Source organism: Trachypithecus francoisi, unplaced genomic scaffold, assembly GCF_009764315.1.
Source record: "Trachypithecus francoisi isolate TF-2019V2 unplaced genomic scaffold, Tfra_2.0 Lachesis_group12, whole genome shotgun sequence".
NCBI classification, from domain to species: Eukaryota; Metazoa; Chordata; class Mammalia; order Primates; family Cercopithecidae; genus Trachypithecus; species Trachypithecus francoisi.
Window position 1 is genome coordinate 101341272 of NW_022681457.1, and position 283844 is coordinate 101625115.

Below are 283844 nucleotides of genomic sequence, written 5' to 3' on the forward strand. Positions count from 1 at the left end.
TAATCCCAGCACTTTGGGAGGCCGAGATGGGCGGATCACGAGGTCAGGAGATCGAGACCATCCTGGCTAACACGGTGAAACCCCGTCTCTACTAAAAAATACAAAAAAACTAGCCGGGCGAGGTGGCAGGCGCCTGTAGTCCCAGCTACTCGGGAGGCTGAGCCAGGAGAATGGCCTGAACCCGGGAGGCGGAGCTTGCAGTGAGCTGAGATCCGGCCACTGCACTCCAGCCTGGGCGGCAGAGCGAGACTCTGTCTCAAAAAAAAAAAAAAAAAAAAAAGAAGTGCAAGGATGAGGGAACTGGTCCTTTTGTTTCTGGATGCTGTGAGCAGCTTGAATATCTCTTTGTGTGTATCAATGTTTGAGCCATAGGCCTGGGTTCAAATCCTGATTGTTTTCTCCTTTTCCCTGCCAGCTGTGTGGACAAATGTCTTTGAACTTCAGTTTTTGGTGTTTTGTTTTGTTTTGTTTTGAGACAGAGTCTCGCTCTGTTGCCCAGGCTGGAGTGCAGTGGCACGATCTCGGCTCACTGCAACCTGTGCCTCCTGGGTTCAAGCAATTCTCCTGCCTCAGCCTCCTGAGTAGCTGGGATTACAGGCACCCGCCACCACACCCAGCTAATTTTTGTATTTTTAGTAGAGATGGAGTTTCATCATGTTGGCCAGGCTGGTCCCGAACTCCTGACCTCAGGTGATCTACCCACCTCAGCCTCCCAAAGTGCTGAGATTACAGATGTGAGCCACCATGGCCAGCTGAATTTCAGTATTTTTGTGGAGAAAATGATCATGATAATACCTACCCCCCAAAAACTCAAGGGCCAATTATTAAAATAGAATTTATGAAACCTTGAACACATGACAGTCCCTCAGAAAATAAATTTCCTTCCTGCTTCCCTGTGGGTGCTCAGCCCTCAATCCCAGATGGTCTGTGGGCATTCTATAGTTACTGCCTACCTACTGAAGTAAGGGGTAAGTTAATTTCAGGGTGGTGTGGCTGATTGAAGCTAGGCTGACTTGGAGTTAGAAGAGAGAGCTCAGGAGTAGTTACTTTAAGAATAATCTGGCTGGGCACAATGACTCTCACCTGAAATCCCAGCACTTTGGGAGACCAATGCGGGTGGATCACTTTTCAGGAATTTGAGACCAGCCTGGAGTGGTGGCTTGTGCCTGTAATCCCAGCTACTCTGGAGGATGAGGCAGGAGAATAGCTTAGAACCCAGGAGGTGGAGATTGCAGTGAGCAGAGATTGTGCCATTGCACTCTAGCCTGGGCAACAGAGTGAGACTCTGTCTCAAAAAAAAAAAAAAAGAATAAACATCTCCTAAAACATAAGTATGGACAGGAGGAAGGTCTTTGAGGGAGGAAAAGCTTTAGATTTCCAACAAATTCCAATGCTTTCTGAGACTCTCTGCATAGAAAACAATGTTTTCCCCTAGTACCCCAACACTTCAGTGTCTGTCTCCCTATCTAATGGATCTGCCTTTACTTTTCCCTATCTGGTAGAATAAAACCCTCTCAGGCCCAAGCTAGCTTCCCAGGAGTTCCTTTGTGAGGGCAGAAGGAAAAGCATAGGTGCAGGAGGATACAGGCTTTGGGAGACGGGCAGACCTGGGTGCAAATCTTGGACCTTGGGCAAGCACATTTACCTTTTTGAGCCACTGTCTCTTTGTCTATAAAAGGGATCAATGGGAAAATGTGTGAGAAGGCAAGCAAGACTTGGCAAACAGAACTCAATGAATGATGACAGTGGTGGTGGCCCTGAGTGCTTCTGAGCTAGAGAGTAGCCCATCCTGGAGGCCTTTGAAATCCCCACCCCCGTAAGGACTCATGCCTTAGATCCTGATGCTCGTCACATTCCTGACAACAGCCTCAGCAGGAACCATTCAATTCACCTGGTACCACCTATCCCACTCAACAGGGGCTATATCACATTATAGCAGATAAAAATAACTAATTGGTTCCCACACCATTTTCTATCCCTTGTCCCCTTTGACTCTCCCAGCTGTGAGGTAGATGGATGGTATTTTCCTCCTAATTTAACAGAAGAGACAGCTGAGGCAGAGTGAAGGTAGTAGTAGTTTGGGCAAGGATTGAGCCTGGTCTTGATTCTGAATCCCTGTGCTTTCCTTGTATCACCTGAATCTCAAGCAATACTTTGGGCTCCAGACTCTCTGAGGGAGGAGAAGGAGAAGGGATGCTCTATGTGTGTGACTGCAAAGTCCTCACCACACCTTCTAGGCACTTATGAGCAAGGAGGTATATATTATGAAATACGGCATTTGGGAATGTTCTGAGACCACAGCAGACCATCCTAATGCTATTAAGAGTTAGGGGGACAGGCAGGGTGCAGTGGCTCACACCTGTAATCCCAGCACTTTGGGAGACGGAGTCAGGTAGACATGAGGTCAGGAGTTCGAGACCAGCCTGACCAATATGGTGAAACCCTGTCTCTACTAAAAATAAAAAAATTAGCCGGGTGTGGTGGCTTGCGCCTGTAGTCCCAGCTACACGGGAGACTGAGGCAGAAGAATCGTTTGAACCCAGGAGGTGGAGATTGCAGTGAGCTGAGATCATGCCACTGCACTCCATCCTGCGCGACAGAGTGAGACTCCGTCTCAAAAAAAGAAAAAGAAAAGAAAAAGAGAAGGCAGAGTGGACAGAGTCAAATGAGAGGAGGTCTGGGTTCTGGCCACAGGCCAGCTACTGACATCCCAAGTAAACTTGAGCAAGTTTCTGAGGTCCCCATGATCCCCATGTCTAGAACATAAATGGGAAAAAGATGATCGATCAATAGATAGATAATAAATAGAGGCTCAGTTTAGACAAAAAGACATCTGCAATCCTTGCCATCATTACTTTGATTTTGAAATCAACAATTCAGGGATCCCACTACCAGCACTTAAAAATTTTTAAAAGACAAAACAGTATAACTTAAAGAGTTCTGCCAACTCTTCAAAAAAAAAAAAAAATCAGAGAGCACATTGAATTTTTTTTTTTTTTTTTTAATTTTGGCAGAGGAAGATTGAGTTCCTGGAAATGCTTACAAAATGATTCCTGACACTGGGAGGAGATAGTTAGAAAAAAGAAGAAAAAAATTATACACATATAGAGATAAAGGAAGAAAGTGGAAAGAAAGGGAATAGACAAAAGAAAAGAAATAACTAGAAGAGAAAGAAAAAAAAATACTTTAAAGGGCCCCAATAGAAGGAACATTATCAAGTTCTCAGCATCTGCAATTCACAAGCCGCTCGCGGTTGGGGCGGTGCAGACCCCGCCCCTTTCTCGGGTGTCCCGCGCTCATTGGTGGGGGAGACAGTCGCCGGCCGGTGACTGCCCGAGGAAAGGTTGCCTGGGACACGCATCCCTGTGTGAACGCATGACGTCCCACCCTGGCGCCAGGCTGTCTGGGGCTGAGTCTTAGATCAACACAGCTGTGGGACCGGGACCCACAGCTGGGCAAAGGAGCGGATTCCTCAACAAAAAATAGGATTGTGAGAAAAGTTCTGAAACAAAAACAGCGCAGACAAAAGCCTTAATGACATCCTTTCATAAAAATAAAAAATGCAAGAGGGGGGAAAAAGCTGGTAAAAGGAGCAGAACTGGGAACAGAAAGTTCAGAGGCATTTGGAATAAGAGCTGAGGCCCCACCACCGCTAAACAAGTTGCAGAAGGCCTGAGCTAGCCTGTCCAGTCTGCTGTGGGGAAAAAGAAGTCTCTTCGGTTTAAACTGTATTCAGGGTTCCTAACCATAACCTGCTTCTTTCAGAATTAGAATATTCGGCTAGAGAGGACCCTTAAAGGTCACTTGCTTCCTCCCAGCCTCCTCCTACCCACTATCTTTTTTCTTTCTTTCTTTTTTTTAAAGAGAAAATGAAGCCCAGGAAGGGAGGAAATTCGTCCAAGGGCACACTGCAAATTATTGGCATGCACAGAACAGAATTTTGCTTGCTAATCCCACGGCATCCTTCTGCCTTATGTCACACAGCCCATGGGCATTTCAGCCTGGAAGCATCCTGGGAAATAATAAATGCGAAAGTGCTTTGCAAACCTAAACCACTATACAAGCCTGAGGCATCAGCTGTAGTAGTGGAGGAAGGAAAAGAAGGGAGGAGAACCTGGGTAGACTGAGCACCTTCCACACAACTGGCCCATGGTGGGCCCCCCAGGCAGTAAGGAGACTTAAGATCAGATGGAGTGAGCACATCAGGTGCTTTGCAGAGAAAAAGCATTCAATAATTATCAAATGAATGAGCAGACCCAATTAGTTCCATTTTATAGATGGGAAAATAGAAGCACCCAGGGATAACTTAGCCGAAGTTCACACAGTTAGTTTAGAAGAAGAATGGACATTTGCACAGAAATCTGCCTGGCCCATGATTTTTCTAGAACCCCCTGGACTTGACCATTTTGTCATAGAAGTCTGCAAGATAGGAAAAGAAGGATCTTCTCTTTGGTTATTCAGGAGTTCCTACAGCCACTATTTTGCCTTTCCTGATCAAATAGCTGGCACTCGACTGCTGTAGCATATAAAGACTGACTTGCCCACTCACAGGTTATTTTCTTCCTCTTTTCTTATACTAAAGAGCCTGTCCTTGAAAAAAACATTCCAGGAAGAAATCTTTCTTGGGCCACAGAGCCCTGTGGTTTGATGGAAAAGAACGAGGCTTCAAGACTGGCTCTGCTATTACTTGCAGTGTAACATTGGATGTGTCTTAAATGCCCTCCTTGGGTCCCTCAGCATCCTTCACCTACCTATCTAAATTTCACACAGTCTTGGATTTCTGCAGTTGGAAAGGATTTAAAATAATCACTTAGCACCATCTTCTTTACTCACAAGGCAATTAAAGCCAGGGTACCTGGGCTTTTTCAAGATTACATGACAAATTATTGTCAGGGCTAGCACGATGAACCCAGGGCTCTCAATTCCCAGTGCCCTTTTTAACTGTTTTGAGACTCTCTTTGGCTCTGAGCTCCCCTTGTCCTGTTAATCAGTGCCACACACTATTGAACTCTTGTTTTCTGTGTTAATCTTCTCTCCCCAAATTGTGGGGTGCTTGAAAGCAGGAGCCACTGTTTTATGTGGAGGGACTCCATATATATTCACCAATGGTTCATTAGGAAAGTAACTATTGGGGGAATCCCACTGGGTCATTTCCAAGATGGAAAGCAGCATCTTGGAAGTGCAGGTTCCCAAATGTCTAAGGAGGTGACAAGAAGACAAGCAAAGAAAGAATACTGAGCACAGTGTCTTGTTGCAATACAGGACTTAGTTTGCCGGCCCTCTGGTTCCTTTCCTGGTCTTTCAGATGGAGCTGGAGCTACTTCAGCAGGGCTAAGAATAATCAAGTCCAGGTGGCCTGCCCTTCCATAGGAGAAAGGGACAGACAATAGAGCAATGAAATTACCATTGTTTTCCGCACAGAGGTGTGTGGAAAGTAAGGAGAGGGGAAGTTAACAAATTTGCTGACCCAATGGGGGGCTCTTAAAAAGGTTTATATAGGAATTGTCCCATCTGTGCCTCCACGTTTAAAACCTTGTCCAAAATTCTAATTGAACTCACAAAGCACAACTGTGCATATATTTGGTTTGTTATGGAGTTCACAGGGCAGAGGGTCCAGGCTCCTTTTTTCCCCATGCAAAAAACATGGGCTCAGGCTTTCTCCTTTTCCTCTGTTGCTCAAATAAATAGTGTTCTTTGCTCAAACCCCCTTTCCCTCCTCCTTCTGCAATCTCAGCGCCCAGCGCAAATCTGTTTTCTTCATTGTAACCTCAGCTTCACCGCAATTAATTTTTTTTCCCTCTGGTCACAAGATAATTCCTGACGCCAGTGAGTCTGGAGGTCAGACGAACAGCAAATTGGGGAACAAGGCGGCACTAATTCCTTACAAGTTTCCCTTGAAAAATCTTTTGCTTAGCCGGGCGCGGTGGCTCAAGCCTGTAATCCCAGCACTTTGGGAGGCCAAGACGGGCGGATCACGAGGTCGGGAGATCGAGACCATCCTGGCTAACACGGTGAAACCCCGTCTCTACTAAAAAATACAAAAAACTAGCCGGGCGAGGTGGCGGGCGCCTGTAGTCCCAGCTACTCGGAGGCTGAGGCAGGAGAATGGCGTAAACCCGGGAGGCGGAGCTTGCAGTGAGCTGAGAACCGGCCACTACACTCCAGCCTGGGCGACAGAGCGAGACTCCGTCTCAAAAAAAGAAAAATCTTTTGCTTAAAAAAAAGGGAGGGGGGAGCTTCTTTGCTGTTCAGGGATTTATGACCTCAGAGGAGCTGTGGGTTCGAACCAGTGTTGGGCTAAAGGCGGACTGGCAGGGGGCAGGGAAGCTCAAAGATCTGGGGCGCTGCCAGGAAAAAGCAAATTCTTGAAGTTAATGGTTTTGAGTGATTTTTAAATCCTTGCTGGCGAAGAGGCCCGCCTCGCCCCAGTATCAGCGCTTCCTCATTCTTTGAATCCGCGGCTCCGCGGTCTTCGGCGTCAGACCAGCCGGAGGAAGCCTGTTTGCAATTTAAGCGGGCTGTGAACGCCCAGGGCCGGCAGGGGCGGGGCCGAGGCGGGCCGTTTTGAATAAAGGGGCGTGCCTTCGAGGCGGGCTCTATAAGTGCCCGCGGCGGCGAGCGTGTGCGCATTGCAAGCCGCTGTGAGGGGATTTCTTTGGGTTTCTTCGCCTTTTGGGCACCTCTGGACTCACTCCCCAGCAATGAAGGCGCTGAGCCCGGTGCGCGGCTGCTACGAGGCAGTGTGCTGCCTGTCTGAACGCAGTCTGGCCATCGCCCGGGGCCGAGGCAAGGGCCCGGCAGCCGAGGAGCCGCTGAGCCTGCTGGACGACATGAACCACTGCTACTCCCGCCTGCGGGAACTGGTACCTGGAGTCCCGAGAGGCACTCAGCTTAGCCAGGTGGAAATCCTACAGCGCGTCATTGACTACATTCTCGACCTGCAGGTGGTCCTGGCCGAGCCAGTCACAGGACCCCCGGACGGCCCTCATCTCCCCATCCAGGTAAGCCTGGAAGCCGGAGCAGGGCTGAACACCCAGGCAAGGATGCTGCCAGCCCCTTGGAGCTCCAGATTGCCTTGTGTAACTCTTCCCTCTTTTCCTCTTTTATCAGACAGCCGAACTCTCTCCGGAACTTGTCATCTCCAAAGACAAAAGGAGCTTCTGCCACTGACCCGGCCGTGTCCTGACACCTCCAGGTGAGTATCACCTCCCTTGGAGAGGGAGGTTTAAACGGCAAGTCCTGGAGTTGGCAGACCTTTTTAAAGATTGCCACTCCCTCGGTTTAGGGAAACCGAGGCCAGAGAGGGACAAGTGACTTGCCCATGGTAGCATTAAATGAATGGCAGTCAGTTTCCATGTGATGTGCATTTCAGCCTTAAATGCGCGTCGCCCTGCCCTCATGCTGTGGCCGAGGGTCTGGGAAAGTAGACGCGGGTCCGACTAAATAAAAGTCTGTTGGGAGTTGTATAGGGAGCTGTGTTTTCGGCAGCCCCCTCCCAGCTAGTGTCAGTTCCAAGTGGGAGGGGTAGTGCAAGCTCCGCCTGTGGTCTTTGGCGCCAACTGGGTGGGGGCAGCGTGGGGCGCGGAGTTATCAGCTGGAGGTAGAGACCAAGTTTCCTCCCTGGCGCCGACCAGTCTGCGGACGGCCCCCGCCTCGGCGCGCTCGGCGGAAACTGACTACTCCTTGGTCTTCTTTCCTCCCCCGCCCAGAACGCAGGTGCTGGCGCCCGTTCGGCCTGGGACCCCGGGAACCTCTCCTGCCGGAAGCCGGACGGCATGGATGGGCCCCAACTTCGCCCTGCCCACTTCACCAAACCCCTTCCTGGAGGCTGAACCTGGTGCTCTGGAGCGAAGGACTGTGAACTTGTGTGGCCTGAAGAGCCAGAGCTAGCTCTGGCCACCAGCTGGGCGACGTCACCCCGCCCTTGCCCCACCCCCAAGTTTTAAGGACTGTCTTTTCAGAGCTTGGAGGTGTGGAAGGAATGGCTGCTCTCCAAACTATGCCAAGGCGGCGGCAGAGCTGGTCTTCTGGTCTCCTTGGAGAAAGGTTCTGTTGCCCTGATTTATGAACTCTATAATAGAGTATATAGGTTTTTGTACCTTTTTTACAGGAAGGTGACTTTCTGTAACAATGCGATGTATATTAAACTTTTTATAAAAGTTAACATTTTGCATAATAAACGATTTTTAAACACTTGTGTATATGATGACATCCGTCTCCACTAAGTACTAATGATGCTTTCTCTCACATGGCTGCATTTAGGGAGCTTTGGGAAAGTGAGCTTGCTTACTCCCATGAGAGAGAGATGAAAAACTGCCCAGCTGAGAGGGGATGGGGTGGGGAGAGAAGGGTTCATGATGGGAGTCCCATGTCCATTGAGTGATGGGTGCAGAGAAAAGATCTGGACTCTGCCCTGTTATTTCCTGGATAAAGGGAAACCAGAGAGACTGGTGCAAGCTCGCCCAGCAAGTTGGGGGCTCAGGCAAGTTGAGAACTGAGTTTTCATGTCCCTTGAGATCTAGCAGTAGCTTTCCTCTTTATTGTCACTATAAACTATGTCTTTCTAGCAGGGGATGTGGTGAGAGTAGAGCCTCAAGTTTGCCTCACCTGGTGCCCAGACATGGGTGGTGGTTGATAGACCAATTCCAGAAATGAATAAACTGATAACTGGGCCTGGTTTCATTTCCTTTTTGCTCTCTGGGCTGGCTTCCTTGCGGGCTTCCAAAACTGGAAAAAAGAAGAGGTCTCTCCTGAAAAGGATAAGAAAGATTTGGATGCTGGTTGGGAAGTACTGATACTAATCCCTTCTCTAACACTAGGTGGTTGTAGAGTCCGACCCTGAACAAGGAATGTGAGGCAGAGACTCCACAGTCCTCATTTCTGCTGGTATTTCTACACCACCTCCATTGGGAACCTATTCTGTAAGCATCCCTGTCCCTATTTCAGAAATGGGGAAAGGGAACTTCTGTGGGTAATGCTTCTGAACTAGGTTTTCACAGCCCTTGAGAGGCAGAGATGGGATTTGAACTGTAACTTAAGTGACTCGACTGTGGTGAACAGGAGCAGGGCTGGAGACTGGCCATTCCTTGAGGCCAGGCCTGGAAGTGGGGCAGAGAGCAAGATCCCAACCCATGCCTTCCCCCACACCCCTGGTGGCTCCCCAGGTGGGCTTCACCAGGTGCCTGGCCTTACTGGAGATTCCTGTTTATGGTATGATCTCATCTGTGTGTTGGTCCCTGGCATGAATTACTTCAATATTTCATAACAAACAGGTCACGTCATCACCTTTAGTGCCTTAACCCTGGTGAGCTTTCTGGGGTGAACAGGGGCATGGGGGAGGAGGAGAACCTCTGCCATTGCCAACCAACCTCCCAGCCTGATCAGTGGTTCTTAACCTGTTTTGTGACCTGGTCACTCTGATCTGATGGAAGGTATGAACACTCTTCAAAAAATACACAGCGCAGAGCAATCGCAGACTTCAGTCCTCATGTGAGAAACCCTTGCACCAAAGCAAGTACAAAGCCTGGGTTGAGTCTATCTTGGATTGTTTTTTAGGTGTGCTGTGCTGGCTTTAGAAATGGCCATACAAGGGCACAAATCCCTGCTGTGTCACCTCCTAGCTGTATAACCTCAGGCTAGGGACTTTGCCTCTCTTGAGCCCCAGTTTCTGCATCTGTAAAGGAAGCTGATTCTAAGACAGCGGTTCTGAGGTGCTAGGCCCCACATTACACCATGAACTGCAGTAGAGCCAGGCATTGAGCTCAATGTCTTATACCCTTTTCTGCCACAGCACGTTGCCTCCTGCTTGCTCGGAAGTTTCGGTACCATGGAAGGCTAAAAAGGGCTGCGGTGGTCAGCTGCCGAGTGACCTTGAGCAAGCACTCCACCTCTCTGAGCCATTCTCCTCCTGTGCCCTGCTGCCTCCCAGGACAGAAGATAATGGTGGGAAAGTTCTTTGAAATGCATCACACACCTACGAGGTATTATTAAGCTAATTCCAAGGAAACTGCCTGTCAGGACTCCCAGGACTGAACTGTTCAGGTGGCCAGGACAAAAGATAGACCAGCATGCCAATCCATTAGTCATTAGAGAGTGAGAGCAATTTGGCCCTAGGTCAGAAAACTCCCAGAGAGAGGATAGTAGTGTCTTCTGTCATAATCACCTATGGAAGTGCCTGCCAGGTTCCAGACTATTTTATCTTCATTTTTGTTCTAATCTTCACAAACCACCATGATGAGTATCATTCCTGGTTTACAGAAAAAAGACTCAGAAAGGCTGAATAACTTGATCCAGGTCACACAGCAAGGAAGTGGCAGAGCAGGCTTTAGGAACCCCAGCTTCCTCTAGCTTCAAAGCTCATGTTCTTGCCTTCACTTCAGATTGGCTCTTTTCCCTCGCCATTCCCAGAGACTGGCATATGCTTGGTCCCCAGGGAGTGCTTGTCCCAGGGAGTGCTTGTGGAATGAAAGACCTAGGACGACTCCTCATCTGTGAAAGGGGGATGTCGGTACCTCCCTTCCAGGTGTGTTGTTCGGATAAACCATAAGGCGCATAAAGTATCCACGAGGCTTCCTGAACTACAAGATTCACTGCTGAATGTCTTGTGCAAATTGTCGCATGCGATCAGGTTCAGAGCTGATCGCTTCGGCTGTGAAATACATTTGGGAGGTGTCTTTGTTTCGTAAATAAAGCAGCTCAGAACAGGCGAAGTAACTTGCCGGTGGCCACACGGCTTCTAAGTAACAACACCAGGATTCAAATTCATGCTTGTGACACCAGAAATGGGGTCCTTTCCAGAAAGCCAGTTATAGCTCTCTAGCTTTGGACGCGCAGGACAACCTTCAATTATCTGTCTTCCCAGCCTCATCACCCCTCGTGGCCACCATTCTTCCCCATGCCCCAGGCTAAACCTGAAAACCTCCTGCCGCGGTCTTTCCCGCAGCGCTGCTTCCAAGAGCTCTCCTCTGCCCACTCCCGGACCTCCCCGGAGACAGCCGCTCCCCACCGGCGGCTCTGCGGCGCCCGGGCTGGGGCAGAGCCTCGGCCCACGTGGCCCGGAGCCCGGCGGGGCGGAGCCGAGCCGGCCCCGCCTCCGCCCCGCCCCTCCCGGCGGCCCCCACCCCCGCGGGCCCTGGGGGCCGCTCGCAGGTGTTCGCTGGCGCCCGGATGTCTGAGCTCTGGCTCCGCTCTGGCTCCGGCTCCCTCCGCAGCCTGCGGGTGGGGCTCGCAGCCCATCCGGAGCCTCGCGGCGCCCCCGCCGCTCTGCCAGCAGCGCGGCCTCCCGGTTCCCAGCCTCCCGGCCTGGGGGGCCCCCCACCCAGCGGAGTCGCTGACCCCACTGCTCTCCCGCTGCCCCCAGCTGTGCTTGGGCCGCTGCAGCCTCGGCACACCCCCACCCGCTTCCTGCCCCAGCCTCGAGACCGCCCTGGATCGCACCCGGTTCCTTCCTTCCTTCGTTCTTTCAGGCAACTCGCATTCCTCGAGCGCCTGCGACGTGCCCTGCACAGGGCCTTCCCGGCCTTCCGAGTGTGGCCCCAGGCCCGCTGGGCTCCTCCGGGAAGCCTCTGCCTTCTGGAGTCTCCTTCCCCACCTCCGCCCCTCTGTTCCGCGAGGTGCTTCGCTCAGAGTCGAGCAATTTAATTGTTCTCTGATTAGTTCTCCTGTTAGGGGTCAGTCAGTGGCAAGGTCACGGAGTCTCTTTGTGACTGAGATCAGGGGTCAGAGCGTGGCGGGATTTGGGGTTTCGCCAGCCTGGGGCAGGCTTTAGGGATAAATGTGGGTAGTCAGGCTGTGGGGGTCCGTCTGTAGGCAGTGTCAGAGGCCAAGGTTAGTGCGTCCGTCTTTGGGTAGGGTCGGTGGGCAGTCGGGATCAGGGTAGTGAGACACCTTGAGATCGGGACTTGCTGGTTGTCTTTAACAAACCAGATAAGGAGGGAGGAGTTATCTGAAGTCCCTTGAACTCATATACTCATATTCACCTCCTGCCGTGGCTGGGGAATGATCATAGGTGCCCCCGGCACCCCCTCGCCACCCCCACAACCTCCACTTCTCGGCTGTGGAGCTGTCCTTCCATCGGAGGACGCCTCCTCTCCTCGCTGCCACCCTGCTTCTACTTTGTGCCCGATGCTGCAGGCAGAAACTCTCACTGGGCCAGTCTTGTCAAAGGGAGCCTGGGCTTAGAGTGAGGGTGGCCAGGCTAGGGAGGCGGTAGGCTTCCTGGGGACCCCTACCCTGGATCCACCCAGGAAAGCTGATGTTCTTCCTTCGCTGTCTGGGTCATTTGTTATGAGTCTGAAACCTGTCAGGGATGGAAGGAAGGGCCGTTAGACGTCACAAATGTAGCCCAGAGAGAAGCAGGAGCCTGCTCAGGGATACAGCAAGTTAGTGTTCAGGTCGGGTTTGGAACAGCAGCCGCCCACTTTCCTATCCAAGGCTCTTTTCATGATGCTCTCCCTACCCTGAGTAGGGGTTGCTTTTTCCACTTTAGAGATGGGGCAGCAGAGGCCTGGGGAGGCCAAGAGACTGCCTCTTAGCTTGAGGATCTGCAAAAATGAAGTCGGGGAAGGGTGACTTCCCAAAGCATTGTCTCTTGTCATTGCCCACCTAACCCCCTCCCTGCCACCCTGGTTAGGAGCAAATGGAACAAGGGTGGCCAAGCGTCGAGTTGGAAGGCGGGGAGGGAGAGAACCCTGTAAGAACTGCTGGGGAAAAGCTTAGCTGGGCTCTTATGGAAACATATGGAACTCATTACCCGGAGTTGAGGTGGTCGCTGGCCAGCTGGCAATTGGTCCGTTTGGGGCTAAAAATGTGCCTTGTGTGGCAATGAGGGTACCCAAGGCACGGCAGACTCCCCCGAATAACCTGCTCACTCACTGATCCAAGTTATTCCTGAATCTTGTTTTGTTTCCTTTTTTTTTTTTTTTTTTTTTTGAGACGGCGTCTTGCTCTGTCGCCCAGGCTGGAGTGCAGTGGCCGGATCTCAGCTCACTGCAAGCTCCGCCTCCCAGGTTCACGCCATTCTCCTGCCTCAGCCTCCCGAGCAGCTGGGACTACAGGCGCCTGCCACCATGCCCGGCTAATTTTTTTGCATTTTTTTAGTAGAGACGGGGTTTCACCGTGTTAGCCAGGATGGTCTCGATCTCCTGACCTCGTGATCCGCCCGTCTCGGCCTCCCAAAGTGCTGGGATTACAGGCTTGAGCCACCGCGCCCGGCCCTTGTTTTGTTTCCTATGCCTGTGCCATTTCTTTTTTTTCTTTTTTTTTTAACGGAGTCTCATACTGTTGCCCAGGCTGGAGTGCAGTGGCGCGATCTCAGCTCACTGCAAGCTCTGCCTCCAGGGTTCACGCCATTCTCCTGCCTCAGCCTCCCGAGTAGCTGGGACTATAGGCGCCTGCCACCATGCCTGGCTTTTTTTTTTTTTTTTTTTTTAAGTAGAGATGGGGTTTCAGCGTGTTAGCAAGGATGGTCTCCATCTCCTGACCTCGTGATCTGCTGGCCTCGGCCTCCCAAAGTACTGGGATTATAGGCGTGAGCCACCGCGCCCGGCCTCCTATGCCTATGCCATTTCTAGCATCAAAAAAAGGGTTTCAAGGCCGGGCGCGGTGGTTTACACCTGTAATCCCAGCACTTTGGGAGGCCAAGGGGGGCACATCACCTGAGGTCAGGAGTTCAAGATGAGCCTGGCCAACATGATGAAACCTCATCTCTATTAAAAATACAAAAATTAGCTGGGCATGGTGGCATGTGCCTGTAATCCCAGCTACTTGGAAGTCTGAAGCAGGAGAATCCCTTGAACCCAGGAGGCAGAGGTTACAGTGAGCCGAGATTGTGCCACTGCACTCCAGTCTGGGCAACAGAGTGAGAATCCATCTCCAAAAAAAAAAAGGGGTTTCAAGACATGCCACTGTAGGTTATGCAGGGAAGAGATGAGAGATTGAGGACCATCAGAACAGACAACCATATTGCTCCGTTCCCCACCCCACACCCACCCTGACTCTCTTCATCAGGGCCAGGGGCCACCTGGTCTTATAATGGGTCCATATCCACTGTTCATGATCCCAGCTTCCACTGAGGGTTCATCCAGGTGAGCCCCAAGGGGCCTAGACGTTAATCCCTGTCACTCACATTTTCCACTGCAGGTTCAACTCCATATACAAAGAGAGTGGCAAGAAAGTGTTTCAAATGAGGCCATTCACTAATGGGCAGCATTTTATAGTCTATGTGGTAACATGGACTGGTTGGGGGGTGCTTCCATTTCACCCACCTCAGGGCTCATAGGTGTTAGGGGACCTGCTAAAGGTCACCCTGGAGTAACTGTCAGAGCCAGTCTCCAGGATGGCCTCCTTACCCAGTGCTTTGGATGTCTGCAGCTGTGTTGAAACTTTGTGCAAACAGATGGGTACTGCAGAATTGGCCTCTTTCAGCCACAGCAGTAATCCTGTTACTTTCTCTCTGTGAGTCTGGGAAACACAGACACTGGTTGAAACCTCAGCTTTGTCATTTACCAGCTGTGCTCTCACAGGTAAGATTTTTGTTTTCTGGCTGGGCGCGGTGGCTCACGCCTGTAATCCCAGCTCTCAGGGAGGCAGAGGCGGGAGGATAGCTTGAGCCCAGGAGTTCGAGACCTGCCTGGGTAATATAGCGAGACCCCGTTCTCCACAAAAAGGAAAAAAAAAAAGACAAAAAAAAGTTTTTTTTTGTCTTTTTTTTTTTGAGACAGGGTGTCAATCTGTTCACCATGCAGGAGTGCAGTGGCATGATCACTGCTCTTACTGCAGCCTTGACCTCCCGGGCTCGAGTGATCTTTCCACCTCAGCCTCCTGAGTAGCTGGGACTACAGATGTGCGCCAGCATGCCTGGCTAATTTTTTTTTTTTTTTCTTTTTTTGGTATGTTGTCTAGGCTGGTCTGGAACTCCTGGGCTCAAGCGATCCTCTCACGTTGGCTTCCCAAAGTGCTGGGATTACAGGTCTGAACCACCGAGCAGGGTCATAGGTAAGTTATATATCCTCTCTGAGCCTCACATGGTTGAATTGATGATTAAATTAGATGACATACGTAAAGCATCTGTACTTGGTAGGCTCCAGATGACTCCCACCACAGAGTTTGCTGGGCTTGGTGTCAGATTCCTAGCCTTATTCCTTCTTCTTCTTTCCAGGGTGGCAATGTGGTTGGCATAACCCAGTCACAGCACCCCAGGACTCCTGTCCAGCATTGGCGCTCTATATATAGAGCAGAGCCCTTTCACTCAGCCTGGCAGCATCTGATCAGTGTCGCAGCCCAGTGGCTTGAGGAATAAATATAAACAGTGCAGGGACTAAAAGCAGAGCTCTGGTCCTGCACCTCCACTCCCAAGCTCTACCACCCTGTACAAGCTCCTTCCTCTCTCTGAGCCTCAGTCTCCTTCTTGTAATACTGTGAGAACCCTGTCCAGAGTTGTGTGTGGATTTACTGAATGTAAAGCACCTAAAAGCCTGCCAGGACATGGCAGGCACTCAAGAAGCATTACTAGCCGGGCGCGGTGGCTCAAGCCTGTAATCCCAGCACTTTGGGAGGCCGAGGCGGGCGGATCACAAGGTCAGGAGATCAAGACCATCCTGGCTAACATGGTGAAACCCCGTCTCTACTAAAAAATACAAAAAACTAGCCGGGCGAGGTGGCGGGCGCCTGTAGTCCCAGCTACTCGGGAGGCTGAGGCAGGAGAATGGCGTGAACCCGGGAGGCGGAGCTTGCAGTGAGCTGAGACCTGGCCAGTGCACTCCAGCTTGGGTGACAGAGCGAGACTCCGTCTCAAAAAAAAAAAAAAAAAGAAGCATTACTAGACTCATTTGACACATGGAGAAACTGAGTCCCAGAGTGGGAAAGTGACTTAGGCAAAGACTCCCTCACAGAACTGGGGATAAAAATTCAGATCTTCAAGCTCCCAGTCAGTGCCTAATTACTACTTTCTCATTGTTGGAATTTGTAATTATTTCATGACAAGTGTGCTTTTGGCTGCTGAAGGGGACAGCGTTTTAGAGGTTGTTAGCCTCGCCCGGCTCAGCCTGACCCAGAACCAGCTCACTCATGAAACTACCCTCTCTTGAAGAGAACAGGAGTTGTGGGGAGGAAGAACGTGACCCAGAGGCCAGAGAACCTGGAGGCCAGGGTTGGCGTAACTGTGTAGGTAAGAGCAGCAGCTTCTGATCAGCCAGACCTGCATTCAAATCCTTCTCTGCCACCTCTTAGCTGTGTGACCAGCTACATGACACCACCTCCCTGAGCCTCAGGTTTTCATCTGTAAACTTTCAATGGTACCTCTCCCATGGGGCTGTTGTAGCAGTTAAATAAGATAACAGAGGTAGAGTACCTGCTCCCAACTGGCAGCCCTTATAATTTCACGAAGAGGAAGCAAAAGAGAAGCCAGCTACTTTTTTTTTTTTTTTGAGACGGAGTCTTGCTCTGTCTCCCAGGCTGGAGTGCAGTGGCGCGATCTTGGCTCACTGCAAGCTCTGCCTCCCAGGTTCACACCATTCTCCTGCCTCAGCCTCCCGAGTAGCTGGGACTACAGGCATCCACCACCACACCCGGCTAATTTTTTGTTTTTTTAGTATAGAAGGCGTTTCACCATGTTAGCCAGGATGGTCTCGATCTCCTGACCTCGTGATCTACCTGCCTCGGCCTGCCAGAGTGCTGGGATTGCAGGTGTGAGCCGCCACGCCCGGCCTTTTTTTTTTTGTTTTGAGACAGTCTTGTTCTGTCACCCAGGCTGGAGTGCGGTAGTGCAATCTTGGCTCGCTGCAACCTCTGCCTCCCGAATTCAAGCGATTCTTGTGCTTCAGCCTCCTGAATAGCTGAGATTATAGGCAGACACCATCATGCCAGGCTAATTTTTGTATTTTTAGTAGAGATGGGGTTTCACCATGTTGGCCATGCTAGTCTTGAACTCCTGACCTCAAGTGATCCACCTGCGTCGGCCTCCCAAAGTGCTGGGATTACAGGCGTGAGCCACCATGCCTGGCTGGAGCCAGCTACTTCTTATCCTCATCCTTGTGTATAAATCTTGTTGTAAACTTTCAAACAATTTTTTGTTTTATTTTTATTTTTTACATTTGAGACAGGGTGTCTCTCTGTCATCCAGGCTGGAATGCAGTGGCATGATCACAACTCACTGCAACCTCAGCCCTCCAGGCTCAAGTGATCCTCCCACCTCAGCCTCCCAAGTTGCTGGGACTACAGGTACCCATCATCACACCCAGCTAATTTTTTTTTTTTGAGACAGAGTCTTGCTCTTTCGCCCAGGCTGGAGTACAGTGGCATGATCTCAGCTCGCTGCAAGCTCTGCCTCCCGGGTTCATGCCATTCTCCTGCCTCAGCCTCCCCAGCACCTGGGACTACAAGGCGCCTGCCACCACGCCCGGCTAATTTTTTGTATTTTTAGTAGAGACGGGGTTTCGCCGTGTTAGCCAGGATGGTCTTGATCTCCTGACCTCGTGATCCACCCGCCTTGGCCTCCCAAAGTGCTGGGATTACATGTGTGAGCCACTGTGCCTGGCCACACCCGGCTAATTTTTGTATTTTTAATGGAGACAAGGTTTTGCCATATTGCCCAGGCTGGTCTCAAATTCCTGGGCTGAAGCAATCCACTTGCCTTGGCCTCCCAAAGTGCTAGGATTATAGGTATGAACCACCTTGCCTGTACTTGTAAACTTTTTTTTTTTTTTGAGACGGTGTCTTCCTCTGCCGCCCAGGCTGAAGTGCAGTGGCATAATCTCGGCTTACTGCAACCTCCACCTCCCAGGTTCAAGCGATTCTCCTGCCTTAGCCTCCCGAGTAGCTGGAATTATAGGTGCCCATCACCATGACAGGCTAATTTTTTGTATTTTTACCAGAGAGGGGGTTTTGTATTTTTAGTAGAGACAGGGTTTCTCCATGTTGGCTGGGCTGGTCTTGAACTCCTGACCTCAAGTAATCCACCCACCTTGGTCTCCCAAAGTGCTGGGATTACAGGCGTGAGCCACTGCACCTGGTCCTTGTTACAAACTTTTAGTTGAACAAACAATGGATAGTAGAGACGTTGTAAGATTTGTCTAATGAAATGCTTTGTGTTCCCATGCTCTTCCATATACTAGCTGTGTCAACTTGGACAAGTGACTTAACTTCTCTTCTCAGTGTCTGCTAACGGTCCCTACACAGATGGTTGTTGTGAGGCTTAGTTACCATACAAAATTCTTAGATTAGTGCCTGGCACATAATAAGAACCACAGCCCCCAAATGCTAGTTGTCATTCATTATCTTAGCATACCATGTGAAGCTTGTGTTCTTTTACATTCTTTAGCCATCTGTATTTTAATATAAAATTGTGTTGTCTCTCTCTCTTTTATTTTTATTTTTTGAGTAAAACGGACATTTCAGAAAGATGTACCAGATTTTTATCACATGGCTTTGTGAGACATGGCACCCAGCCAACTTCACACACAGTCACACATATGCATGCATGAGCACACATGCATGCAGACACACACACTTTGACAAGGCATGCTACGCCGGGCTGCTTCCCAAATGGGCTGAAACAAGTCCTGTTGCCCTGAAGAACCGCCTGTCCCCTCTCCCGCCCACTCATCACGCTCCGTGGAGTGAGACAGGAAAGGGTGATTGGCTCACAGTGGCAGCATAGCCCTTGGCAAACCTCTTGGCAAACATGACTTGGGAGAAAGGCCTGGCTCCAGCTCTTATCCCAAGTGTCAGAGCCTCGGTCCCAGCCCTGACTCGATGCCCTCCTTTGCTGTGCAACCCTGGCCATGTACCTTCACTTCTCTGAACCCCAGCTTTGTCTTTTGTGAAAGAGAGCTAACTGTTCCTACCTCTCGGGGTTATGAGGATTTGACAGACACATGGAAAATGCCTGGCATGTCGCTGTTGCTCCATAAATGAGAGCTCTCAAAAGTCTGGCTCCTTTTTTAGCTCAGTAAAAGCTATCTTTTATAGTCTTTAATAAAATGGGGCTGGCCGGGCATGGTGGCTCATGCTTGTAATTCCAGCACTTTGGGAGGCCGAGGCGGGTGGATCATGAGGTCAGGAGATCAAGACCATTCTGGCTAACACAGTGAAAACCCGTCTCTACTAAAAAAATACAAAAAAATTAGCCAGGCATGGTGGTGGACACCTGTAGTCCCAGCTACTCGGGAAGCTGAAGCAGGACAATGGCATGAACCCAGGAGGCAGAGCTTGCAGTGAGCTGAGATCGCGCCACTGCACTCCAGCCTGGGCGACAGCTCGAGACTCCATCTCAAAAAAATGAATAAATAAATAAGTAAAAATAATAAATAAAATGGGGCTATGGTCTATGTGCCTTACATAATTAATAGACTTTATTGCTTTTTGATGTATCTGTTAATCCAATAAAGGTGTTTGTCTCCTAACACTATTTTATTTCATATTTTATTCATATTTTACAATGTCTGGGTAAGTCAGTGGAGCCCACTAAACCTCAGTTTCCTTATTTCTAAAATGAGAAAGAAAAAACTTTCCTCAAAAGGTTGTTTGGAGAATTTAATGAGATGGTATATGTGTGTCCAGGAAGTAAGAGATCAGTTTTTTTGCAGCCCCTTTTCTCTCACTAGGCTGAATTTCTCAAAGACAGAAGGGAGTTGTTAGTAGTAGTAGTAGTATTTTTTTTTGAGACAGAGTCTCGCTCTGTCATCCAGGCTGGAGTGCAGTGGCACCATCTCGGTTCACTGCAACCTCCACGCCCCAGGGCTCAGTGGATCCTCTCATGTCAGCCTCCAGAGTAGCTGGCACTACAGGGAGAGCGTTTTATTGACCTCTGTATCCCCATCATTGAATATGTAGTAATACATTTAATAATGGCAGTGACAGTGACAACAACTTTCATTTACTGAACACTTACTGTGTTCGAGGCTCTGTGCCAAGTGCCTTTTTTTTTGTTGTTTTTTTTGAGACGGAGTCTTGCTCTGTCGCCCAGGCTGGAGTGTAGTGGCGCGATCTTGGCTCACTGCAAGCTCCGCCTCCCGGGTTCACACCATTCTCCTGCTTCAGCCTCCCCAGCAGCTGGGACTAGAGGCGCACGCTGCCACGCCCAGCTAATTTTTTGTATTTTTTGTATTTTTTTTTTAGTAGAGATGGGGTTTCACCGTGTTTAGCCAGGATGGTCTCAATCTCCTGACCTTGTGATCCGCCCACCTTGGCTTCCCAAAGTGCTGAGATTACAGGCGTGGGCCACCGTGCCCAGCTAAGTGCCTCTTAATAGAAGGACAAGTAATAGATGTGTAAATGATTTGATTTCTCTGCTGATGATTTAAACATGAAGGAATTGTTTTACCTTTCCCTTGGGGAAGTTTTGTATTCCATACTGGAGACAAAGTTTATTCTTGGGCCATGTACATTGTTTGGTCAAATCAGTTGGATAAAAATTAGAGCAATCCGTATTTTACTTACCTATAAAATGGGGCTTATGATTAACTTGACTCATGTAAAGGTGTCCCATAAATGGGACATAACTGACAATGGTTTTTGCTTACTCCTTCCTTTCCTCCCCATGTACACCCTTCCTTGGGGAGAAGGCAGTGACTAGGAAAGATCTGAAACTGAGTGGCAGAGAGCTGAGTCCCTTCACCCCTCTGGGATTCTGTTTCTCTTTGGCATAGTGTGGGAGATTTTTCTGGAATAATTTCCTGATTCTGAGACTCTCCAAGGCCTAGCTTAAGTCCTGCCTCCTTCAGAAAAATCTCCCTTAATCGCCACAGCACCAGAGTCTACTTACACAAATACCACATGCCCCTGTGATCACATGTTGCATATTCCAACTGTATTTAAGTCCTAGAAGATGGGATTGTTGTGTTAGTGTTTTGATTTCTGTTTTCCCAAACTCTCTCCTTTCTTTTCTCCCCTCCCCTCCCCTCCTTTCTTTCTGAGACAGGGTCTCACTCTGTCACCCAGGCTGGAGTGCAGTGGTGCAATCACAGCTCACTGTAGCTTCAAACTCCTGGGCTCAAGAGATCCTCCCACCTCAGCTTCCCAAGTCTAAGACTGCAGGGGCACACCACCACACCCAGCTACTTTAAAAAAAAAATTTTGTAGAGATTGGGAGGGCTCGCTTTGTTACCCAGGCTGGTCTTGAACTCCTGACCTTGTGATCCTCCTGCCTCAGCCTCCCACAGTGCTTGGATTACAGGTATGGGCCACTGCACTTGGCCAAGTACTTTCTTTTTTTGTTTTGTTTTGTTTTGAGACAGAGTCTTGCTCTGTTGCCCAGCCTAGACTGCAGTAGCGTGATCTCAGCTCACTCCAACCTCCACCTCCCAGGTTCAAGCAATTCTCCTGCCTCAGCTTCCGGAGTAGCTGGGACTACAGACACCCGCCACCACACCTGGGATTTTTTTTTTTTGTATTTTTATTTAGGCAGGGTCTCACCACAATGGCCAGGCTGGTCTCGAACTCTTGACCTCAAGTGATCTGCCCATCTTGGTCTCCTGAAGTGCTGGGATTACAGGTGTGAGCCACCACGCCTGGCCAGATACTTCCTTTTCTTTTGAGGCAGGGCGGGTCTCACTGTGTCACCCAAGCAGGTCTTGAATCCATGACTCAAGGGATCCTCCCACCTCAGTCTCCTGAGTAGCTTTCATCCTTTATAAACCTTTCAAAGTCTCCAAGTCATAGATGGAGCAGCTGAGACCCAGAAATAAGAAGGGCCTTGTCTAAGGCCACAGAGTGGGTAAAGAGCCAGTCCCACATCCCAGGGCCCCTCATCAACCCACCTGAGCTTAGGAACTCTCTGAGCACCTTCTTGGCACTAGGCTTTGTGCTCATTGCTTCCTCACACCAATTTTAAAAGTAGGTGTAGGCCGGGCGCGGTGGCTCAAGCCTATAATCCCAGCACTTTGGGAGGCCGAGGCGGGTGGATCACGAGGTCAGGAGATCGAGACCATCCTGGCTAACACGGTGAAACCCCGTCTCTACTAAAAAATACAAAAAACTAGCCGGGCGAAGTGGTGGGCGCCTGTAGTCCCAGCTACTCGGGAGGCTGAGGCAGGAGAATGGCGTGAACCCGGGAGGCGGAGCTTGCAGTGAGCTGAGATCCGGCCACTGCACTCCAGCCTGGGCGGCAGAGCGAGACTGTCTCAAAAAAAAAAAAAAAAAAAAAGTAGGCGTTGTTCCACTTTCCAGATAAGGACATGGAGATTCAGGAAGGTAAAATAACTTGCCCAAGTCACACACCTAGTAAGGCACAGAATCATGACATGACTATCTGACTCCAAAATGCATGCTTTTTAAATACCTGGAGGCCTCTGCAGTTTGGCTGTTTTGGAGCCTCAGATTTGCTTGAGTGGCTCAGTGGACAGACAGCCTCTCTGAGTTTCTGTAGCAGTAGTGTTGTACCCCAAAGCAGGGAGTCGGTTACCAAGGCTGATGCCTGTGTCCAACTCCTTCTGTCCCAGCAGCTGGGGTCCAGGGGTTCACAGCGTAGGCACTCACGGCCCCTGCTCTAGCAGTGATCTGCATGGCATGCCACCCCATCCCCAAAGCCTGTTGTCTCCCCAGGAGACAATATGGAGAAAGGACCCAGCCTAGTGGGCTGCCTGTATCCATCTGTAACCATGGAAACCCCTTAGGGAGATAATTCCAAAACCCTCCTTGCCGCCTCCCACCCTGCAGCTGTGCCTCCAGGAGCCCAGCCTCCAGCAGGAGGGGAATTACTGATAATTGCCGCTCCCCTAGCACTGCCACCACCAAGTGGGACATAGCTGGACCCCCCATCCACAGGGATCTCCCCCACCCTCCCAGTCCCAGAATTGGTGTTGGTAAAGGGGCCTTGGATGGGTTTAAGGCCTAAGCTGTATTTCTTTTGCAGGAATCAAAAGACCCTTGTGGTTCCGCACTGGTGAGATGTCCTTGATCCCACATTTGGGCACAGAGAAAAAAGGACTCAGCACAATTCTTTTTTTTTTTTTTTTTTTTTTTTGAGACGGAGTCTCGCTCTGTTGCCCGGGCTGGAGTGCAGTGGCCGGATCTCAGCTCACTGCAAGCTCCGCCTCCCGGGTTTACGCCATTCTCCAGCCTCAGCCTCCCGAGTAGCTGGGACTACAGGCGCCCGCCACCTCGCCCAGCTAGTTTTTTGTATTTTTTAGTAGAGACGGGGTTTCACCGTGTTAGCCAGGATGGTCTCGATCTCCTGACCTCGTGATCCGCCCGTCTCGGCCTCCCAAAGTGCTGGGATTACAGGCTTGAGCCACCGCGCCCGGCCGACTCAGCACAATTCTTAATCATTGAATGGTCAACCAGTGGCCTGGGAAGGGCTTAGGTCTTCAGTGCATGACTCCCCTCTGGCGGCCAGTTGCTGCAATTGTCAGAGAGGAGCACAAATGATGATCTCTTTTCCTGGGTATTTACTGTGGTCCAGATACACACACATTAGATCTAATCCTTCCTACCTCTCAGCGAGGGGGGTCTTCTTGTCCTACTTGCCATGCTGAAGCCAAGGTGTCCAGAGAATATCCAGAGGAAGGATGACAAAGTGGTTGAGAGGGTGAACCTGGACAGCCCTGGCTCAAAACCACCTCTACTGTCACCAGCCCTGTGGCCTTGGGCAAGTTACCTAAATGCTCGGAGTCTCAGTTTCTTCATCTGTCAAATGGGGGTGATGATAGCACACATCTCATGGGGGTGATATGAGGATCATATGCGTGAAAGTTTATGAGCCTTCAGAAAGGTGACCCACACATAGCAAATAAAATTCAGGGCCCTGACACACAAGCTGTCCTTCAGGCATAATCACTGAACTACTCCCAGGCTCAGTTCTGTGGGGCTAATTGTGGCTTCCTCATAGGGCTGTTGTGATAATTAAGCAGATCTGGGCATAAATGTGCTTGCTTTGCAACTATTAGCTTTTTTTTTTTTTTTTTTTAGATAGGGTTTCCCTCTGTCATCCAGGCTGGAATGCAGTAACACAATCACAACTCATTGCAGCCGTGACCTCCTAGGCTCAAGAGATCCTCCAGTCTCAGCCTCTTGAGGAGCTGTGACTACAGGCATACACCACCACGCCCAGCTAACTTTTAAATATTTTTGTAAAGACAGTCTCGCTGTGTAGCCCAGGCTGGTCTTGAACTCCTGGACTCAAGCCATCCTCCCGCCTTGGCCTTCCAAAGTGCACGGATTATAGGAATGAGCCACTGTGCCCAACTTCTTAGCATCATTTTTGATCTGCTTGTTTGGGGAGGAATAATCACAGGGCTGGAGTAGTGTAGGGCGTAGTGGGTGGGGGAGAGCAGTGGGTGAGCAAGTGAGTTATAGGCCAGGTATGGTGGCTCACTTTTGTAATCCCAGCATTTTGGGAGGCTGAGGCGGGAGGATTGCTTGAATGTAGGAGTTCGAGACCAGCCTGGGCAACACAGCAAGACTCTGTCTCTAAAAAAAGAAAAATAAAGGAAAGAGAAAGAATGGGGGGGGGGAGGGAGGAAGAGGGGGATGGGGAGGGGAAGAAAAAAGTGAGTTATGTCTCTCTCCGTGAGCCTGGAGGAGGTACATGACAATTCTGGCTCCTGTGACTACCTCCTTGGCCTCACAAGGCCCCCAGCTCACCATTTCCCCCCAAGCAGAGTTACAGAGGGACTGTGACAGTGGCCACAGACTTTCTTGGAAAGTCTCTTGGAAAGGGATTGTGAGTGATGTTGCACCTATTCCAAAAAACCTTTCATTGGCCGGGCGTGTGGCTCACGCCTGTAATCCCAGCACTGTGGAAGGCCAAGGCAGGCGGATCACCTGAGGTCAGGGGTTCGAGACCAGCCTGGCCAACATGGTGAAACTGTCTCAACTAAAAATACAAAATTAGCCAGGCACAGTGGCTCATGCCTGTAATCCCAGCACTTTGGGAGGCCGAGGTGGGCAGATCACCTGAGATTGGGACTATGAGACCAGCCTGACCAACATGGAGAAACCCCATCTGTACTAAAAATACAAAATTAGCCACGTGTGGTGTTGCATGACTGTAATCCCAGCTACCCAGGAGGCTGCAGCAGGAGAAACACTTGAACCTGTGTGAGGCAGAGGTTGCAGTGAGCCGAGATTGGGCCACTGCACTCCAGTCTAGGCGACAGAGCAAGACTCTATCTCAAAACAGACAGACAAAAAAACCTTTTGTTGAGTTTAGTTCAATAAGCAATTCTTGTGCTTGTGCTCTGCAGTGGGTACTATGCTGGATATTGGGGTGTGAAAATTAAAAAGACAAGGAGAAGCTTAAATCTGGGGGTGGGGAGGAAGACAGAACATTAAAACAACTGTAATTACAATTGCAAAACGATGATAGAGGGCCAGCATGGTGGCTCACCTGTGTAATCCCAGCGCCTTGGAGGCCAAGGCAGATCACTTGATTCCAGGAGTTCAAGACTAGTCTGGGCAACATGATGAAATCCCTTCTCTACAAAAACAAACAAACAAACATACAAACAAAAATGATGATAGATTGAGATTCCTAACGAGGTGCGGTGCAGGGCTCAGGGTCAGCTTCCAAAAGATGGCTGGCAGAATCTACCACCATCCCCATTGTGGCCACCACCAAAACCACCTCGATTTCAAAACTGAATGTCTTGCTTATTTCAAAAGAGATCTGGGCTGGGTGCGGTGGCTCATGCTTGTAATCTCAGCATGTTGGGAGGCTGAGGCGGGCGGATCACTTAAGGTCAGGAGTTCAAGACCAGCCTGGCCAACATGGTGAAACCCTGTTTCTACTAAAAAGAAAAAAAACAACACAAAAATTAGCTGGGCATGGTGGTGGGTGCCTGTAGTCCCAACTACTCAGGAAGCTGAGGCGCGAGAATTGCTTGAACCCAGCAGGTGGAGGTTGCAGTGAGCCAAGATCATGCCACTGCATTCCAGCCTGGGTGACAGAGCGAGACCCTGTTTAAAAAAAAAAAAAAGCCTGGGTACAGTGGCTCACGCCTGCTGTAATCCCAGCACTTTGGAAGGCCAAAATGGGCAGATCATGAGGTCAGGAGATCGAGACCATCCTGGCTAACACGGTGAAACCCCGTCTCTACTAAAAAATACAAAAAAATTAGCCAGGCCTGGTGGCGGGCGCCTATAGTCCCAGCTACTCGGGAGGCTGAGGCAGGAGAAGGGCGTCAACCCAGGAGGCGGAGCCTGCAGTGAGCCGAGATCACACCACTGCACTCCAGCCTGGGCGACAGAGCGAGACTCTGTCTCAAAAAAAAAAAAGTTCTGAGTCATTTTTCAACGTTAGCAGTTGAGTTGGATTCTTAATTTTGTCCCAGGTTTCTGTTCTCTTAGCCTGAGGAGTTGAAAATGCACCCTTTTAAAATTGAGTGCTGTTTAAGATCACGTGGGGGATATGGTGGTACACAGCATTCTCAATGATTTGTTTTTCTGGTTTACGAAAGAAAAGAAGGAAGAAACTTGTATCTGACAGCAGAACAGTTGTTTCTGGTGGCAGTGGTGGAGAGAGACATGTCAAGCAGGGAGCACAGCATGGGCAACAGGGAGAGCTGAGAGGTCAGAGGGCGACTTAGGAAGAGTGTGTTTGATTAGTACATAAGGGGGGCGGGTGCGGTGGCTCACACCTGTAACCCCAGCACTTTGAGAGGCCGAGAGGGGTGGATCATTTGAGGTCAGGAGTTCGAGACCAGCCTGGCCAACATGGTGAAACTCATCTCTACTAAAATAAAATTAGCTGGGCAGTAGTGGTGTGTGCCTGTAATCCCAGCTACTTGGGAGCCAGAGGCAGGGGAATCACTTGAGCCTGGGAGGCAGAGGTTGCAATGAGCAGAGATTGCGCCACTGCACTCCAGCCTGGGTGAGAGGGTGAGAGCCTGTCTCAAAAAAAAAAAAAAAAAAAAAAACCTAAGGCCCATGTGTGAAGGGTCTGAAGATCAGAAGGACCTGGTGGTGGGGGTGGCTGGGCCGTGGTGGGGAGCTGCTTGCCAGACCTTGAGCTAGAGAGAGACAAGGTCAGGTGTGTGTGTTAAAGAGATCCCTCTGGAAAAGGAGGGAATAAACCGACAATTACAGGAATTATAGGTGGTATTATCCCCAAGAGGCGCTGAGCAGCTCTACTGGGACCTGACTCCCACATGGGATGTCCCTCTTGCCGCATGGGATCACCTCCACGGGACACAACAGCTGTGAAAAACTTTCCCAGGGCCTACAGACATCTGGAAAGAATCTAGCCAGTCTAGTAGCCCTGGCCTTCTCAGCGGGGCTGCATCTTTCACATCCTGTTTGTCCTCCCCAAGCCCCATAGCCAGTGAGTTACCTTGTCGATGAGAAGATAAGATGACTCACAGGCTTTGGCAGGTGCCGGAGTTCACCTCTAGGTGGCAGCCTTCACCTTTCACCTCCACCAGCTTCCAGCCAAAGGTCTGAGAGAAGGGAAAGCAACTAACCAAGACGCAGGAGGACCCACCAGGCGCGGCAGGCACATTCACTGAGCTGCACAGCCACCCTCTCAGGCACACGTCATTCTCTCCACGTCACAGCTCAGAGAAGTGAAGTCACTGGTCCAAAGTCACACAGATGGGTGGGCACCGTGGTAATTGACTTCTCTGAGCCTCAGGTTCTTCATCTGTACAGAGACTGACCCATTCCTAGCAATCGCTAATCTACTTTTTTTTTTTTTTTTTTTTGAGACAGAGTGTTGCTCTGTCACCCAGTCTGGAGTGCAGTGGCATGATCTCCGCTCACTGCAATCTCTACCTTCCGGGTTCTTGCAATTCTCCTGCCTCAGCCTTCCAAGAATGGGATTACAGGCATGCACTACCATGCCTGGCTAATTTTTATATTTTCAGTAGAGACAAAGTTTCACCATGTTGGCCAGGCTGGTCTTGAACTCTTGACCTCAAGTGATCCACCCACCTTGGCCTTCCAAACTGCTGGGATTACAGGCGTGAGCCACCACTCCCAGCCTTTTTTTTTTTTTTTTTTTTTGAGACAAAGTCTTACTCGGTCGCCCAGGCTGGAGTGCAGTGGCACAATCTCGGTTCACTGCGACCTCTGCCTCCCGGTTCAAATGATTCTCCTGCCTCAGCCTCCCAAAGTGCTGGGATTACAGGTGCCTGCCACCATGCCCAGCAAATTTTTGTATTTTTAGTAGAGACTGAGTTTCACCATGTTGGCCAGGCTAGTCTCAAACTCCTGACCTCAGGTGATCCGCCCGCCTCGGCCTCCCAAAGGGCTGGGATTACAGGTGTGAACCACCAAGCCCATCCCCACTAATCTACTTTTTGTTTCTATAGATTTATTTATTCTAGCCTGTAATCCCAGTACTGTGGGAGGCCAAGGTGGGCGGATCACCTGAGGTCAAGAGTTCAAGACCAGCCTGGCCAACAGGGTGAAACCCCATCTCTATAAAAAATGCAAAAATTAACCAGGCGTGGTAGTGCACATCTGTAGTCCCAGCTACTTGGGAGGCTGAGGCAGGAGAATCCCCTGAACCTGGGAGGCAAAGGTTGCAGTGAGCCGAGATCATGCCCCTGCACTCCAGCCTGGGTGACAGAACAAGACTCTGTCTCAAAAAAAAAAAAAAGATTTATCTATTCTAGATATTTCACTAAATGGGATCATACAAACGTGGCCTTTCGTGTCTGGTTTCTTTCACTTGGCATAATGTCTTGAAGAGTCTTCCATGTCATAGCATGTATCAGTACCTCATTCCTTTTCATGGGGCCAGATGTGGTGGTTCATGCCTATAATCCCAACACTTTGGGAAGCTGAGGCAGGAGGATTGCTTGAGCCCAGGAGTCCAAGACCAGACCATGCAATATAGTGAGACCCCCATCACTATTAAGAAAAAAAGAGGCCAGGCGCGGTGGCTCACACCTGTAATCCCAGCACTTTGGGAGGCAGAGCCAGGCAGATCACAAGGCCAGGAGATCAAGGCCATCCCGGCTAACATGGTGAAACCCCGTCTCTATTAAAAATATAAAAAATTAGCCGGGCACAGTGGTGGGCGCCTGTAGTCCCAGCAGACTGTAGTTCACACCAGAATGGTGTGAACCTGGGAGGCGGAGCTTGCAGTGAGCCGAGATCGTGCCGCTGCACTCCAGCCTGGGGGACAGAGCGAGACTCCGTCTCAAAAAAAAAAAAAAAAAGAATAAAGAAAAAAAAAGAAGGCTGGGCACGGTGGCTCACGCCTGTAATCCTAGCACTTTGGGAGGCCGAGGTGGGTGGATCACCTGAGGGCAGGAGTTCGAGACCAGCCTGGCCAGCATGGTGAAACCTTGTCTCTACTAAAAATACAAAAATTAGCCGGGTGTGGTGGCGTGCACCTGTAGTTCCAGCTACTCGGGAGGCTGAGGCGGGAGAAGGGTGTGAACCCAGGAGGCAGAGCTTGCAGTGAGCCAAGATCGCACCACTGCACTCCAGCCTGGGTGAGAGAGGGAGACTCCATCTCAAAAAAGAAAAGAAAAGAAAAGAAAAAATTACATTCCTTTTTTTGGCTGAATAATATTCTGTTATATAAATATACCACTTTTTTTTTTTTGAGGCAGGATCTTGCTCTGTTGTCCAGGCTGGGATGCAGTGGCATGACTTCTGCCTCCCAGGTTCAAGCAATTCTCTCACCTCAGCCTCCCAAGTAGCTGGAACTACAGGTGCATGCCACCACAACCAGCTAATTTTTGTATTTTTTTGTAGAGATGGGGTCTCATCATGTTACCCAAGCTGGTCTCAAACTTCTGGGCTTAACTGATGCACCTGCCTTGGCCTCCCAAAGTGCTGAGATTACAGGTGTGAGCCACTGTACCTAGAATTTTATGTATTTAACAAACATTCATATGGTGTTTACTACTTGCCAGTCACTGCTAGAAAAGCCCACGAACCCATCTTCCAACAATTTTCCAGTAAAAGGGTTACCACTAGCAGAACTTCCTTAAAGCAACACCTTGTTTCTCTTTTTAAAAAATAACTTTTTGGCCGGGCGCGGTGGCTCAAGCCTGTAATCCCAGCACTTTGGGAGGCCGAGACGGGCAGATCACGAGGTCAGGAGATTGAGACCATCCTGGCTAACACGGTGAAACCCCATCTCTACTAAAAATACAAAAACTAGCCGGGCGAAGTGGCGGGCGCCTGTAGTCCCAGCTACTCGGGAGGCTGAGGCAGGAGAATGGTGTAAACCCGGGAGGCGGAGCTTGCAGTGAGCTGAGATCCGGCCACTGCACTCCAGTCCGGGCGACAGAGCGAGACTCCGTCTCAAAAAAAAAAAAAAAACAAAAAACTTTTTTTTCTCCAATCTAATACATGTTTATTGTAGAATAGGAGAAGCACAAAGAAGATGGAGCAGGGACTTTTCTTCCTTGTTTCCCATAGCTCTGATCTGATTTCTCTGTGATTTGGGGTTCGTGTGAACAGGTGACACGCTGAGGAGCCTGGGACAGGGGATATGTACCTTCAGGAAGTCTGTCAAGCAGTTTGTATTGTGATCAATAGGACTTTGAGCACAGGGAATCTGCGGAATTTTTCAGGAGAAGATACACCAGCTGGAATGGAAGTTTGCTTTAGTTTAGGGATTTTTCCAGGGCTATCTGGGGTTGCCTGGAACAGGAACTTCCTCTCTTACCTGCTCTGTGGCAAGTCATGGCTTCCTCATCTGGAAAATAGTACTAAGTATCCCTTACTCATCCAGTTGTGGGCACAGTCTTTCCACTTCCAACAGTGTCTGTAGCACTGGAACCCCTGGTTCATTAGCAGAATGTACCCTCCTTCACATGGGGTTTTGGGGCTGAGTTCATTGTTCACAACAGTGCAGTGCCTTGGGAGACAGAGATCTGAGTTCATGTCCTGATTTCATCTTTTTTTTTTTTTTTTTGAGGCGGAGTCTCGCTCTGTTGCCCAGGCTGGAGTACAGTGGCGCAATCTCGGCTCACTGCAAGCTCCGCCTCCCAGGTTCACGCCATTCTCCTGCCTCAGCCTCCCAAGTACCTGGGACTACAGGCGCCCGCCACCTCGCCCGGCTAATTTTTTTGGTATTTTTAGTAGAGACGGGGTTTCAACGTGTTAGCCGGGATGGTCTCGATCTCCTGACCTCGTGATCTGCCTGCTTCGGCCTCCCAAAGTGCTGGGATTACAGGCTTGAGCCACCGCACCTGGCCGATTTCATGTTTAAACAGTTGTCAAGTTCCTTTACATATTTCAGTCTCATTTTCCTCATCTGTCCAAAATGTACCTGTGTTACAGGGTAGTTGGGAGGTTTCAACAAAATAATGTACGTAAAATACCTAGCTGGGTGTTTATGCCTAGGAAGTTCTCCGGAAATGTGAGCTATTATCATTTATTTCAGGTCTACTTTGTGCCTGGCATCTCAAGGGAGGAAGGCACAAAAGTGAAAACAAAGCCTGGGTCCTGCCCCCAAGGAGTTTAAAGCTTTGTTGATAGGTAGACTAGAGTAAAAGGGTCTTTTTTTTTTTTTTTTTTTTTTTTTGAGACAGAGTCTCGCTCTGTCGCCCAGGCTGGAGTGCAGTGGCCGGATCTCAGCTCACTGCAAGCTCCGCCTCCCGGGTTCACGCCATTTTCCTGCCTCAGCCTCCCGAGTAGCTGGGACTACAGGCGCCCGCCACCTCGCCCGGCTAGTTTTTTGTATTTTTTAGTAGAGACGGGGTTTCACCGTGTTAGCCAGGATGGTCTCGATCTCCTGACCTCGTGATCCGCCCGTCTCGGCCTCCCAAAGTGCTGGGATTACAGGCTTGAACCACCGCGCCCGGCCGAGTAAAAGGGTCTTACGCACTGGAGATCGGATCAGAGACATAAGAACAACTGCCAATTCTTTTTTTTATTATTATTATTTTTTTGAGACGGAGTCTGGCTCTGTCGCCCAGGCTGGAGTGCAGTGGCCGGATCTCAGCTCACTGCAAGCTCTGCCTTCTAGATTTACGCCATTCTCCTGCCTCAGCCTCTGGAGTAGCTGGGACTACAGGCGCCTGTCACCTCGGCTGGCTAGTTTTTCGTATTTTTTAGTAGAGACAGGATTTCACCGTGTTAGCCAGGATGGTCTCGATCTCCTGACCTCGTGATCCGCCTCAGCCTCCCGAAGTGCTGGGATTACAGGCGTGAGCCAACGCGCCCGGCAACTGCCAATTCTTGAGGCTCCTTATGAACCAGGTTCTGTGCTGAAAGCTTTATGTGCATTATCTCATGAGATTTCCTCACAATCCTATGAGGTAAGTGCTATTAGGATTAGAAAATCAAGGATCAAAGATCAGAGAATCTTTTAGGAAATTTGCGTGGGTCACACAGCTAATAGTGTCAGGGCCTGGGTTTGAACGCGGGGTGTCTGACTTCAGCTTCTTTACTCCTTCTACTCCATTTGAGTTGGACCTTGAAGGATGAGTCAGATTTGGGCACATGGGGATGGAGGAGAGGAGGGGCCTGGAGAATAGGAGGATATGGAGCCAGGTAAGCAAAGCCTGGGAGATGGGAAAGTGTAGGGCATGTATGACAGAAACTCTGAGGTTTTTTTTTTTGAGACAGGGTCTCGCTCTGTGACCCAGGCTGGAGTGCAGTGGCATGATCTTGGCTCAGTGTAACCTCCGCCTCCTGGGTTCAAGCGATTCTTCTGCCTCAGCCTCCTGAGTAGCTGGGATTACAAGCATGCACCACCATGCCTGGCTAATTTTTTTTTCTTTTTTGTATTTTTAGTAGAGACGGATTTTTGCCATGTTGACCAGGCTGATCTCGAGCTCCTGGCCTCAAGTGATCCACCCAGCTCGGCCTCCCAAAGTGCTGGGATTACAGGCATAAGCCACCGCGCCCGGCCTGTTCATTTATTTTGAGACAGTCTTACTGTGTCGCCCAGGCTGGAATGCAGTGATATGATCATGACTCACTGCAGCCTTGACCTCCCTGGGTTCAGGTGATCCTCCCACCTCAGCCTCCCGAGCAGCTGGGATTACAGGCGTGTGCCACCACTCCCAGCTAATTGTTCTATATTTTGGAGAGAGAGAGCTTTACCATGTTGCCCAGGCTGGTCTTGAACTCCTGGGCTCAAGAGATCTGTCTACCTTGGCCTCCCAAAGTACTGGATTTACAGGCATGAACCACTGTGCCTGGCCTGAAACTGCAAGTATTTAGTCTGGTTCCATGTGAGGGCCTCTTTTGGTCCATTTCACAGAAATCTTAGCCAAAATATATTAAGTACCTACCATGCATCTGACATTTCTCTAAGGACTTTATAACCAACACCTTACCAAATCCTCACAGTAAATGGAGAGGTCACTTGTGCACCCCCATTTCAAAGATGAGGAAATTGAGGCTCAGAATGGTCCACCGACCTGACCATGATCATAATGCTAGGAATGAATGGGGCAGGAATTCAAGCTCAGGGAGGCAGATTTCAGATCTGTGCCCCACACCTCTTGCGAGAATTAGTCAGTTCCCAGGCAGTGAAACTCTAAAGCCAGCCCCAGCTGCCCGAAACTCAACCACAGAGAGCTGGCTCTCAGCCCCTCACTGGCTTCCAGCCCCTCACTGGCTCCCTTCTTTTCTCCCAGCTCCACCCTGCCACCCCCATTTCCCTCCCTGGCCCTGGGGCCCTGCTCCTTCCCCAAACCTGCTCTGCCACAATTCCTTCCAGGTTCCCTCATCTGTAAAATGGGGATAATAATAGTGTCTGCCTCAGGGTAGTGTTGTGAGGATCAGAGGAGGGGCTCCAGGTGCTTAGAGCCCAGTGTATAGTAGGTTCTCAATAAAAATCAGTGACCTCACCACCACTGTCATTTAAGTAGTATCTCTGAAGTCCTGTGAAACTGACTGACTGATAGCATTATCCACATTTGATGGTTGGGGAAATTGTGGTTAAGAGAAGTGAAGCAGCAGCTGTCCAGTGTCACTTAGCTAGGAAGTAGAGAGCAGGACTTAATCTGGACTTCCTGACTTTCTGACTTCAGATCTCATTAACTTCTCCTATTCTTTGCAGCCAGGCAGATGAGTGAATCATAATCAGTATTTATAGCTGCCTTCTGCACTCCATGCCAGGCCCTAAATGCTAAGGGGCATTCTAGAGAGATCTGACCTAGATTCTTGAAGGAGCATAGAACCTAACTGATAAACAAGGTATGAAAACAAAGCCTCGTTTTGTTGAGGTAGAACACACAAAGGGTCCCAAGAGGGCCAGAATCATTTGACTGAGAGGAAGCAGGCAGGGGAGGCTTCTTGAAGGAGGTGAAGTTTAAGCTGGGCCGCAAAGGACCAATGAGATACGTAGACTAGAGTAAAAGGGTCTTATGCACTGGAGATAAGGTCGATGTGACCGGGCGTGGTGACTCACACCTGTAATCCCAGCACTTTGGGAGGCCGAGTAGGGTGGATTGCCTGAGGTCAGGAGTTCGACCTGTTGGTCAGCTTGGCCAACATGGTGAAACCCCGTCTCTACTGAAAATACAAAAATCAGCCAGGCATGGTGGCTGGTGCCTGTAATCCCAGCTACTTGGGAGGCTGAGGCAGGAGACTCACTTGAACCTGAGGCAGGAGAATTGCACCACTGCATTCCAACCTGGTGATAGAGTGAGACTCTGTCTAAAAAAAAAAAAAAAGTCAGAGATATAACAACAGCTGCCAATTCTTGAGCCTCCTTATGACCCAGGTTTTGTGCTGAAAGCTTTATATGCATTATCTCAGGAGATTTCCTCATGATCCTATGAGGTAAGTGCTATTAGAATGAGAAAATCAAGGATCAAGGATCAGAGAATTTACAGAATTTGCCTGGGTCACACAATGAATAAAGTGTCTAGGCCTGGGTTTGAACTCAGGGCTGTTGGCCACAAAGCCTGGGCTCTTAATCATCATGGGTTATTGCCACCTTGTCCTCAACCATCTAATGAGGAATTAAGCTGTGGACTGTCTCTGGAGGGCTTTGAATGCCAAGGCTCAGACTTGCATAAAAATCACACAGCACCAGGCAAGAATCAGACCTGGAATCTAGCAGCAGCTTCTAGCAGCTTTACCACTCACTACCCAAGGTTGCTTCTCTGAGCCTCTCTAAACTGTAGTGATGAGGAATAAATATATTCATATATTTAATAATATATGAATCAGCAATGAATATTATATTATTATTAATATAATAATCAGCAATGAAGGTTTTTGAATGAGGCAGGGAGGCTCTTGTGACAAAAGGATTGTTTAAAAGAAACCTGGAGATGTTCAAACATTTACTGAGTGTTGGGTCCTAAAAATACAACTGTGAACAAGACAAAGCTCTGCAGTGGGCCTCTGAGCCTGTTGTGCCGGCCGGCAGCTTGGGAGGGTAGGAGAAGAACCCCTTAACTGGAAAAACAAGGGCTTCAGAGCTGGGACCTGTCCCAGATTCCATTGCCAGCTCTCAAATCAGGGAATCTCTCTGTATGACCTTGGGCAAGTTACCCAGCCTTTCACACTGTCAGTCTTTATCATGGGGATCATCATTCCTCTTCCCAGGATTGTTGGAATAAATTAAAACAACGCTTGTAACGATCTAGCATGGTGCTTGGCATCCTGCGGGCGCTGAATAGATGTTAGTTTTCCCTATAAAGAAGTAGACTAGTTTGCCTCCATCCCTCACCCCGCTGCCATTAAAGGGAACAAGTTCCTGGCCTTCATTATAGCAGGAAGGGGGATATGAATGCACATGTGCTAGCTAAGCAACGATGCAAACTAACAAAAGGGCCTGTGGCCTGGGGAATACACTGCTTTGAGTCTGGGTTCAGGTCGGGACCCGGCACCAAAATGTTTCCCTTCAACCCCAGGGAATCCGGGCCCATTTCTCGGGGCGCTGTGCTGTTCTGGCCGCCTCTGCACTGTGCACCCCAGAACCACCCTGTCTCCGTCTCCCCGGCTGCTAGCTAGCGCGTCCAGTGGCGGGCGGCACCGACAGCAGGTGTGGCTGCCCCTTTAAGCAGCGAAGCTCAGTGTTGCAATCGCCGCCTCGAGGACGGGTTCTTTCCGGGGGGTGGAGCCTGTACTCTTGCAGCAGCCAACCGGAGCGCGGCATTTTCCGCGGGAGATCCGAATTTCGCGGCACGCCGTTTGGCGCTAAAAAAAAAAAAAAAAAGAAAAAGAAAAAAAAAGAGGCAGAGAAAGACTCAGGGACTAGAGAGCGGGCCGCAAGGAAGTCGGCGCAGTCGAGACCCCCCCTCCCCGTCCCAGCGCATCGCGTCTCCGCCGAGGTCGCGGGCACGCCGGGGACCCCTCCCCAGAGCCGGCCGGACCCCAGGTGCCGAGGCCTTGGGGGGCGCGGGGCGTCCCGGGTCGCGGTGCCCTCGGGGTGGGACAGCCCCTGGCAGTGCCACCACCGCAACCGCCGGGCGATCTCCAAGCGGAGATCTCCAAGCGCTGCTCTGCTCGGCTGCGGGCCAGGAGGGGAGGGTCCGGCCTTGCCCCGGAGGCGTCCATTGGTGGCTTCCCCCGGCCTCCGCGCCATGCCGCGGGCCGTGTGAGCGGCTGCAGCACCGGAACCCGCAGGTGTCCGCGGGCGCGCCAGGCCCGTTTGGGTAGGGGGCGCCTTACTCGCTATGCTGCAAGGGCCCCGGGCCTTGGTTTCGGCCGCTGGGCAGCCCCCGAAGGTGGTGCCCGCGATGAGCCCCACAGAGCTGTGGCCATCCGGCCTCAGCAGCCCCCAGCTCTGCCCAGCTACTACCACCTACTACACGCCGCTGTACCCGCAGACGGCGCCTCCCGCAGTGGCGCCCGGCACCTGCCTCGACGCCACTCCCCACGGACCCGAGGGCCAAGTTGTTCGATGCCTGCCGGCAGGCCGGCTGCCGGTAATGCTGGGGGCCCCCACCGCTTCCCCCTATGCTTTTCCAGGTGTGGGAAAGGAGGGAGGGGTGCCTGAGATCCAGTTTGAGTGGAGCAGGTAGAGTTTTGGGAAGAGGGAAGATGAGCTTTCAGTTTCCAGGACCCAGTGCCCCCAATATCTAAGTAGAAGACCCCTTCATTTTCAGACTTTGGATGAAGTAATCTCATCCATTCTAGTGGAGTGGAATGAGCACTGAATTGCGAGTCTGGAGGGAGACCCAACCCACTACTCCCAGTGCACTGTGTGACCTTGGGGAAGTCCATGCAGCTAAAGTTGCCGCCATTCATTCATTACTTCATTGTTTGGCCAGAAACCAGCACTGGGTGCCTGCTATTGTCCAGGCAAAGAGCATGCCTAGGGACACTGTGGGACTTTGGTAAGACAGAGGGATAGGTCTAGTGAGTCTCTCAGGTCCAATCTGCCATGGACAGACTCCAAATTGTCCAGCTAACTCCTGGTATAGCCCCAAGTATCTGCCCTTGGTCCTCCCCAAGGCCCAGTCTTCCCTCCCAGGCAGCCTGTCTGTAGCAGATAGAAATGTGGGCAGCCCCCTGGGTTCTGTTCAGATTGGCTGCTCTCTCCTTAAGCTCCCAGGCTCGTTGCCAGAGATGGCCCAAGGTGTAGTGGCACCAGGCTGCCTGCCGACCTGAGCTCAGGGTGTGTTTTGTGGGAGTGGAATTCCTGGAGCCCATGTGAATCAAAACAACTTTAGGGTGGGGGGCGGAGTGGGAAAAGCCCCGGGAAGTGGGGGTGGTGGTGGTTGAGGAGCCTGGTTTCTGGTGTGACTCTGCCGTTAATTCTCTGTGTGTCCTTGGACAAGTCTTGGCCCCAGTCTGGGCCTCAGTGTCCTCTCCTGGACAATGTGTGTGTGCACAGGGTGGCTGTGGGGCTAGCTCTTTTCTGCCACATTTGGCTTCAGGTCCTGGGTTTTGGAAGCAGGCTCCAGGGAGAGGAATGGGGTGTAATAGGTTTGCTTAGTTGTGGGTGTGGTGAATAAGTTCAGGTACAGGGATAAGACCACCCCCCACTGCCCCAGAGGCATCTAGTCAGACCTGTGCTAGTCAGCAGGCAGGGATGCCCAGCCAGCTCTGGATGCAGGCAGAGCCACCACTCCCTGCCAGTGGACTCAGGCTTTGCCCATGTTCAAAACGTTAACCTTCCCGGAGACCCTTCCTGCACATGATTTCTAACTAGGAGGGCAGTGGGCAGGAATGGTATTGTCCCCATTTTACAGGTTAAGCAACCGAGGATAACTGGGATTGGTGATCTTGTGGTCAGCGTTTTATAGCCCAAAACATCTTTGTAGTTTGTGAAATAGATGGCATTAGTAGCTTCATGTTACAGGGGGAAACTGAGGCTCAGAGAGGGGATGTGACCTAAGGTCAGAGATGGGGATGGGGTAGAGTGTTGGGACTCACAAGGCAGTAGGCTCTTCTCTGTTTTATTTTTTGCAGAGACAGGGGTCTCCCTATGTTCCCCAGCCTGGTCTCAAACTCTTGGGCTCAAGCGATCCTCTTGCCTTGGCCTCCCAAAGTGCTGGGATTACAGGCATGAGCTACTGCACCTGGTCAGGCAGTAGGCTCTTCTCTATGTAGCCTTGACTTTCTTTAATACTGCCTGACTTAGGAGCTGAGTACCCCCCAGGGAAGGGAACTTTACAGCAGGCCCACTCTCCTCTGGCCAGCTGCTTTCAGACTGGAATTTTCAGTAACAGCTGTGGTTTTACACTGCTTTGAACCCTCCCAGAGGAACCCAAGTGCATCTTGTCTGTACCTCCCTCCCAGAGGGGCTCAGTGGTCTTAGCAAGAAGGTCTCTTTTTTACTGAGTGCCTCTCGTGTGCCAGACACTGCTTGGCATTCTTCACGTTCATTATCTTGGTCAAGATGTTCAGAATGAGGCATCTTGCAGATAAGGAAACTGAGCAAAGAAAGGAAGTCACTTGCCTGGGTCACAAGCAAAGAAGCAGGAGAGTCTCCTTGCAGCAGACCACCCTAAAGGCCTGCCAGGCCCAGAGCTCCCACTCCTGTCAATCCCCAGATGCCCAGGGCCCAGCCCCGTGGGCAGGCCTGCCCTCTGCTTACTCATTTTACAAGGGTGTGACCTGGAGCAGCTCCAAACCTAACCCTGGGTGTGGCAACTTGCTTTGTGGCCAGGCTGCAAAGTGCAGGGTGAGCAGGATTTGTTGGGGAGCTTCTGTTGAAAGCGACTTCAGGCACTGTCCAAGGATGGCAACCAAGTGCAGTGGCAGAATGAAGGCCAGAACCCAGATCTCCTGGCTCCCTGTCCAGAGCTCTTTCCAAGTCCTCTGAGGAAGGCTCAGGGAATGCTCCTTTATCGCATGCCTCCTCTGGCCAGGCGCATGGCATCATTCTCTTTCATCCCTGCAGGAAGCTCTGCCCAGGCTGGAGTGTAGTACTGTCATCTCGGCTCACTGCAGACTCCGCCTTCCAGGTTCAAGTGATTCTCCTGCCTCAGCCTCCCAAGTAGTTGGGATTACGGGCGCCTGCCACCATGCCAGGCTAATTTTTGTATTTTTAGTAGAAATGCGGTTTCACCATGTTGGCTGGGCTAGTCTCGAACTCCTGACCTCAGGTGATCTGCCTGCCTTGGCCTTCCAAAGTGCTGGGATTACAGGCATGAGCAGAAAATTTGTCTGCATTTTCCCAATTTCCTCTTGTGAGGCAGAAAGAACATAAAAATGTTAACACACAAGTCTACAAGCCAGGTCAGGTGAGGAGATGTAGGCTCAGAGGCAAGACAGTGAATCCCAGGCTGCCCAGCTACCAAGTGACAGAGCTGGGATCTGAAAGCAAGGTTCGACCCCTTACATTTGCTCCCACCCCCACCATCTAACTTAGGGCTTAGGAGAGACCAGGCTCCACTCTGCGTGACCTTGGGCAAGTCACTTCCTCTTCCCCAAGTCCCAGTTTCCTCACCTTGGTGCCTGTAAAGGGGTTGTGCCTGGGGATCTCTGACCCTCTCCACTTCTGCAGCTGCCTGAGTAAGCAGCTGTACTCTTCTCCATGGGGGTTGGCAGGGTGGGCTTGAGTCCTGACCAGGCCTTGAAGATCCAGCCAAAGGGGCTACCTAAGAGCGTCCAGGATAGAGCTAAGCCGGTCTCTGGCTGTGGCCATAGCCTTTGCTCTCCTCCTCCCATCACAGTCTCTTTTCAGCTCACCCTTGAACTTTCCCCTTTTCCCTCTGGTGCTCCCCATACATCAGTGCTAGTAGCTCCCTGATGGGAGCACTCCCTATGGGCAAAGCGCTTTGCTGCACTATCTCGCTGAATCCTCAGCATAGGTGGAGACAATGATGCCCATTTCATAGGTGACTCGAGGTCAACTGATGTCCCAGCTAAGAAGGGGAAGGCCTAGATGCAAACCCAGGCCGGTCTGACTCCAAGACCTGTGCTCAGCCTCACCTTGATCCTGATCCTCCTGGCTTGTCCTCTGCCACCTGTGTTCTGCAGGTTCAGCCCAAGCCATAGGCTGACTTTACTCTGGGCACTGCCCAAAGGTGTCAGGGAGGTATCCTTAGGGGGACACTTTGCTGCACTGGGACCCTGGGAGTGCAGACTAAGGGTGAAGGAGGGTGAGAAAAGAGAGAAGGCTGTGTGTGTGTGTGTGCGCTCATGCATGCAGTGATGGGGACAGGTGGGCGTAGCCCAGGCCTTGGCCCAAATTCTAACAAATCCTGGGGCAGCGTGTGTGGGATGGAGCTGAGGCAACCTGGCACATGGCTTTGGAGTCAGGCCTGGGTTCAGACCCTGGCTTTGGCCTTTGTGTGACCTTGGGCATGTGCCTACCCTCTGTAAGTCTCCATTTCTTATCTTAGGAGAGCCAGTGCCAATACTGATGTGGTAGGACTGTTATGAGCATGTAATAGGCCCAGCATAGATATTCTGTGCAAGGTCTTTCCGGAGTTCTTCCTGGTGTGTTCTGTGCGGGGAGGCAGGTGTGGCTGGGGAGGCTCTGGGCTGCCTCACGTCTGCATCAAGTAGAACTCCACCTGAGCTTCCCTTCTTCTCCCTACCCTTGGTGCTCCTGCCAGGGGATGTATGAAGAATACTAGGATGCGCAGCCTTGGTCAGGATCAATGGAGGCCTCAGAGCTCCCCAAGCCTCAATTACTTCAGCTGTACAATGGGGATTAGTGGTGTGGGAAGATTCAGGGAAGTGATGAATGTTGGGGCGTGGTGCAGGGCATGTGGAAGGTCTCTGCCAGTGACTGGCCCTTTCTCTAGTGACAGGGTGGGGCTAAATCTCTAGAATATAGGTTTTCACCAGTTAGGAAGGTAGAAAAGGAATATTCAAGAGACTCATTCAAGAATGAGTAGTAAAGTGTTTGGATGGTTTCCAGGTCTGGGTAGTGGTGGAGAGCAGGAGTGTCATATCCAGGCTCCTCAAATCAGCCCAGGAAGACTTCCTGGACGGGGCAGGAGTGGGGGCAGGGGAACTGACAGCAGGAAGAGCTGTCACCATCCCCAACACCTGTCAGCCCAGCTGTGCTCAGCAGCAGTTAGAAGTCTCAGCCCTGCCGAGCATGACCTCACCACCAAATGTTAAAATAGGCTTCTCTGTCCAAGCCAGGGTATGGGTGTCTGGGGGATCCAGAGTTGGAAGGAGGAAAGAAATGGGCTTGATGACCCCCAGAAGGATGTATCAAGGAAGAGGTTGAGATTAGATTTTAAGGAAGGGACTCTGCATTTCCTGAACACCTACTATGTGCTGTGACACAGGCTGAGAACTTTACAGAAGTTAAAGGAGCAGGAGCTAACCAGGGTCTTTCTCCAGCATGCAGACAGGGAGCTAAATAAGTGCTTCAAAGGGAAGCGACGCGGGGAATAATTCAGCCTGTTCCAGGGTTTTTAAGATCCAGAGGCTGCCCAGGTGGTGCCTTCCTTGAATCCTTACAATAGCCCCTTGAGGTAGGCATTTTCTACCCCATTTACAGAGGAAGAAACTGAGGCTCCTAGATATGGAGCTCGTACAGTGAGCCTGCGAAGGAGCTGGAGATTCAAGCATGGGTCTTTGACCTATGTCCCAGTGTCCCAGTGCCCCAGCCCTGCCCCTGCCCCTGCCCCTGCCCAGCCCTAAGCAGGAGAGAGGCCCTTTCTGGGCCAGTGCAGCTCTGGGCCTAATTGGGGCCCGGGTGGCGACAGGGTGGAGAGGAGCAGATGGGTCTGTGGTTTGATTTCCCCGGCAGGTGTTTCCCAAGCTTGGCGGGAACAGAGAGGGGGAGTGGGAGGGGGGTGGCCTCAGCTGCTTGTCCTTAGACACGGGAAGGATTCATTGTCTGTGGGAAGGATTCATTGTCTGCCCCTCTCGGCAAAGAAAGAATGGCAAATGCAGTCTATTCAGGAGGCCCTGGGGCCCTCAAGCTGGAGCCCAAACATGGGGGTGGGGATGTTTGTACTGCTTTCCACTGTGGGCACCTCCCTGGGGTGTGGCACTGAGCCAGGAAGTCCACTGGGTCTGGGCGGATGCCCAGCCCCACCCTGATAAGGACCAGCTGTGGGACTGTGATGGGCACTCAGTCTGGCTGAGCCAGCTGCTTCTGTAGGGGGCCCTTTCCTCACCCTGATGTGGTTTAGGCCTTACCCACTGCTTCCTCCTGGTATCATCCTCTGGGTGTGGTGGGGTGAGAAGCGGGTGTAGGAGCGGGCTTGAGGCCTGTGGTTAAGGAACCCTGAGCCCCTGGCCAGACTGGCTTTGGTAGGGTCTCAAGTGCCTGGGCCTCAGAGGATGGGAATTTTATTTGCTCTTCAGAAAACAAGACTTCCCCTGAAAGCTCACGTCCTCAGGTCATTGATATTTTCCTATCAAGTACAGCAGTGCTTCACCAGGACTGGTGGTAAACTGAGGCACAGAGGTGGCTGCTAAGTGGCCTCATCGCTTTGGCCCCGTATCAGGGAAAGGCTAAAGGAGGAATGATTCTCAAACTCTGCCTCTCTCTTCCCCTTCTCTCCAAGGCCAAAAGGAAGCTGGATCTGGAGGGGATTGGGAGGCCCGCCGTCCCTGAGTTCCCAACCCCCAAGGGGAAGTGCATCAGAGTGGATGGCCTTCCCAGCCCCAAAAGTAAGCAGTGCTGATGGGGCCTCTGGGGTGGGGTGGGGCAGGGACAGAGGGCAGTGCCCTGCCCAATCAGTGGGAGTCATATCTGGATCACTTTCCAGTTTGCAAAAGCTTCCTGTGCATTTTATCAAAAGCTTCCTGTGCATTTTATCACTTGATCCTGCTGGGTAGGTAGGCTTGTCTCTCTTTACTAATCAGGCAACTTGAGACTCTGAGAGCTTGAGTGACTTGCCCATAGTCTCAGAGTGGAATCAGGACTAGAGCCTGGACATGTAAGTCTTGCACTACTTCTACATTTTTTGTTTTTTGTTTTTGTTTTTGCTTTTTTGTTGTTGTTTTGAGACAGGTCTCGCTCTGTCACCAACGTGGATTGCAGTGGTGCCATCTTGGCTCCCTGCAACCTCCACCTCTGGGGTTCAAGCAACTCTCTCACCTCAGCCTCCCAAGTAGCTGGAACTACAGGTGCATGCCATCATCCCTGACTAATTTTTGTATTTTTAGTAGAGACACAGTTTCCCCATATTGACCAGACTGGTCTCGAACTCCTGACCTCAAGTGATCCACCTGCCTCGGCCTCCCAAAGTGCTGGGATTACAGGCGTGAGCCACCGCGCCCGGCCAGTCTCGTGCTACTTCTCCCACGCCATGTACAGCTCTCATGATCTAAATGCAATGACCAGTGTTTTATTTGGGAATTTATTATTTTTAAAAAGTTTTAATGTTTAGGTCAATGTAAATTTTTCTCAATCAGAGGAGCAGGGGCTAACCAGGGTCTTTCTCCCACACGCAGACAAGGAGCTGAATAAGTGATTCAAAGGGAAGGGAAGCACAGATTAATCCAGTCTCTGCCACCCCAGAGGTTTTTAAGATCCCGAGGCTGCCCAGGTGTGCCTTCCTAAAGCTAAGTTGGAGGGGGTTGCTGCCTCTTGATATTTTCAGTCAATATCCTGGATAGACCGGGCACGGTGGCTCACGCCTATAATCCCAGCACTTTGGGAGGCCAAGATGGGCAGATCATCTGAGGTCAGGAGTTCCAGACCAGCCTGGCCAATGTGGTGAAACCCCATCTCTACTGAAAATACAGACATTAGCTGGGCGTGGTGGTGCATGCCTGTAATCCCAGCTACTTGGGAGGCCGAGGCAGGAGAATCACTTGAACCTGGGTGGCAGGTTGCAGTCAGCCGAGATCGTGCCACTGCACTCCAGCCTAGGAGACAGAGTGAGACTCCATCTCAAAAAAAAAAAAAAAAAAATCCGGGTTAGAGCAGGAGTTTAAGCAACTGTGTTTGGAAGGAACACTAGTTTTGGGTGTCCAGGAAGGCCTGTGCCCCAACCTGACAGTTCACTCCTGTGAACCTTAGTTGTCTCGTGTAAAAGGAGGCACAGCTAGATCAGGAATGGCAAGAAAGTTTCCTCTACATTTGATTAGTCAAAGCTGCCCAAAGCACTGTCTTAAAGGATCCTAAGGCTCATGATAACTGGTCCTCTTCCAGAGGAACCTGAGACTCTCTAAAACTCAGGCTCCAGAATTATTAGATTGGCCACTAACTTGCCATATGACTTGGAAGTCACTCGATTACAAAAGTCCCCTTGTGGTTTACGATGCTGCAGCTGAGATGTGGTCTTGCAACATCAACCTCATTTGAGAAAGGGACCTTTTTCATGAACCTCCCCCACTTTATGTTACAGGACCGATTTTTGTCAGATAATCACTGTGATTCACATGGGAAGAAAAAGCAAGTGTGTATCTATAAAAATGCTCTTAAATCCAGGCTTATCATTTCTACCCTATTCTAATTCCAAACTCCGGACATTTAAGTGACAGGATAGGGTAATGCTTAAGAAGGAAAACTCCGGGCCGGGCGCAGTGGCTCACGCCTGTAATCCCAGCACTTTGTGAGGCCGAGCCGGGCACGATGACGGGCACCTGTAGTCCCAACTACTCGGGAGGCTTAGGCAAGAGAATGGCGTGAACCTGGGAGGCGGAGCTTGCAGTGAGCCGTCATTGCGTCACTGCACTCCAGCCTGGGGAACAGAGCGAGACTCCGTCTCAAAAAAAAAAGAAGGAAAACTCTGGAGCCAGACTGCCTGGATTTGAATTCCAGCTTTGCCACTTTCTAGCTGAGTGAGCTAAGCAAATTACTTAAACTGTGCCTCAGTATTCTCATCTATAAAATGGGGATGACTGTACAGCAACCTTATAGGGTGTTGTAGGACTTAAATGTGTTCGTATATGGAAAGCACTTAGAACAGTGACAGTAGTTGTGGATGGTGGTATGGCAGCCCTAAGCTGTGGTGGAAATATGCATTTAACCAGGAGTCAGGACACTTGGCTTCCAATACTGCCCACTGGCTGTGAGACCTTAAGCAAGTCACCTTCCCTCTCAGGTATCAGGTTTCCTGTCTGGACAGTGGTGGTGATGGATGCCCTTGATCACAGTGCTTTGTAAACTGGAAAGTGGGTGGTGAAAAGTTGGTACTTAATGAGCCTACGTCAATGGACGAGGGTCCTGGGCGGGCCCTCCCTGAGCTGTGACTGGGTCCCCTTCTTCCTCAGTCCCCAAATCCCCCGGGGAGAAGACTCGGTATGACACTTCGCTGGGGCTGCTCACCAAGAAGTTCATTTACCTCCTGAGCGAGTCAGAGGATGGGGTCCTGGACCTGAACTGGGCCGCTGAGGTGCTGGACGTGCAGAAGCGGCGCATCTATGACATCACCAACGTGCTGGAGGGCATCCAGCTCATCCGCAAGAAGGCCAAGAACAACATCCAGTGGGTGTGAGTGCCTGGGCGGCCAGTGGTACCCTCCAATGGGTACTTGCGCTGTGGGCGGAGCCAGAGGCAATAGCCAGTGGGTATGAGTGGCAGGGGCAGGGCTGAGAGCAACATCCAATGGGCACAAGGGCTGAGGCGGACCAAGAGCAACATCCAATAGGCTTATTGCTGGGGGTAGAGCCAATGTATGGTGAGGAAGAGCACCGTGTACCTGCTGAAGTAATAGAACGTGATGCGGGGCAGAGTGACGAATGACATCTGGGAGGTGTAAAGGCCAAAGGGGACCCCAGATTCTTCCTCTTGAGTCAGAGATCCTAATATCCACTCCTTCTAGCTTAGGGCAGTCCCCTGGGAGCTGAGTAGGGGGATCCCGGACTTCTTCCAGATCTGAGATAGGAGTACTTCAGCCTCCTCTCTCCATTTCTACAGGATTTAAAGAACTGACCTATGGCCCTTGGCATAGGTGGCCTAAGAGAACCTAAGAGTTCAACCTAAGAGGTGGCCTACAGCCCTGGCCTAAGAGAACCCAGACGGGGGAGTCAGGACTGAGGCTACTCCAGCTGGAGGAGGCTGGGGCATAGGGATGAACAGAATCGAGAGCCCCCCAGAAGTGGGGTTCAGGCCTTGACTTGTTTCTTCTCCCATGCCCAACCCCCAAACCTCTCATTCCAATCCCTGGTAGCTCCCTGAGAGCCAGGCATGACCACTGATTTGCACAACCCAGGGGAGCACCCTCATAGACAATTTTTTGAATGGCCTTGTTCTGGAGTTTCACCCACAGACTGACACTGGGGGGCTGCTCTGTTCCCAGAGGCAGGGGAATGTTTGAAGACCCCACCCGGCCTGGGAAGCAGCAACAGCTGGGGCAGGAGCTGAAGGAGCTGATGAACATGGAGGAGGCCTTGGACCAGCTCATCCAGAGCTGCTCTCTGAGCTTCAAGCACCTGACTGAGGACAAGGCCAACAAGAGATATCCTCCTTCGTTGGGGGAAGGTGTCAGGGAGCAGGAACCTGTTGCATGTTTATATCTATCCTGAGTTGATTCAATAACTTACCCTAAGGGTCTGGCATCTGTTTCTTCTTTCCTGGGTGGCCTTTCTTCTCAAGTCTATTTTTTAAATTATTTATTTATTTTTTTTAGAGACAAGGGCTCATTTTGTCATCCAGGCTGTCGTACAATGGCATGATCATAGCTCACTACAGCCTCACACTCCTGGGTTCAAGTGATCCTCCTACTGCAGCCTCCTGAATAGCTGGAACTACAGGCGTGTGCCACCATGCCTGGCTAATTTTTTATTTTTTGTATAGACAGGGTCTCACTTTGTTGCCCAGGCTGGTCTCTAACTCTTGGCTTCAGTCGATCCTCCCACTTCAGTCTCCCATCTCTCAAAGTGCTAAGATTACAGGCATGAATCACTGTGCCTGGCCTCAAGTTTATTAAAGATATTTTTTCATTACTGAAAATAAGCCAAGTACATTTGCCTCTAAATCTGGAAAATGGAGAAAAAGAACGACAAACTGCCACCTTAACATAGCCATTGTTCCTGAACTGCACACAGAATGTGTGTTATTTAAATATAGTTGTAATATAGTTGTGTGCCTGTTGCACATAACTTTTCTTTCTTTTTTTTTTTTTTAAGACAGAGTCTCACTCTGTCGCCCAGGATAGAGTGCAGTGGCACAGTCTTGGCTCACTGCAATCTCCACCTCCTGAGTTCAAGCGATTCTCCTGCTTCAGTCTCCTAAGTAGCTGGGATTACAGGTGCCCGCCACCACGCCTGGCTAATTTATTTATTTATTTTTTTTTTGAGATGGAGTCTCGCTCTTGTTGCCCAGGCTGGAGTGCAGTGGTGCAATCTCGGCTCACCACAACCTCTTCCTCCTGGGTTCAAGCGATTCTCCTGCCTCAGCCTCCCAAGTAGCTGGGATTTCAGGTGCCTGCCACCACACCCGGCTAATTTTTGTATTTTAAGTAGAGACGGGGTTTCACTATGTTGGTCAGGCTGGTCTCAAACTCCTGACCTCAGGTGATCCACCCGCCTCGACCTTCCAAAGTGCTGGGATTACAGGAGTGAGCCACCACACCCGGACTTCATGCCCAGCTAATTTTTGTATTTTTAGTGGAGATGGGGTTTCACCACATTCGCCAGTCTGGTCTTGAACTCCTGACCTCAAGTTATCCACGCGCCTCGGCCTCCCAAAGTGCTGGGATTATAGGCATGAGCCACCGCGCTCGGCCAAATATCTTTATACATAGAACGCTTTCCCATATTTTTACTTGTTTTCCTAGGTCAGATCCCTAGGATTGAAATGATGAGGTCAAAGAGCGTGGACTTCGCTAAGGCTCTTTCATACATTTTCCAAAACTGTTTCATATCAAATTGGTTTTGGATATGATCTTGTATTTTTGGAAGGATGTGAGGCATTGTGAGAAATATAAAGAAATAAAACATGTCTTCCTGCCTTCTCAGAACTAATGATCTAGTTTGAGAGATGAAGCCTTTATATAAAAAACTAATATAAGGCAACAATTTTTATGGTTTATATCCCCATTTGCTTTCCAAAGGGATCCAAGGTAGCTTACAGGTTACAGATTGTAGTTATTTCTAAGCTGCACAAGGAGTGAGAAAGTAATATTCAGAGGCTTAGGAGGGGAAGGTGTTTCCTGGCAGGGTTGGGGTTTGAATTTTGACCAGACAGTCACTTTTCTTGACTCTCCTGCCCTACGCTGGCCTATGTGACTTACCAGGATATCCGTGCTGTCGGCAACTTTAAGGAGCAGACAGTGATTGCCGTCAAGGCCCCTCCGCAGACGAGACTGGAAGTGCCCGACAGGACTGAGGTGAGAGGCGAAATATTTGGTAGAGCGCAGGGTTGAGACCCTGCTAGGGAGGGTTCCAGGCGGTTCTGCAGACTCTGTCCCTGGCATTGCCTAGCTCCATGCTTCCCAGGCCCATTCTGGTGTCCATGGCAATATTGGTGGCCTTCAAGCTTGAGCAGAAATGGCAGAAGCTGGAAAGGGCAACCGAGACTGAGCAGTGGCCTGAGAAAATCTCTGTTCCTAGTTTCTTCTGCATCCCAAGAGCCCTGGGTTCGTGCCCACGTATGACGGTGTCAGTACTCATGAAAATCCTTTCATGCTGACTGTGCTTTCCCAAGTTAAAGACCAAAATTCCTGACACTCCCTATGAGGCTTTGGTGCTCTGACCCCAGCTGGCCTCGTCCTTTTCCCTGCTGCCCCAATCTGTCTTTGTTTTGGCCACACTGACCTGTCTGCAGTTACCCCATTGCACTAAGTTCATTCCTAGTATGAGATCTTCTGTTTTATTTTATTTTATTTTAATTATTTATTTATTTATTTACTTATTTATTTTTGAGACGGAGTCTCATTCTGTCGCCCAGGCTAGAGTGCAATGGCGCGATCTCGGCTCACTACAACCTCCGCCTCCCAGGTTCAAGCGATTCTCCTGCCTCAGCCTCCCAAGTAGCTGGGATTACAGGCGCCTGCCACTATGCCCGGCTAAGTTTTGTATTTTTTTTAGTAGAGATGGGGCTTCACCATGTTGGTCAGGCTGGTCTTGAACTCCTGACCTCGTGATCCACCCGCCTCGGCCTCCCAAAGTGCTGGGATTACAGGCATGAGCCACCGAGCTCAACCTATTTGATTTTTTTTTTAAAGACGGGGTCTTGCTCTGTCACCCAGGCTGGAGTGCAGTGGCATGATCTCAGCCCACTGCAACCTCTGCCTCCCGGGCTCAAGCCATCCTCCCACCTCACCCTCCTGAGTAGCTGGGACCACAGGTGCGTGCCACCATGCCTAGCAAATTTTTTGTATTTTTGTAGAGACGAGGTTTTGCCATGTTGTCCAGGCTGGTCTCGAACTCCAGCATAGAAGTGATTTGCCCACCTTGCCCTCCCAAAGTGCTGGGATTACAGGGGTGAACCACTGCACCTAGCTGTGCAAGACCTTCATACATGCTCTTCCCCTCAGCTGAAATGCTCTTCCCTCTGTGCCTGGTTTACTGCTATTCATCCTACAGGTCTCAACTCAAATGTCACTTCCTCAAGGAAGCCTTCTCTGATTACCTCCAGACTTCATAAACACCTGTGCTTTTCCACTGCCTTTAATCTCCATTTGCTGAGGTATATTTGGCATGATTACACGATTGCATTCTGCTTCATCTATTAGAGTATAAGCTTCACAAGAGAATGTTCTGCTCACCTTGTATCCCTTGCCCAGAGCCAGCCCCAGGAAGAACCGGGACTGCAGAGACGATTAAGGTCCCTCCCCTCCCCTGGAGGAGTTCAGGACTTAGTGGGAAAAAAACACTGTTTCATTTATAGACAGAAGATGTGCTTTAAGAGCATAGAGAAAGGGTGGTTAGAGGAAGTATCCCAGATAGGGACAGTTAAACTAGGTCTTACAGAACGAATAGGGGTTTTGCTAGGTGCAGTCCTGTGGGAGCACAGGCATGGAGACCTGGACATGTGCCGGGATGGCAGGCATGTCATCGGTTGTGGCTTAAGTTGTAGTTATGCGGTATGGAGGAGGCAGAGTCGGAAGGCCAAATATTAGGACTCTTGGTTACAAATAACAGAAAGCCAAGTCCAGCTGGCTTCAGCCGGAGGTATGGGTAGGGGTGGCGGGAACCAAGTGACAAGTCCTGGGGGAGATTCAGAGATTGCAGGCAAGGCTGGATGTAGATGCCCAAACTATGACTTCAGGTCTGTCTCACGCTTTTCATCTCTCTGCTTTTCTCTGTGCTGACTCCATTCCCAGGTGGGCTCTCTCCTTGTGGTGGCAGAGACAGCTTCTATGATACCAGCTCAGCAACCCCAGTGGGAAGAGGGCTCCCATTTCCCGAAAGTCCAGCAAAAGTCGTGGGCCTAGTGCTGGTTGGATCCACCTGAGCCATTTGCCACCCCGAACCAATCATGTCACACTAACTTTCCTGGCTGCGTCACAAGCTCACCCACTGGCACTGGGGAAGGGTTCTGCCCCCCCGCCCCAAAACTACATGACCTGAGAGTGGAGGGAAGAGTGATTTCCCACAGGAAAATCAAGGTGTTCCCCCTAAAAGAAGTGGGTTTCGGGGCCAGACAGCAGAAACAGCGGAAGTCCACCTTAGGCTGGATGGAGTTGGTCTCAGTGCCAGCCCAGGGGTTGAGCTTGCACCCAGGGATGGCAGCAGCCATGTGCGTCTGTCCATACACACTGAGTGTAAGTGTCCAGCTGCCCAGAGCAATGACCTGGCTTCTCTTCCTCCTTCAGGACAACCTGCAGATATATCTCAAGAGCACCCAAGGGCCCATCGAAGTCTACCTGTGCCCAGAGGAGGTGCAGGAGCCAGACAATCCTTCTGAGGAGCCCCTCCCCTCTACCTCCACCCTCTGCCCCAGCCCTGACCCTGCCCAGCCCAGCAGCAGCACCGACCCTAGCATCATGGAGCCCACAGCATCCTCAGGTAGGGCCCTTGTCCAGAGGGACAGGAGGTCGGGGGGAGCGACCGGCCTTAGTTTTCTCTTCCACATCAATGTTCGTTGAAAATCTCCTGTTTTATCCAGCAGCTGGAGATGCAGTCATCCTACCCCACACATGTGCGTTGTACTTCATGCTTTATAAAGCCCCGCTAGGAAGGCTGGTGCTGCTCTAGGGCAGAGGAAGGCCTGGATCTGAATCCCAGCCCAACCACTTACCAGCTTTGTGACCTTGGACAAGTTACTTCACCTCTCTTGGCCTCAATTTTTCTCATCCGTGAGTTGGGCACAGTAATTAATACTGTCTAACTCCTAGGTTGTTGTGAGATTATAGCTCATGCCTATAATCCCAGCACTTTGGGAGGCTGAGGCAGGAGAATCATTTGAGACCAGGAGTTCAAGAGCAGCCCAGGCAACAGGGGTACCCTGTCTCTACAAAAAAAATTTTTTAATTAGATGGGTGTGGTGGCACACGCCTGTAGTCCCAGCTACTCGGGGAGCTGAGGTGGGAGGATCACTTTAGCCATGGAGGTTGAGGCTGCAGTGAGCTATGATCATGCTGCCGCACTCCAGCGTGGGCAACAGAGGGAGACCCTCTCTCAAAAATAAAAATAAGAATAAAATTTAAAAAGAACAGGCCAGACGCTGTGGTTCCCACCTATAATCCCAGCACTCTGGGAAGGTGAGGTGTGAGGATCACCTGAGCCCAGGAGTTCAAGACCAGCCTGGGCAACATAATGAAACTCCATCTCTAATAAAAATAAAATAAAATAATAAAATTTGCCCATTAAAAAAAATTAAGGCATAGAGGTGACATGTCTTACCCAAGGTCTCCCAGCTGGTAGGCAACAGAGCTGTGCCTTGAACCTTGGTCTATGCACTCCCAGCCCAGTGCTCTCCACAAGGCATAGAACAAATCAAAGAAGGGGCTTCTGGCTGGGAGGTGGACAGTATGGTTAAGAGCTGGCTACCCCTGGTGGAAGGTAGTACAGGGAAGTTGCCAGGGAGCAGAGTTCCTGAGAGCTTCCCAAAGGGCTGGGAGTCCAGAAGGAGTACAAATGGAAGCTTGTATAGGCGCCTCTCCAGAACAGTTTTTGCCTTTTCCTGGGATCACACATCCGGTTAGATTGGCAGGATTCTTCAAGGCTGTGTAGGCCAGTGTTCCACTTTTTGTCTTCTTATTTAGCAGCAGAATTCTCTTAAGTAGAACCGTAGTGTTTAGACAAAGGTAGGGCTAGAGCTGGGCTGATGGAATAGGCTTGCTGGAAGGGTTCTGCAGTACCCTGCTTGTGTCCGTTTCTCTAACTCAGAGGTTAAGAAACTATTGCCGGCAGGTCAAATCTGACCTGCTTTTAATGACCCATGAGCTGAGAATGGTTTTACATTTTTTTTTTTTTTTTTTTTTTTTTTTTTTTTTTTTTTTTTTTTTTTTTTTTTTTTTTTTTGAGGCGGAGTCTCGCTCTGTCGCCCGGACTGGAGTGCAGTGGCCGGATCTCAGCTCACTGCAAGCTCCGCCTCCCGGGTTTTTACGCCATTCTCCTGCCTCAGCCTCCCAAGTAGCTGGGACTACAGACGCCCGCCACCTCGCCCGGCTAGTTTTTTGTATTTTTAGTAGAGACGGGGTTTCACTGTGTTAGCCAGGATGGTCTCGATCTCCTGACCTCGTGATCCGCCCGTCTCGGCCTCCAAAGTGCTGGGATTACAGGCTTGAGCCACCGCGCCCGGCCTAGGTTTTACATTTTTAAAGAGTTGTGGGAGAAAGAAAAAGAAGGCAACTGTGTGACAGAGACCACAAGTGTCCCACAAAACCTAAAATACCTAAAATACCCTCAAGCTTTTTTTTTTTTTTTTTTTTTTTGAGACAGAGTCTCGCTCCGTCACCCAGGCTGGAGTGCAATGGTGTGATCTCGGCTCACTGCAACCTGTGCCTGCCGGGTTCAATCAATTCTCCTGCCTCAGCCTCCCAAGTAGCTGGGATTACAGGTGCCTGCCATCACGCCCAGCTAATTTTTGTGTGTGTGTATGTATTTTTAGTAGAGACAGGTTTCCCCATGTTGGCCAGCCTGGTCTTGAACCCTTGACCTCAGATGATCCACCTGCCTCAGCCTCCCAAAGTGCTGGGATTACAGGCTCCAGCTCTTTATAGAAGTTTGCTGTCCCCATCTAACTCAACCCTTCTTTTTACACATGAATGAACAGAGGCCCAGAGAGAACAAGTGGCTTCCCTAAGGTCACACAGCAAGTTGATGGCAGAGCTGGTACCAGAGCCCAGCCTCCCACCTCTTCTCTAACGATCTCTCCTGTGTCTGTCAGGCCTCATCAGGGACCAGAGCTTCTCCCTGTGCCAGCCATCTGTCCCTCAGGGCACCTCCCCAGTGCCTATCTCCCATCCCAGACCTGTGCCCCACCCTCTGGTCCATCTTCCTCCTGCTGTGCCTCCTCAAGTGTCAGCATGCGCATAGCCCTCCAAAGCTGGAATCACCTTCGCTTCAGTTGTCCTCTGAGACATTGGGTGGAGGTGGCAGATCCCAAAACATAAACAAGGGTGTGAAGTTGTTTTTTTTTTTGAGACAGAGTCTCACTCTATCACCCAGGCTGGAGTGCAGTGGCACGATCTCAGCTCACTGCAACCTCTGCTTCCCAGGTTCAAGCGATTCTCCTGCCTCAGACTTGCGAGTAGCTAGGAGTACAGGCATGTGCCACCACGCCTGGCTAATTTTTGTATTTTTAGTAGAGACAGCGTTTCACCATGTTGGCCAGGCTGGTCTCGAACTCCTGACCTCAGGTGATCCACCCACCTCAGCCTCCCAAAGTGCTGGGATTATAGGCGTGAGTCACCGAGCCCGGCCGGGTGTGAAGTTTTTACCTGAGTTTTACAAATCAAGATCCTGAGGCCTAGAGAGGAGTAGAGGCTTACAGAACAATCAGTGGTGGGGCCAGCTCTCATGTCATGGCTGTCCCCCCGACCCTTGTCACATGGCCTCAGTGTTACCCTGCTGAAGGGAGGAAGAGGAAGTTTTCCTGGTCTCGGCTCACTGTAACCTCTGCCTCCCAGGTTCAAGCGATTCTCCTGCACAGACACACACACATACCCCCACATGCGTGTTCCATGCTGTGTTCTGAAGCAGTGTCATTTTGAGGTCTGAGTGCCAGAGGCCATGTAAGAGAGGAAGCTACTACAGTCTTGGGACCTGGGTCCTGGCCCTGGTTATGCATTACCAGGGGAAGTGTTCTCTTCAGCCTCAGTTTCCCTCATCTGTAATAGAAGGGGTTTCAACAACATCGTCTCTGACATTTCTCCAGGCTCTGACATTCTGAGATAAACCTAAATGTAGCTGATGGCACAGGATTTGAAATTGGGAGACCTGGGTTCAAACCTGTATCTCTTGGTGACTGTCAGTGAATCATTTTTTTTCTTTTTTTTTTTTTTTTTTTTGAGACGGAGTCTCGCTCTGTCACCCAGGCTGGAGTGCTGTGGCCGGATCTCAGCTCACTGCAAGCTCGGCCTCCCGGGTTCACGCCATTCTCCTGTCTCAGCCTCCTGGGTAGCTGGGACTACAGGTGCTGCCACCTCGCCCGGCTAGTTTTTTGTAGTTTTTAATAGAGACGGGGTTTCACCATTAGCCAGGATGGTCTCGATCGCCTGACCTCGTGATCCGCCCGTCTTGGCCTCCCAAAGTGCTGGGATTACAGGCTTGAGCCACCGCGCCCAGCCCAGTGAATCACTTTAACCCCTCGAAGCCTCAGTTCCCACATCTCTCAAATGGGGACACTTGAAATTTCCTCATGAATATTGAGTGGGTTATAGGAGATGATATGGCATAAATGTGCTTTTTTTTAAAAAAAAGTTTATGTGGCTGGCCGCGGTGGCGCACGCCTGTAATCCAGCACTTGGAGAGGCCGAGGGAGGTGGATCATTTGAGGCCAGAAGTTCCAGACCAACCTGGCCAACACAATGAAACCCCATCTCTACTACAAACACAAAAATTAGCCAGAGGTGGTGGTGCATGCCTGTAATCCCAGGTACTCAGGAGGCTGAGGCACAAGAATCACTTGAACCAGGGAAGCAGAGGTTGCAGTGAGCTGAGATTACACCATTGCACTCTAGCCTGGCGGACAGAGTGAGACTCTGTCTCAAAAGAAAAAAAAAAAGCTTGTGTGAAGAGCATCTACTGAGCTGGGCCTAGTGCTGTTTTAGAGACAGAAAGAGCCATTCATATTACAAAAGGCGATTCTATTCCTGGACGTGATCAACAGCAGGAGACAGTAAGGTCTGATCTATAATAGATATTTTCACATGTGTTTTATCAGTTACTGCTTCTAATACTCATCCCTGTTTTTCCACATGAGGAAACAGTTCTGGGGTTCCATGGCTGGTGAGAGGAGGCGCCAGAGTCTGAGCCCACATGCTCCCCGCTCCCAAGACAGGCCTCTGACTGTAACATCAGCAGCGTGCCAAACAAACTTTAGATTTTTTTTTTTTAATTCAAATACATTTAATTGACTTATTTGGGCCCTAGTTTTCTCATCTGTAAATAGGGGTAACAGCATGGACTCCCTCAGGGCCGTTTGAGTGTCCCAGGAGGCTGAACCACGCCTCGCCTCAAGGGCAGTGTCACCACCTCCCCCATTAGTCTTGGTAAATGGGAAAAATTTTTTTTTTTTTTTTTGAGGCTGAGTCTTGCTCTGCTTCCCAGGCTGGAGTGCAGTGACTTGATCTAGGCTCACTGCAAGCTCCACCTCTTGGGTTCACGCCATTCTCCGGCCTTAGCCTCCTGAGTAGCTGGGACAACAGGCACCCGCCAACACATCTGGCACATTTTTGTAGTTTTAGTAGAGATGGGGTTTCACCATGTTGGCCAGGCTGGTCTCTAACTCCTGACCTCAGGTGATCTGCCCACCTCAGCCTCCCAAAGTGCTGGTATTATAGGCATGAGCCACTGTGCCAGGCCAAACCAGTGCTTCATATGCACTTACCATGCAGTCCTCTGAGCAACCCTTTGAGGTAGGTAGAGCTATCATGCCCCTTGCAGAGGGGAGGAAGTGGATGCCCTAAAACGTGAAGCCCAGAGCAAGACTTCGTCTCGAAATAAATAAATAAATAAATAAATAAATAAATAAATAAAGTGAAATCACATGTCCACGGGTGCACCTCCAGTTTCAACAGACAGCCTAGCCTCCCAGCGCAGTTGTATCTTCAAAATAATACTTGGCTGGGGATTAAGAAGTGACTCCAATGAGGGGAGTTCTGAGCATCAGGATGTATGTGGCAGGCAATTTCCAGTGCCTCATTGCATGTCCCTATATGGGAAATCACCATCTTACCTCTTAGTGGAAATGAGCAGGCTGGGTGTGGTGGCTCATGCCTGTAATCCCAGCACTTTGGGAGGCTGAGGCAGGAGGATTGCTTGAGCCCAGAAGTTCAAGACCAGCCTGGGCAACAGAGTGAGACCCCGTCTCTACAAAAAAGTTTAAAAATTAGATGGGCATGGTGGTATGCACCAGTGGTCCCAGCTACTCAGGAGACTGAGGCGGGAGGATTGCTTGAGCCTAGGAGGTTGAGGCTGCAGTGAGCCATGTTCACCCTACTGCACTCTGCACTCTAGCCTGGCAAGACCCTGTTTCCAAAAAAAAAAAAAAAGAAAAGAAAAAAGAGGAGAAAGAAATGAGCTTAGAGTGCTGGAGAATGGCTACTGAAAGGTCAAATAAGATGAGGCCAGATAAATGACCATTGAATTTAGCAGCATGGAGGTCATTGGTTCAGGGACATGGTAGGGAGAGACCTCAGACTGGAGTGAGTTGAAGAGAGAATAGTAATAAGGAAGTAGAGACAAGCTGAGGCTACTCTGGAGAAAATTTACTGCGCAAAGGAGCAGAAAAATGGGCCAGTAATTGGAGAGGGTGACGAGGTAAGGTATAGTTGTGTGTCGTGGGGAGTAGAGTCAACATAACAAAAATTTACCATTGTAACTATTTTTAAATGTACGGTTCGGTGGTAATGAATACATTCATAATGTTGTGTACTTATCACCACCATTCATGTCCAGAACTCCTTCCACCTTGTAAAACTAAACTCTGTACCTATTCCCCATTCTCCTCTATCCCCAGCCCCTGACAACCACCCTTCTACTCTCTGTCCCTGCGATTTTGACTAAGTATTTCATATAAGTGGAATCACACAGTATTTGTTTTTTTGTGATTGGCTTATTTCACGTAGCTTAATGTCCTCAGGGTTCATCTATGTTGTAGCATATGTCAGAATTTCTTTCCTTTTTGGCCGGGCACGGTGGCTCAGGCCTATAATCCCAACACTTTGGGAGGCCGAGGGAGCCGGATCACTTGAGGTCAGGAGTTTGAGACCAGCCTGGACAACATGGTGAAACCCCATCTCTACTAAAAATACACAGATTAGCTGGCTGTGGTGGTGCGTGCCTATAGTCCAGCTACTCGGGAGGCTGAGGTGGGAGAATCGCTTGAACCCGGGAGGTGGAGGTTGCAGTGAGCCGAGATCACAACACTGCACTCTAGCCTGGGTGATAGAGTGACACCCGGTCTCAGAAAAATAAAAAATACATGAAAAGGGGTAGGGGCCGGGCGCGGTGGCTGAAGCCTGTAATCCCAGCACTTTGGGAGGCCGAGACGGGCGGATCACAAGGTCAGGAGATCGAGACCATCCTGGCTAACACGGCGAAACCCCGTCTCTACTAAAAAATACGAAACACTAGCCGGACGAGGTGACGGGCGCCTGTAGTCCCAGCTACTCTAGAAGGCTGAGGCAGGAGAATGGCGTAAACCCAGGAGGCGGAGCATGCAGTGAGCTGAGATCGCGCCACTGTACTCCAGCCTGGGCGACAGAGCGAGACTCCGTCTCAAAACAAAAAAAAAAGAAAAGGGGTAGGGTTGGGTGTAGACTCTGGAAGGTGGATTTTGAGAGCAGGGCATTGCACCCAGGCTGAGGAGAGAGGAGAAGGGTGCAGTCGTCCAGAGAACCGGAAGTCTGTCCTCGTGTGCTGAGGGCTTGGATGCCAGGGCCAGGCGTAACCTTTGTCTGTTTGTCTCCAGTGCCAGCGCCAGCGCCAACCCCCCAGCAGGCCCCACTGCCTCCATCCCTGGTCCCCTTGGAGGCTACTGACAGCATGCTGGAGCTGCCGCACCCACTCCTGCAGCAGACTGAGGACCAGTTCCTGTCCCCGACCCTGGCGTGCAGCTCCCCTCTGATCAGCTTCTCCCCGTCCTTGGACCAGGACGACTACCTGTGGGGCTTGGAGGCAGGTGAGGGCATCAGCGATCTCTTCGACTCCTACGACCTCGGGGACCTGTTGATTAATTGAGTGGCCCCACCTGCCCCCAGCAGCCTGCCCCCGACTCTACCTCCTCACAAACAGGCTGACAGGCCCTCTGCCTGCACAGGGACATTGGACACTAGGTGCTGCCCTCAGGGAATGGGGTCTCCTTGCCTTTCCCACCCCAGCCAGCAGAAGCTGTGTGGGGAGATATGAATGGTACGGGTGAGGAGGGGATAAGGGTGTGGGTCCTCACCTTCCTAATAGAAGCTGGGGCTGGGGAGGCCCATCCAGTCTTCTGACCTCTGACCTCTCACGAGAAGGCTGCAGGTGAGGTGGCCAAGTCCAGGGAAAGGCCCTGCTACCTCCTTTTGAGGGGTAATTAGGACCCTCGACGTACCAAGTAGCACTTAATGCCTTTGTATTTATTTCAGGTTGAGTGGTTTGTTTGTGCTCCCTGAGTTTTAGCAGGGAGGTTGTTCTAGTTTTTAGTGAGACCTCCGCAGACAGGCCCATCAGGGCCCATCGCTGTCCATGTTCCAGGGCAGGTCTGGGTTTCCAAGGGAGGGACCCAGGCCACATCCCTGGTTTCCCCACAGTGGTGGTGGGGCTGGGTCTCTGAGGGGCTGTCCAGTCGGCCGGAACGCTAATTGCACTTAGGCCTCACAATTCTAGTAAACGGCAGCTGTGGGCCCTTTCGCCTCTCCACCTGTTCTTGGCCTCACATCTCCAGCTGAGCCACCGGTCTTGGCTTCCTGGTCGCCTCTGTCCCAGAGATGGTTCCAGGGAGCCATCCTAAGGCAGGTAGCACTGAGGCTCCTGTGGAAACAGGAGCCACCTGCTCAGGAGACCCCTTTCCTGAGGAAGTCCTTACCTCTCCCTTCCTTTGAGATGTAAAAATGGTCCAGCAGAGACAAGCTCACAAGGAAAACAGACAGGAACATGCGGGCAGCTGTCATGGCTGTGGCGGGCACCTTTCCTCAGAGTTTCTGCCTTGCTCTGGTCCAGGAGCCATTTTGCACCAAGGACTTGGTAGGCAGAGGCAGCCCCACTGTAAAGAAGGGTCAGATTAAAACAAAAAACTGCCAAAAGCATCCCTTCCGCCCCCCAATGTGGCGCTGGCATCATTCTCTGCTTCCCTGGGAGGAAGTTTTTCACCATGTTATTGAAGGGGATGGTTCCTTAAGGACCGCTCCACCCCTCAGAGCTCACTCAGACCCCCAAGGACAGAGGTGACTGGGGCTTGGTGACTTGTTCACCCCTTTTTTCCCAGGTATACTGAAGGGGTGACAGAGAGAGGTCTTCATGGCAGACCAGGCCTTCGCAGCTAATGGGGAGAGGAACTCATGTTACCTCTTCAGGCCTGGGGTCCTAAGGCAGTCTTTTGGCTTCAGCCTGTTCCCCCAGAGGCTTGATTATCCCACATTGTCCCTGCAGCCCAGCTGCTCTTGTCCTCCACCCACCCTGGGATGTGGGTGCTCTGGGCTGAACCAAGGCCGTACCTTCTGGAGAGAGGCGCAGGGGTTGGTCTGAGAGGCCTGCCACCCACCCCTCAGGGAGCTAGGTTTTCTCAGAGGCTCGGCTGGACAGCACTTTTTTTTAAAAGTTTGTAGCATTAAATTGGTTTAAAATATGAAGCTGGTTTTGTTGGATGGCTCCTGAACTAACTGACTGATGTCTGAAGTTTGAGACGGGGGATTATTTCAGGGTGGGGCCCAATGTGATCTAATGCCCAGTGGGGGACAATTGTGCCTCCTCATTTGCTCAAATTCCTGGGCCCCCAAGTTAGCCCCCTCCCGGGAGTGGTCAGCAGGTCACAGCTGCCCCCACTCTATAAGCAAGGCTAATTTTGTACCCTTTACAGAAAAGCTTTTGGTCTCCCCTCCCCAAATACAAGGGTCTTATCAGAAGCCCATCTGGACTCAGCATGCTCAGGGACCAGCGTGGGGTCTCCTTTGGGGTGAGTGGGCTGCTCTTCTGAGGTCTCCACTGGGCTGCCATTTAGCCATGTGCCATCCCTGGAGTCAGAGGTGTTTGACTCCCATCCCTTGCGCTCTGTCTGGAGCTTTCCCCAAGAATTACGTCAGAGAAAAGGAAGAAGAGGCCTGCAGGACCCATTGGGAATGAGTTTAATACTGAAGTCTGGCATGTAAGCTCATGCCCTAAACACCTCTCCGTATGGCTGGACAGGGGAGCTGCCCTCAGGCTTGTGCCCTGTGTCCTCAGCAGCTGTCTCTGTCCCCCTCTGTACTGTCCCTTTCACACCTTGCCTGGCCACGGGGCTAGACCTCCCAGGCTATGCCTCAGATTCAGTGCAGAACGCAATCTCATGCCTGCTTCTTGCCAGTGACACTTGAAGCCTCCCGACTTCCACAGAGCGCTTTCAGGACGCATTTTGAGTGATATTTTCTTTTTTCTTTTTTCTTTTTTTTTTTTTTTGAGGTGGACTCTCATTCTGTTGCCCAGGCTGGAGTGCAGTGACCTGATCTCGGCTCATTGTGGCCTCTGCCTCCCAGGTTCAAGTGATTCTTCTGCCTCAGCCTCCCAAGTAGCTGGGACTATAGGCATGCGCCACGACACCCGGCTAATTTTGTATTTTTGGTCGAGACGGGGTTTTGCCATGTTAGTCAGGCTGGTCTTGAACTCCTAACCTCAAGTGATCCACCGCCTCGGCCTCCCAAAGTGTTGGGATGACAGGCATGAGCCACCAGGCCCAGCCTGAGTGGTATTTTCTTTAGGGACCAGGTAGACTTTAAAACTAGGGTAGGAGAAAAGCCAATTTCTTTCTGAGGTAAATAATTTCTGCCAGGAAACTTCCCAGCCCTACCAGCAGCCCCCCCCAAAATCACCCATGTCCTCAGGGATGTCTAAAGCTTGGGGCTCCAGGCAATCATCCAGTAGAGTCGGAGATTCAGAGATTTCTTGAAGACAAGAACATGCTCCTAACTCCCTTCCCATTAAAGGTGTTAGACCAGAGGGTGTGCCTTTTCCACAGTAATGGGATCGGCTGGTGTGCCTGCAGGGAGGAAGAGGGAGGTGGTCAAGCTTGAAAAACTGGCTTTAGGATGGTTCTGACTTTGTTCTCCCTCCCCAAGTGTTCTCAGCCTCCATTCTGCAGTGTTTAGAGTTTTAGGGAAAGGGTTTGGGTGCCCCAGCATCCAGGTGTTGTGTGGCTTAGCGCACATGAAGTAAAAACCTTTTGGGGTTGTTTGGAAGCAGCTTTCTGGTTCTTGTCATTGTATCCTGAGGTCCCAGAACCCTACTCTCCCACGAGGACCCTCAGTGACCATGATGGCCATAAGCCTGGCCAGCCTGCTGGCTCCTGGGTGAGCTGAAGAACCTTGCCTGTGGCACTTTTCGAGGGTGAGCTGGACCCGAGAGAACATGGTCCCCGTGCTGGGACTCATGCAGGTCATTTCCTGCAGCCTGGTTTCGCTGGTCCTGTCTTGATGAGCACCATGTAAGCCTCCTTGTATTGAGATAATTGGGCATTAAACATTAAACTGCAACTCTGGGCATCTTGTCTTTGTGGATCTGGTCCCCCAAGCTGGGTGTTGGGGGCTGTCTTGGCCAGTGCCGGGGGCACATGATTGCCCAGTGGATTTCCCTCCAAGAAACAGCCTCTTATCACCATGCTTACAATCTCACCATTAAGGCATTGAAAAGTTCGCAGCACCCAGATCTAAACTGTGATCAGCCTTGCCTCTGCCACCTCCCATCTGGGCTATTTCCACAGCTTCCTGAATGGTCTTGCTGCCCACACTCTCCATCCCACCCTCTACATCAGTGGGTCCAACTGTAGTCCTCAGACCAGCAGCAACAGTATCATCTGGAAATGTGAGGCACGCATATTCAAGACCATACCTCAGGCTGGGTGTGGTGGATCACTTGAGATCAGGAGTTCAAGACCAGCCTGGCCAGCATGCTGAAACCCCATCTCTACTAAAAATATTAAAAAATTAGCCGGGCATGGTGGTGGGCGCCTGTAATCCAAGCTACTGAGGAGGCTGAGGCAGGAGAATTGCTTGAACCCAGGAGGCAGAGGATGCAGTGAAATCACACCACCGCACTCCAGCCTGGGCTACATAGCGAGACTCTGTCTCAAAAAAAAAGGCCGGCCGGGCGCCGTGGCTCAAGCCTGTAATCCCAGCACTTTGGGAGGCCGAGACAGGCGGATCACAAGGTCAGGAGATCGAGACCATCCTGGCTAACCCGGTGAAACCCCGTCTCTACTAAAAAATACAAAAAAACTAGCCGGGCGAGGTGGCGGGCGCCTATAGTCCCAGCTACTTGGGAGGCTGAGGCAGGAGAATGGCATGAACCCGAAAGGCGGAGCTTGCAGTGAGCTGAGATCCGGCCACTGCACTCCAGTTTGGGTGACAGAGCGAGACTCCGTCTCAAAAAAAAAAAAAAAAAAAAAGGCCAGGTGCAGTGGCTCACACCTGTAATCCCAACACTTTGGGAGTCCAAGGCGGGCAGATCACAAGGTCAGGAGATCGAGATCATCCTGGCTAACACGGTGAAACCCCGTCTCTACTAAAAATACAAAAAAAAAAAAAAAATTAGCTGGGCATGGTGGCAGGCACCTGTAATCCCAGCTACTCGGGAGGCTGAGGCATGAGAATGACTTGAACCCAGGAGGCAGAGGTTGCAGTGAGCCGAGATGGTGCCATAGCACTCCAGCCTGGGCGACAGAACAAGACTCCGTCTAAAAAAAAAAAAAGACCTTGCCTCAGACCTGCTGAATAAGAAACTCACGGGGCGGGACTCAGAATTTCTGAGGCTCCATGAATCTCCCAGGTGATTCTAATGCTGGTGAAGTTTGAGCTGACTTCTGTTACCCCACAGAGATCTTTCTACACTTGATCTTAGCCAAAAGGCTAAGAAGCAATCCCCAGAGAGATCTCTCTAAAATGTAGTTCTAGTCATGTTACTCTCCTGCTTAATGCCCATCCATGACTCCTCTCTGCCCTCAGGATGAAGTTCTAACCCTTTTGTGTGGTATGAATGGCTATTTACAACTTCCAGCTGGCTTCCTCTACCTTACCTGTGGCCTCCCTGGCCACACTTTCCCACCACCATTGCCACACTGGGCTTCCTCGTCATCTCCTGAAATCGACATGTCTTCCCTCTTCTGGGCCTGTCTACATGCTGTTCCTTCCACCTAGGATGCCCTGTGCTCCATTTCAGCTGAGTGGGCGCCTACTTATTCTTCAAGGCCCAGTTCAAGAATTTTTTTTGTAGTTTTCTTGACATAACGTGTAATCATTAGTACTTTGCACATGGATATTGTTATAGCTTACTGAATATCCACTACATGTTGGGCACTGAGAAGATAAATATGAATAAGACCTAGTCCCCATTTTCAGGATGCTCACAAAACACAAACATAAAAATGTAATTATAAATAATGTAACAATTGTAGTGATTGGTATACATTACAGGAGTTGGTGGGAGGGGGGTTGGTCATTTTGGAAGGCTTCCTGGCCTTCGTATACCATAATCTCATTTAATGCTCACAACAACTTCAGGAAATCAGAGTTACTCTTATAATCACTTTATAGATATGGAAACACTCAGAAGTTCCCAAGTAACCCTCATACATGGTTGGGGATGTAAAATTTGAAGCCACTTTGGAAAACAATTTGGCAGCTCCTGAAAAAGATAAACATAAAACTACCATAAGACCCAATTTTACTCCTAGGTATAGAATTATTCCTACTTGAAGTAGGTTCATTTATACTTCAAGAGAAATGAAAACATATGTCTATGCAAAGACAAGACTTGGACACAAACTTGGACACAAATGTTTCTAGCAGCATTATTCATAATAGCCCCAAACTGGAAATACCTAAATATCCATCAACTGGTGAACAGATAGACAAAATGTATTAGATTCATACAGTGTAATACTATTCAACTATACAGAGGAACAAAGTACTGATACATGATACAATATGATCCTCAAAAACATGGTGCTAAATGACAGAAGGAAATCACAAAAGATCACATATAATTCCATGTACATGAGACATGAAAACCAGAAAAATCTACAAAGAATAAGTAGGCTGAGTGCGGTGGCTCACGCATGTAATCCCAGCACTTTGAGAGACCAAGGCGGGTGGATTACCAGAGCTCAGGAGTTCAAGACCAGCCTGGGCAACATAGTGAGACCTAGTCTCAACAAAAAACAAACAAAACTAGCTGGGTATGGTGGTGCATGCCTGTGGTTCCAGCTACTTGGGCTGCTGAGGCAGGAGAATCACTTGAACCCAGGAAGCAGAGTTTGCAATGAGCTGAGATGGTGCTGCACTCCAGCCTGGGTGACAGAGTAAGACCCTGCCTCAGAAAGAGAGAGAGAGAGAAAGAATGAAAGAAAAAGAAAGAAAGAGAGAGAGAGACAGAAAGAAAAGAAAGGAAGGAAGGAAGGAAGGAAGGAAGGGCCGGGCGCGGTGGCTCAAGCCTGTAATCCCAGCACTTTGGGAGGCCGAGACAGGTGGATCACGAGGTCAGGAGATGGAGACTATCCTGGCTAACACGGTGAAACCCCGTCTCTACTAAAAAATACAAAAAACTAGCCGGGCGAGGTGGCGGGCACCTGTAGTCCCAGCTACTGGGGAGGCTGAGGTAGGAGAATGGCGTGAACCTGGGAGGCGGAGCTTGCAGTGAGCTGAGATCCGGCCACTGCACTCCAGCCTGGGCGACAGAGCGAGACTCCGTCTCAAAAAAAAAAAAAAGAAAGAAAGAAAGAAAGGGAAAGAAAGAAAGAGAGAAAGAGAAAGAAGGAAGGAAGGGAGAAAGAAAGAAAGAAAAGAAAAAGAAAAAGAAAGATTGATGACTGTGATTGCCTGAGGGGTTAGGGTAGGAATGGGATTAATTATAAATGGGGATGAGGGCTCTTATAAATAGAGATGCAAAAATTTTCAACAAAACACAAGCAAACCAAATCCAGCAACATATAAATAAAAAGAATTACACTTCATCGGACTTATCCCAGGAATGCAAGATTGGTTTAACATCCAAAAATCAATTAGTGTAATATGCATATCTGTAAAATAAAGAACGAAAACCACATGATCATCTTAATAGATGTAGAAAAAACTTGAAAAAATTTCACACCCCTTCAAGATTAAAAAAAAAAATCAAGAAACTAAAAACAAGAAACTAGGAATAGGAAATAACTTTCTCAACCTGATAAAGAGCATCTATGAAAAACCCACAATTAGTGTCATACATAATGATGAGATACTGAATGCTTCTCCCCCAACCCTGGCCCCAAGATCAGAAACAAGACAAGGATACCCACTCCCTCCATTGCTATTCAACACTGTACTGGAGGTTCTAGCCAAGACAATTAGGCAAGAAAATAGCGTGGGGAGCAACTAGATTGATAAGAACAAGCAAAATCATCTCTATTTGCAGATAATGTAGAAAATTCTAAGGAATGCATTAAAAAACAACTAATAAATGAGTTTAATAAGGTCGTAGGATACAAGATCAGTATACAAAAATCAATAGTATTTCTATACATTGGCAATGAACAACCCAAATAATAAAATTAAGAAAACACTGTCTTTTACAATAACACCAAAAATAATAAAATACTTAGGGATAGATTTAACAAAAGAAATGCAAAACTTATACTCTGAAAACTGCAAAGTGCTAAATAATACTTTGTATTTTAATTGAATGAAATTAAATTTTATATTCATGGATTGGAAGACTTAATATTGTTAAAATGGCAATATTTCCCAAATTGCCTTCCAGATTCAATGTAATCACCATCAAAATTCCTGCGGGCTTTGCAGAAATTGACAAGTTGATCCTAAGATTCATATGGAAATTCAAGGGACTCAGAATAGCCAAGATAGTCTCTCTTTTTCTGTTTTTTTTTTTTTTTTTTTTGAGACGGAGTCTTGCTCTGTCGCCCAGGCTGGAGTGCAGTGGTGCGATCCCAGCTCACTGCAAGCTCCACCTCCCAGGTTCAGGCCATTCTCCTGCCTCAGCCTCCCGAGTAGCTGGGACTACAGGCGCCCGCAACCATGCCCAGCTAATTTTTTGTATTTTTAGACGTATATTAGAGACAGGGTTTCACCGTGCTAGCCAAGATGGTCTCGATCTCCTGATCTTGTGATCCACCCACCTTGGCCTCCCAAAGTGATGGGATTACAGGCATGAGCCACTGTGCCTGGCTGATAATCTCGGTAAGAAAAACGAAACTAGAGAACTTCCTGATTTCAAAACTTACACAAAGCTACAGTAGTCAACACAAGCATAAGGATAGACAAATAGATCAATGGAATAGAATTGAGAGTCTAGAAATGAGCCCTCATTTACAGTCAACTGATTTTTAAGAAGCATTCCAAGACAATTCAATGGAGAAAGAATAATTTTTTTCAACAAATGACCCTGGGACAATTGGATCCACATGTGAAAGAATGAAGCTGGATCCCAGTACTTTGGGAAGCCGAGGCAGGTGAATCACTTGCGGTCAGGAGTTCAAGACCAGCCTGGCAAACATGGTGAAACCCCGTCTCTACTAAAAATACAAAAATTAGCCAGGCATGGTGGTGCATGCCTGTAATCCCAGCTACTCAGGAGGCTGAGGCAGGAGAATTGCTTGAACCTGGGAGGCAGAGGTTGCAGTGAGCAGAGATGGCGCCACTGCACTCCAGCCTGGGCGACAGAGCGAGACCCTGTCTCAAAAAAAAAAAAAAAAGGAAAGGGAATGAAGTTGGACCCCCTAACTCACAACATATACAAAATTTGACTCAGAAATGCATCAAAGATCTAAATATATAAGCTAAAACTATAAAACTTTTAGAAAAAAGCATAGGCATAAATCTTTGTGACCTTATATTAGGCAACAATTTCTTACTTTTTTTTTTTTGAGACAGGATCTCATCTCTCACCCAGGCTGGAGTGCAGTGATGTGAACACAGCTCATGGCAGCCTCGACCTCCTGGGCTCAAGCAATCCTCCTGCCTCAGCCTCCTGTGTAGCTGGGACTACAGGCACTACTTGCCTGCCATCATGCTCAGTTAATTTTTAAATTTTTTATAGAGACAGGGTCTTCCTGTGTTGCTCAGGCTGGTCTTGAACTCCTGGCCTCAAGTGATCCTCATGCCTTGCCTCTCAAAATAATAATTTCTTAAATATGACACCAGAAGCACAAGCAACAAAAGGAAGAAAATAGATAAATTGGGCTTTATTAAAATCAAAAGCTTTTTTTTTTTTAGATGTAATCTCTCTGTCGCCAGGATGGAATGCGGTGGCACGATCTCGGCTCACTGCAACCTCCACCTCCGGGCTTCAAGTGATTCTGCTGCCTCAGCCTCCCAAATAGCTGGGACTACAGGCACACGCCACCACGCCCAGCTGATTTTTGTATTTTGAGTAGAGACAGGGTTTCACCATGTTGGTTAGGATGGTCTCGATCTCTTGACCTCATAATCTACCCGCCTCAGCCTCCCAAAGTGCTGGGATTACAGGCGTGAGCCACCACACCCGACCTAAAATTAAAAACTTCTTTGTTGCAAAGGACATCATCAAGAAAGTAATAAACCAACCTACAGCTAATTTTTTGATTTTTTATAGAGACAGTCTCACTATGTTCCCCAGGTTGATCTTAAACTCCTGGGTTCAAGTGATCCTCCTGGCTTGGCCTCCCAAAATACTGAGATTGTAAGTATGAGCCACCATGCCTGACCTATGTGATCTCACTTATATAAAATATCCAGAATAGGCAAATGTATAGAGATTCATGGCTACTTAAGGTTGTTGGGAAGGAGAGAAGAGGAATGACTGCTAATGGACACAGGGTCTTATGGGGGTGTGATGAAAATATTATGAAGGTGGTATAGTGATGGTTCCTGTGTATTATTTAGCAATCAGTGCAACCCTTCACATTAACAAATTAAAGGAAAAACCCATGTGACCATCTCCATAGATACAGGAAAAACACTTGAAACATTCAATGCTCATTCACGATTTTTAGAAAACTGACAGCTAGGCCGGGCGCGGTGGCTCAAGCCTGTAATCCCAGCACTTTGGGAGGCCGAGGCGGGTGGATCACGAGGTCAGGAGATCAAGACCATCCTGGCTAACATGGTGAAACCCCGTCTCTACTAAAAATACAAAAAACTAGCCGGGCGTGGTGGTGGGCGCCTGTAGTCCCAGCTACTCGGAGGGTGAGGCGGGAGAATGGCGTGAACCCGGGAGGCGGAGCTTGCAGTGAGCCGAGATCGCGCCACTGCACTCCAGCCTGGGCGACACAGCAAGACTCCATCTCAAAAAAAAAAAAAAAAAAAGAAGAAAACTGACAGCTAAATAAGAATACACAGGAATTACCTTCTACAGCAAATATCAAACTTAATGATGAAACTTTAGAAATAAGAGAAAGACATCCAGTATCATTCCTACAAATCAACATCGTATTAGTGATCCTGGACAAAGCAATAAAACAAGGAATAAGAAAAAAGCCACTGCCAGTCTGTTTAGAACTTATGCAATTAACTACAATGTTGTCCTGAACAAGGGTCATTTATTTATCAGACATTTATTGGGCATCTACCCTGTTCCAAGGTTGGGTCATAACTACCGCTCCCTCCTTGTCAAGGATGTTTACCTGCCTTAAGAAATTGCTTTGTCTTTCCCTGGATAGCCAAGGCCTGGCAGGTGTGCATATGCAGCAGGACTCTTGAGGTGCCTCAAGCTCTGGGTTGCAGCAGGGATAGAAAAGCAAACCTTTCAGGGGGTTTTAACTGAGAGTTTCAAAGGGCGCAACAGTGTGACAATACTTTTTTGTTATGTATATTAAGCTGCTTACTTTGCTTGTAGATCCTTCCACAGATCCTGGAAGAGAGAACAGGTAATAAAACTGAACTTTGAAAAATCTAAGATACTGAGAATCATAAAAAGAACCAAAAGGGCTCTTCACTCATTTGTTTCACAGAATTTTCCTTTTTTTTTTTTTTTTATTTGAGACAGAGTCTCACTGTGTCGCCCAGGCTAGCGTGCGGTGGAGCAATCTTGCCTCACTGCAACTTCCGCCTCCAGGGTTCAAGCAATTCTCGTGCCTCAGCCTCCTGGGTAGCTGGGACTACAGGCGCCCACCACCACACCAGGTTAATTTTTGTAAGTTTAGTAGAGACAGGGTTTTGCCATTTTGGACAGGCTGGTCTCGAACTCCTGACCTCAAGTGATCCGCCTGCCTCTGCCTCCCAAAGTGTTGGGATTACAGGCGTGAGCCACTGAGCCTGGCCCACAAACCTTTTTTGAGCATCTACTATGTGCCTGCCTCTGCCTGGTGCTAGGGAAACTATGCCCCCTGACTTTATGGAGCTTACAGCCAATTCTAATTCCCACCATATAAAGTTTATGGATTTGAACACATATTTAAACAAACACCTTTGAGCCTCTATGTGCTGGCTGGTAGATCCCAAACTTCAGTGCTCATCAGAATCAGAGGGCTTGTTAGAGTACAGCTTGCTGGGCTCCATCCCTAGAATTTCTGATTCAGTAGGTGAGGGGTGGGACCTAAAAATGGACATTTCTGGGCCAGGTGTGGTGGCTCACGCCTGTAATCCCAGCACTTTGGGAGACCAAGGCAGGTGGCTCACCTGAGGTGAGGAGTTCGAGACCAGCCTGACCAACATGGAGAAACCCTGTCTCTACTAAAAATACAAAATTAGCCAGCTGTGGTGGCATATGCCTGTAATCCCGGCTACTTGGGAGGCTGAGGCAGGAGAATAGCTTGAACCTGGGAGGCGGTGGTTGCAGTGAGCTGAGATTGCATCATTGCACTCTAGCCTGGGCAATAAGACCGAAACTCCATCTCAGAAAAAAAAAAAAAAAAAAAAAGGGGCATTTCTAACAAGCTCCAAGGTGATGTTGAGGATGCTGGTCAGGAGGACACCAGTTTGATGACCACTGCACCGGATAACACGCAATGCCCACACTGGGATTCAGACACTGCAAAATGTAAAAAAGAAAGAAAACAATCCCTATTCCTGAGGAGCTCACAGCCCAGTGGATTCACTCATTTGTTCATTCATTTGTTCAACAAATTAGGGCCTTGTGTGCATAACATCATTTAGCTTCCAGCCAAGCATGGTGGCTCACGCCTGTAATCCCAGCACTTTGGGAGGCAGGTGGATCACTTAAGCCCATGAGTTTGAGACCAGCCTGGACAACACAGTGAAACCCCATCTCTATAAAAAATACAAAAATTAGCCGGACGTGGTGGTGGCATGCTTGTAGTCCCAGCCCTTTGCGAGGCTGCGCTGGAAGGATCACCTGATCCCAGAAGGTCTAGGGTGCAGTGAGTCATAATCATGCCACTGCACTCCAGCCTGGGCAACAGAGTGAGGCCCCATCTCAAACAACCAAAAAAAAGCCACAAACAAAAATCATTTATTAGGTTGGTGCAAAAGTAATTGCGGTTTTCGCCATTAAAAGTGATGGCTATGTGGTGTCCAGCAAAACCCTATAAAGTAGGTATTGTTATTAGCCCCATGTTTACAAATGAGGAAATTGAGACTCAGAGAGGTAGGGCAATGTGTACAAAGTCATGCAGCATGTAATGGAGCCCAGGCTGTGCATCCCCAGGAAGCCCTACTCTTAACCTCTAGCCAAACCTCATGTATTATAAATATGTCATTTATTAAATTGTTATTAATGCCACCATCAAGGAAGAACAGAATGCTCTGGGAGCTCGGAGAGACTCCATTTGTGGAAGGATGGACTCCATCTATGGAAGGATGGACTCAGAGAAGGTTGGGGATGGGCCTGAAGGAGACATTTGCCAAAGGAAAGAAGGGGAGAAGGCTGCACAGCAGGCAGAAGGAGCTCTTTGGGAAAAGGCCAGGTGGCTCCATGGTTAAAATATGTAGAATAGGGCTGGGTGTGGCAGCTCACACCTGTAATCCCAGCACTTTGGGAGGCTGAGGCGGGCGGATTGCCTGAGTTTAGGAGTTCACCACCAGCCTGGGCAACATGGTGAAACCCTGTCTCCACAAAAATACAAAAAATTAGCCTGGTGTGGCAGCATGTGCCTGTAGTCCCAGCTACTTGGGAGGCTGAGGCAAGAGAATCGCTTGAACCTGGGAGGTGGAGATTGCAGTGAGCCGAGATCAGGCCACTGCACTCCAGCCTGAGTGACAGAGTGAGACTCTAAAAAAAACAAAAAACAAAACAAACATAGAATAGAGCGTCCCAGTACATCTCAATTCACTGATTCTAAGGCTTGTGCCGGTCCTCAAATGACCACAGCAAAGGGTGACCAGCAGGATGCCCAGTGTATCCGTTGGCTGGTGGTTGTGTTGACCTAGGTATGGCCACATACCCCTTTCTGGAGTGTGTAGTCCCTCAATTAAAGGGATCCCTGAGCACTCTAAGAGTGTTTGCCTAGTCAGCACTTTCTAGGCCTCTGCCCAGACAGGTTACTTTCCCAGCATGGGGACCACTGCCCTCTGGTGGCCACTCTGCCAAATGCAGCAATTGGGAAAAGCTAACTTTTATTGAGATCTCTTTAGGGACCAGGTTTTAGTCTATGTCATCTTTTCGAAAACCTTATAGAATAGGCATTATTATAACCAGTGAGACTCAAAGAGGTGAATTTAATTCTGTGAGGTCACACAGCTAGTCAGGGTGAGCAGGAGAGGCACTTTACCTGGTGATGCAACTAGACCGCAACATGGTCATCTGAGCTCCAAGGACCATGCTTATGACTTCCATGTGGTCCAGCCTCCTAACTGACATTATGGGGGCTCCATTCTGACCTTTGAGATTTCCTGTGTGTGTACCCTGCCAGATGCTGGAGAAACAAAGACATAGTCTTTTGCCCACAAACAATCTGACTAGTGGTCCCTCAAATATAAACTGTGAGAAGACACCTGGCTTCCGGAGCAGCAAAGGAAGCATGATATGCATGTGTGTGTATTTGGTATTCTAAGGAAACAGGCCCCTGGGGAAGCCTATAGGCAGTGTCCCAGCCACAAGGAATCCTCTTCCCAGACAATGCGTCCCCTGAGGCCAGCAATCCCCTACCCTACCACCACGACTAGGCTGTACTTTCAGGTCCCTGGGACAAGCCTGATCCTGCTATTTCTTCTTCTATTTCTCCTTCTCCTTCTCCTTCTTCTTCTTCTTTTTTTTTTTTTTTTTTTTTTTGAGATGGAGCCTTGCTCTGTTGCCTAGGCTGGAGTGCAATGGCACGACCTGGGCTCACTGCAACCTCTGCCACCCAGGTTCAAGCGATTCTCCTCCTTCAGCCTCCCGAGTAGCTAAGACTACAGGCACCCGCCACCACATCCAGCTATTTTTTTGTATTTTTAGTAGAGACGGGGTTTCACCATGTTAGCCAGGATGGTCTTGATTTCCTGACCTCGTGATCCGCCCACCTTGGCCTCCCAAAGTGCTAGGATTACAGGCGTGAGCCACCACACCCAGCCTAATTTTTGTGTGTGTGTGTGTTTTTTTTTAAGAGATGGGGTCTCACTACATTGCCCAGGCTGGTCTCAAACTCCTGGGCTCAAGCCATCCTCCTGCCTCAGCCTTCCAAAGTTTTGGGATTACAGGTATGAGCCACTATGCCTGGCCTCATTATTTCTCTCTTTTCTTTTTTTTTTTTTTTGAGACGGAGTCTCACTCTGTTGCCCAAGCTGGAGTGCAGTGGCCAGATCTCAGCTCACTGCAAGCTCCGCCTCCTGGGTTCACGCCATTCTCTTGCCTCAGCCTCCCGAGTAGCTGGGACTACAGGCGCCTGCCACCTCGCCGGGCTAGTTTTTTGTATTTTTTTAGTAGAGACGGGGTTTCACCGTGTTATTAGCCATGATGGTCTCGATCTCCTGACCTCGTGATCCACCCGTCTCGGCCTCCCAAAGTGCTGGGATTACAGGTTTGAGCCACCGCGCCCGGCCATTATTTCTCTATTTACACAAATCTTCCTCATGGTCTGAGCCCTTTCAGGATCATCGCCTTTTCTCGAACTCTGTAACCCTGGCAGGGCCACCAGTCACCAGGTTCCTTGGAGGTACTAGGGAAGCTTTTGTGGATAAATGGCCATGAACTTGCAATACAGTTGATCTGCTGTCACTTCTTTTTTTTTTTTTTTTTTTTTTGAGACGGAGTCTCGCTCTGTCGCCCAGGCTGGAGTGCAGTGGCCGGATCTCAGCTCACTACAAGCTCCGCCTCCCGGGTTCACGCCATTCTCCTGCCTCAGCCTCCGAGTAGCTGGGACTACAGGCGCCCGCCACCCGCCCGGCTAGTTTTTTGTATTTTTAGTAGAGACGGGGTTTCACCGTGTTAGCCAGGATGGTCTCGATCTCCTGACCTCGTGATCCGCCCGTCTCGGCCTCCAAAGTGCTGGGATTACAGGCTTGAGCCACCGCGCCCGGCCCTGCTGTCACTTCTGACGTGATGGTTATTGTCAGGAAAATGCTCACCAGTGTGAAGGTCATTCACATTCCTTTGACCCAGACATACTTATCTCTTCTCATGTTGCCAGCTTTTTTTTGAGACAGAGTCTTGCTCTGTTGCCCAGGCTGGAGTGCAGTGGCACAATCTTGGCTCACTGCAACCTCCACCTCCTGGGTTCAAGTGATTCTCATACCTCAGCCTCTCAAGTAGCCAGGACTACAGGCGCATGCCACCAAGCCCAGCTAATTTTTGTATTTTTATTATTTTATTTATTTATTTATTTGTTTGTTTATTTATTTATTTATTTTAGTAGAGATGCGGTTTCACCAGGCTGGTCTTGAACTCCTGACCTCAAGTGATCTGCTCTCCTCCAGCCTCCCAAAGTGCTAGGATTACAGGCATGAGCCACTGCGCCCGGCTGCCAGCACCTTTTTTCCAAGTGTCCAAGGCAGTAGTTGTCCCTAAAACCAATTCATGAGTTTTTATTGAGCGCCTACTAGGAAGGCAAAACACAGGCGGAGGAAAATTTTAGAGGTAGAACTTCATGCCTTTTATTAAGAACTGCAAGGTACATGGAATTATCTTAAGCTTGTTACTCCTCACATCACCTCAGTTGGGAGGGGAAGATGAATCCTTTTTTAGATGAGAAAGCAGCTTGGAGAGGGACAGGGACATATCCAGAATCACAGAGTAAGAGGCAGAGCTGAGATCTGAAGACAGGTCTAGCCTGATGACACCATCTCCACTTCTGTGCCTGTGGTCCTCAAAGTGTACTCCCCAGACCAGCAGCATCAGGATTACCTGGGTAGTTGTTAGAAATGCAGATGACTGGCCTGGTGTGATGGCTCACGCCTGTAATCCCAGCAATTTGGGAGGCTGAGGCGGGCGGATCCCCTGAGGTCAAGAATTCAAGGCCAGCCTGGCCAACATGGTGAAACCCTGTCTCTACTAAAAATACCAAAAATTAGCTGGGCACAGTGGCGGGTGCATGTAATCCCAGCTACTCAGGAGGCTGAGGCAGGAGAATCGCTTGAACTCAGCAGGTGGACGATGCAGTGAGCCGGATCGCACCATTGCACTCCAGCCTTGGCGACAGAGCAAGGCTCTGTCTCAAAAAAAAAAAAAAAAAAAAAAAAAAAATACAGATGACTGGGTCCCATCCCACATCAACTGAATCTGAAATTCTGGATGTTGGCCCCAGGAGTCTGCATTTTAGTAAGTCCTCCAGGTGATTCAGATGCACACTCAAGTGTGAGAACTGCTGACCTATGCTGAGGTGGTCTCCGTGGTCCAGGTGCCCATGCTTAGATGGGAACGACTCCCAACTGGTACATACACGAACAACTCCGGTCAAGACAAATTCCATAGTAGCAACAGTGGAGGGAGAATCATTCTGGGGGTTCTGGAAAGGTTTCACGGAAGAGGTAACATTTGAATTTGACCATAATGAATTGAAGGACTTTCAAGAGCCTAAATGGAAGAAAAGGGCTTTCAGGTAGAATGGAAGCAAGGAAGCCAGAAAATACCTGTTCATAAAATGGGAATATAGGTCAATTCATGACATGCTTTGCCTGCTAGGCTGAGAGGTCTTGCCCTTATCCTGGAGGCAGTGGGGATCCCTGGTAGCTTTTTGAGCACAGGTGTACTCATAGCTCAAAGTCCCTATATGTCATTGCCCAACAACAGTGTTTTCTTTTTTTTTGAGACGGAGTCTCACTCTGTTGCCCAGACTGGAGTGCAGTGGCACAATCTTGGCTCACTGCAACCTCCGCCTCCTGGATTCAAGCAATTCTCTGTCTCAGCCTCCTGAGTAGCTGGAATTACAGGCGTCCGCCATCATGCCCGGCTAATTTTTTTGTATTTTTAATAAAGGTGGGTCTTCACCATCTTGGCCAGGCTGGTCTTGAACTCCTAACTTCATGATCCACCCATCTCAGCCTCCCAAAGTGCTGGGATTACAGGCATGAGCCACTGCACCCGGCCAACAGTGTTTTCTTACTTACCCATCATGGTAGGCAGAATAATGCTGTACTCCCAAAAGATATCCAACGTCCTAATCCCCCAAACCTGTGAATCTGTGATATTACATGGCAAGGGACAATTAAGATTACAGGCGATAAGACTGCGAATCAGCTGACCCTGAGATGGGGAGATTATATTGGATTATCTAGGTAGACCTAACATAATCACAGTCCGGACTGGTCACAGTGGCTCATGCCTATAATCGTAGCATTTTGGGAGGCCAAGGCAGGCAGATCATCTGAAGCTAGGAGTTTGAGACCAGCCTGACCAACATGGCGAAACCTGGTCTCTACTAAAAATACAAAAAAAAATTAGCCAAGCATGGTGGTGTGCGCCTGTAATCCCAGCGACTCAGGAGGCCGAGGCATGAGAATTGCTTCAGCCTGGGAGGTGGAGGTTGCAGTGAACCAAGATCACACCACTGCACTCCAGCCTGGGTGACAATTTGAGACTCTGCCTCAAATAATAATAATAATAATCATGATCATAGTCTTTTTGTTTTTTGAGACAGGGTCTCATTCTGTTGCCCAGGCTGGAGTGCAATGGTGCGGTCACAGTTCATTGCAGCCTCAACCTCCCTGGGCCCAGGTGATCCTCCCACCTCAACCTCTCAAGTAGTTGGGACTACAGGCGTGTGCCACCACACCCACCAAATTTTTTGTAGAGATAGAGTTTTGCCACGTTGCCCAGGCTGATCTTGAACTCCTGGGCTCAGGTGATTTGCCTGCCTCAGCATCCCAAAGTTCTGGGATTACAGGAGTGGGCTACCACACCCGGCCAATTGCAGTTTAAATTGGGTGGTCAGGATAAGCCTCCCTGAGATGGTGGCATTTGGGCTAAGACTTGGCAGAAAGAAGTGAGAACACTGGCCATGTGGATATCTGCAGGAAGAGCATGTCAGGCAGGAGGAGTAGCCAGTGCAAAGGTCCTGGGGCACAAGTGTGCCAAGTAAACACTAAGGAACACTAAGGAAGTCAATGTGACTGGAGCAGTGGAGGAGAGGGAGAGTGAGAAGGCATGAGGTCAGAGGAAGGCAAATTAGGTAAGGCCTTCAGGCCATGAAAGGGCTTGACTTTTGGCCTGAGTGAGAGGCATTAGAGGGTTTTGCAGAGTGCAATGACATAATCTGGTATCAGAGTCACTGGCTGCTCAGTTGATAATACACTATAAGCCAGGCAAAGTGGCTCACACCTGTAATCCCAGCACTCTGAGAGGCCGACATGGGCGGATCACTTGAGGTCAGGAGTTCAAGACCAGCCTGGCTAAGATGGTGAAGCCCCATTTCTACTAAAAATACAAAAATTAGCTGGGCATGGTGGTACGTGCCTGTAATTCCAGCTACTCGGGAGGATGAGGCATGAGAATTGCTTGAAGCTGGGAGGTTGCAGTGAGCCAAGATTGTGCCACTGCACTCCAACTTGGGCAACAGAGCGAGACCCTGTCTCAAAAAAAAAAAAAAAAGAAGAAGAAGAGGCTGTAGAGGAGCAAGGGTGGAAGCAGAGAGCACAGTGACGCCTCCTGCAGTGATCCAGGCAAGAGGTCACGGTGCTTGGACCAGGTCACTAGCAGTGGAATGATGAGGAGTGGGGTTCTGGATATATTTTAGGGCTAGAGCCAATGGATTTCATGATGTGGGGTGTGAGAGAAAGAGAGTCAAGAATCTAATAATACCATCAAGAATGTTCATCCTGAACACTAGAAAATGGAAGCTGTGGGCTGGGCGTGGTGGCTCATGCCTGTAATCCCGGCACTTTGGAGGCTGAGGTGGGCGGATCATGAGGTCAGAAATTCAAGACCAGCATGACCAACATGGTGAAATCCTGTCTCTACTAAAAAATACAAAAATTAGCTGGGCATGGTGGCACACCCCTGTAATCCCAGCTACTTGGGAGGCTGAGGCAGGAGAATCGCTTGAACCCGGAGGTGGAGGTTGCAGTGAGCCAAGATTGCACCACTGCACTCCAGCCTGGGCAACAGAGCGAGGCTCTGTCTCAAAAAAAAAAAAAAAAAAAAAAAAAAAGGAAGCTACCACCAGTTTAGATGAGGAAGAGGTGTGTGCATGTGCGTGCGTGCATGTGTGCATGTGTGTGTGCGTAGGTGCTTTGGGTAAGGAAGCCAGGAATTCAGCTTTGCATAGGTTAAGTTCAAGATGGCCTACCAGACTTCCAGGCAGACGTGTTAGGAAGCAGTTGGATATAGTAATCTGCAGGTCAAGGGAGAGGGTCCAGGCTGGAGTTACAAGCTGGGAATCATCAGGATCTAGATGATATTTAAAGCCATGGGACTGGGTGGAATCCCCAAGGGAGGGATCGTGGAGCATGGAGAGGAGTCCTCAGTGCTGAGAAATCAGAAAGAAGAGGAGAAACCAACCAAGGAGTTCAAGAAGGGGCCACTAGTGACAGAGGAAGAAAATCAAAGAAGTGTGGTGTCTTGGGGGCCAAGTGAAGAAATGGGGGAGACGTTAGGCAGCAGCTGGAGGGGCTGCAGTAAAACAAAACAAAAAAGGCTTTGAGCACTGACCACTGGCTTCAGCGAGCAGAGGGTCACTGGTGGCCTTGATGAGAGCAGTTCAGTGGCTGGTGGGAGCAAAATCCTGATCAGGCGGAGTTTAAGAGAATATCGCAAGGCCAGGCATGGTGGCACGCACCTGTAGTCGCAATGACTCTGGAGGTTGAGGCGGGAGGATCGGTCAAGGTTACAGAGCCATGATCATGCCACTGTGCTCCAGCCTGGGTGACAGAGCGAGACCCTATCTCTAACCAGTGGCATGATCAAAGCTGTCTATAGCCTCATACTCCTGGGCTCAAGCAATCCTCCCACCTCAGCCTCCTGAGTAGCAGAACATAGCAGGACTACAGACACGTGAGATCACACCTGACTAATTTTTAAATTTTTTGTAGAAGCGAAGTCTCACTGTGTTGCCCAGGTTGGTCTGAAACTCCTGGGCTCAAGTGATCTGTACGCCTCCACCTCCCAAAGGCATGAGCCATTGTGCCCGACCCCTTGATGGTTTGATTTTATCTGGAAAAAAATCTTGCTCCAGAGAGCAAGCATCCCAGGACCTCTCTGAGCTCATTTCTTACCCTCCCCACTGCTTCACCCCAGCAGCATCCTGGACCCTCCCCTTGGCACGTGGCAGTTTGCCAGTGAACCAAAATCAAGCACGAGAATCTAATAATACCATCAGAGGTGTTTAAATCAGAGCGACTCCATCTTGAATAGGGGCTAAGGCTGACACCCACTGGCCTGCATTCCCAGAAAGTTGGGCATTCTAAGTCACCGAATGAGATACAGGTCACAAAGAAGTTGCTGATAAAACAGGCTGTGGTAAAGAAGCCAGCCAAAATCCACCAAAACCAAGATTGCTCCAAAAGTGACCTCTGGTCATCCTCACTGTTGATTATATGCAAATTATAATACAGTAGCATGCTAAGAGACACTCCCACCAGTGCCATGACAGTTTACAAATGCCATGGCAACGTCAGGAAGTTACCCTATAGGGTCTAAAAAGGGAAGGAACCCCTGGTTCTGAGAACTGCCCACCCCTTTCCGGGAAAACTCATGAATAATCCACCCCTTGTTTAGCATATAATCAAGAAATGACCATAAAAATGGGCAACCGGTAGCCCCTGGGGGCCGCTTTGCCTACAGGTTGGCCATTCTGTATTCCTTTACTTTCCTAATAAACTTGTTTTCACTTTACTCTATGGACTCACCCCAAATTCTTTTTTGTGCGAGATCCAAGAACCCGCTCTTGGGGTTTGGACCCCTTTCCAGTAACAATACTAGCAGAGGACTGTTCGAGTAGTTGCTCCTGACTCTATATTTATTGATTGTATGCAGAAATGAGGAGAAGTTATCTTGAGAGGTTCTATTTTAAAAATTATGGCACTGAGAGTACAGTTTTTTTTTTTTTTGAGACGGAGTCTGGCTCTGTCTCCCAGGCTGGAGTGCAGTGGCCGGATCTCAGCTCACTGCAAGCTCCGCCTCCTGGGTTTACACCATTCTCCTGCCTCAGCCTCCAGAGTAGCTGGGACTACAGGCGCCCGCCACCTCGCCCGGCTAGTTGTTTTTTTTGTATTTTTAGTAGAGATGGGGTTTCACCGTGTTAGCCAGGATGGTCTCGATCTCCTGACCTCGTGATCCGCCGGTCCCGGCCTCCCAAAGTGCTGGGATTACAGGCTTGAGCCACCACGCCCGGCCGAGAGTACAGTATTAAATGCATTAGGTACATCAAACATTTGGAATCCTTATAGTTTTCTCTCCTTCTCTATTTTGATCCAATATAAACATAGTCTTGGGCATGACATAATATCAAACACCCATAGATTACTTAAAGATTACCCCAAACCTGGAAGTTCAGAAAAAATTTCACTGTAATTGAATTGTTCACATAATATTTAAGTAAAAACAAAAAGTTATTTTACTTAAAAAGAGAGAGCGAGAGAGAATGGTCAGGCTCAGTGGCTTAGACCTATATATAATTCCAGCACTTAGGGAGGCTGAGGAGGGAGGATCACTTGAGCCCAAGAGTTCGAGACCAGCCTGGGCAAAGTGAGACCCCTGTTCCCTGACCTCTATATAAAAATTAAAAGTTAGCCCAGTGTGGTGGCACGCATCTGTGGTCCCAGGTATTTGGGCGGCTGAGATGGGAGGATCCCTTGAGCCCAGGAGGTTTAGACTATAGTGAGCCATGATCATGCCACTGCACTCCAGCCCGGGTGACAAAGTGAGACCCTGTCTCAAAATAATAACAATAAAACAAAACAAAAAAGGCTTTGAAGTCATGCAGACCTGGGATGGAATCCTGGTGATATTACTTGTTCATTCTGAGTTTATACAAATTAATCTCTCTGAGCTTTCATATCACTGAGATGGGAAGCGTAACATCACCTACCTCATAGGGCTACTGTGAGCATTGAGTGGGTGTTGAGTGAGCTATTGCTTGTATAGCCCTTGGCCCTGTGACTAGTACATAGTAAATGCTCAATAAATAAATAAGTGTGCCAGAGCCCCAGATAAGGAAACAGATGATTACAGTCCACAGTGGTAATTGCTGTGGTGGGGGATACTGGGTCCTGTAGGAGTCCAGAGTAAGGACGTCAAGGAAGGGTTCTTGGAGGAATTGACACCTAAGTTGGCCAGCTGAAAGGAGGTGGGAGAGCATTACAGACAGATGGGAGAAATGCAGGGGCTCAATCATAGTGGGGACAGAGAGGCAAGAGATCAGCCTGTGAATGGGAGGAGCAACAAGACCGTACAGGGCTAGACATCCACGAAAGGAAGTTTGGCTTTTACTCAGAGAGCAATGGCGGAGCACTGAAGAGTTCTAAGCAGAGGAGCAACAGAACAGATATGCAAGATTAGGGGCAGGGAGACCAGCGAGGAAGTGAGAGGTAGCGGTGGTCTGGACTGGGGTTGGCCTGCAGATGGAGAAGGTGGTCTCAATGGTGAGACTAGTGACAAGACTTGTTTGAGGGGAGCTTGATAGAAGGGAGGAGAGGATGACTTCGAGGGGGTGCATGGTGGTGCACCCCCTCGGAGGGACAGAAAACAATCTGGTGCAAGGGGTGGGCATACGAGATGGTGAGTTCAGTTTTGGACCCGTAGAGTTTGAGATGTCTGTCTGTGAGACGGTAAAATGAAACTGTCTCATAGGCGGCTGGATACATAGATCTTGAACTAAAGAGTCCAGGCTGAAAATACAGCCTTGGAAGATGTGGTTGGCTCAGTAACGGCTCCCAAAGATATCCAGGTCCTAATCCATGGAACCTGTAAATGGCACTTATATAGCAAAAGAAACTTTGCAGATGTGATTAAATTAAGGATTTTGAGATGAGGAGATTATCCTGGATTATTTGGATAGGCCCTAGATATAATCACAAATGTCCTTATAAGAGGGAGGCTGAACACTTTGGGAGGTCCAGGTGGGCAGACCACTTGAGGTCAGGAGTTCGAGACCCGCCTGGCCAACATGGTGAAACTCTGTCTCTACTAAAAATACAAATAAAAAATAAAAAATAAAAAATAAAAAAATTAGCCAGGTGTGGTGGCATGTGCCTGTAATTCCAGCTACTCGGGAGGCTGAGGCACAGAAATCCATTGAACCTGGGAAGCAGAGGTTGCAGTGAGCTGAGATCATACCACAGCACTCCAGCCTGGGCGACAGAGCAAGATCATGTCTCTAAAAAAAAAGAGAGAGAGAGAGGTTGAATTAGCTGGGCGTGGTGTCATGCACCTGCAGTCCCAGCTACTTGGGAGGCTGAGGTGGGAGGATCGCAAAAGCCCAGGAGGTTGAAACTTCAGTGAGCTGTGATTACTCCACTGCTTGGAGTGACAGAACAAGACCCTGTCTCAAAAGAAAAAAAAAAAAGAGGGGACCGGGCGCCATGGGTTACGCCTGTAATCCCAAAACTTTGGGAGGCCGAGGCGGGAGGATCTCCTGAGGTCAGGAGTTCGAGACCAGCCTGACCAACACTGAGAAACCTCATCTCTACTAAACATACAAAATTAGCCGGGCGTAGTGGCACATGCCTGTAATCCCAGCTACTCTGGAGGCTGAGGCAGGAGAATCGCTTGAACCCGGGAGGCGAAGGTTGTGGTGAGTTGAGATCGCACCATTGCACTTTAGCCTGGGCAACAACAAGAGTGAAACTCCATCTCAAAAAAGAAAAAGAAGAGAGGTGGGGAGGCTGGGAGAAATTTGACCACAGGGAAGAAGGCAAGTAAGATGTTTGAAGATACTGCTGCCCTTGACGGTGGAAGGTGCTGTAAGCCAAAGAATGCAAAAAATACAGCTCTCAAAGCCGGAAAAGCAAGAAAACAGATGCTCCCTTATAGCATCCAGAGGGAGTAGAGCCCCGCTGATACCTTGGTTTTAGCCCAGTGAAAGTCATTTCAGACTTGTGACCTCCAGAAATGTAAAAGAATAAATGTGGCCAGGCGCGGTGGCTCATGTCTGTAATCCCAGCACTTTGGGAGGCCGAGGTGGGGGGATCACCCGAGGTCAGGAGTTTGAGACCAGCCTGGCCAACATGGCGAAACCCTGTCTCTACTAAAAAATACAAAAATTAGCTGGGTGTGGTGGCTCGTGCCTGTAATCCCAGTTACTCGGGAGGCTGAAGGAAGTTAGTGATATTTGTTATAGCAGCAACAGGAAACTAGTACAGAAGACATCAACATTACCGTTGGGCTTGGATGAGGAAATCCAGGAAGGCTGACAGGGTGAGACATGCAGAGAATTTAGCAGAGAGCTCCCAACGTCTCCAGCATTTAGGATTCCTGCGGAGGAAGTGCATCTCAGAAAGGGCTCTTGGAGCAGCCAGAGGAAGGAGGGCCACCAAGTAAAATAGTTCTCCTAGGATTCAGGGGCAAGGGTGTTTCAAGGAGAAGGGAGTGGTTAACATTGTCAGGTGCTCCTAGAAGTCCAGCAAGAAAAGTGCCTGAGTCCAGGAGTTTGAGGCTGCTGTGAGCTATGATCATTGCATTGTACTTCAGCCTGGGCGACAGATTGAGACCTCGTCTCTAAAAATAAATAACAAGAAAAGTGCCTGTTTGGTTTCAAGAGAAGTTGACCTTGAAAGGAACTGTTGGAATAGTTGTCTTCTCTATGAGATGGTACACATTTTTTCAACTTTTAATTCTTCTTTCTTTCTTTCTTCCTCTCTCTCTCTCTCTTTCGAGACAGGGTCTCACTTTGTCACCCAGGCTGGAGTGCAATGGCACAATCTCAGCTCACTGCCTCCTTGACCTCCCAGGTTAAAGTCATTTTTCCTGCCTCAGCCCACCAAGTAGCTGGGACTACAGGCAAGAGCCACTACGCACGCAGCAGGGCTAATTTTTGTATATTTTGTAGAGACAAGGTTTCACCATGTTGCTCAGGCTGACCTTGAACTCCTCCTGAACGATCCGCTCACCTTGGCTTCCCAAAGTGCTAAGATTATAGGCGTGAGCCACCGTGCCCGTCAACTTTTAATTCTATTACACAGTAGTATATGGTCATTGTATAAAAGTTAGGATATACAGATTCACCAAAAGAAAACAAATTACTCATAATGTCTTCAGCTAGTAACATTTTAGTGCATATCTTTCCCGGTTTTTTCTTTTTTTTTCTTTTCTTTTCTGTGCGAGAAAAGAAAAGATTCTCTAAATTGCCGCCCTGTGGGGTAAAATACCACGAGGCCATTTTAAGAGGGGGAAATTCAGGCTTAGAGAAGCAAGCAATTTATCCAAAGTAACCAAGATTGGAATCTAGGTTCCTCTGACTTCAAAACCAATGTTCCTTGCCGCGGTGCTTTCCTAGTTTTTTACTTGGATAACTTTCCCCCAGAGGACCTCAGGCTTCAAAACTAAACCTAAGTGGATTTCTTAGGAACCCCATCCGTCATCCGCCCCAAAGGATGGTGGGCCAGGTTAAGGGTCGAAAGGCAGGAGCAGGAAGAGTAAAGGCGAGGGTGCGATCGATGGTCTGGTAAGAGGGAACTGGTACACGCACGTGTTCGGTTCTTCGCAACATCACAAGCAAGCGGGCATCAAGCTTCCCATTGTACAGATACGGAAACTGAGGTTCCGAGAAGAGAAGTAATTTTCCCCAAGTCACACTCCCCGAGCCACACATCCCCGGGGCGGCGGTGGTTATCAGGAGGGAATCCCTGGATGCTTGCAGAGCTTTGGCTGAGAGCCGGACACACGCAGCAAGGGAGGGGTGGGGCGATTCGGGGCGGAGCGAGGCAAGGAGATTGGGCGGGGCTGGGGAGAGAAGAGGGAAGGGTGGGTTTGGATAGGGCAGAAGGGGCGAGGTCATGGGGAACTCGGAACGAATCAGCAGAGGAGGGAGGAAGAGGCAGGGGGCTCTAAGACTGGGCGCGGAGATGGGGCAGCCTGGGCGGTGCGAGGGAGGAGGATTTGGAAGACCCAGAGCGGATGAAAGGAGACAGTGCCGTGGAGGGGCAGGGATGGGGAAAGGCGGAGGAGTTTCCACTAGGCCAGGGGCGGGGCATCGAGCCAGGGGGTGGGGTCTGAGGCCGTGAGGGGCTGGGGGCGGGGCCGAGGGGGCAGGCGAGGGCCCGGGGGTGCGGCCTGAGGCGGCGCGGGGCGGGGACTGGGGCCGGGGCCCGGACTGCGGCCGTGGAGGCCGCCGAAGGGCTGGGGGCGGGGCCGTCCCAGCTGAGGATTGGAGAGCGGCTGGAGGGGCGGGGGCGGGGCCTGCGGAGGGGCGGGGCGTGCGGAGGCCGGGACGGCGCCCTCGGCAGGCAGTGAGGCCGGCTGAGCGCGGAGCAGCGCCGTGTCCCCCGCGCCCCTCTCCGGCAGCCCTACGCCCGCGCCCACCATGCCTGAGCAGTTCAGCGTCGCCGAGTTCCTGGCCGTCACCGCGGAAGACCTCAGCTCCCCGGCTGGGGCCGCCGCCTTCGCCGCCAAGATGCCCCGGTGCCGGGGGGCGGCGCTGGCGCGGGAGGAGGTAAGGGGGCCGAGGCGGGAGGGGTCGGGGGTCGGCGCCCGGCCTGGCCTTGACCTCCACAGGCGTGACCCGAACTGCGACGGCCCTTCACCGCGCCCCGAAACCTGCCCCCTCCCTAGGTCTGGGAGGACCGAGCGCATCTCCAACAGCTGCGTCCTTACCGTCGAGGCGGGGAGAGGCCCAAGGGACCGTTTTGGGGGGCCTCGAGGTCACTTCGATGACAAACTCCACAGTACGTCGGGGGACGTACCCCAAGTGCCCCGCGTGACCGCCTCATCACATATGTGTTTGCCTAGCGCCTTCCAGCCTCAGTTTGCGTTTTCATCTTCGGAGCCCCACAAGTGTGACCCTCCGAGTCACTCCTCTTCTGAGAAGCAGGCTTCCCGCCTCAGTCCTGAACTTTCTTCCCCCGGGCTGCAAGGAGGCCCTCTCCCCCTTGCGGCTGGTTCGGAGATTTGGCCCGCGTTTGTGGAATGAATGCGGATGGGAAGGCGCCAGGAGCCGGGGTTCACCTTGGCCCGGCTGTTGGCAAGTTTATCGTCTCCTCTCCCCTCCCCTCTCCTCTTTGTCTTTCCCAGCAAAGCGTCCCAGGCCTTTTCTTTCGGCCTTGCAGGCTGCCCCACCCCATTCCCATGCTCTTCGAAGTTCCTTCCATTCCTCTTCTCCGAACCTGCCGCAGCTTTCCCCAGCTCCTCTGCAAGGAATATTCTAGGACAGACACCCCGTGGCCTTGGTCCAACGGAGAATAATGTGTTTTTACAGCTCCCCATCCGAAGGATGCCCTGAATTTGGGTGGCATTTTGGACCTCAGCAACGGCTGTATCCTTCCACCCTTCACCCTAAGTGTACTAGGCACCCACTGTGGGGCAGATACAAAGCTCAGTAGTTCATAACACCCGCACCAGTGTCGGGAAATCTCTCCTTCTCTTCTCTCTTGGCAGGCTGACCCTCCATCTCGGAGTCTTATTGTATCACTTTGTAAGGGTGATAGAGGATTGTGGAAGGAGCATCGACTTTGGGGAAGGCAGATCTTTTTTCAGACGCTGGCTCTGCAGTTTGCCATTTGGGTGAACGTGGGCACGTGACCTGTTCTGTCATCTGTGGAATGGGGGTAATAATGTGTACCTCACATGAGACAATGCATATAAAGCATGCATCTTTTTTTTAGAGACAGAGTCTCGCTCTATCTCCCAGGCTGGAGTGCAGTGGTGCAATCTCGGCTGACTGCAATCTCTGCCTCCCGGGTTCAAGCAGTTCTCATTCCTTAGCCTCCCAAGCGGCTTGAATTACAGGCGTGCGCCACCACACCCAGCTAATATTTGTATTTTTAGTAGAGACAGGGTTTCATCATGTTGGTCAGGCTGTTCTTGAACTCCTGAGCTCAGGCAATCTATCTGCCTTGGCCTCTCAAAGTGCTAGGATTATAGGCGTGAGCCACTGCGCTGGCCCGTGCTTCTTGATAAATGGAATGATTATTATCAGTTTAATTGGCAGATCTCTTTAGACAGTGATTGGGTCTCTTTTGTCTTCATTTGTCTCACAGAGCCTAGCCTTGTCTCATTTGTCTCACGGAGCCTAGCCTACTACTTTGCACATAGTGGGAGTACATGTTTTGTTAAAATAAGCAGCCGGTCAGGTTTGGCTTCCTTCTTTGGGCAGAGCCAGTAGCTTGGAGTCCACTGCCTGTGGATGTGGGTTATGTTTTACTGTGGGGCTTACAGGGAAACACTGCTGTCCAGCCCATCCTTTGGAGAGCTTTCTGAGGTTTGTCTTCATAGCCTTACATTTCACGACCCAGAAGAGCTCAGTGCCATCTGCATTCTTAGGGATTTCATGGTTCATCCTTCTGCCCAGGTTGTTCATTAGAATCTTAGAGCAGGAGAAGGGGCTCCAATATGAACCTTATCCATGGACAGAAATGCCCATTTATGTAAGTGTAAAGTGTAAGCACTGTGTGTGTTGGGGAGGGTCCCTTAGAATGGGTCTAGAGGCCGCAGCAGGCTCTGTTCAGGGCTCAGCTTTGCCCCAGTTCAGGCAAGACAAAACCCATCCTCCTTTGCCTTCAGATTTTTGGTTTGGTGCACGCAGAGGTTCCAACAAAAAGGCTTGTGGCCCCCAAACACAGCTTTTCTCTTCAGCATTTCAGGGCCCCAAAAGTTAGAGTCTGACCTTTGGATTAGACTTCCCTGAGGTTTCCTGTTTGGTTTTGTATTTGCATTTATATTTTGCGATTACATTGTGTTTACATGTAGTTTGATGCTGCAATTTTTTCCCCCCGTTCTGGGCATGACTAACTCACCCCCAGGCTTGAAGCTCTACTTGACCGAATCAAAATGCAACTGATTCTTAAGTCAAGTCTTCCAGTTCTGGGTGGTTTCCTGGGAGTAACTAGGGACCCTGTCCTGGGACTTGCAGCCCTTTTGTACAGTCCTCCTGGGAAGGACCCTGGGCAGATCACAGAAAACTAGAATGTCAGGGTTGAGGGACCCTTTCAAGATAGAGACCAGCTAGAAAGTCTCTCAGATAAGATGGAGAAACTGAAGTCCAGAGAGGCCAAGAGACTTGTGCAAGCTCCTGCAGCTGGGTAGTGGGAAAGTTAGCATTTCTACCCACATGTTTTACCCCTGGTCCTGTTCTCTTGCCTTTTAAAGTCCATCTGTCTGTCTTCCCTATGTAACTTCTCTGAACCTCGTTATTTTATCCTTAAAATGGATCTCTTAATCACTCCCTGCCTACCTTACTGGGTTGTTAAAGATTTTTGTGTTAAATTATGAAACAGCATGCAAATATGAGGGAGTGTATTAAGATAGTCATTACGTCAACCGGCCTCTTCCTGTCTTGGGCCCCTTTATGCCCATGATGTCATTGATATTCACAACAACAGGTGAAACCCGGCCTAGGGCAGTGAAGGCAGCTGCCCTGTGTCACATAGTGGGTCTCTCTGACTCTGCTGTGCTCTGCCTGGGCTCTGGCCAGCTCTCTGTGCCATCTCGACGGACATAAAGGACGCTAAGGACGTAAAGATGCTGCTTTGATTTGCTGACTGACTAGGGAGAAGCAGCCTATTACAGGGAGATCAGTAAGAACCCCAGGAGTTTGTCCTGAGTCCCCAGAGAAAGGTACAGTGAATGCCATAAGAGGCAAGTGGAGCAGGAGAGGGAGAGAGCAGTAAGAACTCGTGCAATGTGGGAGAAGTTCCTGGAGGAGGTGATACTTCCAGGTGGAAGGATAGATGAACCCCATTTAGCGGAGAGGACAAGGGGGTGAATTCAGAGACTGGTGGGAAGAGCGCATATTGGGAACCAAGTAAGCCATTTTGACCAGAGCTAAGAATTCATACTATATTGTGTGCCTCAAACTGCTAGTGGACACACACCCACCCCCTGAGTAGGTGTCAAGATGAAGCAGTCTGCCACAAATAGGAGGTCTTCAAAGGCTTGTTTTGTATATATTTTTTGAAATTTTAAAATAAAATTTTAATTTGACAAGCAGCACAATTTATTATTATTTTATTTTTTGAGACAGGGTCTTACTCTGTCACCCAGGCTGGAGTGCAGTGGCACAATCATGGCTCATCACAGCCTCAGCCTCCTGGGCTCAGGTGATTTTCCCACCTCAGCCTCCTGAGTAGCTAGGATTACAGGCGCCTGGTTAATTTTTTTTTTTTTTTTTTTTTTTTTGAGACGGAGTTTCACTGTGTAGCCCAGGCTGGAGTGCAATGGCGCAGTCTTGGCTCACTGCAACCTCCGCCTCCCGGGTTCAAGTGATTCTCTTGCCTCAGTCTCCCGAGTAGCTGGGACTACAGGCACATGTCACCATGCCCGGTTAATTTTTTGTGTGTTTTTTTTTTTTTTTTTGGTAGAGACGGGGTTTCATTGTGTTAGCCAGGATGGTCTCAATCTCCTGACCTCATGATCTACCCGCCTCGGCCTCCCAAAGTGCTAGGATTACAGGCGTGAGCCACCACACCTGGCGTGCCTGGTTAATTTTTGTATTTTTTGTAGGGATGGGGTTTCAGCATGTTGCCTGGCTGGTCTTGAACTCCTGGGCTCAAGCGATCTGCCTACCTCGGCCTCTGAAAATGTTAGGATTACAGGCGTGAGCCACCATGCTCGGCCAGGGCATAATTTTTAATAAGAAATTTAAAACGTAACAGACAAGGCCTATGAACAACTATCTCAATCCCTATATTCTCCCCAGAGGTAATTGCTATGGAAATGTACATGCTTCCCAATGTATGTTCTCATGGAAAATGTATTATCAGTGGGGGAATGGGAGTGGCTGGGGGAATGTTTACCTAAATTGGTATCAGGTCTTATAATGCACAGTTTAAATTGTTTTGGAGTCACATTTTTCTTTTCCTTTGTGACTTTTGCTTTTTTGAATCTTGTTTTAGAAAGGATTTCCTTCTTAATTTTTAATATTCTTGTGAATTTTACAGTTTGCTTTGTAATATGTATTTTAGTGTTAAAATTGTGTAATCTTAGAGATTGTTTGCAAAAAACATAAACTCTGTCAAGCTTGTTTCTGTTGGAGGGAAATTTGTTTGTTTGTTTTTTGATCATCAGGCAGGAAGATTGAGGGAAATTGGCTTTAAAGAATTAGATGTGCCTCATGGGACTGAAGAGCGAGAGGTAAAAGTACAGCTCTCCAGGGCCTGGAACTGGAGGCTGGGAAGTTGTCAGGAACTAAGGCAGCTGCTTCATCATTCTTGTTCTTTCCTGCCTCTGCTTCTCTCTGCACATCTGATCAGTGCTTTTGCTCATTCATCATCACACAGGCCCCAAAGCACAGCCCCCAAGCTCACGTGACCTCACTGGGCCAGTGTCTAAAGGTAACCGGACACAAGATTGAGCCAGTCTTATGTCTCACTTCCAAGTTCCTGGCAAAGGTTGACAGCCCAGCCCAGCTTCTGGATAGGTTCCAGCAGCTGGGTCTCCACCCCTGGTTTCATCACCAGAGGTCGTGGAGGGAAAGTGACAGGCAGGGTAAACATGGCCATTGAGATCTACGGTGTGGGAGGGGGCCCTTCTCAGAGAAGAGGGGCGCAGCCTGGAAAGTCACCTCAGAAGTATCTATGGCGATTCCTCTTTATTCCACACAGTCCAGGTTCCAGGGAGAGGTGCCTTGCCCATCCTGTTCTGTACCTCCCTGGTTTAGATCGTTTATGCATACTCTCAGGTATAGAAGAACCCGCTTAGAAGACTCAGGTACAGGAGTTTTTTTATTTTTTATTTTTATTTTTATTTTTTCGAGATGGAGTCTCGCTCTGTTGCACAGGCTGGAGTGCGGTGGTGCGATCTCAGCTCACTGCAAACTCCGTCTCCCGGGTTCACACCATTCTTCTGCCTCAGCTTCCCGAGTAGCTGGGACTACAGGTGTCCACCACCACGCTCAGATAATTTTTTGTATTTTTAGTAGAGACAGGTTCACCGTGTTAGCCAGGATGGTCTTGTTCTCCTGACCTTGTGATCCGCTCACCTCGGCCGCCCAAAGTGCTGGGATTACAGGTGTGAGCCACTGTACCTGGCTGGAGTTTTTTTTTTTTTTAAGACAGAGTTTCACTCTTGTCATCCAGGCTGGAGTGCAATGGCGCAATCTGGGCTCACTGCAACCTCCACCTCCTGGGTTCAAGCTGGGATTCAAGGATTCTCCTGCCTCAGCCTCCCGAGTAGCTGGGATTACAGGCACCCACCACCATGCCCGGCTAATTTTTGTACTTTCAGTACAGAGGAGTTTTGCCATGTTGGCCAGGCTGGTCTCGAACTCCTGACCTCAGGTGATCTGCCTGCCTCTGCTTCCCAAAGTGCTGGGATTATAGGCGTGAGCCACTGCGCCCAGCCAGGTATAGGAGTTTAAAAGATTTAAAAGATGAGATTAGAATGCTAAGGGGGTGCAGCAAGACTTGGAGGGTCTTGAATGCCAATTGAGCATTCTGACTTTTTGTTGGGCAGTGGGGACGAGTGGACCCAATCATGTTGCTCAAGGAATGGATGAGGTTGGCCCTGCCAGCTCCATGCCAGGCCCTGTGTGAGGCACTGGGCAGATGCATCGCTCAGTTAAAGAGATACAGTCCCTGCCCTGTGGACCTTACAGTCTTCTGGCAAAGCCCGGCAGTAAGCAGGTAAACAAGTCACAACCGGGTGCTGTGGCTTATGCCTGTAATGCCAGCACTTTGGGAGGCCAAGGTGGGAGGATCACTGGAGCCCAGGAGGTTGAGGCTGCAGTGAACTCTGATGGTGCCACTGCACTCTAGCCTGGGTAATAGAGCAAGACCCTGTCTCCAAAACAAAACAAAACAAACAAAAAGAACAAATAAGTCAGAAATTGCTCATTGTACTAAGTGGTACGAAGACTCATCCTCCTTGTCAAGGCCTTCCTTGAGGTTTGTTCCGGGTCCTCATCTCTTCAGGGAATCTTGTCCACACGTGTGGCCTTAGTTACCTCTCATCTCCAGGTGACTCACACATTTGTACCTGCAGCCCAGATCCTCATGTCCCACTGCACACTTGACCACACTTCTGACTTTCCTCCAGGCTCCCTTCCAGCATTCTTTTCACAATGAGTGGTGTGACCTCTCACCTCCACTTGTGCCTCTCATCACCAAGGATCATCAGTTTTACCTTCTTTTTTTTTTTTTGAGATGGAGTCTCGCTCTGTCACCCAGGCTGGAGTGTGGTGGTGTGATCTCAGCTCACTGCAACCTCCATCTCCCGGATTCAAGTGATTCTGCTGCCTCAGCCTCCCCAAGGCAGGTGGATCACCTGAGGACAGGAGTTCGAGACCAATCTGGCCAACATGGTGAAACCCCGTCTGTACTAAAAGTACAAAAATTAGCCGGGTGTGGTGGCACATGCCTGTAATCCCAGCTACTCAGGTGGCTGAGGCACAAGAATTGCTTGAACTCGGGAGGTAGAGGTTGCAATGAGCCCAGATCGCACCATTGCACTCCAGCCTGGGTAGCAGAACAAGACTCTGTCGCCCCCGGCAAAAAATTATTTTATTAAGATCTAATTTGTCAATAGATTTTGACTTCTATGAGGATAGAAACTAATCTCACTCTTGTGTCCCTAGTATTTACCATAGAACCATCGTGTGTTTTCAGAAAATATTGGTTGAATAACAAATGAAAGGAAAAAAAACTAAAAAGGAGCATTTGTAGAGAATAATGGTATGGGGGTGCTCCAGATGGAGGGGACATCTGGCAAAGGCCCTGAGGCAGTAAAGAAGCTGAAATATATGTGACCCTGAAAAGGGGCCCAAGGGGCAAAAGCACTGAGGTGGGCAAAGGGAAGGGTGGCACTGGCTGAGTTCGGGTGGCGGTGGCGAGGTCATATTCAAGTTTGATGGCCCTGGTAGTGAGTTGAAGTTTTATTTCGTATACAGGCAAGCAACATAATCCAGTTTATATTTTAGAAAGATTGTATCAGTTGTTGTGTGGAGACTAGATTGGAAGGGCCAGGAGAGGACCCAAGGAGGCCTTGCAGTATTTAGGGAAGAGATGATGGTGGTGTGGATAGGGTTGTGGTTGGTGGAGGAGGAGAGAAGAGCACAGATTGTAGAAGTGTTTTATAAGCAGTCAAGATTTGTTGATGTACTACATGTGGGCAGTGCTCAAGACTGGGTCCCACATTTCTTTTTTTCTTTTTCTTTTTTTTTTTGTTTGATTGGGATGCAGTCTCACTCTGTTGCTCAGGCTGGAGTCCAGTGGCACCATCTCGGCTTACTGCAACCTCCACCTCCGGGGTTCAAGTGATTCTCCTGCCTCAGCCTCCCAAGTAGCTGGGACTACAGGTGCCCGCCACCAAACCCAGCTAATATTTGTATTTTTAATAGAGACAGGGTTTCACCATGTTGGCCAGGCTGATCTCAAACTCCTGATCTCAAATGATCCGCCCGCCTCAGCCTCTCAAAGTGCTGGGATTACAAGTGTGAGCCACCGTGCACAGCCTTAAATTTCTGATGGAAGGGTGCCATATACCGAGAAGGGGAAATCTGGCAGGGGAACAGATTTGGGGAGAAAATAAGAATTCTATTTTTTTTTTTTTAATTTTTTGTGTTTTAGAGACAGGGTCCCCTTCTTTTGCCCAGGCTGGAATGCAGTGGTGCAATCATAGCTCACCACAGCCTTGAATTCCTGGGCTTAAGCAATCCTCCCGCTTCCATAGGCACATGCCACCACATCCATGCTAATTTGTTTTTTCTTTTGGTAAAGATGAGGTCTCATTGTGTTACTTAGGCTGGTCTCAAACTCTTGGGCTTAAGTGATCCTCCTGCCTTGGCCTCCCAAAGTGTTAGGGTTACAAGCACGAGCCACTTGTGCCTGACCAATAATTCTATCTGTATATCTTTATAGGTCTTGAGACATCCAAGTGGAGATGTCAAGAAGGCAGTATGTGAGTTTGAAATTCAAAGGAGCAGGCTGGAGATACACATTTGAGAGCTGTCAGCATCGAGACAGTGGGTTTCAAACCTGCATCTGTGTCAGAATCACCTGGCATCATTCCCAGAAAGTATGATTCAGTAGAGGTATCTTAGGCTTTTTATGGCAAGCAAGAGAAACCATCCTGAGCTGATTTAAGCAGAAAAGGGCTGCACTGAAAGGGAATGTTCAGTAGCTCACAGAATTTCTGGGAAGTTGGAAAACTGGGGCTGAGCAGCAGGCAGGATCTCAGCCAAAATCATGCCACCGAGCCAGTTTGGCAGGACACTGCTGCCACACACTAAATGCCATTGCTGTGTCACCGTCCCCTGGACACTAGGCACCATTGCTGCTGTTGCCACCAGCGTTGGAATGGATCTTCCACTGTGCTCCTGATTCAGACTCTCTAATGAGGGCTTCTAATTGGTTGAGCTTAGGTGTAAGGGAGTCTGGAAAAGCAAGAATTTGTTGTTTTCAGCTTCCATAGGAGGTGAACTCTGCCAAGACTTGTGCAGCTAGGAAGTCCCCAGACATAAGAAGGAGGTCAGCTGCCAGACTGGCACACAATGACGGATGTACTTGACAGCAGGTTTGCCAGCTTGTGGGACTGTCTGGGAATCTGCATTTAAACCAGCACCCTGGAAATTCCCATGCAGGTGCTGCCTGAATCACATTTGCATCCATTGCTTGAACTAGTACTTAAAGCTGTGGGGGCTGGGCGTGGTGGCCCACACCCGTAATCCCAGCACTTTGGGAGGCTGAGGCAGGGGGATCACTTGAGGTCAGGAGTTTGAGACCAGCCTGGCCAACATGGCGAAACCCTGTCTCACTAAAAATGCAAAAAATTAGCCGGATGTGGTGGCACGCACCTGTAATCCCAGCTACTCAGAGGCTGAGGTAGGAGAATCGCTTGAACCTGGGAGGTGGAGGTTGCAGTGAGCCAAGATTGCACCACTGCACTCCAGCCTGGGTGAAAGGGCAAGACTGTGTCTCAAAAAAATAAAAAGATAAAAAATAAATAAAGCTGTGGAATGGACAAGATCACCTAGAGAGAGGAGGGAAGAAGGCCCAGGCCCAAGCTCTGGGGACCCTCAGTATCAAGAGATTGGGATAGGAAGAGGAATTAATAAAGGAGACCAAGAATGAGCTGCCAGTGGGGAAGGAAGGAAATAAGACAGTGCTGTGCCTCAGAAGCCAGAAGAGAAGTGTTCTGAGGAGAAGGGGTGCTCGACTCTGTTAGATGCTGTCCAGATGCCCAGAGGTAAAATAAGACAATGACAGAGACATAGCCTCTGGCTTTGGCAATATGGAGGTCATTAGGAACCTTAAGAGCAGATTTATGGCTCACACCTTAAGCTGTGGGGGGCTGGGCGTGGTGGCCCACACCCGTAATCCCAGCACTTTGGGAGGCTGAGGCCTGTAATCCCAACACTTTGGGGGGCTGAGGTGGGTGGATCACCTGAGGTCAGGAGTTCGAGACCAACCTGGCCAACATGGCAAAACCCCATCTCTATTAAAAATACAAAAATTAGCCAGGCATGGTGGCAGGCACCTGTGATCCCAGCTACTCAGGAGGCTGAGGCAGGAGAATTGCTTGAACCCGGGAGATGGATGTTGCAGTGAGCTGAGATCGTGCCACTGCAGATACAGCTAGACTCCATCTCAAAAAAAAAAAAAAGAAAAAGAAAAGAGAAAAAAAAAAAGCAGATTTAATGCCATTTTCGCTTCTACACCAGCCTGGACTGATTTGAGGAGGGGGCAGATGAGAAGTTCTCCTGAGAAGGGAAGCAGAGACATAGGGTGTGGCTAGGACCCTGGGATCAACAGGGTTTTCTAGGACGGACTGGGGACCCAACTCCACTGAGCCAGCCTCCTCCCTACCAACAGTCTCTGCACAGGGGGCCAAGGGTCTTTCCAGAGTTGTCAGCCTTGAGCCTGTCTCTCAAAGTCTCCTTCTCTCCCCAAATTTGTCTTTTTTTGTACTCACTTCCTTGCCTAGTGTTCAGCTGTTTCTGGTCACTGAGGTGCAAGGAGACAGATGACTCAGGCAGATTTGGAGGCAGAAACTGTAACTTTAGGTCAGAGCAGAAGGAACATGCTTTCCCTGAAGGCGACTTGATCATATCATTCGCAGACAAGATGCTGCTAGAGAGTCCCTTTGATGGACCTAGAACTTGGGCCCAGGGCAGATGAGGGAGTGAGACCCACAGGGGCACAGTGAGTGGCTTCTGTGACTCTAGGGCAGGGCCCTGAGAAAACTGTGATTCCACCTCACCAACGTCACAGGAGGTGCTTTGGAGGGCATGGGAGGCTGAGCTGGGAACAGCTGCTGAAGGTTCTCTCACTTGACTGATTTTAGACCTTGAAAGAGCTTTTAAGAATCTCAGCTGCTGCAGGCTACACCCAAACCCACTGAATCAGAATCTCCCAAGGGCGAGGCCTGGGCAACTGTGCAGTTCAGAAGTTCCCAGGTAACTGATGGGCAGTCGGGGTGAAAACTATTGTGGTGAGCTATTGCATGCCCACTGAAGGTTGATAATCCATTAAGCCATATTTACTCAACGCCTGTGGTGTACAAAGGCAGGCTCTGAGGGCATGGAGAGAACCAGACAAGGTCCCCTTCTCGGTGGGAGGACTCTGCCAGTGAAAAGTTGATTGACAGCCTGTAGCATACAGGGATGTGGCTGAGGTCTGTGGCGAGAGTCCAGTAACTAAAGTCAGACAGACTTGGGTTTGAATTCCTATTGGCTATGTGACTTTGGGCAAATGACTTAACCTTTCTGAATCTTGGTTTTCTGATCTGTGAATTAGGGATGATGATAACTGTCTTATGGGTTTGTTTGAGGGAATAACACATAAAAAATCTAGCAAGCATATGCCTAGCACATAACAGGTACTTAGTAATTTTTAAAAATTCCCTCTTACTGTAAACACAAGTACACCTGTACACAGGATAGTTAAAGAGATCAGGAAACATACAGAGAAAAGAGGAAAGTAATTGCAATAGGGATGAGGTAATTACCATGAGTGAGTGTTGAGATTATTTGTGTGGTCCTGGCACCAGAGCAAAAAGGGAAACCTTGTATACCTTGGAGGTGTTGGGGAATGAACAGCTGAGCCTGATTTTGGACAAGGCAGGGTCTTCCCTCAGCTCTGCCCTTTGCTCTCTGCCTTCTGTTCATTTCTTTGTCAAACATTTGCTGAGGCCAGTGAGGTGGCTCCTACCTGTAATCTCAGCACTGTGGGAGGCCAAGGTGGGAAGATCACTTGAAGCCAGGAGTTTGAGACCACCCTGGGCAACAAAGAAAGACCCTGTCTCTACAAAAACAAAACAAAACGTTTGCTGAGAGGCTACCTAGCAGTTCTCAGTCCTGGCTGCACCCTACAATCCCTTAGGTTGCTTCTAGGGAGATTTCTTCTCATTCAGGTAAAATTCACATAACAGAAAACTCACCATTTTAAAATGTACAATTCATTGGCCTTAAGTATAGTCACAGTGTTGTGCAGTCATCACCACTATGTAATTCCAGAACATTTCCATCACCCCAAAAAGAAACCCTGTATTGATTAGTAGTTACTCTCCACTCCCTTTCACCCGGCCTCCAGCAACTTTCCATCTCTATGGCTTTACCTATTCTGGACAGTTCATGTGAATGAAATCCACTATATGTGACCTTTTGTGTCTGATCTCTTTCAGTTGCATAATGTTTTCAAGGTTCATCCATGTTGTCTGGGTTGTGTTAAAAAGCAATAAAAATAGGAACAATAAACACACCAGGCAGTGTTGTAAGCATTTTTCAGATATTAACACATCATAACACAGGGCCTGTCCAGTTATTTGGATACATAGAAGGTGTCTGCTGGGCAGGAATAGCTACCGTGAAGTCCTTTCTGTGTGTCATATGCTGGGCCATGTGCTTCAATGCCTGACTGAGTTCAGTCTGATTAGATAGATGCTGTTATTATGCCATTTGACAGATGGAGAACATCTGTCAGAGAGGCTGTGTCACTTGCCTCATGTCACACAGCTAAGAGGACTGGAACCAGAATTTGGATTTTAGGACAGTACGACTTGAAAGCTGGAGTCCTTAACCCTTGCTCTCTTTTCTGTATTGCCATTGGGCCTTGCTAATGTGTATTCATATATTTAATTATTCATTCATTCATTCCACACGTGCTTATTAACACCCATATCCTGAGCCTTGTGTTGAGTGCTGCAGATACAAAGGTAAATGAGCCATTCCCTGCCTTTCTGGAGTTTTCAGCCCCATAGAGATCAGACATGTATGGCAAATAAGGACCTGGATGCTCTAATGAAAGCCTGTAGTGGGCACAGGATGGAATAAAGGCAGGCAGGATCAGTTCTGTTGTGGTGGGGAGGGGGTGACCTGTAAGTTGAGTGGGGAAAGATGAAGTGTTTACTAGACAGAATGGGGCAGAGGGAGCAGCATGAGCAAAGGTCTGATGACTGGAAACAGTTTGGCATATTTAGGAAATTGCCAAGAGTTCGATAGAGCTGGTTTTAAGGGATCAGTGATGTATAGCAAGTCCAAGTGGGGGGCAAGGAGGGATTAATCCTGGCCAGAAAGGGAACCCAGAAGGTGGGAAGTACCGTTTGTTGCTCTGTCCAAGAGGGCAGGCCAGGTTCTTCCCCAGGGTTGGGTGGAATTCAGGGCTTGGGGCCAGGGGTCGGGTAGAAACCTTTGGCGGTTAGTCCAGCAAAGTTCTTGTTCTCTTAGCTCATCACCGCCAAGCAATCTCCTGAGGACAATCCCAGCCAGGAAACTTGGGGTTTGCAGAGGCCTCAGCATACATCGAGGGTGTGGCTCCCTTCCTGCAACCCCTCTTCCTCCCTGCTTCCCACCACCCCACAAGGGGCAGCCTGTAAGGCTGAGCTGGTGAGGCTGGACAAGTGCCCAGGCTAGGAAGACGTCTGCAGAGGCCTGACCAAGGGGCACGCGGCCAGTCACGGGCTCCAGCAGTGCAGGAAGGAAAACAGCAAGAGGCCAAAGGATCCTGAAATAATAAATATCAGAGCAGACAGGAGCCTTCCTTGTCACCACCCTAACCCTTCATTCCAGAAGAGGAGTCAGAGGCTCAGGGTGGGAAGGAGACTGGCCAGGTCACACTGCAGGACAGGGGCAGGGCTGGGGCTGGCTCTGGCTCCTGGCTCCCAGGCCTTGCAGTGTAGCCACTGCAGCGGCTGTGGGGTGGCAAGCAGGGCCAAGGGCCACCTTTGCATGGATGAGGCGGAGGGATAGCTGGGAAGAGCACTGCCCTCCTCTGGCACCTCCTTCTGCCCCAGCCTGGACTCTCAGGTGCTGGGAGTGGGGGCTGATCCAGAGGAAAACCATCTGGAGTCTTTAGCTCGCTCCTGCTGGCGGCTGAGGTTGGAGCAGCCTTGTAGGGTTTGACTGACCTCAACTGCGTCCCAGCACTTTGGCCTGGAAGGGGATTTAGAGCTCATGTCTGTTAGCTCAAAATTGGACAGATGAGGAAACTGAGGCATAGAAGGAGGAAGGAACTTGCTCAGAGGCACACAGTGGGCTTAATGGCAGAGACAACCCTCAAATTCAGCACTTCACAGTTCAGGGCTCTTGGTCTCATGGCCTTGTTCTATACGCAGTAGAAGGCTGTTCTCGCAGAGTGTTTCTGCGGCTCCTCTGAAGATGCCTGGCATCCACCATTAGAGAAAACATTATCTCAATTTGTTTTCACAGCAATCCTTACAGAGATAACTGGGGCTCAGAGAGAGAGGATTTAGCTTGTAGTTTACTTTAGTGTGGTAGCAAGAAAGGGCTCTGGAGGCAGAGTTCTCTGCGCTTTTTTTTTTTTTTTTTGAGATGGAGTCTCGCTCTCTCGCCCAGGCTGGAGTGCAGTGGCCGGATCTCGGCTCACTGCAAGCTCCGCCTTCCGGGTTTACGCCATTCTCCTGCCTCAGCCTCCCGAGTAGCTGGGACTACAGGCGCCCGCCGCCTCACCAGGCTAGTTTTTTGTATTTTTTAGTAGAGACGGGGTTTCACCGTGTTAGCCAGGATGGTCTCGATCTCCTGACCTTGTGATCTGCCCATCCCGGCCTCCCAAAGTGCTGGGATTACAGGCTTGAGCCACTGCGCCTGGCCGTGAAATATTTTTATACTCGTTTGTAGTGCTCATGATAAGTGTAGCTTCAAAGGGTCCTGCTAGTAACACCATGGACCTCCAGGGTCTGGGTCCATTGCCTGGAAATGAACAAGGGAGTTCGAGTCTTAACAGTTTAGTTCCCAGGTCCACGTTTTGGCTGTGTGAGTTCGGGCAATGATTTTCACTGTTCTGTGCCTCACTGACTCATCAGCCAGATGGGAGCAAAAACGATGACTGCCCTGTTAAGATGCTATGTGTGTTAAATGGTGGGTGTCAAACTCCCTTACAAACTGCAAAGCTTGATACAAGTTTTAGTTTGCATTTTTTTCCTTTTTTTTTTTTTTTGAAACAGAGTCTTGCTCTGTCACCCAGGCTGGAGTGCAGTGTTGTGATCTCGGCTCACTGCAACCTCCGCCTCCTGGGTTCAAGCAATTCTCTGCCTCAGCCTCCTGAGTAGCGGGGACTACAGGCGCCTGCCACCACACCCGGCTAATTTTTTTGTATTTTTAATAGAAACGGAGTTTCACCATCTTGGCCAGGGTGGTCTTGAACTCCTGACCTCGTGATCCACCTGCCTCTGCCTCCCAAAGTGCTGGGATTACAGGTGTGAGCCCCCACGCTGGCCTAGTTTGTATTTGTTCCTTAGTTTGTTTGCATTTCTAGTGAAACCTGGGGCAAGAAACTCACCTGAGCGTTTATTTTGCAGTCTGTAAAATGAGGAGGTAATGTTAGATAATCTCTAATATTCTGTGACTTCGCCTCTTAAGAAACAACACCATAGTCTAAAGCAAAGATAGAAAATGTTTTTCATTTCTTGTACCAACTCTAGTTTAATTGGTAGAAGCTACTGTCATATCTTAACAGAATGATGAACCAAACCCACAGTCAGTGGGGAAAATACTGTGATTGATTAATAATGGCTGTAATAGGCCGGGCGTGGTGGCTCACACCTGTAATCCCAGCACTTTGGGAGGCTGAGCCGGGCAGATCACAAGGTCAGGAGATCGAGACCATCCTGGCTAACATGGTGAAACACCCATCTCTACTAAAAATACAAAAAAATTAGCCAGGCGTGGTGGCGGGCACCTGTAGTCCCAGCTACTTGGGAGGAGAGAAGAATGATGTGAACATGGGAGGCGGAGCTTGCAGTGAGCTGAGATCGTGCTACTGCACTCCAGCCTGGGTGACAGAGACAGAGCGAGACTCCATCTCAAAATAATAATAATAATAATAATAATAATAATGACTGTAATGGCTGGGTGAGGTGGCTCACACCTGTAGACCTACCACTATGGGAGGCTGAGGCGGACGGATTACCTGAGGTTGGGAGTTCAAGACCAGCCTGGCCAACGTGGTGAAACCCCCATTTCTACTACAAAAACTTAGCCAGGTGCAGTGGTGCATGCATGCCTGTAATCACAGCTACTCTGGAGGCTGAGGCAGGATAATCACTTGAACTTGGGAGGTGGAGGTTACAGTGAACTGAGATCATGCCAATACACTCCAGCCTGGGCTGCAGAGTGAGATTTCATCTCAAAATAATAGTAATAATAATAATCATAATCATAATGGCTGTAATGGTCATGGGATGACACAGAAGTGATGCCTATGCACTGTATTATAATGGTGCAAAGGAATGAATGTCTAATGGTGAAATGTAATCTGTATCTCCCAAGGCCTTAGCTCTAGCAGCTCTGCCCCCTTGGCTGAGTTGCCTTGGTAACCACAGCTGGCTCTGATAAACCATGGGAATGAAGAATGGGTCCTATTGATGAATCCTGACCCAGGAGGGGGGCATACAGAAGGCCCTTCTAGGCAGGGCAGCTGGGCATGGCCTAGTGCTGCCATCTGTGGTCTTTTGCCTGCAGAGAACACAAACCAGGGAGCCAGAGCATGGTGTGTGTGTGTGTGTGTGTGTGTTGTGATCAGGGTAGGGGACACAAAGGGCAGTGCCAGCAGCTGGAATTTAGGCCTTGTCTAGGGCCAGCCAGGGTAGGCTGCCCAAAGGACTCCAGTGGACTTTCCAAGCTCAGACGTGTCTCTTACACTCAGACGTGTTTCAGCCACCTTTGCCCAGTGCATACCAGGCTCTTGCATGGATCCATTGACTCTTAGCTTTGAATGAAATCTAAATGGCTGTCCATTCTAATCCAAAATCCAGTGTCTGAATCACTCTCTAGCACCTAAAGTATTTGAATACTTCAAGTGACAGGGAGCTCACTCCCTTCAGGGGTGGCCTCTTCTTCCTTAGGAATGTCCCCTGTTTGAGCTGAAATCTGTTTCTGTCTCCCTAACTTCCACCTCTCAGTCCTGGGAATCCTCTCTGAGGCCAGCCTGAACAAATTCGTTTTCTTCTCAGTAGGATGTCCTTTAGAGTGTTTGTATTCGGGGCCTCACCATTGCTGTCAACCTTGTTTTCCTTGGACAGATCTCCCTCTGTGCCCTGCCTTCTCCCTCTCCTAAGACTGAGGGAATGGTGAGGGAATATGGTATAGTAGTGGAATTGGGATTTAGGTTTGAAGGCAGATCCAGTCCCAGGATCAAAGAAGCTGTGCCCCCTAACCTTTGTGGGGCAGCTTGGAGATGGGGAAAGAACATTGGCCCTGGATTTGGCTAGTCCTGGGTTTAAATTATAACTCTGGGCCAGGTGTGGTGGCTCATGCCTATAATCCCAGCATTTTGGAAGGCCAAGGCAGGTGAACACCTGAGGTCAGGAGTTCGAGATCAGCCTGGACAAGATGGTGAAATCCTGTCTCTACTAAAAATACAAAAATTAGCTGGGCATGGTGGCACATGCCTGTAATCCCAGCTACTCAGAAGGCTGAGGCAGCAGGCTCGCTTGAACCCAGGAGGCAGAGGTGGCAGTGAGCTGAGATCATGTGTCTGCACTCTAGCCTGGGTGACAGAGTAAGACTCTGTCTCAAAAAAAAAAAAAAAAAAGAAAAAAGAAAAAAGAAGCCGGGCGCGGTGGCTCAAGCCTGTAATCCCAGCACTTTGGGAGGCCGAGACGGGCGGATCACGAGGTCAGGAGATCAAGACCATCCTGGCTAACATGGTGAAACCCCGTCTCTACTAAAAAAAAATACAAAAAAAAACCAAAAAACAAAAAAAAACTAGCCAGGCGAGGTGGCGGGCGCTTGTAGTCCCAGCTACTTGGGAGGCTGAGGCAGGAGAATGGCGTAAACCCGGGAGGCGGAGCTTGCAGTGAGCTGAGATCCGGCCACTGCACTCCAGCCTGGGTGACAGAGCGAGACTCCGTATCAAAAGAAAAAAAAAAGAAAAAAGAAAAAGTTACAGCTCTGCTGCTGTTCATCACTGTGTGACTTGGACATGTTCCTCCCCCTGACAGCTTCATCTTTAAGATGGGAATGGCAATGCCTTCCTCAAAGAGTGGCCAGGATAGTGACAAGTAATGAGCTGCACAGTGCTTGCACTCTCCCTGCCTGGTGGCAGAGGTCTGCTGTGGTCCCTCTCCACCTGTGGTTCCTCATAGCTTGCTGATGAGGATCAACATGGAGTTGGGAGTGTGGGGAGATATGTTTAATTAATTCAATGAAACTTGAGAAATTCCTAAACCAAATTTAATTTAATTTTGAAGTAGATGACATTTTTAGTTATCAAATAGTAGACAGTATTCTAAGCACTTTACCTATAGAATTTACTTAATCTCCCCAACAACCTTATGTGGTAGGCAATATTATCATCTTCATTTTATGAATGGGGAAATTGAGGGACTGAGAGGTCACCTCAGGTACCTGGTGGAGCTGGAATTCAAATCCAGGTAGTTTGGGGACAGCCCCATACTTTTAGCAATGATGATGTACTGCATCTCTGAAGAGAATTAGAACAGTAAATTCCCAAACTTTAGCATGCATTAGAATCACCTGGAGGGTTTGTTAAACCACAGATTGCTGGACCTCACCCACAGATTTTCTGATTCAGCTGGAGAATTTGCTTTTCTAACAAGTTCCTGGGTGATGCTGCTGCTGGTTGAGGGCCCCCACCTTGAGAATTGCTGACGATAGGGATTAAATGGGCCCACCTGAACCTAGAGGCTGATTTTTTTTTTTTTTTTTTTTTTTTTTTTTTAAAGACAGAGTCTCATTCTGTCACTCAGGCTGGAGTGCAGTGGCATGATTATAGCTCTCTGCAACCTCGAACTCCTGGGCTCAAGGGATCCTCCCACTTCAGCCTCCCAAATAGCTGGGACTACAGGTGTGTGTCACAGCACTTGGCTAATTTTTTTCTTTTTTAATTTTTTGTAGATGGTCGGGTGCAGTGGCTCATGCCTGTAATCGCAGCACTTTGGGAGGCCAAGGCAGGAGGATCACTTGAGGTCAGGAGTTCGAGACTAGCCTGGCCAACATGGCGAAACCCTATCTCTACTAAAAATACAAAAATTAGCCAGGCATGGTGGTGGGTACCTGTAGTCCCAACTACTTAGGAGGCTGAGGCAGGAGAATTGCTTGAACCTGGGAAGCGGAGGTTGCAGTGAGCCGAGATCACACCACTGCACTCCAACCTGGGCAAGAGAGAGAGACTCTGTCTCGAAAAAAAAAAAATTTTTTTTGTTTGGGTATGGATGGGGTCTCACTTTGTTACCAAGGCTAGTCTTGAACTCCTGGGCTCAAGCGATCCTCTCACCTTGGCCTCCCAAAATGCTGGGATGATAGGAGGGAGCCACCACACCCGGCTTTTCCTTAATCTCTCCAGTTTCATGGGGAATGAGGGCTGATCTCACACAGAGGCAGAAAACAAACCACAGTAAGAACCATGCTCATGCTTTCCAAATGCCTCAAGCCTTGCCACATGCTGCCATGTTTGTGATCTCATTAAGCCTCACAGTAATTCTGTGAGTTAAGCAGAGAATGGATTTTTTCCACCTGTAATGCCAGCACTTTGGGAGGCCGAGGCAGGCGAATCACGAGTTTAGGAGTTTGAGACCAGCCTGGCCAACATGGTGAAACCCCATCTCTATTAAAGATACAAAAAATTAGCCGGGAGTGGTGGCAGGAGGTGGAGGTTGCAGTTAGCCGAGATTGCGCCATTGCACTCCAGCCTGGGTGACAGGGAGAGATTCCATCTCAAAAAAAAAAAAAAAAGTTTTAGAGGAAGTTTAGAAAACTAACTGGGCTAATATCACCCAAGGAGATACTTTCAGAGAGGCTGGGGCTAGAATCTTAGCTACTGACTCATCACAGCACTCTGGAAACCTCTCTGCCTTTCCCCACAATATCTTCCTTTCCCCAGGCTACTATCAGAATTGTCTCCTTAAAACTAAATTTTTTTATCGGTGTGCAGATGAGTAGATTAAAAAAAAAAAAAAAACCCTGCATTTCTTTAGCTTAAATCTTTGAGCCCTATTACACCACGGGATAGATGTTATCAGTCATTTATACCCCAGTGTGAATGATTTTCAGATATTTTCTTGAGAAAGGAATCATTAGAACTTCTCCCTTTTCATGCTCCCTTTGGGCACTTGCATGTTCTGAAGTCTGTGGGTCTCTTGAAGGAAGGGGCTGTGTCTTATGTGTCCCTACCATCTGGCACCATGCCTGGCTGAAATAGTCACCAAGAAATGCTTGTTGAGATGAATGAATAAATGGAGGAACTATGTTCCTCTCCTTGCCCATTCTTCCCAGAGCAAGCCTTCCTGGCAGTCCTACCATTTATAGCAAGCATTCCCTCCCCTCTACCTCACAGTGCAGTCTCTTTAGTCTCTTTTCTGCCTGTCCAGGGGCCAGAGTTAAGCATCACAGCTCAAGGGAAGCCTTCCTCATACCTTTAAAGCAGACATGGCTCTGTTTTCCCTGCTTATAATGGCTTTTTCTTTTTTTCTTTTCTTTTCTTTTTTTTTTTTTGAGACAGAGTCTCGCTCTGTCGCCCAGGCTGGAGTGCAGTGGTGTGATCTCAGCTCACTGCAAGCTCCGCCTCCCGGGTTCATGCCATTCTCCTGCCTCAGCCTCCTGAGTAGCTGGGACTACAGGTGCCCGCCATCACACCTGGCTAATTTTTTGTATTTTTAGTAGAGACAGGGTTTCACTGTGTTAGTCAGGATGGTCTCGATCTCCTGACCTCGTGATCCACCCGCCTCGGCCTCCCAAAGTGCTGGGATTACAGGCGTGAGCCACTCGCCTGGCCTATAATGGCTTTTTCTTCCCTTCAATGATGATGTTCTTGAGAGCTGAGATTGTGTGAGATTGTGTCTTTTTTTTTTTTTTTTTTGAGACGGAGTCTGGCACTGTCCCCCTGGCTGGGGTGCAACGGTGCAATCTTGGCTCACTGCAACCTCCGCCTCCCGGGTTCAAGCTATTCTCCTGCCTCTGCCTCCCGAGTAGCTGGGACTACAGGCACATGCCACCACGCTGGCTAATTTTTTATAATTTTAGTAGAGACAGGGTTTCACCATGTTAGCCAGGATGGTCTCGATCTCTTGACTTTATGATCCGCCAGCCTTGGCCTCCCAAAGTGCTGGGATTACAGGTGTGAGCCACTGTGCCCAGCTGAGATTGTGTCTTTTTTACACAGGATGTAGTGGGCACTCAATAACTAGTTGAATGACTAAACAGCCACATGAACTTGGCAGCCAAGAGGAATAGGGACGGGAAGGGTATCTGGCTGGGAAGCCGTTTCCTGATAGATGTCTGTCTGACAAGGGCATCAAAAAACAGTCTGTGGCCGGGCGCAGTGGCTCATACCTGTAATCCCAGCACTTTGGGAGGCTGAGGTGGGCAGATCACGAGGTCAGGAGATCCAGACCATCCTGGCTAACATGGTGAAGCCCAGTCTCTACTAAAAAATACAAAAAAGTAGCCAGGCATGGTGGCGGGCGCCTGTAGTCCCAGCTACCTCAGGAGGCTGAGGCAGGAGAATGGCGGAACCTGGAAGGCGGAGCTTGCAGTGAGCGGAGATGGCGCCACTGCACTCTAGCCTGGGTGACACAGTAAGACTCCTTCTCAAAAAAATAAAAATAAAAATAAAAACAGTCTGTGAATGATTTGGGTGACTTGTCTCCCTGTACTGGTTAAAACTAATTTCAGCTACAAGTGGCAGAATACCCAGTATAACAGTGGCTCAAATAAGAGATTTCTCTTTCACATTAAAGAAGTCCACAGATAAGTAGGCTGAGGCTGCTAGCATAGTTTCTAATCACTCAGGACAAGGCTGATACCTTGTTGCTCCACCATCCATTACAAATGGTTTCTACTGCATGGTCCGGGATTGCTGCCTGAGCTCTAGACATTGCAAGCACATTGTAGCCAGAAGAAAGGGGTGACAGAGGGTACCCTTGCATTCACCTTTTTTCTTTTGTTTCTTTTTTTGGGGGGCAGTGTTTTGAGACAGGGTCTCGCTCTGTTGCCCATGCTGGAGTGCAGTGGCACGATCACGGCTCACTGTAGTGTCAATTTCCTGGGGTCAAACAGTCCTCCCACCTCAGCCTCCTGAGTAGCTGGAACTACAGGCACATGCCTCCATGCCCGGTTTTTTATTTTTTGCAGAAACAGAGTCTCACTATGTTGCCCAGGCTGGCCTCGAACTCCTAGGCTCAAGCAATCCTCCAGCCCCAACCTCCCAAAGTGCTAGGATTACAGCCGTGAGCCACCACACCCCAGCCCCTTTTTTTCTTAATTAAAAAAAAATTGACTTTATTTTTTAGAGCAGTTTTAGGTTCACAGCAAAATTGGGCAGGAAGTACATAGAGTTCCCATATACACACAGCCTCCCTGTCTGTCAGCAGCTCTTACCAGAGTGGTACATTTGCTTCAGTCAATGACCATACATTGACACATCATCACCAAAAGTTCATAGTTTACATTAGGGTTCACTCTTAGTATTGTACATTCTGTGGGATTGGACAAGTGTATAATTCCATGTATCCACCATTATAGCATCATACAGAACTATTTCCCTGCTCTAAAAAGCTTCTGTGCTTCACCTGTTCCTCATCCCTCCCCCGATCCCTGGCTACCACTGATCTTTTTACTGTCTCCGTAGTTTTGCTTTTTCCAGAATATCATATAGTTGAAATCATGTAGTAGCCTTTTCTTTTTTTACTTGAGACAGAGTCTCACTCTGTCACCCAGGCTGGAGTACAGGGGTGCGATCTCGACTCACTGCAACCTTCGCCTCCTGGGTTCAAGCAATTCTCCTGCATCAGCCTCCCAAGTAGCTGGGATTACAGGCACCCACCACCACGCATGGCTAATTTTTAGTAGAGATGGGGGTTTCAGCATCTTGGCCAGGCTGGTCTTGAACTCCTGACCTCGTGGATCCACCCACCTCAGCCTCCCAAAGTGCTGGGATTACAGGTGTGAGCCACCACGCCCAGCCGTAGCAGCCTTTTCAGATTGGCTTCTTTCACTTAGTGATGTGCATGTAACTTTCCTCTGCATCTTTTCATGGTTTGATAGCTCATTTCTTTTCAGTGCTGAATAATATTTCACTCTCTGGATGTATGACAGTTTCTTTATCCATTCACCTACTGAAGGACATCTTGGTTGTTTCCAGATTTTGGTAATTATGAATAAAGCTGACATAAGCATCCGTGTGCAGGTGTTCATACGTTTTTACCTCATTGAGAAAATATGATGGAGTATGATTGCTGAATCATTTGGCAAGAGTACGTTTAGTTAAAAAAACTGTCAAACTGTCTTCCAAAGTGGCTGTACCATTTTGCATTCTCACCAACAGTGAGAGTTTCTGTTGCTCCACATCTTTCCCAGTATTTGTGTTTTGTTATTTTTTTGTTTTGTTTTGTTTTGCATGTGTGTGTGTATGTGTTTAGATGGCTGGGCTGGAGTGCAGTGGCACTGTCTCGGCTCACTGCAACCTCTGCCTCCCAGGTTCACGTGATTCTCCTGCCTTAGCCTCCCGGGTAGCTGGGACCACAGGGATATACCACCATGCCTGGCTAATTTTTGTATTTTTAGTAGAGACGGGGTTTCACCATCTTGGCCAGGCTAGTCTCTAACTCCTGACCTCAAGTGATCCATCCGCCTCAGCCTCCCAAAGTGCTGGGATTACAGGTGTGAGCCATTGCACTGCGCCCGGCCTCCCTTGGCAGTATTTGGTGTTGTCAGTGTTTTGGACTTTGGCCATTCTAACAGGTGTGTAGTTCCTCCCTTCCTTTTATATTTTTTAATTTTTTTAAAGCCACTTTATTGAGGTAGGATTGGCATGTAAAAAGTTATACATAGTCAGTGTATACAACTTGATGAGTTTGGGGGTTATCTCCCTTCTTTGTAAGATACCTTTTGGAAGTTAACAAATAAAATATTATATTCCATGGCCAGGACTTAGTCCCATGACCACAGTTAGCTGCCAGGTAGGAAATGTAGTCTTTATTCTGGATGGCCAAGTGGCCATCTGAAAAGTCAGGTTTCTTGTGGAGGAAGAAGAGAGAATGGATGCTGGGAGCCACCCAGTGATCTCTGCCACATTACAGGGAAGGAAAATCTCAAACTTGCTTAAAGGAACTTCGTTGGGTGGGTTCAGGGGTATTTTATGGAATTTCACCAAAGACATGATGTGTGGAGGTTGCCTCTGAAGAGGCAGCATCTGGAAAGTTGCCAGAAACCAGCACCGTTCTTCCTCTTCTGCCTTGCTGTGGCGGTATGCGGCTTGTTCACTTCTTTCTACACATCTGCTCCATTCTTTTCTCTCTGCATGTGGCAGGAAGGACATCCCAGCTTTAGCGTTTCAGTCAGTTAACTAGCTTTCCAGAGCCCAATTCCAAAGTCCTTGGAGAGAGACTCTGATTGGTCCAGCTTGGATCAGGTGGGAGAGAGAATCTGATTGGTTTAGCTTGAATCAGGTGTCTGTTGAGTCTGGCTAGAACAAACAAGGCTGCAGGGGTCCACCTCCAGAGGAAAGGAGGGCAGTTTTCAGAAAATGGGTGTCATGGGATGGGAAGACTCCTTAAAATGTATCTAGAGTAGAACATATTCCTCTCAGGTCCATGTCCCAGGACTTTGCAAACCGTCATTCATTTAGGTAAACATTTATTGAGCACCTTCTGTGTGCTAGGCACATGGATCTGCCCTCTAGGGATTTTGGAAATCTCTTTGGAAATTGTTCATTTTTTTTTTTTTTTTTGAGATGAAGTCTCACTTCCGTTGTGCAGGCTGGAGTGCAGTGGTGCAATCTCAGCTCACTGCAACCTCCACCTCTTAGGGTTCAAGAGATTCTCCTTCCTCAGCCTCCCGAGTAGCTGGGATTACAGGTGTGTGCCACTATGCCCGGCTAATTTTTGTGTTTTTAGTAGAGACAGTGTTTCACCATGTTGGCCAGGCTGGTCTTGAACTCCTGACCTCAGGTGATCCACCACCTTAGCCTCCCAAAGTGCTAGGATCACAGGCGTGAGCCACACTGTGCTGGCCCAGTTCTTCATGTATTTAACCTGAATTGTCTTTTAGAGCAAAATCATAGCTCTTTAAATTACTCATCTTTTAGCTTTCCAGGTTTCAAGATGGGGACCAAGGGATTTGGTAAACACATGCTTCTGTTTCCCCATCTGGATTTTGGGGAACCATAGAGATGGCCATGTTCTCTCCTCTTTTTTTTTTTCTTTTTCTTTTTCTGTTGACCAGTTTAGAAAGAAATGTTCTCCCCTCCTTGTCTTTGTCCCTTTAGTAAGAAACATTTTGGTTGTTTTTTGTTGTTTGCTTTGTTTTTTGAGACAGGGTCTCCCTCTGTCACCCATGCTGGAGTGCAGTGGCACAATCAGGGCTCACTGCAGCTTTGACCTCCCCAGGCTTAGGTGATCCTCCCACCTCAGCCTCCCAAGTAGCTGGGACTATAGGCACATGCCACCACATGGAGATGGGGTTTTGCCAAGTTGTCCAGGCTGGTCTTGAAGTCCTTGACTCAAGTGATCCTCCTGCTTTGGCCTCCCCAAGTGCTGAAATTACAGGTGCACACCACCACACCCAGCTAATTGATTTATTTTTTTCTTTTCAGTAGAGACAAGATCTCACTATTTTGCCTAGGCTGGTCTTGAACTCCTGGTCTCAAGTGATCCTCTTGCCTTGGCCTCCCAAACTACTGGGATTATAGGCATGAGCCACCATGCCCAGCCTCATGTTTTAACCAACTCAAATATGTTGCCCTCTCCTTAATCTACCTGATTCTTTTGTTTTCTTTCTTCAGCCCTGGGATGGGCCTCCACGGGTCTCAAATATGAAAGTGTCTCAAGTTCACACCTGAGGAGGAGAATGTTAGGTTTCTGGCCCCTGTAGGAAAAGAACCCAGAACTTGGCAGACCTTTCTAGCATCAGCAGCAGCTGATGATAATGATCACTGGTGCTGTTCATTGAGGACATACTCCATGTCCAGCACCAAGCTAAATCCTGTATGTGCATCCTCTCATACATATAGCCCTCATACCAACCCTGAGAGGTAGGCATCGATTTCCCCATTTTACACATGGCTAATCAGGAAGCTCAGAAAGAATAGGCAACTTGTACCTGGGCACGGTGGCCCATGTCTGTAATTCCAGCACTTTGGGAGGCCGAGGCAGGTGGATCACTTGAGGTCAGGAGTTTGAGACCAGCCTGGCCAACACAATGAAACCCCGTCTCTACTAAAAATCAAAAAATTAGCCAGGTGGCAGGCGCCTGTAATCCCAGCTACTCAGGAGGCTGAGGCAGGAGAATTGCTTGAATCTGGGAGGCAGAGGGTGCAGTGAGCCAAGATTGTGCCACTGTACTCCACCCTGAGCAACAAGAGCAAAACTTTGTCTCAAAAAAAAAAAAAAAAAAGAATAGGCAACTTGTTCAAGGTCACATAGCCCCCAAGTACTGGAGCTGAGCTTCAAAACTAGACTGGCCTTACTCCAGAGGCTTCCCACGTGCCACAGGCCTCTGAGAACACTCCACATTGCCTCTGAGGTCTGCCCCATGCATGTCCTCCTGTGGGTATCATTTTGCATCTTTGACGGTACCATTTCGAATGTGTTTACTAACTCTTGTCATGTAACTCTGGAAATCAGACTCTGATCCCATTTTATTTTTGTCATTGGAAAGAACAGCTGGGCTGGGGTCAGGGTGGGGCTGTGGTACATGGATGGAACACTGTTCTGTTGCACCTGGGAAGCCCAGCTCTGCGGCTTCCCTACCATGTGACTCTGGGTAAGGGCCTCCCCTCTCTTGGCTTCAGTTGTCTCATCTATGGGCCCTTTCCAGCTCTGACATTCTGTGCTTTCCAAGTTAACTGTGCATTTCACAAGGATTTCATGAGGTTGTCAACTTCCACCCCCCACTGAAAGAGGGAGTGTGTCTAGGAAGTTGCTCATCTAGGCTGAGCCTGCCTGGGACATGTGAGACTTGCTTCTTGTCATCACATCTCTGGCCTTTCCCACATTCTGATGTTTGTTCTGCAGTCTCTGGGCTTTGGGGTTATCTGGTGTTGTCTCTCCAGTTCTCCTCAGTGGGGCTGAAGTGTGCTCCCTCCACCCTCTGCCATCTCCCCAGATCCAGGTAACTGAATGCCTCCAACCCCTCTCTGCTCACCCATAGCATCCTGGCCTCTTCCTCCTTGTCCTGACATAACTGTTTATTGAGCCTGGGGTTTGGTGAACAAGTGTCCCCTGCTTTTATCTTAAGGGAAGATAGAGATGTCTGTGTTCTCCCCTCTGGCCTTTTGCTCAACATTTTGTACGTATTTACAAATTATTCATCTGCTCAGCAACTCCACAAGTCCCCTAGTATCATCCCCATTTTGTAGACAAGGCACTTTAAGGCTAAGAGAAGTTAACAGATTTGTCTAACGGACACACCAGCTAGCGCCAGAGGCAAGATTCAAACCCAGGCCTGGCACACCCTGTCATGCCACATGACTTTGACTCACTACATTTACGTTGCATTGGATTCAGGGAGAAAAGTCCGTGGTCTCTTGGAGTGGTGTGACTGGTCTCTGGTTTCTGTGTGTTTTTTTATGTTTGGTGGGGTAAATAGGAAGACCCTAGAGAGAAGTTCCAGAGGACAGCAAAACTCAATGTATTTGTCTGGGGGTGTGGGGGTTGGGAGTCACAGAGACAGGGTTCCTGAAGGAAGCACCTTCTTCCAGCTCGGCATCCCTGAACCTCTATCCACATTTGCTTCTAGATCTTGGAAGGAGACCAAGCCATCCTGCAGAGAATAAAGAAGGCTGTGCGGGCAATCCACAGCTCCGGCCTTGGTAAGTGAGCCTGCTGCGTGCTCCGCCTGGTCAGGAAACTCCTCTCCCAGCCCTAGCCTGGAGCTAACTCCAAGCTCCCGTCCGTACCTCCACAGGTCATGTGGAGAATGAAGAGCAGTACCGAGAGGCTGTGGAATCCTTAGGCAACAGCCACCTGTCCCAGAACAGCCATGAGCTGTCCACAGGCTTCCTGAACTTGGCCGTGTTCACCCGTGAGGTTGCCGCACTCTTTAAGAACCTGGTGAGGCCCCTGTCTCTTCCTTGCCCAGCCCTCAGCCAGACTCAGGGTAAATCTCGTGGTCTTAAGAACCTGACTGGGAAAGAGTCCGTTTCCTTCCTTCTCCCGATTTGCCCTTGACCTCTGATCCATGATCTGAGGTCCCTTTTCAGCCCTGACCCTTCTTTTGGATAATCCTCCTTTCTCTCTGGCTTCTTACCCAACTAACTCTTCTCTCTCTGTTCTCCTTCTTCTCTTCACCCAGGAGCAGAGGAGGGTCTTCCAGCAGGGAAGAGCCCCATGCAAGGGAGAGTTCCCTGGAGGAGCTTTGGGATAAAGGAGAGAAAGGCTCGGGGGGTCCTACCTTTATACCGCTACTGCTGCCGCCGCCACCGCCTCCTCCTCTCCTCAGTCCCTCTTTATCCTCTGCTTTCCCAATCACATCTGCTTCGTACTCAAATCCCAGGACCTGTCCCTGCCCCACAAGCCTCTCAGCCCCTGCACATGGCCCAGTGGCCTCAGGTTGCTTCCTGATGGCCTCCTTGGTGACTGCCTCCTCTCTGGTCCTTCAAGTCCTCCCCTTAAGGCCACCCTGTGATAACAGCTCTTCCCATGTGCAGGCACAGTTCTCACTACTTCACATGTTCACTCATTCAATCCAGGGTGCACAGCTCTGTGGGGCTTGTGTGACTGTTGTCTCCACCTTACAGGCTAGGAGACCAGGACCTCCAGTTTAAGCAGCTTGCCCGAGGTCACACGGTTTGGTCTGAACCCAGGTTGTCTGACTCCAGAGTCCAAGCATAAGCCTGGCTGCACTGCCTCCCAGGAAAGCCTCTTGTCTCCCTCCAGGCTATGGCACTGGACCAGCTCTTGTGGCTCCAGTCCTACCCAGCATCCTCCCTGGTTGGCAGGGGCCAGTGGTTAAGCACCCAACCTTGGACTTAGACTCCATCTTGGAATCCCCACTCTGCTGCTTACTAAGTTAAGTCACTCAGTCTGCCCAAGCCTCAGATCTCTCATCTGTGAAACTGGGATAATAATGCTACCAACCTCACAGAGCGGTAATGAGGATTAAGCAAGTTAGTGCCTACTTTATGGTAAGCGCTCAGTAAATGTTGGCTAATATTATTATATTAATGGCAAAACAGCAATTACTTTTGCATCAACCTAATAAAATCTGTCATTGTTATACCTCTTGGCATAGCTGTGCCTTGTAGCACTGTACTGCGTGTAAAAGCCTTTAACAATGTTTGAGGCCGGGTGCAACAGTTCACACCTTAATCCTAGCACTTTGGGAGCCTGAGATGTGCGGATCGCTTGAGCTCTAGACCAGCCTAGGCAATGTAGTGAGACCCTGTCTCTACAAAAAAGTATGAAAATTGCTGGGTGAGGTGGCTCACGCCTGTAATCCCAGCACTTTGGGAGGCTGAGGTGGGCGGATCACTTGAGGTCAGACATTCGAGACCAGCCGGACCAACATGGTGAAACACTGTCTCTACTAAAAAATAGAAAAATTAGCTGGGTATGGTAGCAGGTGTCTGTAATCCCAGCTACTCAGGAGGCTGAGGCAGGAGAATCACTTGAACCCGGGAGGTGGAGGTGGCAGTGAGTTGAGATCACACCACTGCACTCCAGCCTGGGTGACAGAGTGAGACTCCATCTCAAAAAAAAAAAAAAAAAAAACCAGGTGTGGTGGCGTATGCCTGTTGTCCCAGCTACTTGGGAGGCTGAAGTAGGAAGATCAGTTGAGCCTGGGGGAAGTTGAGGCTGTAGTGAGCGTGATCACATCACTGTGCTCCAGCCCGGGTGACAGAGTGAGACCCTGTCTCAAAAAAAAAAAAAAAAAAAATAGTATATATGAGTTCAATTGAATTAGTGTCCTTCTTTGTCTTCACCTCTTCTCTCCCTGTTTCAGTCAAACTAGTGTTTCCTGGGAGTCTGCTGTCTGATGGGCATTGTACCAGGGGTTGGTGATGTAGGAAAGTGTCAGACTGCCTCAGAGAGCCACAGTCTAGTGGGGGAGAGAAGAACTAGGGTGTGGACTAGTATCAAGAAATACCAGCAGCATGGTACAAACTCAGGGACCCAGCAGCTGGTGTCAGAGGCCTAGTGTTGCCATGGTTCAGAAAAGGGGAGATCAGGCAGGAGGAGTAGCCAGGAGAGGCTTCCTGGAGGAGAAGTCAAGACCCAAGCTGTATCTTGGAAGCTGGTTGAAATATTAGGCCTCTTTAGGTTGTGAAATTACAGAAACCCAACTCAAACTAGGTTACATTTTAAAAAGGGAATTCATTAGCCCCTGTAATGGGAAGTCCAGGGGTGCAGCTGGCTTTCCTTTTTTTTTTTTTTTTTTTTTTTTTTTGAGGCAGAGTCTCGCTTTGTCGCCCAGACTGGAGTGCAGTGGCCGGATCTCAGCTCACTGCAAGCTCCACCTCCCGGGTTTACGCCATTCTCCTGCCTCAGCCTCCCAAGTAGCTGGGACTACAGGCGCCCGCCACCTCGCCCGGCTAGTTTTTGTATTTTTAGTAGAGACGGGGTTTCACCATGCTAGCCAGGATGGTCTCGATCTCCTGACCTCGTGATCCGCCCGTCTCGGCCTCCCAAAGTGCTGGGATTACAGGCTTGAGCCACCGCGCCCGGCCAACAGCTGGCTTTCCTTTTAAGATAGTTTCTCTGTCTCTGCTCAGTGGGCAGGATAGCCCAGCAGGCCCAGATGCCCATCTTACCAGAATAAAGACGGCCTTTCTCCCATGACTTAGGCAGAAAAATCCCAGAGAGGATTGTGATTGGCTGGCTTGGGTTGTGTGCCTATTCCCTATCCAGTCCCACTATCCTGGGGCTGGGGTGCCCTGCTCAGATCTGACTTCTGCGTTTACCCCATCTGACCACAGAGGAGGAGTTCCCAACAGGAAAGGGGGTTCTATGACCATTAGTAAGGGAGGCTCTGAAGCATTAGCCAGCCCAGAACAACAGATATGCTCTACTGGTCAACTCAAGAGAGTCAGAGAGGAGAAGGGAGGCTGCTCCTGGAGAGGAACACGGGAGAGACTGACCATGGAATGCTGCTGGAGCAGTGCAGCAATGAGGCTGGAGCCATCAGGGGAGGGGCTCACTCCGACATGCCTCAGCCTCCCCTCCTGCCCCCTTTCACACAGGAAGCCTGGTGGGCAGCAGGTCAGCTATCCTAAGCTGACCCCAGAGCCGGGTCCTCTAGTCCTCCCCAGGCTCAGCATTCCTGCCATGACGGCCCTCCTCACTTGGCTATCATCTCTTTGATGACATCTCTTCCTCTCCCCTGCTTCCCTTCCCCGCTTCTCTCTTTGCCAAGTGATGCTTCACCATAGCCCGCATCACTAGGGGCTGGATGCCAGTCACCTGAGGTAGGAATGGGCGTCTCTGTTTTTTCCAGATTCAGAACCTGAACAACATTGTCTCTTTCCCCCTGGACAGTCTGATGAAGGGACAGCTGAGGGACGGTCGACAGGTGAGTCTCCATGCTGGGAGTGGTGTTGGGACAGAGTGAAAGAGGGGTGGGCAGGAGACTGTCGGGGGCCAGGGCTGGACTGAGGGTGGAGGCCAAGTGAAGGGGCTGTCTTAGCGGGAGTGCTGAGCCTGGGGAGATCTGGAGGACCTGGCTCGGGTCAGCCTAGGATGGCTGACCTGCTGTCTGCCAGGCCCCTTGTGTGAAACATGTCGTGTAAATCTTACAACCATACTATGAGGTAGGCTTTGTGGGTATGCTCATGCCCATTTTGCAGTTGAAATTCGAGGCCTAGGGAGTTAGGTAACCTGCTGATGGTTTACATAGCTAGGAAGTAGAGAGCCCATGTGGGAATCTAGGGATCCTGAATCCCATACTCTGTTCTCTCTGTGCCTGGCAGCCCTTGGCTGGATGCAGAGTGGAGCTCAAAGAAGGTGACAGAATAATCTCCCTGGGCAATCTGCCCCAGATGGCCCAGGGGAGGAGCCATGCTCCCCCAAGAGGGTTCCCTCCCTGCCCTAGGCTGCCAGCTTGGCACCAGTCTGCTAACCACACAAACCAGACAGGCAGCTTTTTCACCTTGGGAGTCTCAGGTTTATTCAGAAGGGTGTGAGCAGCCTGGCTGGATGAGGCTTAGGCAAGCTAGGTGGGGAGTAGCCAGGTCTCCCTGGCTTGCTGTATGGCCTTGGGTAGACTTCTTAACCTTTCTGCGCATGTTCCTTGACCTGTACCCTTGCTCTAAGAGGATGATCTAGCACCAGGCAGGAGAAAATGCTGGGATAAAGTTAGGTGGGGGGAGTTTGGCCTTCATCCTTCTATCCTCATGGTCATGACTGATCTCTCTTCTGAGCAAGAGGACTCAGGGTAGAGCCCAAAGATCTCTCCATACCTCAAGCCAGGGCCCACCAAACCTGACTGATTCTTGGCATCTCTGGGGAGGAGAAGGTCTGCTGGGAGGAGGGCCTCAGCCCTGAGAAATGGGGTCAGCTGAGCCTGTTTGGTGGGGGCAGGTTTGCAGCAGGACTGTAGGGGCAGGGGCTGGTTAGAGATGGCTCTGAGCTGCTCAGGGGAGCACACTAGCATGTCCCCCTACAGGCAGTAGAGCATACTGTTTATTCCAGTGCTCCAGCTTCCCTTTGGGCAAATTGTCCTTTTTTAACCCACAGGATTCCAAAAAGCAGCTGGAGAAGGCATGGAAGGACTATGAAACCAAAATGTAAGTGGCCACAGCCAGGGTGGTTTGTCCAGGAGAGTAGCGCTTACACTGCAGCAGGTGGCTGGATAGGGAAGAACCTAAATGCTGCTGAGACATGTCATCCGGAAGTGGGTGGCATCTAGCTCTGTAGAGGCATTTACAGGGGATTGTTTATACCCAGACCTGACTGGATTGTGGGGACTGGGCCACGAGACCACCAAAGGAGGTATTGGGAAGGGACCTCAGGATGCTGCTCTCAGAGTCCCATCTGCTCAGTGGTGCCAGACATGGGCAGGGACGGAGAGGAGCTAGCACTGACCGAACACCTCTGCGTGCTGGCCATTTAGTCCTCAGTCACCCAGTCATGTGAGAGAGAGGTATTAGTATCACAGTTACCACAGGAGGACTCAGAGAGGTTAAGTCACTTGCCCAAGGCCCCACAGCTTGGTAGAGGCAGAACTGGGGTTTATACCCCTTGCTCCTCGTTCCTCAATGCCAGGTGGTATATCTAGAGGAGCAAATGGAGTTGATGTCACACTCAGGCTTCCTGTGTCCTGTGCACACCACACGATACTCCAGATCTCTCACCAGCTACTGGGACATCATAGGGAAAGAAGGAGCCTCAGGCAACCAGTGGCCAATTCCTCCTGGGCAGAGACTCCTTGGGCTCTGTCTTCTGAGGACTCTGTTCAGATCCCAGCCCTCACTCTCTGCCCAGCCAGGCCCATACTGTGGAGCATTGTTTGTGCTTTTTTGTAAAATTTTGTTTTCTCTTGCATTTTGCCAAAGCAATTTATGCTTATTATGAATAATTCAGAAGCTATGGAGAAGTAAAAGAAGAAAAAAAATTAATTATCCTTAGCAGAGGATTAGGGTCATGGCAGGGGATAAATCTCTCTGTTGTTTTAATTTTTTTTTTTTACAAGGTCTGGGTAACATTGCAATTTTCATGATTAAAAAAAATAAAAAAGTTGGATGGGGAGAAACTACCCAAAAACAGGAGAAAAATTCTTAATTTTCAAGCCTAAAGTATTAACATTTTAACATTTATTTTTATTTTTATTTTTTTTTTTGAGACAGAGTCTCACTCTGTTGCCCAGGCTGGAGTGCAGTGGCCAGATCTCAGCTCACCGCAAGCTCCGCCTCCGTTCTCCTGCCTCAGCCTCCTGAGTAGCTGGGACTACAGGCACCCGCCACCTCGCCTGGCTAGTTTTTTGTATTTTTTAGTAGAGACGGGGTTTCGTTTCACCATGTTAGCCAGGATGGTCTCGATCTGCTGACCTCGTGATCCGCCCGTCTTGGCCTCCCAAAGTGCTGGGATTACAGGCTTGAGCCACTGCACCTGGCCAACATTTTATCATTTATTTTTCTATGTACAAAGAAATGTTTTTATAAAAATGAGATAACAATGTACTGTTTTGTAATCTGCTTTTTTCATTCAAAAATACATTGTAACCATCTTCGTACACCATTACATATTCTTCCACAACATCAAACAGGTGTGCCAAAACATGCATAAGCCATCATGTATTTAATCTGTTCCTGTCATTGGAGAAGCATCCTTGGATTTAAATATTTGCCCCCACTCATAATTATTTCTGCAGCATCAATTTCAAGAAGTAGATCCTGGAGCTTTTTATTGTTCCCTCAGCTCCCAGAGCCATGGCACTGCTCCAGGTCTGAAGGAAGGCCACATCTTGTCCCTACACAAGCATCTCCAACCCCAGCTATGGGCATAGATCCTGTGATGAAGGGTGTAGGCACTGTGTGGCCATCCCTGTGGGGCCCCATCCCTGCCTGTGACGGGGCACGGCCATCTGCTGTCACTGGAGGTCCAGGGATGGGTAGTGAGGGCACAGGCTGACCTTGTCTTTATGATTTGCTGTGGGGCCACATGGCCCTCTTCTTCCTGAGTTACCTTTACTAAGCCCTTAGACTTCCGGGGATCGTCTACCAGATGGAAATAATAAGCTCTACTCTGCTGACCTTCCCGAAGCAGGTCTGCTTTTCCTAGGTTTCTATATTGAACCTTCCTGTAGGATTTCATTTACAGGCCAGGCTCCATTTAGTTGATGGGAAAGGGGGCTTGGCTGAGGTTATTCGGTGAGTTATAGACAGGACCTGGACTAGAACCCAGGCCTTCTGGGTCTAGTGCTATTTCTGCCACGTGACCTCCTGGCTCCCACCATGGAGCCACATAGTTTGAGCTAATGTCTTGGCACGGGTGACTGTACATTCCTTTTCCATACGGGCTCCAGGTGTAGCCAGATATGCGTGAGCCATAAGTTGCTATGTAATTCCATCACATTCTTGCCAAACAAGTCTGAGCAGCAGCTGGAAGGGCCCAGGGCCCTGATAGCATCTGTCAAATACCACTGAGAGCTTCACCCCTGGCTGTTCATATAGGAAGAGGATTCCATCTCCACGTGGGGCTGCTGAGAAAGGCATCCCGGGCCCTGTGCAGAGGCCAAGTTTATCTAGGCAGTTCCATGTACAGGTCTGTTTCCTCATCTATAAAATAGGGACAGTAATACCTTGCAGGGTGATGAATGTGGCGATGAATAAGCATAGTGCATATAAAGCACTCAGCACTTCAGTTCAGCAAGTATTTATTGACCACCTCTGAGCCAGAACTAGGACCAGAATAACACAGGAAGAGACTGAGAGGCAGAAACCCACACATCTGCTGGTAGCATTTCCCCTGACCAGCTTTTAATCTTGTGCAAGCCATTTTCCTTCTCTGGATTTCAGTTTCATCATCTGTAAAATGGTCCCTGTTCTGAGAGAGACTGTTATCTCTCAAAAAAGAAACAGTGTGACTGTCAGCACCTCTCAGGAATGAGGCAGGGAAGGAGGAATGGAACAAACCTGAGTCACAGTGTTGGTTGCCAGGGCTGCCCCTAAGGCTCAGGCACCAGCCAGTCCTGGGTTCAACTCCTGGCCCCACCACTTAACAGCTGTTTGACTTGGACAAGTGACTTATCTCACCACAGGTTCCTCTTCTATAAAACAGGATAATGATTCTGCCTTATGGGGCCATCATTTTAGCATGTGAAGGGCCTAGCAGAGTGCCTGGGCCTAAAAATTATAATTAGAAGCCTGTAATCCTAGCACTTTGGGAGGCCAAGACAGCAGGATCACTTGGGCTCAGGAGTTCAAAACCAGCCTGGGCAACATAGTGAGACCTTGCCTCTATTTAAAAAATTAGTAATAATAATACCTATATAACAAATGTAAATAATACATATATATAATTAGAAGCCACATATGGTGGCTAATGCCTGTAATCTAAGCTACTTGGGAGGCTGAGGCAGGAGGATTGCTTGAGGCCAGGAAATTTGAGACCAGCTTGGGAGACAGAGCTAGACCTTGTCTCTAAAAAAGAATAATAATAATTAGTAATAATAGCAGCTTCTACTTATTTAGAGTTTACTTTTTGCCAGGCACTGGAGTAAGGTCTTTGCATCTATTACCAGATTTATTCTCCCTGGCAGGGAAAGCTGCTATTGTTATTCCCAATTTATAGGTAAGTAGTGAGGAATCCCAGCCCACAATCCCTGCCTTAGTGGATGCCCCCTGGTTTGAAAGGCAAGAAGAGAGGCAGCTCAATAAATAATTAAAATACAAAGTGGTAATGCCATAATGATAGTATTAGCACAGAGACGGCAAAAAAAAGTATTTTTTTTGAATGGAGGGAAGGGTAGTCAGAAAAGGCATCACAGGTGACATGGCACCTAAGCATGGCTCAAGGTTTCAAGGTTGGTGGGTGTGTGATTTGTTTTAAATACTTTCCTGCCTGTACCAGGAGTACCTGTACCCATCCCAAGAATAACACTGGACTGTTGCTGTAGTTTCCTTCTGCAGTGATCTCAGTCTTAGTAACTAGCATTTAAGTACTTTCACCCACTATTTCATTCCTTCTGTTGCAACTCCACTCATAAGAAGGAAAAATGTTTCTAACATTTGAAATGTTTAAAAAATGTTGGTGATCCTTTGAGGATAGGGAAGGAATGGGACTTGTTACTTTATAGGGGAAGAAAAGCACTCCCCAGTTATTAGGTCATCTCAGAATGACTATGTCAGACTTTGTACGGAAAATCTCTATGAATTATCTTAGCTGAGGCTGAGGGACAGAACTTTGATAACTGACAAAGCCATTTTGTCAAAGCTGTGTACATTTTGTCAGAGCTGAAGTACATTGACAAAGTTGTGTACTTCACAGCTTATCTACACCAAGTTAAGTAGCACCGTCTTTTCATCTCTACTAGCATTCAAAAAATAAAAGAAAGAAGAAAGTGCCATATACTGAAAAAAATTGTATAAAAGGGATCACCAGTATTTACCACTCTATCATCATTGCCATCATTAGAAACATCATAATCCTACATTCATTGAGGGCTTGCCATAGGCCAGGAACTGTACTGTTTCCTATGCATTATATTATCCAAGGACTAGGTATCATTACAGTGATTCCCCCTTATCCTTGGGGGATATGTTCCGAGACCCCCAGTGGATGCTTGAAACTGAAGATGATACTGAACCTTATATTAGGTTGGTGCAAAAGTAATTCTGGCAGTGTATAGACCAGGGTTCCTCAGCCCCTGGGCCATGGACTGGTACTGGTCCAAGGCCTGTTAGAAACCTGGACTGAATAGCAGGAGGTGAGCATTGGCAGGTGAGCGAGCATTACCGCCTGAGCTCCACCTCTTGTCAGATCAGCATGGCATTAGATTTTCATAGGCGCATGAACCCTATTGTGAGCTTCACATGCTAGGGATCTAGGTTGCATGCTGCTTATGAGAATCTAAGCCTGATGATCTGAGCTGGAACAGTTTTATCCCAAAACCATCCTCCCCGACCCTGCCATCCATGGAAATATTGTCTTCCACGAAACCAGTTCCTGGTGCCAAAATGTTGGGGACTGCTGGACAGACAGTGTAAATACACTGGACAAAAGGATGATTCATGTTCCAGGCAGGATGGAGCAGAAGGATACAGGATTTCACATGCTACTCATAACGATGCATAATGTAAAACTTACGAACTGGGCCAGGCATGGTGGCTGGTGCCTGTAATTCCAGCACTTTGGGAGGCCAAGGTGGGCAGATCACCTGAGGTCAGGAGTTCGAGACCAGCCTGAAACACATGGCGAAACCCTGGCTCTACTGAAAATACAAAAATTAGCTGGGTGTGGTGGTGGGTGCCTGTAATCCCAGCTACTTGGGAGGCTGAGGCAGGAGAATCGCTTGAACCTGGGAGATGGAGGTTGCAGTGAGCTGAGATCGTGCCATGGCACTCCAGCCTGGGTGACGAGCAAAACTCCATCTCAAAAAAAAACCAAAAGATCAAAAAAGTACAAATTGTTTATTTCTGGAATTTTCCATTTAATATTTTTGGACAGGGATTGACCATGGATAACTGAAACCATAGAAAGCAAAACTACAGAGAAGGGGGGACTACAGTATTATTCTAATTTTCCAAATGGGAAAACAATTTCAGAAAGTTTTATAAAGGTTAAGTAAGTGAAGGAGCTGCCATTCAAATCCAGAATCTACATTTCTAACCACTGTACTATATTGTGGTTTGCTTTTTGTCCATTTACTCTGGAGCAGATATCTTTCCATGTCAGTATAGTCATCCCTCAGTATCCATGGGGGATTGGTTCCAGGACCCCCGCAGATACCAAAATCTGAGGATGCTAAAGCCCCTTAGTCAGCCGCCTATATCCTCAGGCTTTACACCCACAGATATGGAGGGCTGACTGCATGTACAGATATTCCTTCTTTTTTTTTTTTTTTTCTTGAGACAGGGTCTACTCTGTTGCCCAGGCTGGGGTGCAGTGGTTACAGATAAGAATCTCCATTTTCCAGATAAGGAGTCTGAGGCTCAGAGGGGGGAAGACAGCTAGTAGCAGCAGAACTTGTATTAATCCCACTCTGTCTTTGTCTTCTCTGCTCAGGGCTGGCACCCGCTTGACAGCAGAACTATTAAGCAAACCCTCTCCTTTACATGGGATTCAGAGTCAAATGCACCCAGCCTGAGATGTGGAAATACTCTCCTGGCTGCGAGTGGTTAGTCTGCTGGGCATGGGATTTCCAGGAAACCATTTACACACACATCCACCCATCTCCAAAGATGGAAAACAGCCAACCTCTGAGAGGGAAGGCCCCCGTTACTCTTAGCTACAAGGATGGGAAGCGCTTTCTGTCTCCACTTAAAAAAAGAGCACGGTGGGGCGTGGTGGCTCCTTCCTGTAATTTCAGCACTTTTGGAGGCTGAGGTGGATGGATCACTTGAGGCCCAAGTTCAAAGACTAGCCTGGCCAACATGGTGAAACCCCGTCTCTACTAAAAATACAAAAGTTAGCTGGGCATCGGCCGGGCACGGTGGCTCACGCCTGTAATCCCAGCACTTTGGGAGACTGAGGTGGGTGGATCACCTGAGGTCAGGAGATCGAGATCATCCTGGCTAACACGGTGAAACCCCATCTCTACTAAAAATGCAAACAACTAGCCAGGCATGGTGACACCCACGTATAATCCCAGCTACTCGGGAGGCTGAGACAGGAGAATCGCTTGAACCCAGGAGGCGGAGGTTGCAGTGAGCCAAGATCGCACCACTGCACTCCAGCCTGGGCAACAGAGTGAGACTCTGTCTAAAAAAAAAAAAAAAGATTGGTGGGCATGGTGGTGGGCACCTGTAATCCCAGCTATTCAGGAGGCTGAGGCACGAGAATTGCTTGAACCTGGGAGGTGGAGGTTGCAGTAAGCTGAGATTGCGCCACTGCTGTCCAGCCTGGGCTCAGAAGAATGAAAGCACTTTGAAATAACTCAGAAACAGAAAGTCAAACACTGCATGTTCTCCTTTATAAGTAGGGGGTAAGCAACGGGTACATGTGGACAGACAGAGCAGAACAGTAGACATTGGAGGCTTCAAAAGGTGGGAGGGTAGGTGAGGGATGAAAAATTACCTATTGGGTACCATGTACACTATTTGGGTGATGGGTACTCTAAAAGCCCAGGCTTCACCACTGCACAATATATCCACGAAACAAAACTGCACTTGTACCCCCTAAATTTAATACAAATAAAAAAGATTGAAGGCACCTATGCTGTTAAATCCCTTCCAGGAAAATCAGAACTGTTTGCCCCAAATCTCACTTGGCCCTTCTTTGAGCCCTTCATCCCCCTGCATAAAAACCTTCAAATCCTTCCCATTACTCTTGGAATAAAGACCAAGAACATGGTGTGAATTAGACCCTGCATGGTCTGGCACCTCTTCACCTCAGTGGGCACCAACCCTCTCCATCTTGGCACTGTTGCTCCTGCCTTGGGACCATCATATGGTCCAGCTCTCTTGCCCAGCAGTAGCTTCCTCCAAGCTTCTCAGGCTTCAGATCCCAGCTCAGACATCAATGAAGCAGCCCCAATGAAGTTGGATCCCCATTTTCTCTCCCATAGTTCTCTGCATGGCTGTGATTTGATTCATGTCTTTCTCCCCCACCACTCTGTGGATTCCCTAAACTGTCTTGTTCATTGTACCCAGCCCCACCACACAGCTGGCACAGGAGGGTCTCCTGTACCATGTGGCCCCTTTGCTCATGCATCCCTGGCAGAAGAGAATGTAGGGGCTGGTGAGAGTTGTTCAGGCTTCTCTTTCCTTGGGGTCTAGGGCCAAGCTGGAGAAGGAACGCGATCGGGCTAGGGTGACAGGAGGGATCCCTGGGGAGGTGGCCCAGGACACGCAGAGAGAGCGGCGCATCTTCCAGCTGCACATGTGTGAGGTAAGGGGTGCCCTGGATGAGGGAGGGGGGCGTGGGATGTGTCTTCCTGTCTGCCTCTCCAGGGGACCAGTCACAGGCTCAGCTCAGGTCCTGGCCACATGGCCCTGTGGGATGTCACCAAGGCCCAGTCGCAGCCAGGTGGATTAGCCTGGGATGGGGACTGCAGCCTCTCGTTCCCAGGATTCTGCTTCAGCTCACATGACACATCTTGCCCTGCCCTCCTCCTAGTATCTGCTCAAAGCTGGGGAGAGCCAGATGAAGCAAGGTCCCGACTTCCTTCAGAGCCTCATCAAGTTCTTCCATGCCCAGCACAAGTAGGTATCTCCCCACGTCCCTGCCACTAACCCTTCCAGTGTCACAGAACAAGGCCCCTCTCAGAGTGTGGAAGACCGGCGAGTCTCTTTGGAGGCCTGCATCTTGTTGGTGGACCTTTCATAGCTCCTCCTCATTGAGTGCTCACTGAATGCCAGGCACGAGTACTTTACAAATATCAATTCACTCAATCCCCCAACACTTCTGGGAGCAGGTACTATATTATCCCCATTTTATAGATGAGAAAACTGAGGCTCATTTTCCAAGATTACACTGCTAGTAAGTGGGATTTGAATCTAGTCAAGAGAGACTTGTCTATGGAGTGTCTGTTCTTGACCGTCAGACTACAATGCCCTGAGGTGCCCTGTGATCCTTACAGCAGCTTCTCCCACACTTCTGGCTTCATCTCTCATTTCCATCTTTATCTGGACCCTTGTTTGGCCTCTGACACCTCTTAGCTTTTTCCAAGATGGCTGGAAGGCTGCCCAGAGCCTGTTCCCCTTCATCGAGAAGCTGGCGGCCTCAGTACATGCAGTAAGTTGGGTCTCACCCTTGGGCACGTGATCAAGCCCCCTGTCCTTCCAGGAAAGTCTGTGGGTGTGGAAGAGCTGGCTCCTGCCCACAGAGAGGCTGCTGCTCTGCTCTTCTGGGTCTGGGCTCTGTACCTGACACATTTGTTGGCTGGTGATGGGGTCCCTTCCTCTGTCCCACAGCTCCATCAAGCCCAGGAGGAGGAGCTACAGAAGCTGACCCAGCTCCGGGACTCCCTCCGAGGGACACTGCAGCTTGAGAGCAGAGAGGTCAGCCCCTGAACCATCCCAAAAGGAATGCCTTCCCCCAAGGCCCACCATGGAGGGAGGGAGAGAAGGAAGACCCACAGGGTCCCCTGGAAAAGTCTCCCTGAGTGAGCCCCCGCAGAATGGGGCTCTTTCCACTGAGATGCCCTGACGTCTTCTTTGCATGTCCGAGGGACAGGAACACCTGAGCCGGAAGAATTCAGGATGTGGCTACAGCATCCACCAGCACCAAGGCAACAAACAGTTTGGGACGGAGAAAGTGGGCTTTCTATACAAGAAAAGCGACGGGTAAGTGATTCAGAGCTTACATAATTTGCCCAACGTCACGCTGCAAGTAAATGACAGGGTTGGGGAAGCTGCCCAGAGGAACTGTTCTGATCATTTATGTAGACACTGAGGGTTGCAATGCAAACTCCTCAAATCCTGGGTTGTCCAGTACACCTGGGCACGTGAACTTCTGCTAAAAGTGATTGGTTGTTTTAAGTTAAAGAAGAATAGCAGTAGCTAACACTTATTGAACACTTACTATGCCCTCATTCTTTTTTTTTGAGACAGAGTCTCCCTCTGTCACCCAGGCTGGAGTGCAGTGGCACGATCTCGGCTCACTGCAACCTCTGCCTCCCGGGTTCAAGCGATTCTCCTGCCTCAGCCTCCCGAATAGCTGGGACTACAGGCGCCCACCACCACGCCCAGCTAATTTTTTATATTTTTACTAGAGACGGGGTTTCACCATGTTAGCCAGGATGGTCTCGATCTGCTGACCTCTTGATCTGCCCGCCTCAGCCTCCCAAAGTGTGGGGATTACTGGCATGAGCCATTGCGCCCAGCCTATGACCTCATTCTTAACCTCTACAATATATTGAATATGCCTAGAAATGAAACTATTGGCTGTGCCTTGCTCCCTAGTGTAAAAAAAAAAAAAAAAAAAATCAGTGTGTGGGCCAGGCACGGTGGCTCACACCTGTAATCCCAGCACTTTGGGAGGCCAAGGCAGGTGGATCACCTGAGGTCAGGAGTTCAAGACCAGCCTGGCCAACATAGTGAAACCCCATCTCTACTAAAAATACAAAAAATTAGCCAGGTGTGGTGGCATGAGCCTGTAGTCCCAGCTGCTTGGGAGGCTGAGGCAGGAGAATCGCTTGAACCCGGGAGATGGAGGTTGCAATGAGCCGAGATCATGCCACTGTACTCCAGCCTGGGCAACAGAGCAAGACCCTGTCGCAAAAACAAACAAACAAACAAACAAAACAAAAACTGCTGTGAAATGCAAAGGCCCTTGTGGGATATATTCATGTTTCTACCTACCAATCAGTTTAATCAGAGAAGAATAACCTTGAAGAAGAAACCAATGAATATTTACCTGTTACAGGAGAAGTGTTTAGTTTTGGATCATGGACTTGCTAATTTTATTTTTGGGGTATTAATATTGATCTTGCTTAGTTGAACCATAATTTGTTTGTTGTTGTCAAGAGCCTGTGCTTCTCAGACTAGGAGCTCCCTAATGATACAAGCTGTGTCTCCCCCATCAGACTAGAAGCTCTCAGAGAGCCAAAGTCACATCATCTCCTTAGAATAAGGATTCCCAGAGAGTGAGGCTGTGTTTCTCCATCAAACTGGGATCTTCCTAAGAGCAGAACTCTGTCTCCCATCAGAAGGGAGCCCCAGAGAGTCGGGGGTTGTGGGGAGGTGCAGGGTTAGGAGAAGAAAGAGGTTAAGGGATGTGGCTAGAGATCATACAGGTGGGGGCAAATCTCTGTTCTCTGACACCAGGGAATTAGGTGTGAGTCTTGGGTCACTGTCCTTCTATCCCTCTGGGCCTTAGAATTCGAAGAGTCTGGCAGAAAAGGAAGTGTGGAGTCAAGTATGGCTGCCTGACCATCTCACACAGCACGGTGAGGCCTAGAGGTGGTGGGTGTCTCAGGGCACGATGGACCCTCTTCTGGTGTTCTGAGCAAACAATGTCAAGCCCTCCCTCCAAGACTGACCCGCAAACCTAGGGAGCTGGAGACCCTTGTGGGAGGACAGATGGGACCCGAAGGCCCCAATCTAGTCTTAGTCTACACACCACATCCTTGAGGTGCTGCTGGGTGAAGAGAAACACAAATGGAACAGGATGATTATGCCCATTTAACAGAGTGGAAAATGGAGGCCTAAAGAGTGTGGAGGGCCAGAGGTAATGCATCCATCCTCCACCCCCAAATTCCCACAGATAAACCGGCCCCCAGTGAAGCTGACCCTGCTGACGTGCCAAGTGAGGCCAAACCCCGAGGAGAAAAAGTGCTTCGACCTGGTGACCCGTGAGTGGTCTCTGTGCCTCTCCCCTACAGCTGCCCAGGGCTTCTCTAAAACACCTGTCAGCTCCCAGGGACTTCAGTGAGGGGTCTGTGTCCAGTTCCACACATGGTATTGAAGAGCTGCTACTGCAGGCATAAGAATCCTTAGGTCCAGGACACCCACATCACATTAAACGTCAAAATGCACCCATTTTTCATAATAAATGGGACTATTTATGTAGAGCATATTTGAGTGGATTTGGGTCATCTGGGTTTTTTAATCATTTCTTTTTTTAAAAAAATTGTACTTTTTTCCCCAAATACCCAGAGCTGAAAGAGATGAAATTATTGTTTCTTTACATTTTCCACTTTTCGTTCTTCGGAGCCTTTGGTGCAGGCTTTGTGTGAGAGCAGACACAGGCTGAGAAAAACCTAGATCTTGTCCTCAGGAAGCTCTCTGGCAGGGGTGTGGGGTGGGTACCCAGGACTGTAAGATGAGGGGGCTGTCCAGAAGATGGGTGCAGATATAGCCCCATAGAAGATTAGGGAGCAGGAAGGCCTGCGCTGCTGTGGGGAATCAAGAAAGGCTCTTGGAGGAGAGAGCATTTGAATTTAGCCTTGAAGGACATGTAGAATGAAGAGTTTGTGGGGTAGGGGCTTTTGAGGAGACAGGATTAGCATGATGAAAGGCATGGAAGCAGGAGAGTGGGTCCGGCCAGTTTGGCCAGAGTAGAGGGTTCATGTAGCAGAGTGAGAGATGAGGCCTGGAAATCCCTCTTAAAAGTTTGGACCTTATTTCCTGGCAATAGGGAGCCATGGGAGATCTTGGAGCAGGGCAGTAGGGCAGTGGTGTAGTTAGAGCAGAGACTTGGGCACAACAGTTGGGAGCTGGTACAGGCTGGAGAAAAGAGGAAATGGGAAGCAGGGAGACCAGACAGGTAGCCTGGTCGCCCCGGAGGAGACCAGGAGGGGCCCAGTGGGATGGTGACAGTTGGTTCAGAGGATGCCCTGCCTCTGAGCTGGGTTCTCTGGGGTTCTATGCCCTGGGAGACTTCATCTGAGCCTGGAACCAGGGCTTCACGCAGAGGGAGCTTTGTTGGGATCCTACTTCGGAGGCCACTTCTGAGAAACTGCCCCTGCTGTTGGCCACTGTCATTCCGCTCCCTCCCCACTACTAGCTTGAGAGTCCAACTTGGCAGGGACACATCTCCATGTGGCCCCAGCGGCTTTTGGCGGGGGCTCCCTGGGCTTCGGGAAGGCCAGCAGCATTTCTGTGGGCCAGAAGCCCCCTTCTCTCCCGACAGACAACCGGACCTACCACTTCCAAGCGGAGGACGAGCACGAGTGTGAAGCGTGAGTGCCCGGCCAGCCTTGTGGGTGGGGCTGGCGGCCCTATCTCTTCCCGCCTGACATCCCCGTCCCACCCCGCTCACTCTCCGCAGGTGGGTGTCAGTGCTGCAGAACAGCAAGGACGAAGCCCTGAGCAGCGCCTTCCTTGGGGAGCCCAGCGGTGGCCCGGGGTCCTGGGGGGCCGCCGGGCATGACGGGGAGCCCCATGACCTCACAAAGCTGCTCATTGCGGAGGTGAAGAGCAGGCCTGGGAATAGCCAGTGCTGTGACTGCGGGGCTGCAGGTCAGGCCTCGGGGCCGGGCAGGAGGGAGGGGGAAATGGAGGGGAGGGGAGGGGCTGCACCTCCAGGCTCCAGCTGCTTTCCTCTGCAGACCCCACATGGCTCAGCACCAACCTGGGCGTGCTCACTTGCATCCAGTGCTCGGGCGTCCACCGGGAACTGGGCGTGCGCTTCTCTCGCATGCAGTCACTCACCTTGGACCTGCTGGGCCCCTCCGAGTTGTTGGTGAGGGCGGGGCGGGGCCCGGAAGGGGACAGACGTGGAGATAGGGGTGTAGTTTCATCGGGGGCAGGCAAGACTTGCAGGTTGTGGGTGGGACCTGGCCAAGGCGGGCTGGGACAAGCCAGGTAGCTGGTGGTCAGGGGCGGGGCTTGAACCGGGAGGGCGCCCGAGGGGCGGGACTCTGGGGGCTCGGAGCTCCACCCTGTGCAGGCCTAACTACCCGGTCTTACTCTGCCCCACCCCTATTTTCCCACGATTCCAGCTGGCCTTGAACATGGGAAACACGAGCTTCAATGAGGTCATGGAGGCCCAGCTACCCTCACATGGCGGCCCTAAACCCTCAGCTGAAAGTGACATGTAAGGGGATTCTCAGAGAGAGGGGCGCCCTGCCTAGGGGATTCTGCCTCCGCAGCTCCCAGGGTCGCAGAAAGGTCTTAGATCAGAAGTCTGGGGAGGCTGGGCGCAGTGACTCACACCTGTAATCTCAACACTTTGGGAGGCCAAGGCGGGCGGATCACTTGAGGTCAGGCCTTCAAGACCAGCCCGGCTAACATGGCAAAACCCCAACTGTACTCAAAATACAAAAATTAGCTGGGCGTAGTGGCGCATGCTTGTAGTTCCACCTACTCAGGAGGCTGAGGCACGAGAATTGCTTGAACCCTGGAGGCAGAGGTGGCAGTGAGCCGAGATTGCACCACTGCACTCCAGCCTGGGTGATAGAGTGAGACTCTGTCTCAAAAAAAAAAAAAAAAAAAAGCCTGGGGAGCTGGGGAAGGGGAGCCTCAGATCTGGACATCTTCAGGACATGGTTCTGGAGAAAAGGAGAGCTGTATCTCCTGTGGGAGGGCCCCAGGGATCAGCTGGACAGACACAGTCCATGCTCTGAGATCCTGTGGTTGTCTTTGGTAGGGGCACCCGCAGGGACTACATCGTGGCCAAGTATGTGGAGCACAGGTTTGCACGCCGGTGCACACCTGAGCCTCGGAGACTCTGGACAGCCATTTGCAACAGGGACCTCCTGTCGGTACTGGAGGCCTTTGCCAATGGGCAAGACTTTGGACAGCCGCTGCCAGGGCCTGATGCACAGGTGAGAACCCCCTCCAAGGGCCACTTATAACCCACCTGCCTCACATATTCCCCAGTTCTTCTGCAGGACCAGCTGTTACTCCCCTCTGCCCCACCTCTGACATCTGCTCAAATCTCACCCATCAGAGTGGTAAGTGGGAAAGAGCACAGCTTCAGTCAAGCAGACCTGGGTGGGAATCCTCGCTGTTTTTTCCTAGCTGTGTGATCTAGCGCAGGTTACTTCTCTGAGTCTCATTTCCTCATCTATAAAAGGGGTTAATAATAGCACCCATGGTGATGAAGTGAGAATTAAGTCATGTATATAAAGGGCTTAGTGTACAATGGGTATGCAATAAATGTTCATACCTTTTTCTTTCACCTAAGTAGCCCTGAAATGTAAGGGCAGGTCAGTTTAGAGCCAGGAAGACCACATTGCTTTGGCTATTCCAAGAACAAACACATGAGCATGGGGAAAGGATATCAGAGACATTTGAAAAAGTAAATCAACAGGAGTTGCTGACTGATTGGACATCGAAAATTGGATGTTGGCTGGGTGTGATGGCTCACGCCTGTAATCCCAACACTTTGGGAGGCCAAAGTGAAAGGATCACTTGAGCCCAGGAGTTCAGAATCAGCTTGGGCAAAATAAGGAAACCCCCATCTCTACAACAACAACAACTAAAATTAGCTGGGTATGGTGGCACACATCTGTGTTCCCAGCTACTCAGAAGGCTGAGGTGGGAGGATGACTTGAGCCCAGGAGGTTGAAGCTACAGAGAGCTGTGACTGCGCCACTGCCCTCCAGCTTGGGTGACAAAGCGAGACCCTATCTCAGAAAAACTAAAAACGGGTATCTTTGAACTGTCTGATATCTTGGTGGGCTATCCAATGAGCAGTGCAGCACTTAGGTGAGGTAAGAATTTGGAACAGCCTACACGTGTGATAGTTGAAAACATGAGGTTGCTGAGGTCTTGGTGGGGAAGTATAACCAGGGAGAGGAGCCCAGAGCTGAGAAAGAAGTGTGGGTAACACCTGTTGGGGGCAGAGGAGGAAGAGCCATGAAAGGGAACAATGAGAGAATGGCCCTTCACCTTCCTGCCGAACATGAGGCTCTGCCCTTGCAGTCTCATCTCTCCGGGGTTCTGGCAGCTTCCTATGGGAGGATAAGAGGGTAGCAAGAGTGCAAGAGGGAAATACTGGGTTGGAGGCAGGTGCACTGGGGGTAACTCAGAGGTGTGGATGTGTTTTCAGGCACCTGAAGAGCTCGCCCTGCACTTGGCTATCAAAGTTGCCAGCCAGGCTTCCCTGCCTCTGGTGGATTTCATCATCCAGAATGGGTGAGAGCCTCCCTGCCTGTCTCTCTGGCTCCTCACACTCCCGCTCCTTTCCTTCCTGTTCTCCCACTGTCTTCCCTCCTTTCCCCTCCCACTTTTTCCCCTGACTTCGATCCCCTCATTGATCTGTTCCCCTTCCTTTCTCCCTGAACCCTCCTCTCCCCAGTGGTCACCTGGATGCCAAGGCTGCTGACGGGAACACGGCTCTGCACTACACAGCACTCTACAACCAGCCCGACTGCCTCAAGCTGCTACTGAAGGGGAGAGCTTTGGTTGGCACAGGTGGGGCTTGAATACCTCCTCCGTCAGACTCCTATTCCTGACTGCCCCTTGTGTGGACTTCCGATGGTCTCGGGCTTACTTCTGACCACGTCTGTGATCTTAGGGGTTTGTCATTCATCTCTTGAATTTCAGCTTCCTTGTCTGTAAAATGGGAATAATACCACTGACCTAGTGGGACTGCTAAAGAGAAAAGAAAATATTTCTGGAAGTACTTAGGCAAATAAATATTAGCTGGATCTGAATGATAATGATTGTAATAGCTAATATTTATTGTGTAACATATGCCTGGCAATGGGGCAAGTGCTTTACATGTGTTAATTAAACGAATCCTCATAACCACTTCATCAGGTGGTTCCAAGTACTCATCATAAACAATTTTGTCCCAAAAGGTTATATAACTTGGCCTGTGGTCACGTAGCCAGAACATGGCAGAGCCAGGATTCAAACCCAGACATTCTGATTCCAGAGGCCGGTCCTCATCTCTAAGCTGTAATGTTTCTTTGACCATGACCATGACCATGACCATGACCCCTGACTTTCCCCCCTCACAGTAAACGAAGCAGGCGAGACAGCTCTGGACATAGCCAGGAAGAAGCACCACAAGGAGTGTGAGGAGCTGGTGAGGTCTCCGGGAGGCAAGGGACCCCTGACCCTTTCTCTCTCCCTACTGAGCCCCCAACCCTCTGAACCGCCAAGCCTTTGTTTTTGGCAGCTGGAGCAGGCTCAGGCGGGGACCCTTGCCTTCCCTCTACATGTGGACTACTCCTGGGTAATTTCCACAGAGCCTGGCTTTGACAGTGAGGAGGATGAGGAAGAGAAGGTGGGTCCCAGCCCTGTTCCTCAGACCTCTGGATGGGAAGAAGGAAAGAGCCAGATTGGGCCGGATGTGTGTTGGCGGGGGCGGTGAGGTGGGGGACAGGGCTACACCAGAGGAACCAGGCTGTCCTCATCCTCACTCTTTTGCCCTGGCAGCGCTGCTTGCTGAAGCTCCCGGTCCAGGCCCACTGGGCCAGTGGGAGGCTGGACATCAGCAACAAGACCTATGAGACTGTCACCAGCCTGGGAGCAGCCACCCCTCAGGGCGAGAGTGAGGACTGTCCCCCACCCTTGCCAGTCAAAAACTCTTCTCGGACCGTGGTCCAAGGGTGTGCAAGATGTGCCAGTGGAGGTACAGTTGGATGCCCAGATAAATGCTCACCATGCCATTCACAGAGGGCCTGTATATGCCGGGGCACTGAGCTGAGTGCATATGTTAGTCCATAGCATCCTTACGATGACCTCCCAGATAAGGGTTCTCATCTTCCCCTTACAGATAAAAGAACAGAGGTGTTAAGTCACATGCTTAAGATCCCACAGGTAATAAGTCTCTGATGTAGGATTCAAATATCAGCTCATCTTATACCAAATTCCTCAATGCTTCACTTAACAAGAGAGAAAATAGTTTACTGAGCATCTCCTTCATCCTGAGTCCTTTGAGGGCTACCAAGACACAGTCTAGTAGGGGAGATAAAAACTGGAATGCAATTCATTATAATACAAGGCACAGTGTGATATAGAATGTGAATCCCAAAAGGACAAGGACTTTGAGTGTTTTGTTGAATACTGTTTGTCCAGCGCCTGGTGCAGAGCCTGGCTGTTCTCAAGAACTATTAGTCGAATGAAGGAACAGACTTGTTCTGGGAGGTCAGGGCGGTTGGGGAGGGAGCATGTCCTGCTGGGACTGGGGGTTGGTTTAGGAAGGCCCTGGTGGGGATATCATCTGAGTGAACCTGAGGGATGGGCAGGAGAATCCAAACTGGGATGGGGTGTGAGCACAAGCAAAAAAGTGAGTCAGCATGGTCCTGGCCACAGCGAACAAAGGCTTCATCAGTTGAAGGAGAATACTGGACAGGTAGATGGGGAATGGACTATTGGCAGAGAACCAGAAGAGATCCTAGGCCGGACGCAGTGGCTCACACCTGTAATCCCAGCACTTTGGGAGGCTGAGGCAGGCGGATCAATTCAGGTAAGGATTTTGAGACCAGCCTGGCCAACATGGTGAAACCCCATCTCTACTAAAAATGCAAAAATTAGCCAGGCGTGGTGGCGTGCACCTGTAATCCCAACTACTCTGGAGGCTGAGGCAGGAGAATCTCTTGAACCTAGGAGGCAGAGGTTGCAGTGAGCCGAGATCGTGCCACTGCACTCCAGCCTGGGTGACAGAGTGAGACTCTGTCTCAAAAAAAAAAAAAAAAAAAGAAAAAGAAAAAGAAAAAGATCCTAGAGGCCAGAGACTGCTTTGAGTTGGGCACAGAGCAAGTGATAAAGAAAAGCTTTGTCATTTCTGATTCCAGATCATTCTGAAGTCTCCAGCCTGAGTTCAGAGGCCCCTGAGACCCCTGAGAACCTGGGCAGTCCAGCCTCCTCCTCCAGCCTCATGAACCCCGTGGAACCTGGGGGTCCCAGCCAAGCCCCACCCAACTCTGAAGAGGGCCTCCGAGAACCCCCAGGCACCTCCAGACCGAGCCTGACATCCGGGACCACCCCTTTGGAGGTGTATCTCCCCGTCAAGTTCAGGTGGGTGAGGGCTCAGCTGTGCAACCAGGGCAAATCCCCTGACTTCTCCAAGTATCCATTGATTTCCACACCTCTAAATAGTACCTGCCTGGGTCACACTCCATCTCTGGGTCCATCACTTATGCAGAAATGCTGGACCCTGGGAGCATTATTGCTCCCTTCACACACTTGCTCCCAAATCCTGCATGGAGAGCTGAGGAGGAGCCAGGGATCCTGCCTGCTGACGTTGGAGTAAAGGAGGCTTAGCCCTCTGTGTGGCTTATTCTAGAGGCTCTCAGTGGGGTCTTCACTCTGTCCCCACCTCCAACCCAGGATCCAGTCTTCTCCCTTCCTTGCAAACCTATTCAGTCTGGAGTTTGGGGAGAAGTAGACCGGGGATATCCATAGAGTCTTCTGGAGGTCAGTTCCAGCCTTCTTGGGCCTGTGATGGACCTGGTCTGAGGGCCTTGTGGACTCTACCCACCCATCCTAAGCCCCCAGACTGACTCTGTTCCTGAGCCCTTTCTCCCCACTCTGACGGGCTCTCTGGACACAAGGGTCACATTGGCCTTTCCCTGCCTTCCAGCTCTGAGAGCACTCGCTCCTATCGGCGGGGGGCGCGGAGCCCGGAAGATGGTCCCTCAGCCAGGCAGCCTCTGCCCAGAAGGAACATGCCGGTAGGAACTCTGGGACCATGGTTCGAGGGGCGGTGGCAGGGTGCCTGAGAGGCAGAGTTAGTCAAGAGTAAGTGTATTGGGGTGGGAGACCTCCCATGACTGGGGTACAAATGGACCCAGGCAGCCACAGTTTGGACAGTCCCTGTCCTGATGCCCAGGTGGCCACAGTTTGGTCAGTCCCTCTCCTGGTGCCCAGGTGGCCACAGTTTGGCCAGTTCCTGTCCTAGGTGCCCACAGTTTGACCAGTCCCTGTCCTGGTGTCCAGGTGGGCACGGTTTGGCCAGTCCCTGTGCTGGTGCCCAGGCAGCTGCGGTTTGACCAGTCCCTGTCCTGGTGCCTAGGTGGCCGCGGTTTGGCCAGTCCCTGTCCTGGTGCTCCTCTTTCCCTGCTCTAGCCCAGGGCTGGGTGCAGCTGAGGAGAGCCCAGGCCTTGACGGATGGCAGTGGTGATGAGGCCCAAGCTCTGGCCTCTCCCCAGGGGAGGATGAGGGAAGTTGTGTTAGCCAGGCCAGTTGCTCAGAGAAGGCATCACTTCCCTGCAGAAGAGGCAGGATTAGGTGGCCCTGTACCAGCCCTTGTTTGCCTAACTCTCCCCTTGTTCATGAATCTCCTGGAATCCACAGGGACTTTCAGATCCCAGGCATAGAGGGATGTGACAGGGACAGGGCAAGAGCTGTCATCCTTAATGCAGCTTCTCCCTGCTGAATCACCAAGTCTCCAATAATGGCATATATTAATTGAACCTAGGAGTGGGCACAGATGAGAGCCAGTTGTGTTGGGAAGGAAGCCTCTTCTGTCCCTTGTTCCTCTGGGAGTTCCTCAGAATGGCATTGGTTATGTTGGGAGTCAGGATGGCAGGGGCAGAAGCTGGTTCTGTCCAGGGAATCATCATCTTTAATCCACCAGAGTTAGGCACCAGGCACAAATCTATGTCCATATCCCGGTTCCACTATTGCCCTGAAAACCAGGTATCCATCAGATGGCATTTAATTGATGCCTGTGATTGTGGTGTGTATGATAGCAAGAGCTTGGGCTTTAGAGTAAGGAGACTTTGGACAAGTGGCTTCACTTTGTCAAGCCTCAGTTTCTTCGTCTGTAAAGTGAGAATAATCTATCCACAATAGGACAGATGTGAAACTGAGTGAGATGAACACCTGTTGTGTTACAGGTGCTTTGAAAGTGTCGGTTTCATCCTTCTTTCTGCAGGTTGGTGTCACTGAAGGAGATGGCTCAAGGACTGGGAGTCTCCCAGCAAGTTCTGTGCAACTTTTGCAAGACTAGCTCCTTGCTGGCCCCCACATGCCACATTCTGGGCCCCAGTGTTCAGCGCTCACAAAACTGGGGAGCTGAGATGTTTGTTCTCTTGGATCTCGCTCTCTCTGTCACTTGTGCCTCTGTGACTGGCCTTCTTCCTGCCATAGGCCATGCCCCTACCAAGGACACATGGCCTTTCCCTGTTAGGGCTGATGGCAGTTCTTTTCTCTCTCATTACCCGCTACGGGCCTGGGAGCCCTGTGGCTGGATCTGAGTGCTCCTGAGCTGGCTTCAGTTGCAGAACTCTCAGTCCCTCATCAGATCAAGACTCTATTTCCCCCATCTGTCTGGGGGCTTTACCAGGGCAGGAGAGCCCTCCATCACTGACTTCCAGGTCAGGGACCCTGCCGAGTAGGGACTGTCTTCTCAGCCAGCCGCTTACTAGTCTAGTATTCCTTTACTACATTCCAGCTCTACGTCTGGACCTGTGTTAGTCACTTCAGATGCCACACGAGTAAGACAGGGGCCCTGCAGGGGTGGTCCTTTGGTGGAAAGCTGGACTTAAAGGTTGGGCTTGGGAATAGGCAGGGTCAGATTCCAGGGCATGACTCTGGACTCAGCGGGTTTATACCTGTGTGACCATTGCAGTTGTCTACAGACCACATCCATTCTGGCTGGTCAACATGCATGCTATACTGGCTGTTAAATAAAAATATTCTGAATGTCACCCCTTTTGAGGGACACCGCAGCCTCCCCTAGGCACTCTCCTATGTTCCCCTGCCAAGTAGTAGAGTCGAATGCACCCACATTTGCCTGTGTCCTTGATTTAGCAGGAAGGAAAGAAATGGTCTGGGTTGATGGATGCCCACTTCTCTTCTCTTTCTCTTGGTCAACTCAGGAGCCTTTTAGTCTGAGGGAATGGAGAGGCAAAGAAATAAGGGAGAGTAATAGAAATGGGAGGGCAGAGACTTAAGGGTTCTGCTTCCCAGTACTAGAAATTCCATCATTGCTCAGCCCCAGTGAGAAAGCAGATACACCTCAGCCATCATCAACTGCTAACATCTCAACTTGCCAGTTGCTGGGTGCTGCGCCCTGGCAGGAATGGGCCAAGCCAAGCAGGGGAGAGCAGAGAGCACCAATGGCCAACACTGCTGCCTGGCTGTGGAGGCTGTGCTGTTTCCCCTGGAGACCTGACCAGTCTGTGGTTTCCACAGGAACAGGGTTGTCTTTTGGGCCCCCAGTGTCTGGTTTCATTCATCTCAGATTTGTTATTTCACTCATCTCTAATAAAGGATTGGGGGGGTCAGTTTCCAGTGGTTTCATTTATGTGATCTAAAGATCAACAAGGAGGGGAACGGAATCTTGGGGCTTGAAATTCTTTCTCTGGACCTGGCAAGGGAGATGGCCTGATGTGGCATAGTGGTTTGTAACCACAGTGTTTTGCCCTAGGGAACTTTCTGATAAAGCAGAAAACAGTTTTGACTATTCCCAACTGGAGGGTGCTAGTGGCATTTAGTGGACAAAGGTCAGGGATGCTCCTAAACATCCTGTGGTGCACAGGTCAACCCTCCATAGCAATGCAGTATTCAGTCCAAAATGTTAATAATGCCAAGGTTGAGAAACCCTGGAAAGAACACTGGACTAGGATTCTGGAGACCTGAAATTCTAGCTCTCCCGTGGTCCTCTGCCACTGTCTCTGTTGACTGCCCCTGAGAGAAGGATTTGGGAGCAAGTAGCTTATCTGTGAAATGATCCCAGGAGGCATAATGAGGGAATAGAGAAGTGAAACAGAAAGTCAAAGAGCAATAAAGAGCTGGTGTGGTGGTGAGAACCTATAGTCCAGCTATTCGGGTGGGAGAATTGCTTGAGCCCAGGAGTTCAAGGCTGCAGTGAGCCATGATCGCGCTACTGCACTCCAGCCTGAGCAACAGAGCGAGTCTCTGTCTCTAACTCTTGTTGAGGACCTGTGAGAAACAGTATTGACTACAACATGCCTTCACGTTGTCCCACTGAGAGTAAAGAAAACTGGGTGTTTTCCACCAACTCTGGTTTCTTGCTGGTTGGGGGTGTCCTTTCTAAGGGCGTCAATTTCCTATCACCCCAAAGCTCCTAATCAGAGAAATGTGGGGAGCTGTCCAAGGTGTGTCCAGGAATTATCTTCCAGTGACCTGCCAGGTGGATAGGTAGGCAGAGGGGATATGATGGTATCAACAGGGTCCAACCCTGAGAGGATCATCAGCCTCTTTAGGCCTCAGTCTTCCCATCGATACAATAAAGAGTTTGGACTCCATGTTTTCTTAGGGTCCTTCATACCCGGATGTTCTAGGTGACCAGCAGCACACCATGCTCAGGTCACACAGCTTAGGGTGGGGACTGGGTAGAAGTTTGAGAAAAATTCTTTTTTTTTTCTTTTTCTTTTCTTTCTTTCTTTTTATTTATTTATTTATTTATTTTTTATTTTTTTTTAAATTTTTATGGCTCTGTCTCCCACACTGGAGTATAGTGGCACAATCAGAGCTCACTGTAACCTTGAACTCCTGGGCTCAAGCAGTCCTCCTCCCTCAGCCTTCTGAGTAGCTGGGACTATAGGCCCATGCCCCATGCCTGGCTTTTTAAAATATTTCGTAGAGATGAGGTCTCTCTCTTGCCCAGACTAGTCTTGAACTCCTGGCTCAAGCAGTCCTCCTGCCTTCAAGCAGTCCTCCTGCCTTGACCTCCCAAAGTGCTAGGATTACAGGCATGAGTCACCAGTCCTGGCCGTTTTTTTTGTTTGTTTGTTTGTTTGTTTTTTAAGGCAATCCTAAGTAACCTCAGGCTGCTGAGGTTGAGTCTCTTCAACCCAGAAGAGCTTGGCTGGGATTGGCCAAAAGGCCTCCCAAAATCCCAAACCATTAGAGTCTAACTTCCCAAATGTGACTGGCAGCGCTGCATGCTCAGGTCCCACCCACTGCCTCTCCCCAACACTCCTCACCTCTGTGCTGCAGCCATGCCAAATTTTCAGTTCCTCCAACACTGTCACGCAGGCCAGGCACCCTCCCATCCCTAAGCTTTGCACATTTGGAATTCACTCCAAGGAAAGTGGACTGTTTTGTTCCTCTCTGGATATCCAGAACAAGAAATGCCTGGCACACATTAGGTGCTCCATAAATATATGTTGAATGCCTCTTCCTTTCTTCCGTGAACACTCTTCCTCCTCCCCTCCATGGCCGCTGTGTGCTTCAGCCCAAAGTTTAAACTTTGTTTCTTCAGAGAAGATGACACCCTAAATAGTGCAGGTCCCCTCAAATGTGTCCTTAAGGTCCTTCACTGCTTCCTGCCCTTCACCCCAACTATGATAAATACATTAATTGACCATGTCTGTTTTTGTTTAAGGTTTCTCTTGCCCATAGACTGAGTCGCAAGCTTTCTGGGACCGGGTCTGTCTTGTTCATTGCTTGGACATTCAATATGTATTTGTTGAATGGATGAAAAAACCCACTCTGTCCTACCTTGATCCCAGTCACAAAGCAATTAGAAGATAGGTATCCACACCAAGCTGCCTCTGCGACCCAAGCTGAAATGGAGTTCGGTCAGGAAAATTGGGAGATTTCACTTGACACCCCAACCCCAGCTCCCGCTGTCCCAACCTGCACACCCTGTGGACCACTTTTCATGCCTGCCTTCCAGGTTCCTGAGCCCACTCCCATCACAGGAAGATCATTTTCTGTCCATTAAACTCATTTAGCAAGAGAACTGGGTCTGTAGGAGATACTTGGAGATCACTGGAGATCATTGCATGGGAAGGCAGATCTGTGCATGGCTGGGGAAGGTAGACACAGTTGTGTTTCCACCACTCCACCAAGATGACCCTTCTAAACCCAACCCCACTGAGGGGGCACTGGCCTGACCTGGCAGCGTTGCACCTGGATCAGTATTTCTCAAAATTTGGTGCACTTAAGAATTAATCTTGTCTGTAGTCACAGCACTTTGGGAGGCCGAGGCAGGAGGATCCCTTGAGACCAGGAGTTCCAGACCAGCCTGGGCAACATAGCAAGACTCAGTCTTTACAAAAAAATTTAAAAAATTAGCTGGGCATGATATATGACTCCCGCCTGTAGTCCTGGCTACTCAGGAGGCTGAGGCAGAAAGGATCACTTGAGCCGGGGAAGTCGAGGCAGTGAGCGTGATTGCTCCACTGCACTCTGGCCTCAGCAACAGAGGGAGACCCTGTCTCAAAAAAATAAAAATAATCTCCCCGACAAGCTCTCACTACTCAAGAGTGTAGTTCTGGGACCAGCAGCAACCCCAGCACCTAGGAGCTTGTTAAAAATGCAAAGCCTTACTAACAAAATAGCCAGCAAACTAAGTTTTAGGTAGACAGAGGCAAACAGGAGCCTGGATACACGTGGCATGCACAGGCCGTGTGCAGGATGGAGTGAGTGCAGGTTAAAGCAGAGCTGGATTTAGTGATCTACACACACACACACACACACACACACACACCACACACACACACACGGGATTCGAGCGCACCCAGTTGTCTCCACTTGGGCATAGGTGCGGAACTGAGTCCTCCGGTTTTGAGATGCAACGGTGCAGAGACCCTGGAGCCCAGAACGCTTCCCGCGGCCCCTGGGACACCCTCGGGCGCCCCCGCGACCGCCGCATGTGGCCAGGTCACAGCCTCCCAACTTGCCAGAGAACCCTCCTTCCCAAATCTCCCTTCGGTCCCCCGGCGCCCCTGGAAGCGCCGGAGGTGGAGGGTCCCCTCTCTCAGCCTCGTCCCTCCCCTGAGGCCCGACCGGCCGGCGCGGGCAATCAGTGCCCTGGCAAGTCCTTGAAGTCTATATTTAGTGCCCGCCACCCCTCCCCCGCACAGTTGGAAGGCGGGCGGTGGGGGGTGGGGGTGGGGAGAGCCCCGCCCCCGCCGGGCGTGTGTGTCGTGTGTGTTTGGGGCCCGCGCGGGTTGCGCGCCCTCCGCCTTCGCGCCTCCTGCCCCCGAGGCCCGACTGCTGCCCCTGCGCCCCTCGCCCCGCCGGGCGTCGCGGGCCAACATGGGCCAGGAAGAGGAGCTGCTGAGGATCGCCAAAAAGCTGGAGAAGATGGTGGCCAGGAAGAACACGGTGAGGCTGCAGAGTTTGGGCCACGGCCCCCGCTCCCGGGAGACGCAGGCGAGCCCCGGATTCCGGGGTGGGGACGTACTGGCGGGGCGCGTACGGGACTCCAGGACCCGAGGGAGGAACGGCTGGTTCAGGGCCCAAGGCCCCTTAGGGACCCTTGCTGAGTACCTCGAGGTGGGTGTGTGCGTGGCCCAGGACGCCAGGGGGATCTTGCGGGTCCCAGAGGCGCGACTTGTGCACGTCCCTTTGGACGTGTAGGGTTCACCCTGGGTAGCTAGTGCGGGGCCCAGGAAAGCGGCCGAAGAGAGCTGGACGTGGGAAAGGACTTTGGGAGTCCCAGGACTTGGCGTGTGCAAAGCCCGGGGAGCGGCGGCGATGGCGGGGGCGGGGCTGGGGGCAAATCCTGGTGGCCAGAGAAGTGGCAGAGAAACTTGGACTGACGGGGGTACTGAGCTGCATCCCTGCACCGCGGAGCGGGTCTGCGGGAGAAAAGTAAAAGGCCGTGGATCCTGCGACTCCACAGCTTGGGGCGTCAGGAGCAGTTCTTTTGGCAGCTTTCCCTTTCCTTGGCCTTGGGGTGCGGCCCGGACGGGCGGAGGCCGAACAGGTGCGGGGGCCCGCGGGGCGGGGGAAGGGGGCCGGGCTGGAGGCCTGTGCAGCGAGGGCGAGGGCGGAGGGAGGAGCGGGCTCGACGGGAGGTTGGGAGCAGGGCTGACAGCCCTACCGGAGGGTCCTGGCCAGAGCGCAGATCCAACTGGAAGTTAATGTTTGATCTTCCCCGTGATCTTTGCCTGGGGTTGGCGGCCGGCTGGTCGCCTGGCCAGAGCAAATTTGGCCTTGGGTCCTGGAGGGCCTGGGCTCGCCCTGGGAGGGAAGAAAGGGAGCCTGGTGAGCATGACCATCCCACCTCCCCGCCCTGTCCCAGGGTTCTCTTCCTCCCACCATCGGTAGCCAAGTGCTGCAGCCACCTGCACTTCCAGGACCTAGGAGCCTGGGAAAGGAAGAGACCTTAAGAGAAGTTTTAGAGCCAGGAAGAGTAGCCAAGGCCCAGGGAAGGGTCGCTGGGACCATGGAGTGGCAGGGAGCCCTAGAGTGGACACTGGGCAGTCATGAGTTGGTGTCTATATAAAGGCCAGAGCCTCAGTTTCTCTATCTGTAAGAAAGAGATCTGCCTCTGGAGAAGGGATGTCACTGGATTCTTGTCTCTGCTGGCAGTGATGAGGATTGGAGAGATGAGACAGAGATGTAAACCCCTTAGTAGGACTCAGACCAGAGCTTGGTAAGAGCTGGCGAACAAGACCTGCTTCTACGCAGCCAGGTCCAGCACAGAAATGTACAACACAAACCTGCAGAGTGCTGGGAGCTTCTCACCCCACAGTCCCAACCTCTATGCTTTCCCCATTCCAGACTCCTCCACAATACTCAGTACAACTGAACCTCAAGTCATGAGGGGCATTTTCTCAGCTAGGGTTGGCGGAGCCCAGCCAGGGATTCTGAGCCAAATTCCAGTTCAAATAGACAGGTTATCCCAGCCCAGCTCCTTACTGACCCCCAAGCTTGGGCCGGGAAAGAAATTCTGGGCCTCTGGGTAAGAGGGGTAGAGTGGGGATGCCTAGAGACCCGGGGACAGGCAGCCTGCTTGGAGTAGAGCTCCGGCTGAAGATGAAGGAACCTGCCATGGCCTCCCCCTCACTCCTCTTATGACCCTAGGCAAAAGCTACTCAACCTTCCCTCTCTGGGCCTCGAGTTTCCTCTTCTGTGAAGTGGGAAGAGGAAATGGTGTCTTTTGGAGATGGATTCCTGTGGAAGTGCCTAGAGCTGTCCCCAGAAAAGATGCAAGTCTGGCCGCAGGGTCCCTGCAGCGTGGAGCCAGTTTACAGCCACGTCTGCGCCTGGGCTCTTGGCAGCATCTGGGTGGGCACGGAGCTCTGGGCGTCTGGCCGAGAAAGGTGGGGCCTGCTCTGGGAGTGAAAGTGGACCCGCCCAGCGGTGGTTAGGCAGAGGAGGACATACTTCCTGTAATAAGACGGATCCTCCACGTTGCAGCTCAGGCCTGGGGTTTACTGCCAATTGCTGAAGTCTCAGCCACTTAGGGCTTTGTCACATCCTCTGAGCATGCACTAACAGAAGCAACTTCAAACATACAACAAAGTGCCTACGGTCACAGCTACACACACACATAGCTATAATGTGCGGCTGCAACACAGCAGTTAAACAAGCAACTGAACCTAACTGCATATGAGACACGGCTACTGACACCAACATGACAAGCATCCTGATCCATATGACCCACATTGAGCATTAGAGTTACAGAATGATACGCAAAGACAGCTACACCCAGACATGCAATGCTACAGACTTAGCAAACAGCCACATTTATACACTCAGATGTTATAACACAGGCATCATCCCACAAAGACAAATAGACACAGCTGTGCCTGGAGCTGCATATTCACAGCTCCACACTTAGAGATACACCCAGCAACATTTGCACAAGGCTTTGTGAACCCAGCTACAATCCAGGCTCATTGCTGTTCTCCTCCAATATGACCCAGTTATACAACCGTGACACACGAGGTATATACCCAGTGGGGAGCTGGAACTGGCGTAACACTGATTGTTGCATTTTCAGGAATTTTGCAACCTGGTGGTTAAACACAGCAATTGTTTAAAAAAATTACATTATCTGCTTACAATTAAATAAATTATATTAAAAACAAAGGTAATGAATCCTCCAAAATAATCACTTCCTGATTATTTTACTACATTGTACTGTCATGTATGGTCAGAGGTAATTTACTTCTATTGTTATCTGTACGGTGGAAATGCTATAGAATGGCATGGTACTGTACATCTCCTCCCAAAACTTCAGTTCAGTGACAGCATGTCGGTAGCTTGAAATTGGCCATGGGATGAGTGTTTACACCACAGAAATTGGCAAACACTATAGGTCAGTTTTTTTTTTTTCCCCCTTGAGAACTGGTTGTTAAACGTTGACCAGCACACCACTGCACTTACCCATGTTGATATTCCATGATTGTGTATGTGTAGACAGATCTATGCCTACGCTAACCAATTTGTATAGTGGTTAGAGCCCAAAAGGCCTGAGTTTGAATCCCTGCTTGGCTCCTTATAAAGCATGTGACCTTGAGAAAATTACTTAACCTCTCTGTTTCTTGGATTGCTCCTTGGCGAACATGGGATAATAATTCTGTAAAAATGGGAATAATACGCAGGACCCACCCGATAGGGTCATTGTGAAACTTAAATGAGATAATGCAGGTAAAATACTTAGAAGAGTACTCAGTACATAGCAAGCCTTTAATTAATGTTACACTTGGAGTTGTGCGTCCCCAAGTTCACACGCACATACGTCTGCAGGTCACGCCTCTGAAAACATAGCGCGAACCCAAGTTCTCAGGGAGGCTAAGGACTGACAGAGGGCAGCTCTTGGGACATGGTCCAGGTCCTGGCAGGGTGGGGATTGGCAGCTGGAACCATGAAGCGTGGGCCAAGGATAGGAACATACAGGACACAGTCAGCTGGTGCTCCCCAGGGAACTGATCTCAGCACAGCAGGCAGGTATGGCTTCTAGGAAGGGGTTGGGGGAAAGGAGAAGGCTGAAATGGGTCAGAGGGTGTCCAGGGCCTGGCAGCTCACAGATTTTCAAACCTAAACCTTTTTCTCCCTCCCGCCTTCTTTCTGCTTTAATCCTGCACAAATTCATCCACTCAGGAAGCACTGGGCTCTCTGTTGAGCCCTAAGGTCTCAGAGATTAGAACGGTTCTCCTTACTTGAGAGAAGTCAAAGTATCTGTCCACACAAAGACTTGAAATGAATGTACCTAGCAACTTTATTTTTAGCAGCCCCAAACTGGAACCCATCCGTAAGTCCCATCAACCAGTGAATGAATTTAAAACATTGTGGTAGACTGAGCATGGTGGCTCAAGCCTGTAATCCCAGCACTTGGGGAGGCCAAGGCAGGAGGATCACTTGAGACCAGAAGTTTGAGACCAGCTTGGGCGACATGGCAAAACCCCATCTCTACAAAACAATACAAAAAATTAGCCAGATGGGGTGGTTCACACCTGTGGTCCCAGTTATTCAGGAGGCTGAGGTGGGAGGATCACCCGAGCCTGGAAAGTCAAAGCTGCAGTGATTGTGCCACTGCGCTCCAGCCTGGGCAACAAGGTGAGATCTTGTCTCAAAAAAAAAAAAAAAAAAAAATTGTGGTACAATACATACAGTGGAAAACCACTCAGCAATAAAAATGAACTACTGATCCACGAGACAACATGGATGAGTCTCAAAAATAATTATGCCGAAATAAGCCAGATAAAAAAGGGGTTTTGCCCTACATACTCTTTATATAAAATCCTTAAAGATACAAGGTCACCCGTAGTAACAGAAGGCAGAATTGTGGTTGTTTAGGATTGGGGACGGGGAGGGATGGATTAGAAAGAGGACAGGAAGAAGCTTTTGGGGCTGGTGGCTGTGCTTTTATCTTGATTATGGTGAGGATTCCATGGGTGTACAGGTATGTTGAAACTCATCAAATTTTACGCTGTAAAATATGCAGTTATTGTATGTCAATTATACCTCAATAAAGCTGTTTTTTTGTTTTGTTTTGTTTTGTTCAAGTTGGAGTCTCGCTCTGTCACCCAGGCTGGAGTGCAGTGGAGCCATCTTGGCTCACTGTAACCTCCATCTCCCGGGCTCAAGCGATTTTCCTTTCTCAGCCTCCTGAGTAACTGGGGTCACGGGCATGCGCCACCACGCCTGGCTAATTTTTGTATTTTATTAGAGATGGGGCTTCACCATGTTGGCCAGGCTGGTCTTGAACTCCCGGCCTCAAGTGACCCACCAACCTCAGCCTGCCAAAGTGCTGGAATTATAGGTGTGAGCCACCATGCAGGCCAAGCTGTTTTGTTTTGTTTTTTTAAAAAGCCCCCAGTCCTCACCCTGCGAAGTTCACAGTGGGGAGGTAAAGGAAGGACGCTACAGGCACACGAGCAACAATAAGCCAGGAAGGAATTCATTTTGGAGGAAAGATGGGGAAAGGGGAGGGCATTCCTGGGAAGAGGCACAGCAGAACCAAAGGCTGGAGGTCAGGAGCCTGGCTCAGAGGGTTTGAACCCAGCAGGTGGCAGGGGATGAAGTTAGAGCGTCATCTAGGACAGAATGTTTCTCGTCTCTCTCCTTCCTTCTGCCCCTTGCCTGTCCTTTGGCCACGTGTCTGTATTCTCCTCCTCCATGTACCAAGACCACACAATAGTTAGAGAAGCCCGGGCAGGACCCGGGCCCCAGTCCTCACCTTGTGGTCTCCCACAGGAAGGGGCCCTGGACCTTCTGAAGAAGCTGCACAGCTGCCAGATGTCCATCCAGCTACTACAGGTGGGGTGGGGGCGGGAAGCCTTGGGGCAGTGCCTGGGAGGAGAGCTGGTGGGTGAGGGAAAGATGCCCAATGGGCGAAGGTGGAGTCTGGGAGGAATTTCTGAGGGGAGGCCGCGGGGGTGGGAATCTTGAGGTGCAGACCTCCCAGGGAGGGACTGAGGGGGGACACAGGGGCATCTTGGGGGCAGAGAGGGTACCTTCTAGGTGTCAGGGACCTCTGGGCCTTGGAGCAAGACTGGTTTGCTTTTCTTGAATACTCCAATTCCCAAGGCCCTGGGCCTATGGGATCCAAGAGGCCAATGATCCAGGGAGAGGGAAAAGTCCCCCATTTAAAAATCCCTATGTGGCCCTTAAAGTCCCCCAATTTACTAAAAGCTCCTGGCCATGAAAAATGAGCACAGACAGATGCAAGGTCTCATAGCTGGAGCTGCTGTCTCAGTTGAAACTGGAGCTCAAAGACACTAGAGGGAGCTGGCCACGGTGGCTCTCGCCTGTAATCCCAGCACTTTGGGAGGCCAAGGCGGGCAGATCACCTGAGGTCAGGAGTTCAAGACCAGCCTGGCCAGCATGGTGAAACCCCGTTTCTACTAAAGATACAAAAATTAGCTGGGCCTGGTGACGGACACCTGTAATCCCAGCTACTCGGGAGGCTGAGACACGAGAATCACTTGAACCTGGCAGGTGGAGGTTGCAGTGAACTGAGATTGCACCACTGCACTCCAGCCTGGGCAACACAGCGAGACTCCATCTCAAAAAAATAGACAATAGAGGGTTGGGAATAGGAGGGGTCCTGACAGTCAGCCAAGTGCCACCCCCAACCCTAGGTGCAGCCTTTCACCAAAGCCACAGGTATCCTCCATGTCAGGCTTAGCCCTGGACCCTCGACCTCGTGCAGAGCAGGGCCTCAGTTATAGTAGTGGGGTTCTGACCTCAGCCAGGAGTCAGGGCTAGGACTCTGGGGATACAGGTTGGAAGGGGAGGTGGTGGTAGAGCTGGGGCAGGACCTGCCAATGAGGGCAGCCATTCTTGTGTATCCATTCCCCGATCATGCCTTAACCCTGTCACTTTGCAGACAACCAGGATTGGAGTTGCTGTTAATGGGGTCCGCAAGCACTGCTCAGACAAGGAGGTGGTGTCCTTGGCCAAAGTCCTCATCAAAAACTGGAAGCGGCTGCTAGGTGAGACAGGACAAGGTTGACTTGAGTCCTGTTTTTCTCCTAGCACTTGGGACAGGACTGGGCCTGACTCATAGTCGGCACTCAGTGTATGTCTGTTGAGTGACTTAATCAGTGACAGATGGCCTCTGGATCTGGGAGGTAGCTAGTGGGGGACTGCCAATGTTTGTGTACATAAGTGCAAGATTTGTAGACTTGTGAGTTTTGTGTACATGGGACCCTTATGTGTTTGTGCTCTCACGCATTTGTATATATAATACACATTGACATACATACATTTATCTGAATATGTGCAGAGGTGTGTTTGCCAATGTATTTATGTCCCCATGTGAGAATGCATATTTGTACACACGGTTCTGTTGTATGTGCATTTGTGTGTAAATGTGTTTGTGTGTGTGTTGGGAGTGTGTGTGCAGCTGTCCTCGTCCCTGCCCTTTGCTCCCTGCCCACTAAAGTCAGGCTGGATTCTGCTGAGACAGAGCTTAGCTGAGGGACAATGCCACCCTTTTGTTTTCAGACTCCCCTGGACCCCCAAAAGGAGAAAAAGGAGAGGAAAGAAAAAAAACAAAGAAGAAGGGAAAAGGGCTTGACTGTTCAGACTGGAAGCCAGAAGCAGGCCTCTCTCCACCAAGGAAGAAACGAGAAGACCCCAAAACCAGGTATTCTTTTCTGGGATGGAGACAAGGGAGCTGACACTCGTCACATCCTCTGCCAGCAGCTCTGTATATATTATCTCATTTAAACCTCACATCCTGGGGAGGAAAATATTGGTATTATCTCATGCAGTGCCCCCTCTGGGGGTCTTCTTTGGCTCAACCAGACGTTAGACACACAAGATCCAAATAGGCCATAAGTAGTACTGGCTTTGCCTAGAAGGATGCAGGGACAGGAAGGAATGCGTCTGCAGGAGGGCCTCCAGCATTCCTCTACAGAGAGTTCCCATAGGAGACCACACAGCAGTCTAGAGCTCTTCTCTGGCCCACCCAGGCAACAGACTGGGTGCAGGGAAACAAGACCACAGTGGGTGTATACCTCACATCCAAATCTTGTAACAGTCCCAAAGACAAAGTTTCCAAGATGCTAGCAAAGGCAATAGCCACTTATAAGATTCACTGCACCTGGTGTGGTGGCTCATACCTGTAATCCCAGCACTTTGGGAGGCTGAGGCAGGAGGATCACTTAAGCCCACGAGTTTGAGACAAGCCTGGGCAACATGGCAAAACTCTGCCACTACAAAAAATACAAAAATTAGCCAGGTGTGGTGGTGCACACCTGTAATCCTAGCTACTCTGGAGGCTGAGGTGGGAGAATCACTTGTGCCCGGGAGATGGAGATTGCAGTGAGTTGAGATTGCGCCACTGCACTCCAGCCTGAGCAACAGAGCAAGACCCTATCTCAAAAACAAACAAAAACCAAGACATATATTATAAATTAAAAGGATCTCTACTTTCTGTATTATACAATAAAAATTTTAAATTTGAATTGTTGGGGTTTTTCGCAATGATCCTGTACTGCTTTTGAAACGAAATAATAATAATAATGCTTTTAAAAACTAAACAAATAAGAGTGATAAAAATCTGTTGTAGAAAATAATGGAAGGCCGGGCACGGTATCTCACCCCTGTAATCCCAGCACTTTGGGAGGCCAAGGTGGGTGGATCACCTGAGGTCGGGAGTTTGAGACCAGCCTGACAAACATGAATAAACCCCATCTCTACTAAAAATACAAAATTAACTGGGCGTGGTGACACATGCCTGTAATCGCAGCTACTCAGGAGGCTGAGGCAGGAGAATCACTTGAATCCAGAAGTTGGAGGTTGCAGTGAGCCGAGATTGTGCCATTGCACTCCAGCCTGGGCAACAAGAGTGAAACTCCATCAAAAAAAAAAAAAAAAAAGGAAAATTTAGAAAAGTAGAAAAAAAAATCACCCACATTCCCACCACCCAAAGACAATCACCACTCTTGATGTGTTGGTGTATGGCTTTCTTTCTGCTCTCTCTTTGACTTGTTTTCTATAGTCATCCCCAATTTTAATAGCCTGCTTTTTAAAAGGTAATGCCTGTGAGATGGTTTTGTCACAGTTTCTATGTTCCGTTCCTTTCCTTTGCTTATTTTGCAAGTGTATCCTACTTGGAAAAACCCTAACTGGCATCTAACTTTTCACACGAGTGTGTTTTCTTTTCCCAAAGGGGTTAGAAGTGTGGCTGGGGGGAGCCCCTGACCATCTCCACAGTGCCTAGCACAGAGTGAACATTTACTGAATATTGCCAGCCCATTTGTAGCAGCATCGTCGCCCACCCTGTGGATTACCTCCCGTTCATGCCCTGGCTGGTCTGGCCATGTCTGGAGCACCTGTGTGGTTATGAGAACCTTGGCAAATAAAGGATCAGGAGCAGGAGAGCTCTTGTGAGATGAAGTTGAAGGACTAGAGGCTGAACTACTGGGGAGGGACCAAATGGGATTTGGGACTAATCTGTCACGTGGGGAGTGTAGGCATTGAGGTAAAGGTGGCAGCCTGAGCATATGCATTTTTTGTTTTTGTTTGCTCCATCCCCAAGCCCCACTAAATGAACGGTAAAGAGGCTGGGCGCAGTGGCTCATGCCTGTAATCCCGGCACTTTGGGAGGCCGAGGTGGATGGATCACCTGAGATGAGGAGTTTGAGGCCAGCCTGACCAAGATGGTGAAACCCCATCCCTACTAAAAATACAAAAATTAACCAGGGGTGGTGGTGCACGCCTATAGTCCCAGCCACTCGGGAGGCTGAGGCAGGAGAATCGCTTGAACCCGGGAGCAGAGGTTGCAGTGAGCTGAGCTCCCGCCACCGCACTTAAGCCTGGGCAACAGAGCGAGACTCCATTAAAAAAAAGAAAAAAACAAAACAAAACAGTAAAGGAATTTCTTTTAAAGGACTGCATGAGGACAACAGGTATAGGAGAGGTAACAATGGAAAAGCAGAAAGCCAAGTTCTGGGCTGAACTTGGTCACTTATGGCCTTCATCTCTGAGACTCAGTATTATGGCCTGAAACACAGACATCATTTTCTCAGTTCTTTCTTCTTAAAAATAAAATTTTTATTTGTAATAGTCTTTAATTATATTTTAGTTGTTTTTGTTTAGCTATTTTGTGTTTTTTATAATACAGATAATTACTTGCTCATTGTAGAAAGTTTTAAAAATACAAATAAATAAGAAAATAGGCCAGGCGCAGTGGCTCATGCTTGTAATCCCAGCACTTTGAGAGGCTGAGGCAGGTGGATCATGAGATCAGGAGTTCAAGACCAGCCTGGCCAACACAGTGAAACCCTGTCTCTACTAAAAATACAAAAATTAGCTGGGCCTGGTGGCGGGTGCCCGTAATCCCAGCTACTCAGGAGGCTGAGGCAGGAAATTACTTGAACCTGGGAGGCAGAGGTGGCCGTGAGCTGAGATCGCGCCACTGCACTCCAGCCTGGGTGACAAGACTACACTCCGTCTGAAAAACAAAACAAAAAAAGAGATAAGGGCCAGGCATGGTGGCTTACCCCTGTAATCCTAGCATTTTGGGAGGCTAAGGCAGGCGGATCACGAGGTCAGGAGTTCAAGACCAGCCTAGCCAACATGGTGAAACCCTGTCTCTACCAAAACTACAAAAATTAGCTGGGCATGGTGGTGCGTGCCTGTAATTCCAGCTACTCGGGAGGCTGAGGCAGGATAATTGCTTGAACCGGGACCCGGGAGGCAGAGGTTTCAGTGAGCTGAGATTGCGCCACTGCACTCCAGCCTGGGTTACAGAATGAGACTCTGTCTCAAGATATAAAATAAAATAAAGTAAAATAAAATTAAAGTATCACTTATTATCTAGAAACAAGCACTCACATGTAATTGTGTGTATATACATCCTGCTAGACTATTTCTATGCATTACTACCTATAAATAGGTATAAAATACCTATTTGTTTTAATAAAATTGAATTACACTCGTATACTATTTTGTAAACTTTTCACGTACATAAATGTATTCATTTCAGTAGCAAGGTGTGTTTAGTGTAAAAAGTTTAGAAAATCAAACACAAGGCCGGGCGCGGTGGCTCAAGCCTGTAATCCCAGCACTTTGGGAGGCCGAGACGGGCGGATCACGAGGTCAGGAGATCGAGACCATCCTGGCTAATACGGTGAAACCCCGTCTCTACTAAAAATACAAAAACTAGCCGGGCGAGGTGGCGGGCGCCTGTAGTCCCAGCTACTTGGGAGGCTGAGGCAGGAGAATGGCGGAAACCCGGAAGGCGGAGCTTGCAGTGAGCTGAGATCCGGCCACTGCACTCCCGTCCCGGCGACAGAGCGAGACTCCGCCTCAAAAAAAAAAAAAAAAAAAAAAAAAAAAAGAAAATCAAACACAAGAAGAAAATAACAGAAATGACCATTGTTAACATTTTGATGTATATCTTTATAGTTTTTTAAGAACATACAGGCCAGGCCAGACTCAGTGGTCAGACCCTTGATCCCAGCACTTTGGGAGGCCAAGGTGGGCAGATCACTTGATGTCAGGAGTTCGAGACCAGCCTGGCCAATATGGTGAAACCCTGTCTCTACTGAAAATACAAATATTAGCTGGGCATGGTAGCGGGTGCCTGTAATCCCAGCTACCTGGGAGGCTGAGGCAGGAGGACCGCTTGAATTTGGGAGGCTGAGGTTGCAGTGAGCCAAGATCACCCCACTGCACTCTAGCCTGGACAACAGAGCAAGATTCTGTCTTTAAAAAAAAAAAAAAAAAAAAAAAAGAACATGCATATGGGCCGAACAAGGTGGCTCACGCTTGTAATCCCAGCACTTAGGGAGGTGGAGGCAGGTAGATCACTTGAGCTCAGGAGTTAGAGACCAACGGCGAAACCCCATCTCTATTAAAAGTAAGAAAAATTAGCTGGACGTGGTGGCATGCATCTGTGTGCCCAGCTACTTGGGAGGCTAAGCTGGGAGGATCACTTGAGCCTGGGAGGCGAATGTTACAGTGAGCAGAGATCATACCACTACACTCTGGCCTGGGTGAGAAGTGAGACTCCGTCTGAAAAAAAAAAAAAAAAATCATATGTACATTGATATTTATATTTTGTTAATAAAATTTGAAGTGCACTATACATTTTCAGGGACACTAAATTGTTATGCCCAGTCACTTTTCACAGCCATGGAGCTCTGAAATGAAGTTGTCGCTGTGGCTGAGCAGCAAATGGAGAGGTTTCTCCTCATTCTGCTGGGAGAAGCCAGTTGTCAGGGGTCCTATTTCAGCTCAGTTAATTAATTTCCTTTCTTTTTAGTTTTCTTAATGATAATTCATTATACAAACACTGTAACCACATTAGTGAAACTCAGAGTAAGCATGGGAAAGATTTGTGCACATCAGACAAATTAAGCAGCTTTTATTTTTCTTCCTCTCCTCTCCCAGGCCTAGTCTAACTGCATACGTAATTTTTCTATTCCTTTAGGCAGAGTGTATTTTTTTTTTTTTTTTTTTTTTGAGGCGGAATTTCACTCTTTTTGCTCAGGCTGGCGTGCATTGGTGCAACCTCGGCTCACTGCAACCTCTGCCTCCTCGGTTCAAGCGATTCTCCTGCCTCAGCCTCCCGAGTAGCTGGGATTACAGGTACCTGCCACCATGCCCAGCTAATTTTTTTTTTTTTTTTTTGAGGTGGAGTTTCACTCTTGTTGCCCAGGCTGGAGTGCAATGGCGCGATCTCAGCTCACTGCAACCTCCGCCTCCCAGGTTCAAGTGATTCTTCTACAGGCATGAACCACTACGCCCAGCCTCTTTACTGCCTCCTGAGTAACTGGGATTACAGGCATGTGCCACCACGCCTGGCTAATTTTTGTATTTTTTTTAGTAGAGACAGAGTTTCTCCATGTTGCTCACGCTGGTCTCGAACTTCCGACATCAGGTGATCTGCCCGCCTCAGCTTCCCAAAATGCTGAAATTATAGGTGTGAGCCACCGCACCCAGCCTTTTTGTATTTTTAGTAGAGACAGGGTTTCACCATGTTTGACTAGGCTTGTCTTGAACTCCTGACCCCAGGTAATCCACCCACCTCAGCCTCCCAAAGTGCTCCCAAAGTGCTGGGATTACAGACGTGAGCTACCATGCCCGGCCAATTTATTTTTTTCAGACAGAGTCTTGCTCTGTCACCCAGGCTGGAGTGCAGTGGCGTGATCTTGGCTCACTGCAAGCTCTGCCTCCCGGATTCACACCATTCTCCTGTTTCAGCCTCCCGAGTAGCTGGGACTACAGGCACTCGCCACCACGCCTGGCTAATTTTTTGTATTTTTAGTAGAGGCGGGGTTTCACCATGTTGGCCAGGATGGTCTCGATCTCCTGACCTCGTGATCCACCCGCCTCAGCCTCCCAAAGTTCTGGGATTATAGGCGTGAGCCACTGTGCCCGACTTTTTTTTTTTTTGAGACAGTGTCTCACTGTGTTGCCCAGGCTGGAGTGCAGTGGCATGGTCACAGTTCACTGCAGCCTGCAACACCTAGGCTCAAGTGATCCTCTAACCTCAGCCTCCTGAGTAGCTGGGAGTGTGGGTGCAAATTACTTTTTAAAATATAAAACAGTATTTGAATTTTTGTCCTTAGGAACTATAAAGATTATACGTGATTTGGAAATGAGACTGTAGCAAACAATGGCCAAAGAAGAGTCACCCATTCTATGCCTTCTCCTTTGTCTGGTCACTCAGAAATATCCTACTATCAGCTATTGTTGTGGGAAACTAAGGACCAGAGAGACCAATAGGAGAACAGGAGGATTGTTTATTTAAGGTATGCACCGGCCCAGTGGATTCATATCTAAAAAACTGAGCATTTTAACAAAGACAGAGCAGGGTTTTTATAAGCAGTCTTACAGAAGCAAAGCAAAAGCAGTTAATTATATGATAGGTCACATAATCTACAGCATGGCATAACTTGTGGCCTTGCATAGCTGGTGGCCTTGTAGCTGTATTGAAAGAAAAAAAAGAACTGGCTAAATGCAGACATTTGTAAAACATAGTCATGCTTAAGAAGCCAGGGAAAGGAGTAATAGTAAAGGAATTTGTCTTTCTTTCTTTTTTTCCTTCAACCTTGCTCTGGAGAGGAGGGGGGTCTGGAGCCCATTCCTTTGGCCTTGGCTTCTCAAACAGCGTTATCTTATAACTGTCCTTGAAGTGAGCTTGCTAGGCAGAGGAAAATTTGTTCTTTTCTTTTAACCCTTGCCTTGCCTGTTACTTTTCTTGGAGTGAATGAATGCATATTTATTTTTAAATTTCTGCCTCACTATGATTGTTGTTGCTTGTCACCTCCCGTTATTTTTATCCATGTATTCACCACAGTCTACTTTTTCTTCTGCATAAATTCGAGACCCCTGGCTGGGTGCAGTGGCTCATGCCTGTAATCCCAGCACTTTGGGAGGCCAAGATGGGCGGATCACTTGGGGTCAGAAGTTTGAGACCAGCCTGGCCAACGTGGCAAAACCCCATCTCTACTAAAAATACAAAAATTAGCTGGAAATGGTGGCACACACCTGTAATCCCAGCTACTTGGGAGGCTGAGGCATGGGAATCCCTTGAACCCAGGGGATGGTGGTTGCAGTGAGCTGAGATGGTACCATTCTATTCCAGCCTGGGTGACAGATTGAGACTCCATCCCAAAATAAATAAATAAAAATAAAAATAAATTCCAGACTCCTTTTTCACTGATGTGCCACATCTCCAAGGCCTGGCTAGAATGCTGATATTCTGTGCCATGTCATCTTGACAGACATCACCCATTTGGCACACTTCCCTGTCCCCTGATCACCACATCTCATTTGCTGCTAGAGAAAATATTGTGCTGGAGTATTTCCTTCCATCTGTCTCATGATAGGGTCCTAACTCACTGGCCCGAGTAACTGCACACAATTCAGGGACATTTCGAGAAGCAAACTGCTAGCTGTTTTGGACTCATGCCTTACAAACTGATGAAGTACCTGTAATACAGGTCTTCGAAACATGGTTTCTATTTTCTTTCTTTTTTTATTTTTTATTTTTGAAACGGAGTCTCTCTCTGTCGCCTAGGCTGGCATGGTCTCAGCTCACTGGAACCACCATCTCCCAGGTTCAAGTGATTCTTCTGCCTCAGCCTCTGAGTAGCTGGGATTACAGAGCACGCCACCATGCCCGGCTAATTTTTGAATTTTTAGTAGGGACGGGGGTTTCAGCATATTGACCAGGCTGGTTTCAAACTCCTGACTCAAGTGACCTGCCTGCTTTGGCCTCCCAAAGTGCTGGGATTACAGGTGTGAGCCACCGCGCCCAGCTGGTTTCTATTTTCTTACAGTCTAATCTTTAGACTTTTCCTGATGCTCTAGCCCAGACCTGTATCAACTAATATGTCACCTTTTTATTTATCTTGCTATCGTATTCTAAGCATTTTTTCATGTTCCTCAATAGTTTTCATAACAATCATTTGCAATAACTACAGAGCATTTCTGATTTGTCCTAAAAAGAAAAGCAACGAGGAAGAGTCAGAAAGTGGTTCTCCAGGGTGGAGTCTCGTGTCTTCTCTCCCCTCTCCCACTGTAGGAATTCCAGCTTATGGTTCCTGCTTGCATTGTCTATCCACAAGGGGCACTAAGGAGAAACCCCACAGAAGAACTCCCAGGGCCTGTTGTGGGAGCGCAGGGACATGTGAATGAGGACCTCTCTTCCCCTCTCCCGTGTGTCTGGTGGAGGGCTGCTCCTGGGGTCATTAGTTAGTGACCAGCACTTCCAGCCAGCCTAGCTGAGGGAGAGAACTCCCTCAAACAGAGGCCCTAGGGAGCTTGCAGGAGGCAGCTCTTGGGTCCAGAGGCCACTGAGAGAGTGACCACCCAAGGGGAAGTGGGCTGAGCACAGATAGTGTTCACCACAGTGACCAAAACCTGCCAAATGCTGCTCTTGTGGAATTTACATGGGGTGTCGGACAATAAATATAATTAAATATAAATAAGTAAATTGGCCGGGTGTGGTGGCTCACGCCTGTAATCCCAGCACTTTGGGAGGCCGAGGTGGGCAGATCACCTGATGTCAGGAGTTTGAGACCAGCCTGGCCAACATGGTGAAACCCCCTGTCTACTAAGAATATAAAAATTAGCTAGACGTGGTGTCACGTGCCTGTCATCCCAGCTACCTGGGAGGCTGAGGCAGGAGAATCACTTGAACCCAGGAGGCAGAGGTCTCAGTGAGCCGCTGAGATAGCACCACTGCACTCCAGTCTGGGCAACAGAGTGAGACTCTATCTCAAAGAAAAAGAAGTCAATTATGCGAGTCAAATATGCTAGAAGGTGACATGTGCTATGGAATTAAAAGGAGGGCAGGGTAAGTGAGATGGGGAGTGGGGTTTGCAATTAACAAACAGATTAATTTTTTAAAACCAGTACAAGGAAGAACTACATTATATATCATTAAAAAAATGTAGCTGCATGCGTTTTGGAAAAATTGGGGGAAAAATTCACTTTTTTTTTTATTTTTTAGTTTTTGAGGCGGAGTCTTGCTCTGTCACCCAGGCTGGAGTGCAGTGGCGCGATCTCGGCTCACTGCAAGCTCCGCCTCCTGGGTTTACGCCATTCTCCTGCCTCAGCCTCCTGAGTAGCTGGGACTACAGGCGCCCGCCACCTCACCCAGCTAGTTTTTTGTATTTTTAGTAGAGATGGGGTTTCACTGTGTTAGGCAGGATGGTCTCGATCTCCTGACCTCGTGATCCGCCCGCCTCGGCCTCCCAAAGTGCTGGGATTACAGGCTTGAGCCACCGTGCCCAGTTGAAAAATTCACCTTTAAACCCATCACCCTAGCTGTAAACAGCATTTGAGTATATTTTCTTTAGATCTGCTTTTCCTCCTGTGCATTGGTTTTCTTGCATGACTTTAGTCACAGTCCACATCTAATTTTGTCTCTTGCTTTTTTTATTGCTATTTTAACCCAGCTCTTCTATCCCCAAGGCCCATGTGTTTCTCCTCTCCTCCTCCTAAAGTGCCTGCCAGGGAGGCTGAAGCTGATCTCTCTGTTTCTCTGGTTCCAGATGAGTACAGACAACTCCAGAAATCCAGTCTCTGTGGACTCCAGTTAGCTAAGGCCTGCCTGACAGCCAGGAGGACAGGGGCCTGCTGAGAATAGTTGTTAATAATGAGCAACACAACACATGTCACATACGCGTGACATGTGTTAGGCCCTTGGCCGATATCGACTTCCTTCCCTTGTATTGGTTCATTTGATGGAGGGTAGGTGAAGGTCATGACCGGCCGGCACCGCCTGGAGCTCCCTCTCCCAGGTAGCTCTGGTCCGGGTGGGCTTCCTTAGCCTCAATCCAGCTGGCCTTTTCCCAGGATGCTTTCTCCCCACCTTCCTGTCAGCACTGATGCTAGCCTACAAAGCAGTCTCATCGCCAATTTCTCTTCTTTCAGGAGAGACTCTGTGGACTCCAAGTCTTCTGCCACCTCCTCTCCAAAAAGGCCATCAGTGGAAAGGTAAAGGAAGCCACAGCCTTCTCCATCCCAATGTCCTATTCAGCCTGTGTCCCCTTCTCTGTTTTTATGGAGGAAGCCTAAGGCAGAGGAAAGGAGGGAAGGAAGAAACCTCCTACGTTATGTTGCCCCCATATTCTAAGACCCACAAAGTCTTCCCACATTTCAGCCCTGGGGGACCCTCTGGATGTGCCTTTCATTTCTCTGTGGTCCGTTGCTCAATTCATCATGTATTCATTCACGTATTTACTCATCCATCCATTTAGCAAGTGGGCCCCTGAATCAGGCGTGTGGCTCCTTCCCTGGGGCGGCTGACTGGTTGCTGTTGCCCCATCACTGTCAGGGGACCAGTCTCAAGGTCTGATTGAACCCAGTGAGGACAGAGGTCTTGAAAGCCGATACCTAGGCTGGGCACAGTGGCTCATGCCTGTAATCCCAGCACTTTGGGAGGCAGAGGCAGGCAGATCACTTGAGGTCAGGATTCGAGACCAGCCTGGCCAACATGGCAAAACCCCGCCTCTACTAAAAATACAAAAATTAGCCAGGTATGGTGGTGGGCACCTGTAATCCCAGCTACTCGGGAGGCTGAGGCAGGAGAATTGCTTGAACCCAGGAGGCAGATGTTGCAGTGAGTCGAGGTCACGCCACTGCACTCCAGCCTGGGCAACAGAGTGAGACTCCATCTCAAACACAAAAACAAAACAATGGCCAGGCGTAGTGGCTCACACCTGTAATCCCAGCACTTTGGGAGGCTGAGGTGGGCGGATCACGAGGTCAGGAGATTGAGACCATCCTGCCTAACATGGTGAAACCCTGCCTCTACTAAAAAAATACAAAAAAATTAGCTGGGCGTGGTGGTGGGCGCCTGTAATCCCAGCTACTTGGGAGGCTGAGGCAGGAGAATGGCGTGAACCCGGGAGGTGGAGCTTGCAGTGAGCTGAGATCACGCCACTGCTCTCTAGCCTGGGCTGCAGAGAGAGACTGTCAAAAAAAAAAAAAAAAAAAAGCCTGTATCTGGAGTGGACTCTCTCTGGATTTGGGCTGAACTGGTTAGGATGTCTACCCAAAAAATCATCCAGTCATTTAGTCATCAAATATTATTGAGGGCTTACTATGTGGTGAGAACTATTCTAGGTGCCAGGGATACAGAAATTCACAAAAGAGACAAAAATCCCTGCAGTGATGGGGGGCCTTTAGTCTAAATAGGGGGCGACAGATAAAGTTTAGAAGGTGACAAGTCCTATGGAAAACAAAAGCGGAGAGGGAAGAGGATTGGGGAAGGATATTCATGGAGCTGTCAGAAAAGGCCTCGAGGAAGTGACCGTTAGGCAACAGCTTGAAAGAGGAATTTAGCCAAGCAGATATTGTGGTCATTCCAAGCCAAACACCCTGAGGTTGTGGGGTGTCCCTGGCAGAGTCAAGGAGCAGTGAGGTGGCCAAGGGCTGGAGCAGTTTAAGCAAGGGGGAGAGTTGGGGGGATGAGTAAAGCTGGAGCTATTGGAGGATACCGAGGGCAGGAATGATGTCTCCAAACTTATCAGGATGGCTCTGGCTGCTGTGCCAGGAATGAAGGAGCAGCAACACCAGCCAGGAGGCTGTTGTGGTAATTCAGGCAAGAGATCACAGTGGATTGGATCAGGGAGGTAATGGTGGAAGTGGGGTGAAGGGGTGGTTTCAGGATATATCTTGACAGGAAAGCTGACAGAACTTCCTGACAGATTGAATGTGGGGAATGAGAGAAACAGAGGAGTCGGGGATGAGTCCAAGATTTTTCACTTGAGCATCTGCAAGGATGGAGTTGCCATGAATTGGCATGGGGAAGACTGTGCTTATGCAAATCAGGCTTGGGGTGGAAAATTCAGAGTTCAGGTCTCGATGTGTTGGATTCGAGGCGTGTGTTAGTCATTCAGTTGGAGAAGTCGAATATGCAGTTGGATTATATGAGGCTACAATTCAGGAAGAAAGTCTCAGCTGGAAATATAAATTGCAGAGTCAAGGCCAGGTGCGGTGACTCATGCCTGTAATCCCAGCACTTTAGGAAGCCGAGGTGGGCAGATCGCTTAAAGCTGGGAGTTCAAGACCAGCCTGGATAACATGGAGAAACCCCATCTCTACTAAAAATACAACAGTCAGTGGGCATGGTGGCAGGTGCCTGTAATCCCAGCTACTCAGGAGGCTGAGACAAGAAAATCACTTGAACCTGGGAGGCGGAGGTTGCAGTGAGCTGAGATCGCGCCACTGCACTCAGCCTGGGGGACAGAACGAGACTCCATCTCAAAACAAAACAAAACAAAACAAAAATTGTAGTCATTAGTGTGTAACTGACATCTGAAGAACCTGGATGAGAGCACCAAGGAGAGATTGTGGATAAAGGAATGGGTGTGAAGTGTGGTCCAAGAGAGTGGTCAGAGGTCAGAGCAGGAGAAACAGGACCAAGGAGAACAGGCCAGGCCAGGAAGTGGCCAAGTGGCAGATCAAGGAGAACGATTAGGGTCCATGGGGCCATATTGGGTTTTGGGGCACCCTAGTGGGAAGTTGCAGAATTATTTTAAGCCTAATATATCAGTAAGATTGCCATTGGAAAGAAAAGTAGAGACACAAAAATTAGGTTGTTTAAGGTTTTATGAAGATTAAACAGGCCTAGGCTGTATTGCATACCTCCATCCAGCATGGCAGCCGCTCCAGCTGATGAGTGGAAGCTATCTGGAGTGCTGATTGGAGAGGGAATCTGAGGCTGTAGAAAAAGTTCTGCAGTCGATTAGCAATGTCTGAGGTGGGTCAGGCCTAGAAATGGTGGCTCCAGTGTCATCCAGGTTCTAGACCAGTGGATCTCAGCAGGGGTCATTTAGAAATGTGTGGAGGCATTTTTGGTTGTCACTATGACTTGGGCCAAAGTAGGGGTAGGGCGAGAAGGATGGGGATACTCCTGACATTTTGTGGCAGGAACCAGAGATGCCAAGTGTGAAGGCTTTCCTGGATAATGAAGGGTCATCTTATCCCCAGATGAAACACTGGCCACTTGTGACATTCTGGATTTGATACTGTAATAAAAACACTCGGGCGGGGCGCGGTGGCTCATGCCTGTAATCCCAGCACTTTGGGAGGCCAAGGCGGGTGGATCACGAGGTCAGGAGATTGAGACCATTCCTGGCTAACACGGTGAAACCCTGTCTCTACTAAAAATATAAAAAATTAGCCGGGCGTAGTGGTGAGCTCCTGTAGTCCCAGCTACTCGGAAGGCTGAGGCAGGAGAGTGGCATGAACCTGGGAGGCAGAGCTTACAGTGAGCTGAGATCACGCCACGGCACTCTAGCCTGGGCGACAGAGCAAGACTCCATCTCAAAAAATAAAAAAATAAAAATAAAAACACTTGACATTCGTGTAAGGATTTGAGCCTCCAGACTCCTCCTGACTTTGCCTTCATGGTCTTGAAATCTAGCTCCCTCCCATAATGCATTCTTTTTCTGAAGGTCAGTCAGACAGAATCTGTTTGTCCTTCCAGAAGCTGTGCCATTTCCTGCTGATTCAGTATTGAGGGTAGGAAACCAAAAGGGACACAAGCAAGTATCATTATCATTATTTTTTTGAGATGGAGTCTCACTCTGTCACCAGGTTGGAGTGCAGTGGAGTGGATGAATGAATAAATGAATGAATACATGATGAATTGAGGAACTGACCACAGAGAGATGAAAGGCACATCCAGAGGGTCCCCCAGGGCTGAAATGTGGAAAGAAGAAGGTCCTCTTTGGAAGGAGTGCAATGCAACCTCCACCTCCTGGGTTCAAGTGATTCTCCTGCCTCAGCCACCCAAGTAGCTGGGACTACAGGTGCGGCCCACCATGCCCACCTAAATTTTTGTATTTTTAGTAGAGACGGGGTTTCACCATATTGGCCAGTATGGTCTCAATCTCTTGACCTCGTGATCCACCTTCTTCGGCCCCCACAAAGTGCTGGGATTACAGGCATGAGCCACCATGCCCGTCTGCAAATCTCATTAATTTATCTCCTACCCAGACTGTTTCCTGCATGATTTATTTCTCTATTTCATTTTTCTCTTTCATTCATTCATCCATTCATTGATTTGGCAAGCACATCTATTGAACTCTTCCTTGCAAATTCAACATTCTCCAGGGATCAAGGGCACATGCATATACTGGGTGACTAGTGGAGATCGTGGCAAACTAGAAAGTACGTGCCTGTCTGAAGGGGGCAGCCACTACCCCACCCCAGCTGATTGCTGCTTTGGGGAAATGCAGGTCCAGTGTGCCATGTCTTCCAATTACTTAAAGGAAAACCAGACACCTAGATTTTCATATGAGACTCCCCCCAACCACCTTTTATGAGACAGGATCTCACCCAGGCTGGAGTTCAGTGGTATAAACAGGGCTTACTGCAGCCTCAGCCCCCCGGGTTCAAGTGATCCTCCTGCCCCAGCCTCCCGTGTAGCTAGGACCACAGGTGCACGCCACCACACCCGGCTAACTTAAAAATATTTTTTTGTAGAGAGAGTCTCACTTTGTTGCCCAGGCTGGTCTCAAACTCCTGGGCTCAAGCAGTCCTCCTGCCTCAACTACCCAAAGTGCTGGGATTACAGGTGTGAGCCACCATGCCCGACCAAAACTCCCAATTATCAATATCAGCAACATATTCACATTTTTCTGTGACACAGTAGCGAGACAGAACATATTTGTAGCCCACCTGTTTTCGACCTCTAAGGCCAGGCAAAGGTTAAAACTCATCACTTCTCCCTTCTTAGGGCTAACCATGAGTGCAGAGGCAGACACCAAAATGCATGTTTTTAGAAAGGGGTAGGTATAAAACACCGTGGGAGCATAGGAAGCGTGTCTCAATATGACTATAAAAGTCAAAGGAGGCTTCATGGAAGAGAAAGTATTTGAGCTGGGAATGGAAAGTCTAATGGGAGGAGTTTTGGAGGCAAGTCAGGAGAGTCATTTCAAGCAGAAAGAAATGGCACACGCAAAGGTGTGGAAGTGGGAGTGAGCACGATGCTCTGGGAACTGTAGCTGGAGTACCAGGAAGAAGATCACGAAGGGTACCATGGTGACAGGGGAGAAAATTGACTGTTCTCAGTTGTCCTTTTACCTGACTGTCAGAATGGTTTGCCACTTGTAGAGCATGCTCGCTGATGCAGTAACAGAAATGTCCTCGAGGTGGCGCACAGAAGCAGCGAGCCTGGCCTCCAGATGCCTCTACTCAGACCTGTGGTAGGAGGGTATTTTAAGGGCTAGTGCGGTGCAGGCACATCCAGGGAGCAGAAGGAAGCTGTTGATAAATCCAACCCCCAATCCCACCCCGGCCGGTGATGCCCTCTCTGCAGTTTGGCTCAGTTCCCAGGCGTGTGCACTGAAAGTAAAATGAGTGTGGCTCCCTGAAATGCTGCCCAGATACGAATTCCAGCCAGCCAGCCAGCTTGCTCCTAACCGGGGAGGCGGGACCAGGGCTGGGTGTGCCCTGCCAGGAAGGTGGGAAGAAGTGCTCCAAACAGCCTAGTCTTGCTCAGGTCAGAGGACTCTGGAAACCTTTCTTTTAGAGACATAGTTGATGTGTTGAAAATAATTTGGAAGGGCGACAGACAGGTTCGTGGTCTGACTATGCCCTTTGCTAATTGGATGGGTAAGTTGGGACAGTAACTTGGACGGATAATTCAGTTCAGCTCTCTGAGCTTCAATCTATTGATCTGTAAAATGGAGACAATTATGAACCCCTCTCAAGGTCATTGTGAGGATTAAATGAGGTAATGAAATACCCAGCACTGTTCCCAAACCATGTAAGTGCTCAGTGAACACATAGTACTTTGTAACAATACTCACATGAAACCTGGTTATCTATGTAAACTGGGTAACACTTTGTCACTTAGTTACTTTCATCTGCCCCTTAAGATGGGTACTATTGTTTAACCTATTTTTACATGTGAAAAAACTGAGGCACCTAGGGGTTAAGGAACCCAACCAAGGTCACATAGCTACAAAGTGTTGGTATCAGGCTGTGAACCTGGGAGTTTGACTCAGAGCCCAGGTTCTTAATAAGTAAACTAGCTCAGTGCAGTCATTTTGAAAATGACCACCATTATTACTGTCACTCGTTGGGGCTCCCTCAAAGCAGCATGCTACAGGCTCCCCTGACAGTTTTCCTGTGGTGAGTCATAGCTGTTGACAGTGTGCAAGGGTGCACACAGGTCGGCGGGGCACCATCCCAGCTGCAGGAGATGGCGTTACCTGGGTGCTGGGAGTTGACGGAGGCTGGCTCTGAGAGAGATCCCTCTCGTACTCCCGATCCCTCTCTTAGGCCCAGAGAGTGGAGCCACTGTCCTTCCAAAGAGGACCTTCTTCTTTCCACATTTCAGCCCTGGGGGACCCTCTGGATGTGCCTTTCATCTCTCTGTGGTCAGTTCCTCAATTCGTCATGTATTCATCCATTTATTCATTCATCCATCTGTTTAGCAACGATGGATCAAGTGTCCACCTAGAGCACTGTTACAGGAGCTGGAATGCAGTGGTGAACCTGTGACGGGGTCCCAATACTCTGGAGCCTGTAATCTGGAGATGGAGGCAGACGATGTTTATAAACATATGAACAAGTCAATCATACACTTGGATGAGTGCTGTAAAAGAGAGAAATCAGGTGATGTGCTAGGGAGTTACAGGACGGGGACTGTCAGCCTTGGCTGAGGTGGTGAGGGAAGGCCTCCCTCATGCCAGCTGAGACCTGGAGAAGGAAGAGCATTCCAGGAAGGAAGACCAGCCTGTGCAAAGGCCCGGCAGTGGGAGGATGGGTATGTCTAAGGAACAGAAAGAAGCAGTGCTGTGGGGGCCTTCCGTAAACCGTGAGAAGAGCATGGCATGAGATTACATCAAAAAGCGGGTAGGGGCAGGAAGTGCAGTGGCTGGGAGGCTGTTGTGAGTTTTTGTGTTTTCTTTTTGTTTGTTTTTTTTTGAGACGGAGTCTTGCTCTGTTGCCCAGGCTGGAATGCAGTGGCCAGATCTCAGTTCACTGCAAGCTCTGCCTCCCGGGTTTACGCCATTCTCCTGCCTCAGCCTCCCAAGTAGCTGGGACTACAGGCGCCCGCCACCTCGCCTGGCTAGTTTTTTTTTTTTTTTGTATTTTTTAGTAGAGACGGGGTTTCACCCTGTTAGCCAGGATGGTCTCGATCTCCTGACCTTGTGATCCGCCCGTCTCGGCCTCCCAAAGTGCTGGGATTACAGGCTTGAGCCACCGCGCCCGGCCTTTTGTTTGTTTTTTTGGAGACACAGTCTCGCTGTGTCGCTCAGACTGATGTGCAATGGCGTGATCTCGGCTCACTACAGCCTCAGCCTCCCGGCTTCAAGCGATTCTTGTGCCTCAGCCTTTTGAGTAACTGGAATTACAGGCGTGCACCACCATACCCAGCTAATTTTTCTATGTTTAGTACAGATAGGGTTTGGCCATGTTGGCCAGGCTGGTCTCAAACTCCTGACCACAAGTGATTCTCCCATCTCGATGTCCCAAAGTGCTGGGACTTTAGGCATGAGCCACTGCACCCGGCCAGGAGTTTTACTTTATGCTAAAAATAATTGGAAGCTGTTACACCACCAGTCCCCAGCCTTTTTGGCACCAGGGACTGGTTTCATAGAAGACAGTTTTTCCAGGGACCAGGGCTTGTGGGGGATGGTTTCAAGATGAAACTGTTCCACCTCTGATCATCAGGCATTAGATTCTCATAAGGAGTATGTAACCTAGATCCCTCACGTGCACAGTTCACAATAGGCCCACTTCCTGCTGTGTGGCCCGATTCCTAACAGGCCACAGACCGGTACTGGTCCGTGGCCCCAGGGGATGAGAACCCTGTGTTGGAGGGTTAGAAGCAGGGGAGTGACTTGATCAGTTGTGGATTTTTGAAAAGTCCCTCTGGCTGCCCTTTGGCAAATGGGTTGTAGTGGGGGAAGAGGACACAGGGAAACCAGTTTGGGGGCTGTTGTGACTGTTCAGGCGGGAACCCAGTGACCAGGACCAGGCTTGGGGGCAGGAACATCCATTTTTGGTTGCCGACAGCCCCACTAGTTCACACCCTGTCCAGCCTTTCCTCACCCAAACCTGCTGCTGCAGTCTGACTCCAGGAAAAATCTGCTTGGATCTCAGCTTCCCCGTCCCTCCACCGTGCTGCCAGGCAACCCAGTTGTCAGGCAGGGTCGGGTAGAATCAAGGCTAGATTAATCTAGGACAGTAAGTTTCAAAGCTGCATTAAAAATAAATAAATAAATAAAAGCTAGAAAATGAATCCCTTTGGACAAAATTTTTAGAAATTCAGAATGTAAACCTTATAAGAACAGAGCTTTGCATCCCCGGCCCACCTCACCGGTATGCACGGAGACACCTTTGAGGAACCTCAAGTCTCTAGAGAATGCAAAAATCCCAAAGGTCCAGGGGTCTGGAGTGAAAGAGGGGATCCAAGGTCAGGCCAAACAGCAAGAGGTGGGGGACAGGGAGGTCATCAGCAGAGTCCACACTGAGCTGTGCCCAGCTAGATGTTAGATGGGATTCTCTGGTAACTCCAGGTTGTTGATCCTGAGAAGCCTGGGCTACTCAGTCAGCCTCACTCTCAGACACAACTCCCTGGGCCTGAAAGACTTTGTCAGAAGTCCAGAATCCTCTTCTTCCTGAAAGGAAGTAGCATGTCTACAGCCTGAAAGTGAACATGAGAAGCAGCTGTGGATCCAGGTCCCAAGGCTGCCTGGTGCAGCTGCCCAGGCTGTGCACTGTGCAATTACAGGAGATATCAAGCTAATAATGTGAATGGTGCCTCCTGGAGTGAGGAAATGCAGCAGCTCTCTGGGCACTTCCACAAGGGCTCAGTTTGGTAAGACCCTCGAGTGGGTCTTAATTTCACTCCAGGAGGGGACCTTAATTTTTTCAACTCTGATGAATCCACTTTTTTCTGAGCAGAAATATAGGGGCTGGCTGGCAGATTCTGATGGGTTATTGAAAAAGGAGGTGAGACGAGCAGAGGAATGAAGACAAAGACTTCCGGACTTCCTGGCTCCTACCTTAAGAATAGTACAAAAACATCTCTGGAGGGAGGGAGTTGTGCAACTATCACAAAGTCATGCCAGGCACAGTGGCTCATGCCTGTAATCCCAGCACATTGGGAGGCCAAGGCGAGTGGATCATTTGAGGCCAGGAGTTTGAGTCCAGCCTGAGCAACATATTGAGAACCCCATTTCTACAGAAAAAAAAAAAAAATTGGCCTGGTGTGGCAGCATCTGCCCGGAGTCAGTCCTAGTTACTTGGGAGGCTGAGGCGAGAGGATCATTTGAGCCCAGGAGTTCGAGATTGCAGTGAGCTATGATTGACACACTTCACTTCTTCAAGGCTCCGTTCCATCATCTGTAAAATGGGCCCAGTAGTTTGTGACTTTTAGGGTTATCAAGAAGAATAAAGAGCAGACCTGTGGTAAATGGTGGCTTTTGTTTTACCATCCTTAACAAACCCGAGAGTCTGGTTAGATCTTTTCTCTCCAACTCCCTCTTCTTCTTATAAGCTCCCTTGCCCTCACACTCCAGCTACAATGAGCCCTTTGACATTGCCCATGCAAACCTTGGTCTTCCACACTTCCATGCATTTCTGGCACAAATGCATTTTTTGGCTGGGCACCATAGCTCATGCCTGTAACCCCAGCACTTTGGGAGGCCAAGGCGGATAGATCACCTGAGGTCAGGGGTTCAAGACCAGCCTGGCCAACAAGGCGAAACCCCATCTCTACTAAAAATACAAAAATTAGCTGGGCGTGGTGGAGCACGCCTGTAATCCCAGGTACTAGGGAGGCTGAGGCAGGAGATTCGCTCGAATCCAGGAAGTGGAGGTTACAGTGAGCCAAGATTGTGTCACTCTACTCCAGCCTGGATGACAGAGTGAGACTCCCTCTCAAAAAAAAAAAAAAAAGTGTTTCTCACATCACAAAAGTAGATATGTTCTTTATAGAAGATTTAGCAAATAGGTATAAGCAAACGAAGAAAATCTATCATTCCACCTCAGAGAGATCATTGCTATTAACATGGTGTTACGGGCTGAATGTTTGTGACCCCCTAAAATTCATATGTTGAAATCCCAAACCCCATTGTGACTGTATTTGGGGATAGGGCCTTCCTTAAGGTTAAATGAGGTCGCAAGGGTGGAGCCCTGATCCAATAGGATTACTGTCCCTATGAGAAGAGCCACCATGTGAATACAATGAGAAAACTGCCATTCGCAAGCAAAGAGAGAGCCCTCACCAGAAAGCAAATTGGCCAGCAACTTGATCTTGGGCTTCCCAGCCTTCAGAACCATGAGAAATAAATTCTGTTAGCGAAGCCACCCAGTCTGATATTTTGTTATGACAGCTTGAGCCACATAGTTAGCCTTCTAAATGTCTGTGCATATATGCATACACACACACCCACACACACACACACGCACACACATATATATATACACTTTAAACAAAACCAGAATGAGATCGTTCTTGGATAGTACATCATAGATTCTAGCATAGGTGTTGACTGGGTGTGGTGGCTCACACCTGTAATCCCAGCACTTTGGAAGGCCAAGGCAGGTGGATGGCTTGAGCCCAGGAGTTTTAGATCAGCCTGAGTAACATGATGAGATCCCATCTCCGCAAAACAATGTAAAAATTAGCCAGGTGTGATGGTGTGCTTCTGTGGTCCCAGCTCCTTGGAGGTTGAGGTGGGAGGATTGTCTGAGTCCAGGAGGTCAAGGTTACAGTGAGCCATGATTGCACCACTGCACTCCAGCCCAGGTGACAGAGAGAGATCCTATCTCAAAAAATAAATTAATAAAAAGAGCATAGGTGTTGGAATTAGACAGATGTGGGTTCAAATCGTGGTGGTGTATAGCCTTAGGCAAATCTCAGTGGTATACCTCTCTGGGTTTATTTCCTCATCTTTAAATGGGGATGATGAGAGTATCTACCTCCTGGGACGGGTATGAAGATTAAATTGGAAAATTCTTGTAAAGTGCCTGGCACAGTTCTGGCATCCAGTAAAGCCAGCCCTTTTAAATGGTGGTAGATAGTCGCTATTCACTAGACTGTAAGCCCCTTGAGGGAAGGAGCTTTGCTGACTTATCTGCATTATCCCTTGTTCTTGGCAAGTGCCTGGAGAATAAATGTCTAATAAATATTTAGTGAATGAGTGAATAAACAGTTCATACATTTAGGAGAGCCTAGATAGCAGCTAGCAGAGTGCATAATCAATTGCATATAATTATTGGTGGCGTTACACTGTTCTACAATGAGGAAAGCACAGTGGCTGGTTAAGAGCCGACTGCCTGGGTTTGAATTCTGTTTCTACTGGTTCGTCGATGTGTGACCTGAGCCAAGTGCACCTTTAGATACATCTTTCTCTACCATGCACTTTAAAATGCGTCTCTCAAATGGGGATAAGAATAGTATCAACCTCATGGGGTTGTCACGAGGATTAAATGAGATGATCCATGTCAAATGCCTAAAATAGTACCTACCTCATCGGGTTATGAGGATTATAGGAGATCATCCATCAAGACATCTAGAATGCTGCTCAATAAATGCTTTACTCTCTTAATGTCAAATGTCTGTTACTGATTGTCATCCTCAGATCAAACAGCAGCAAATCAAAAGCGGAGAGCCCCAGAACACCTAGCAGCCCCTTGACCCCCACGTTTGCCCCCTCCATCTGTCTCCTGGCCCCCTGTTATCTCACAGGGGACTCTGTCCGGGACAAGTGTGTGGAGATGCTGTCAGCAGCCCTGAAGGCGGATGGTGAGAGAGCCTGGGCTAGGGATGAGGGAGGCAAGGGGTTCCTTTTCCCAATCTCGCCAAGGGCAGATGAGATTCAGTCTTTCTCAGCACCCCTGGGGATGGTACAGGAACACTGTAGTTCCTCGTACAAGCAGGTTTCACTGCCTGTGTTGTGTCTGCCTGATACCTGTATTTCTCGAATCTCTTTTAGATGATTACAAGGACTATGGAGTCAACTGTGACAAGATGGCATCAGAAATCGAAGATCATATCCTTGAACTGTGCCAGGGCTGTGGGTGTCTGGACCGTCTAGCAGCACCCCTCTGAGGTGTAAGTGAGCTGGGAGAGTGAGGAAGGAGAGGAAGGGCTCCGGGAACAGCCCCTGCTCTGCCCCTGAACCAGAGCTCTTAATTCTATCTAACATTCATTATTATTTTATACCTGCCAGCAAAACTTGAAAATGAGCAATACCTCATTTAGTGTTGATAACAACCCCACAGGGTAGGTTCCCTGATTTATCCAGTTTCATGGGTGAAGTCACTGAGACTCAGAGAGGTCAAATCATTTCCCAGCTAACAGTAGTAGCAGAGATGGGATCTGAACCCAGAAAGTGTGACCCTGGAACCTGGAGGCTCAGCGGCTGTGCCAGCTAGGCTGTGTAATCGCGTGCCTCAGTTGGTCAAGTCGTTACCTCCAGGAACAGACTAGACCGAGAGGTCAGCATTTCTCATGCTCAGCCTTTTCCCTTCTCCCATCCTCTGATGTTAACAGCTCCCCTTTTTTTGTTGTTGTTGAGACGGTGTTTCGCTCCTGTTGCCCAGGCTGGAGTGCAATGGGGCAATCTCGCCTCACTGCAACCTACAACTTCTGGGTTCAAGCAATTCTCCTGCCTCAGCCTCTCAAGTAGCTGGAATTACAGGCATGCACCATCATGCCTGGCTAATTTTGTATTTTTAGTAGAGATGGGGTTTCACGATGTTGGTCAGGCTGGTCTCGGACTCCTGACCTCAGGTGATGCACCCGTGCTTTGCCTCCCAAAGTGCTGGGATTACTAGCGTGAGCCACCACGCCCAGCACCCCCTGCCCCATTTTTTTACTCCCAAATATATATCCAGCACTGCAATGGCCAATTGACAATTCCTACCTCTGTTAGCTCTCACAGCATTCTCTGTGAGGTAGGGACGGTTCCCATTTTACGGAAGAGGAGTCTGAGGCTCAGAACTGCTCAGTGTCAAAGCGGGACTGGAGACTTTGTCTTTGGATTCCATCTACTGAACCCTTTCAATGTGCCCCCTGCTCCCCAACTTATCACCTGAAAGGGGCCTTGTGTAGACAGGAGAGGTGACCACCACTGGAATATATTAATAGATCTCTTGCACCAAAAGGTGTTTGGCTTGGGAGAAAAAAAGAAATCCCTCCTCACTTGGCCCCCATTGAATGAAAACATGGAGCTTCTTTTACTAGAGACAAAGGTTTGCGTGGTGTTGGAGCAGGGAGGCAATCAGGGGACAGGAAGTCTAAGTGTCACACCGAGGTGTGAGCGACCCTTTTGAGGGCTCCTGGGTTCTACCTGCGGAGTTCAGCAGGGTCTGTTGGGGAGGGTCGGGCTGATCTGCAGACGACAAATTTGCATTTCCATCTCCTACCCTAATTCCCTCTAACTCATTTTCTGGTGGTTTCTCTCTACCCTCATTTAATGATTAATCAGCAATACCTCAACAAGTCAGGAGCCATTCAGCACCTCAAAAAGTACATTTTCATCATTTCCCATTAATTCAGGAAGGCAGAACACAAGGTATCAAAACTATCACAAGTTTCATCTTCATTTTCTCCTGAACAGTCAGTCATCCCTCCAAGCAGGTCCTTTCCACCTTTAAGCCCAGATTGAAACAACAGCAGATGGTCCAGTACAAAGTTCCACTCCCAGCCTTTCTTCCATCCACTTTTTTTTTCCTCTTTTTTTTTTTTTTTTGAGGTGGAGTCTCGCTCTGTTGCCCAGGCTGGAGTGTAGTGGCATGATCTCTGCTCACTGCAACCTCTGCCTTCTGGGTTCAAGTGGTTCTTCTGCCTCAGCCTCCCAAGTAGCTGGGATTACAGGTGCCCACCACCACACTTGGCTAATTTTGTTGCATTTTTAGTAGAGATGGGGTTTCACCATGTTGCCCAGGCTGGTCTCGAACTTCTGACCTCAGGTGATCCACCCTCCTCAGCCTCACAAAGTGCTGGGATTACAGATATGAGCCACCGCGCCCGGCCTGAATGTCCCTGTTCTAAAGGAGAGGAAATCAAAGCTGCATCAAACCCTTTAGCTCTTTGTTCTTAGCTAGCTGGAGGTCAGGGGGAGGGTACGTTTGGGGGCTTGACGGCTCTGTGTCCTAAAATAGATCTGTGCTCTTTGGAGTGGCCCTGTGCTAACAATGCAGCCAAAAGTTCCTCTGAGGGGCCGGTGCCCCCTGGTCTGCTCTCCACCTCGTCCCCTCCTGTGACCTTGACCTTGGGGCATGGAGATGGAGTCAGACTGGTGAAATATCGCCAGCAGAGGCTCCACATAGCAGTACACCCGAGGAATCCCAAGTGGCACATTTTAAAACACATTTTTTGGCTTTCACATGCATTGTGGCATAGTCTTTGCTTTTCACACTTTTATTGTACAAACAACATTAAAACAATAACAGAATAAAGAAAGAATACCACCTCCCCTCCCACCACTTCTAGCAAGTCATCTGTTTTCATTTTTCCACATTCCCTGCAGTCGCTTTCTTGTATATGGTTATTCCCAGCAACAGCTTTGTCTTCCTGATCTTCCTTGGCTCAGGAGACCAAGAAAATGAGGCTGTGTTCCCCGAGCTCCTCCAGAGGGTGGAGGGAGTGGGAGGCTCGGAAGCCTGCCTAGGATGCAGTGTTTGGACAGAAACTCACTGTGGTTGGTGGCCAGGGGTGACTTCCTGCAGGGTGAGTGGAGAGAGTGTTACCGTCAGGAGGGGTCTGGCTTCCAGCCCTGTCTGTGCCGGGAATTTGCCCCATGGCCTTGAGCAAGGGCCTGCACCCTTTCTAAGCCTTAGCTGCCTCATCTATTAATGGGAGAAGTAACTCTGACCAGCAATTCCCAGCGTGGGTTCCATGGGATGGTAACAGGTCTTGTAGCGGAAAGGATGGAGGGGAAGGGGACTCTATAATCAAATGTATTGGGAACACCAGATTAAACAAAGCTCAGTGGTTTCTTTTTTGCAATAAGGCTTCTTAGAACCTTAAACATGTGGCTCTTAATCTTTTCCTCTGACAGCAGGACTCACAACCTCCAGGGGCCCTTCCAAACTAGAAGTTCTCTGCATCCTTGTCATCATCTTAGCAGCCCATATATGTTGAGCATTTGATATATCCCAGACACCACACTACTGCATTGTGTGACTTAGTTCACAGAATCCTTGTATTTTATAAATAAGGAAACTCAGGCATGTAGAGGTTGTGTGACTCACCTGAGGTCACACAAGAGGCTCAGACAAACCCACGGTCCTGGTGTCCCTGACACCAGGACATAGTGCTTGCTATGATCTGATCTTACCCCAGAGACTGTTTTCTGTCTCTGATACTTGGCTGACCACAAATGCCCAAGAGAGATCCCCATTTGGGGAGTCAGAGGTCACAAAAGAGGGGCCCAACCCCTGTAGAAATCCAGGGAGAGGAAGAGAGGGTCCTGGAGCTCCTCAGGCATCAGGGCCAGGCCTGCACCCTTCCGTGCCCCTCCACGAGTGGCTGGCTGGCCCTTGACTGTGTCACATATCTACCAAGAGCTCAAGAGCACAGACATGAAGTACCGGAACCGCGTGCGCAGTCGTATTAGCAACCTCAAGGACCCCAGGAACCCCGGCCTGCGGCGGAATGTGCTCAGTGGGGCCATCTCTGCAGGGCTCATAGCCAAGATGACAGCAGAGGTGAGAGCAGAGCGTCTGCATGGTGGGGCAGGAAGCCAGGTCCCCCCAGCCCTGCCTAGTGCAGAGGGTCAGTGGCTCATGACTCAGCAGCAATGAGCCAGGGAGCTTTTCTAACCAGCCTCATCTCAGCCTCCCCACCGGGCTCTGGACTAGCAGAATCCTGTACACAGCTAATAGGTTCTAAGTGCTGTGCTAAGCATGTTCAGCAAATTGGCCAAGTTTATGTTCACACCAACTGAGATAGCAAGGTGTATTATCCCCATTCTACAGATGAGGATCCTGAGGCTCAGAGGAGTGAACGGATTTGCCCATGCACACAGCTAGAAACAGCTGAGGCCAGGAGGCAAGCTGTCTGGCCCCAGAGCTAGATTGTGTGGAGTGTGTGGGGGCTGTACGTGTGGAGTGCATGTCCGTGTGGTACATATGATGTGTGAGGTGTGTAGGGGTATATGTGGGGTGCGTGTGTGGTGTGTATATGTGGGGTGCGTGTGTGGTGTGTATATGTGGGGTACGTGTGTGGTGTGTATATGTGGGGTACGTGTGTGGTGTGTATGATGTGTGGAGTGTGTGTATGATGTGTGGAGTATGTGTGTATTGTGTATGATGTGTGGAGTATGTGTGTATTGTGTATGATGTGTGAGTGTGTGTATGATGTGTGGAGTGTGTGTATGATATGTGGAGTGTGTGTGTATGATGTGTGGAATGTGTTGGTGTGTATGATGTGTGAAGTGTGTGTATGATGTGTGGAATGTGTGTGTATGATGTGTGGAGTGTGTGTGGTATGTATGATGTGTGGAGTATGTGTGTATTGTCTATGATGTGTGGAGTGTGTGTATGATGTGTGGCGTGTGTGTGGTGTGTATGATGTGTGGAGTGTGTGTGTATGATGTGTGGAGTGTGTGGTGTGTATGATATGTGGAGTATGTGTGTATTGTGTATGATGTGTGAAGTGTGTGTGTTTTGTGTATGATGTGTGGAGTGTGTGTACATGATGTGTGGCGTGTGTATTGTGTATGATGTGTGGAGTGTATGTATGATGTGTCATGTGAAGTATGTGTGTGGTGTGTGATTAGCATGTGTGGCATGTGTGGTGTGTGTATGTGTGGCATGTGGAAGTGTGTGTCTGTGTTACGTAGTGTGTGTACGTACATTCTTCTGAGGAAAGGGTTCACTGCTTTCCTCAAATACCCAAGACAAACGGCAAAGAGCCTTGGCGTTAGGATAAGATGGGGAACTTGGCACAGGTAGACCAGGGTTATCTTTCTGCCTAATTTAAAGATCTGATCTTCTTGGGTAAATAGCAGCATATGCCTGGAGTTATAAATTGCAACTTGGCTTTACAGTGGGCTTTCGTCAGTTCAGACTGCTATAACGAAATACCATCGCCTGGGTGGTTTATAAACAATAGGCATTTATTCCTCACATTTCTTTTGTTTGTTTGTTTGCTTGTTTTTTTGTGTTTTTTTTTTTTTTTTTGACATGGAGTCTCACTCTTTTGCCCAGGCTGGAGTGTAGTGGCACAATCTGGGCTCACTGTAGGCTCCGCCTCCCAGGTTCAAGCAATTCTCCCGCCTCAGCCTCCCGAGTAGCTGGGATTACTACTACTTTAAATACAAAAGTTAGCTGGGATTAGCCACCACACCTGGCTAATTTTTGTATTTTTAGTAGAGATGGGGTTTCACCACGTTGGCCGGGCTGGTCTCGAACTCCTGACCTCAGGTGATCCACCCGCCTCAGCTTCCCAAAGTGCTGGGATTATAGGCGTGAGCCACCGTGCCTGGCCTAGTTCTCACATCTCCAGAGATTGGACAGTCCAAGATCAGGGCAACAGCAGATTCAGTGTCTAGTGAGGGCCTGCTTTCTCATAGACAGCCATCTTCTCACTGTAACCTCACATGGTGGAGGGGTCCTTCTCAGGCTCCTATTAGAGGGGCACTAATCCCCTGCACCAGGGCTCTGCCCTTGAGAGCTAATCACCTCCCAAAGACCCCCTAATAACCCTTACCTGGGGGTTAGGATTTCAACAGGCCGGGTGAGGTGGCTCATGCTTGTAATCCCAGCACTTTGGGAGGCCGAGTTGGGCAGAACTCCTAAGCTCAGGAGATCAAGATGGCAAAATCCTGTCTCTACTAAAAATACAAAAATTAACCAGGTGTGGTGGCACACACCTGTAGTCTCAGCTACTCTTAGCTTGGGCTTGGGCTGCCTGCTGTGCTGGGAAGCTCCCATCAGGACCCATGCGGACGGTGTTTCTCTCAGCATTCCCTTCCCCGACTCCCTTTTTATGCCTCTTTCCTTGTTCATCTGACTCCCTCATTCTTCCTTCTTCTCTTTTCTCCCCTACCCAGACATAGCAAAGAGTGGAGTAGGCTCTGAGACACCCATGGGCACTGCTGAGTGGACATACCATCCTGTCAGTGCCCCGAGAACCAGCATTCACAGTCCACCCAGCACTGACAACAGTGTCTGGTACATCACAGGGCTCAACAAATAGGGATTGAATTGTGGTCTCTGACTCTCATTTCCCTCATTTTCTACCTTATTTTCTACAGTATTGTACGTATTATCTGTGTCTCTGATGCTGCCTCATTCTAATGAGGCAGGGCAGAGAAGTAAATGGATTGGCGTGTGGCTGGATAGATTTTTCTGTTCTCTATTTCTCAGCTGGCACACAAGACCTTCCTTTTACAATCTGACCTCCAGCCACATCTCCTGCACTTGACTTGAACCTACCCCAAATACTTTTACCCAAATGTGCTATTCTTGTCCTCTGATCTTTTGTGCCTGCTGTTTTTTTGGGTTTTGTTGTTTGTTTGTTCTGTTTTGTTTTTCTTTTGAGATGGAGACTGGCTGTCACCTAGGTTGGAGTGCAATGGCACGATCTCAGCTCACTGCAACCTCCACCTCCCAGGTTCAAGAGATTCTCCTGCCTCAGCCTCCCAAGTAGTTGGGACTACAGGCATGCACCTGTAACCATGTAACCATGTGAACATGCCTGGCTAATTTTTCTATTTTTAGTAGAGACGAAGTTTCGCCATGTTGGTCAGGTTGGTCTCAAACTCCTGACCTCAGGTGATCCGCCCGCCTCGGCTTCCCAGAGTGCTGGGATTACATGTGTGAGCCACTGCGCCTGGCCCTGCTGTTTTATTTGTCTGGAATGTGCCACCACCCACCCCGGGAACTCCTATCTTTCAAGACTGGTTAAAGTACTAGCTTCTTCATGACCCACCAGACCTCAAACAGTTAACCACCATACCCTGCTGCTTTCCCCTGCACCTTATATACCTTCACTTTAGTACTTCCTTCCCTCTCTTGCAATCCTATGTAAATGCTTGGCTACCCTACCAGATTAGCACTACTTGGGAGGAGGAACCAGATCTTCCTTTTTGAATCCGTTCAGCTCAAGGGAGCTGGTGATGTGTAGCTCTTCCCAACTCTGCGTTCAGTTATATCACATTAGCAGCTTGAAATTGGCCATGGAATTTTGTCCCACTGACCATCGCATTTTGTCCCATGGAAGCTGACAAACGCTACAAATCAAGGCATCCCCACAACCAAAGCTGATTTACTGATTTAACTGATACAGTTAAAGGCATTCAATAAATTGGCATCCAGTAGATTTTGTTTTTGTTTTTTGAGAGGAGTCTCACTCTGTCGCCCAGGCTGGAGCGCAGTGACGCGATCTAGGCTCACTGCACCCTCCACCTCCCAGGTTCAAGCAATTCTCCTGCCTCAGCCTCCTGAATAGCTGAGATTACAGGCGTGCACCAGCACACCTGGCTTTTTTTTTTTTTTTTTTTTTTTTTTTTAAAGATGGACTTTTGCTCTTGTTGCCCAGGCTGGAGTGCAATGGTGCAGTCTCAGCTCACTGCAACCTACACTTCCCAGGTTCAAGCAATTGTCCTGTCTCAGCCTCCCGAGTAGCTGGGATTACAGGTGCCCGCCACCACACCCAGCTAATTTTTTTGTATTTTTAGTACAGATGGAGTTTCACCATGTTGGCCTGGCTGGTCCTGAACTCCTGACCTCAGGTGATCCACCCGTCTCGGCCTCCCAAAGTGCTGGGATTACAGGCGTAAGCCACTGCACCCAGCCACATCCAGTAAATTTTGAATGGGCAAATGCTTTGTGCTCTGGAAAATCCCCCCAAATTAAAGTCAGCTACTTTTTACTCATATGGGTAAATGACTTTCATTGACTTGTTTTTCCATATTCTCCTGCCATTGGTTAGGGCCTAGCCTTTGAATTTAACACACTAGGACTTTAAAAATTAATATGTACCAGAATAACTTGAGGACACTAGTGAAAATGCATATTCTTGCCAGGCACAGTGGCTCACGCCTGTAATCCCAGCACTTAGGGAGTCCAAAGTAGGCAGATAGCTTGAGCTCAGGAGACCAGCCTGGGCAACGTGGTAAAACCCCATCTCCACCAAAAAATCCAAAAAAAAAAAAAAAAAATTAACCAAGTTTGGTGGTGCATGCCTGTAGTCCCAGCTACTTGGGAGACTGAGGTGGGAGAATCACTTGAGCCAGGGGAGGTTGAGGCTGCTGTGAGTCATTGCACCACTGCACTCCAGTCTAGGTGACAGCAAGACCCTGTCCCAAAAATAAATAAATAAATATCTTTTAAAAATGCATATTCCTGGGCCTGCCCTTAGCAATTCAGATTCATAGGAATCTGCATTTTATCAAGAAGCCTAAGTGGTTATCATGAAAGGTGCACACACTAAAATGCTTTGACCTTTATGCCAGCGCCCTTCTCCATGGTTTAAGGAGTCAGGACAGATAGCAACAATGAAAAAGTTTAGGCCAGTCGTGGTGGTTCACACCTGTAATCCCAGCACTTTGGGAGGCCGAGGCAGGCGGATCACGAGGTCAGATCGAGACCATCCTGACCAACATGATGAAACTCCATCTCTACTAAAAATACAAAAATTAGCTGGGGGTGGTGGCAGGTGCCTGTAGTCCCAACTACTCAGGAGGCTGAGGCAGAATCGCTTGAACCCGGGAGGTGGAGGTTGCAGTGAGCCGAGATCACACCACTGCACTCCAGCCTGGTGACAGAGTGAGACTCCATCTCAAAAAAGAAGGTTTAAAATCCTCATTTTGACATTTGCGTCAGCCACCCTCCTTCCCCTTCTACCAACCCTTAACTGGAGCTCTCTGCAGTTTGACTGTCACCCTCTCTGCTCTCCTCTGGCAGAGGCTTAAGGGGAGACAAGTGGCCAGGGAGATGGACAGAGAAGGCAAAGGCGTGGGTGACACATGCTCACAGATGAGCAGTTAGTTGTGTGAGCCCAAGAGCTTCAGGGTGGGGCTAGCAGCAGCAAGTCATGGGTAGTTGTGCCAGGGTTCCCACGAAGCAGAACAGCAGGGCAGTGATCACAGTGTAAAAGAGCACTGGGTCAAGTCCAGAGAGGAAGGCTAAGGGGAACATCATAGACCAGGTGGCAGTGATGAAGCAGCTCAAGCAGGAGGCTTCAGGCCAAGGCCAAGGTCCTGACAGGCAGGATGAGCCCCAGATCTGAAGAAATGTACACAGGAGTGCTCGTCCTCGGACAGAGGCTGTTTGCCTGCTGCTCTCCTAAATGTGCCTTATGACCTTCCAGTCGTGGGTGGCAGGGGACTCTGCGGGGACACCTTTTTCCCAGCTGGGGCAGGACGTGGAATCCAGGCCTCCCTCCAGCTCCTTGCAGTCAGTAAAGCATGTTAGCTCCTCTTCTGTTCAGACTCTCTAGAAACCGGGTGTGGGGCAGGGCCCCTGTGACCCCTCAGCCCTGAAGGGCAAGCTCTTTTTTTCTCCAGGAAATGGCCAGTGATGAACTGAGGGAGTTGAGGAATGCCATGACCCAGGAGGCCATCCGTGAGCACCAGATGGCCAAGACCGGCGGCACCACCACTGACCTCTTCCAGTGCAGCAAATGCAAGAAGAAGAACTGCACCTATAACCAGGTATGGACAGTGAGGGGATGGGCTGGAGGTGCAGGAGGCCGCAGAGGCAGACAGATGGAAAATCAGAGAGAAGCTTAGGGAAGAGCCAGAGGGGAGAAAAGGTTAAAACTCTCTAAGCTAGGCCGGGTGCAGTGGCTCATGTCTGTAATCCCAGCACTTTGGGAGGCCAAGGTGAGTGGATCACCTGAGGTCAGGAGTTCGAGACCAGCCTGGCCAACATGGTGAAGCCCCATGTCTACTAAAAATACAAAAATTAGCCAGGCGTAGTGGTACATGCCTGTAATCCCAGTTATGCTGGAGGCTGAGGCAGGAGAATCACTGGAACCTGGGAGGCAGAGGCTACATTGAGCCAAGATTGCACCACTGTACTCCAGCCGGGGCGACAGAGTGAGACTCTGTCTCAAAACAAACAAACAACAACAAAACCTCTCTAGGCTGGGCCAGCTCAGTGGCTCACACCTATAATCTCAGCACTTTTGAGAGGCTGAGGCAGGCAGACAGCTTGAACCTGGGAGTTTGAGTGCAGCCTGGGCAACGTGGTGAAACGACATCTCTACTAAAAATACAAAAACTAGCCAGGCTTGGTGGTGCATGCCTGTAGTCCCAGCTACTGGATGCAAGGGGGAATGGGTGGTGATGAGGCATGAGAATCACTGGAGCCCGGGAGGTTGAGGCTCCAGTGAATTGAGGCTGCAGTGAGCCGTGACTGCACCACTGCACTCCTGCCTGGGTGATAGAACGAGACTGTCTCAACAAAACAAAGAAAACCTTAAAAACTCTCCAGGCTGCATAGAGAAGGGCGAGCCTTGGCACACTAACGTGATGCATCTGTGGCTTCTGGACAATGTTCTGAGTTTAGAATCATCCCACTATGTGTCTATGAGGCTTGTTCTCGTCTGCCCTGAAGTGACAATCAGAAGAATCAGACTCACAGCAGCTGAAGAGTCCCAGATGTTTGAAAGGGAACTTGGCAATGTGAAACCCAGCTCCCTCATTACACACCCAGGGAAACTGAGGCCCACACAAGCCACAGATGGGCTTTTTAGCCTTGCACAAGGTGGCAGAGCAGGCCAGTGTCAGAGATAGTAATAAACCAGATCCAGACCTTTCTGCCTGCAATCCAGCTAACTTGGTCAATAAAGCCTAAGGGCTTAGCTCTGATTCCTCCAGTTGAAGACAATTGCCCTGGCATGGGGAACTTGGGAAGGCTGTGGAGGCCCCTTCTCTTAAAACCAGAGAATGGCCTCCTCTTTCTGGGTTGCACATGGTACGCCCATACAGCACAAATATCCTTGGATTCTCACTGGTGTCTAGTTATTCTAGAACTCTATTCAGAGTTCTCCGTCTGTTCGGCACACACCATTTATCAAGGGCACCTTGCCTGCAGCATTCTGTGGCCAGGGCAGAAATGCAGTCAGCCTTGCCATTCTGGAGGAGTCCCTTGGAGAATTCCAGGTCTGGAATTCAGAGATGTTTGTGCAAGCTTCTGCTGTCTCCCAAGCACCTTTCCATGTGGAGTGATGCACTTCCTGTGCCTCACTTCTTTCTAGAAGTAAACTGCCCACTAGCAAAGTTTTCTTTCTGTTTGTCACTGCTATCCAGACGAGGCTGCGCTAAGCTGTGTACGCCTGGCAGACTGCTGGGCTGCTGGAGCTCACTCAAGGAGGGTGGCGGGCATAACTCGTCCCACACCACAGATTCCCAGCTGACATCATTCATAGCTGATTGTCAGCAAAGTAATGACTTGCTACATGTCATGGCCAGCCAAGGTCGGCCTTAAAAAACCAGAACAGGAGCTGTTAAATCTGGAAATGCCAGGGCTTTACTGTGGGGTACCTGGTTCCTGCACCTGAATGATGAGGCTAAGAGGATGAGAAAACATACTATTAAATAGTTCCAAAGATATTTAGGTCCCTTTTCCTCTCTGGGCCTCAGGTCTTCCACCAGTAAAATAAGGAAGATGAACTAGACCACTAAGCCTGCTTGCAGCTCACTCTAGTGAGTGTGTCCAGTAGGGTGTGTTCAGAGGTGAGTCAGGGAATACTTCCTGTAGGAGATAAGTCTTGAGGCAAGAGAAGAGAGATCTGTTATGAAAGACCAACAAGAGTGATCAACAAGAGTGAAAGTCCAAATTAGCCGGGCATGGTGGTGGGCGCCTGTAATCCCAGCTATTCAGGAGGCTGAGGCAGGAGAATCACTTGAACCCAGGAGGCAGAGGTTGCAGTGAGCCGAGATGGCACCACTGCACTCCAGCCTGGGCAACAGAGCGAGACTGCAGTGTCAAAAACAAAACAAAACAAAACAAAAAACAAACAAACAAACAAACAACAACAACAACAAAAACAAAGAGTGAAAGCACAAAAGGCCAGGTTAAGCCAGTAAGATACTGGGAGTGAGCTAATGGACTGCCAGAGGAGAGGAAAGCATGACACTAATATTATGGAGTTGTCAGTGATAAGGAAATTGCCAACATGGGGTGGGAATATCAGTGCCAATCTCTGGGATTTGGACCTACTCCCAAAGACAGTGGGAGCCATGGCAGGTCCTAGAACAGGGAAGTGACTTCATGAGTGGTTCTTCTCTCTCTCAGGTGCAGACACGCAGTGCTGATGAGCCCATGACTACCTTTGTCTTATGCAATGAATGTGGCAATCGCTGGAAGGTCTGTTTGTTTACATATTTCCCCCTTCCCTGTCATCCACATACCTTGCCCGCATAAGGCGTAGTATACCCACAACCCAGAAGGGGCCTTGTGCATGGCAGCGCTTGCCACCTGCGCAGAGTAGGCCTGCAGAGCCAGAGATAGTGGCGGACTGCTGTTGGGGAGGTGGGAAGAGAATACACATGCATGTTTTCATTTTAGAAGGGCACCAAGCTGGGGTGGGGGCAGCAGCCCACATTTTATCACAGGATGAGCAAGTCTGTCATTGGAGCACAGATGGAATCGGCTTCCTGAGATCCACAGAGGAGAGGAAAAACATTCTGCACTTGGACCACGCTTCTTTGGAAAGTGCTTCCACAGATGGTATTTCCTTTGAACCTGGCCACAGCCGGGGATGGGAAACAGGAAGGCTGAGCCCTGTCAGAAAGGAGTTGACCCTAAATGCCACCAGGTCATCCTTCCCTCCTAAGGAAGCTCTGGAAGTCTTACATTACCCAAGTCTGTAACTCAGACCGCCCCAGCTCCTGCAAAGGCAGAAGTTTTGTTTTCAGGCATGGGAGCCAAGCAAAGACTCCTCCCAGAGTGCTCCTTCCTGCCAAGTCTCCTGAAGGAACAGAGTGTGGTCACGTGACTAATGTCAGTTTCCAACTGCTATCTGACTTGTATGTGCACCATGTGATGTCTGGGCCACCAGGCAGGCTACAGGTGCTCCAGAAGTTCTAAGGTACTTAGCAAGGAGTACAAGACAAGTCAGGATCCCTGGCTTCAGGTGCCATTCTGCGCTATTCACCCTGAGCGTGTTACTCACCTCCTTGAGCGAAAGAGGAATAATAATGCCTTTCTCCCAGGGTTGATGATGTGAGGATCATTTTGACATGAGGATTATTACGTATGCATAAACACTTTGCAAACAACTACAAGAATTGTTCCTTTATAATGTTATTCTTGCTTTCAGACAAGGAAATTGAAATACAGAAATAGTTAATAAGCATAAAGCCACAGTTTGGAGCACTGAAAGCCGATGCTCCGACTTCCTGATCAATTCTTTTTCTTACTAAGGACCTCAGTAGTCCTTACTGGGGCCTCATTAGAACTGCCATATTTTTAAAGGTAAAAACCAGATGATTATGTATTTTTTCTTTTTTCACTTATTGAGCACTTAGGGATGGGGTCAGTATAGTGGCCTACTGGTTAAGAGCATGGGATTTGGCATCAGGCTCGAATCATAGCTTTACCCCTTACAAAGTGACTTAGCTCGGTGACTTGAACTCACTAAGCCTGGATTTCCTCATCTATAAAATGAGGGTATTCTTATCTAGCCCACAGAGCTGTTTGAGGATTAGAGAAGGTAACACACGTAAAGCATTAACAGGGCCTTGAGAGCTCATATGGCATCTTTGTCAAATTAGGAAAAGGTGTCCCTTCCTCCAGGCGACACAGCCTCATGCCAGGGTACAGAGCAAATAGAGCAGGGGCTAAGTTTCAGCCTCAGCTTGCCCCTTTGGCCAGACTCTTTTGTGCAGTCAACAAATTATAGAACCATACAAAAAAAAAAAAAAAAAAAGCCCTGAGCACAGACATGCCTGGTACATAAAACCACTATTCTTACTATTTTGGGTATGTCATCTACTAGTATTATGGGAGTTTGAGCAAGTTGCTTAACCTCTCTGATCTGCTTCCTTACCTGTAAAATGGGAGTGATAGGCCGGGCGCAGTGGCTCATGCCTGTAATCCCAGCACTTTGGGAGGCCGGTGGATCACCTGAGGTCGGGAGTTCAAGACCAGCCTGACCAACATGGAGAAACTCTGTCTCTACCAAAAATACAAAATTAGCCAAGCGTGGTGACACATGCCTGTAATCCCAGCTACTCAGGAGACTGAGGCAGGAGAATCGCTTGACCTCGGGAGGCAGAGGTTGTGGTGAGCCAAGATCTTGCCATTGCACTCCAACCTGGGTGACAAGTGAAACTCTGTCTCAGAAAAAAAAAAAAAAAAAATTGGGAGTGATATTAGTGCCTACCTCACAGAGTGATTGTAAGGGGAAATGAGTTAATACATGTTAATACTGCCTAGCACAGAGTAAATGCTCAATAAATGTAGCTCTTGTGATTTTGTTACTGTTAGAGAAAGGACATTCCGAATGCTCTAAATCCAGCTCCTCTTCCTTGATTCCTTGTAGTTGGAGGGACAGGATCCACTAGAGGTAACAACTACAGTCTGAACACACTTCCAGATGGTCTCTGTTGCCACGTGGGAGACTGAAAGTCTAACCAAGTTAGTAGTAGACTGTTAGACTACTAACAGTCTAACCTGTTAGTAGTTATCCCAGTGATGTTCTTGATCATAAATTGAGAGCTCAGCACATTCCTGGCACCGATTCGCCATTCATTTATTACCTGATACCGTTCTCACATTCGCCAGCATTATGAGCTCATTTTACGGGTGAGTGATATGTTCAAGATCACACAGCTAATAATGGCAGAGCTGGGCTTTGGACTCTGGTCTGTGTGGCTCCAGACACCACCTTCTTTTTCATATTCCCCCACAGCCTCCTTGGAGGATGCTGAGAAACCTTTCAAATTTTGTTGCTTTTTTGGTTTTGTAGTTCTGCTGATGGAACAGCCAGGACCGCCATGAACAAGGTGAGGAAGAACAAAGAGGAAGCACTGAACTGTCTGAACTGGAGAAGCAATAAAAATTAAAGTGAAGGAAAATACTGAACTCTGACTGGGGTGGTATGAGTTGGAGGAAGAATTCTCTTGCAAATTAATAATCGGTCATTAGAAACAATTGGTTAAGTGGGGAGCCTAATTGAAGTATGATGCTGAGAATCTTATTGATGAACCTCTTGTAGAAACTGCAGAGGACCAGGCACAGTGGCTCACGGCTGTAATATGCAAACTCTTGGAGACTGAGGTGGGAGAATCGCTTGACCCCAGAAGTTTGAGTCCAGCCCGGGCAACATAGCAAGACCCCATCTCTACAAGAATAAAAGAAAAAGAAAAAATAAAGACACTGCAGCGCGTTAGACCTGAGGTGTCGTATCTTTGACGGTAGGCTGGCAGACCTTTGCTTTGAGTTCCTTCTCTCCTATCTGGATCTCCCAGCCTTTTCTGAATTGAAAAATGCCAGATCAACACAAAGCTTACCCGCCCCCCGACTTCAGAGTCACACGTGCAGAACAGCTGATACACCGTTTGGCTTCAGCAGATATTACTTCCATACTATGTACTAGGTTGCAGCAAAAGTAATTGCGGTTTTTGCAATTACTTTTGCAGTAGCCTAATAGAAATATTTCTTCCCTACTCTTTCCTCATCTCTTCCCAAACTCTTTGCTATTCCCTGTTCACAGCTGGCTGTGGGGGCTTTTGAGGACTCCAGATCATATCCCTCTAGGCAGGGAACAAATCCTCTTGAGCTAGGCTTTCTGAGTGAAGATTACAGCAGCACTCTGACTTCCATGGCCCCTTGAAAGTCCTGAGCCTCAGAACCCACCCAGGCCCTAGCAATGTGTCCCTCACAGCTACATCTGTGACCTGAGCTTCAGAAGACATCTGCAGAGCACAGAGACTTTGCCATGCTTCTCCCATGATAATTATTGGCTTGCTTTTTGTGTTTTTGTTTTTCTTTTTTAGAGGCTGGAATGCAGTGGTGTGATCTTGGCTCACTGCAATTTCCACCTCCTAGGTTCAAGCAATTCTCCTGTCTCAGCCTCTTGAGTAGCTGGGACTATAGGCATGAACCATCAACCCTGGCTAATTTTTTATATTTTTAGTAGAGACGGGTTTTTTGCCCTGATGGCCAGGCTAGTCTCGAATTCCTGGGCTCAAGTGATCCACCCTCCTCGGCCTCCCAAAGTGGTGGGATTACAGGTGTGAGCCACCATGCCTGGCCTTGGCTTGCTTTTGATGCTGACGGGAACTTGTGGCAAAGCTAGAAACTTCTAGAAAAGCCTTGGGGAAGCTGTTGGAGCAACTACAACCCAAGTTCCTCATATACCCTGGACATCATTTACTTTAGAATTGGTTACTGTCTTCTTCCTTCCATCCATAAGTGCCTTCTCCTGTAGTTGAAGCCAGGAAATAAACTAGGTACAGGAGTCTTCCACCGTCTTTGACTTTTATTTATTTATTTCTATTTATTTATTTATTTATTTTTGAGATAGGGTCTCTCTCTGTCACCCAGACTGGAGTGCAGTGGCACAATCTTGGCTCACTGCAACCCCCGCCTCCCAGGTTCAAGTGATTCTCCTGCCTCAGTCTCCTGAGTAGTTGGGATTACAGGCGCGCACCATTACCACCGGTTAGTTTTTGTATTTTTATTACAGACAGGGTTTCACCATGTTGGCCAGGCTAGTCTTGAATTCCTGACCTCAAATGATCCACCCACTTTGGCCTCCCAAAGTTCTGGGATTTAGCCACTGTGCCCGGCCTCATCTTTGACATTCTTTTTTTTTTTTTTTTTTTTTTTGAGACGGAGTCTCGCTCTGTTGCCCACGCTGGAGTGCAGTGGCCGGATCTCTGCTCACTGCAAGCTCCGCCTCCCGGGTTCCCGCCATTCTCCTGCCTCAGCCTCCCGAGTAGCTGGGACTACAGGCGCTGCCACCTCACCCAGCTAGTTGTTTTGTATTTTTTTTAGTAGAGACGGGATTTCACCCGGTTAGCCAGGATGGTCTGGATATCCTGACCTCGTGATCCGCCCGTCTCGGCCTCCCAAAGTGCTGGGATTACAGGCTTGAGCCACCGCGCCCGGCCTTCTTTGACATTTTTGTTTCTGTTTGAGACGGAGTTTCACTCTTGTTGCCCAGGTTGGAGTGAAATGGAATGATCTTGGCTCACTGCACCCTCCACCTCCTGGGTTCAAGCGATTCTCCTGCCTCAGCCTCCTGAGTAGCTGGGATTACAGGCCCCTGCCACCACACCTGGCTAATTTTTTTTTTTTGTATTTTTAGTAGAGACAGGGTTTCACCATGTTGGCCTGGCTGGTCTCGAACTCCTGACCTCAGGTGATCCACCCACCTTGGCCTCCCAAAGTGATGGGATTACAGGCGTGAGCCACTGTACCTGGTCTGTCTCTGAGTTTTAAACAGTTAGATTTGGGATGAATCCCTTCCTTGGAAAGATCGAAAATCCTCTCACAGATGATACAACACAAAGAGCTCATAAATGGCAGAGCCAGGACAGAGACCCAGGTCTTCTGCTTGCTGTCATTGTGCTATAAGACATCCAGAGCTGGCCGGGCGCGGTGGCTCAAACCTGTAATCCCAGCACTCTGGGAGGCCGAGACGGGTGGATCACGAGGTCAGGAGATCGAGACCATCCTGGCTAACACGGTGAAACCCCGTCTCTACTAAAAAAATATAGCAAAAAACTAGCTGGGCGTGGTGGTGGGTGCCTGTAGTCCCAGCTACTTGGGAGGCTGAGGCAGGAGAATGGCGTAAACCCAGGAGGCAGAGCTTGCAGTGAGCCGAGATCGCGTCACTGGGCGACAGAGTGAGACTCTGTCTCAAAAAAAAAAAAAGAGATCCAGAGGTATACACAGCGCTCAGCCCCTACCTTCTAGGAAGTCACAGCCTGGCAGGGAAAGAAACCATAGGCACAGATTTCCACACCAGATGGGATGCGATAAATGCCACATACATCTGAGGGACCAATATTATCCACAGACATGCAGGGGGATGTTGCTTAGAAACCCAGATGTTTCTTAAACTTTAATACAGGTGAGAATTCACTGGGGATTGTACTGAAATGCAGATTCCAATTCAATGGGTCGGGGGTGGGCCTTGAGATTGTTCATTTCTTTCTTTCCTTTCTCTTTTTTTTTTTTAAGACAGGGTCTCACTCTGTTGCCCAGACTCCAGACTGGAGTGCAGTAACGCCATCATGGCTCACTGAGGACTTGACCTCCTAGGCTCAGGCGATCCTTCCACCTCAGCCTCTGGAGTATCTGGGGCTACAGGCGTGCACCACCACACCTGGCTAATTTTTTATTTTTTATAGAGATGGGGTCTCCCTATGTAGTGAGGCTGGTCTCAAACTCCTGGGCTCAAGCAATCCTCCTGCCTCAGCCTCTCAAAGTGCTGGATTACAGGCATGAGCCACCGCACCCGGCTGATTTTTCATTTCTAACCCAATGCAGCTGGTCCACAGACCACACTTTGAGTAGGAAGGCCTTAGATGTCCAGATTTTTCTCTGTATTATCTAATCCTCCATCCAAATGTCTAGAAACTAAAAGCAGAACGAAAAGAAGCCACTGTCAATTTAATACGTCCAATAAAGGTTACTTTTGGGTGAGTTTTGTTTCGTTTTGTTTCGAGACAGAGTCTTGCTCTGTTGCCTGGGCTGGAGTGCTCTGTCACCCAGGCTGGCGCGATCTCGGCTCACTGCAACCTCCATCTCCCGGGTTCAAGAGATTTTCCTGCCTCAGCCTCCCAAGTACTGGAACCCCAGTACTGGAACCACCACACCCGGCTAATTTTTGTACTTTTAATAGAGATGGGGTTTCACCATGTTGGCCAGGCTGGTCTCAAACTCCTGACCTCAGGGGATCCGCCCACCTCGGCCTCCCAAAGTGCTGGGATTACAGGCATGAACCACCACGCCTGGCCTTGAGTGAGGTTTTGTCTTTTTTTTTTTCAGACAGAGTCTTGCACTCTCGCCCAGGCTGGAGTGGAGGGGCGCTATTCCGGCTCACTGCAACCTCCACCTCCCGGGTTCAAGCAATTTTCCTGCCTCAGCTTCCCAGGCAGCTGAGATTACAGGCACCTGCCACCACGCCTGGCTATTTTTTTTTTTTTTTTTGTATTTCTAGTAGAGATGGGGTTTCACCATGTTGGTCAGGCTGGTCTCGAACTCCTGACCTCATGATCCGCCCGCCTCGGCCTCCCAAAGTGCTGGGATTACAGGTGTGAGCCACCGCGCCCAGCCAACCTTGGGTGAGTTTTTTAAACACGGCACCTTGGGGCGATTTTCAGTAGTCACAATCTAAATATCCATTGTGTTTCCTGTGTCATAGCATAGGGATTTAGAGCATAGAAAAAAAAAAAAAGAAAACTGATCTTCACCCTCAATAACCTTACTGTTTACAAAGGAGATGAGTCAGATTAAACAGCAAAAGAACAAGTCAGCTCAAGTCCACACATCTATACAGTATACATTCACATTCACAAAAGGACACATAAGAGTATGAATAGACTACGGACTGTCATCAGCAGGCGGCAAAACCCTCCCTGCGGGCCTTCCCGTGTCCACTCTGGATCCACTCCAATTCATGCTCTCCATGACAACTGACCGGAACTGGCTTTTCCACATTGTAGAACTGATCCTTAGAGTCTCCCACTCTACACTCCCATTTAAAACGTTCCTCCCCCCCTCACCCCACCACTGCTCTTGGCAAGGTCTACAAGGCCCTGCAGGGCGGGCCTGTGCCTCGCCCCCGCACTTTGTGCTGCAATCACACTGGCCTTCTCTCAGTTCTTCACCACATGCTGTGCTCCTCCTTGTCACAGAGTCTTTCCACACGCTGTTGGCTGGAACACGTGGTTTAACCCCATCTCCTTCATAACCAAAGATGAAGAAGGTGCGAACTACAAGCGAGTTAGCATTCACTTCTGCCACCCAGGAGGGCTTCTGAGGGGAGGGGAGGTGGTTACCATATGGGAGGAAAAAGACAAGGTCAAATGAGGCAAAACACGCAACATGCTTGGAATGAAAGAGCTCACCAGAATGTTATGGCCAAAAGAACTTGAAAATAGGCTGGGTGCAGTGGCTCATGCCTGTAATCCCAGCACTTCAGGAGGCCAAGGTGGGCAGATCACTTGAGGTCAGGAGTTCGAGACCAGCCTGGGCAACATGGTGAAACCCCATCCCTATTAAAAATACAAAAAAAAAAAAAAAAAAAAGCTGGGCATAGTGGCGCACGCTCATAATCCCAGCTATTCTGGAGGCTGAGGCAGGAGAACCACTTGAACCCAGGAGGCAGAGGTTGCAGTGAGCCGAGATTGCCACTGCACTCCAACCTGGGTGACAAGAGTGAGACTCCACCTCAAAAAAAAAAAAAAAAAAAAAGAACTTGAAAATGGAAGAATGGAAGATCGTTCAAGATCCTATGGCCAATTTGGGTGTCTTCAAAAGGTTCCAGGAACCTAAAATACATACAGGATAAGAAGTCTTTCTAAGTATTTTCATCCAGACTGCCAAATCTCTCATTAGGCCCGGTTTTTCTTTAGTTCAAGACTTACATTGCCAAATGCCTATTTGGATACCTCTTTGCAAGCACCCCACTGACCCTCTCAATACTATAATACAGTTAATCTGAAACTGAACTCACATCTCTGTTTTTTAATTTAAAAATAATTTTTTTGAGATAGGGTGTCATCCCGTCACCCAGGCTGGAATGCAGTGGTGCAATCACAGCTCACCGAAGCCTTGATGTTTTAGGATCAAGTGATCCTACCACCTTTGCCTCCCAAGTAGCTAGAACCACAGGTGTACACCACCACCCCGGCTAATTTTTTTTATTTGTAGAGATGAGATCTCACTGTGTTTTCCAGGCTGGTCTCAAACTCCTGTGCTTGAGTGATCCTCCCACCTCAGCCTCCCAAAGTGCTGGGATTACAGGTGTGAGCCACCATACTCCGCCATTTTGTTTGTTTGTTTTTTGAGAGACAGGGTCTCACTCTGTTGCCTGGGCTAGAGTGCAGTGGTGTGATCATAGCTCACTGTAGTCTTGAACTCCTAGGCTTAAGTGATCCTTCCACCTCAGCTTCCTGAGTAACTGGGACTACAGGCACATGCTACCACATCTGGTTAATTTTTTTTTCTTTTGTCGGGCACGGTGGCTCATGCCTGTAATCCCAGCACTTTGGGAAGCCGAGGCGGGCAGATCACCTGATGTCAGGAGTTCGAGACCAGCCTGGCCAACGTGTACTAAACATCTACTAAAAATACAAAAATTACCCAGACACAGTGGCGCATGCCTGTAATCTCAGCTACTCAGAAGGCCGAGGCACGAGAATCGCTTGAACCCGGGAGGTGGAGGTTGCAGTGAAGTGCCACTGCACTCCAGCCTGGGCGACAGAGTGAGACACTGTCTCAAAAAAAAAAAAAATCTGTAGAGATGGGCACTCGGGGAGGGGGGGTCTCCCTATGTTACCAAGCCTGGTCTCCAACTCCTGACCTCAAGTGATCCTCCCGCCTGGGCCTCCCAAAGTGTTGAGATCACAGGTGTGAGCCACTGAGCCACTGAGCCACCGAGCCACTGCATCCCATGCATCTTTTCTTTCTTTGGTCCCCTCTTCTGTCTTTTCTATTTGTCAGCTAATTTATTCCTTAAAACCATCTGTGACCCTTTCCCCTTGTCCTCTTCACTTATTTCCCAATTCTAGAGTCTCTCCCTTGACCAACCCTTATCTCCATTCCCATCACTGTCATCATGGCCTTTCAGGTTTTCTTTTCTTTTTTTTTTTTTGAGATGGAGTCTTGCTCTCGCCCAGGATGGAGTGCAGTGGTGTGATCTCGGCTCGCTGCAAGCTCCGCCTCCCGGGTTCACGCCATTCTCCTGTCTCAGCCTGCTGAGTAGCTGGGACTACAGGCGCCCGCCACCACGCCTGGCTAATTTTTTTAGTAGAGACGGGGTTTCACCGTGTCAGCCAGGATGGTCTCGATCTCCTGACCTCGTGATCCGCCCGCCTCGGCCTTCTAAAGTGCTGGGATTACAGGCGTGAGCCACCGCGCCCTGCCCAGGTTTTCTTTTTTTTCTTTTTTTTCTTTTTTTTCTTTTTTTTTTTTGTGAGATCGAGTTTCGCCCAGGCTGGAGTGCAGTGGCGCGATCTCGGCTCACTGCAAGCTCCGCCTCCCGGGTTCACGCCATTCTTCTGCCTCACCCTCCCGAGTAGCTGGGACCACAGGTGCCCGCCATCACGCTTGGCTAATTTTATTTTTATTTTTTTTAATAGAGACGGGGTTTCACCGTGTTAGTCAAGATGGAGGTTTTCTTTTTTCTAGGACTGGTGCAAAGGTCTTCTACTGATCCCCCAACTCAGAGCACTATCTTCCCTGCATCTACCCTGCCTGGCTCTGAGTGTCATTCCCTGTCCTCAGCAGGTTCCACCAGCTATCAAAATTCAACTATTTGGTCTGATTTTCAAAGCTCTGTCTGCCCTCTGCCTTTTTTGGGGGAAGGGGGGGCCTAGAGGCGTTTATGTCTGACTGTGCAGTGGGCCTTTGCCCTCTGCTTGGCTTTGGTGGCTCATCGTCCACCTCTGTTGTCCCTTATGCTCCAGGCTAAAGCAGATATTTGCCCTGTGTTTGAATACCCAATGAGCCTTCTCATTTGTGACTGCCTATATTGCTTCCTTTTCCCCAGGCTGATCCAAATCTTAACCATTCTTCAAGGCTCACCTCAGATGCACATCTTATGAGGTCTCTAATCCCCTAGCAACACGAGATGGTTCCTCAGAACTCCCACAGCATTGAGAAATTCTCATAGCACACATTGCAGTCAACCATGATGATGATGATGATGATTCCTTTAAAATTTTTGTATGACAGCGTGAGTAATATCTATTAATCACTGAGCATTTACTAGCTGAATGTCTTGGGCACATTATACAATTTCTGCATGCTTCTGGTTTCATCGGTAAAACAGTGGTAATAATAGCTCCTAGCTCAGAGGATTGTTGTGAGGATTCATTTAGTTAATACAAACAGAGCAGCAGAATCAGGCCTGACACATAGTGACTGATTAGTTGTTACTAATATTAGCTATGGTTGTTACTATGAGTGCAGGGTAGCACTTTACATTGATTGCCTCAATGAGCGCTCTGACCTCATGAACTAGGTTACTATTATTATACTCTTTTTAAAAAATTGTAGTAAACTACACATAACATAAACCATCTTAGCAGTTTTTTAAAAATTTATTTTGAGATAGTCTGTGTTGCCCAGACAGGAGAGCAGTGGCACGATCTCGGCTCATTACAACCTCTGCCTCCTGGGTTCAAGTGATTCTCATGCCTCAGCCTTCTGAGTAGCTGAGATTACAGGTGCACACCACCGGGCCTAGCTAACTTTTGTATTTTTAGTAGAGATGGGGTTTCAACATGTTGGCCATGCTGGTCTGGAACTCTCAGCTTCACGTGATCCACCCGCCTCAGCCTCCCAAAGTGCTCGGATTACAGGCACGTGCCACTGCGCCCAGTCCATCTTAATAATGTTTAAGTATATAGCTCAGTAGGGTTAAGTACATTCATATTGTTGTACAACCAGTCTCTAGAACTCTTCATCTTGCAAACTGAACCTTTACACTCCTTAAATAACTCATTTCCTCCTCCCCTCAAGCCCTGGAAAGCACTATTCTACTTTCTATGAATTTGTATTATTTTAGTCTTTACAGACTGAGAAAACCAAGGTTCTGAGAGTAATATTTTTTTTTTTTTTTTTGAGACGGAATACGGAATCTCACTCTGTCGTCCAGGCTGGAGTACAGTGGCACAATCTTGCCTCACTGCAACCTCCACCTCCTGGGTTCAAGCAATTCTCCTGCCTCAGTCTCCTGAGTAGCTGGGATTACAGGCCCACACCACCATGCCCAGTTAATTTTTGTATTTTTAGTAGATACAAGTTTCACCATGTTGGTCAGGCTTGTCTCGAACTCCCGACTTCATGATCCGCCCACCTCGGCCTCCCAAAATGCTAAGATTACAGGTGTGAGTCAAGTAATTTGTTTTTAGAGAAAGAACCTGGATTTGAACCCAGAGCCCAGGTCATGCTTTGAGCCACTTTGCAATATGTTCACCTCACAGAACATGTGTGATGTGTTTTCCCTCCCCCATAATAGTGATGGCCATGGTATGCCAAGGCCCTCCTCTGTACCATTGTCACATTTAGTCCATGCAGCAGCCCTGCAGTCGTCGTGAGGGGTGGTGTCCTATTTCCCAGCTCAGTAGCTGGTATAGAATAGGGTTCAGTGAGTATGGGTCTGTTTGACGTCTTTAAGTAGGCTAAATAATACTAAATAAGTTTGTATTGCATTTTTAATGCAATTGTCTATATATTTGGAAAATATTGATTCTTTTTGGAGAAAACTAGTTGAAATGTATGAGGTCATAAAGAGCTTCCCAATCACCTCCACTTCCCCCTCCTCTGCAGAGTCAATCTGCTCTCCTCACCCCAGGCCAGTCCCCGGGCCGCCCCCCATCTTTACCTCATCACTAGCATTGCAACTCACAGCCAAAGGCAGAGACAAACAGGCAGACGGGCAAGGGGACTAGGAGATTCTCCGTGCTCTGCTTCCTCCCCCTGCTGCTCCACCCCCACACTATTCCCTCTAGCCAAAACCAATCCTGACCAGCCTGGAACATGCTCTGGCCTTTCACGCCTCCGTGCCTTCGCACATGCTGTTCTTGAAGACTGGAATGCTTTCCCTCCCACCTTCTCCACCTCCAAACTCCTACAGTCTTACCAGCTCAGATGTCACCTCCTCTGTGAAGCCTCCCCACCCCGCTCCCCGCCAGCTAGGAATCCACCCCCTCCTGGGTACAGACGAGCACACCCCTTATTATAGCACTTGGACTGCAATGGCTGTTTGCAAGTCAGTGTGTCCCCCATGTCCCCAACTCCTTGTGCAGTGATGAGCCTTTATGCAGCCCAGGTCATTTTGATTTTCTGAGGTGCCCATCTGTCTGAAAATGAAGAGATGACAAAACAGGATTACACACATCAAGGCAGGTTTTAAAATGTTTAACAAATTAATGTTTTTGATACAAAAATACTATGACAACTGTGCTGCTCACAAGATAATTATAAAATGTATTAAAATATAAGAACTTACAGTGCTCCACAGGCACAGTGGCCTGGTAATAGAGTACAGGTTTAAGGATATAAAAGGAGGGTCTTTGATCCCATCAGCCAGTGGAGCCAACATCATGTATAACCTTACTTAGAGATAATGTTGAAAGCCTAAATTGGAGACCCTGGCCAAATGGCTCTTCTGGCCTCTTTCCCAGTGATGACAGGCTGTCCTGCTGCCTCTGCACATAGTAGGTACTCATTGTTTGCTGAATCATGGGAACAAATACAGCTTTCCAATTTGGTTACCGAAAACCCACATACAGTAAGTATTCCCAAGAAACACTGCAGTCTAGAACAATGGGGCAGGAAGCCACCTCCTCCTCCAATGACCCCAACCCTGAGTCCAGCTGAAGGCTGCAACAGGAAGCCCCTCAGCCACTGTCCTTCCACTCCTTCTTCCCCCACTGCCCCCAGGGGCTCCAGATGCAGTCATGCTTTCCATCCGCTCCCAGCCTCTCTTCTCTTTCCAACCTCTAGAGGGTCCCAGGTGAAGAAAGAAAAAAGCACTTACAGAAGGAGGCAGGCAGCCAAGCTGAGCCCAGAGAGCCGTCCTGGGCGCCACCCCGCCCCCGCCCCGCAGGCCTGAGGAATAAAAGAAACAGCAAGAAGACAAAGAAGGGCTTAAAGCACTGGGGCAAAGGGGTGGGGGGAAGGCCTAAGGAAGTTTACAAAGCAATCTGTCAGAGAAGGGATGAAAAGGGAGCCCCGCTGGGCTGAGGGGCTCAAGCCCTCAGCTCACCTTAGGCCCAGTTAGAAACCTGCAATTACTTCAGCTAGTCAGAAAGACTCCCCTCCTCCTGGCTCCAAGAAGCGTGATTATTAACCTCTGAACCAGAAGTTTCCCTGAGCGTGAAGCCCCAACTTGCTGGGGTTTTGGCAGCCCCAAGTACCTATGCTCTACTAGGCTCAGCACACCGCTCAATGGAGCCCACCAAACTGGCCCAACCTCTGTTGCGTCGGAATTTCTGGAAGAAACACAATGTGAGGATAAGGTCACCCACAGTTTCTCACAGCTGTTGAGCCACTTTGATTTCCCAGATTTTCTGAGCTATCCAATATACCCACAAGCAGTTCTGGAAGTTTCCCTTACCACCAAAGCCAGGGTTAATAAAAAGTAACTGCTATCATCCAAGAGCGCACTCTCTGGAGCGCTTTAATCATCTCACCCACGCCTCACAATATCCTTAGGTATGATGACCCTCATTTTAGAGAAAAGGAAATGGGCCTGGATTCAATGACTTGCCAAAGGATACACAGCCTGGATTCCGAACCCGGTCTGTCTGACCTTGAGGCCCACGCTCTTTCCACTGGGGATACCGTCTCTCAGGAATCCTCCAGGATTCCATTTTATATGGTGCTCAGATCAATTTTATTTTTACAGCCAGTCTAATTTAGCAATGGGGAGCTGTATACTAACTTTAGTGATATTAATGTTACTAAGTCTGGTAACCCACTACAATCGGACCAGCCCCAGATCGATTTTAGATGAGGCAGGATGGTATAATTCTGTGACATCTGAAGAATTCCTAGCCCCACAGTTGCGGGTGGAAAGAGAAGGAATGGGAAAGTCTGCATTATGGCTGGGTCGGGTCCTTCTAGTTCTTTTTAGACACTCGAGTAATTTAATCATAAATGACCGGGCACTGGGAACAGGACACTCACTAATAAAAGCATGGCCTGGAGTTATGTTTGAAAAAAAATTTCAAGTTCCTCAGTGGGTGGATCTATCTGCAAAACAAAAGAAAGGCCCCTTTCCCAGCCCAGGCAGAGAAGTCTCCTGTACAGTTAGAGACAACAGGCTTCCGGGCACGTAGCCAAGGTTCTGGGGATATTTATAACTTGAAGAGGGTGGGAGTCCCTAATAAGCTGCTATATTCTTTTTCCATCACTTCCCTCTCCAAGGCTACAGCGAGCTCGGAGCTCTTCCCCACGCAGAATGCCTGCTTTCCTCAGTGCTGGACTTCCATTGTCTAATTCCCTCATACTGGCTGGGGAAAGGGAAAGCTGCGAGTGCTCCCGTTCCGAGGAACTCCAGCTGAATGCAGTTTAGTTGCTGGTGGTTTCTTGGCCAACCTCTGTGGTCTCAGGGATCTGCCTATGAGTCTGAAGCCTGGGGAATCTGAGTCTTTAGGATCTGCCTACGACATCTGGGTTTCGACTGCAAGTCTACAGATTCAAGATCTGCCTGCGGGTCTAAGACCTCTGGGACCTGCCAGTGCTAAAATCTTTCTGAACGCCAGGTCTGAGAGAACGCTGCGGCTCTGGGATCCGTTCGCGGTCTCAGGTTTTGGAGACGACGATCTAGTGGATCTTTTGCGCGACAGGAGGTAAGTCTGTTCGTCCCCCACTCGGGTTTTCGGCTTCCTACCTTCAACCGAACAGGGACTACTAACATCCTGAAGGCCCGCCCGGATCAGGGCCTCAGACGCCCAGGGTCCCTTCGGTGCGGGAGGCCGCCGGGAGCCCCTGTAGCAGACTAGCCCACGGGGACGATAAGGAGGGCCCGCCCCCGCCCAGGGGCCTGGCTATCTCCCCCTTACACGCCCTACACCGCCGCCCGCTTCTGAGTTCCCCCGGGGTTTTCGCCTCCCCGCCGATGGACGCCACTCAGTCCGCCGCTCGGGGGGCGCCCTCTTGAGAAGGACGCAGTCGCACGCCCCTAGAGGGTTAAAGCGCCGGAGCCGAGACTCCGCCAGGCTCTCCTGCCGACCGCACTCCCGAGTCGCCCGGGCGGCGCGGGGCCTCTCGGGAGTTGTATTCCGCACGGAGCCGCGCGGCCGCAGGCACTGCTGGGAGATGTAGTGCGTGGGCGGGGCTGAAAGTTCCAGCGCGGCCTCCGAGTCTCCCCTGGGGAGTGGGCGGCTGCCGCTTCCCTCGCCAGCCTGTGCTGTCAAGCAGGGGCTAATTCTAGCTCTGCTCAACACAGACCAGCGCCTAAATTAGGCCTGACTTCGCAGATAATAAGGCCCGACTCAAGAGAAGCTTCTAGGGACGCGAGGCGAAGTAGGGCAGCCTCCCTGGCTTAATCGTGCTGCAGTCTCCATGAGAAGAAAGCGAGAATACTCCGCCCTGACTGGGAGGACGCGCTTACTTCTTCACCCTTTTGTTCTTTTCCCTCCTCGGCTTTTGGCCTCTGGCTGGCTTTTGTACGCGGGAGTGGAACTCCAACTCCCGGCAGGCCATGGGGGCAGGCACAGGCGCACTAGAGGCTCTTGGCCACGCTGTGGGAGGCGGGCCCAGTGTTCCGCCTCTGATTGGTAGAGTGTTTGACGAACTTTGCTCGTTGATTGGCTGAGGCAGCTGCCGGAAAGGACCCGGCCTCGAGACGGCAGAGCGGAGGCGTTCCCTGGGCTGGGCTGAGCGCCTCCTCCTGGAAACGGCATCGGTCTAACCCCCGGCGCGGGAGGGACCCAGCCAGGGGGCTGTCCTAGTAGATTCCGGCATTGCCTCCACCCCGCTGTGGCGGAGACACAGAGGGCGGGTCGCGCTCGAGGGTCAGGGAGGAGAGTGACACGGCCCTGGTCCAGGGCCCTCCCTGCCCGCCTTGGGGCCAGAACTCCAGCCCTGGGGAGTGGGCAGGGCCTGTTTTCCGTGCCTCACACCCTGCTTTTCGCCTCCTTCAGCGCTGTCTGCTAGCTGCTTTTCCTGCTCTCTCTCCCTGGAGGCGAACCCTTGTGCTGGAGATGGCAGCCACCCTGCTCATGGCTGGGTCCCAGGTAAGCCGGGGGTGGCTTTTCGGACCTTGTCTCTTCTTACCCACCTTGTCCGGCGTTTCTCTGCTGTGCAAGTCCCTGTGGGAAATTCCCTGGGATTAGTAATTCGCTGGCTTCGATATTCTGCCACCAGGGGCCTAGTACCAAGCCAGTATTGTCACAAACAAGCATATATCGAACACCTGCTGTATGCCTTTAAATACTGGGGAGATAAAAGATGGAAGAGATGGGCGCTACCTTTTGGCTCACAGTTCACAATCTGTAGGGAGAAAGGCGGATCCACTTAAGCGTGGCACAACGTAATTGCTGTAGGAACAAAGTGCTGTAGTGTGGGAATCACTCCCAAGAAGTGGGAGTGATTAAGTCTATCTGGGGCATCCGAGGGTAGTGGAGTAGTGCAGAGGGGTAGGGGGCATTGAAGAACAGTTGGTACTGGAGCGGGACCTTAAAAAGCAGTAGAATTTCACTAGTGTGAGAAGGATATTCCAGGCAAAGAGGAACATTATGAGTAAAGGTATGGAGCGATGCAAGTGTCAGATAGGTCCTGAGAAAAGCACAGCCAGAGGATAAAGTTCCTGAGTGGGGCGGGGATAGCTGGCCATGGGACCAGAACAATCAGCTCATAAATTGCTGCCTTTACCACATCTCTTTTTTGCTTGAATATATTTCTTTGGACTCTATAGATCACATTTAATATCTTTTTCCTCCTGAATATTTCTATGTTTCTAATTTCAAGTCCTAAATACAGTCCTAAATACAGAATAGTAGGGAAGCGTTGTGTGATTTCAGGCACCTGTGACGTTTGAAGATATGGCCATGTATCTCACCCGGGAAGAATGGAGACCTCTGGACCCTGCACAAAGGGACCTTTACAGGGATGTTATGCAGGAGAATTACGGAAATGTTGTCTCACTAGGTAAGTAAGGAGTCTACCTTTCTTTGCCTCCACGTTTTTGAGATCATGTCAAAATGACTTAGTTATTTCAACGCAGCCTAGTGGTTTGATGTTTTATTTATTTTTCTTTTTTGAGACGGGAGTCTCGCTCTGTCACCCAGGCTGGAGTGCTGTGGCCGGATCTCAGCTCACTGCAAGCTCCGCCTCCCGGGTTCACGCCATTCTCCTGCCTCAGCCTCCCGGGTAGCTGGGACTACAGGCGCCGCCACCTCGCCCGGCTAGTTTTTTGTATTTTTTAGTAGAGACGGGGTTTCACCGTGTTAGCCAGGATGGTCTCGATCTCCTGACCTCGTGATCCACCCGTCTCGGCCTCCCAAAGTGCTGGGATTACAGACTTGAGCCACCGCGCCCGGCCATGGTTTGATGTTTTAAAGCACTTAATTGCATATTGGCTTGACTTGAGTCCTCAGGCAGATCTTTGAATGTGGGAACATCCAGGTCATATTGTCTAAAAAGAAAAAAAACTGCTTCTGCACATTTTAGAAACGTTCCGATTTCTTGTGCCCTGAGTCATTTTCCAATCTCCAGCCTGTTTGTACAGATCACTGACCAAACAGGTCTGGCATAATAGTGCTTGCCAGAATATAAATGCCCCTGTAAGTAGTGCTTTTACTCTAGGGTGCTAAAAAATGAGGGGATTCTAACCCAGGTTCATGGGAGGGCGAAAGCCACCTTTTTGTGTTTGTTTTGGCTTCAGAACCCTAGCTTTGACTCAAGTTCCTTAGCTGAGTAGGTTGCCATCTAGAAATGTTTCAGTGTTGATGATGATAGATTTCTAGTGTGTCAAATGCTGTTCCAGAAGAATGCTGAAATAGATCACAAATTCTATTCGAGAGGGCAGCTGATTTTTTTTACATGGTCTGCAAGCAAGCCTGTCTTCTCTCTTTGCTGTACTTTGGTCTGGGTGTAACTAGAATAAACAGTATATTCTTGAGCTGAACGGTCTTTTGACTCACTCTGCCTCCTGTCAAGACTTGACAGACATTAGCAAGTGTGTGTGGGTCACTAGGTCATCTGCCACTCATTAAGTCTAATCCTTTTTTTGAAATCTTTATTCCCATAGCCTTTCTCAGAACAAAAGGCAACTCTGAGGGCTTTCCTTTTTAACTTGAGCTTTCTCTGATGTCCCTGGTTTCTTGAATCCTTTCTTTATAAAAGTAACCATAAATAGTTATCTACCCAGATCTATTGCAGTCTGTAACCCAAATATTCCACTTAATCCAACAAAAGCAAAAAATGACAATCATTTAAAAATGTGAATTTACATTTCTATAGTTTAGCCCTAAAAGCACTTGTTAGAAGGATGGAAGCACCAAAAAACTGGTTTCTTGCCCAAATAAGTTTGGGAATGGGAATGGGTTTAAAAATGATTACAAGACGACCTTTTTCTTTTCTTTTCTTTTCTTTCTTTCTTTTTTTTTTTTTTTGAGACAGGATCTTGCTCTGTTGCCCAGGCTGGAGTGCAGTGGCATGATCACAACTTATTGCAGCCTTGACCTCCCAGGCCCAGGGCATCCTCCCATCTCAACTTCCTGAGTAGCTGTGATCACACATGCGTACCACCTTGCCCAGCTAATTCTTTTTATTTTTAAAAAATTTTTTAATTAAAAAAGATTTTTTTTTGAGACAGAGTCTCACTCTGTTGCCCTGACTGGAGTGCTGAGTTCAAGCGATTCTCCTGCCTCAGCCTCCGAAGTAGCTGGGATTACAGGCACATGCCACCATGCTCAGCTAATTTTTGTATTTTTAATAGAGATAGGGTTTCACTATGTTGGTCAGGCTGGTCTTGAACTCCTGACCTCAAGTGATCCTCCCACCTCGGCCTCCAAAAGTGCTAGGATTACAGGCATGAGCCACCACACCCAGCCTCTTTTTATTTTTAATAGAAGAGAGACCTCCCTGTGTTGCGCAGGCTGGTCTCAAACTCCTAGGCTCAAGTGGTCCTCCTGCATCAGCCTCCCAAAGTGCTGGGATTAGAGGCCTGAGCTACTGCATCTGGCCTTATAAGGCCTTTTTACCTTAGGATTCCTTAGAACCTTTAGTGTGTTATTAGGCATTGTGAATTTTGAAGGAAACGATATTGTATGTACCATTTACCAACCTAGTTTATCCATGAACCCTTTTCTCCTGAAATGCATACTTTCTTTCTGAAGAGTGTACTAAGAAATCCAATTTGGAGAATGCAGTGTCTGGTATAAAACTTCTTGTAGACAGTGGTTATGTATTTTGATTTTCATTTGAAGACTGCATGTGAAATAGACAATGCCAAGAATGTTCTCAGCCAGACATCTTTTTTGCCTTCTTCAACCTTCCCACTTCTATGTTCATTAAAAGGTCACTGAAAAGTAGGAAGTGACATTTGTCAGTCACTTTTCTGTCAACTATGACATAGGTAAAGATTTGTTTTTCTCCATGTTAACATAGTTGGTTCTAGCTGGGCACGGTGGCTCACGCCTGTAATCCTAGCACTTTGGGAGGCCGAGACGGGCGGATCACCTGAGGTCAGGTGTTCAAGACCAGCTTGGCCAATGTGGTGAAACCCTGTCTCTACTAAAAATACAAAGAAATAGCTGGGTGTGGTGGCAGGCACCTCTAATGCCATCTACTCGGGAAGCTGAAGCAGGAGAATCACTTGAACCCAGGAGGCGGAGGTTGCAGTGAATGGAGATTGCACCATTGCACTCCAGTGCCATTGCACTCCAGCCTGGGCAACAAAAGTGAAACTCTGTCTCAAAAAACAAAACAAAACAAACAAACAAAACAACTGTAGTGAGTTCTTAGTAAATATTTCATGATGCTACTAATGATGAAGGCTTGGCAAGTTAAAAAAATACACACTCACAAAATATCTGGACGCTTGCCTTTTAGATATTCTAATTTAGAGTCTCATATTTTCTGCTTCCAATTTTCTTTCAAAACACGAGGAATATATATAGTTTTCTTTTTTTTTTTAAGAGACAGGGTATCGTTCTGTCACCCAGACTGGTGTGCAGTGGCACAGTCACAGCTTATTGCAGCCTTGAACTCTTGGGCTCAGGTGATCCTCTTACCTCAGCCTCCTGAGTAGCTGGAACTACAGTTGCATGCCACCACACCCACTTAATTTTTAAAATTTTTTGTAGAGATAGGGTCTCCCTGTATTGGCCAGCCTGGTCTTGAACTCCTGGCCTTAAGTGATCCTCCTGACTTGGCCTCCTGAAGTGTTAGGATTACTCACGTGAGCCACGGCACTTGGCCTGTGTAGTTTTCTTAAGGAATCATTAATTACAGCGATACAGAACATGAATTTTGACAGACCTGAGTTTGAATACTGGCTTTACCATTTACTATGGCATTGAACAAGTCAATTCACTTGTCTGGATCTTGGATTTCTCATTAATGAAGTAGAAATAATCACAATTCCTGACCCTCAGAATAGCTGTGATAAAGAATATAGTAATTTATATAAATAATTTAGGCTGGGCACAGTGGCTCAGGAGTTCAAGACCAACCTGACCAATATGGTGAAACCCTGTGTCTACTAAAAAGAAAAACATTAGCTGGGCATGGTGGCATGCACCTGTAGTCCCAGCTACTAAGGAGGCTGAGACAGGAGAATTGCTTGAACCTGGGAGGCAGAGGTTGCAGTGAACCAAGATCACGCCACTGCACTCCAACCAGGGCAACAGAGTGCAACTCTGTCTCAAAAAAAAATTTTTTTTAGTATAGTGCCTGGCACATAATAGGTAATTTTTGTTCTTACTAGCCTTATTGTTTACTTTTTATTACAGATTTTGAGATCAGGAGTGAGAATGAGGTAAATCCCAAGCAAGAGATTAGTGAAGATGTACAATTTGGGACATCTGAAAGACCTGCTGAGAATGCTGAGGAAAATCCTGAAAGTGAAGAGGGCTTTGAAAGCGGAGATAGGTCAGAAAGACAATGGGGAGATTTAACAGCAGAAGAGTGGGTAAGCTATCCTCTCCAACAAGTCACCGATCTGCTTGTCCACAAAGAAGTCCACACAGGTATCCGCTATCATATATGTTCTCATTGTGGAAAGGCCTTCAGTCAGATCTCAGACCTTAATCGACATCAGAAGACCCACACTGGAGACAGACCCTATAAATGTTATGAATGTGGAAAGGGCTTCAGTCGCAGCTCACACCTTATTCAGCATCAAAGAACACATACTGGGGAGAGGCCTTATGACTGTAACGAGTGTGGGAAAAGTTTTGGAAGAAGTTCTCACCTGATTCAGCATCAGACAATCCACACTGGAGAGAAGCCTCACAAATGCAATGAGTGTGGAAAAAGTTTCTGCCGTCTCTCTCACCTAATCCAACACCAAAGGACCCACAGTGGGGAGAAACCCTATGAGTGTGAGGAGTGTGGGAAAAGCTTCAGCAGGAGCTCTCACCTAGCTCAGCACCAGAGGACCCACACGGGTGAGAAACCTTATGAATGTAACGAGTGTGGCCGAGGCTTCAGTGAGAGATCTGATCTCATCAAACACTATCGAGTCCACACGGGGGAGAGGCCCTACAAGTGTGATGAGTGTGGGAAGAATTTCAGTCAGAACTCCGACCTTGTGCGTCATCGCAGAGCCCACACGGGAGAGAAGCCGTACCACTGTAATGAATGTGGGGAGAATTTCAGCCGCATCTCACACTTGGTTCAGCACCAGAGAACTCACACTGGAGAGAAGCCATATGAATGCAATGCTTGTGGGAAAAGCTTCAGCCGGAGCTCTCATCTCATCACGCACCAGAAAATTCACACCGGAGAGAAGCCTTATGAGTGTAATGAGTGTTGGCGAAGCTTTGGTGAAAGGTCAGATCTAATTAAGCATCAGAGAACCCACACAGGGGAGAAGCCCTATGAGTGTGTGCAGTGTGGAAAAGGTTTCACCCAGAGCTCCAACCTCATCACACATCAAAGAGTTCACACGGGAGAGAAGCCTTATGAATGTACTGAATGTGAGAAGAGTTTCAGCAGGAGCTCAGCTCTTATTAAACATAAGAGAGTTCATACAGACTAAGTCCTGTAATTATGATGGCTGAGAAATGATTCATTTGAAGATACAATTTTATTTGATATCAATGAACGCCCTCAAGACTGAGCTGCTTTTATCCTACTCTTCTAGTAGTTGTGAGCCACAGTTTAAACTGTCAGAGATGACAAGCCATTTGAAATTCTGACCCTCAGCTTTGGGAATGTTATCTCCTCCAAAATGGTGATTTTTATTCACTCAATGGGTTACTTCATTAAAATCAGCCCCACAAGTAACTAGAAAATGGAAGACCAGGGGACAAATGCTGGTGAATGCCCAGGCCTGGAAATGGAGGAAATCTTTCAATGTTATTTTCTCCCATCCTTGGCCCAAAGAACTATGCTAAGTGAAATGTGGGACTGTAATAGGGTGGTCATGGCTGCTTTGGAAAAAGGCAACTAGAGACTCTGCCTGAATTGCCACACCTATTCACACACCATAGTAGTTGGGCACACACATCTTCCCCTCCAAAGGGCTTTTTCCTTGAGTTGCTCATGCATTTGTATCTTTTCCATCTTCCTGAGGGCAAGATTTTGCACCATGAAGGCAATGATTGTAACTTTTCTCCTCACTGTTTCTAATTAGCTCATTTAAAACTTGCATCTTTGTGAAAGCTAACTGAAGATACAGTTGGAAAGGAAAAATGAGACACAGGTTTGGGGACCAAGGACCCATCAATGATGGTGACTTTAGCAGAAGATGCCCACAGTTATTACTGCCATTAATCAGATTTATGAATTTTCTTTGGGGATCACTATAGGGAACATTGTAGGGAAAATATCTTCAAGGAAAGATAGGACCATCAGTGACAGTTAAGTTTAAGGAGCAAGTGGAATTGACTCCTTCAGGGAAGGAATCACAGAGTCCCTTCCCAAGGAATGTAGGTCGTTTCTGTGTTCTTCCCTCTCTAATCTTTAAGATCAACTCTTCCTATCCTGCTAACTCTAAGATTTGATAAGGGCCACATCCCAGTGTTTATCTTAGCTTGCATCAGGGCATGTGTATGTACAGTAATATGTATTCCTGTGTTTTTGTAATAGCAGAAACTGAATTTACAGAGACTTAGCCTGTTCTTGGGTGATGTGAGTCATGTGACAGAAGTATAAACATAACTCCAATGTGAGAAATGTCCTTTTTTCATTATGAAAAAAATTTAAACACTAGTGCTTTAGTGTGCACTCTCCTGTACGGTCTGTCTTTGTTCAGAGCTAAGCACTTGTTTGTATGTGTTTGTCAATTGTGGAAGATAATGACCAGACAAATAGGTCGATTGTCCTATTCTCAGAATGAATTATCTTCTATGGCAATGAAGAACTCTTTGGCTTATAAGGAATTAACAAACCTCGGTAGGAATGTATTTCCATCCCCCCACCCTACAGATATAAGTGGTTAAAATAACAGTTCACCCAATTTAAACCCAGTAGTGTCAGTTTTCCTAATCTCAGTCCAGGTAGGAATTAAGAAATATATCAAATGTTGATGCTTATCCAAGCATGTTGGGGTGAAAGGGAATTGGTGCCCAGAAAATGGGACTGGAGTGAGGAATATCTTTTGAGAGCACCCCCAGTTTATTTCAACTGTGCTTTTTTGCTGCTGTTCTTTATTGTGAATGTTGTAACATTTAAAAAATGTTTTTGCCATAGTTTTTTGGGACTCGGTGTTAAAGGAGCCAGTGGTCTCTCTTGGGTAGGGTCTTATAATGAGTTATTGTGACCCACAGCTGTGTGGGACCATATCACTTGTTAATAACACAACCTTTAAAGTAACCCATCTTCCAGTGGAGTTCCTTCATGCTGCCACTCCTTTTTAAGGACAAACTCAGGCACGGAGCATGTTTTTTTGTTCTTTACAAAATCTAGCAGACTGTGGGTATTCATATTTTAATTGTCGGGTGACACATGTTCTTGGTAACTAAACTCAAATATGTCTTTTCCCATATACGTTGCTGATGATTGTAATAAATGTCAAAGTTCTCCTGTTGCTTCTGTGAGCCACTATGGGTATCAGCTTGGGAGTGGCCATAGATGACAGCACTTCCATGACCTAACTGTATTTCACCCCCTTTTCCTTCCCTACTGTTCTTGCCCCACCCCAACCAGTTCCTGCTGCTGCTTTTGGCTTCTTAGAGGTGAAGGGCTCAAAACAAGGCTTCTAAGCACCCAGCTGTCTCCGTACATGAACAATCTAGCTGGGAAACTTAAAGGACGAGGGCCACCCCAGCTGTCTCCTGTCTTTCTGCCAATTGTTGCCCGTTTGCTGTGTTGAACTTTGTGTAGAACTTATGCATCAGACTCCCTTCACTAATGCTTTTTGCATGCCTTCTGCTCCCAAGTCCCTGGCTGCCTCTGCACATCCCGTGAACACTTTGTGCCTGTTTTCTATGGTTGTGGAGAGTGAATGAACAAATCAATATGTAGAACAGTTTTCCTTATGGTATTGGTCACAGTTATCCTAGTGTTGGTATTATTCTAACTATATTCTGTAATTAAAAGTATAATTTTTAAAAGTCAGCAAACCTGAGAATTATTTTAGTAATCCAGCACTGATTCATATAATGGCTTTTCATCAGATTCATTAAAATCGGGCATGATTGTCTTTACACTGATGCATTTTATACAGATGTACAGATATTTTACACAGATGTTCTTATAGGAATTCAGGAGTATAGTATCTTGAGCCCTATGGTTATTGCCATATCCTGGGAAGATGAAAAAAACCCGAGTAGTTTTCTATGAAGGTTATGCTTTTGACAAAGGCCACATGGAAATATTTGGTATAGGTGACTCATTAGCTTTGGGGAAGGAAAAAAAAATCCAAAAAGGAAAATGAGAGAAGGCCTTGTTGCTTTAAGGGGATATTCTGGAGTATTCATTAAGAATACTAAGTCTTGGCCGGGCGCGGTGGCTCAAGCCTGTAATCCCAGCACTTTGGGAGGCCGAGACGGGTGGATCACGAGGTCAGGAGATCGAGACCATCCTGGCTAACACGGTGAAACGCCGTCTCTACTAAATACAAAAAACTAGCCGGGTGTGGTGGCGGGCGCCTGTAGTCCCAGCTACTCGGGAGGCTGAGGCAGGAGAATGGCGTGAACCCGGGAGGCGGAGCTTGCAGTGAGCTGAGATCTGGCCACTGCACTCCAGGCTGGGTGACAGAGCGAGACTCCACCTCAGAAAAAAAAAAAAAAAAAAAAGAATACTAAGTCTTCTGGGTGCGGTGGCTCACGCCTGTAATCCCAGCACTTGGGGAGGCCGAGGTGGGTGAATCACCTAAGGTCTGGATTTGGAGACCAGCCTGGCCAATATGGTGAAACCCCATCTCCAGTAAAAATACAAAAATTAGTCGGGCGTGGTGGCTTGCACCTGTAATCCCCACTACTCAGGAGGCTGAGGCAGGAGAGTTGCTTGAACCTGGGAGGCAGAGGTTGCAGTGAGCCGAGATCACACCCCTGTACTCCAGCTCGGTGACAGAGTGAGATTCTATATCAAAAAAGAAAAAAGAAAAAAAGAAAAAAAAAAACTAAAATAGTTTCTACCACACTAGGATTCAGTTCCTAGAACAGATACCTCTTAGAAACAAAGGCTCTCTATTCGTGACATAGTTGTACAGTCTGCCTAAGGCTGTGATTAGGTATTACCAGGGTCTGGCCACAATTTTCAAATTACTTACAAGTAATTTTCTCTCAATGAAATCTTTTTTAAAATGGATAGCCAGCCTAGGCAAAAGTAGGGATGGAAGTGCTTTATATTGGGGAAAATATAAATATGAAAGAAATGTTTTTAATTCTGTAGCCAAGACTTGCAAAGAAGAGAAACTTCATCAAAAAAACTTTTTTTTTTTTTTTTTGAAACAGAGTTTTGGCCGGGCGCGGTGGCTCAAGCCTGTAATCCCAGCACTTGGGGAGGCCGAGGTGGGTGAATCACCTAAGGTCTGGATTTGGAGACCAGCCTGGCCAATATGGTGAAACCCCATCTCCAGTAAAAATACAAAAATTAGTCGGGCGTGGTGGCTTGCACCTGTAATCCCCACTAGTCAGGAGGCTGAGGCAGGAGAGTTGCTTGAACCTGGGAGGCAGAGGTTGCAGTGAGCCGAGATCACACCCCTGTACTCCAGCTCGGTGACAGAGTGAGATTCTATATCAAAAAAGAAAAAAAGAAAAAAAAAAAAAAAAAAAACTAAAATAGTTTCTACCACACTAGGATTCAGTTCCTAGAACAGATACCTCTTAGAAACAAAGGCTCTCTATTCGTGACATAGTGTACAGTCTGCCTAAGGCTGTGATTAGGTATTACCAGGGTCTGGCCACAATTTTCAAATTACTTACAAGTAATTTTCTCTCAATGAAATCTTTTTTAAAATGGATAGCCAGCCTAGGCAAAAGTAGGGATGGAAGTGCTTTATATTGGGGAAAATATAAATATGAAGAAATGTTTTTAATTCTGTAGCCAAGACTTGCAAAGAAGAGAAACTTCATCAAAAAAACTTTTTTTTTTTTTTTTTTGAAACAGAGTTTTGGCCGGGCGCGGTGGCTCAAGCCTGTAATCCCAGCACTTTGGGAGGCCGAGACGGGCGGATCACGAGGTCAGGAGATCGAGACCATCCTGGCTAATATGGTGAAACCCTGTCTCTACTTAAAAATACAAAAAACTAGCCGGGCGACGAGGCGGGCGCCTGTAGTCCCAGCTACTCGGGAGGCTGAGGCAGGAGAATGGCGTGAACCGGGAGGCGGAGCTTGCAGTGAGCTGAGATCCGGCCACTGCACTCCAGCCTGGGTGGCAGAGCAAGACTCCGTCTCAAAAAAAAAAAAAAAAAAAAAAAGAAACAGAGTTTTGCTCTGTCACCCAGGCCGGAATGCAGTGGCGTAATCACAACTCATTGCAGCCTTGACCTCCCCAGGCCCAAGTGATCCTCCCCACCTCAGCCTCCTGTGTAGCTGGGACCACAGGTGTGTGCCACTACACCCAGCTAATTCTTTTTATATTTTTTAGAGATGGGGTCTCCATGTTTTACCCAGGCTGGTCTCAAACTCTGTGGCTCAAGTGCTCCGAGTCAGCCTCCTAAAGTGATGGCTTACAGGTGTGAGCCACCATGCCTGGCCTCAGAATATTATTTTGGCTACTCTGGGCCACTCTGCCTATGGGTGAGCCCTGCTCTGTCTATAGAGCAGCCAGAAACATATGTACATATAAACTCTTAGCCGGGAGTGGTAGCAAGCGCTCCCAACTACAGAGGCTGAGGCTGAGTTCGAGGCTGCAGAGCAAGACCTCATCTCTTAAAAGCAAAAAAAAAAAAACAAAAACAAAAAAAAACAGCCGGGTGCAGTGGCTCATGCCTGTAATCCCAGCACTTTGGGAGGCCAAGGCGGGGCGGATCACGAGGTCAGGAGATCGAGACCATCCTGGCTAACACGGTGAAAACCTGTCTCTACTAAAAATACAAAAAAATTAGCCGGGCGTGGTGGCGGGTAGTCCTAGCTACTCAGGAGGCTAAGGCAGGAGAATGGCATGAACCTGGGACACAGAGCTTGCAATGAGCCGAGATTGTGCCACTGCACTCCAGCCTGGGCGACAGAGCAAGACTCCGTCTCAACAACAACAACAAAAAACTCTTCTTACTACATGTTCAGCATTTTTCATTGCTGGGAAGGAAAGTTAAGGGAAAATGCTACTTCGCCTGGAGAAGTATAGCTCAAGAGCCTCCCTCTAAGAGTATTTGATATGTTAATATATTGCCATTGTTATTATTACTGAGCAAATTTCCTTCTGTGTGAACTGTTCTCTAAGACCCTAGAGGTAGGTTAGGACTGTGTTTCCAGGCCATTAGGACACCACTGAGTGCACTGAAATGATAATGTGTTAAGTGATTCCCTGGTGTTTTAGAAGTTAGTGTAGCTCCCAAAGGAGTTCTCAAGCCCTGGGAGAAACTGATTCTTTGGAAGCAGTTGTTAGATACCCACCTCTGCGGTAGAGTAGCAGATGTGGGCTCTGCTTATCAATAGGAGACTTCAATCGTTAGTGAAAAACAGCTGAATTAATGGGAGAAAATTACCCACTGATGACCTAAAATGGGTCCGTGCGAAATCCCATTGCATAGTCTGTTTTTCTAAATGCTTCATTCCCAAAGTTTATATCATTTTCAGCTTCTCTAAAATGGTTTTGTTTTGTTTTTCCTTTTGGGTAAGATTGAGGGTGATGACACCAAAATCTGGCAGAGTTTCACACCAGCCCCTGCAGCTGCTTTCTGGACGGCTCTGCTTCGAAATTACCCATCAAAGCATGAACAAAATAACAAAACTAAGTTAAAAAATTATAATAGGAAATTACCCAGACATCTTGAAATCAAACCCTGAACTCAACTTGCCACATTTTCCCTACTCCCTGCCTGCTTCTCCTGTTTCTAACTCAGTCATTGCCCACTTATCCAAGCTCGAAACTTGCATATCATACTTACTCCTGTTCCTTTAGCCACCCTCCCCAAATCAGTAACAAATATTGTATAACTATTTATCCAGTCATGCCCATACCACCTCCTAAATAGTTCTCAGATCCTTCTGCCTCGCTCTCTACTGCCACCACTTACCATGTGACTTCCGGCAATTATTTAGCTTTTCTGTTCCTTGGATTCCCCATCCGCAAATGGGAGTAATTATGTCTACCTCACAGAGTCGCAAGGATTAAATGAGATCACAGGACTCAAAATATTAGCAGCAATTATTCAGACCATCACTGGGCCATATCTCGCTTACTGAAACGACCTCCTAATGAGTCTCCTCTTTTCTATTTTGATTCCCATCAGTCTGTTCTCCCTTTCTGCTAGAACAATCTTTCTGAAAGGAAAATCCCTTTATGCCACTCTTCTGTGTAAAGCCCTGTCATGCTTCCTATTGCCAGCAGCAAACAGTGAACCTCCTTTGGTGTGATATCTGAGGGGTCATTCATGATCTAGCCTCTGTCGCTCTCCCCAGCTCTGGTTCCCTCCTCTTTTCCTGAATTTGTCACACTCGAAGCTGCATCTCTTCTGGCCAAGTCCTACTCAACCTTCAGCTCTCATACCTAACTTGCTCTAGGAAATCTTTCCCACGCCCATAAGACTGGATCAGGTGTTCCTTTTCTGTTTTTCCTGGGTTTATCCCAATCAAAGCACTTTATCCTTGTTTTGTAATTGCCTGCTTACTTTTTTGTCTCCTCTATTAAACTTTGATATCTTTGAAGAAGTCACTGTCTTGCTCACCGTTGTGTCTTCAACCCCCAGCAAATGTTTGGGGTAGAATAAGCGGGCAACAATAAAATAAGGAGAATACACATAAACGTTATTCCCTTCATATTTCTGATTGTCACACCAAGCTACTCTTTTTTTTTTTTTTTTTTTTTGCTAGAGTCTCACTCTATCACCCAGGGTGGAGTGCAGTGGTATGATTTCGGCTCACTGCAACCCCTGCCTCCCAGGTTCAAGCTGATTCTCGTGCCTCAGCCTCCTGAGTAACTGGGATTACAGGGCACCTGCTGTCACACCCAGCTGTTTCAGTATTTTTAGTAGAGACAGGGTTTCGCCATGTTGGCCAGGCTGGTCTCGAACTCCTGGCCTCAAGTGATCAGCCCACCTTGGCCTCCCAAAGTGCTGGGATTACAGGCTGTGAGCCACCGCGCCCGGCCGGTACTCATTAAAAGAACTGTAGAATTTCTGTCATTAGTGCATCTGATGAGGCCTTCTGGAAAGAAGAAAAAGGCTTCCAGAAGTAATGTGACACATCTAAGACCCTCCAGGTAAAGACTCTCACTCTGTCACCCAGGCTGGAGTGCAGTGTCACAAACACAGCTCACTGCAGCCTCAACTTCTGGGCTAAAGGGATCCTCTCACCTCAGCCTTCCCAGTAGCTAGGACCACAGGCATACCACCACCATGCCCAGCTAATTTTGTTTTTTATTATTTATAGCGGGGGGAGGGGGATCTCCCTATGTTGCCCAGGCTGGTCTTGAACTCCTGGGCCCTAGGGATCCTCCCGTGTCAGCCTCCCAAAGTGCTGGGATTACAGGAATGAACCAATGAACTTGGCAGAGTATCCTATTAAAGGAACTAGAACATATAAAGAGGAAGAGTCTGGGATTGGGGATAAAGATTACAAGCAAATGAAGTCATTTAATAAAAATTCATTGAGCACCACCAGGCAGTCTGGCTCACACCTGTAATCCCATCACTTTGGGAGGCTGAGGCAGGTGGATCACCTGAAGTCAGGAGTTCGAAACCAGCCTGGCCAACATGGTGAAACCCCATCTCTACTAAAAATACAAAAATTAGCTGGGCGCAATGGCGGGCACCTATAATCCCAGCTACTTGGGAGGCTGAGGCAGGAGAATCGCTTGAACCTGGGGGGCGGAGGTTGCGGTGAGCCAAGATTGGGCCACTGCATTTCAGCCTGGGTGACAGGGCGAGACTCTGTCTCAAAAAAAAAAAAAAAAAGGCCGGGCGCGGTGGCTCAAGCCTGTAATCCCAGCACTTTGGGAGGCCGAGACGGGCGGATCACGAGGTCAGGAGATCGAGACCATCCTGGCTAATACGGTGAAACCTCGTCTCTACTAAAAAATACAAAAAACTAGCCGGGCGATGTGGTGGGCGCCTGTAGTCCCAGCTACTCGGGAGGCTGAGGCAGGAGAATGGCGTGAACCCGGGAGGCGGAGCTTGCAGTGAGCTGAGATCCGGCCACTGCACTCCAGCCTGGGCAACAGAGCGAGACTCCGTCTCAAAAAAAAAAAAAAAAAGCCAAGCGCAGTGGCTCATGCCCATAATCCCAGCACTTTGGGAGGCCGAGGCCAGCGAATCACGAGGTCAGGAGTTTGAGACCAGCTTGACCAACATGGTGAAACCCCGTCTCTAGTAAAATTTAAAAAAAGTTAGCTGGGTGTGGCCGGACGTGGTGGCTCACGCCTGTAATCCGAGCACTTTGGGAGACTGAGGTGGGCGGATCACGGGTCATGGGATCACGGATCATGGGTTAGGAGATCAAGACCATCCTGGCTAACACGATGAAACCCCACCTCTACTACAAATACAAAAATTAGCCGGGCGTGGTGGTGGGCACCTGTAGTCCCAGTTACTCGGGAGGCTGAGGCAGGAGAATGGTGTGAACCTGGGAGGCGGAGCTTGCAGTCAGCTGAGATCATCCCACCGCAGTCCAGCCTGGGCGACAGAGCGAGACTCTGTCTCTAAAAAAAATTAAAAAAAAAAAAAATTAGCTGGGCATGGTGGTGCATGCCTGTAGTCCCAGCTATTTGGGAGGCTGAGGCGGGAGAATCACTTGAACCTGGGAGGTGGAGGTTGCAGTGAGCCGAGATTGCACCACTGCCCTCCAGCCTGGGCGACAGAGTGAGACTCTGTCTCAAAAAAAAAAAAAAAAAAAAATCATTGAACACCACCTTATATGCCTGGTATAAAACTGAATGAGACAAAGCTTCTGCCCTTGCTGAATTTCTGTTTTTTGGGGAGAGGGACAATAAACCAAGACATATATAACGTTAGTTGGTAACAAGTGTAATGAAGACAAAGAGACTGCTTTTAGAGGAAGTGGTCATGGAAAACCTCTCTAAAGAGGTGACATTTGAGCACATCTCTGACTAAGACATCAGGATATATGGGGTAAATGTTCTAACTACTCAGTTTATTGAAGAGCAAATGTGAAGATACTGAAGCAGCAGTTGGGATGCTGGAGAAACCACCACCAGGAGGTCGCTATGAGTGGGGTTCAGTGAGGAAGGGATCACACGGTAGGAGATAAAAATCATCTTTAGTCATTTAGTTTGAGGAAACTGTTACATCCAAACATATATTCATATGCCCAGCAGGCAGCTGGAAATATGAATTCAGAGCTCAGGACCAAACGTGGTACTATAAAGAAATGGGAGGCCGGGAGCAGTGTCTCATGCCTGTAATCCCATCACTTTGGGAGGCCAAGGCGGGCGGATCACTTGAGGTCGGGAGTTCTAGATCAGCCTGACCAACATGAAGAAACCTCATCTCTACTAAAAATACAAAATTAGCTGGGCATGGTGGTGCATGCCTGTAATCCCAGCTTACTCAGGCGGCTGAGGCAGGAGAATCGCTGGAACCTGGGAGGCGAAGTTTGCAGTGAGCTGAGATCAGGTCATTGCACATTGCACTCCAGTCTGGGCGGCAAGAGTGAAACTTCACTAAAAAAAAAAAAGAAAGGAAAGGAAAGGAAAGGAAAGGAAAGGAAAGGAAGAAAGGAAGGAAGGAAGGAAGGAAGGAAGGAAGGAAGGAAGGAAGGAAGGAAGGAAGGAAGGAAGGAATAGGCAGGGCATGGTGGCTCACACCTGTAATCTCAGCACTTTGGAAGGTCAAGGAGGGTGAGTTGCTTGAGCCCAGGAGTTTGAAACCACCCCGGACAACATGGTAAAACCCCATCTCTACAAAAAAAATTGTTTTGAAAAATTAGCCAGGCATGGTGGTACACGCCTGTAGTCCCAACTACTTGGAGGGTGAGGTGAGAGGATTGCTTGAGCCTGGGAGGCAGAGGTTGCAGTGGGCAGAGATCATGCTATTGCACTCCAGCCTGGGTGACAGGACCCTGTATTAAAAATAAATACATACAAGGAAAAAAAAAAAGAAATGGGAATAGCTAGTGTCTGCACGGAGATGATAATACTAGTGAAACCATGCAAGTGAATGAGATGGCCGTGGCAAAATGTGAGAACAGTTGTCAGGGATGAAGTCCTGGGAACACCAACAGATAATGACAGGCAGAGGAGAGGACCTACAAAGACATATGACAAGGTCTAGAGAAGAACCAGGAGAGGAGAGTCACAAGCCAAGGTCATGGCACATTTCAAGATGTTCAAATGCAGCAGAGATATCTCATGAGATACAGTACTTGAAACTCATGAAAACTGTTAAGTACAAGGTGTTGTTATCATTATTAATGATAATTAGAGAGCACCTCTAATGGATTTTTTTTTTTTTTTTTTTGATGGAGTCTCTCTCAGTCACCCAGGCTGGAGTGCAGTGGTGCGATCTTGGCTCACTGCAAGCTCCACCTCCCAGGTTCTCGCCATTCTCCTGCCTCAGCCTCCTGAGTAGCTGGGACTACAGGCACCTGCCACCATGCCCAGCTAATTTTTTGTAATTTTAGTAGAGACGGGGTTTCACAGTGTTAGCCAGGATGGTCTCGATCTCCTGACCTCGTGATCCACCCGCCTTGGCCTCCCAAAGTGCTGGGATTACAGGTGTGAGCCACCACGCCCAGCCTCTAATGGATATTTTAACTTTAGGGTAGTGAGAATTTAGTTATATCCACCATCTACTCATAACCAATTCTTATTGTTTTGTTGAATTTTCAAAATATATGCAAGTTATACTGAATGCTATAATTACTCCATGATACTACACTGATGTTGGGAACAGGACTCACAATCCCTGCAGAATCTGATTTGTGGAACTGTATATTCAACTTGTATATCTCAATACAGGTTCAACTTGTATATCTGAATATGGGTAATAATACTTATCTTAGATTTCTACTGGATTTTAGTTAAAGCCTCATAGTAACACCTCCACCAAAGATTTGCAGCATGTAGCTCTTCTGTCTATAGGGAAGCCTGATAATAATGAGAACTCAATGGAGTTACGTACAACAGTCTCCCAGAATTCAATTGATGGAATTAGGCTGCAGCTGTTGCTGTTGCCTCTTTCTCCCTTCCCCTTTCCCCCACCCTTCTTTTGAAACAGGGACTCACTCTGTCACCCAGGCTGCAGTGGTACGATCAAGGCTCATTGTAGCCTTGAACTCCTGGGCTCAAGTGATCCTCCCACCTCAGCCTCTCAAAGTGCTGGGTTTACAGGCATGAGTCACCAGGGCCAGTCACCTGCACCCTTTTTAAAGGCTCAGGCCTGTAATCCCAACACTTTGGGAGGCCAAGGCAGGAGGATCACTTGAGCCCAGGAGGTAAAGGCTGCAGTGAGCCACGATGGTGCCACTGCACTCCAATCTGGGCAACAGACTAGGGTGAGACCCTATCTTAAAAGAAAAAGGCTGCAGAGTTTACTCTCAGTGGGTGGGTGCACCAAAGTCCTGGTGAGGAGTTGCTAGTGTTGTGGAATGAGAGAATGTTGTGACTGAGTGTTCAGCACTCTTAAACTGGATTTAACAATCCTAACAGGACTTATTTTTATTTGTTTATTTATTTATTTTTGAGACAGAGTTTCACTCTGTCGCCCAGGCTGGAGGGAAGTGGTGCAATTTCAGCTCACTGCAACCTCCACCTCCCAGGTTCAAGCGATTCTCCTGCCTCAGCCTCCAGAGTAGGTGGGATTACAGGCAGGCACCACCACACCCAGCTAATTTTTGCATTTTTAGTAGACACAGGGTCTCACTATGTTGGCCAGCTGGTCTCTAACTCCTGGCCTCAAGAGATCCATCTGCCTAGGCCTCCCAAAGTGTTGGGATTACAGGAGTGAGCTGCTGTGCCTTACCAAGACATGTTCTTTTCTAACAAGTCTACCCAAAGGGGTGTTGCTTTCCAAAGTTGAGACCTTGTGAGGCTACAATTTTATTCTTGCATTGTTCATTTCTCAGAACAAGTTTAAATTGTGCTATAATGCCAATTTGCAAACCACACAAGGTAAATATTCTCATTATCTTATATCACAGTTGGCTTTGGTCCCTAACTAGTGTTTTCTAACTTATTAATCAGATTGACCAGATGATTTTTTTTTTTTTTTTGAGACAGGGCCAATTGCAGTGGTGCAAACATGGCTCACTGAAGCCTTGACCTCCCCAGGCTAGGTGGTCCTCCCACCTCAGCCTCCTAGGTAGCTGGAGCTACAGGTATGTGCCACCATGCCCAGCTAATTTTTTGTGGTTTTTGTAGAGACAGGGTTTCACTAGGTTGCCCAGGCTGGTCTCAAACTCCTGCACTCAAGTGATCCGCCTGCCTCAGCCTCCCAAAGTGCTGGGATTATAGATGTGAATCACCACTCCTGGCCACCTATATGATTACTTGACTGGTACCTTTAAGAGAAGAATCTGCCAACACTGAGACAATAATTGAAAAGTTGCTTGGTAAAGTAGCTTTGGAGTTACGCAGGCGACATGTTTTTGATTCTCGGTTCAGGAGTGCGGTGTGCCTTTCAGCGAATGTTTTAACCTCTGTAAGCCTATCACTAAAATGGGATAATATTACTGAGGTTGCAGTTCTATATAAGGATCAGTAATAGCATATGTGGAACACTCGACACACAGTAGAGCTCAAAAATGGTAGCAATAGTGCCACTAAAATGGAAATACACTTTCTTTTCATTTTAAGATGGCTTTGATACATTTGAGAACTAGAAGGGCATTCCACAAACCAACTCAAGGATAATCTTCAAAAGAAAAAATGTTATAAAAATGGTGATAAAGCCGGGCATGGTGGCTCAAGCCTGTAATCCCAGCACTTTGGGAGGCCAAAGAGGGCAGATCACCTGAGGTCAGGAGTTCAAGACCAGCCTGGCCAACATGGTGAAACCCCATCTGTACAAAAATACAAAAATTAACCGGGCATGATGGTGGATGCCTGTAAACCCAGCTACTCAGGAGGCTGAGGCAGGAGAATAGCTTGAACCTGGGAGATGGAGGTTGTAGTGAGCCTAGATTGTGCCACTACCCTCCAGCCTGGGTGACAGAGCAAGACTCTGTCTCAAAAAAAAAAAAAATTATTTAAAAAAATGATGATAAAGCAGGCACTGCAATAAGATCTTGAGGTAAGCTAACTATAAGCCATTGCAAGTCATCCACATGGCATTTTGTTTTTGTAAAAGAAGCATCATCTTAGGAGATATAAATGAAAGACAAACAGCTTAAGTGCTGGTCAATCTTAGTTGGAACTCCACCATTTTGCAAAGTGTTTTAAAATAATAAAAATGATTCTAGTTTTTTTTTTCTTTCTTTCTTTCTTTTTTTTTTTTTTGATAGAGTCTTGCTCTGTCACCCAAGCTGGAGTGCAGTGACACAATCTCGGCTTACTGCAATCTCCACCTCCCAGGTCCAAGTGATTCTCGTGCCTCAGTCTCCCAAGTGTCTGGGACTACAGGTGTGAGCCACCACGCCCAGCTAATTTTTTGTAGAGATGAGGTTTTCTATGCTGGCTAAGCTGGTCTCAAACTCCTGACCTCAGGTGATCCACCTGACTCAGCCTCCCAAAGTGTTGGGATTACAGGTGTGAGCCAAAATTTTCGTAATTTTTGTAGAAACGGAGTTTCACCATGTTGCCCAGGCTGGTCTTAAACTCCTAAGCTCAGGACATCCGCCCACCTCGGCCTCCTAAAGTGCTGGAATTACAGGCCTAAGCCACCATGCCTGGCCCCTATAATTGTTATAAGAAGCAAAAGTATATTCATTGATATACCAGCTCAGACGACAGGTTTGGTCTGTAACAGGGAAGAGATGCAGAAGAGCCTGGCTGCACCATGTTACCTAATTTCAGAAATTATGGGTATAGCTGGAGCTTCCCTTAGCAACCTTTTTTATTTTTTATTTTATTTTATTTTTTTGAGACGGAGTCTCACTCTGTCGCCCAGGCTGGAGTGCAGTGACGCGATCTCGGCTCACTGCAACCTCTACCTCCCTGCCTCAAGCAATTCCCCTGCCTCAGCCTCCGGAGTAGCTGGGATTACAAGCGCAGGCCACAGCACTCAGTTCATTTTTTTTTTTTTCGTATTTTTAGTAAAGATGGAGATTCGGCCGGGCGCGGTGGCTCAAGCCTGTAATCCCAGCACTTTGGGAGGCCGAGACGGGCGGATCACGAGGTCAGGAGATCGAGACCATCCTGGCGAACACAGTGAAACCCGTCTCTACTAAAAAAAATACAAAAAAACTAGCCGGGCGAGGTGGCGGGCGCCTGTAGTCCAGCTACTCGGGAGGCTGAGGCAGGAGAATGGCGTAAACCCGGGAGGCGGAGCTTGCAGTGAGCTGAGATCCGGCCACTGCACTCCAGCCTGGGCGACAGAGCAAGACTCCGTCTCAACAAAAAAAAAAAAAAAAAAAAAAAAGATGGAGATTCACCATGTTGGCCAGACTGGCCTTGAACTCCTGACCTTAGGCAATCTGCCTGCCTCGGCCTCCCAAAGTGCCGGGATTACCGTCATGAGCCACCGCGCCCAGCCCTCTTCCTTTTTTAAATGTTTATACTTGTCCTACTTCTCACCTAAGATGGAGGACAGGGATTGTGTTTTATTCGTTTTATATTCCCTAGATTGATTATTTATTTATTTATTTATTTATTTATTATTTATTTATTATTGTTTTCTAGACAGAATCTGGCTTTGTCGTCCAGGCTGGAGTGCAGTGGCCGGATCTCAGCTCACTGCAAGCTCCGCCTCCCGGGTTTACGCCATTCTCCTGCCTCAGCCTCGGAGTAGCTGGGACTACAGGCGCCCACCACCTTGCCCAGCTAGTTTGTTTTTGGTATTTTTTTTTAGTAGAGACGGGGTTTCACCGTGTTAGCCAGGACGGTCTCGATTATTTATTTATTTATTTATTTATTTATTATTTTTTAAAGATAGGATCTCATCCTGTTGCCCAGGCTGGAGTGCAGTGGTGCATTCACTTGCTCACTGCAACCTCCACCTCCCAGGCTCAAGTGATCCTCCTACCTCAGCCTCCTGGGTAGCTGGTACTACAGGTGTGTGTAACCACAGCTGGCTAATTTTTGCAACTTTTGTTGAGACGGGGTTTCAGCATGTTGCCTGGGTTGGTCTTGAACACCTGAACACAAACGATCCTCCTGCCTGAGCATCCCAAAGTCGTGGGATTACAGGCATGAGCCACTGCGCCTGGCTTTTTTTCTTTCTTTCTTTCTTTTTTTTTTTTTTTTGAGACAGAGTCTTGCTCTGTAGCCAGGCTGGAATGCAGTGGCGTGATCTTGGCTCACTGCAACCTCCGCCTCCTGGGTTCAAGCGATTCTACTGCCTCAGCCTCCTGAATAGCTGGGACTACAGATGTGAGCCACCACACCCAGCTAATTTTTGTATTTTTAGTAGAGATGGGGTTTCACCATATTGGCCAGGATTGTCTAGCTCTCTTGACCACGTGATCCACCTGTCTCGGTCTCTCAAAGTGCTGGAATTACAGGCATGAGCCACCGCGCCCGGCTTTCCCTACTCTTAACTCCAATATTTTATTTTTTCTTTCTTTCTTTTTTCTTTTTTTTTGAGACGGAGTCTCGCTCTGTCGCCCAGGCTGGAGTGCAGTGGCCGGATCTCAGCCACTGCAAGCTCCGCATCCCGGGGTTACGCCATTCTCCCGCCTCAGCCTCCCGAGTAGCTGACTACAGGCGCCCGCCGCCCGCCGGCTAGTTTTTTGTATTTTTTTAGTAGAGACGAGGTTTCACAGTGTTAGCCAGGATGGTTCGATCTCCTGACCTCGTGATCCGCCCGTCTCGGCCTCCAAAGTGCTGGGATTACAGGCTTGAGCCACCGCGCCCGGCCTCTTTTTTTTTTTTTTGAGGAGGAGTTTTCACTCTTGTTGCCCAGGCTGGAGTGCAATGGTGTGATCATGGCTCACCGCAACCTCTGCCTCCCAGGTTCAAGTGATTCTCCTGCCTCAGCCTCCCGAGTAGCTGGGATTACAGGCATGTGCCACCATGCCCAGCTAATTTTTGTATTTTTAGTAGAGACCCGGTTTCTCCATGTTGGTCAGGCTGGTCTTGAACTCCCGACCTCAGGTGATCTGCCTGCCTTGGCCTCCCAAAGTGTTGGGACCACAGGCGTGAGCCACCCTGCTGGCCAACTCCATGATTTTTATATAGAGGCATGCAATACATACTTGTAGAGTGTTGAATTCATGAATATCTGTATCTATACAGTAATTTTCTTTCCAAGTAAAAAAATCAAGATATATGGTCTGAAATGTGGAGTGTACCTTTGATGACTACATAGCAGAACATCTGAAATATCCCAGAAAATACTGGGTGATAGAATCATTTTAAATTACACATTTAGGCCAGGCGCGGTGGCTCACACCTGTAATCCCAACACTTTGGGAGGCCGAGGTGGGCGGATCGCTTGAGGTCAGGAGTTTGAGACCAGCCTGGACAACATGGTGAAACCCCGTCTCTACTAAAAATACAAAAATTAGCCAGATGTCATGGCAGGCACCTATAATTCCAGCTACTTGGGAGGCTGAGGCAGGAGAATCACTTGAACCCGGGAGGTGGAAGTTGCATTGAGCTGAAATTGCACCACTGCACTCCAGTATGGGCCACAGAGTGAGACTGTGTCTCAAGAAAAAAAAAAATTACATATCTGGCTCATGGGTTCTCATCAATGGATTTAAAGGAGTCTCTGAATGGAAGTAAGGAGTACTTTAACTTGGATGGGGGAAAAAATAACATCTTTGTTTTCTCTAACATCTAACTGAAATTTAGCATTTTTCCCCATTATGAATGTAGATAACATATCACAGTAGAATTAGTAATACCTTTCCCTTTGTCACTAATAGAAATCATTTTCATATCACTTTATTACTGTCATGGATTTCTTGAAATATCACTCTACAATTTCTGTAGTTATTAGACCTGCTCTAAGATCTTAATAGTTATTGTGTTAATAAAGAAAAAGTTCCTGCCTGGGTAACAAGGTGAAACCCCGTCTCTGCAAAAAAAAAAAAAAAAAAAGGCAACAATTAGCCCAGAGCAGTGGCCAGTGCTTGCAGTTCCTACAAGCCACTAGGGAAGCTGAGGTCAGAGGATCGCTTGAGCCCTGGAGGCAGAGGTTGCCATGAGCCCAGATTGCACCATTGCACTCTAGCCTGGGTGATAAAGTGAGCCCATCTTTAAAAAACAAACAAACAAAAAAATTAAAAAGTAAAAGCTGGGCCCGGCGCGGTGGCTCACGCCTGTAATCCCAGCACTTCTCCGAGGCAGACGGCTCACGAGGTCAGGAGATCGAGACCATCCTGCCTAATACGGTGAAACCCTGTCTCTATTAAAATTACAAAAAATTAGCCGGGCGTGGTTGCGGGCGCCTGTAGTCCCAGCTACTTGGGAGGCTGAGGTAGGAGAATAGCGTGAATCCGGGAGGCAGAGCTTGCAGTGAGCCGAGATTGTGCCACCGCACTCCAGCCTGGGGGACACAGTGAGACTCCGTCTCAAATAAATGAATAAATAAATAAAAATAAAAGTAAAAGATTACTATATCATGAACGTGTTTTAAAAGTATATTTCCTAATTGTATTTCAATATAAATGGTTTCTTTTGTATTGCTATGTATTTTATGCATTTAAAAACTGAGAAGATAGGCCGGGCGCGGTGGCTCAAGCCTGTAATCCCAGCACTTTGGGAGGCCGAGACGGGTGGATCACGAGGTCAGGAGATCGAGACCATCCTGGTCTACACGGTGAAACCCCGTCTCTACTAAAAAATACAAAAAAAAACTAGCCGGGCGAGGTGGCGGGCGCCTGTAGTCCCAGCTACTTGGGAGGCTGAGGCAGGAGAATGGCGTGAACCCGGGAGGCGGAGCTTGCAGTGAGCCGAGATCGCGCCACTGCACTCCAGCCCCGGCGACAGAGCGAGACTCTGTCTCAAAAAAAAAAAAAAAAAAAAAAAAAAACTGAGAAGATATTCATAGCTTTTACCAGACTTCCAAATGGCACAAAATAGGTAAGAATTATGGCGCTAGAGGCAGATTTATGTGAAGCTAGTAAAATTTAAGCTTCAGGCTGGGTGCCTGTAATCTCAGCATTTTGGGAGGCCGAAGCAGAAGAATTACTCGAGGCCAGTTCAAGACAGGCCTGGGCAACATAGCTAGATTCCCTCCGCACTTCCTGTGTCTCTATTAAAAAAAAAAAAAAGTTAAGCTTCGGGGTCCTCCCTTACTTTTACAATGCCCTTCCAAGACTCTGTTCCTAATTTGTATTAGTCATTAACATGATTTTTCTTTTTTTTTTTTTTTTTTTTTTTTTGAGGCAGAGTCTCGCTCTGTCGCCAGGACTGGAGTGCAGTGGCCAGATCTCAGCTCACTGCAAGCTCCGCCTCCCGGGTTTACGCCATTCTCCTGCCTCAGCCTCCCGAGTAGCTGGGACTACAGGCGCCCGCCATCTCGCCCGGCTAGTTTTTGTATTTTTAGTAGAGACGGGGTTTCACCGTGTTAGCCAGGATGGTCTCGATCTCCTGACCTCGTGATCCGCCCGTCTCGGCCTCCCAAAGTGCTGGGATTACAGGCTTGAGCCACCGCGCCCGGCCAACATGATTTTTCTTAAAGACTCCCAACATTTCTCTTTCTTTCTTTCCTTCTTTCTTTTCTTTTCCTTTCCTTTCCTTTTTCTCCCTGTCTCCCTCCCTCCCTCTTTCTTTCTAGAAGGAGTTTCGCTCTTGTTGCCCAGGCTGGAGTGCAATGGCGCACTCCACCTGCAACCTTCACCTCCCGGGTTCAAGCGATTCTCCTGCCTCAGCCTCCCAAGTAGTTGGAATTACACGCACGCGCCACCACGCTTGGCTAATTTTTGTAGTCTTAGTAGAGACGGGGTTTCACCATGTTGGCCAGGCTGCTCTCAAACCCCTGGGCTGAAGTGATCGTCCACCTCGGCCTCCCAAAGTGCTGGAATTACAGGCTTGAGCCACCGTGCCCAGCCTAAGACTCCTGGCATTGCTGTAAGTCTCACACCCCATAACACAAAACTTGGATCTACCCAGAGATTTAACTTGGTGGGCATTGCAGTCTGGGGTTGGGAAAAAAAGGGCTGGCATCACAGAAGTGAGTTCGCAAGGTTTCTGTGAGACGGGACAGGTTTGGACTAAGGACAGGGAACAAATCAGTAGGAATAGCAGGCGAGAAATAGGTTTAGGACTAGCAAGAATTAGTGTCCTTTGGGAATTACCCCTTTCCCCTGCATGGCTCTTTTGGCTTCAGAGATGGATGTATCTGCTTTATTTTATGAATATCAAGTAGCTCCAAACCCTGTGGGAAAAAGGTTCCTGCTCTATCACTTGTGTTATACATTGCTCTTGAGTCATTTTAACGATTTCCCTGTCTGCCACCAACGATGTGTGGACGGCAGCCAGGGAGGGAAAGAGGCATTTCTCCGATCGTTCCAAGGAAAGATTATCTAGACAAAATCCTCAGCAAAATGACGAGCCAAATCATTCTTAAATTGTGTGCTCACTAGAGGCAAAAAGATGACCGAAAGAGGCCCGAACGCGTGGCTATGGGCGTGTCTGGGGCGAACGCCGGCCGTGGGGGTGCGAGGGAGGACTCGGGGGCTAAGCCCGGACGGTGGCGGGACGCGAGCGCCATGGCGGAGCGGGGCCAGCGCTGACTGTAGGGGGCGGGGCTCCGGATGCGGCCACGCGGCGCGAGGCCTAGATTTTCGGCCTCCCATCGGCGGCAGACGAAGAAGGAGGAGCCTCGTCCACCCAGGACCCGGTGCCCCCAAGCCTCGCCGCCACCAAGGGCTTCCACCACAGACCCCTTTGTGTGCCTGCCCCCGCCTCGGAGGCGCCCCAGCCAGCGGCGCTGAGCACCCTCATTGGTTCAACCGACAACTTCGTCGATTGGCTCTCGAGTCGTCCGGCGTGGTCCGTTTTGCCTCGATACTATTGGTCATCTGAGCTGCCTGTCAAGCCGCCTCGCCAAGCGATTGCCCCGCAGCTCGGAGTCCCTGGAAGCAGTTCCGGGAAACCCCGCGTGCTGCCGGGATCGCGTCTCTGTCCATGAGGGGGGGGAGGGGGTGGCGCGCGCGCCATTTCTAGTCGTTTTCAAAGCGCCTCGCGCTGATTCTCACGGGCCCGGCCGCCGGCCCCCGCTCTGCCCTGGTGAGTCTCGCGCCGGCCCGTGGGGGGAGGGGCCGGGAGCCCCGATCCGACCCAACTCAGCCCGGGCTCAGCGCCTGGTCCCGTTTCGTTTGCGCTCCGAAGCCCCGGGGTGGGGGTGGGGACGGGCTGGGGGCGGCTTTGGTCTAGTTCGGCCGCGCGGCTGTGGGCCTAGCCCGGCCGAGACGCCTCTCGCCCTCGCTCTTCCTCCCCCCGCCCCTCCAGCCCGCGGTCCGGCCCGCCGGGCCCTCTCCGCGCGGCCTGCCGGGGCGGGCCGTGCTTTTCCCGCCTCCGCCCGCTGCTCCATGCGGCCGGACCCCGCGAAGGGCCTGAGGCACCCGCGGCCCTGCCGCTTCTCCCCGCCGGAGCCGCTTCGCTCCCGCCGCGGCCGGCCTAGCCCGAGTGGGATGTGCTGATGATCCGGACGGGCCTGAGGGGGTGGGGGTGGGGGGCGGAAGGCGGGGTGCAAATCCCAGGGTTATCTGAGCCGGGAGAAAAGTTTTGTGTGAGCAGAAACCAAAAGGCCGATTTGTGTGGGAAGCCTCCCTCCCCTCCCACATTCTGCATGCCGCGGGCTGAGATTTGAAGGAAAAAATGACTACTAGAGGCCGTGGAACTTAGGCTCCAAGCGGCGCCTGAAATGGATAATTCTGAGACTGTCAGAGGCGCACCAAATTGGAAAGGCGATCCTTTTTCTTACACGGTAGTAACCGTATTGCCAAAATTTTTAAAAAGCCCAGGGCTTCTTGGAAGGTTCAGTCCTTTCACACTACCTGTTTGAGATTTTTGCAGTCCTCAAGTGGCTGAATTGATGTCTCATGAGTCAGTCGTAGGATGAGAGCTCGACACTGCTAAGCCATGAGATAACCGTTAGTCTCATTTCGTTGGTTCTTTTAAAGCCCGTCTCTTAATATGAAGAATTTGCACAGAGAGGTTCAGAAAAAGTCAGGGAGGCGTTAGTGCTGACATCCCGAATTTCCCAGCAGCCCTTTGAAATCTTTAAATGTCTCCTTTTTTTGCAAAAATGTTTAGATCAAATGACTCCCGTCACATTAGTATATTTGCTGCATCCAGAAATATGGTTTGGCTGTGTGGCATTGTGTTGAATTGACATGCGTTTCAAATGGTCTCATATGACATAAAAAGTCTTTTTAAAATGAGCACTTTGTATTTGGCTTGAAGAGAGAGGGCTTTTCTTGATCCAAAAGTTTTATTTTCTGGAATCTAATTATTTTACTTTTTTTGTTAAAATTTACAAACTTTTTTTGAAAAATTTAACCAATTTCAATATCAACTTGTAGAGCCTTTGCAATGATACGGTAGGCATAAATATTTCTGTCTTGTACTTAATACACAACTTGTCTTTTTGCTTTACACATACTTAAAAACCCCACATTAACAGATGTTCATTGAACTTTTCTGTTAAAAATTTGCCTCTTTTCTGTGACTAATAGTATTCCTAGGTGCAATGCTGTAAGGGTCTTGTGATACTGAGAACTTTTGAGTTCTGATGATCTTAAGGTAGTATGTGGGGATGGGGGAGCATGGGAAAACATAACTATATGTTCGCAAGGAGATTTTGGGTTTAGGATGCATCTTTATAGAAATAGGTTGTGTTAATCAGTAAACGTATTCATCTCACACAATACAGTTTCTTGATCAAAGATGTGACAGTTTCGAATGTTTCCGTTTTTGCTAGTTCATCAGAATTTGAAGCTTGCCTTGAGAAACATCCACCCAGAATTTAACCACAGTCTGCGTCTATTAAGGGCTCTCGAGTCTTAATAGTGTTTTGTAATTGTGAGGAGTCATGTTATCTCATTTCCAGAGTAATCCTTTGCATTTTCCTTTCTTCTTCCTACTCTATACTATTACCTCCTTCCCCTCTTGGTCTTCCTCCCTCTTTCATCAACTTCAACTAAATATCAGTGGACTTTGAAATGAAAAGAAGTTGTTTTAAGCCAGAAGACTGCACCTGATGCATTTGCACAATGTTCGATAAGCTGTCTGGAAGTGTGGTTATCTTATGTGTCTTAGTACTTTGTAGGAGACTTGTATTTTCTTTATAGATGACTAGGTGTCTTGAGTTTCATCAAGAAAAGTAGGCTTTTTCTTGAGATCTACCTTTATGTCTTTTATTTAGTATGTGTTGCAATGTCTTGTTCTGCTGCCTATTATCTTCATCACATTATAATTTCACCACAGACAAATGCACTTTAATTCCCTGTCTTTTGAGGCAGTATACAGACTGGCCTTGTATGGTTTATTATTTACTCTCTCTCTTCAGGGAATCAGTCCATTTCAGCATTACCTACAAGCTGAATGTACAAAATTATTTTTGGTAGGTTAATCTGAGAAATCTGGCTGAAGTTTAGCCTAATTAGGTAACGTTTTTTGAAATATTTGGAAGAAGTTGTCTATTCTTCAGTATGTTTTTACATCTTTATTTTAGTGATAACGAAAATTTCAACATGTACTTTTTTTTTTTTTAAGAAGCAACCTGAACTATAGCTCACTTAGTGTTTTATGTGGACTTAAAACAATTGTTTCGCTTTTAAACTTGGTCATTTTTTCTTTTAAATCTGTGAATGGGAATAGCGAATTAATCTTAGAACAAAAATTAATGTCAAGTTGGTTTTTTTTTGTTTTGTTTTCATTTTGTGTTAAGTTAGGTGGAGAAAACCCAAACCACCACCATGTTGAACTAGAGAAAACAGGGCACTTATTTCACACCAATACTGTATTTGAAGCAGAGCCAGGAAAATTTGAAAGTCCTTAAATCTTGATTAAGTGGTCTGTGGGTGTTCATTCTGTTTTTAAACCAAAAGTTTTTAAAACTGTGTAAGACCTGAGAGCTGAGGGGCTTTTAGGATTTTGTAGTGATTTTGATCTTTTTACCAGGACACAACAGCTGCTTTTGTTAATCAGCAGTTCTACCTTCAGTAAATTAAAGCCTTTATTTTACCCGGTGTACATGAAGTTCCTTAAAGATCTAATGCTTCCATGTACATTTTCTATGGTTTCACAGGATTTTTATTGCCAATTTAGGTCAGATACATCACAGGAGGAATAAATTATTATTTTGATAGAGGTTATTAGCAGCATGTATACAAATTAGTTTAGATAAATCATGCATTGTCCTACAAACTAGTTATTTCTGGCTTAATGTAATATAGCTCCTGAATTTTTTCCAGCAGCATAATAAAATGGCTAATCAGGTGAATGGTAATGCGGTACAGTTAAAAGAAGAGGAAGAACCAATGGATACTTCCAGTGTAACTCACACAGAACACTACAAGACACTGATAGAGGCAGGCCTCCCACAGAAGGTGGCAGAAAGACTTGATGAAATATTTCAGACAGGTATAATATGCATTTCTTGTTTCTGACTGGTTATGAAAGTGAGGGCAAACCACTTTGAATTTTATAGATTTTTAAGGTTAAATAATACTTATTGTTTCTGATCTGTAGAGCTGAATGTTTGTTACTTTCCCTTCATTGAAGGCATACTGGGTTTGACTTTGATACTCCTTATTTCATTATTTTGAAGCCTTCTTAGTGTTGAATATGCAGTCTTAGTTGTTTCAGAACAGCACATCAGTTTGTCTTAGATTTACCACCCATTAAAATGTATGTTTCTGCATACCAAATTTTACATTTTTTTCTTAATCGAAATCAGTCATCATTTTGCTTTTACTTTTTCTACTTTTAGCTTCTTAAAGTGATTGTTAAATCAGCTTAGGTCTGATTAGGTGGCATAATAAGATGATAGTTAGACTGTATCGTCTGAAACCATAATAAATGTCAGACTCCTTGAGAGTTTGTGGCTTGTCTAGTTTCTAATAGAAATCCACATCTCTCCATAATTTGAAAGTGTTTGGTTTGTAACAGCTGCTTTTTTTTTTTTTTTAAATCCAGAAGTGCCATGGTTAAGTGCTTAAGCAAATTTGAACATCTTAATATGGTTGGTTGTAAGTGGTTTGAAGTTTTAAAGAGGGAGAGAAATATTTACCCTTAGGGAGTGTTGTTCATAAATAAATGTGTCCTCCTCCTTTGGGGACATAGATGGAAACTTTCTTCCTCTGTGTTGTGTGTGCCTATTCAGATTCTGAGAGATAATTGAATTGTCTCACTCACAAATGTGTCTTAAGTACAGTAGTAACAAATAGCTGGTTTTTTTTTTTTGTCCTTAAAAAATTTTTAAATCTGGGAAGCTTAGTATAATTTTAGACATTAAAATGACTTATAAAAATGACTCCTGGGTCATGGTCTTATTTGAAAATCAGTCCTCAGGAACTTTCTGTGACATTCTGCCATAGAGAATTGGCAGTGATCTGCTTAGAGATGCTCTCTTGTAGAGTGTTTTGTTATCGGTAAGAGGCTGATGGTTTGGTCGTAGGCTTGGTTTGACAAAATGGATTGATGGGTGTCCTGAGTTGTGGCTTTGGGTGGTGGTATGGAATATTCAAGTAAGGCAACTCCAGTTATTTACACATGTTCATTTTGAGCTTTTGAAACAAATCATGGCAACTTTTTAAAAAAGTAACTTTGGAAGTGGCATTACATTTATTTAAAATTTACTATATGGAATAAAGTTCTTTTTGGCTTTATCAAAATGGAGTCACTTTTCATGTTCATATGAACTTGGGGGTTTTAATCTACAAAATACTTCCATTTTTACGTTGGATCAATTCTGAAATTTTCAACATTCCATGTATATAAATATGACATAAACTTAACAGACTTAAGAAATTATCTTTTAAACTTAGTAGATGTTCTGTGTGCAGTTGAATATACTACATATATGAAATGCAGTATATATATTTTCTGTCGAGTTTACTTGTAAGTCCATAAAGTCTTTATTGCCATTTGAAAAAGATTGTCATTCTTGACAGTCAGTGTGAATGCCATAGCATCTTTTAAATCTCAGCTTATCACTTCAGAAAAACAAAGAATGCCTTAAAGTATGACTTTCAGAATTGATTAATGAAGCTGCACTTGCATTTGTAGAAGTTTAAAATTATGCCTTTCCGCATTCTGACTGCAGCAAAGTGGATGCTCAGATAAACAAATGCTTTTCGGTTTATCTTTGGTGTTCAGGAGAGAAAGTCTTTTGACACTTTTTGGAGAGTGGAAAGAATTACTTAGTAAAATTTGTTTTCACATTTTCCTCCACCTCTTATGTGGTTAGCATCAACTGTAACCGTCTGTAATCTGAAGGTTTATCCTTGGAAAATACAGTGTATTCTTATCACTCTAATATAAACCAAAATTTGTTATATTAATGCATAATCTGTAATACAGTATGTACGTCAGATTTAACCTTCAAGACTTGTACCTTTGGGGGAGTGGGAAATGGATATTAGGATTTGGGGGAGGGGGCGCGGTTTATGGATATGGAGATTGAAATTCATGTTTTTGGTTGTTGACATGTTGTCTTTATTTTCATATTTGTACTGGACCTTTCTATGTAATATTTGGATAGCTGTGTATATGCATATAGTTAAATGAAAATATAGTTTGTTAGTGATCATATTGAATATACCAATTCTTGATTAAACATCAGTAGAGCTTAGATTACCCCTTTTGTTGCAATAACGTTACCCCTTTTCAATTTAATTTTTAGGATTGGTAGCTTATGTCGATCTTGATGAAAGAGCAATTGATGCTCTCAGGGAATTTAATGAAGAAGGAGCTCTGTCTGTACTACAGCAGTTCAAGGAAAGTGACTTATCACATGTTCAGGTAAGGTCATTACTCAGAAATGTCTTTGAACAATTAGTGATCTGAGATTATTTTACTATTACTTTTTTTTCCTGTGGAGAAGTGGTGTTTTTTGTTTGTGACTACCTCTTCTTTTAAAAAATTAGTTTAAAGGAAAGAAAGATCTACTTGTGGCAGAGTTTTAGAAGCACAAGTATAAAGCAAAAGTTTCCTCCCACCCCCTTGTGCAGTGAGTTATTTTAAAAACTTAAAATTAAAGCCAAGTTTTGATGATTGTTACTATAGGTTTTTACATGTTACTCAGCTTTTTAACATTTGGGGGTTATTTGATCCTGTTTTGTTACCTTGGAGGAGAATGTAGGTGGGAGGAATAGTTTCAGACATCTGGCAAAGACAGTCTAGATGCAGTCACATAACAAATGGAAGACTATGTTTTCCCAGGGTAGAAGGTAAGCTCCCTGAGGTCTATACTGCCTTACTGCTGTCTGCTCCAGTCTCTGGCACATAGTAACCACTCAGCAAATACTTGTTGAATGAATCAGTGAATATTCTGTTAAAATCCTGGTTTTCTGAAATTTATATTTAATTATGTATCTGATCCTTCAAGATTTTTGGTGATTCTTTTTATTGAATTACTTGTCTGTTCTAGAACAAAAGTGCATTTTTATGTGGAGTTATGAAGACCTACAGGCAGAGAGAGAAACAGGGGAGCAAGGTGCAAGAGTCCACAAAGGGACCTGATGAAGCAAAGATCAAGGTAAAACTTGACTTGGGTAGTTGTAATGAAATTGCATTTAATGATGAGGTCAAATGCTTCTTTCCATGTTTCCTAGAAAGTTTCACTTTTTTTTTTTTTTTTTTTTGAGACGGAGTCTTGCTGTGTCACCCAGGCTGGAGTGCAGTAGCGCAGTCTTGGCTCACTGCAAGCTCTACCTCCCAGGTTCACACCATTCTCCTGCCTCAGCCTCCCGAGTAGCTGGGATTACAGGCATGCACCACCACACCTGGCTAATTTTTTGTATTTTTAGGAGAGACAGGGTTTCACCATGTTGGCCAGATTGGTCTCTATCTCCTGACTTTGTGATTCGCCCACCTCGGCCTTTCAAAGTGCTGGGATTACAGACGTGAGCCACCACGCCCAGCTGAAAGGTTCACTTTTTAAAACTGGTGTTTAGAAGTGAAATAATTTAGAGGAATTACATAAGAAGGATAATTTTGGGGGTCAGCACTCAATTGCATGTTTAATGAAAAGCCCTAATTCATACTTTTCCTCATTCCCTGTTTTGTGGTGATGAATGACATATATGTATTGATGCTTCTGCTGGTAGTTTCTTGGATTGATCCAGTAATGTCTCTTGGTTCAGTTATTTTCCAGCCACTTTGTTTCTTTTCTCTTGATAAAAAGGTGGTGTTACAACTGCTTTCCTCCTTTTGAATTTTCAGTTACCTCAGTTTCTTTATTTGTAAAATGGGAATAGTAATAGTGACTACCTCACAGAGTTATTATAAGGAGTAAATGAATTAACATAAAGCACTTAGAATAATGCCTGGAATGTAGCAAGAACTATATAACAGTGAACCGTTATTATTATTACCATTTTATTACTTAGATAAACAGCTTTGAAAGGTATATATACAGCTTTTAATGAAAGACCAGTGAACCTAATCGTTAGTTAAATGGATGTTCATGTCTTGCTATAGTGATATACTTTTTTTTTTTGAGACAGAGTCTTGCTCTGTGGCCCAGGCTGGAGTGCAGTAGCACCATTTCAGCTCACTTCAACCTCTGTTTCCTAGGTTCAAGCGATTCTCCTGCCTCAGCCTCCTGAGTAGCTGGGACTACAGGTGTGTGCCACCACACCCAGCTGATTTTTTTTTTTTTTTTTTTGGTAGAGTCGGGGTTTCACTGTGTTAGCCAGGCTGGTCTCGAACTCCTGACCTTGGGGGATCTGCCCATCTCACCCTCCCAAAGTGCTGGGATTACAGGTGTGAGCCACCATGCCTGGCCTGTGATAGACTTTTTGATTAGAAATAGTTATTTGGTGTTGAAGTTATTTCTATTATTATTACATTGTAATATGTAATGAAATAATCATACAACTCACCATAGTGTAGAATTAGTGGGATCCCTGAGCTTGTTTTCCTGCAACTAGATGGTCCCATCTGGGCATACTGGGAGGTAGTGACAGATCTTCAGGCATTAGATTCTCATAAGGAGCATGCAACCTAGATCCCTTGTATGCGCAGTTCACAATAGGGTTCACGCTCCTATGAGAATCTGATGTGGTTGCTGATCTGACAGGAGGCGGAGCTCACAGCTCAGGCAGTAATGCCAGCGATAGGGAGGATGAGGAGCGACTGTAAATACAGATGAAGCTTTGTTCTCACTTGTCCACTACTCACCTCCTGCTATTCAGCCCGGTTGCTAAAAGGCCACGGACCAGTATGGGTCTGTGGCCCAGGGGTGGGGGAACCCCTGTTTTACATTACATTTATGGCTCTGTTTCAGTCAAAGGTAGAAGAATGGAAGGCCGAAGGTATGCATCCCTGTGGAATCCTAGTGTTCACCGAACTTGATGATATCTAAAGTCTCTTGCTATTCTGACAACGTGTGATTTTAAAAACCTGGCCGGGCACAGTGGCTCACGCCTGTAATCCCAGCACTTTGGGAGGCTGAGGTGGGCGAATCACGAAGTTAGGAGATCGAGACCATCCTGACTAACATGGTGAAACCCCGTCTCTACTAAAAATGCAAAAAATTAACCAGGTGTGGTGGCCCATGCCTGTAATCCCAGCTACTTGGGAGACTGAGGCAGGAGAATGGCACGAACCCAGGAGGCAGAGCTTGCAGTGAACCGAGATCACGCCACTGCACTCTGGCCTGGGCGACAGAACAAGACTCTGTCTCAAAAAAAAAAAAAAAAAAAGGTATACTAGAAAGACAATGGGGGCTGGGCACAGTGGCTCATGCCTGTAATCCTAGCACTTTGGGAGGCCAAGACAGGTGGATCACTTGAGGCCAGGAGTTCCTGACCAGCCTGGCCAACATGTTGAAACCCCATCTCTACTAAAAATACAAAAATTAGCAGGGCATGGTGGTACATGCCTGTAATCCCAGCTATTTGGGAGGTTGAGACAGGAGAATCGGTTAGACCCGGGAGGCAGAGGTTGCAGTGAGCAGAGACGATGCCACTGCACTCCAGCCTGGGCAACAGAGTGAGACTCCATCTCAAAAAAAAAAAAAAAAGAAAAAGAAAAGACAGACAGTAGGAAGAAATGGATGTGAGAGTAATAGTAAATGAGAGAAGCTGCATGGAGGTAAGACTTAATGCTTATTTTTTTAAGGATAGAGAACATTTTATTTGAAAAGACTCACCAGTAGAAACGTGTGGGGAACCAGTGTGAATTTTGACTTTGTTTTACCTAACCATAAAAATACATCTCCTAGGAAGTTAGAGTACTTTTTGGAAAAGATTAATATACTGATGCTTGTGTGTTAGATTTAGTATTCAAGTATAATGAGATGTATAATTATCTCTAGGCCTTGCTTGAGAGAACTGGTTATACTCTGGATGTAACCACAGGACAGAGGAAGTATGGTGGTCCTCCACCAGACAGTGTGTACTCTGGCGTGCAACCTGGAATTGGAACAGAGGTAAGTGTTCTTTAGCTGTTTACCAAGATCTTTCCAGTTGGGAAAGTGTTTTGTCTACTATGCAGGTACTGTACAGATGGGGGAAAATTCTTGATCCCTTTCAAAGTTTAGCTGTTGTTATTTTTTAGATATCCATGTGTATTTTGCTGCCATCATGAGGATGGATAATCTTGTGACTGGTAGATACCCAAATAATTTATATAGGAATATAATACAGAGTTCTTGGAACAGGTTGCTAAAACCATGCTACTAGCAACACACCATTTTAGATACTTGGAGTAAAGTTATTTGGAAGACACAATTGCTTTATTCTGTTTTTTTTTTTCCCGTCCCTGAGATGGAGTTTCGCTGCTGTTGCCCAGGCTGGAGTGCAGTGATGCGGTCTCGGCTCACTGCAACCTCCGCCTCCTGAGTTCAAGTGATTCTCCTGCCTCAGTCTCCCAAGTAGCTGGGATTACAGGTGCCCGCCACCACACCTGGCTAATTTTGTATTTTTAGTAGAAATGGAGTTTCACCATTTTGGTCAGGCTGGTCTTGAACTCCTGACCTCAAATTATCCACCTTCTTGGCCTCCCAAAGTGCTGGGATTACAGGCGTGAGCCTCCACACCTGGCTGCTTTATTTTGGTTTTTGCTTTTTGGGGATTGTTTTTGTTTCTGTAGAGACTAGGTCTCACTATGTTGCCCAGGCCGGTCTTGAACTGCTGGACACAGGCAGTCCTCCCGCCTTGACTTCCCAAAGTCCTGGGATTACAGGCATGAGCCACAGTGCCCAACCAGGTTTTTTTGTTTCTGTTTTCTTTTTGTTTGTTTGTTTTTTGTTTTTTTGAGATGGAATTTTTGCTCTTGTTGCCCAGGCTGGAGTGCAGTGGTGCAATCTCAGCTCACTGCAACCTCCACCTCCCAGGTTCAAGCGATTCTCCTGCGTCAACCTCCCAAGTAGCTGGGATTACAGGCATGCACCACCACACCTGGCTAATTTTTTGTATTTACTAAAGACAGGATTTCATGATGTTGGTCAGGTTGGTCTTGAACTCATGACCTCAGGTGATCCACCTGCCTTGACCTCCCAAAGTGCTGGGAGTAGAGGCATGAGCCACCGCGCCCGGCCAAGGTTTTTTTGTTTTTTTTTTTTTTGAGATGGAATTTTTGCTCTTGTTGCCCAGGCTGGAGTGCAGTGGTGCAATCTCAGCTCACTGCAACCTCCACCTCCCAGGTTCAAGCGATTCTCCTGCGTCAACCTCCCAAGTAGCTGGGATTACAGGCATGCACCACCACACCTGGCTAATTTTTTGTATTTACTAAAGACAGGATTTCATGATGTTGGTCAGGTTGGTCTTGAACTCATGACCTCAGGTGATCCACCTGCCTTGACCTCCCAAAGTGCTGGGAGTAGAGGCATGAGCCACCGCGCCCGGCCAAGGTTTTTTTGTTTTTTTTTTTAATGTCAATAATTTAGAACTGTGCTTGTCCTCTCCCTTGCCTCACCTATCGCTCAGAAGGGACATAGTATTTACATAGAGATATTATTGATGAGTGTGGATTGCACAAGGGAAGAATGTGGAATCAGATAAAAGATTAAGTATGTTAGTCCATACTTGAACAAAGAAGTAACTCTTCCTCCATCTGCGTCTTCGTAAAGGTTTTTCCATTTGTCTTATTGCTAGCCTGTTCTAATCCCTCCCTTCCTCCCTCCCTCCCTCCTTCCTTCCCTCCCTTCCTTCCTCCCTCGCTCCCTTCCTTCCTTTTCCTTTTCCTCTTTTTCTTTTTCTTTCTTTTTTTTTCTTTCAAGTCGGAGTTTCACTCTTGTTGCCCAGGCTGCAGCGCAATGGTGCGATCTCAGCTCACTGTAACCTCTGCCTCCCAGGTTCAAGCGATTCTCCTGCCTTAACCTCCTGAGTAGCTGGGACTACAGGCGCCCGCCACCATGCCCGGCTAATTTTTCTATTTTTAGTAGAGACGGGGTTGCGCCAAGTTGGCCAGGCTAGTCACGAACTCCTGCTAATCCTTCAAATGGAGAAAACTATGTGCTGAAAAGTAACCTGTTATACGAGTGACCTTTTTTTTTTTAGAAACAGTCTGTCACCCAGGCTGGAGTGCAGTGGTATGATCGTAGCACACTGCAGCCTCAAACTCCTCCTGACTCAAGCAGCCTTCCTGCCTCAGCCTCCCCAGTGGCTGTGACTACAGACTCATGCCACCAAGCCCAGCTATTTTGTGTTTTGCTCTTGTTGCCCAGGCTGGAGTGTAATGGTGCAATCTCAGCTCACTGCAACCTCTGCCTTCCGGGTTCAAGCGATTCTCCTACCTCAGCCTCAGTAGCTGGGATTACAGGCATCCGCCACCACACCTGGCTAATTTTGTATTTTTAGTATTTTTAGTAGAGGAGATGTTTTTCCATATTGGTCAGGCTGGTCTCGAACTCCTGACATCAGGTGATCCTCTTGCCTCGGTCTCCCAAAGTGAAGCCCAGCTATTTTATTTTTTTAATTTTTTGTAGAGACGGAGTCTCCCTATGTTGCCCAGCTGGTCTCCAACTCATGGGCTCAATTGATCTTCCCACCTTGGTCTCCCGAAGTGTTGGCATTACAGGCGTGAGTCACCATGCCTGGCCTAATAAACTTGGAGATAACCAATTTGAAACAAATAGTTGATATGTTAATTGTAAAACACATATATATTCTCTCAGATTGCATTTTTCCTTTAGGAGAAGGATGCATTCTTCTGTATGTTAAATGTTATATACAGCAGATATGATTCCAGCAAAATCCCTATATGAGATCACTAGCCTAAAACCACTCCTGTCAAGCAATTACTTTCAGCAAAATCCTAGTGTAAAGTTTCAGATTTCTCTCATAAAGTTAGATTTCATGAGATTGTGCAAGTATTTGTTGATAGTTTTGAAAATTCAAGAAAAATAGATTTTTAATGTGTTGCTAGTAGATGTAATCAATTGGTTTTAATTGTTGTGATTTTTGATGTGAGGTTTGGTTTTTGTTCTTTTATATTTTGTTTCAGTCATCATTAAACCTTTTTAGGTCTTGATTGAGGAGGTTGAAGTTAAGGTCAGTGCCTGAGACTGTGCAGTATTAAAATTATGAGAGGATTATGATATCTCATTTTTGGATAAAATCTGCAAATTAACCCATTAGATGAGCATTCATTAACAGACATTGGTGCTAAGTGTTGTTCTGAGATGAGAAATATACAAGGATGATAGGTAGTAATTTTGAAATTTTATATTTATATATATATATATATATTTTTTTTTTGAGATGGAGTCTCGCTCTGTCGCCCAGACTAGAGTGCAGTGGCCGGATCTCAGCTCACTGCAAGCTCCGCTTCCCGGGTGTACGCCATTCTCCTGCCTCAGCCTTCCGAGTAGCTGGGACTACAGGCGCCCGCCACCTCGCCCGGCTAGTTTTTTTTGTATTTTTTAGTAGAGACGGGGTTTCACCATGTTAGCCAGAATGGTCTCGATCTCCTGACCTCGTGATCTGCCCGTCTCGGCCTCCCAAAGTGCTGGGATTATAGGCTTGAGCCACCGTGCCCGGTATCCTTCAGCTAGTATTGTTAAGCTGCTTTGGGAAGCAAGTTCTGTTTTTGTTTTTGTTTTTGTTTTTGTTTTTTTGAGATGGAGTCTCACTCTGTCGCCCAGTCTGGAATGCAATGGCACTATCATTCACTGCCACCTCTGCCTCCCAGGTTCAAGAGATCCTCCTGCCTCAGCCTCCCAAGTACCTGGGACTACAAGCACACACCACCATGCCCAGCTAATTTTTGTATTTTTAGTAGAGACGGGGTTTCACCATGTTGGCCAGTCTGGTCTCAGACTCTTGATCTCATGATCCACCCGCCTCAGCCTCCCAAAGTGCTGAGATTACAGAGGTGAGCCACCTTGCCTGGCCAAGTTCTGTTTTTATTTGTTTCCATTAATATAAGCAGGATTCATGGAGGTCATGACTGTATATAATAAATTCTTATCTGTTTGCAGAGTATACCACTGATGTTTTGCAGAGTAATGAAAAGAAATGGTAGATTGAGATCTCATTCTTTGGCTTATTCATGGTGCTGAAGAACCCCAGTGTATTTAACAGAGACCTAAAGTATATGACTTTGTGGCAGCTGAATTTTATTATGTGTGAGACACTAATACATTTGCAAGATAGCAAATGTAAGTAGGAGCTAGATAATGTAAGAATCCTAATTGATAACCAAAAGACTCTGTTGACTGGGTGTGGTGGCTCATGCTTGTAATCCTAGCATTTCAGGAAGCTTGAGGCAGGAGAATCATTTGAACTCAGGTGTTTGAGACCAACCTGGCTAAAATAGGGAGACCCTGTCTCTATAAAAAATAAAAAATTAGCCGGGCCTGGCGGCATGCGCACAACTGTGGCCTCAGCTACTTGGGAGGCTGAGGTGAAAAGATCAGTCAAGACTACAGTGAACTGTTATTGGACCGCTGTACTCCAGCCTGGGTGACAGAGCAAGTACCTTGTCTCAAAAAAAGAAAAGACTGTTGAATGACTTGGTTACTTCCTTTATTACTGTTGAAGTACTTGATAAATTGTAGACAGCTAAAACTTTTTCTGGGTCTTCATGGCTGATGAGTGAAGAAAGAAGTGTTATTATGGTATTCACTAGATTCTGTTAGTTCTGAAAAGGGAGGAGGGTTACCTGAAGATGACTGAGTGCTTACTCTGAAAGGGCTCACATGGATCCAGAATGACTCAGGACTAAAAAGTTAATAAAAGGAAAGTATTCCTATTTCATTTTAGTTAATTAAAAATTGAGCTTAAAAACTTTAAAAGGAACAGTGCTGAATTAGTTTTTGAAAACTTTAGCCTTTTAAATTCTTTTTAGGTCCTAAGTTAAATTGATCTTGAAATAAAGATATTCCTGTTTCGTAGATAAACTAGTGTTTTTGATTCGTGGTCTGTTTCTTCACAAACTCACATGACTATAGTATTGGGGACTTTATTGGCCACAGATTTGTTGATGTTTCTTCTCTATTTATTTATTTATAAAAAGAAGGTGTCACTCTTGCCCAGGCTGGAGTACAGTGGCACAGTCATAGCTCACTGCAACCTCAAACTCCTGGGCTTAGGGGAACCTCGTGCCTAAGCTTCCCAAGTAACTGGGACTACAGGTACATGGCACCACACTGAGCCAATTTTTAAAATTTTTTATAGAGGCAGGGTCTTGCTTTGTTGCTCAGGCTGGTCTCAAACTCCTGGGCTCAAGCAGTCCTCCTGCCTTGGCCTCCTTGAGCGTTGAGTTTACAAGTGTGAGTCACCATGCCCAGCCCACATGAGGATGTTGAGACTCATTGCTTAAGAAACTTGGCCAGGTGCGGTGACTCATGCCTGTAATCCCAAAACTTTGGGAGGCTGAGGCTGGCAGATCACTTGAAGTCAGGAGTTCGAGACCAGCCTGGCCAACATGGTGAAACCCCATCTCTACTAAGAATACAAAAATTAGCCAGGCATGGTGGCACATGCCTGTAATCCCGGCTACTCAGGAAGCCGACACAGGAGAATTGCTTGAATCCGGGAGGCAGAGGTTGCAGTGAGCTGAGATAGCGCCACTGCACTACAGCCTGGGGTACAAAGCGAGATGGCATCTCAAAAACAACAACAACAAAAACAAAACTTGCTCAAGGTAACTAAAATGTACATTTGAATTGCATATAACCAAAAACTCACTGTTGCTCACATTCTTATCACCTGCATAGCTATCACCCTACTATAACAAGCCACTTTCATCTCTTTTCCAGATTGCCCTGTTCACCTGACTAGTCAGCCTATTTCTCCATACAATCCATTTTCTACCCACTTGCTGAAGTGTATCTTTTAGAACATAAGTCATACCCAGTCATTTTTCTGCATTAAACTGTCTGATGGCTTCCCAACACATCTGAGAGCAGAAATGCCTAACCGTGGTTTAACTTACTCTGGCCCTGTTCTCTGTTTTCCACCCACTGTCACTTTCATTCTGGCCATTGGCCTGTATGCTGTTCTTCAGATAATGTTGAGTGTACTCCCGTCTCACATCTCACAGCCTTTTGTACTTGTTCCCTCAACTTGGAATGCTCTTTCTTCAGATTTTTTTTTTCTTTTCTTTTCTTTTTTTTGAAACAGAGTCTTGCTGTGTTTCTCAGGCTGGTCTAGAACTCCTGGCTGGCCTCAAGTGATACTTCTGCCTTGGCCTCCCAAAGTGCATGAGACAGTGCCCCCTCACCTTCCTCAGATTTGTACTTAATTTTCTCTTAGATCTCAGCTCAAATTTACCCCTGTAGGGAAGCCCTCCTAGTGAAAACACAGCCCCATCATTTATCCCCTCTTCCTGTTTTTTCCTTGTTCTTAATACCTTTTTTTTTTTTTTTTTTTTTTTTTTTTTGAGACGGAGTCTCGCTCTGTAGCCCAGGCTGGAGTGCAGTGGCGCGATCTCGGCTCACTGCAAGCTCCGCCTCCCGGGTTCCCGCCATTCTCCTGCCTCAGCCTCCCGAGTAGCTGGGACTACAGGCGCCCGCCATCTCGCCCGGCTAGTTTTTTTGTATTTTTTAGTAGAGACGGGGTTTCACCGTGTAGACCAGGATGGTCTCGATCTCCTGACCTCGTGATCCACCCGTCTCGGCCTCCCAAAATGCTGGGATTACAGGCTTGAGCCACCGCTCCCGGCCAATACCTCTTAAAATCATATAATCACTATGTATTTATTTATTTAAGACAGAGTCTCACTCTGTTGCCTAGGCTGGAGTGCCATGGCGTGATCTCTGCTCTCTGCAACCTCCACCTCCCTGGTTCAAGTGATTCTTCTGCCTTAGCCTCCCGAGTAGCTGGGATTACAGGCTTGTGCCACCATACCTGGCTAATTTTTGAATTTTTAGTTACAGACAGGGTTTCACCGTATTAGCCAGGCTGGTCTCAAACTCCTGACTTCAAGTGATCTGCCCACCTCGACCTCCCAAAGTGCTAGGATTGCACACATGAGCACCATGCATGACCCATATTGTTTACTTTTTTTATTTTTGTCTGTCTCTCTCAGTAGAATATAAACTTCATTGATGCCTAGACTTTGTCTGTGGTAGTCACTGTATTTCTAAAATCTAGAAAAATATATGGCACATGAGTCCAAGGTATGTCTAATTCCTTGTCTCATGAAAGATTTGTATTATACAAGTTCTGAGTAGGCGGGAGCCATGTGTTTGTATAGGCTAGGCATTTACATGGAGCAACTTCAAGCAGGTACTTTAAAGATTAATTGGGTGCTCACTTCGGCAGCACATATGCTAAAATTGGAATGATACAGAGAAGATTAGCATGGCCCCTGTGCAGGGATGACACGCAAATTCATGAAGCGTTCCATATTTTTACTAGAAATACCATTTGACCCAGCCATCCCGTTACTGGGTATATACCCAAAAGATTATAAATCATGCTGCTATAAAGACACATGCACACGTATGTTTATTGCAGCACTATTCACAATAGCAAAGACTTAAAACCAACTCAAATGCCCATCAATGATAGACTGGATTAAGAAAATGTGGCACATATATACCATGGAATACTATGCAGCCATAAAAAAGGATGAGTTCATGTCCTTTGTAGGGACATGGATGAAGCTGGAAACCATCATTCTCAGCAAACTATCACAAAGACAAAAAACCAAACACTGTATGTTCTCACTCATAGGTGGGAATTGAACAGTGAGAACACTTGGACACAGGAAGGGGAACATCACACAACGGGGCCTGTTGTGGGGTAGGGGGAAGGGGGAGGGATAGCATTAGGAGATATACCTAATGTAAATGACGAGTTAATGGGTGCAGCACACCAACATGTCACATGTATACATATGTAATAAACCTGCATGTTGTGTACATGTACCCTAGAACTTAAAGTATAATAATAATAAAGTATAATAATAATAAAAGATTAATTGGATATGGGTGATAATGGGAGGAATTGAAAATGTCTGAGATGTCTGTTTATAGAAGTAGTTCCTCAGTCACCTGGAGGTGGGGGCTATGAGGGGAGAGAAACAGAAATTATAGTCTTCTAAAGGTAGATGGGGGCAATCAGAGGAGCCAGTTGACAAGGCTGGGTTTTAATCATTTTGATTTTTAGAAAAAATCATTTGTTACAAACATGTCTTCATCACAGATTTCAAGGTACAAAAATGAGGTTGGTAAAGTATTCTGAATACTTAAGGGAAGAAAAGTTTTGATGGTGGTAGTTGCATCACCAGTATTAATACTTGTAGAGAACGCAAGGATGATGAGAACTGAGGGGGAAAAGACCTTTTTTCCCCCCTGAGACAGTTTCACTCTTGTCACCTAGGCTGGAGCGCAGTGGCGTGATCTCAGCTCACTGCAATCTCCGCCTCCCAGGTTCAAGCAATTCTCCTGCCTCAGCCTCCCAAGTAGCTGGAATTACAGGCGCCTGTCACCATGCCTGCCCAATTTTTGTATTTTTAGTAGAGATGGGGTTTTACCATGTTGGCCAGGCTGGTCTTGAACTCCTGACCTCAGGTATTCCTCCCAAAGTGCTGGGATTACAGGCATAAGCCACTGTGCCCGGCCTGGAAAAAGACTTTTGAATTTGGTTATTAGAAGTTTATTAGTGACATCTGGGTACACAGTTCGAGTTAGAGGAAGAAGCCAATTATAGAGGGTTAAAGAGAACATAGATGCCGTGTGCTCTTCCGAGTATGTTTTTGTTAGAAAGATGGTTCTGCAGGGACATCACTTAAATCACATATAACAGTATCTTGTATCCCTAATTGTCATGATGCCATAGATGTCTTATTTATACTTCTCTTTGGCTTCACGGTATTAAGCATGTAGCAGATGTGTTGAAAATAATAACTGTGTGAGTGAAAAAAAAACGTACAGACGGTGTGTTCAAAACAGGCCAGGTGCAGTGGCTCATGCCTGTAATCCCAGCACTTTGGAGGGCCAAAACAGGAAGATCACTTGAGCCCAGGAGTTCGAGACCACCCTGGGCATCATAGCGAGAGCCTCTCTTTACCCCCAACCCCTACCCCCAGATATTAGCTGGGCATAATGGCAAGAGCCTGTGGTCCCCGCTACTTGTGAGGCTGAGGTGGGAGGATTACTTGAGTCTGGGAGTATGAGGCTGTAGTGAGCCATGATCATGCCGCTATGCTGCAGCCTGGGCGACAAGGTGAGACCCAGTCTCAAAAACAAGCCAAACCTTTATCAGTGAAAGGAAATAAATATAATACAAGCTAAAGTGAGGGGTGTGTTGTTGTATTTTGTTTTTGGATTGTTTGGAGACAGGAAGGAACCAGTGGGAAGGGAAGGATGGTATTGAGCAAAATATGAGAGTTGAAGGAATAAACGGTTCGCAGTTGTTTCCAGAAAGTGGTAAGAAGAAATGGGCTTATTTATTGGGGTTAAGGAGTTAACCTTAGAAAGGAGGTAGATCTCTTTCTCTGAGGTGTGATAGAAGTGAAAGTAGACATAGTGAGAGGTAAGAATATGAAGAAACCAATGACTTTCTCAGGTGATATCCTTAGGATGAGGTTTAGTGAATGAGGATTGGGGACCTTAAGGAGGTAGAAGAATTGCAATAACTATTGTGTGAGAATCATGCTAAGGAGTCAAAAGAATTCCTCAGGTTTTACCAGATAGCAGTGAAAGTGAGTCTTGATTATTTTGGAAAGGATTATCTCTAGATAGTACATCTGTTGTAGAGCTTAACTTCAGAAACTTAATGTCCATAATAATGTTGGCATATTTTGGATTGGATTGCTGTTATTACTTCATTATTTACCTATTACTCCAGCTGTTTTTCAGACTGTGAAATGGTGATGTAGATGAGTTTCACTAGAAAACTTGTCATGCAAATACTAATTTTACTCATTCAGACTTTGTGGATTACAAATGTTTTAACATAAAACTTTTTTAAAAATTTTATTTATTTTATTTTTTTGAGACGGAGTCTCCCTCTGTTGCCCAGGCTGGAGTGCAGTGGCGTGGTCTTGGCTCACTGCAAGCTCCGCCTCCCGGGTTCACGCCATTCTCCTGCCTCAGCCTCCTGAGTAGCTGGGACTACAGGCGCCTGCCACCATGCCTGGCTCATGTTTTGTATTTTTAGTAGAGACAGGGTTTCACCGTGTTAGCCAGGATGGTCTCGATCTCCTGACCTCATGATCTGCCCACCTCAGCCTCCCAGAGTGCTGGGATTACAGGCGTGAGCCACCGCGCCTGGCCAACATAAAACATTTTTAATGTTGCTTACACTGGAGGAACTTGAAGAAAATTATAATCTGGTATCAAATGAGGATTTTTGACTATATACTTTTTAATTTGTCATTGAATATTATAATTTAATCCTATATAATTTGTAATTGAAGATCAGAAATTCTTCAAATGGTGAAGAGATTTTTTTCATACCTTAAAATTTAATATTTAATATCTGGATAGAGAAAGGAATAGATTGAAGCACTGGAGTTTCTGAAAAATACTGAGGTTACTTTTTGTTGTTGAAATGGAGTCTCGCTCTGTCGCCGAGGCTGGAGTGCAGTGGCTGGATCTCAGCTCTCTGCAAGCTCCGCCTTCCGGGTTTACACCATTCTCCTGCCACAGCCTCCCAGGTAGCTGGGACTACAGGCGCTGCCACCTCACCTGGCTAGTTTTTCGTATTTTTTTAGTAGAGACGGGGTTTCACTATGTTAGCCAGGATGGTCTCGATCTCCTGACCTTGTGATCCGCCCGTCTCGGCCTCCCAAAGTGCTGGGATTACAGGCTTGAGCCACCGCGCCTGGCCTAAGGTTGCTTTTTAAGTAGTAAAGATTTTAGAGTTGAGCAGATAACTTGAGGGCTATGTCAATCTTTTATTCAATTATTTTATTTTTATTTATTTTTAGTTTATAAATTTTTTTATTTTAAATTGTAGAAATGGGGTTTCGCCATGTTGCCCAGGCTGGTTTTGAACTCCTGGACTCAAGTGATCCACCTTCCTCGGCCTCTTAAAGTGCTTGGATTACAGGCATGAGCCGCTGCATCCAACCTCCTTTATTCTGTTTTATGAGAACAAGTCAAGTTATAAAAATTTTAAAATTAGAGTTAATACAGATTTTACACTCTTACTAGTTTCCATTTTTCAAGAGACTGTTGTTCTTTGATAACCCTAAGGTCATTATAATAAAAATTAGGATTAGCTCTGCAAGTCAACTCTAAGTTTCAGATTGTTTCCATTCTTTCTTAACCATCTTCTTCTGCCACCATCTTTAAAAAAAAAAAGACAATAGGCTTTATGACTCTAAAATCAAATGCTTATGTTGGATTCTAATAAGGGGGTTTTATTTCAGGTGTTTGTAGGCAAAATACCAAGAGATTTATATGAGGATGAGTTGGTGCCCCTTTTTGAGAAGGCCGGACCCATTTGGGATCTACGTCTTATGATGGATCCACTGTCTGGTCAGAATAGAGGGTATGCATTTATCACCTTCTGTGGAAAGGAAGCTGCACAGGAAGCCGTGAAACTGGTATGTGATAATTATCCACTGTCTAGCAAGTCACTATTTGAGGAAATAAACTTTAATTCAAAAATGTTTGTAGTTAACATTATTTTGATTCCTTCAGTTGTTGCTTTGAATGTTTCTGTACTGACCAAGTTAGTATGTGACCTTTGCTTTTTTTCTGACTATAAAAGTAAAAAAGAACTGAAAATACCCAAGAAGTAATGTTTTATAGAAAGTCTCCCATTGATTTAAGAAGTTATCTATTAGATTGATTAATATCAGAAGTTTCATATGAGTATTTGGCTTATGGATTTCTGTCTTTTGGTTTTAGGCAAAAGGATGTCAATTCTTGATGTTAAACTTTAGGATTCTTACAGTATAATGAAGACTGGAATGGGCTGTGGGGAATGTAATAGTGGATGACAGTGACTTTTAGGATTCCATTCAGAAAATAGTTGTGAATCTGTTTTATTTTTGTTACAGCCTATTCATGTGATTTATTTCATATTTTCTAAGTGTATTTTTGTTCTTTCTTTATGTTTCTTGGCCCTTGAGTCTTCTCTGTCTTTAATCTTTCTCTCTCCTCCTGCTATTTATAGCCAGTCTCAGATTAATTTCCTTTCTCTAGGGCCTTTAATCACTTGATGCTCATTTCAGACCAGTAGTAGTGGTAACAACGTTCTGCAAATCAAATGTATCTTCACTCCTGCTGTATTTAAGACCCAGCTATCTCAGTATCTTAAAATAACAGTGTCATTATTTTTTGGCATACTCTTGCCTGACATCTGAGGGCCTCACTAAGTCTGGTTCTAGTCTTTCTAGATGATCAGCCTGTTTCATCATCAAGGCTTTTGGTTTCATTACTGGTGTCTGAATCAGTTCCACTCGTAGCTTGACCCAGATTTTAGTTTTTATTATGGATTTTTCCTTCAAACTTGTTTATTTAACATTAAGTTTTCATTTTCAGCAACATATGATTTTATTTTTAATACTTATATCTCTTAGTAAACTAATGGTTAAATAATATTAAATTATAAGAAGCTAAAATTGGCCAGATGTGGTGGCTCACGCCTGTAATCCCAGCACTTTGGGATGCCGAGACAGGTGGATCACCTGAGGTCAGGAGTTCAAGATCAGCCTGGCCAACATGGTGAAACCCCGTCTCTACTAAAAATACAAAAATTAGCTGGGTGTGGTGGTGCACGCCTGTAGTCCCAGCTACTTGGGAGGCTGAGGCAGGAGAATCACTTTAACCCAGGAGGTGGAGGTTGCAGTGAGCAAAGATTGTGCTACTGCCCTCTAGCCTGGACGACAGAGCGAGACTCAGTCTTAAAATAAAAAAGAAAGGCTAACATTTATCAAGAAAATCCACTGTAGTGATTTAAATAAAACCCCTTTTTGAAAATACAGGGTCCAATTACATTTCCAAGGACCCTGAATGATCAGTCTCAGGTATTTTTTTCTGAAAAATCTGTGGGAAAACATTTTCAGATAGATAAAATATGAAATAAGATATTTTAAGCAATAAAGTGAGTCCTTTTTATATGGAAGAGTAGTGAAGGTTAACAAAACCAAACTAAAACAAGAGACCGTGACAAGTTTAAAATATACATTCATATTATGGAAAGCATGAGGGAGCTTGGTGAGTTGATGAAGCAGGGAGCATTTGGCCTTAAATTGTTGAATTTTTTAGATTAAGATCAGTTGTCCTGAGTTTGGGGTGGTTTTGGGGTCTCTGGTTCTTTTCTTCATTGCAGTGTGACAGCTATGAAATTCGCCCTGGTAAACACCTTGGAGTGTGCATTTCTGTGGCAAACAACAGACTTTTTGTTGGATCCATTCCGAAGAATAAGACTAAAGAAAACATTTTGGAAGAATTCAGTAAAGTCACAGGTAAAACAAAAATGTATTTAGAAATTACTTTTGCGAAATGTGTTTACTACTTATAAGTGCTCAAAAAAAACTGAGGGGTTGTATGTATTAAATTAAGAATTCAGGTCTTCAATGTCTAAATTGCTTCCTTTCTGCTTTATAGTGGTTTGGATTTAAGCAAATTCCCTTATATCCTTCATTTCTTGGAATGTCCCCTTCACTTCTTTGTCTTAACTGAACCTTGGCTTTTGCTGGAGCTTTTGCCCTATAGCCTTCAAGTGAATGCTTTTTTTCCCCTTGACAATTAGTGTATTTTAGGACCAAGAGAATGAAAGTTTTTACTCCCTCCCTGTTGCCTTGTCTAGATCAGATATTTTTTGAGACGGAGTTTTGCTCTTGTTGCCTAGGCTGGAGTGCAATGGCACGATCTTGGCTCACTGCAAGCCTCCTTGGTTCAAGCAATTCTCCTGCCTCAGGCTTCCAAGTAGCTGGGACGACAGGCATGCACCACCACGCCTGGCTAATTTTGTATTTTTAGTAGAGACGGGGGTTTCTCCATGTTGGTCAGGCTGGTCTCAAACTCCCAACCTTTGGTGATCCGCCTGCCTCGGCCTCCCAAAGTGCCAGGATTACAGGCGTGAGCCACCGTGCCTGGCCGATCAGATTTTTAAAAATATCCAATTCTAAATCCATGGAATTGATTGAGAAGTAGATTTTATATCGTAGTTCTGTACACATTTATATATAACTGAAACAATTTAACAAAACTGTACTTTTATTTATTATACATGATTTATTTTGATACTTCCTATTCTATTTGATTTTTTAAAATACCAGTTGTGATCTAATATTACCTATGATTTAAAAACACTGTGTTAGACCACTGCCTCCCCTTGTGAAAACCACTATTCCTTTACATTTTTATCATTCAGACAAATGCTTTCCCTTTTGTTGAAGCTGTCAATCATTGCTCTTCTGGTTTCAGCCTTTCATTAATCTAAAGATTGCTTCTGGCTCGCTATCTTCCTCTTCTGCCCTAAATTAACTTATTTCTAATACCTTTAACATCTACATTGGTGAACCATCCAGGGCTTTAGACTCCTACCTATTTCTATGATTACCTCATCTTTAGTCCTTTACTTCAGCTCCACCATATCCCGATTACATTCTGGATCTAGTCACCAGAAATTCTGTGCACTTTAAACTCTTGATTTCTAGTGTCCCACTTTGTAACCACTGCCACTATCCACTATATTGTGTTGTCAAATACCCCTGTTGGCACAATTCTTTGACCTCATCACTTTATTATCTATATCTCCTTCTGGCTTCATGATCATTTATTCATTCTTTCAGCAGGTGTTTATTAAAGTTTCTGTTAAGTGCTGGCATTGTGCTATGTGCCTGGGATACATTGGTGGCTAAGAGACATATTCTCTGCTTTCATAGATCCTATATCCTGAGAAAGGAGATAAGACCAAGAATATAAATAATAAAAATTAAAGGAATATTTAGACATTGTGATAAGACACTGAAGCACGAAATACAGGATATTTAGCTAAAGAATAGCTACTATCCCTGTTTGGATGGTTCTGGAAGAATTTTCTGATAAGATGACATGTCAGCCAGTACCTGAAGGATGAAGAAGATGTAGCATACAAAGAGCAAAAGGAAGTGCATTCCAAGGCAGCAACACATGCCAAGGTTCCAAGGCGAGAAAGAAGTCAGTATATTACAGTAACTGAGGAGACCAGTGTTATTAAAAGGTAGAATTAGGAATATAATTGTATGAAATGAAGTAGGCAGGGCTTCTGTAGGCCATGTAAGGAGTTGGGTTTTTATTGTATATATAATGAGAAGGCATATAAAGGTTTTAAGCAGGAAATAACACCTGTTTCATGTTTATGGGATATTATTCCTACTGCTGTGTGGATAGGGACTTGGAGAGAAGGGGCATGAGTGGAAGCTGATAAATTAGTTGAAGCTGTCATACTAGTACAGATAGAGGATTAGACTAGGGTAATAGCAGTGGAGATGCAAAAAAGTAAATGAGTTTGGAATTGGTTAGGAGAGATGAAGTAAAGGAAGAAATCAAGAATGTCTAACCAATTTCTGGCTTCAGAACCAGGTGGATGACACTGTTTATTAGGTAGGAAGTCTAGGGAATGCAGATTTTGGCCATGGTGGTTCAGTTTTGGGACATGTTAAATTTGCAATTCTAAGACATCAAAGAGGATACATCAGGTAAGAACATAGGCACATCTAGAGCTTAGAGAAGTCTGGGCTAGGAAAAAAATCGAAGCATTTGTAAGGGTATAGATAGCATTTAAAAGTAGGGCTAGCTGACATTATTCAGAAAGAACACATACAGAAAGATAAGGGCAAAGGACTAAGACCAGAGGAACACTAATATTTAGTGATCACTTCCATTCTTGGTAAAAAATAGTAACTTTTAAGTTAGCTTGGCCATGATTAGTTGTCAAAAGTTAGTTCTCTTGGGTTTATATTAATAGTTTTGTTTTTAAGATCCTTGTTAGTGCTTTTATAGTCATGTTATATCAAACGCTCTAAAATATTGTAGCATGTTAAATGTCAGAATACAGTAGTTAGATTTGTTGTATATGGCTATACCTTAAGAACCCCGAAAATTAAAAAGGAACATCGAATACTGTCCCAAACCCCATATCTGATTATGTTGATTTAATTGTCTACTAATTGTCTACAAAGTTAGTGACTCATTTTGAGGCTGCATCACTTATTTTTTGCTCATCGTCAAGCGGATTTAGGTCTGCCTAATCGCTAGATGTGTGGTGGATGCTTTTGGCTTATATATCTGGCTGTTGGTTTAACAGAGGGTTTGGTGGACGTTATTCTCTATCATCAACCCGATGACAAAAAGAAGAATCGGGGGTTCTGCTTCCTTGAATATGAGGATCACAAGTCAGCAGCACAAGCCAGACGCCGGCTGATGAGTGGAAAAGTAAAAGTGTGGGGAAATGTAGTTACAGTTGAATGGGCTGACCCTGTGGAAGAACCAGATCCAGAAGTCATGGCTAAGGTAAATATAGTTGCTTGGAGTGGGCATAGGGTCATCATTTAAATTTTGTACTCAGAATGAAGCTCAAATATTTTGAGTTTTATGATAAATAGAAATTGTAGCTTTAGACTTTAATTGTTTGGCAAGGAGCAGCTTTAACACTAAAGTTAACAGCCTGTCTTGGTATCCAGGAATTTCCATTAACCATCCCTTTTCCTGCAGATTAAATGTGCAGAAGGAACTGAAATGAAGTTTCTTCAATTAAGTATTTTCATACACACTGGGTATTTGTTTAGTGCTTGGCACTGTGAGGGATAGAGGTTTTTTTTTTTTTTTTAAAGGTCTTGAGTAAAGTGAGAAGTAATGTTTTGGAGATTATAAATTATAATCTTCATTGACTATATTATGCCTTATTACTTGGCCGTAAATTATGTTTTGTTTAGATTTATAGCTGGTTTTTTTAAAGCTTTTTTTATTTTTTATTTTATTTATTATTATTATTTTTTGAGACGAAGTCTTGCTGTGTTGCCTAGGCTGGAGTGCAGTGGTGCGATCTCGGCTCACTGCAACCTCCACCTCCTGGGTTCAAGCGATTCTCCTGCCTCAGCCTCCCGAGTAGCTGGGACTACAGGCGCCTGCCACCATGCCTGGCTAAATTTTGTATTTTTAGTAGAGACAGCATTTCGCCATACTGGCCAGGCTGGTCTCAAACTCCTGACCTCATGATCTGCCTGCCTTGGCTTCCTAAAGTGCTGGGATTACAGGCATGAGCCACTGCACCCTGCCTGTTGTTTTAAATGATCAAGTTCCGTTAGTGTATTGTCCCCATGAAGAAAGGCAAAAGATTGTCATGTTTGCTCTTATTTGTTAGTGGCAAAATATGCATGGCAAATCCTGAAAAGGGCACTCAATTCCCTCCTAATTCCTGTACTTGCATTGCCAGGATCTTAATAGTGGTGCCATGAGTACTGGTTCTTAATCTTTCCTTTGGGCAACTCCTGGGACACATCACAGTTGCATTTCTTTTTTTTTTGAGATGGAGTCTTGCTGTGTCTTCCAGACTGGAGTACAGTGGTGCGATCTCGGCTCACTGCAAGCTCCGCCTCCCGGGTTCACGCCATTCTCCTGCCTCAGCCTCCCGAGTAGCTGGGACTACAGGTGCCTGCCACCACACCTGGCTAATTTTTTGTATTTTTAGTAGAGACAGGGTTTCACCATGTTGACCAGGGTGGTCTTAATTTCCTGACCTCATGATCTGCCCTTTTTTGGCCTCCCAGAGTGCTGGGATTACAGGCGTGAGCCACCGCGACTGGCCTCAGAGTTGCATTTCTGCTACTTAAAATGAGCTCTTGAGCATTTTAATTGTCTCTTCCCTTCACAGGGAGGCAGCAACTCTGAATGGCCATGAGTTAATGGTTGGATTCTTCTTGATAAGTCAGAGGTCAGGGTTTTTATTCCAGAATTTGAGGAGGCAAACCCTTGCTCTAAATAGTTTGGAGGAGAACCCTGGTTTATCCTTGTATGGTAAAGTCTGTGTAGGCAATGACATCTTTGGGTTAAGCAGATAAGTTCTATTGAGAATGAACCAGAGAGGCTCTCAGAAGTGCTACTCAGTATCTTTTATCTCATATTCCTTGAGTAGATGGGTAAGGGATAGAGAATTCAAATAGCTCTGAGTTTTTATTTTAAGTTTTTACTAGCTTGGTTTTGATTCCCATTGTTTCTTCTCCTAATACCACTATGACTTTGGGTAAACTACTAAACACGGATGTCATCTATTTTATTGAGCCTGGATCAGTCTCTAAAGATCCACCACAACTTTGAATCTACCTGTAGTAACTAAATAGCCTGTGTTGCTTTTTCTGTGAAAATATTTTAAAATAGCATTATAGATGTATTACATATTATAAAAGAGGAATAAAATCCTATGAAAACCAAAAGTATAGCTTGTAATTTGCTTACCAACCACTTCTCACATAACCTTTAGTAAGCTGCTCAGACGGAATTTCATCCTAATCTTTTTTTAGGGTTAGAAAACTTCAAGATTTTATTCTGGTAACTCCTTTTTCCTAGATCTAAAACAGGTTTTGGAATGAAAAGGAGGCCTCCATAAACTTAGGATTAAATATGGTAGAGCCCTTTATTGTTTTCTTTTTTTTTTTTTTTAAGAGATTGGGCCTCATTATGTTGCCTAGGCTGCAGTGCAGTAGCTGCTTACGTGTGCAATCATAGCCCACTGCAGCCTTGAACTCCTGGGCTTAAGCGTTCCTCCCGCTTCAGCCTCCCAGGTAGCTTGGGACTACTGATGCTTACAACTGCACCCAGCTCCTTTACTTTTCCTAATCCGGCCACTGCACTCCAGCCTGGGCGACAGAGCGAGACTCCGTCTCAACAACAAAAAAAAAAAAAAAAGAAAAGTTTATCCTTTTGAGTTAAGCTTCTGTTATTCACACTATCAATTTACAATTCACTGAAGATTTTTTTGCCAAGTTGGGTCAGTTTTACAATGTACCAAAACCTAAAAGCCTAAATGTATGTCTCTTAAAGGGACCCTTTTTCCTGTTGAACATTTTAAACACAGTTTCAGTAAGTAATTTTCATATAGTATGTTAACGGTTTCATCATAGAAAATTCCATGTTGAATTTTTTTTAAAAGTAACTGAACCAGTGGGAGTCTGTGTAACATAGAGGCTGGACCTTAGTATGATAAATTGAGAATAATAAAGGGGATGGAGCATTTGTGGAAAATGTTAGTTTTTTTTCCTCCTTAAATTAGTAACTTCTTATTAGATAGCCCTTTATCTGAAGCAACAATTTATTCAATATGTTAGTTTTTTATTTGGATAGGTACTATATTTTCTTAGTTTAAAAGTTATATAGAAAAGTATAGACAAAGAAATTTCCTTTCTACCCCTATGCCTATGTCTACCAAATCCCCTTTGTCCCCTATAAGGCATCCAGTTTTAGTAGTTTCTGGTTTATCTTTTTAGTATTTCGTTAGGCAAATATGAATATACTTCCTTAATTCTTACATGAGTGGTAGTAATGTTGGTAGCCTACTATATTCACTGATCTACATTTTGTTTATTCACCATCCTGTTTAATCAGCTCTGAGGAAATACACCATTATTATATGAACCACTAAGTTGTTATAAAACACTGCCAACTAAACTATGGCACAGTACTTGCTTATCACATTGACTGTAAGTTGTTTCTTTATTTCAGAGATGTAAAAACAGGAAAAACAGTGTATCCTGTCAATCTCTGTTAGCTCATAGAGCTCTGCTTCATTTTTTGGGTTTTTTTTTTGAGACGGAGCCTTGCTGTGTCACCCAGGCTGGAGTGCAGTGGTGCAATCTTGGCTCACTGCAACCTCTGCCTCCCGGGTTCAGATTCTCCTGCCTCAGCTTCCCGAGTAGCTGGGGTTATAGGTGTCTTCTACCACACCTGGGTAATTTTTGTATTTTTAGTAGAGACGGTGTTTCACTATGCTGGCCAGGCTGGTCTCGAACTCCCAACCTCAGGCAATCCGCCCACCTCGGCCTCCTAAAGTGCTGGGATTACAGGCGTGAGGCACTGTGCCCAGCCCTCTTCTTCATTTTTTATGACTACATAGTAGTCTATTCTGTGGAGGTACTATAGTGTATTTAACCAGCTGGATATTGAGTTGTTTCTGATCTTTTGCTCTTACAATGCTGGAATGAATAAGCTTATGTTAGTTGATACAAGTGGAGATATATCTGTAGGATAGATTCTTGGGGGTAGAATTGTGGGCCAAAGGGTAAATACATCTGTAATTGTTAAGATACTACCATATTCATGTCTGTAGGAGATACACTATTTTACATTCCTACCAGCAAAATACAAGATAATTATTTTCCTCATTCTTGACAAAACAATGTATGATCAAACTTTTGAACTTTGCCAACCTGATAACAAATGGTCTCAGTGCCATTAATGATTAATGATTTGCGTATCTTACTATGAATGGTTTGAACTTTAAATATATTTTAAGAGCCATGTGTGTTTCTTTGTATGAACCATGTATTCATGAATTTTGCCTATTTTTCTATTCAGTTGTTGAACTCTCTTATTTTCTGGTTCTCTGATATAAAAGAGAGATTAGCTGTTTGTGATACATGTTGCAAATACCTCATCCATATTTATTGTCTTTGCTTACAGTATTTTTTGCCATATAGAAGTCATTTATTTTTATATATCATTCTTATGGCTCCTAGATTTTAAGTCATAAGGTCATCCCCACTCCAGTGTTACATGAATGAATCATTCTTGTTCTGATACTTTCACAGTCCTCCCTCCACCCTTTTATTACTTAAATTTTCGATCTATTTGGAGTTTATCCTGGTGTATAGTGTGAGGCATGGACCAGCTTTTCTCTTTTTTTTCTAATTAACACTACCTGATTTAATGATTTAAACGTTATAATTTGTTTATATTTGGTAGGGCCAGTCTCTAAATTTCACTCTTTTTTTTCCTGGTTATTCTTGTTTATTTATTTTTTCATATGAACTTTTGAAAGTTACTCAGTTTTAGAGGAAAGAAACAGAAAAACTTGTTTTGAAAGGGACTTGGAGACCATGTTAAATTTGTTGGTTAGCTCGGTAGTAATAATTATGTGTTGGTTCTTTGAAGGTTCTACTCAGTGTTAGGTGCTTTAATGACAACATAGGAGAAGGCAAGAACCAATAATTTTTATAAATTGGTGACTGATATCAGTGTCATTTTCCTAGCAATTTTTCGTACTACCTGTAACAACACTTTCAGCGCTTAATGTTTTAGAGAAGAAAAGCCTATGCTATGAAGACAGGAAGAAACACTTTACAGGTAAAATTAAGTAGCCAATGACAGTTTTGTTTATTTGTTGCTTACTAGGTAAAAGTTTTGTTTGTGAGAAACTTGGCTACTACAGTGACAGAAGAAATATTGGAAAAGTCATTTTCTGAATTTGGAAAACTCGAAAGAGTAAAGAAGTTGAAAGATTATGCATTTGTTCATTTTGAAGACAGAGGAGCAGCTGTTAAGGTAGAAATTTTGAAATTTTGGTTCTTGATATTTGAATTTTGTTTCTGAAACCTGCCAAACACATAAAGTAATGTTAAAAACTGAAATAAAATTGACTGTTAGCTTTTGCTGAACTCTTTCTGTTTAATCTCTGTAAGGTGATAATAGTATAATATAACAGATAAGACTCCATATTTCAAAGCCAGATTATTACTGAATTTGTGATCTTAGGCAAGTTATTTTTAATCTCTATTGTTTTGTAAGATTTGATAGCATGATACCTTGAAAGTATTACAAGGTATAAAAATTAGCTGCTGTAAACACTAAATAGGTAATGAATGTATTATAACTACTTAGTTTACCTCAGTTTGTGTACCTATGAAGGAAACTGAGTCGTGTACATAACTCATACAGTATTTGAGTAGATGTATTGTGATGAGGGTATGATTAGTTTTACCTTTATTTAATCATTTTAGAGTTAAAATAGCATTCACTATGTTTTACTGATTTCAGTAATTGTTAGAGATATCGCTTGTGTATAATAGTTGATTTAGTCTTTGATGATAATGATAAGTATGAAGGAAGTATTTTCATATGGTATCTGGAACACAAAACCTGCTTTCTATTGACAGTGGGTTCGGACTATCTTTAATGGGTGAAATTTTCAGTTTCTTTTTCTTGTTCATCTCTCCTTCCTTGGGGGGATGGGAAGCAAGACAAAACACTACTAAAATCTTTTTTATGTTATGGGGAAGATAGATCCAGAATGCTTAGTGACACAGGCATGGTTCTTTTTTGGCATGTTTGATTGGTGGGATACTGCCACCTCTAATTTGAGCATTTTTTGGTTTTGTTTTTTGCCCAAGGTACTGCTTTTAAAACAGGCTTTCTAGAATCTCTGACTCCTTTATAGTTAATCGGCTTGCTCATTGATGAGAGCTAATTGATGAGGCAGTATTGTTCATAAAATTCGTAACTTGTCCAAGGTCACAAACTCAGTAATAATCTGGCTTTGAAGTATGGAGTCTTATCTGTTATACTGTTACACTCTTATCTGTTAATGTGTGGCTTCTGAAATTTTCACTGGTATAGAATGCAGATAACTAATAATTTTATGCTTTCCAAATACTCCTCCTGACTCGACTGGTTTTAAATAACTGGTTGTCCTGATGGAAAATATTTATAGGATGATTTGCCAAGGAAGCCTATTAAATTATAAAATATCTAGTCCAGGAACTGGGAGTCACCAGGATGGTCGGGACAGAGAGTAGATGTTTCATTTTTTAATTTATGCCAGGAAACTTTTGTAAACTTGTTTAGTTGCTTTAACTGAAGCAGTGCAAAGCTGAGGTGGTAAAAGGGAAAATTGCAATCTTGAGGACTAGTTTCATTTTTGTCTAGATACTTATAAATCACTAATAGCTCGTTATAAATAGAACTTTTTTTATGTGTGCCCAGAGTGGAGAAAAGTATAGGGAAACAAAAAATAAAATATGAGGAGATGACATTTTGTTACTAAGTACCTGAACCTTTTGATGTATGGCAGAGGTTGTTGGGTGGAACAACATGAACAAAGGGCTAGAACATGGAATGTTTGATTACTGCTTTCTACGTAATTGCTTGAGTCTTCATTAGTCCAGGCCTTTTCTGGCTCTGTACTTTAAACTGTTCAAGCAAAGTACATTTCGGGTTAAGCATTGTGAGGGAAACCTAGGTTTTTTGTGTTGGTATCTTGAATTTTACAGATAATCTCACTCTGTAATCATTTGTGCTTCAGATCCTTGAAATTTTTGTATAAGAACAGTGTGAGACCTGTATGTTGTATGCTACATGTTTAAAATTCTAATCCTGAAAAGTTAATCTTTGGTTCATATTAATACTAGCATTTTTCCCTGGTATGGATTTGCTTCTTTGGTGTGGATTTGCTTCTTTAGTATGGCTTATCTTTTAAGGAGTTAGTTATTTGGAATTAAGGAGCAGCAATAGATGGCAGCCCTTTTACCTTTTAAAATACAATATCAGGAGGTAGGTTTTGTTCTAAATGTAATTTACATATAAAAAGATAAGGTCGAGGGAAATGTATTTTCTTTGTGTTTGTGTTTAACTTTCTGGCTAGATTCACCTTTTGCCATTTGAAATAATTGTGTGGTAAATTTTTTTTTTTTTTTTGAGACGGAGTCTCGCTCTGTCCACCAGGCTGGAGTGCAGTGGTGCTATCTCGGCTCACTGCAAGCTCCGCCTCCCAGGTTCCCGCCATTCTCCTGCCTCAGCCTCCCGAGTAGCTGGGACTACAGGTGCCCGCCACGGCGCCCGGCTTTTTTTTGTATTTTTAGTAGAGACGGGGTTTCACTGTGGTCTCGATCTCCTGACCTCGTGATCCGCCCGCCTCGGCCTCCCAAAGTGTTGGGATTACAGGCGTGAGCCACTGCGCCTGGCCGGTAAATTGTTAAGTATATTAAATGAGTCAAGTATGATAGCATGCACACTATATAAAACATATAATATAGTTTTATATCGTTGTAAAATAAATTAATTTTTCAATTTTTTATAGGCTATGGATGAAATGAATGGCAAAGAAATAGAAGGGGAAGAAATTGAAATAGTCTTAGCCAAGCCACCAGACAAGAAAAGGAAAGAGCGCCAAGCTGCTAGACAGGCCTCCAGAAGCACTGCGTGAGTCTGCCTTTTAGTAGATATGTCTTTGGACAAGGAATCTCCATTTGATAATGGAGATCAGATTAATAAAACAAAATCAGAGTCTTGAAGCAAACTGATTTGCTTTTTCTTTTCTCCCTTCCCTCCTTTGCTAGGTATGAAGATTATTACTACCACCCTCCTCCTCGCATGCCACCTCCAATTAGAGGTCGGGGTCGTGGTGGGGGGAGAGGTGGATATGGCTACCCTCCAGATTACTATGGCTATGAAGATTACTATGATGATTACTATGGTTATGATTATCACGACTATCGTGGAGGCTATGAAGATCCCTACTACGGCTATGATGATGGCTATGCAGTAAGAGGAAGAGGAGGAGGAAGGGGAGGGCGAGGTGCTCCACCACCACCAAGGGGGAGGGGAGCACCACCTCCAAGAGGTAGAGCTGGCTATTCACAGAGGGGGGCACCTTTGGGACCACCAAGAGGCTCTAGGGGTGGCAGAGGGGGTCCTGCTCAACAGCAGAGAGGCCGTGGTTCCCGTGGATCTCGGGGCAATCGTGGGGGCAATGTAGGAGGCAAGAGAAAGGCAGATGGGTACAACCAACCTGATTCCAAGCGTCGTCAGACCAACAACCAACAGAACTGGGGTTCCCAACCCATCGCTCAGCAGCCGCTTCAGCAAGGTGGTGACTATTCTGGTAACTATGGTTACAATAATGACAACCAGGAATTTTATCAGGATACTTATGGGCAACAGTGGAAGTAGACAAGTAAGGGCTTGAAAATGATACTGGCAAGATACGATTGGCTCTAGATCTACATTCTTCAAAAAAAAAAAAAATTGGCTTAACTGTTTCATCTTTAAGTAGCATTTTGCTGCCATTTGTATTGGGCTGAAGAAATCACTATTGTGTATATACTCAAGTCTTTTTATTTTTCCTCTTTTCATAAATGCTCTTGGACATTATTGGGCTTGCAGAGTTCCCTTATTCTGGGGATTACAATGCTTTTATCGTTTCAGGCTTCATTTTAGCTTCAAAACAAGCTGGGCACACTGTTAAATCATGATTTTGCAGAACCTTTGGTTTTGGACAGTTTCATTTTTTTGGATTTGGGATAGATTACATAGGAGTATGGAGTATGCTGTAAATAAAAATACAAGCTAGTGCTTTGTCTTAGTAGTTTTAAGAAATTAAAGCAAACAAATTTAAGTTTTCTTGTATTGAAAATAACCTATGATTGTATGTTTTGCATTCCTAGAAGTAGGTTAACTGTGTTTTTAAATTGTTATAACTTCACACCTTTTTGAAATCTGCCCTACAAAATTTGTTTGGCTTAAACGTCAAAAGCCGTGACAATTTGTTCTTTGATGTGATTGTATTTCCAATTTCTTGTTCATGTAAGATTTCAATAAAACTAAAAAATCTATTCAAAACATTACCTATTTCAAATTCAATTGTGTCCTAAAACATTATTTTATTCGTAATCCTTGCAAGGAATATTGTTTTCAAAGTATAACTGCCTATGTGAGTGATCAAATTCATGCAAAATTTCTTGTCTATTCCAACATGTATTGTGGATATTAGACTGAGGATTAGTCTAAATTCAATGCTAATTTATTCCAATTAGCACTTCATTGATTGGTGTTCTCATAGTCTCTTCTAATTTTGAAATTTTATCTTTTATTTAAAAAAAAACAGGTTCATAGACTTTTGAGCATTCTTGCAGGCATTGGATAATTTGCGTTAAAACAAATAAAATGTGGCTGGGAAAGCAGACTGCAATCTATTTTGACCCACATTCTTTATAAGGGATAATTTGTGACTGAAGACCTTATTTGCTGGATAAGTGAATGTACAACATACAGGGAAAACTGTTAGTACTGTGGCGTCAATTGCACTGCGGACTTCAGTTTTAGTAAATCGTGATTGTGACTATCATTTCAGTTACTGGTTTAGGAATATAATTTCCTATTACTATGTAAATTTGCTTTGAGAAACATTCATGCCTTGTAAGAGAGGCTTAAAAATATCCAGTAGTAATACCTCTGACTTTCTGTTAACACCTCGTTTATTTTTATTTATCTGCTATCCCTGATGCCTATATTTTTTGTTAGCCAAGACATAACATCTATTTCCCTATTTCCTTTAGAAATTCTGATTTATTCTAATGACTTTTTTGCTTGAGAATGAGAGGAACAAAATAATCTAAGCTTTATGGTACAGAAAAGTCTGAATCACTTTCAAATTACTATTAAGTTTTCCCCTCCATCTTATTCTTACGTGGTTCTCAAATGTTTTTATAATGATAAAAATATCAGAAGCCATTGGGGAATAATTAAAATGGATACACCATTATTCTGTGTTTTGTTCCTGTTTGGTGTCTTTGTGATAGGAATATTAGATTTCAAAATCATAAGCCACTTAATTCCGTGTAATCTTGGTTAGATCATACTGGGTTTCATGGCTTCTTTTCGTTTCAAATAAGATTAATATTTACTGATGAAAGTCAATATATTTCATTTCTTTTTCAAAGTACACTCATTACGCAGTATAGTCATTTAACAGACCTTATTGATATTTTAGTTTTTTGGAAACTGATAAAGGAATTATGGTCTGTTGTTGTATGATAGTTTTGAGTTAACATGGGTATTTCTTTGGTAAGACAGATCCAGTTGTTTTTCTTATGCCCATGTATGTAAGTAAAGACACCAAACATTCTTTAAATGCTGCTTTTAAACTTTGAAAATACAATTTGAAGTTGTAACTATACATCTAATTAGACTTAAGTAAAACCCTGATTTTTTTCTTGGAAAGAACAAAATCTACAAATAAAATTTGAGTTGTTTGTATTTCTTAATTAGGTGTTACAAGCTACAAAGTTGTCATAAAGAATATTAAGAATGGGGATAGAAATGATTCTGAGAAAGCATAAACCCTCGCAGAAACATAAGATTAAAACTTGGGTTCCATGTCAAAATCCTTTCCTTTAATTGCAAATTATATTTTGAATTTTAAAGTGGCCACCTCCTCCTCTGTCCTTTTCACTAATTAAAAATATATTTGCAGAGGTACCCTTTAATTTTTGGTTTAGAGGTTTTGTGGCTATTTAAAATTGTAAAACATAATCCTATAAACATTAAAACTCAAGAACTTTTCTTCTTCCATGTCTTATAAATTAACACTGTAGCAGCATTCAGAGAAAATAGATTCAGGGCTCAACTTTTCACATAAATAAATTTAACAGTGTAATATATAAACCTGAAAAATGTCAATTGAGGGAGGTCTTTATTCTAGATTGGCATTAAAAAAAAAATAGGTACAAATTATGAGTTCTAAGGAACTTGGTTTCCTGCTCTCCTGTCTTTCCATCTTTTTTGTTCCCCAAGCTAATTGATTTGGCTTTATTTATGAGCCTGTTACAGTAAAGTGTGTGTTGGGAAATATATTGAGGTGTAGAACTATTCTTTGTAGGTACCCACCCTTGTGAGACTGATACAGATATGCTCCTCCCCATAATGGAATACTAATTTTTATTTGATCACTCATTTATAGCAGTTGCTTAAATGTATGTATTTATATGAAGGTATTTTAATTTTTAAGAGCAAAAAAGTTCTAATAAGTTTCCAGATTTCTAATAAATCCAGGTTTATTTGGTGAAAAGATAAGGAAAATGAGTTATGATTCTATAGTTTTTTTTAAAATGAATTCAGCATAATTGTTTTTCAGGTTTTTTTAGTTACTGGGGTTATTCTGCATAAGAAAGCCCAATGCTTTCTGATAGTAGGAGATAATTTTTCTCTCTTTTGACTTTGAAATCTGACTTAGGAGATGAATTCTTTTTAAACAGGTCAGCATGCAACAAAATAAATTATATATTTTAAATTTTAAAAGAGAAGGGACATAAAATTTCACTTCTAGCATAAAGCCATATAATATTATTCTTGAAACTCATTACATCATTTGCCTCCTGCCCATTTGAATATAATCATACCTGCGTTTTATTAATTGTGTATTTGTAAAACCAAACCCTTCCAGTAAATACTTGCTATAAGGCTATTGCTTATTAGTTATCAAGGCTTCTAAATATGTTAAAACTTGTCATTTTGATTTTTCAAAGAGAATTTTACTATACTGAACTACCAGTATTCTTAAAGAAAACTAACCAAAGATAATTTTAGTGTTGTCCATTATTATGTGAACAATTATTACGTGGAATCTCTTAAGTGAGCAGCTAAGAAAAAGCCTTATAGAAAGACTGCACTGGATTTATAAGTGTGTTTATGTTTCTCTAAGAATGGGAGCTTCTGTTAACTTAGGGGTAGAGTTGTTCTGAGGAAACCAGTAGATTTGATGACTGACTGGAGAATCCAGAATAACAAATCCATTAGCCAGACATGTTTACTTTCATATTAGAAGTTTGTTGATTAGGTCTTAATTTTCAAATGCAAACACCAAGCTTTAAAAATACTGCATATATAATGTATCGGTCAGCAATTTAATAATATTTAATTTGAAGTTAATTATTGTTAATCCTTCTAGAAAAGTTTTTTTTCTTTAAATAAAAATACGTGTATATACTTTTTTATTTAGAGGTTACCAGAAGCTCTGGTTTTGTTTTGTTTTGTTTTTTTGTTTTTTAATCATTTTCAGATGTTATCCAGAAATCTGCAAGTGTACTTTTCCTGTTTTAACTCCTTCCTTTTATCACCTGACTATCAGGGAAGCGAGGTTGAGGCTGCCCTGACCTGACATGTCATGATGTCGACTTGCTAGGTGGGGTTCGCTGGGGACGATAACCAGTGGAATTGTTGGTAAGAACTTTTTTTTTCTTATTTTTTTTTTATCAGTAGTGGGGCATTAAGTGTGGGAGAATGCCCATATCCTGTAAGTGGGCAATTATGTCAGCCTTGTAGAAAACTAGGACTTTAATATTAAATTATTTCTGTTCTTAATAGGAACATATAATAACACTTCACTTACTCTTAAATTGGTAGCAGATCAGCAAGAAAGGCCTGCAAGTATGAAGTAAGAAATACTCAGGGTATATTTTAAGTGAGCAAAATAGACATCTTATAATCTTAAAAAGTATTGGAGAGATAATAAATTTGCTTTAACTGTCATTTCAGTCTAGTATTATATTTTCTATATTTTGTTGGATAGATTAACATAAAATGTATCTTAAAGAGATATTTATTGCACATTAGTTGTAGTGAAAAGAAGACATTGATAGAATGGAGGGTTTAAACACCAAAGATACTATTTTTAAAAATCTTCCAAACTAATATTAACATTGTAAAATGGAACTTTCAAAAGTTTCAACAGGTTGACAATAATGGCCTCAATTTAGAGATATATTGAGACAATGACTTTGGGTCAAGAGGAAATTACATAGCTGAAATATTAAGACCTTGAACATAGCAGAAACAAACCTATGAACAACTTGTGTTTTGTGTGAAAGCTAGGATAGCTGATAGGATTAGTAGATATTGGTAGAATTGAGTCAATATTTAAATTATTGCTAAAGATTAAAATCCCTCATCTTATAGTCTGTAGGGGATTCCATGATGGTAAGGTAGAGATTGAAATTAAATTTAGTAACTAGGCATTTCTGACCATATCATATAAAAAAAAATTGTAATATGGTATAAGCACTGATTAAAAGTAATTATGAATTTTCATGCCTGAAGAACCTTCTCAGTATTCATATAGCACTGTATCTTCTTTATTGGTTGAGAATATCAGTCTAGAAAGAATTTCCTAGATGTTAAACATGTTAGTCAGTGTCATGAATATAAACCCTTACCTGTAAATTTGCTATAGACTAGTTGTACAACACTGGAATGAAATTATATAATACTTTTAAGAATTGGCAGTGATTGCAGAGTTGTGTTAAGGTAACATTTTATGCATGTATCAGTGACAGAAAGGATCAGGGTATAAAACTTGCGCTAAATAGCCTGCTCCTTAGGAGGTTTTAAGGTAAGCAGTAGGAATATTCATGTAATTCTGATGAGTTTATGTAAGTTAAGGAAAATGCAATGCCAGTTTGTTGGCTTTAAACACTTAGAACAAAATACATTTCATGGGATCAACAAAGGAGACATTCTGGGGAAAAACTTAAATTGCTCAAATTTAAATAAGGGCTCTCACTTTATTTAGTAGATTTGTCAGGATCCCATGAACATTGCTTTTCTTGATTCCTCACATATGAGGGTTGGGCAAAAGGGACTTCTCTAGCCTGTTCAATAACATAGGTAGACTTGTACTTAGTGAATCCTATTGTAATATTAGGTACTGTGTTCTAAGACTATTTCTATAATTGGACTGAAGGCTCCTGCAAACATAAATTGCTGATATGGATATAGTAACATAAGAAATATCAAAATAGGGACATTTGCAAGACCTTTTCCATTTAATCATCAGTTTAATAAAAATCATCCTTTGGTACAGTGTTCATGTACCATAACTGTATTGGAATATTTGTACAATGTTAAATATTTTTAATAAAATTTAACATGTTCAAAATGTTGTGTTGGTGATTTTGGGTGGGGTGTGATGGGTTTGATTGTGCAAAACAGATTTAGTAGTTATGTGATTAAGGCTTTTGTAGTCAAATGGAGTTTCTGTCTTCAAATTTAGTACTAGATACTGGATACCTGTTCTAAGGAAGGTAGTGAAGGAGTGGGATAATAAAAATGAAAAGGCTGAACTCACCAGAGATTTATTAAATTGTCAGGAAGCTTGACTGAGGTTAGAACTAGGTCTACCGGTGGCAGATGGGAATATTGGCTGTGGCATAACAGGCTGCCAATAGCATTTTTCTCAGGAAATCGTGGCATTTTGGAAATGATCCTAGAGAATCTACAGAGGTGGGCAAACAGAAACACTTGTACAGTGCTTTCAGTAGGCTTTTTATTGCGCCAGTGCCCTTGTGCCCTTGAGGTGACATGCCACAAGTGAAGGAGAAGTGGTGAGGGGCTTATTTGAGGAAAGCTATGTTGGACAGTTTGGATGCATCATTGGGAAACACTGCCAATTTACAGGAAGTACTGTATAAAGAGTTCTCTCTTTATGTCTTAAAGTTAACTGTATGAGGTTTCCTATTCTCTTGCAGGTGGCCCTAATACGGTGGTTTTTATTTTTTTTTTGAGACGGAGTCTCGCTCTGTTGCCCAGGCTGGAGTGCAGTGGCATGATCTCGGCTCACTGCAAGCTCTGCCTCCCAGGTTCACGCCATTCTCCTGCCTCAGCTCCCCAGTAGCTGGGACTACAGGTGCCCGCCACCACGTCTGGCTGATTTTTTGTATTTTTAGTAGAGACGGGGTTTCACCATGTTAGCCAGGATTGTCTCAATCTCCTGTCCTCGTGATCTGCCCGTCTTGGCCTCCCAAAGTGCTGGGATTACAGGCATGAGCCACTGCACCCAGCCGGTTTTTCTTATGACTTACTTTTCTTGAGGGTGTCCTTTGTTTCTCACCAGTCAAAAACATAGAAGTTCTGCAACTCAGAATGGAAATTCACTTGAAGTAATGTGTGATTCCTCGGTAATTAGTGCCATTAATAGCAAAAAATATTTAAAAGGAAGATGATTGGGACCTAATAGTCTATAAAGAAATTGAGTAAGAAAGTATTAAGAAGGAACTAGTAATGTATTCTGCCTTGTTTCTTTCAATTGAAGACCATTAAACTGAGTTACGGGGAAGAAAAAGTGAATACCCTATTGTTTCAAGGTAATGAAGAGTAGATAGTATACTTCCTTTTGGTTAGTGTTTTCCAAAATTTACTGTTCTTGTTTTGTATTCTTTTTGTTCCAAGATCAAAAGATCACTCACTGAAACAGGAAGGAATGTTCTAAGAGCAAAAATATCTAAACTTGGGCATCTTTAGGTGTTTGCAGAATGGGATGAAAGGTGGGGCAGCTCACTGATTTGCAATGTATTTCTTCCAAAAATAAAGGATTGCTTAAGCTTTAGCTCTGCCAAAAGCCCTGAATTTATTAGTTTTAGAAATAGCAAGATTTCGTTAGGTATTTTCCTGTGGAGTATATTATATTCACCTAGAGAGGTATCTTCTGTCTATAGCTATGAAAAGAAATTACATTTCTATTTCCTTAGTATCGAAAGTTGTGACCAAAATCAAGACCATGTGCAGACATTTCCTCCAAATCATAAGCAAGAGTAGTGTTTTATTCAGCTGTTTGCTTAAAATTCCAAATGGTGACTTTTAGACCTAGATGTCCATTTATTAAGAGGCAGGAGGGGCTCTGTGCAGTGGGGTTCATGCCAGTAATCCCAGCACTTGGGGAGGCCTAGGTGGGAGGATTGCTTGAGCTCCGGATTTCAAGACCAGCCTGGGCAACATAGGGAGACCCCATCTCTACAAAAAAATCAAATTAGCTGAGCATGGTGGCACACAGCTGCGGTCCCAGCTACTGGGGAGGCTGAGGTGGGAGTATCGCTTGGGCCTAGGAGGTAGATGCTGTAGTGAGCTGTGATCCTGCCACTGCATTCTAGCCTGGGTGACAGAGTGAGACCCTGTCTCCAAAAAGAAAAAAAAAAGAGGCGAGAGATTAAATTAGACACAGTTTAGTCGTGCCTTTTAAAATAACAAGGAGTTTGATCATTTTAAGATTGGGGTAAAGGTGAGGATCAGTATTGTCAAGTATGGTAACATTGGCAAGAAAAGGAGCTCAGTCTCAAGTTCTTAAGTATGTTAAGGGGTAATAGTTCCTTAGATACGAAAATACCACATTATTGCAGGTCTCAATACTAGTTAATAGAATTTGGAAACATTCCTGTATGGATGTTCTTGGGAGATTATTCTGTACTTCAGTCAGGAATCCTTTAAGTTTGTAAACTTCAGTTTCAGCCTAGGTTTTTAAGTAGATTAAGCAGAAGTTAATACTTTTTTTTTTTTTTTTTGAGTCAGTCTCGCTCTCTCCCCAGCCTGGAGTGCAGTGATGTGATCTTAGCTCACTGCAAGCGCCGCCTCCATGATCTCGGCTCACTGCAAACTCCGCCTCCCGGGTTCGCGCCATTCTCCTGCCTCAGCCTCCCGAGTAGCTGGGACTACAGGCGCCCACCACCATGCCCGGCTAATTCTGTTTTTGTATTTTTAATAGAGACAAGGTTTCACCATGTTAGCCAGGATGGTCTTGATCTCCTGACCTCGTGAACCACCTGCCTCAGCCTCCCCTCAAAGTGCTGGGATTACAGGCGTGAGCCAGCACACCCGGCCATTAATATGTTTTAAAAGACCACTATTTTTATCAGCTAAATCACTTTTGAAAATTTTGTCTTGTACTCAAAATATCATCAAAACATTCTGTTTTCATTTGAACCTACTGATTATAATGGTGCTTATGTATTTGGCTATTGTTCAAGTACCTGAATTGGCTTGGTTAGAAGGACTTGGGTGTTCTAGCTAGCTGTCGTATAACTAAATATTTTTTGGTTAAATGGTACATGTTTAGCATTGTTTTGTCATTTTGAAACTTTTCCATGATTCCTGTTAAGAAATAGAACCTTACCAAATTACTCATATTGAAATATAATCTGTATAGTGTTGGTATGGGAAACGATTTGATCTAAATACAATCAACAATAAATATTTTTATTGAAACTTCCTTTTAATTAATGAGCAGTAATGTGGATATCTTCATTAGTTGTAATGTCATTTCTGTTTTACTATTCTAAATGTGAAAGCAAAGATGAATGAGACCATTTCTTGCACATATCAAATGATTTTGAAAGAATTTCTGGTGATTATTTAAATTTTCTAGTTAAGCTGTCTAGGTCACAATTCATCATTCAAAAATGCTGCTCAAACTTGAAGTGAATAGGAATTTTGGGGATTTTGATTAAAATGCAGTTTCTGACTCATTAAATCTGAGATGGGCAAGAGTCTGCATTTCTAACAAGCTCATAGGTGATGCCAGTGTTCCTGACTACACTTTCAGTAGCAGAGTTATAGATTATCTCACATTTTGGGGGATTTTGGAGAATGATCTTAGTAGAAAGGATAACAACAGATGTTTGCAGTGATTTGCCTGGATGTAGTTGGTCTGAGATTTAAAACTACAATAAGGGTTGCCACAAATGTTTAATAGTATTTGGGATCCCAAGGAAAGGTTAAGAACATTGTCTGCAAGAAAATGAAATGAATTTAGAAAGACAGGTTTTAATAGTTTCAAGGAATTGCTAGAAAATAATGGGAAGGAATATGCAGAAAAGATCGGGATGCTGAGAAAGTGTCATGGCATGTTTATTTAGGAATTAGATCTGAAAACAGTTACATGAGTTACAGAAAAAATAAAAATAACTTAAAGCTCAGAAAGGAAACGTTAATAGGTTACTAAAAATGCCTATGTGGTTTTATTTTTGGAATCTATAACTTTGTCTCCCCAGAAAGGTTTTCCTTAACTAGTTCAAAGTAAATCTTGGGCCAGTTGTGGCAGCTCATGCCTGTAATTCCAGCACTTTTGGAGGCCAGGGAAGGTGGATCACTTGAGGTCAGGCAGGCATGCACCTGTACAGAGCTACTTGGGAGGCTGAGACCAGAGAATCACTTGAAACCAGGAGGCAGAGGTTGCATTGAGGCGAGATAGCTCCACTGCACTCCAGCCTGGATGAGAGAGTGAGTCTCTGTCTCAAAAAAACAACCAACCAACCAACCAGCCCCCCCGCCCCCCCCCAAAAAAAAATCAAAGTAAATCTTGGGTAGTAAAAGCAGACTAATGAAAAAAAGGTTTTTTTTTTTGAGATGGAGTCTTGATCTGTCACCCAGGCTGGAGTGCAATGGTGCGATCTTGGCTCACTACAACATCTGCTTCCGGGGTTCAAGTGATTCTCCTACCTCAGCCTCTTGAGTAGCTGGGATTATAGGCACGTGCTACCACGCCTGGCTAATTTTTGTATTTTTAGTAAGAGATGAGGTTTCACCGTGTTGGTCAGACTGGTCTTGAGCTTCTGACCTCGTGATCCCCCCTGCCTCACCTTCCAAAGTGCTGGGATTACAGGCGTGAGCCACTGTGCCAGGCCTGACTTTTTTTTTTTTTGAGACAGAGTCTAGCTCTGTCGCCAGGCTGGAGTGCGGTGGCGCGATCGCAGCAAACTGCGACCTCCTCCTCCTGGGTTCAAGTGATTCTCCCTGCCTCAGCCTCCTGAGTAGCTGGGATTACAGGCAGCTACCACCACGCCCCAACAGTTTTTGTATTTTTGGTAGAGAGAGGGTTTCGCTATGTTGACCAGGCTGGTCTGGAGCTCCTGACCTCAAGTAATCCACCCACCGCGGCCTTCCAAAGTGCTGAGATTACAGGCATGAGCCACAGTGCCCAGCCCTAAAGGTGACTTTTTAAAAACAACTTTCAGCCGGGCACTGTCGCTCATACCTGTAATCCCAGCACTTTGGGAAGCTGAGACTGGCGGATTGTCTGAGCTCAGGAGTTCGAGACCACCCTAGGCAACATGGTGAAATTCCATCTTTACTAAAATACAAAAATTTACCCAGGCATGGTGGCACACACCTGTAGTCCTAGCTACTGAGGAGGCTGAGGCATGAGAATCGCTTGAGCCTTGGAGGCAGAAGTTGCAGTGAGCTGAGATCACGCCGCTGTACTACAACTTGGGCTACAGAGTGAGACCTTGTCTCAAAAAATAAATGAAATAAAGACAATTTAGATCAACAGCTGGGAAATTCTCATGAAGAACAGAGACGAAAAATGTGTCCATCTTTATATAAAGAGGGGCTAGAAGGTGATCCCTGAAAACTGATTTTTTTTAACTCTGATATTCAGCTCTAGAATTTTATTTTGAAAAATAAAAATAGTGTAGATGAAGTATGGGTGGAAAACATTCTGCTGTTTCTTTTTTCATGGCATGCTTCTTTAAAAATGATAGATTAATAACACCTACTAACTATAGTATAAGTGCTATGCACCATGCTCTGAACTAAGGAGGCATTTTATATTCTGTGTATATCATGTAGTTTACAACCCTGCAAGATAGGTAGTATTGTTTCTACCTACTTTACCTATAAGGAACTCAAAGATTGAGGTTAAGTAACTTCATATTTGTGGCTATTGGCCACCTGTCTATGAAGTGGCAAGGCCAGGATTCAAACCCTGTTCTACCTGACTTAAAAGTGTACATTCTTTACTGCTAGAGTGGAAAGACCTAATGTGAGTTTAGAACTAAGTGGGAAAGTTTATGTGTACTTAAAAGCTCTTTAAATTATGTATAAAATAAAGCTAACCTAGAGTTTAAAGTAATATAGTTTTGTCTGAAATTAAGAATTACTTAGGCTTTTTTGTTTGTTTTATGTTGATAGTTGTCATTTGTTTTGCTCTTTTTTCATCATTCATTTATAAAAACTTAAGCCAAAATGTATTGGATTTTGGTCTTTAGGAAGCCACTTTTGGGCTGGGCACAGTAGCTCATGCCTGTAATCCCAGGACTTTGGGAGGCCAAGGTAGGAGGATTGTTTGAGCCCAGAAGTTGAAGACTGTCCCGGGCAACATGGCGAAACCCCATCTCTACAAAAAATTTAAAAAACTAGCTGGGTGTGGTGACACACCTCTGTAGACCCAGCTACCTGGGAGGCTGAGGTAGGAGGATCACCTGAGGCCGGGAAGTTGAGGTTGTAGTGAGCTGTGATCAGGCCCCTGTACTCCAGCCTGGGCAACAGAGTGAGACCCTGTCTCAGAAAAAAAAGGAAGTTTTTAACCTAGGTAAACTTATACTTGTTTGGAAAAGGTTGCAGGAGGATCCCTTGAGCCCAGGAGTTGGAGACCAGCGTCGGCAATATAGTGAGACATCATCTCAAAAAAAAAAAGAAAAAAGCGAATATTTTAAGTTATCCCATAGCCTAATTTTTAGTTTCAGTCCTATACATTTTTTTTTTTTTTTTGAAACGGGGTCTCACTCTGTTACCCTGACTGGAGTGCAGTGGCATGATCTTGGCTCACTGCAACCTCTGCCTCCCAGGTTCAATCGATTCTCCTGCCTCAGCCCCCCGAGTAGCTGGAATTCCAGGCATGCACCACCACCTCTGGCTAATTTTTGTATTTTTAGTAGAGATGGGTTTCCCCATGTTGGCCAGGCTGATCTTGAACTCCTTACCTCAGGTGATCCGCCTGCCTCAACCTCCCAAAGTGCTGGGATTACAGGCGTGAGCCAGCGCACCGGGACTTAGTCCTATATTTTTCAAGGCCATTATAGAAGAGTTTGTTAAAGGCCTTACTTATCAGACCTGAGTGTGTGTTTGCTTTTGTATGCTAGATACAGAATTACACATAACGAAGCCACTATGCTGGGCCCTAAAATTGGTGGGTGTAGAGAACCTGCTTTCCATATGTATTCTTATAGGAAATGTTATCTTCCCTGGTACAGAAAGAAAGATAGTTTTTAAAACTTTTTTTTTTTTTTGAAACGGAGTCTTGCTCTGTCACCAGGCTGGAGTGCAGTGGCACGATCTCGGCTCACTGCAACCTCTGCCTCCCAGGTTCAAGTGATACTCCTGCCTGGCCTCCCGAGTAGCTGCGACTACAGGTGCACACCACCACGCCCAGCTAATGTTTTATATTTTCAGTAGAGACAGGTTTTCACCATGTTGGCCAGGCTGGTCACAAACTCCTGCTCTCAAGTGATCTACCCGCTTTAGCCTCCCAAAGTGCTGAGATTATATAGGCATGAGCCACTGTGCCCGCTTATCTTTTAATCTGGAAAGTAAGTCAAAACAAGGATAAATGTTTCATAAAATTTATTCAAAAGATTGTAGTTGGGCCAGGTGTGGTGGCTCATGCCTGTAATCCCAACACTTTGGGAGACTGAGGCAGGCAGATCACTTGAGGTCGGGAGGTTAAGACCAGCCTGGCCAACATGGTGAAACCCCATCTCTACCAAAAAACACAAAAATTAGCCAGGTGTGGTGGAGTGCACCTGTAGTCCCAGCTACTCAGGAGGCTGAGGTGGGAGAATCACTTGAACCTGGGAGGCAGAGGCTGCAGTGAGCCGAGACTGTGCCATTGCCCTCCAGCCTGGATGACAGAATGAGACCCTGTCTCAAAAAAAAAAAAAAAAGATTCTGGCTGTGGCAGATTACTTAAATGTATATAGATATATGTGGCCTCAAAGAAAGAAGTGTGAGTACTCCACTAGCTGAACAGTTAACATGAATTATTCTCAGTATATAACTTATGTGATCTTACCTACCAATAAACATTTGAGAGAAATGTTTAATTCTAATAAGGTAATAGAACCAAATTGAGTTCTGTTGAGAAACCTTCATCATGGCTTGCAATGTTATTGGAAATTCTTAATTCGAATCTTGTTTTTATTGATGTAACATGGGTTTTTTTTTGTCTTAAAAATGAGGATTGTAAGACGTATATGACAGTTGCTAGTTTATTTCTTCATAGTGTGGTAGGATAATAGGAATTTCCAGAAATTCCCCTCCTGAGTTTTGTCCTTAAGAAGTATTATAAAAGTAATTAGCTTTCTTTTCTTTTCAGAAAGTACAGTAACATCTCGATCAACCTGTTAATGCTTAGGAACGGATATCATTAAATGGCTTGATCTTAAACATAATCAAATATAGATAACTAGTTCAAAGTCAGCCATTTATTGAAAATGTTAAGTCTAGTTTATACCTAACATTGATAATTGATATGATATTCATTCTAAATTTCATGGCCATTGTGTGTTTCAGAAGTTAAGAATACAAAATTAGTAAGTCATGGTCATTGCCTTCAAATAATTTAGAGAAGATTATAGGAAGCAATAAAAGATTTAAATAGTAGTGATAATCATCAAACCAAATGTTCCAGAAACACCATTGGAAGTTTGAAAGGTGTCCTGTGCTCCTAAGAAAATATACAGATTATAATTGCAATACATGAATAATGTATATGATTTAGATTAGGACAGCAGAAGAGTTTGTAAAATGTGTATATTCTGATTTTTTTTAGCTAACTAAAAAAATTAAGCTTAATGTTCACTGGATATGATTAAGTAACTTGATTTTTAAGAATTTTCACCTATCTAGTTCAAATTTTATTTAAAGAAAATATTAAAATGTAAAGGTGGAGTGATTGAGTGTGTTAATCTGAAGGAACGAAGGTGAAGGTAGGTTTCCTAATATTTTTATTTTTCCATTGCTGAAAACTTAAGGCTTCATGTGAGAAATCCTTGGTCAAAACTGAATTAATGATCACTTTTCTGAACCATTTCTTTCCTCCCTGAAGAAAAACAGACATACAGATGTTACTTGGTTAAAATTGATTTACCAAAAATAACACTTTAATCCGTTTCCTGTAACTCATAAGGTTCCCTATGAAATCAGGCTGTTCCATTCCTCACTATGGTTTATGAAACTGGTTAATCTAGTGTCTGATATACATTTTTTGTATTATAGAACGTTAATACGTTTGACAGGAGTGACTGCTGAAGTGACTTCTTTAGAAAGAAAACATAGATGATGATAGCTCCTATTTAAATAAAGCAAAAACAAAACTCAGGACTACATGTCTCCTAAGAATACATGGTTTAGCCTAGTATTCTAGCCTTTTCAGCTCGTCATTCTCTATTTATTATTTTTCACCTGTAAACATTTCCTTTTTTAAGACCAGCCAGGCACAATGGCTCATACCTGTAATCCCAACACTTTGTGAGGCCAATACAGGCAGATTGCTTGGGCCCAGGAGTTCAAGACTAGCCTAGGCGACATGGCGAAACCCCATCTCTACAAAAAATACAAAAATTGGCTGGATGTGTTAGATCATGCCTATAGTCCCAGCTGAGGTGGGAGGATCACTTGAGCCGAGGAGGTTGAGGCTCCAGTGTGCCATAATGGTGCCACTTGTCACTGTACTCCAGCGTGGATGACAGAACGAGACCCCGTCTTTAACAAAAATAGTTCTAAGACCCATAAACTGCCATCTGGCACTTTTAGCATGAGAGAACCGAGGTTAACACATTGAAATGGTTATAATTTCATTCAAAAACAAACTAATAGTATTTCCGGTGTGCTGCCATTGTCTTAAATACCTTATGTTAACTTACTAAACTTCATACTAACCCTGTAAAGTAAGTATAAATGTGGATACTAGACACACATATTTTAGTCCAAGGCCTGCCAACTAGAAGTCGCCCATCTAGTATTGAACCCAGATAGATCTGATACCAAAACTCATTTTTTGTTTGTTTTACGAGATGGGGTCTGTCTTTGTTGCCCAGGCTGGAGTGCAGTGGCACGAATTCCTAGGCTCAAAGCGATCCTCCTGCCTTAGCCTCCCAAAGTGCTGGAATTACAGATTTGAGCCACCACGCCTGGCCCAGAACTCATATTTTAAACACCACATTTTAAACTCATATTTTAAACACTACTGCCTTCTGGATTTTACTTGTTCTGTGCAATCATATTAGGTAAATGTCATTAGGCTTCTTTGAAAAACTGGTTTACTACTCGCTAGCTGGTTATGCTAATGGTTTCTCCAGCCCAGGACTATAGGTGGGGCCAACAACTGGTATTCCAGAAATAAGAGCAAAAATGATTTTCTGTCATGATACTAAGATTAATGATAGCCTCTCAATAGCTCAGAAACTTCTGTTTTGTAAATTGTGTGCTGTCAGTAAGTATAGCCTTCACTAATTGAACAATGCCCATTTTGAGACTTTCCCAGTTTCTCAAACTGCTTTTTTTGTGCTTGTGACTTTTGTCACACATTTACTAAACATTTTGTGATTCAACACTTTTGCCAGTTTCCAATGATTTCCTGGAGTGTTTCAGAATTTGTTTCAAATTGTTTTTAATAAAATTGAGCCAGGCTGTGGTATTTTATCTGCAACTTACTACAATTTTACGTGTAATTCAATTTTATCCTTAACTTCTTCTCTCCAGATTGGAGTTCTTATTCTTTGAAGTCAAAAGCCACTTTATTTCTGTGAATACTTCCTTTGCACTGTTTTGTACCTTCCCTGGCTTTCTATTATGTCTTTGAAGTGGCTACTGGAAGGTAGTGAGGTATGCTGGATGCATGTATATTAACCATGGTTTTGTGTCGTGTTAATCATCCTTTAAAAAAAAATCCTTCCAAATATCCCCAGTTGTTATCTTTCTTTTTTTTTTTTTTTTTTTTTTTTTTTTGAGACAGAGTCTCGCTCTGTCGCCCAGGCTGGAGTGCAGTGGCCGGATCTCAGCTCACTGCAAGCTCTGCCTCCCGGGTTTACGCCATTCTCCTGCCTCAGCCTCCCGAGTAGCTGGGACTACAGGCGCCCGCCACCTCGCCCGGCTAGTTTTTTGTAGTTTTTAGTAGAGACGGGGTTTCCCCGTGTTAGCCAGGATGGTCTCGATCTCCTGACCTCGTGATCCGCCCGTCTCGGCCTCCCAAAGTGCTGGGATTACAGGCTTGAGCCACCGCGCCCGGCCCAGTTGTTATCTTTCTGTTTGTGTGTGTGTGTTTTAGAAGTGAGGCGTTAGGCCGGGCGTGGTGGCTCATGCCTGTAATCCCAGCACTTTTGGAGGCCAAAGTGGGTGGATTACCTGAGGTCAGGAGTTCAAGACCAGCCTGGCCAACATGGTGAAACCCCGTCTCTACTAAAAATACAAAAAAGAAGTAGCTGGGCATGGTGGCAGACACCTGTAATCCCAGCTACTCGGGAGGCTGAGGCAGGAGAATCGCTTGAGCCTGGGAGGTGTAGGTTGCAGTGAGCCGAGATCTCACCATTGCACTCCAACCTGGGCTACAGAGCGAGACTCCGTCTCCAAAAAAAAAGAAGTGCATTATTCCCATTTCATTTCATGATTTGCATGCATCATAGAAGAAAGATAAAACAGGGCTGGACGTGGTGGCTCATGCCTATAATCCCAGCATTTTGGGAGGCCGAGGTGGGTGGATTACAAGGTCAGGCATTCAAGACCAGCCTGGACAACATAGTGAAACTCCATCTCTACTAAAAATACGAAAAATTAGCCGGGCGTGGTGGTGCATGCTTGTAATCCCAGCTACTGGGGAGGCTGAGGCAAGAGAATCACTTGAACCTGGGAGGTAGAGGTTGCAGTGAGCTGAGATCATGCCACTGCACTCCAACCTGGGCGACAGAGCAAGACTCTGTCTCAAAAGAAAAAAAAGATAGAACCAGAATTTATTTCCTGGTAGATTTTCACTAGCTTTGATTCCTGGAGAAAGGCTGTAGTGGAATTCATAAGCAAAGTTAAATGGCATCCTGATTTCCTGTTTAACTTTGAGAAAATCTATTGTCTTTTTGAGACAGTCTCGCTCTGTCACCAAGGCTGGAGTGCAGTGGCATGATCTTGGCTCACTGCAACCTCCGCCTCCTGGATTTAAGCAGTTCTCCTGCCTCAGCTCCCGAGAAGCTGGGACGACAGGTGTGTACTACCACACCTGGCAAATTTTTGCACTTTTAATAGAGATGGAGTTTCACCATTTTGACCAGGCTGGTCTCAAACTCCTGACATCAAGTGGTCCGCCCACCTTGGCCTCCCATAATGCTGGGATAACAGGCATGCGCCACCTCAGCCAAGAAAATTTGTTCTCTGATAGTAACAGGTCATATGTATATCTTGTTGATTGAATAAATAGCCAGCAATATCAGAACTGGTACTTACTTAATGACCTGGAAAGTATTAATGAAAGCCAGACTGGCTGTAGTTATATTTAGCACCAAGACCAACTTCAGAATTTCAAACGGATATCTATCTGACTTACAAGGTGCCCTCAGTTGTTTTGGGGTTCCATCTAGCTGTTTTCTGCCTGGGATTAGTTACAGAATTTAGTTGCTGTTCAGTCAAAGCCGGTGGGTAATAGCAGCAGTAATCTTCAGGTCATTTCGGCTGCCTTTTTTCCTCCCAGTTGTTATTCTCGATCCTTTATTTTTGACACAGTTGGATAAACTTCCAAACTGTTCTAGCTTTTGCTGGTTCTATTTAATCCATAATTCCGTGTTTTTAGTTGGCCCTATAACACCTCTTCCCATGTCTTTTTGTCCCTCATTAGGGGCTTCATCCACTGGTTGGGGCTCTACTGGATTTTAATATACTCCCAAGTCATATCTCTAACAACAGTCTTTTACTTTACAATCTCGTATGTGCCTCCAGATCACATGAAACTTGATAATGTTGAAAAACAGTTATAAGCATGTGTTCACTTAGAAACATGTAGTGAATATCAGTATTCCAGGCACTGGCACTGTGCAGTCACGGGTATACAGGGGGAACAGCTGTGAAAGGAAACAAAACCTTATAGGCTTAGCCATGAAAATTGTGAGTTTGGAAAGCACCTTTTGATCCCACCAATTGAAATCTTAATAGTTCTTTTGTTGAATTTTCTGTTAAGTCGTGGTGATTCTTCTCTGTGATGTCTTTTTCTTAATATCTCTAGTTATTAATCTAACATCCTAAGGTGATGGTTTTTAATGACTTGGAACAAATGTAGAAAAAAATACCAGATCAGCCATAAGCAATAACAGCTATAGTTTAGTACTTGCAGTTCTAATCGGTTGATTAGGAAACTTACATTAAAAACCTTCTTGGGGCCGGGCGCGGTGGCTCAAGCCTGTAATCCCAGCACTTTGGGAGGCCAAGACGGGGGGATCACGAGGTCAGGAGATCGAGACCATCCTGGCTAACATGGTGAAACCCCGTCTCTACTAAAAAATACAAAAAAACTAGCCGAGCAAGGTGGCGGGTGCCTATAGTCCCAGCTACTCGGGAGGCTGAGGCAGGAGAATGGCGTAAACCCGGGAGGCGGAGGTTGCAGTGAGCTGAGATCCGGCCACTGCACTCCAGCCCGGGCGACAGGGATACTCCATCTCAAAAAAAAAAAAAAAAAAAAAACCCTTCTAGGAATTCAGCAGTATTTTGTAAGTGAATTTTATGTTATTAATTACAACAGCTTTTATATCAGATTCAGACTGTATTGAATGTTAGAAGGTCATTTTTATGCTAGATATTCTAGGTACTGAAAATGCATCAGTGAATAAAACAGGCTGTCTCCTATGGAGCTAATGTTCTGTTAAAGGAGACAAAATTAATTCACATTTAGTCTGTTTGATATATTGCAAAATCCAAGACTTACAGGGTGGGAAGCACTGCTGTGGGCCTTAAAAGTCACTTCCTGGACTGCCTCTTCCTTGTCATCCTGCCCAGTCCCTCCTACTATCCTATTTGTCCTACACAGTTGTCATAATCATCACACACACACCCACATGCCTACTATGTCATGGTGTCAAGTTTAAATTCTTGAAGTCTGAGACCTTTCATATACTTGGCATCTTATGTTTCCTTTAAACCTTTTATCAATTTCCCAGTCTGTCTGCAGTTCTGCCTAAGACTTTTCTGTCGTCCTTAGGAAGGTTATGCTGATTGTTTTCCTAGTACTTTGGTCCACCTTGCTTTAACCCATTGCTTTCTAGCAATTATTTTGGCAGTTACTTCATTTTCCTAAGACAAAGATTAGAGTGTATTGTCACTGGTGAAATAATAGAAATATATGGTTGAGTCATATACAAAATAACTTATAGACTCCAACCAGTGGCCCTCTTCAGGGAGTATTTGGAATCATTTAAGTGACAGTTTGACAACAAATTTGGACTGAATCTTAATATCTAGATGCTGTGTGTAACAAAATCTGTAAATAGAAAATATAAAATGGTTAGAATTAGTCCATATGAGAGTTTACATTCAGAGGTTTGGAGGGCAAACCTAGTGACTCAAAGGGAACTTCTGAAGATTTCCTGCTCTTGACTATTACATAGAGCAGTCTCTTGCTTTACAGTTGTCAAAATCCCACTTCATGAACGCTCACAGACCAAATGGCAGAAAACAACCCAGTTGTTTTCCCAGTTGTTTCTATTCCTAAAAATTGCATAGGTGGGTACATATCGTATTCTGTTGTATTTTCTGAAAGCAAAGGTACTGTCATGTTCTTGTGGTCTATGTGCATATCGCTGTAGTTATCCATGCTATAGATAGAACTGTTGAAAATAATTACTTAATTGTGGTGATAAACTCCCTTAGACGGACTCTGTTAGACATGCCTCCTGATGGTGTTTGTGCCTTAACTGTCTCTTCTTTTTTTTTTTTTTTTTTTTTTTTTTTTTTTTGAGGCGGAGTCTCGCTCTGTCGCCCGGACTGGAGTGCAGTGGCCAGATCTCAGCTCACTGCAAGCTCCGCCTCCCGGGTTTACGCCATTCTCCTGCCTCAGCCTCCTGAGTAGCTGGGACTACAGGCGCCCGCCACCTCGCCCGGCTAGTTTTTGTATTTTTTTTTTTAGTAGAGACGGGGTTTCACCGTGTTAGCCAGGATGGTCTTGATCTCCTGACCTCGTGATCCGCCCATCTCGGCCTCCCAAAGTGCTGGGATTACAGGCTTGAGCCACCGCGCCCGGCCTTTTTTTTTTTTTTTTTGGAGACGGAGTCTCGCTCTGTCGCCCAGGCTGGAGTGCTGTGGCCGGATCTCAGCTCACTGCAAGCTCCGCCTCCCGGGTTCACGCCATTCTCCTGTCTCAGCCTCCCGGGTAGCTGGGACTACAGGCGCCGCCACGTCGCCCGGCTAGTTTTTTGTAGTTTTTAGTAGAGACGGGGTTTCCCCGTGTTAGCCAGGATGGTCTCGATCTCCTGACCTCGTGATCCGCCCGTCTCGGCCTCCCAAAGTGCTGGGATTACAGGCTTGAGCCACCGCGCCCGGCCGCCTTAACTGTCTCTTCTAGGGGAAATTAATGTACGAAAGAAAGGCTTCTTGATATTTAGACCTAAGACTTGATATCTAATCCAACACCTTCCCTCCCCCATTTATAGGAATATTACTCATTTATTGAGTACTATTATATGCCAGACACACAAAGCTAGGTACTTTGTTTTATTTTTAGATCCACAATAACCTTGATTTAGGTAGTAGTATCCCTGTTTTACTAGTGAGAAAACAGGCCCAGAAAGGTTAAGTTATAATTGTATGGCTAGTTTGTGATAACTATAGATACTGCAACTAAAAATTTACCTTTCTGGTTTTTTTTCCATTCTTTCTCTAGAAATACATATTTAGCTCTTTAGAGCTAGTAACAGTATATTTTTTAGGTTAGACTTATTGTGGGAAGTTTTGAATTTAAAAACTAAAAAAAAAAAAAAAAAGTTATTCTAAAGGTTTAAATTTTTTAAATTTAATCTGCTGTTATGTGCTTCTATTACCCCTGACCTTAGTGTTGCAGGATACTTTCTTACCCATATTTTGTGATTGATAGATGTGTGATTCTTTGTATGTACAAAAGCTTGAGCTTGAGGTTTTTAGAGGAAAGGAATAAAAGAAATTAAGTTGGTTGAATTAAGTATGGCTTGGTGGATTTGGTTATTCCCGCAGCAAACTTGAGCATTCAGTTTACCCATGGTTAAGGGTGCTGATACTACATATAAGGGCGTTCTGCCTTCCATCTCTTTTCTAATATCAATAGTATTAATTGATGCCAGGCAAGAGGAGTGCTGCCATATTTGGGTCAGGTACTTTGTCAAGAGAGTGTTTTG

General features: G+C 47.1%; 6 protein-coding genes, 1 long non-coding RNA gene, 1 other non-coding gene and 1 pseudogene across 20 annotated transcripts; 7 read left to right on the forward strand and 2 right to left on the reverse strand.

The window, feature by feature from the left end:
* Nucleotides 1-6288: 6288 nt before the first annotated feature.
* ID3 (inhibitor of DNA binding 3, HLH protein) lies at nt 6289-8201 on the forward strand. Its single transcript, XM_033227872.1, has 3 exons — nt 6289-7001; nt 7111-7195; nt 7710-8201. The coding sequence occupies exons 1-2, from the start codon at nt 6702-6704 to the stop codon at nt 7168-7170; spliced, it is 360 nt and encodes a 119-aa protein (XP_033083763.1). The 5' UTR covers nt 6289-6701; the 3' UTR covers nt 7171-7195; nt 7710-8201.
* Nucleotides 8202-35948: 27747 nt separating this feature from the next.
* E2F2 (E2F transcription factor 2) lies at nt 35949-61899 on the forward strand. Of its 3 annotated transcripts, none has more exons than XM_033227873.1 (7): nt 35949-36740; nt 42747-42852; nt 45406-45625; nt 46434-46592; nt 48350-48464; nt 50895-51087; nt 58163-61899. In XM_033227873.1, exons 1-7 carry the CDS (start codon nt 36489-36491, stop codon nt 58429-58431), a joined length of 1314 nt encoding a protein of 437 aa, XP_033083764.1. In that variant the 5' UTR covers nt 35949-36488; the 3' UTR covers nt 58432-61899. The 3 variants fall into 3 exon arrangements, with proteins under 3 accessions (XP_033083764.1, XP_033083765.1, XP_033083766.1); XM_033227874.1 differs by having other exon boundaries at nt 45406-45619; XM_033227875.1 differs by lacking the exon at nt 58163-61899 and adding an exon at nt 51191-51539.
* A 12485-nt stretch (nt 61900-74384) lies between these two features.
* Nucleotides 74385-85571, reverse strand: LOC117093142. The gene is made up of 3 exons (XR_004441041.1): nt 85444-85571; nt 83011-83106; nt 74385-74604 (listed from the first exon to the last, which is right to left on the reverse strand). It is a non-coding gene; the product is annotated as an uncharacterized LOC117093142 (long non-coding RNA).
* ASAP3 (ArfGAP with SH3 domain, ankyrin repeat and PH domain 3) lies at nt 84996-139366 on the forward strand. Its single transcript, XM_033227876.1, has 25 exons — nt 84996-85282; nt 112931-113003; nt 113099-113244; nt 116627-116701; nt 117865-117914; nt 125565-125676; nt 125905-125990; nt 126447-126522; nt 126702-126788; nt 126964-127073; nt 128608-128677; nt 128995-129082; nt 130363-130411; nt 130501-130691; nt 130781-130914; nt 131174-131268; nt 131821-131998; nt 133228-133313; nt 133477-133592; nt 134144-134211; nt 134305-134412; nt 134565-134760; nt 135926-136148; nt 136714-136804; nt 138010-139366. The coding sequence occupies exons 1-25, from the start codon at nt 85154-85156 to the stop codon at nt 138082-138084; spliced, it is 2712 nt and encodes a 903-aa protein (XP_033083767.1). The 5' UTR covers nt 84996-85153; the 3' UTR covers nt 138085-139366.
* A 3561-nt stretch (nt 139367-142927) lies between these two features.
* Nucleotides 142928-187549, forward strand: TCEA3 (transcription elongation factor A3). Of its 6 annotated transcripts, none has more exons than XM_033227879.1 (12): nt 142929-143159; nt 148488-148550; nt 149623-149728; nt 150243-150384; nt 160140-160202; nt 171824-171987; nt 172178-172234; nt 175744-175898; nt 181706-181852; nt 184443-184514; nt 184763-184877; nt 187120-187549. In XM_033227879.1, exons 1-12 carry the CDS (start codon nt 143091-143093, stop codon nt 187149-187151), a joined length of 1185 nt encoding a protein of 394 aa, XP_033083770.1. In that variant the 5' UTR covers nt 142929-143090; the 3' UTR covers nt 187152-187549. The 6 variants fall into 6 exon arrangements, with proteins under 6 accessions (XP_033083769.1, XP_033083770.1, XP_033083768.1 ...); XM_033227882.1 differs by lacking the exon at nt 184763-184877 and having other exon boundaries at nt 142930-143159; nt 187120-187156; nt 187369-187549; XM_033227877.1 differs by lacking the exon at nt 187120-187549 and having other exon boundaries at nt 184763-186078.
* LOC117093144 lies at nt 156279-157723 on the reverse strand (annotated as a pseudogene).
* An 11248-nt stretch (nt 187550-198797) lies between the features above and the next one.
* Nucleotides 198798-209572, forward strand: ZNF436 (zinc finger protein 436). Its single transcript, XM_033227884.1, has 4 exons — nt 198798-199693; nt 200990-201082; nt 201869-201995; nt 205805-209572. The coding sequence occupies exons 2-4, from the start codon at nt 201050-201052 to the stop codon at nt 207052-207054; spliced, it is 1410 nt and encodes a 469-aa protein (XP_033083775.1). The 5' UTR covers nt 198798-199693; nt 200990-201049; the 3' UTR covers nt 207055-209572.
* Nucleotides 209573-227423: 17851 nt separating this feature from the next.
* Nucleotides 227424-262770, forward strand: HNRNPR (heterogeneous nuclear ribonucleoprotein R). Of its 6 annotated transcripts, none has more exons than XM_033227885.1 (11): nt 227424-227858; nt 231050-231218; nt 233482-233600; nt 234229-234336; nt 237121-237234; nt 248577-248753; nt 250487-250622; nt 253442-253656; nt 258529-258678; nt 261209-261330; nt 261468-262770. In XM_033227885.1, the coding sequence occupies exons 2-11, from the start codon at nt 231062-231064 to the stop codon at nt 262078-262080; spliced, it is 1911 nt and encodes a 636-aa protein (XP_033083776.1). In that variant the 5' UTR covers nt 227424-227858; nt 231050-231061; the 3' UTR covers nt 262081-262770. The 6 variants fall into 6 exon arrangements, with proteins under 6 accessions (XP_033083776.1, XP_033083777.1, XP_033083779.1 ...); XM_033227886.1 differs by having other exon boundaries at nt 231053-231218; XM_033227888.1 differs by having other exon boundaries at nt 231053-231218; nt 253451-253656; nt 261468-262754.
* Nucleotides 244501-244607, forward strand: LOC117094137. The gene has a single exon (XR_004441445.1). It is a non-coding gene; the product is annotated as a U6 spliceosomal RNA (small nuclear RNA).
* Nucleotides 262771-283844: the final 21074 nt, after the last annotated feature.

What these genes read in the sequence shown, in the direction of transcription:
- ID3 (XM_033227872.1), top strand. Translation starts at nt 6,702, where the DNA reads ATGAAGGCGCTGAGCCCGGTGCGCGGCTGCTACGAGGCAGTGTGCTGC. An exon ending in GCCCTCATCTCCCCATCCAG is followed by an intron (nt 7,002 to 7,110) that starts GTAAGCCTGGAA and finishes CTCTTTTATCAG; the next exon opens with ACAGCCGAACTCTCTCCGGA.
- E2F2 (XM_033227873.1), top strand. Translation starts at nt 36,489, where the DNA reads ATGCTGCAAGGGCCCCGGGCCTTGGTTTCGGCCGCTGGGCAGCCCCCG. An exon ending in AAGAACAACATCCAGTGGGT is followed by an intron (nt 45,626 to 46,433) that starts GTGAGTGCCTGG and finishes CTCTGTTCCCAG; the next exon opens with AGGCAGGGGAATGTTTGAAG. An exon ending in AAGTGCCCGACAGGACTGAG is followed by an intron (nt 48,465 to 50,894) that starts GTGAGAGGCGAA and finishes TTCCTCCTTCAG; the next exon opens with GACAACCTGCAGATATATCT.
- ASAP3 (XM_033227876.1), top strand. Translation starts at nt 85,154, where the DNA reads ATGCCTGAGCAGTTCAGCGTCGCCGAGTTCCTGGCCGTCACCGCGGAA. An exon ending in GACGAGCACGAGTGTGAAGC is followed by an intron (nt 130,412 to 130,500) that starts GTGAGTGCCCGG and finishes CACTCTCCGCAG; the next exon opens with GTGGGTGTCAGTGCTGCAGA. An exon ending in TGCAAGATGTGCCAGTGGAG is followed by an intron (nt 134,761 to 135,925) that starts GTACAGTTGGAT and finishes TTCTGATTCCAG; the next exon opens with ATCATTCTGAAGTCTCCAGC.
- TCEA3 (XM_033227877.1), top strand. Translation starts at nt 143,091, where the DNA reads ATGGGCCAGGAAGAGGAGCTGCTGAGGATCGCCAAAAAGCTGGAGAAG. An exon ending in GGCATCAGAAATCGAAGATC is followed by an intron (nt 172,235 to 175,743) that starts ATATCCTTGAAC and finishes TGACTGTGTCAC; the next exon opens with ATATCTACCAAGAGCTCAAG. An exon ending in AGAACTGCACCTATAACCAG is followed by an intron (nt 181,853 to 184,442) that starts GTATGGACAGTG and finishes TCTCTCTCTCAG; the next exon opens with GTGCAGACACGCAGTGCTGA.
- ZNF436 (XM_033227884.1), top strand. Translation starts at nt 201,050, where the DNA reads ATGGCAGCCACCCTGCTCATGGCTGGGTCCCAG. An exon ending in TGCTCATGGCTGGGTCCCAG is followed by an intron (nt 201,083 to 201,868) that starts GTAAGCCGGGGG and finishes GTGTGATTTCAG; the next exon opens with GCACCTGTGACGTTTGAAGA. An exon ending in CGGAAATGTTGTCTCACTAG is followed by an intron (nt 201,996 to 205,804) that starts GTAAGTAAGGAG and finishes TTTTTATTACAG; the next exon opens with ATTTTGAGATCAGGAGTGAG.
- HNRNPR (XM_033227885.1), top strand. Translation starts at nt 231,062, where the DNA reads ATGGCTAATCAGGTGAATGGTAATGCGGTACAGTTAAAAGAAGAGGAA. An exon ending in TGATGAAATATTTCAGACAG is followed by an intron (nt 231,219 to 233,481) that starts GTATAATATGCA and finishes TTTAATTTTTAG; the next exon opens with GATTGGTAGCTTATGTCGAT. An exon ending in CACAGGAAGCCGTGAAACTG is followed by an intron (nt 248,754 to 250,486) that starts GTATGTGATAAT and finishes TCTTCATTGCAG; the next exon opens with TGTGACAGCTATGAAATTCG.